The sequence below is a fragment of the Geotrypetes seraphini genome, chromosome 12 (genome assembly GCF_902459505.1).
Source record: "Geotrypetes seraphini chromosome 12, aGeoSer1.1, whole genome shotgun sequence".
NCBI lineage: Eukaryota > Metazoa > Chordata > Amphibia > Gymnophiona > Dermophiidae > Geotrypetes > Geotrypetes seraphini.
Window position 1 is genome coordinate 14,045,950 of NC_047095.1, and position 288,358 is coordinate 14,334,307.

Consider the following 288,358-nt stretch of genomic DNA (forward strand, 5'->3'; position numbering starts at 1 on the left):
CATCATCTGCTAAGGTCTTTTGCAATTTTTCACAATACTCATGTGATTTAACAACTTTGTGTCATCAGCAAGTTTAATTATCTCACTAGTTATTCCCATCTCTAGATCATTGATAAATATTTTAAAAAGCAGCGGTCCCAGCACACCCCCTGGAGAGTCCCACTATTTATATTTCTCCATTGAGAATACTGACCATTTAAACCTACTCTCTGGTGTATGGGGGTTTTTTTCAACTAGCTCTTAATCCATAATAAGGCATTATCTCCTATCCCATGACTTTCTAATTTCCTCAGAAATCTTTCATGAGGTACTTTGTCAAAGACCACCTCCTAAGCCAAGGACAACAGCTCACAACCCCCCTCCACAACCTAGAAACCTCCTCCACCCAAAATGTACCTCCAATCCCCATACAAAGTACACCTCAATAGCCTGTGCATATATGAACATAAGATCAATTGGCCCAAAGGCAGATCTAATAAAGGACTGGATAGTTAAAGAACAGCTAGGTTGCCTATTCCTAGCCAAAACCTTGCTTACCTCTGACTCAGACCCCTGCGTAACAGAATTCTGCCCCAAGGGATACAAATTAGAGATGGTCTGCCGAGAAAAAAGCATGGGGGAGGATTGGCCATCCTAGTCAAAAACAACCTCAACATAAAAGTTCTAGATAAATACTCTACTCCCTACTTAGATCTTTTAGCTTGCCAACTATCTGATGATACACTCAAAGGCACCATGACCTGCATTCTCTGCTACATAATACCAGGAAAATGGAGCGCCACAAAACATGTAATCGAAGACTTCATCTTCCAGAACTCTCTAATGTCATCACATAACCTGCTCCTTGGAGACAAACCTCCACCTAGAAGACCATACCTCCAAACATGTTGAAAGTATACTTTCATACCTCAAAGCACTAACCTACCAGATTCTTAACCCCCAACCCACACCAACTAGATATTGCTGCATACACGACCCAACACCCTCACACACCTGAAATCCACATCTCAAACGGGGCCTGGCACCCCACCCTCTGGTTAGACCATTATAAATTCATCTTCAATATCAACTGGGTGCAATGCAACAACAAACACCAACCCCTCAAAAAATTGAACCCACCACATTTTGGGACAAAGCAGACTCCGCAATAAAATCCATAGATCCCAACGAATTCATATCCCAATGGCGAACCTTAAGTGAAACAATTCTGAATGAGCTAGCTCCAGTAAAATCAAAATACAGAATCTGCAGACCGTCTGACAAATGGTTTGACACCGAACTTCACCAACTCAAAAGGCATTGCAGACAACTGGAAAGAGACTGGAAAAAAAAGAACCAGGAACACACAAAAATAGCATGGAGAAGCCTAATTAAACAATATAAGATCAAACTCAAGGAAAAACGAAAAGCTTACTACTCCAAACAGGTAGGCTTAGAAACCCTAGACACAAAAAAACTATTCAAACTAGTAAAAACCCTCACTGATACCAAACCCATTCCTAGCCACACAACGAAACCACCCACTAACAGCCATCCAACTTGCAGACCACTTCAAAAACAAGATTATTAACGATCAGGACCACCTTCAACAACACACGTACCCACCTCGACGATATAATAACAAACCCTGTAACTGGAGAAGCCATTGCAGCAGACAGGACCTGGACCGACTTCACAGCAGTAAACTGGTCTGACATGATCCGACTCTACAAAAAATACAGCCAAGCATCATGCGACCTGAACAACTATCCCACATATCTGATAACTAATGCCTCCCCCAAATTTTGAGCTAGCCTCATGCAATGGATACAAACCACGCTCACGGAAGGTCAATTCCCACAGGACCTAGGAGAGATCATAATCACCCCAATTGTGAAAGATCATAAAGGCCCAATAGATACCCCCTCCAATTATAGACCCATCGCCTCAATACCAATATACATTAAACTAATAGAAGGACTAGTTGCACAATACCTCACTAACTAACTGGAAGACCACAACCTATTTCATCCCTCTCAATCAAGGTTCAGAACCAACCATAGCACGGAGACACTACTAGTAACCCTACTAGACACAGCCCGACAGCACCTTAGCAAAGGCAGAAGGATGTTGATAATTCATCTTGATCTCTCAGCTGCATTTGACCTGGTTGACCACTCCATACTACTACAAATACTCGAAGCCATAGGGATCTCAGGCAGGTTTCACAACTGGTTCCAAGGATTCCTTAAATCAAGAACATACAGAGTAAAGTCAAACTATCTCAAATCAGACACCTGGTCTAACCCCTGTGGAGTTCCACATGGGTCACCACTGTCGCCTATACTCTTCAACCTCTTTATATCCTCCCTTGGAACCACTCTTGATAACCTAGATGTAAACATCACCATACTCCTCCCCTTCGATTCACCAGACCCCCCACGTCAACAGAAAAACTAAAAAGAACACTAGAAGCAGTGCATAAATGGATGATAGACCACAAATTTGAAGCTGAACTTGGACAAAACAAAATTTCTATTACTCGAAAAGGACAAAACCCCATCCATTACAGAATTAGAAATAAATGCCACCAATTACCCTTTACAGTCCGCTCTTAAACTCCTAGGAGTGATGATAGATAGATGTTGCACAATGCAAACCCAAATAAGACTACCCAGAAAACATTTTTAATCATGCGCAACCTACGAAAAATAAGAAAATTCTTCGACAAAGAGCAATATAGGCTCATAGTCCAATCCCTTGTCTTGGGTCTAGTGGACTATTGCAACATCCTCTACCTACCAAGCCCTGCAAACATGATAAAACAATTACAGACTGTACAAAACACAGCTCTAAGATTGATCTACTCGCTAAGAAAATTTGAACACATCACCACTGCATACCTAGACTCACACTGGTTACCTATACAAGCACAAATTCAATTCAAATTATACTGTCTTTTATTCAAAGCAATAAATGGCACTGCCCCCACTTACCTAAACAATCGCCTATATCGGAACCTTACTACTAGACAAAGGAGAACTCAGACCCCATTTACCTACCTCCCATTCAAAGGCACTCACCACAAGAAGATGTTTGATCACCTAGCGACGCAAGCAGCGAAACTAGACCACTCCATCTCCAACTTGCTGACATCAATGACTAACTTCAAATCTTTTTGAACAGAAATCAAAACCCTGCTATTCAAAAAATTTATCCAGATATCTTAACGTACCTAAAGTATCTAGACAACTGATCCTCTCTTCTCTCTCCCCTCTATAGCGATTAACTTGTTCTATTGATCACTCTCTCCTCAAAAATGGATTTCCTGTCCTATTAACCCTCTTTCTTCCTCCCCTCTTAAAGTCAATCAATTTGTACCTTTGCTTAATCTTTGTAAACTGCATAGAACTTCATGGTATTGCAGTATATAAGCTGCTATTATTATTATTAACGCTTCTCCTTGTCATTCCCCCCCTTGTAAATTCCCCCTCAAAGTCTCTTCTACTCTTGCAATTTTTCTCTTCAAAGTCTCAACCATGTAAACGGCTCCCTAAATTGTAATTGTGGAAATGTCCATTTATCTTTTTGTAATCCACCTAGAACTGCAAGGTATGGGCGGAATAGAAATCACTAATGTAATGTAAATGCCTTTTGAAAATCCAAATACAAAATATCAATCAACTCACCTTTATCCAAATGTTCATTCACCGCTTCAAAGAAATATAGTAGATTGGTGAGCCAAGATTTCTCTTGACTAAATCTATGTTGGCTTTTATTAATTCATGCTCATGTATATGTTCTGTCATTTTGATCTTTATAATTATCTGTACCATTTTGCCTGGAACCAACGTCAGACTCACTGGTCTATAATTTACTGGATCACCTCTGGAACACTTTTTAAAAATCAGTGTTGCATTGGCCCATCTGCCAATTTTCCGGTACTATGCTGGATTTTAAAGATAAATTACTAATTACTAACAATAGCTCTGTAAATTCATTTTTCAATTCTATCAGCACTCTGGTCCAGGCAATTTGCTATTGTTCAGTTTGTCAAATTGACCCATTACATCTTCCAATGTCCCAAAGATTTGTTTGAGTTTCTCTGGTTCATCAGCATTGAATACCACTGGTATCTCTTCCACATCTTAGTGAAGACCAAAGCAAATAATTAATATCTCCACTATGGCCTTTTTACCCCCTGAGCTGTCTAGTGGTCCAACTGATTCTTTTCCCGGCTTCTTGCTTTTAATATACCTAAAAAAGTTTTTGCTGTGTGTTTTTGCTTCCAGTTGGTGGATTAAATGATTTGGACAGTAATGGTGACATGGTTCTCTTAGTAAATATATATGCAAATTGTATAAATAAGGTAAATACTAATGTGGCAATACCTATTGTTTCTTCAGTAATGGAAATTGTACATTTCTTTACTATATAACTTAAAAAACTGCACAGCCAAATTACACTGATGCAATTGGGAAGTTTAGCAAACCTACTACTATCTTGGTATACCCTCATGCATACTTATTCATATAACGTTCTTAAGGATCCTCAGCGGCACCACTTAGGGCTCAATTCAATCTCATTGCCCTAAGCTTTACGTGTCAAATCTTCATCGGGTCCAATCTTAGTTTAATTATATCGTTTTTAAATGTCATTTTTTACTTTTGTTAAAGTTTTTGTGTTAAATTCTATTTTTCAAAAAGCAATACTTAGCTTCTTTAACTTGTGGTCTCTGGCCCAGGGATTGTCATACCGACATGTTTCGCTATATATTAGCTTTATCAAGGAACTTCCCCAGATATTCAATCGCCAGCAACCCGACCACTCTACCTATATATACCACCTACCTACTCTCTATAGGTAGAGTGGTCGGGTTGCTGGCGATTGAATATCTGGGGAAGTTCCTTGATAAAGCTAATATATAGCGAAACATGTCGGTATGACAATCCCTGGGCCAGAGACCACAAGTTAAAGAAGCTAAGTATTGCTTTTTGAAAAATAGAATTTAACACAAAAACTTTAACAAAAGTAAAAAATGACATTTAAAAATGATATAATTAAACTAAGATTGGACCCGATGAAGATTTGACACGTAAAGCTTAGGGCAATGAGATTGAATTGAGCCCTAAGTGGTGCCGCTGAGGATCCTTAAGAACGTTATATGAATAAGTATGCATGAGGGTATACCAAGATAGTAGTAGGTTTGCTATCTTTGGAAGAATAAGCCATTGATTTGAGTCCCTTGTGAAAAGTGTGTGTTGTGCTATTGCAAAGATTGGGAAGTTTAGAGCACAAAATAACTTTTAACAAATGGAAATGTCAGAATTTTATATAAATCGTATATACTGTATAAAAATGGAATCCCTTACATAGTTTCAAAATACTTTGCAATCTTTTAATTAAACAATATTACCTTTGAAAATACACTAGCTCAATCTTTTATTATGAAATTCTCTTAGCAAATGCTTTGCACTGTATTCCATATTTCATTACAAAAATTTGCTCACAACTTCATCTTCGCTAAATGCCATTTTGCTAAAATGAATGTCATTTTGAATATAGGCATTATGCAGTTTTTATATTATGTTGCAGTAACACCTGCCAGTAATAATACATTTGTTTTTGGGTTATTTGGGAAAATGGGGTTCCTGTTTTTTCTGGACACTGTGTAGATTAGAAGATCATCAGTTAGCAGTACTCCCTTTGGTATTTAACCAGTAAAACTTTACTGGACTGCTTGCTGATTGATACCCAACATATTCATATAAAATTCTGACACTTTACCACTTTAAATTTGTGATTTTGTATACTTTCCAATAGCATCAGAATATTTTGTTGTTATTGTAATGCTTATGGCCTGGACTTTGTGTTATATACTGAAAATTTGCAAGTCATATCTTCATTGCCAGCTGTTATAAATGATGCAACATTCTGATAGCAAGTTATTTTTAACTCTCTTGCCGTTGCCATTCTGTACAGCCCAGAGAGTGTATTGTAGTTTAAAAAGTTTAATCGGGTTCCTGCCCAGTTTAGGGGCTCTTTTACTAAGCTGTGGTAGAGTGGCTTAAACGTGCCCTTACGCCGGGGTAGGGAACTCTGGTCCTCGAGAGCCTTATTCCAGTTGGGGGTTTCAGGATTTCCCCAATCAATATGCATTGAAAGCAGTGCATGCAAATAGATCTCATGCATATTCATTGGGGAAATTCTGAAAACCCGACTGGAATACGGCTCTCGAGGACCGGAGTTCCCTACCCCTGCCTTACGCTAAGGCCATTTTTACTGCAGCCAGATAATGGCTGATTTTTTTATTTTTACTTTAGTAAGGTAGATGCGATGAGTAGCCAAAAAGCTCCTACTCTCTACCCCCAGACATGCTTCCTCCAACAAAAAATTTGGCGCACAACTTGTGCCAATTTGGAAGGTACCGCAGGACACTTGAGTATGTCCCGTTGCAAGCCTTTTTAAGCTACAGTAAGCACGCACTAGTGCTTACCACAGCTTAGTAAAAAGACCCCCCTATTTTGTAGGTAGTTAGAGCTCGTATAGTAATCCTGTGCTAACTTGTTACTACATCTCGCATTACCATGCGCTGATTAGCTCAGAAATGTCTAATCTCTGCCCCATATATGGCCCTTCAACAAAAAAATTTAGCATACCAATTTGGCACTTACTATAGGACCTGAGTGTGTTCTATGTTAAGTGCATACTAGTGCTTATCGCAGCTTAATAAAAGGATCCATTAAAGTTTCAGTTAAAATTAAGAGGAAAATTTACAAAATATGGTTATAGTTATTTTTTTTGAATTTCACAATAACCACTTTTATTTACCAAAATGTTCTGCAGCCATGTTTGTTTGACTTGTTTGTCAGTGTGACTTGTGAGTTGCTAAACAAAACATACAGGACACAGTTCGGGATCTGCCCCTCCTTTTTAGCCCCTAAGCAAGGACGGCTCTAGTTTGCAATAGAGAGTTGCGCAGGGACAGAAATCCCGCCCATCCCCGCCAGGATCCTCTCCATCCCCACCTGTCCCCGTCAGGATCCTCTCCGTCCCCGCAAGGAATTACCTCCATCCCCGCCCGTCCCCATAAAAAGCAACAATTACTTCTGACAGGATCATCAATTCCAGTTTCTTTTGTGTTTGCGTTGCTGTTTTCCTTGTAGAATCTCTTTAGTGGAACCCTTTTTTTGTTTTATGTTCAGGTAATTAACTTATAAATCCCCTCTTTTACTAAGGCTGACATGTCCATTATATGGACGAATCCTGCTTCCAAAGCCTTCCATTCCCAAGGGAGTCCTGTTGGCTAGAGGGGGGTCCCCGTGGGAGTCCTGTGGGTTAAGGGGGATTCCCGCGATCCCTGTTCCCGTGCAGACCTCTAGTTTGCAAAACAGGTAAGGACATGCTGTCTTTAGGACCTTTTCCTTCTGTAAAGGAAGAAACTCCAGTTCTTATGTCCTTTGGAAGTACTCATCAAAAACAACAAATAGGAGCACTATAAACTTAAAACCACTTTATAAACTGCCTGAAGGAGCTCAGAACCATGAGATGGTGTAATGAACACTACCAGTGACAGGAGGAAAAACAATGGACTACCAAAGATGTATATGCAAAGGAAAATAAAACATCAAGTCTGACCCCCAAGTTATGGAAAAGAAATGATACCAGCTGCAAATCTAGATTCCTGAGCCAATGTGAATAAAACTGCATAGGTCACTATTACTAACTCCATGCTGTTTTGTATCTGGTCAGATTAAAATATTCTGTAATCCCGTTTAGTTGGAGGTGTGTTATTCCTGCTTCTCCATCATTTACGGCAAGCTAACTAGTCTTTTGCCAACTTCTTCCCTGCTTTTATTAGGGAGACTCAATTTTTTCTCATTTTCTGAAACCACTCCTGGCTACAGTGGTAAGTTGTCAGCACATCGTTCCCTCACCTTAAATGTACTCTTGCTTGTTCTTCCAACTCCTTTCCTTTTGAAAATGGGCTTAGGTTCACCTTACTTCATGCCTTTCTCTTTTTGTTATTTACCTGCAGTCTCTCAGGGCCAGATTCTATAAATGGTGCCTGCATTGTAGGTGCTGCTTGGAGCTGTTGTCAATCAAATAATTGGCACCATTATAGAATCACACCTAGCAGTGCAGCCTTAAGATGTCGCTAGGAATCCTAGACATAGGGTCACCAAATTAGACAAGTGAAAAGCTGGCCTAATGGAGCGGTGTCTACCACCTAAGTCAATCATGCCTATTACACAATGAATATGTATGAGATGGATTTGCATGCACTGCTTCCTTGAGATGCAAATCTATCTCATGTATATTTATTGTAGATATCCTGAAAACTAACCTGCCTGCAGCTCTTGAGGACCGGAATTGCCTACAACTGTTGTAGGGCAATGGTTCCCAAACCTGGTCTAGGAAGCTCTCCAGCCAGTTTGCAGGATATTCACAATCATAGGCAGTGGAATGCTGCTTGCTTTGGGAGGCCCAGGAGCTCCGCTCTAGTGCACTCCTGAGTCCTCCACCCACTTCCTCCCGGTGCTTTAGTTTTAAATCTTCAGCAGCCCTGCCCCCAGAAGTAGAATTAAGGGTTCCTGGACAGGCCTGGTGTGTGACGCTGCTGGAGGGCCCCTGTCCATAATGAATATTCATGAAACATGTGCATGCAAATCTGTCAATATTTATGATGGATATCCTGAACATCTGACTGGCTGAGGTGCCTCCAAGACCAGGTTTGGGAACCACTGTTCTAGAGGAAACATAGGGAATCAAGTGTTGAGAGAGATATAATGGTGCACCTGCATAATGAATTTTATGACCCAAGATAAGAATTTTAGATACTCTGGTGAATAATGGGCAGCCAATATTCTTGAAGGAGTGTGGTCAGATTTTTTTGATCCAGTTAGGAGTTTCATTGTTGTATTCTGCATTAATTGTAGGCATCTAAGTGCTCAAGATTTAGTTCATATGTGAACTGAGCATGTGCAGAAATGCCATATCAGCCACCCGAACACACTACTGCCATCCTGCTGCTTTAGGCAGTGCAAAATCCAGTAGGAAAACAATTCAGCTAGTGGGGCTTGAGCACCCTCATCAGCTATTTACTGGCTGTAATAGTGTTGGAAGAGGCCTGAACTTGACTTAAAAAGGGCTCATGCCCCTAAGATTGCACTATCATGTCTGTGCACCCCCCCCCCCCCCCCCCAGTGCTGTTTGTCATGTTGTTAATAGTAGATTTCTTTCTCCAAGTATCGACACATCACATTTTTAGATGTGGAAATTATGAGGGATCAGAATATTCTTTCTGTCTGTTCATCGCAAGCCAACTGACAGAAACACCACATAACATTATGAAAGTTTTCACCCCCCTCACCTTAAAGCAGCTTGCCTTTTTCTCAGTTCCTCTGGTACAGGAGAATCTGTTCCTCACGGGATAAATTCATTGTACAGTCTAAGATACTATCTAAATGCTTTGGACAGGGGATATCAGTCAGACATAAAGCATATAGATGAGCATTGTATGCCAATTGGGATTATCTGCTTTTGAATTCTACCCACAAGGTTGAGCACAATACCATCACGTGTGTACTTAGATACTACCAAGGTGCATCAAATAAGAAGTATTCAGAAGCATTGGTCTTTGGTGAGAATGTTGCCTGCCTTCTCTCAGTATACACTCAGGTTTGCTCACATGAGAACTCAGAACTTGAAACAAATTCTTAGTCCGGCAGATCCTCATTCCAACATAAGAAACTCAGGAGCGGTGGGGTCACATGGTCCCTGTGGGATATGCAGCAATTGTGATATCATGCTTAGCTGCAGTGAGTTTGTTAATCCTGGTGATGGGAAATGCTACCAACTTAAGGTTCTCTTATGAATCTGATCATATGATCTACTGTAGTTTGCCCCTGCAGACTTCTTTATGTGGGACAAACTTCACATCCTCTGAGACTATGCCTAAATGAACACAGAAGTGCTTTAAAGAGAGGACTAGCCTCAGCTCCTATGGTTCAACACTGTGATACTTACAAGCATGATTTTTTTCAACTACGCTGTTTGGTACTTGATCAGATTCCTATTCATCCTAGGGGCAGCAATAGAAGACTTCAACTCCAGCACAGGGAGCAATTATGGATTTTTCAGCTCTAGGCTGTGCAACTCCATGGATTAAATACAAGCATCAATTGGTTCTATTTTTACTGAACCCCGGCAGCATTTCTATAGTTAATCATGTCATCATTTTAGTTTTATCTTGTCTGTAGTATTTCTCTAGTATGCTCTCTTTTGTGTATCAGCTGTTTTTAGCTGTGATTGCAATCATTCTGTTTTATGAATGAGCTGACATGGTCTGCCCAGATTGGCTGGTTCGTGTTCCGGTGACCTGTCACGTGATCTTTCTCCTGACAGGGCTGGACCTGGTTATAAGCCTGAAAGTTGTGGTCGAAAGCAGCAGATAGGATCTGCATACTGTAAGTAGTTGAATGAGTTTTTGCTCTTTTTCAACTTTTAGCAGGTGAGCAATTTCATTTCCCTTTTGGGTTTGTGTTTTGTGTTGTAGGATAGCCTGGATGTGGCACTAAGGCCCTGAAGCAGTGGTTTCGGCCATGAAACGATCGTCAGCCTGGCCTGTTTGTGTTCAGTGGTTTTTATCATTAATCATTCTTGGCTATTTTTTTGCTCCCACTTGCTAACTTTAAACTTGTGCAAAAGTTTTTTGCCTATGATGCTTGGGTGAAAGAGTGTGGGTACACCTCTCTGTTTGTCTGAGGCTTTTCTTTCGCTTAAGTAATAAGCTAGCTTTCTTGGCTTGTGTGGTGCTTTTATTTTGGAGTGATATTTTTGAATTTTTGTACTATACTTCCCTCCATTCCTCCCTGTTTTTTGTGCAAGTAATTTTTCCAACATACGATTTCATATTAAGCCTATTTCTTCCTTAGTCTGACACACTCAACAGTAAAAAAAATTTCAGTGGTTTCCCTTCAGAAATAGTAAGCATACAAACATTTAAAAATTGCTTTGTATATGAACAATGACTATAAGAAAAATTACAATCTCACCCATATTCACATGGTCATTTGGGAAGTAAATTTATCTGTACCATATCCTCTGCAAGGAAATCGGCGACAAAGATTCTGTTTAATATCTATATGACCTCATTGAGAAACTTTTATCTCACATCTGTAGAGACTATATTCACCGACGCAGATATTTTTATTTTACTGGAATTCGATCCCGATCTCAGTAATTTAGTTTCAAATATAGACTGTTGTCCATTAAAATGAAATTGAATGCTGCCAAAACTAAACTACTTTGGGTTGGGCCAAGATTGGAAAATCTCCCTGTCTCTGTTACACTAAAAACAGGTATTTCATTACAGATAGATTTCTTTTCCAGAGTTCTGGGTATTATCCTAGAATCATCACTCATTTCATGAACAGATAAATTCTTTGGTTAAAAAAAAAAGTGATTTTTTTAGTCTGCATATGCTGAGAGAAGTTAGATCATTATTTTATCAAGACCACTTTTCAGTGTTGGTACAGTCTATTGTGCTCGCCCAGTTAGATTATTGTAATTCTGTTTATCTAGGTATCAAACAGGGTAGGTTAAGACTCCAATTGATATAAAATACAGCAGCCAAACTCATCTTTGGGAAGAGAAAATACGATCATGTCTCCCTCTGTTGAGAGCTTAATTGGCTCCCAATCCATTTTAGGATCCAGTTTAAATGTGCATGTGTCACTTTTCAGCTTCTCTACAGAATATTCGGGCCTCTGGTCCCTTTATATTGGAATACCCTTAGATCTTGCTATTCAAGGAATACACAGAGATATAAACTAATGTTTCCTTCCTTTAAATGAAATAAATCGGCCGGGAAGCTGAATCAATCTTTCGCTTACAAACTGGTAGAAACTTGGAACGGGCTTCCTGACTGTCAGATTGATAGGTCAGTTACAACAATTTTGTAAAGTCCTAAAAACTTTATTATTTACACAATATCTTAACAGTATACCTAAAGATTCAACGAACTGAAAGCTTTACAACATTTTTTCCTCTTATGCCCTTATTCTTATTTTTCTGATGTTTAATTACTTGTAAACTGACTCGAGCTCCGTTGGGAGATGACCTGGTATATAAATCAAAGATTAGATCAGAATTCTGTATACTTCGTCCCAAAACAAATAGAAGTTGCTGAAACTCAGGATGAAGTTTCAAAATAGCTCAAAATTGTAAAATACTCCATTTCACTGTGTGTAATAGGAAAAGGAAGTATACAAATGTTGAGTCTCTTGTTGCTTAAAGAGTTACAATAAAAGATCTTTATAAGCCCAACAAACAAATTAATATGCTTTAGTGGTATGAATAGGAGAGCCATGTTCAATGAAATAAACCACCATCTGCTTGTTTACTGTATTTTCAACCACTATGAGTAAAGTTTGTGAAGACGCACAAATTGGCCTTGAATAATACCTAGACAAATAACTAATGCCTACCTGTAGGTTTTTATAAATAAATAAAAATACTGAAAGCCATTATCATTGTGATAACCAAAAATGCATGGACATGAGTCCATTTTACCAGCAAAATGGAAATCATGGCCCATTTACTTAGGGCTCCTTTTACTAAGGTGCGCTAGCGTTTTTAGCACGTGCTAAATGAAAAATACTAACGCAAGCTCTATGGAGGCGCTAGCGTGTAGCACGTGCTAAAACCGCTAGCGCACCTTAGTAAAAGGAGCCCTTAGCTACTAAAAAAAAAAAAACCTCAACTCTCTCTGGTCCTTGCCATATGGAAAAAATATAAAGAAACTTTAAACCAAATAAAAAAACTTAACTAGGCCAACTATTGGAAAGACCCTCCCCTCTCCCCCTCCCCCCCCAAAAAAGGCCAAATCACAGTGACAATTTAAAATAAGAAATTGTTTCATATAGTGGGCAACGGGTACACTACTTTCCAGCAGACAAGAGTGCTCCATAACAGCAATGAGTCAGAAACCACACACATTATTCCTGGGGGGAATTCTGCTCAAATTTTTTTTGAAACTTCTGTATTGTTTTGTGTTTTGCACAACATTTCCCATTATAAAGCCTAAAACTTCCTCCTCAGCTCCATTTCTCCCTCTAACTCCCAGCAAGACTCTTAATTCTGCCTCTAAAGTCTTCTGCCACATGCAGTATCTCCACCTCCCAATCTTCCTATCCCCAGCACTCACTCTCACTTTTTATTCCTCTTTTTCCTCTCATTCGATTTCCCCCACTCTCCCTATGTCACATTCTCAAGCTTGATTTTTCCCCACACCAGTGGCAACATCTAGGCTTGTTTTGCCCCTACCACTATGGCACAAATGTGGCTTTCACTGCCCATCCCCCGAAACCTCATGGCACACATTTACCTTGCTCTGCCCTACTCCCAGCATTCCCACATGGCATACAACCTGCTCTGCCCTCCTTCCATGTGGCAAACTCAGTTGGTCCTGACCCCCTCCCCACATGACATACTCAGTTTGCTGTGCCCCCTTTCCCATGGCTCCCAGTTTGCTCTGCCCAACACGCTTCTTATGGCATATCCTACTCTCCCCAGGGCATATTCAGCCAGCATCAGGTCTCTCCTCCCCTCATCTGCAAAGGTCACATGGCAGAAGAAGTGAACCCCTGTGCATCAGGTCACTTCCTTCTCCTCTGGTGGTCTAGATCCAGGTGGTTCATATATAGTCAGGTTTAAGCTAAAAATGACTTGATGTGCAGGGGTTTTACCTCCTTCTTCTTGAGACATAGGATGGAAGAATGGAGGGAGTGACGGAAAGAGATGCTGAGGTGGGGAGGCAATAGAAAGGGAGAATTGTTGGGCATAGGAGTTTGAGTGAGAGGAAAAAAGAGATGATGCACATGGGGAAATGAAGAAGAGAATCATTGAGCACAGGGAGGGAGAAATACTAGACATGGTGGTGGGGAAAGGAGTGAGGTACTTTATTTTGAGGACTGTTTCTTTAATGTTTTTATAGACTGTGTAGTGTACAGTATCCGAGTTACATACAAATTCAACTTAAGAACAGTTTAAAAACAGGGACTACCTTTATAAGACTGTAAATAAGAAAAAGTTTCAAATCTACACCAATGCCTTTCAGGCCTGCGTATGTGCCTTTTTAATAGATGAAGTAGCTAATGATACCAGGCCTGATGTCGCTTAAGAGCAATAGCTTGCAAAGGTACTATGCCATCAAGTTCCACATAAGAACATAACTGTTGCCATACTGGGGCAGACCAAAGGTTCATCAAGCCCAGTGGCCTGTTTCCAACAGTATCCTTTTTCCAATCCAGGTTAACAAGAATCTGGCAAGATCCAAAAAGAGCAAAACGTATTTTATGCTGCTTATCCTAGAAATAGGTAGTGGATTTACATAGTAACATAGTAAATGACAGCAGATAACCTGAATGGTTCATCTAGTCTACCCAATAATCACACTCATTATACATTTAATCATGGTTAAATTGTCTAATATTTCTCTAAATATTTCTGGGCAATAGACCATAGAAGTCCACCCAGTACTATCTTTAGGTTCCTACTGCTGGAGTTGCCATTGAAGTCCACTCTAACCTATCCTAACCAACTTTTCACTGGAGCTTCTATCAAAACCCTCCCCAGCCATATCACCATATATGGGATACAGACCGTGCAGGATTGCCCAGTACCATCATCAGTTCATTTTATACCATTCATTCTCTAATTAGGGATCCTGTGTTCATCCCACATTTTTTTGAATTCAGTCACTGTTTTCATCTCTACCACCTCCCTTGGCCATCTTAATAATGACTTATGGCCTTTTCTTTTATGAAATTTCCTAAAAGAGAAGTCTATAGGCCATTAGTGAGATGGCTTGGGGAAATCCACTGCTTATTCCTACGATAAGCTGCATAGAATCTGTTTTGCTACTTGGGATCTAGCTAGGTACTTGGGACCTGGGTTGGCCACTGTTGGAAACAGGATACTGGGCTTGATGGACCTTCATTCTGTCCCAGTATGGCAATTCTTATGTCTTAAATTTTCCAAATATTTTTTTAAAATCCTGCTACTCGTAGGTTATGTGCCTTTACCATATCCTCTACCATACTCCAGAGTTTAATTACACATTGAGTGAAGAAATAGTTTTTCTGGTTTGCTTTAAATTTAATGCTTAGTAGCTTCATTGCATGCACATATCGCAGTTTCACTCCACTCCACTCAGTATTTTATAGACCTCTGTCATATCTCCCCTGAGCCATCTCTTCTGCAAGCTGAAGAGCACTTTAGTCTTGCCTCAAAGGGATGTTCCCATTCCTTTTATAATTTTTGTCAACTTTCTCTGTCCCTTTTCAATTCCGCTATATCTGTTTTGAGATTTGCACTGTTTTCAAGGTACATGTGTGCACCATGGAGCGATACAAAGGCCTTATAACTTTTTAGTCTTTCATTCCTTTCCTAATAATTTCTATGGTTCTATTTGCTTTCTTAGCCACCACTGCAAACTGCACTGAGGGCTTCAATGTATCATCAATGATGATATTTAAATCCTTTTCCTGGGTGATTGCTCCTAATATAGAACCTTGTATAACATAGCTATAATTTGGGTTCCTTTTTCCCACATTCATCATTTTGGCAGGCCACTGTCCTCCAGCCTCATGGGGTCCTCTACAATTTTTCACAATTATGTTTATGATTTATTAAAACTTGTTATACCGCTTGATCATATGACAGGTCCAAGTGATTTACAACTTTGACAACTTTGAATAAATTTGCTGATAACACAAAGTTCCTTAACTCACTAGTAATTTCATTCCCTACATCTTTTTTTAAATATGGTAAAAAGCAGCATATGCAGTAGGGAACCCCAGTATCTACCCTTCTCCATTGAGAATACTGATCATTTAAAACAGCTCAGGTTTAACTAGCTCTTAATCCACAATAGGATCTTACCTCCTATCCCATGACTTTCTAATTTCCTCAGGAGTCGTTCATGACAAGGAAAAAGTGAAAAAAGGTATCAGAAAAAACAAGCATTTCATGACAGTAATGACAAAGATCAATACATCCAAGACTGGGAGAAGGATGAGGACTTAGGGGGAAAGTCATGAAAGAGCTTTGGCACATGTTAAGTGATAAAGATGCCCATTATATTCTTATGGATATCTTTAGCGGTTAGCACGCACTAACGCGCATGTCCTTTCATGAATTCCCCCCTTAGTTTGCAGGGGGGAAGAATATAGAAAAAGAACCTTAAAAGTCACAAGATAATGGCCTGACTATGGGAGAAGTCTTGAAGCAAAGCAATCAACATGACAGGTTTCAATAAGATTAGGTTCAGTGTATGCGTAGCTTGATGAGTAGGAAAGGTAACAAGCTGACAAAGATTGAGATCTAAAAACCTTTCTCCCATTGTCTACAAGAGAAATTGAAGTACAGTACTATCAATAATGAAATAATCTAAAGCAATGCTTTGCAAGCCAGGAAAGTTAGACTGGATAAGGCAATAAACAAGTACCGTAACATAATATTTAATCTACTGAACCTAGGGCATAGTTTGAGAGGAGCATCTACTTCCAGCGACAGAGATCTTGCTGTGCCCAGATCATCATGAGGCCACTGTAAGACATGGCAGTATAAGCTGGAGGGCCCTACTGTCAGAGAAGGGGTGATGTATAAGAAATTAAAGGGCTCTTTTTACTAAAGCTTAGCATGCTCTAAGTTCAACATGCCCCACTGGTATAAAATAGTATGTGTAGCATGCCAAGCTTTAGTAAAAGGGCCCCTAAATAAAATAAAAATAAATACAGATACAGTTCACCAGAACAAAAAGGTATCCAACTCACCTGTTGTAGGAGTTACTATGATTAGTACAGGGCTATTGACCTGTCTCAACTTCATACATTATCTGATGGCAAAATAGCACTTGAGTTGAAATCATTACAGCACTAACAGATCAAGGCCATTTCGATCCTATTACAGAAGTGTGTGCTCTACGGCTGGGTTCCTGAAGTTCCTGAAGTTCCACATTTAGGCCTTTTTTTTTTTTTTTTTCCAACAAAAAACATTTTGGGTGTGGGGAGATCAGGGATCAGTTTCTTCAACTTAAATCATCAAAAGTCTGAAAACAGCAGATTCCTTTTTGTATAGGCTCTTGTAATATTTTTTCTCAACCAGTTGGAGAGACAACTTTTGGCTTAACCAGCTCATTTCTAAGTAGATGAAATAAAATGTGTGTGTGTGGGTGGATACTCATATTCTACTGTAAATTTCATGCCTACTAAACTTGGTTTCAAAATGGATAAGGACTAAAATATTTAGATGCCTTATACATCAATCAAATTTATTGCCATGCTCCAGCACATATAGAAACAGCCAACTTTTCTAATGTTTACTGTCAGCTGATAGTTCCATGATGTTCCTAGATTTGTAAAGAAAATAATGATTTTTTTTTTTTTTTTTTTACTTTGCTTCAGAAATGATGGCTGTATCAGAAAACAGCAATATATACTGCATATTTAATATCTTTCTCTAAAACAAATTACGACTAAGGGCTCCTTTTACTAAGGTGCGCTAGCGTTTTTAGCGTGTGCAAATCACGCGCTAAACAAAAAATACTAACGCAAGCTCTATGGAGGCATTAGTGTTTAGCGCATGCGGCATTGTACCACGCACCAAAACCACTAGCGCACCGTAGTAAAAGGAGCCCTAAGTCCGACTTCAAAATATAAACTTTTTTTAAAAATATGAAACACAAAATTCCCTTCTCTGCCTGGGTCATGTTGTTTTAATGCTATCACACAGCACCTCCTGTCATCAAAACTGAACATTCATAGGTAAATTATTCTGAGGGTAGTCTCACTAGGCAGGGGTCATGATAAATCAAATTAAAGCTAAATGCAAGTTCTGCTAGACAGTATTATCACTGTCCAGCATTCTACTATCAAACCAGAGACAGTCAAGTAAATCCAATGGAACTGAGATTTAAAATTATAAAGATATTTCTAGTAACTGCATAATTGTTATAATTGTAAACACATGTCATACATCTGAGCACAACCAGTCTTAATGCTAATGGCTCTCCCAAGTTTCAAAAGCATATTGTACAACCCATTATCTGATGGCATATGGGGAGTATGTGGTACAGTGGTTAGAGCCACATCCCCAGCACCCTGGGGTTGTGGGTTCAAATCCCGCACTGCTCCTTGTAACCCTGGGCAAGTCACTTAATCCCCCAGTGCCCCAGGTATATTAGATAGAGTGTGAGCCCGTCGGGACATATAGGGAACAATGCTTGAGTACCTGAATAATTAGTAATCCGCATAGAATTGTAGGATTATGTAGAATATAATTAATCAATTATTCTCAGAGAGAAGGGGCTCTTAGAGAAAAATATACTACAAAAGGTGGAAAGTTGTGCACTATTCTTATACTAAAAAAAAATAAAAATAAAAAAATCCTATTTTTGTTCATTACTTTATAGATCCTAAGACAAAGGTCAGAGATGGCAGTGGATCATTTTTCTTTTAGTTGTAACAAAAAAAAATAATGATGCAACTATAGGATTATAGCTGAGAATGAAACAAACAAGTTGTGTTTGTCAGTGTTAAGTCACATATTAGTTTGTACAAACATACAATTTTTTTTAACCCTAAGCCACAATTATAATCCGTATTCAAAGCCCTCCAATAAAGTCTTTTGATTTAAAAATATTTACTTTTAAAAAAAATTGAACTTTAGTTGGGTATTTGTTTTAGGTGCAACATTTTTATTTATTTTACTGAAGCTAGATACTAGAGTTCCAAATGAGTAAGAATGAATGTGTGGGGTTTTTTTCAGTTCACAGCGTATTTGTGCATATACGAGTATACACACACACACAAACACTGTGAACTGGGGGGAAAAAATACACATCAAAGTGGTTTTTTGGTCATATCTTCCACAGAATTTGGCTGATTCTTATGAAATTTAGTGCATCATATCATGTCCTGAATGAAGCTGATGTAAAATGTTGTAAATATTTCCCACCGCACCACAACACTACCTTGTGAAAATGAATTGGGAACTGAATAAAAACATATCAAAAAGTTTTATGGCATATCCTGCAGAAAAATGTAAAGTTAAAAAGAATGTTTCAATTAAGCAGATGTTTGAAGTGTGCTCCCTTTGCATGAATGCATACCCTCAGCCTTGGCCTCCACTGATCCATGAACTTGTCAACAACTCTCAGCCCAAGCAGAGATAAGGCACTATTTAAGGTGTTTGACATCAAGATATTGCTGTCTGATAGATGCATTCCTTATCAGCCCCCAGATCCGGTAATCAACTGGGTTTAGGTCTGGCGAATTTGCAGGCCAGGGGTCTGGACCAATGAAGTCTGAGGTCTCCTAATGTAGCAATTCTATGGTGTCCTTTGCCCAATGTGCTTAGGCATTTTCTTGTTGGAAGATATAGTCTCCCAACATGTGACGGATCACTGGCAACAGCTTCTGCATCAAGAGGACATCCTTGTAGTATGTGCCGTTGATCTTAACCCCCAGGATCAATGAAGAACAGCTCTGTGAATCCAAGTTTCGAGATTGCACCCAAGACTATGAGTGATTGGCTGAAGATCGGGCAGGTCCGTAGTAGGCGCTTGGCATTAGCCTCAAGCTTCAGTGTTGTTGAAGATACGTACAGGCGATCATTCTGTGTGTTAATCGGAGGAGTTACTGTAAATATCTTTTCATCTGTAAACCAGTTGAAGCTGACACTGCTCTCTGGGTACTTGGTCAAAAACCACTTGCACTGTTTCAGGCATGTGTCATCGTTGTATTTAGTTAACTTTGGGGCACAATGCTTTTTAAAAAATATTTATTTATTAGAGGCACAACGCTTTTGAGACACTGATTTCAGATCATCATGCATTATCCTAACCACAGTTGTCTGGTTTATTCCTGCTTCTCTTTCTATTTGGCGAGTTGTTTGGTTTGTTTGCAGCGTGCCCCCCTGGCTCAGTACAAGATTGTATACATTATCAACATCAATGTGCTCATGTGCAAATTGAGCGCGGTCGTCCGCTGCCAGGCTTACGATCCACAGTGCCTGTTACTTGGATCTTGCATAGCAGCACATCAGGCTGTTTTTGTTCCAACCCTTCTGTGGGAATTCTTTCAACAATTGTCAACTGTTGTAACCTTTTAGCAGTACCAAGTTCTTTATCAGAATTTGGTCTTCTGCAGTGAAAACCATTTAGAGAAGACTGTTTACCCTTCTGCACATATCCCATAGCAACAATTCATTTTCTCAAGGTAGTGTGGTGCAGTGGGAAATATTTACAACATTTTACATCAACTTCATTCAGGACACGATTAAATTTCATATGAATCGGCCAAGTTCTGTGGCAGATATGACAAAAACCATTTTTGTGGTGGTGGTGGGGTTTCAGTTCACAGTGTATATACACACATTATATATATATATATATATATATATATATATATATATATATATATATAGACACACAGAGGGCACTCAATTGACATTTTTGTTCTATAAAAGAAAGTAGGTGTCTACTTTCCTTTACAGAATACAATTATAGCCAGGTTTATACATGCGCTTAGTAGGTATGAGCATGGAGCTGATGTAAACATCTGCACCTATGTTCTAGAAAGCACAGTTACTTACCGTAACAGGTGTTATCCAGGGACAGCAGGCAGATATTCTCACATGGGGGTGACGTCATCTACGGAGCCCCAGCGCGGACAGCTTTTCAAGCAAACTTGATTGAAGTTTCAAGTTTGCTATGCTGCACCACGCATGTGCATGCCTTCTTGCCCACTACAGGGCGCATCCCCACCTCGTGGTCCTCAGTTCCATAACCAGCAAAGAAGCCATCCCCGGGGAGGAGGGCGGGTTGTGAGAATATCTGCCTGCTGTCCCTGGATAACACCTGCAACTTATTCAAAATACAGCAATAAAACTAGTCTACAAAATAGGTAAATATGAACATGTCACCCCTCTTCTCAAAGAATCACATTGGCTCCCAGTCACACATCGCATAACCTACAAAATCTTACTGCTTATCTTCAAAATCAAACAATCTCACTTACCTTTATTTCTCGATAAATTATTAATTCCCAAAAGTTCTCCCCGATCCTTACGATCCACCGATCAAAAACTTCTTTTTGTTCCGTCCCTAAAAGAGTCCTACTATACCAGGAAAACTAACTTTTCTATTACTGCCCCAACCTTATGGAATTCTCTCCCTCAATTTCTCCGTGATGAAATTCAGCTACAAAAATTCAAAACCAATCTTAAAACTTTCCTATTCCAAGATGCCTTTACCAAATCCTAATCCTTACTTCATCTATTAATCTTTCAACACTCTCTCGATTCTTATTTTCTTCATTAGGGCATCTCATAACATCACGCACAATTACCCTTCATGTTCTTTCCCTTCCCACTATATCATTTCTTCTAATATCATGTAACTTTTCCCCTCCTCCCCATCTATCCTCACGATCGTGTTTGTCTGTATATGTTTAATATGTTTCCCCTATACTCTTTAATACACTATTAACTCGTTCCTACTCTTCTATTTTAAATTTTTATTGTTAACCGGTCAGATATTTACTTTATGATCGGGATATGAAAAACTAATAAACTTGAAACTTGAAACTTGCTTTATCCCAGGACAAGCAGGCAGCATATTCTCACATGTGGGTGACCTCCAAGCCAACCAAAAAAGGGCAGGTGGGAGGATGGCAATTTAGGAAAACAGGTTACGCAAAACCGACTGGCCAAACCGGCCGTCGCTTCTGGACAACGTATCCAGACAGTAGTGGGAGGTGAAAGTATGAACCGAAGATCAAGTGGCAGCCTTGCAGATGTCCTCCACCGGAGTAGACCGGAGGAAAGCTACAGAAGCTGCCATCGCTCGGACCTTATGTCCCGTGACCCGACCATGCAGCGCGAGACCAGCCTGAGCGTAGCAAAAAGAAATACAAGCAGCCAACCAGTTGGACAAGGTGCGCTTGGAAACAGGACGTCCCAACCGATTAGGATCAAAGGACAAAAATAATTGAGGAACCTTCCGATGAGACTTAGTGCGTTGAAGATAAAAAGCCAACGCCCTCTTACAGTCAAGCGTGTGAAGCGCCGCCTCCCCCGGATGAGAGTGGGGCTTCGGAAAGAACACCAGAAGAACAATGGACTGATTGAGGTGGAAACCAGACACAACCTTAGGTAAAAATTTAGGATGGGTGCGAAGAACCACCTTGTCATGATGGAACACAGTAAAAGGCGGGTCCGCAACCAAAGCCTGCAGCTCACTAATCCGACGAGCGGACGTGAGCGCAAGTAAAAAGATCACCTTCCAAGTGAGAAACTTAAGATGTGATTTGTCAATAGGCTCAAAAGGAGGCTTCATCATTTGAGCCAAGACCACATTAAGATCCCAAACTACAGGAGGAGGTTTCAGAGGAGGATGAACATTCACGAGACCCCTCATGAAACGGGTCACCAGAGGATGAAGAGAGAGAGACCGACCCTCGAGATGTCTATGGAACGCCGCAATAGCACTGAGATGCACTCGAATGGAAGTCGTCTTCAGCCCAGACTTGGACAAATGCAACAAATATTCCAGCACCGAAGACACTGGAACCGAACTCGGGTCCAGATGGTTCGAGGAACACCAGGATGAAAATCTGGTCCACTTCTGAGAATAACAAAGCCTAGTCGAGACCTTGCGTGAGGCTTCCAAAACCTCCCTCACAGACTGAGAAACAGGAACCGAAGTCAAGGGGAAAGGAACCAAGCCGTCAGATGTAAAGACTGAAGATTGGGATGTAACAGCGAACCCCGACTCTGAGACAACAGAGAGGGAAAAACAGGCAGAAGCAGAGGCTCCCGGACACTGAGTTGAAGGAGCAGGGAGAACCAACGAGGCGCAATGAGAATCATAGTGGCTCTGGTCGATTTGAGATGTACCAACGTTCTCAAAATCAGAGGAAAAGGCGGGAATGCATACAGGAACCTCCCTCCCCAGTCTAGAAGAAAAGCATCGGCCTTGAGACGGTCCGGGGAGTACATCCGAGAACAAAAGAGGGGCAGTTTGTGAGTCTCCGGGGAGGCAAACAGATCCACCTGAGGGGTCCCCCAGCGGTCGAAGACTTCGTGCAGAACCCGAGAGTTCAGCGACCACTCGTGCGGCTGGAGGAGACGACTGAGTTTGTCTGCCAGACAATTCCTCTCCCCCTGAATGTACACTGCACGCAGGAAGATGTTCCGGGAGACCGCCCATTCCCAAAGGCGCAGGGCTTCCCGACACAGGGACCAAGAGCCCGTTCCCCCTTGCTTGTTTACATAATACATTGCCACCTGGTTGTCCGTCCGCACGAGGACTACCTGATCGTGCAGCAGGTGGCAGAACACTCGAGCAGCCAGAAAAATGGCACGAAGCTCCAATACATTGATGTGACAAAGACGGTCCTTCGCCGACCATATACCTTGAGTCCGCAGACTGTCGAGATGAGCCCCCCATGCGTACTCCAAGGAGTCCGTGGTCAGGACCTTGCGATGCGGAGGAACGAGAAATAGCAAACCCCCGGAAAGATTGGAAGAGTTGGTCCACCAACGGAGCGAGCGTCTCAAGGAAGGAGTCACTGTTATCTGAAAGGAGACTGGGTCCCGATCCTGACGCCACTAGGAGGCCAAGGTCCACTGAGGAAGCCTCAGGTGCAAACGGGCGAACGGAGTGACATGGACCGTCGATGCCATGTGGCCGAGCAGAATCATCAGGCGCTGTGCCGATACTGAGGGCAGCAGCGAAACCTGGCGACTTAATCGAAGCAGGGCCTCCAACCGTGGCGTGGGGAGGAACGAACGGAGGCGAACTGTGTCCAGCACGGCCCCGATAAACTGAAGGAATGGAGCCGGGCATAACTGAAACTTGGGAAAGTTCACTTCGAACCCCAGACGTTGAAGGAAGATGATAGTCTGTCAGGTCGCTGAAATAACCCCTTCCTTGGAGGACGCCTTGATCAGCCAATCGTCCAGGTAGGGAAAGACCTGCAGCCCCCAAGATCTCAGGGCTGCCGCGACCACCACCATACACTTCGTGAAGACTCGAGGGGACGAAGCCAGCCCAAAGGGGAGGACCCGATATTGAAGGTGCAACTCCCCCACCTGGAACCTGAGGAACTTGCGGAAGGCGGGATGCACCGGAACATGAGTATATGCTTCCTTCAGGTCCAGGAAGCACATCCAGTCCCCGGATTCTAACAGAGGGTACAGGACTGGAAGGGACAACATACGGAACTTCTCCCGGACAAGGAATTTGTTGAGCTTCCGGAGGTCCAGAATGGGGCGTAAGTCCCCTGTCTTCTTCGGGACCAAAAAAAAAAACGGGAGTAAAACCCCCCTGCCCCATTGGTTCGGGGGATCCGGCTCCACCGCCCGAAGGCTCAACAAGGTCCTGGCTTCCGAGAGGAGAAGAGGAAGCTGGGTTTGACTGCAAAGAGATGCCCCCGGCGGATGTTCCGGCGGCGTGGCTGAGAAGTTTAGCGAGTAACCCTCGGAGATGATCCGAAGCACCCAAGCGTCCGACGTGATCATGGCCCAGGCCGAATGAAAGGCCTGCAAGCGGCCCCCGATGGGAAGGGAGTCCGTCGATAGCGCGAGGGGGCCCGCCCCCATCCGCTCATCACGTCAAAAAGACGGAGCCGGCTTAGATGTCCCTTGAGCCTGAGGTTTCGGTTGGGACGCCCTGCCCTGCTGAGTGGGACGCCAGGGCGGAGGCCTAGAGATTGCCGGCGTCGACTTCTGCGGGTATCGCCGCGGTGGAGGTCTAAACGGCTTCTGCGGCGGTACCCGGGGTTTAGGACGGACCAAGGAGGCGATGGAGCGCTCATGTTCGGACAGGCGTTTGGTCGCCGCCTCCAAGGACTCATCGAACAATTCCGAGCCAACACATGGTAGATTGGCCAGGCGTTCCTGCAAGTTTGGGTCCATATCCAGCGTTCTGAGCCATGCGAGACGGCGCATCGCCACCGCAAAGGCGGAGACCCGAGAGGCCAACTCAAACGCGTCGTAAATGGCGTGAAAAAGGTACAGACGCAGCTGGGACAAGTTGGCCATTAAGGTACCAAAGTCCCCCTTATGGGAATCCGGCATGACCCAATGATAACGGGGCAACGCCTTCACCATCTGCCGTAAATAGGACGAAAATGTGAAAGCATAATTAAGGACCCTAGCAGCCATCATAGAATTGGAGTAGAGGTGGCGACCAAATTTGTCCAGGGTCTGCCCCTCCCTTCCGGGGGGGACCGCAGCAGAGACCCGAGAAGGCTGGGACTTCTTTAACGCCGACTCCACCAGCAGCGACTGGTGAGACAGCTGCGCTTTCTCGAAGCCCTTGCAAGGGACTGTACGGTACTTTGACTCCATCTTCGAGGGAACCGCCGTAACCGTGAGAGGGGAGTCCAAGTTTCTCAGGAAGGTCTGATGGAAAACTTTGTTGAGAGGCAGACTAGGAGTCTCCCTTGGTGGAGAAGGCAAATCCTGCTCCTCCAAAAATTCCTTCATATATTGAGAACCTGACACAAGATCAAGGTCCAAAGCCCTCCCCATATCAAGCACAAATCTCGAAAAGGAGGAGGGCTTCAAAGGCGGAGAGGGAGATCGAGAAGCCCGCGCCGCCAAAAAGGAAGGGGAAGCCTCACGGGAGTAACGAGGTTCCCTACCAGTGCCAGACCCTGAACCCCAAGAAGCCGCACCAAGCGATCTTGACGGGGTCGGGGACCGCCCATGCCCCGAGGAACCCCTGTGGGAAGTCCCCGGAGTATGAGGCACCGAGGCATGCCCCTTCCGTCTCGGCGAGGAGTCCCTCGATAACCCCACCTCGGAGGAACGGAAAAGCCTCGGATTATCGAGGCGGAGCTCCGAGACATGCAGGGTCTCGGCCCCGGTCGGCGAGGAGCGACCGCGTCGTCGAGGAGAACCCCGAGGACGTTTGGGCTTCCTCGACCGACGCTTCGCCCGAGGCCGACCCGAGGAGCCCCGGGAGGACCTCGACGAGGAAGAAGAGGAAGAGATCCTCCGAACCTGTCGCACCTTGTCCCGAGGCCGCACACTCCGCTCAGGCTGGTCAACCGAGGTCGATGGCAAGGTCGGGGTCGAGGCCGGAGCCACCCCGGGGGCCGAAGTCGAGGGTACCGAAACCGAGGCTGCCGAAGCCGGGGCAGTCGATGCCGAAGCCGGCTGCAGGTGCGCTAGGGCGCCGGACAGCTCCGAGGCAATCAGCGCAAGGAGCAAGTCCTGAAAGACAGGAACCCCCATCATGGCCGGTAGATCCGGGGCCGGCGGGTGCTCCCTCGAGGGCGACCTCGGTCTCGAGTATTCCCTCGGGGCACCCGACTTCGACTCTCGGGGCAGGGCCGAGGACGACCCACCCGCCCCCATCGAGGAGCCCGAGGATGGCTTCTTCGCAGACCCTGGAGTCAAGGAAGGAAGTGAGGACTTACCCTGAGCAGATTTCATCGCCGAGGCCGCAGGCTTGGACAAGGAAGACATCCGCGGCGAGGTCGAAGGAGTGGAGGCCGAGGTCAAGGCCGGGGCCGAGCCGAGGCCGATGTCGAGGCCATCCCCGCCGCAGGGTCCACAGCAAAGAGCTCCGCCATTCGGGCACGACGTCGGCAGAGAGCTCTAGGCTGAAAGGTAGAGCACCTGGTACAAGAGTCCGTCGGGTGCTCGGGATCTAGACACAATAAGCACCACCGGTGCGGATCGGTAATTGAAAGCAACTGAGCGCACCGGTTGCACTTTTTAAAGCCCGTCAAGGGACGGGACATGAATTAGACACAGGCCGGGAACGAACAAGGTCCCGCAGCCGCGGCTCTCGGGAGCCCCCGGAGCCGACGAGAAAGAAATTAGTATTTTTTTTTTTTTGAACGAATTTAAAGGCGAAAAGAAAGAAGAACCAAAGGAAAAACACAGCGACCAAGACCAAAGACTCAGCCGCGGTGACAGAAGGCACTTGCACGGAGCAAAAAACACATAGGGCTTTCTGGCTCCGCAGAAGAAACAGAACTGAGGACCACGAGGTGGGGATGCGCCCTCTAGTGGGCAAGAAGGCATGCACATGCGTGGTGCAGCATAGCAAACTTGAAACTTCAATCAAGTTTGCTTGAAAAGCTGTCCGCGCTGGGGCTCCGTAGATGACGTCACCCCCATGTGAGAATATGCTGCCTGCTTGTCCTGGGATAAATACATGTATAACGTATAGAATTCTACAAGTTATATAATTGTACCCCTCTCTTCACCCAGAGAATGCTCTTGTGTATTCCCACCTGCAAAATTGCATGCCGAGATGGATTACAAACATATTTATAGAATGTCCCTGCATATGTGCAGGTTCCAAAAAAAATCCTAAAATGGTTATTTTAATCTGGTTAAGTAGTTAGAGTCTAAAAAATAATTTCAATGAAAACTTGACCAAACCTTTGAGGGAAAGAAAGGCAAAAATGTTATTACATACCTAGAAATGTTGCTTCAGTTCACATCTCCTCCTTGATAAAAAGTGTCTGTTGATTTAATAACTCTTCAAAGGTTTTTTTCATACTGGTTTTTAAATAATGGAGTAGTGTCAATGCAAACATTAATACAATTGAGATGTTTCACAAATTCATATATTCAGAAATTTTAAAAACTCATCGTCTGACACCAATAAAAAAAAACATGTTTAGGCGCAGAATTAGAAAGTTTTAAAATCTGCAACTATGTTTAAAAGACTTGTATACATCAATGGAAAGAGTTATACTGAGTACATCAATAAAAATCAGAATAAGACCTTTGATGTCTCATATTCATACTTGAAAAAACATTTGTTGAAGTAAAGGCACTTTGAAAACCCAATATGGTTTGGTTCCTTAAGTTTGCAAAGTACAAACAATTTTACAAACATATGATTATACTGAAGAATATCAACAAGTGTATACTATATACAAGACAGATCTCCAATTTTTGATAACACTGGTCTTGATTGGCTCTAACAAACAGAAGAGCGACAGTCACAGTTTCATGCTGGAACAAAAATATCCATACAAAGTAGCTGTATTGGCATGGAATAAAACTTGGGTTGGGAGGGGGGGGGGTCAAAAAAGACAAGACTAATAGTCCATCAGACATCCTTTAATCTTTACTCCCAAGAAGAAATTTCCAGGGGCAGACAATTACACGCAGTGGTGTGCTTGGTCCAGATGTGCTGTGATGACAACACTTCAGTTTTATAAAGATGAGTACAGTACCAGAAAACTTTGGCCCAAAAAGCATAATTTTGGATGGTCTCACATGGCTGCAAAGTCAATCTGCACATAAAGCTGTCTCACTCCAACCTGTCAAGCAAAAATACAAAACGGAAACATCTATAAGGAAAGAACTGACATGCAGCTTTCAATCAGCGAGACTTAAACATGCAAAAAAGGATAAGAAACTAAAATGATGGGGGGTGTGCTTCTGTTACAGTATCTTCCAGACTTCACTTACCAACACTCAAAAGAATAAGCTGTGGCCCAAGGTGATTTTAACATGCTGGATATTGATTGGGGAATCCCTAATGCAGGGTCTTCTAGAAATAGGGAGACCCTGGATTCTCTACAAAGAGTACTGTTCCAGCGGTTGGTAATGGAACCCACGTGGGATAGGGTCATACTGGAATTCCTTAGTCTGTTATTGAGAAAGACATGGGGAAAGCCACTGCTTGCCCTGTATCAGTAGCATGGAATATTGCTACACCTTGGGTTTTGGCCAGGTACTAGTGACCTGGATTGGCCACTGTGAGAACGGGCTACTGGGCTTGATGCACCATTGGTATGAGCCCATAAGGATATTCTTATGTTGCTGGCGTCTCCACAACCTGCTTTAGTAACTAGCTGCTTGTCTTAAAACTGGGCCACATTAAGCAGCCCCTCCTGAAGTTTTCATCACAAATAGCTGTTGCAACATCTTTCCTAAATTTGGTAGACATAATTCAATTTTTTAAGATAAGATTTTTTTTTTTTTTTTTGTCAATTTCAAGCTTTCTGTAGACCTGGCTTACAATACATAGAAGTAGAACTGCAAGAAATGAAAATTCAATACAAATGGGGTAACAGTACATCAGATATAAAAACATGAAACATCCCAGATACAAGGCAACTTTGGACTCATACTCTGCCACAAACTCCCCAAGCAAAGCTAAAGACCAAAACAAATTCTATCCTCTCTTCCCCCAAAAAAGATGCTCTCCCAAAAACAGCAGTTCTACCTTACTGACTGTATTTCCTACTCCAACAATTTAAACAGTCATACCTGAGTAAAAATATTGTGCGTTTGGCTTAAAATCCATCTTGAGTCTGCATCTGGTGCGACTAGAAGTTTGAGTGTTCCAATATAAACATCAGAACAAAGAGTCCAAAAATGAGGATCATGTAAACTGTAAACCCCTTGTAACTGCTGCACCTAGAATACAAATAGCACACATTTCAAACCAAATAGAGAAGGAGCTAAGAATGTGCTTCGTGTTTGTGACTGCACCGATATACACTCGAGTTTGTCTTTGATCGGGACTTGAATCTTTTACATTGTTGAATGTTGCATTGTTCAAGTATATACGAGATAGCCATACAGACCCCTGATGCAGGCTTTCAACTGAAACACTGACAGTGTCGGGTCTTTGTGAATAAAGAATTGGTCCCAGTTCTTGAGGCCTTTGTACTGTTTTTAGACAGCACTCCTTCCTCGTTCAGCCAACTGCAGTCAAAGGTTATGGTGTTGGTTCGTTGAAGGGCCTAAAAGCATTTGTGCATGCCTCAGGCCTTGAGCACCAGCCCAACAGCGTTGCTTTTGACTGCTGTCAGCTGAACAAGGAAGGAGTGCTGCCACCTGGCCCAAGAACACAATGAAGCCTCCACAGTCCCAGAATGTTCCTGCCACAAATCCTTCTGGGTTCACAGCTCTGCCTCTGGCTGCCTTGATGTTACTGGCCCAGGGCATAACAGCTAAAGGAGGAAGAATCTGCTTTCAGTTGAAGCTGGTAACTACAGGGAGGTGCATGGAGGAAAAAATGTCCATCGGATGAGATGGACACTTAAATGTAACCCCCTCCCCACACACACACACTAGTTTGTATTCCAGTTAACAGTTTCCCTTTTTTGGTGGGGGAAACTTTTCTCTGTTTATACTCTGATCTGTTTATATTAGAGTATATATGGTAACCCTAGTTCTCTTTAAACGGTGGAAGTTCTTTTTAAAAAATGTGACATTCCCATTAACAAATCTTTACAGACTAAAACCATCATAACCATCAACATTTTGTAAAAGCAAATTATGTAGTAAGACACATTAAAAAAATAAAGAAAAATAAATATGAGGTTCTCAGAATATAATTTTCATTTAAAATCCCAAATATTTGTGAAGCAATATAGTACTGCATGAGATTCTCTCTGAAATGTTAACACTGTCTTTATTACACTATGGAAGAGGCATGCACTAGAAGTAGATTTTAAATCAGGAGAAATGAGTGTCACGGACTCTAGGCGTCAAGAGCGTTTTGGCATCCTGGACCATGGGATGATTTTTCAAGGGCAGCTGAGCAGGGATGGTATACATCTATCAAAGAAGGGAAGAAGTGCCTTCAGCGACAGGCTGGCTAAGCTACTGAAGAGGGCTTTAAACTAGAAGTGATGGGGCAAGGTGATCAAAGCCCCCAGATGAGTAATGCTTGAAGTATGAGAAACAAGATTCTGGATCTAGAAACTGATGGAAGAAGATGAGATGGATATAGTGGGATCACAGAGACATGGTTCACGGAGAACAATGACTGGGATGTAGTTATACTGGGCTATAATCTGTTCAGGAAAGACAGGGTAGGAAGAAAAAGAGGGGGGAGTAGCGTTATATGTTAAAGATCATATTAAAGCTACACAATTTCAGGATCTGCAAGGCATGGAAGAGGCACTTTAGATCAATTTGGAAAGAGGGAATGGTGTGATATAAAGGCCTCCTTCACAGATGGAAGAAGTGGACAGAGATTTAATAGTAGACATTCAGAATATATCTAAAAAAGGGGATGTTTTACTGATAGGTGATTTTAACATGCTGGATATTGACTGGGGAATCCCTATTGCGGGGTCTTCTAGAAATAGGGAGATCCTGGATTCTCTACAAAGAGAACTGTTCCAGTAGTTGATAATGGAACCCACGCGGGATAGGGTCATACTGGACTTAGTGCTCACAAATGGGGAAAGTGTTTCTGATGTTACAGTGGGTGATCATCTGGCATCCAGTGATCACTGCATAGTATGGTTTAATATTAAGACTGGTATAGAGAGGGCTCATTCAAATGTAAAGGTTCTAGACCTTTTAAAAAGCTACCTTTGAATGGATAGGGGTTACGTCAAGAAATTGCTGTCTGGTTGGGAACGTCTGAAAGGAGTAGAAATGCAGTGGGCAAAACTGAAAGGAGTTTATTGTAAGGGCGACAAACCTTTTTGTGAGGCAAGTAAGTAAGAGGAAAAGAAGGCTGCTTTGGTTCTCAAAAGTAATAGCTGAATAGCTGAGAAGTTAAGGAATAAGAGGTCAGCTTTCATAAACTACAAAAGATCGGAGAAAGAGGAAGACGGGCAAAAATATCTGGAAATGTTAAGAGAACCTGGTTGAGTAGTCAAGAAAGAAAAGGAAGAAAAAATAGCAGACACGGTATAACAGGGAGACAAGACTTTTTTTTTTTTTTTAGATATTTCAGTGATAGGAAGAAGTGTGAACGTGGCTTTGTGAGAATCAAAAGTGAAGGAGAGGAATGTATAGAAGCTGATAAAGAAAAGGCTAAATTGCTTAACAAATATTTCTATTCTGTGTTCACATCTGATGCGCCGGGAGCAGGACTGCAGAAGACAAACGCGAATAGGGATGGAGGAGTGGTAGACCTGATCGATTTTCAGAGGGTTGTGTTCATGAGGAGCTAGCTAAATTAAAGGTAGACAAAGCAATGGGCCAGATGGTGTACACCTGAGGGTGCTAAAGGAACTTAGGGAAGTTTTGGTGGCTCCACTGACTGACCTTTTTAATTCTTCTCTAGAGTCGGGAGGACTGGAAAAGGGTGAATGTGGTCCCTCTAAACAAAGATGGAAGAAGTAGGGAATTAGTCTTGAAAGTCTGGCTGCTGTGGTAAGCAAATTAATGGAAACGCTTTTAAAACGGAGAATGGTGAAGTTTATTTATGTTTATTATATTTATTTATATACCACCTATCAAGGTTTCTAAGTGGTTTACATTCAGGTATTTAATCATTTGTCCCTATCTGTTCCAGCGGACTCACAATCTATCTAAAGTTTCGGGAATCCGGTGGATTACAGGACCAGAGACAAACATGGATTCACTAGAGGTAGGTCTTGTCAAACAAATCTGATCAATTTCTTTGCTCAGTGACCAGAGAATTGGATAGAGGGAGTGCGCTTGATGTGGTTTATTTCGTTTTTAGCAAAACTTTTGACAATATTCCACACAGACATCTAATAAATAAACTGAGTGCCCTCAGGATGGGCCCCAAAGTGACAGGCTGGCTCAAGAACTGGTTGAGTGGAAGAGACAGAGGTTAGTGGTCAATGGTGATCACTTTGAGGAAAGGGATGTTACCAGTGGTGTGCTTCAAGATTCTGCTCTTGAGCCTGTTCTTTTTCACATTTTATAAACGATATTGCTGAAGGGCTGTCAGGTAAGATTTGCCTCTTTGCGGATGATACCAAAATCTGCAAGAGTAGATACCCTGGATGGGGTGAATAACATGAAAAAAGACCTAGGGAAGCTTGAAGAATGATCTGAAATTTGGCAGCTAAACTTTAATGCTAAGAAATGCAAGGTCATGAATTTGGGCTGCAAAAACCCAAAGGAATAGTACAGTTTAGGGGATGAAGAACTTATGTGCACAACAGAAGAGCGGGACTTGGGTGTAATTGTAGGTGATGATATTAAGGTGGCCAATCAGGTTGAAAAGGTGACAGCAAAAGCTATAGGATGCTAGGGTGCATAGAAAGAGGTATGGCCAGTAGGAAAAAGGAGGTAATGATGTCCCTATATAAGACTTTGGTGAGACCTCATTTAAAATATTGTGTATAATTCTGGAGGCCCACCTTCAAAAAGATGGGAGTCGGTTCAGAGGAAGGCTACTAAAATGGTGTGTGGTCTTCATCATAAGGTGTATGGGGACAGACTTAAAGATCTCAATCTGTATACTTTGGAGGAAAGGCAGGAGAAAGGAGATATGATAAGAGACATTTAAATACCTATGTGGTATAAATGCGCATTTGAAAGGAAGCTCTGGAATAAGAGGGCATAAGATGAAGTTAAGAGGTGATAGGCTCAGGAGTAATCTAAGGAAATACTTTTTTTTACAGAAAGGGTGGTAGATGTGTGGAACAGTTTCCCAGAGGAAGTAGTGGAGACAGACTGTATCTGAATTCAAGAAGGCATGGGATAGGCAAGTGGGATCTCTTAGAGAGAAGAAGAGATAATGGTTACTGCGGATGGGCAGACTAGATGGGCTATTTGGCCTTTATCTGCCATCATGCTATCTCCATGTGCCCCGAGGATCCTCTTGTTCAGCAATTTTCCATGAAGCACATGCTCTCAGGAGACTTACTTGCTAAAATAGCAAATTATTACTGCAGAATTACCAAACAATAGAATCAATGCAAAATCAGAGCATGGACCTGAACTGAGTTCATGAACCTTCTTCAATCGATCAAAGTAATTCAAGCCCACATTTAAAGGATGTTTTCCACTTAGCCATATATATACTGGATAATTCTCACAAATACAAAATGGGAAAGGAATAAATTACCTGATGAAGCATGGTAATAGTTATGCAAATATTCCAGTATGCCATTATTTTTCCAAAATTTAGGATGTCATTTACTAATGGTTAGCACACACTAGCCAATAATAAAATGACTGCCTTTATGTTTAGGGGACATTCCCCTCATCTGCATCAGGCTTTTAATTTTTTTTTAATTCAGTACTTTGGCGAGAGAAATGCTTTAGCTGCAGCAGCGAATTGACACTTGTAAGCACTGATGGATTTAATCTAGAAATCCTAGTGATAAGGACCTGCTACAGGTAGCTTGAATGGCGCTCAATGTAAAATTACATGAGAATACTATGAGATCCCAACAACACTATAAATATAAATTTTATAGATACGGTAATTGTACAGGTAAATTATTGGCATGATTAGTACACCCCTAGTTAGGCCCTCATCTTTATAAAGGTCTTCTACGTCACCAGATGTTCACCAACAGTGAGCAGTTGGTAACATTGTTTTATAATTACTTTAAAGAGCTTTATGCACAGAAACCCACTGCTGTCAGTGGGTTAACATTGTACCTTAGTGCAACACATTTGCCTCACTTATCAGAGGTAGATACTCACCTTCTTCATCAGCCTATTACAGTGCTTGAGCTTAGAGAGGCCATTAAGAGGTTTCCATTGCAGAAAACGCCTGACCCCGAATGCCTCTCTGCTGAATTTTACAAAATTTTGCAGGACCACATAATTTTACCCCTGGAGGCTTATTTTGCTCAAGTGGTGGCTACAGGGTGATTTCCTATTCATGCTAATTGTTCTTTTATAGTGCTTATCCCTAAACCAGATAAGAACCCGACATCTATGGACTCTTACAGGCCAATTTCATTAATAAAACTTTGAACTTAAATTGTTGGCCAAAATATTAGCTATGCGCCTGTCCTCCCTTTTGCCTGGGTTGATACATCCTGACCAAGTTGAATTTGTCCAGGGCAGGCAAGCGGTATGGAATATTAGGAATGTTATGGCCTCAGTATCACTCATGATATTCCAGATTTGTTAATAAGCCTTGACACCCTTAAGGCCTTTGATTGTGCAGCTTGGGAATATTTATTTTCCATTTTGGAAAAATTTGGTATGGGTGGTCCCTTTCTTAATATGGTTAAAACTCTCCACACTATGCTACTCTCAGCAGTATTGGTCAATGGACAGGTGTCTGATTATTTTTTGTTGGAAAGGGGTACGTGCCAGGATTGCCCCCTTTTTGTTTATTCTTTCATTGGAACCTTTGTTGATGAAACTTAGGGAGGATGAAAATATAGTGGGCCTGTGGGTAGAGGTTCGTTGTATGGCTTTTGCTGATGACCTTCTGCTCCCGACCCAGCCACGGGCATCCTTACAGAGGGCCCTACAGTTGACAGAGCACTGTGGAAGGGAGTCATGTCTGGAATTAAATTTGGATAAGTCTGAGACCATGCCTTTCAGTGGGTATAACTATGAAGATTAGGTGACACCTTTTCCTCTTAAACAAGTAACTTACCAACTTAAATATCTAGGGGTCCACATTACTAATGATATAAAGAAAGCATATTCTGAAAACTTTCATATACTGTTGAAAAATATCCACAGGATATTTTGACCCTTTGGACTAGTCCACCTCTGACTTTAAGGGGTCTTATAGCTTTGTTTAAAAGGGTATTGTTTCCCAAATGGTTATTTGTGATGCAGACCTTTCCAATGTATATGACAAACATGGATTTAGCAACTTTTTATAAGATCTTAAGAAAGTTTCTTTGGAACAATAAGAAGCCAAGTCTCCCTGACACAGATGTTTTTGCCTGTGAAACAGGGAGGTTTGGCCCTCCCTGAACTGCATAGATGGGATCGTTTGGTTGCAGGAAAACAAGCTCAGGGCTCCCAATGATTCTGCATTATAGTAAGTTGTATAATTTCTATTATGATATTATAACTTAATAATAATAAAAATGTAATGTATATTGTGTATAAAACTGCCCTACGAACCTGTCCCAAATCCTTCCCCCCCACCCACCTGTCCCTGGAAAAATTTGCTTCTGTAAAAGCAGTCCTTGGTGTCAAAAAGTTTGGTGGACCACTGCCATACATTCATGATGTTGGAACTCTCAGGGTATGGGTTTGAGGGGGTTGGGAGCAGGGGTTATTTTTTCAGTTTTGGGACACATTCCTTTAAGCTTCCGTAAAGAAACAACGTGCATAGCTTTACATTGTCTATTGATGTTGGTTCTTTGTATCTCTCTGTATCTCTTTTATGGTATTTGCTATTGGAAAATTAATAAAAATTATAATATTAAAAAAATTTAGTATTTCAGAGTACTTAATGTTTTCATCTGTTTAATCTTTAAACAAAACTCAAACACTCTCTTCTACCACAACACTTACCCTTTGATAGCACTGAGGCAGAGCATAGTCCAGTGATGGAGGAGTTCGCTGCATCAGTACTCCAATCGATTGTCTTAGGAGTGGAACAACACTAAAATAAAAAATAAACTGTTGACATATTATAAAAATAGAAAGTTGTTCCAGGTTAAATACAACCAATAAAAGAAAGATTAAGCTCTTATTTTGACAATATTGTGTACAACTCTGGAGACCGCACCTTCAAAAAGATATAAAAAGGATGGAGTCGGTTCAGAGGAAGGCTACTAAAATGGTGCGTGGTCTTTGTCATAACGTGTATGGGGACAGACAAAGTTCTCAATCTGTATACTTTGGAGGAAAGGTGGGAGAGGGGAGATATGATAGAGACGTTTAAATACCTATGTAATATAAATGTGCATGAGTCGAGTCTCTTTCATTTGAAAGGAAAGTCTGCAATGAGAGGGCATAGGATGAAGTTAATAGGTGACAGGCTCTGGAGTAATCTAAGGAAATATTTTTTTACAGAAAGGGTGGTAGATGTGTGGATCAGTTTCCCGGTAGAGACAGAGAATGTGTCCGATTTCTAGAAAGCCTGAGATAGGCACATGGGATCTCTTAGAGAGAGGAAGAGATAATGGTTACTGCAGATGGACCGACTGGATGGGCTATATGGCCTTTATCTGCCATCATGTTTCTATGTTTCAGGGTCTGCTGTCTTATAAGGCCTTGGGCTGACAGTCTGCAACACTTGCCATTAGATCATCTAGACTCTTGCCAAATAGCATCTGCCCCTGAAAGGGGAACCTGCTCAATGTGGCTTTAGAGGCAAATCTCCTGCCCACTGTCTGATACAGAGTATCCATCAGATTATAGCTTTACAGAGTGTCCCCTATATAATTCACCCCAGATAGAAGCATTTGGGGATCCTCATTATTTTTATTTTAGTTATTTATTTATTTATTTATATACCACTTACAGTATATCCTAAGTGGTTTTACATTCAGGTATTTTATCACATTTCCCTATCTATCCTGGCGGACTCAAACTATCTAGTGTACCTGGGCCAATGAGGGGATTAAGTAACTTGCCCAGGGTCACAAGGAGCAGCAAGGGATTTGAACCCACAACCTCAGGGTGCTGAGGCTGTAGCTCTAACCACTGCACCATACAGCAGGTGCATTGCCAGGGGAAGGTACCCTTTCAAGAGCCCTTTGAAGGTGCATTAGCCAAGCATAGAAGGCACAGGGGCTGCAGAGTCCAGGACAGGTAGAGGGTCCCTGCCGGGGTCTACAAGACCCCCAGTACAAGACTTCACTCCAGATTTTGTAAGCTTTATGTGGAATACCTATTTAAACTGGTCCTCTGTTTGCAGAACACAAGAGGCAGTGGCACAGGGGAGTTTCCCTCAGCATTCGCCCTGACCAGTCAAGGACATACACTTGAACCAGGAGGTTCAGTCTGACAGACTGTAAAGATGGACAGTCCAAATCCATGCCACTTTTGTCCCAGGATGAAGTTTCATTGGCAAAGTCTGGTTCTTTGCATGAGAGTGACAGTCAAGAAGCGACAGTGACCCTGGATCAGGGAGAAGACCCCCCATGGAGCACCGACTCTTCGAAGCCTCGCGCTCTCAGGCATTATTTCCACCTCACTGAGAGAAGTGAAACTGGAAGTTCCTCCAGTTCCCTTGTCTCATTGCTCAGTTATGAGCAGCTCTGTTGCTATAGCCACATGCTTTCCCTTGCATACAAACATCACAAAGCTGGTCACGGACCAATAGGAGTCTCCAGAGGGGATCCTATGGGTGGCTAAGTCTATGGCCAAGCTTTACCTGATGGTTTTGAATCTTCAGCAACTGTTTGTTCAATCGAAGGTGGATTTGCTGGTAGCGCAACTCACCAAATGCATGTCACTGCCTAGTGAAGGAAGTATGATGCTAGAAGATTCTCAGGAACGTAGAGTGGACTTGCTCCTAAAGAGGAAATTTGAAGCCTTGGTCCAAGGGATTAAGGCAACAGCCATGACTTTCTTTGTGGCACATGCTTACCATACCACACCTGACTGGCTCGAGCCTCAGACCTGGTCTTCAGGCTGCCGGTCAGACCTAGGTTGGACTGAACCTCAACCCCTGGAAAACCTCATTGTGAAGAAGGAAGGAACATGCAGCCAGCCCATTTATATATTTATTAACAGTGGTATTAATCCTGGCCGAGCCAAGGAACTAAAAAGTCTGTGGACAAGCTTCTGAATAAATCAGGGATGTGAGCAGCTTCAGAGGGGATGGCCTATGAGCTTCAAAAATATAAAAGCAGGCTCGTTAGCTAGGTGTCTGAGGGCTGATCCTACTAGCAGCAGACTTCCACAACACGAGTCTGCATCTTTTTCCAGGCAGAGGTTCTAAGAAGTGGGAACCTCTGGACACCAAGCCTCCAATCGGACACTTATAAAAAATACTCAAAAATAATAAAACTTCAGAGCAAAGTGGAAACACTTCTGAGCAACTTCCTTGCAGAAAACAAACTGGGGGGGGGGGGGCAGGAGCAGCTCCCTGGGAAGGAGGTGCAGTTGAAAAAGATGATTGACAGTTTTCTGCAAGCTATTTGCAGGTTTAGATGCAAATAGCATAACAAAACACCGCCGTGAAACTAATTCACAAAGCAAAAAAATACGACCACGTTACTCCGCTGTTAGTTAAATCTCATTGGCTTCCTATAAGCCATCGATTCACCTTTAAATTATTGCTTTTGGTGTTCAAAGCTTTAAATTACAATGAACCCCAATTCATTAACAGATGGCTTATCCCTTATAGTACGACACGCTCACTTCGTTCATCCTCAACTAATCTTCTTACAGTTCCATCTATTAAAATGATAGGAACCAGAAGACAGGATATGTTCTCAGTTAATGCCCCTCAATCATGGAATCTTCTACCCCAACACATCAGAGAACTAAAAGACCTAACTCAGTTTAAAAAAATGCTAAAAACTTTTCTTTTCAAAGATGCGTATGGTTATTATGAGTAGTAAAAATTGACAATCTTATATACATTTTCGGTTTTTTTCTTTTTTAAAAAAACAGCCACCTCTTACCCACCTTTTGTTTTTCCCTTTTATGTTTCTTCTTCTCTTCTATCAAAATTGTAACTATTTCCCTATTTAGCCTCACATGTCTTGTATGTTTTACCCTCACATTATTGTGAATTTAGGTTTTTGATTATTTTGTAAAGTATGTTTCATGTCTACACAACAAATTTGTTTTTATGTCATTTTTAACATTGTACTTGTTTCATTTATTAATACATGTTATTTTTATTGTACATCGCCTAGTAAATTATATAGGCGATTCATCAAGACTTAATAAACTTGAAACTTGAAACTTGAAAACATATAGTTCAGGACCACTAGACACATTGCACTAGAAATGTTAATTATGTTTTCTTATTCTCACATCTTCAACAGTCAACAGAATTGAATACCATATATACCATACTCTAACAACCCAAATGATTAATGTTATCAATGCATGCCTCAAATTTTTCCATTTGGTGTCATGCATCTCTTTTTACACTGTGGAACACAAGTTAAAAGTGACAAGTGTTAATGAAATCCAGGGGTATTTTAAATGCACTGGGCATGACAGCAAAGATTTAAAGGGTCTGACAAGCAAAAGAAAAAGTTTGAAAACAAACTAGACACGAGAATGTGCCTGAAGGAAACAGTTGTTTCTGGCATGCCAAAAGTTATAAATTGTTATTTAATGGGATTCAATATCCCTCTTTTTCAGCTAAGCCCAAAGTGTACTTCAGCAACATAAAATCTAGAAGAAACACAGTTAGAATTTGGATATCTTTAGCATACACATATGCTATAAGTTTAAGCGACTGTACAGGACCTAGTAGAGGAGGTAAAAAATGTTAAATAGAACAGGGCCTAATATAGAACCCTACAATACTTCACAAGTGAATGGATATGGATCAGATTTTGTGTTTCAAAGTACAGTGTATGTTCTACTAAAAAGATATAATGTAAGCCCTTCTAACATGCTACCAGAGATATCTTGCAGCCTCTGAAGAAATAGTCAGTGGTCTTACCAAGTCAAAGTCAGCTTAACGGTTAAGCAATAACTGAATAACCATTTTTATCTTGGATCAAGATGGTTCTGGATGTAAGTTGTAAGTCCCACCAATGCACTTACTGTGTTATATACCTTAAACCAAATTGATTAGGGTGCCTTGCATTCCTTTGCTCAAGAAAGCTGTTAAGTTATAATGCAGGAACTTGTTTAACTTTGTCTTGAATACCTGGAGAGTGTTTTCCCCTATGACAGACTCCGGAAAAGTGTTCCAGTTTTCTTTTTTTTTTTTTTTCATTCTTTTAATAATTTTTCTAATACAGCAATCTCACTAAATTAGATAATCAACATTGAATATAATTCACCATCTTAATAAACTAATAGAAATAATGCAAATTATCCATCCTACTACTACTGAAGTAATCCTGCTTCACTGCAGCACATAATCATCATTAAATATGATTCACAGTCTTAATATATTAATAAAAATAATACAACTTATTTATCTACTATTACAGCAAACCTATCCCTTACCTCCCCCACCTCCCTCCCAGGAGACCTGGATCCCCAATCTATCAAAATAAGACAATATATTCTTTCGTTAAACTTCTTTTTCTATTTGAATATAGCTCTCCCATATATCATTAAACTTTGTCCATTGTTTTGTTAATAGGGCCGATAATCTAAATTTCTCGCAGACTATTCCCAGGCGTTCCCTCATATCTCTTAATGTAGGTACATCTCGCACTCGTCATTGCTGAGCCAATGTCAATCTAGCTGCTATAAATGCCAAGTCCAGGAGTTTAGATTGGGAAGATGTTAAACATTCTATTTTTATTCCCAATAGTGCCCTTTTGGCATTCAATTTAAGTGGGGTTTGAATTAATTTACTCACATAACCAAATACTTGTTCCCAAAACCTCTGTACCCTCTGACATTCCCACCACATATGAAAAAAATGTATCTCTTCTGCCACATCCTTTCCAGCAAGTAGCATCACTGCTTAATACATTTGCTAATTAAAACCAGAATAATGTACCAACGTGTTAAAAGTTTAATAGCATTCTCCACTAAAGTGGCAGCTCTAGCTATCTGGAAAAGATGTGATACAATTACCCCCCATTCATCTATGGACCATTCTTTCCCCAGATATTTTTCCCATGCTTTCATGTATGATGTTTTAATTGCTTTATCTTCATTTATAATTTTATATAACCAAGAAATACACCCTTTTGCTACTGGTTCCCCTAATTCTTTTTCAAATTCTTTTTTCTTTAAAATTCCATATACAATTTTTTTTATCTGTAAATAAGGGAAAAGGATCTCTCCCTTCTAATTGTATATCTATAAAAGCTTTTACCTCCCCTTCTTCAATTAATTGGCCAAAACATCTTAGCCCTTTTGCCTCCCACTTCTTAAAAATTCCCCCCTCCCTTCCTGGTATGAAATCTCACGTAAATAATATAGGGGAAAAGAAAATACCTCTATTTCTACCTAAACATTTTTTCCTCACACTTTTGCACATAGCTAAAGAGCATTTGCTAAAAGGATTTTTTATATTTATTAAGTCTTTTTCTTCTACCCAGCATTCTAGTTTTCTACCACTCTCTGGGTGAAGAACTTCCTTAGTTCGTACAGAATCTATCCCCTTTCAATTTTAGAGAGTGCCCTCTCGTTCTCCCTACCTTGGAGAGGGTGAACAACCTGTCCTTATCTACTAAGTCTATTCCCTTCAGTACCTTGAATGTTTTGATCATGTCCCCTCTCAATCTCCTCTGTTCGAGGGAGAAAAGGCCCAGTTTCTCTAATCTTTCACTGTACGGCAACGCCTCCAGCCCCTTAACCATCTTAGTCGCTCTTCTCTGGACCTTTTCGAGTAGTACTGTGTCCTTCTTCATGTATAGCAACCAGTGCTGGACGCAGTACTCCAGGTGAGGGTGCACCACGGACCGTACAGCGGCATGATAACCTTCTCAGATCTGTTCGTGATCCCCTTCTTTATCATTCCGTTCACTCTTTTTGCCGCCGCCAAACAGAATGCTAGGAATGATAAAGAAGGGGATCACGAACAAATCGGAGAAGGTTATCATGCTGCTGTACTGGGTCATGGTGCGCTCTCACCTGGATGGTAGAGGTTCATGAGTCGCAGTTGTGAGATGAATAGAATTCAGGGTTTTTGCTATTACAGTGGGGGAATAAACCCATTAAGCATCTAGTATCAGATGATGCATGTACAGAAGAGTCAATAACTGCCTGTGGTGAAGACATAGACAAAGATGATTGTAATTTATTAATCTCCTCAAAGTAGTAATATGCTAATCCTCAAACTGTACAGATGAAGAATCTTAAGGCTCTTAATTGTATTTGGAGCTTTTCCTCGGAGTAGGTATTTGCCAGATTTTTATATTATGTTGTTGAGTATCTTTGGTCTTGTGCCATTTATGTTCCAAATAGTGAAGTTAGCCTTTAAGCAGGAGTAGCTTATCACTGGCCCACTCTAGGAGAAGCCCACTTATTAGATATCATATCAAAGGCGAGATCCTACTTGGAGCCTGTTCATCAAAGGGTAAATCTGAGAGAGAGTCTAATGACAACGTAACATCTTGCACAAAAGCATTATAAGTTAAATTTCCGAGGTCTCTGGTACATTCCCCTTTGGTCTTTCAGGTATTTTAGAGCTGGGTGTGCATATGCAGGAAAACTCTACTAAATAATGGCAAATGGAAGAATTAGATCAACTATGACTACTAGGAAGTAAGAGGCTGAAAAATACAGCATCAAGTACAAGTCCTGCGATATTCATAGGAGTTTTTATCAACTTACTAAGGAAAACATCCTAAGGGAAAACTCCTGCGGTGTGCCACAGGGCTCCCCCCTGTCCCCCACTTTGTTCAATGTCTACCTCGCCTCCCTAGGAAACCTCCTGCAAAGCCTCAAGCTCAAATTTTTTATCTACGCAGATGACATTACCATAGTCATCCTGCTAACCAGTTTCACGCAAGAACTCCTCACCTCCCTTGCAAGCATACTCAGTCAAATAGAACACTGGATGCTATCCTACAGACTAAAACTAAACCCAGACAAAACAAAATTCTTCCTAACAACCCCCAAAGACAAAATCAAAGACACCACAATTCAAGTAAAAGGATCCATTTTCCCCCTCGAACAAACCTTAAAAATACTGGGAGTCACACTGGACAAACATCTATCCCTTGAGAAACACACTGATATCACAGTCAGAAAAAGTATCTTGGTGCTATGGAAACTCCGCACCATAAAAAAATACTTTGACGACACTTCATTCCGCCTGCTCAGGGAGTTAAGGGAAGTCCTGGCAGAACCATTATCTGTTCTTTTCAATCTTTCCCTAAGCACAGGAAGGGTCCCCTTGGACTGGAAAACCGCCAACGTAATCCCACTCCACAAAAAGGGCTGCAGGACAGAAACAGCAAACTACAGACCAGTGAGTCTCACGTCTATAGTGTGTAAACTCATGGAAACACTGATCAAACAGAATATTGACACAATCCTAGACGAAGAAAAACTGCGTGATCCACACCAACACGGGTTCACCCAAGGTAGATCCTGCCAATCTAATCTGATTAGCTTTTTTGACTGGGTTACTAGACAACTGGATGCAGGAGAGTCACTGGACGTAGTGTATTTGGACTTCAGTAAAGCATTTGATAGCGTCCCTCATCGAAGATTACTGAACAAGCTAAAATCGATAGGATTAGGAGACACTCTAACTACATGGGTTGGGGATTGGCTGAGCGGCAGACATCAGAGGGTAGTGGTGAATGGTACTCCATCTGAAGCATCGGACGTGATAAGTGGAGTGCCGCAGGGCTCGGTCCTGGGTCCGATTCTATTCAACTTATTCATAAGAGATATGACGCAAGGACTTAGGGGAAAGGTATCGCTGTTCGCTGACGACGCCAAACTTTGCAACGTAGTAGGCAGAAGCTTATTACCTGATAATATGACACACGATCTACTGCTGCTGGAACAATGGTCAACTACTTGGCAGCTTGGCTTCAATGCTAAAAAATGCAAGGTAATGCACCTGGGAAAGAGTAACCCACGTAGAACTTATGTACTAAATGGTGAGACCTTGGTTAGGACCACAGCGGAACGCGACCTAGGAGTGATCATTAGCGAGGACATGAAGGTTGCCAATCAAGTGGAGAAGGCTTCCTCCAGGGCAAGACAAATGATGGGGTGTATACGCAGAGGTTTCGTCAGCAGGAGACCTGAAGTTGTGATGCCGTTGTACAGAGCCATGGTGAGGCCTCACTTAGAGTACTGCGTTCAGTTTTGGAGACCTCACTACCGAAAGGACGTGCTGAGAATCGAGTCGGTGCAGCGAACAGCCACCAGGATGGTCTTGGGGCTCAAGGATCTCACGTATGAAGAAAGACTAAAGAAATTGCGACTGTACTCACTTGAGGAAAGAAGAGAACGGGGAGATATGATTGAAACGTATAAGTATATCACGGGATGCATCGAGTCAGAAGATGATATCTTCCGGCTCATGGGACCCTCGACCACCAGAGGGCATCCGCTGAAAATCAGGGGAGGGAAGTTTCGTGGCGACTTCAGGAAGTATTTCTTCACCGAGAGAGTTGTGGATCATTGGAACAGACTCCCACTCCAGGTGATAAAGGCCAGCAGCGTGACGGATTTTAAGAGAAAATGGGATACTCACGTGGGATCTTTAAGTGAGTAAACTCAGGGGGGGGATACATGGAATGGGCAGACTTGGTGGGCTATAGCCCTTTTCTGCCGCTTTTTTTCTATGTTTCTATGTTTCTAATCCTCCATCCTTAGCATACTGGACTACTGCAATATCATTTACTTGAGCTCCACAAAGAAAACCAAAGACTAAGGATAATCCAGAACACCGCTGTTCGCCTCATATTCGGCCTGAAAAAATGGGAACACATCACCCCTTTCTACCACAAACTCCACTGGCTACCACTAGAATCCAGAATCCTGTTCAAATTCGCCTGCTTTTGTTACAAAACAGTATTTGGTTTATCCCCAAGCTAGATCTCCCCTCACTTCACCCTGAACCACAACATTAAGAACTCCTGCAGAACTCAACTCTTCGCCTTCCCCTCCCTAAAACTATGCCACTCAAAAAAATTCCTTGACAAAACCTTCGCCTTCCAGGCCGCCAAGCTAAACCCATGGCTAGCCCAAATGGTCCTCAAGGCCCCCAACTATCTCGGCTTTAGAAAATTACTCAAAACCCACCTATTCCAAGACCAGGACCCTTAATGCCCCTTTATTAACCTCCACCTCTCCCCCCCCGAACTATCTCCCCCTCCTGACACATCCTCCCCCACTTCTACTTCGTTGTTCACAACTTTGATCAATTTGGTATGGAACCACTTGTAACTTTGTCTAATTGATGTGAACCGCCTAGAACTCTTCTGGGTATGGCGGTATACAAAAATAAAGTTATTATTATTATTATTATTATATTATTATTAAGTAAGGATAATGTCATTAGTAAAAAGGTGCGGTGTCATTTTCCAGACGTAGATTAAAGTCTCCAAGAATGACTGGATGAGAATGTTCAAGGGTGCATTGCAGTACTAAAAATTGGAAGTCCACAATACTGAAGAAGGGCTGTCCTTTTCATGTGGAAACAGGGCACGGGTACTGTTGCAGTCTTGTGGACCAATATTTATTGTATACCTCGACTGTGGTAGTAGCAGAAAAATTAACATTCTGGATATGAAGCATTAGGGGTTTGCAGCTTGTCTGGTTCCAGAAAAAGCTCTTGCTTGAACTGCGTCTAGAATGACACCTATGAATGAAATCTTGTTTGATGGATAAGTAATGACTTCTCAAAGTTGATGATAAATCCTAGTTTAATCTGAGTGTTAGAACTAGATTCTGTGAGGAAGATGCCCAAAGCCAGCCATCAAAGTATGGAAAAACTCTAGATGACACCACCTGTGTTACACAAGCATCCGCCACTACAAAGCATTTTGTGAAAGTGAGGGCCAAAGGACTTTGTACTGATAATGGTCAATAAGCAGAAGGAACTCAAGGTATTTCCTGTAAACTACATAGATTGCAATCCAGTTTATTCAGCCAATTTCCCTTCAAGATAGGAAGATTGGAGGGAAGAATGATCATTTTGAATGTTACTTATGGAGGAATAGATTGAGATATCTTAGATCTAATATTCTGACATGAGCCCCTTGACTTCTCAGGAATGAGGAAGTACCTGGAGTCCTGTAGAAGCCTAGCTTTCTTTCCTAGAATGGAACTGGCTCTGTGCTGCACTGCCAGGGAAGCTGGACATCTTCCTGAAGCAGGTGGTTATAGAATCAAGGCAAGTGAAATTCTGTAACATGACATGTTTCTCTCTCCTCTCCCCTCCCACGATGGATGCAGTACTTTCCCACATTCTCCCCTGCCCTCCCCCGGTCCATGAAATCTGAAGATCTTCAGCAGCAAGAATAGCATGGAGTAACACAATTCCTGGGATGACTGAAAAAAGGTTGAGAACTGCTGCTTTAATATCATCACCAGTATGTCCCCCAAGGAGAAAAAAAAAGTTGCATTAATGCAGGTTAGGAAAAAAATTTTGCATAGAGAACTACCCAAAAATCTGATTGAGAAGCCTGATATTTCCACAAAGCTCATTTAGAAATCCAGAATTTAGACATGGGCATCAAACTCCCCAAATGAGTTTGTTTTATTTATTAATCAGATCCCACTATTCATCAGTTATTTATTTATTTAAAAATTTCTAGTCTGCCTATCAGCTAGGCGGATTACAGGTTCACATACATAACGTAACAAGATATACTTAGAAATGTACAAATTTGAACATCTATGCACAATTGAAAATCATGTAACATATCAGTGCCCCAGTTAAAATTTGGTCCTTGTGAAAGAGCTACCAACATCTTATTTGTGGAAAGCTCTAACAAATAGATGGGTTTTTAACAGTTTTTTAAAGGATCTAAATTCAGAACACAACCTCAATGAACTCTTCATTGCATTCCACAGCCTCGGCCCAACCACCAAGATCGCTGCCATCCAGGTCTTTTTATAGTGCACATCATGAGTTTGTTCAAGGGACAGTCTCATTGCAGTTTGCGTTTTGGCATATATCTTCTCAGTGCCTTCCTGTAGAGCAGGGGTGTCAAATGTCGGTTCTCGAGGGCTGCAATCCAGTCGGGTTTTCAGGATTTCCCCAATGAATATGCATGAGATCTATTAGCATACAATGAAAGCAGTGCATGCATAGATCTCATGCATATTCATTGGGGAAATCCTGAAAACCCAACTGGATTGCGGCCCTCGAGGACCGACATTTGACACCCCTGCTGTAGAGTATATGATGTATTATGGTCAAAATTTTATACTCAGTATGGTACTCCATGGCCAACCAATGTAATTGCTTCAGCATTGGAGATATATGCTCATAGCGAGATACCCCTCTGATCATCCTTGCTGCGGTATTTTGTACAACTTGTAGAGCATTACAGAAATCGCATTGCAGAAATCTAGTTTAGTAATGACAAGACTTTGGATTGCTACTTGAAAGTATAGTATTGATAACATTGGCTTCACCCTACAGAGTATTCTCAACTGTAGAAACACATACACTTAACATTCAGAATGTGATTTTCCATCGATAAGTGATTATCTAAGTAAATACCTAGTTGACAATTTTAAATCCTGTAATTTTATCTCCTTCAATTGCAATAACCACTCATCATTGCCTATGAATATAATGTTAAATTTGCAAAAAACAGAAATTAACATGTTGTTGTCCATCCATTTCCCGATCTTATTCATACAATTTGTCAACTTACTTTGCACATAATCAATTCCTTTTTCAATCGGAAAAAAAAAATCCAGATATCTGCATAAATTCTGCACACAGTTCAAAGTAATAAACTTATCTTACAACAAAAAAAGCTCAGCTGCAGCATTATACAACTTCTGATTTTTGAAAAAAAAAAAACCAACAAAAACACACTAAATTTCATGGCAGAAGAACAGACAGGACAATGATAAAATATAAGCAAAGGAAAGGGAAAATTCTGCAAAATTCTTAAAAAGAACTGGGTTCTGGGGTCTCATCCAAGCCTAAACACACACATGAAAATGGTTAGGCTTGCTGTGACCATCTGTTTATTTTCCAAAAGGAAAATAACTTGGTCTTCTGGCTCAATGGAAAAGTATCAGCATTTTGTAAGGTGAATGAGGTTTCCATCTCACCCACAACTGAAGTTTCATATCTGCCAGATAATTTCAGTCAAACTATGTAATATGGAAACAGATTTCTCAGCCAAAAAATAGAGAAACACAAGCACAGCTCTATAAAACAAAGAAAAGGCAAAGCATTTCACCACAGCTGGTGCTAAATCATTCAAATGACTGTGTTAAAGAACAGATCTGAAGTTCTGTTTGAGAAATACTTCTATGAGCACATTTTTCAACTTTCTTTTTAATTACAGTTCAATATTTATAACATCTAATAAAATCCATCTAGTTACAGGACACAACATATTACAAATCATTGTATACCCTTAAGAAAAAACAAACCTTATTTTACCAGTCCACAATAAGAACTCAAGCTTGAGGAATGTGCCCTTCCAATGGTTTTAATAGGAGCTGCCTTTGGAGATCTCCAACACTGGTTCATGTATCTTACAAAGCTTTGCAATATTTAAGTAAAACATTCCCTCCAAACCTCTAGCATGGAATGCTGCTGCTACTATTATCTGAGTTTCTGTCAGGTACTTGTGTCCTAGATTGGTAACTCTTGGTGGCAGGTCTGGCCCAGTATGGCTATTTTTATATTCTTATATTCTCTTTGGAGAGCACAAACTGAGGTCCTAAATTCTCCTAGAAAAAAGATTAGGAGAGCCATCCATATCTGAAACAAGTACATGCAACTTATTACAATTCTATGACGAATTCTGTGGGCACAAGCCAACCAAGACATGAGACATAAAAGTAAGAGAGCAATATGACACTTTGGGGTAATTATTAAAATGCAGTAAAGGCTGGGCATTTACCAAACCTTAATTTCCCTTGAGAGTACGGTAACTTGCAATATCTCAACCTCACAAACTGAACTATTCATACTACCTAGGAGCAGTAGGCTGCAAAGCAGAAGCCCCCAGTTTTCAAGTTCCACATCTTAAAGGAGAAATGCATCAGTTTGCTTCCATACCCAATGTCCGCCCCCATCCCCTCTAAAATTTGATCCCTCTCCTGTAGCTTCCCTCACCAGGCTTACCCTCAGTATTCTCTGGGATTCAGTGAGGTCACATCAGTTGCACCTATCCCTGCCGGATGGACACCAGCAACCCCTAACAGTACTGTAGTGGTATTACTGCTAGGGGTCAAGCTGCCATAAAAAGACAAAAACGCCCTTATATGGCTACTTGACGAGTCAATCATGAGACTATCAGTAGGGATTTTGAATCTGGCACCAGCAGGGGCAGAAACCTAGCATATCTGACACCCGAGGCCCATTATTTTTGACACTCCCCCCCAATCTGTATGAAAAACATGATTTTTAGTAACAATCCACATGTCGCTTAAGAGTGTACCTAGGAAAAGGCAGCATCTTACATACTGCAGTGAGCATTACATCAATAAACCCATTGTAAAACTAAACAAGCCAGACTAGTACAGATCAATCCTACACAGTCAATCCTAACAGAAAACCATGTCTTTCGAACACACAGAACACAGAAAACACCTTCGCGTAGTATGGAATATGTAATCACAAACTAACCTCTCCCCCTTTTACAAAACTGTAGTGTGGTTTTTAGCCACGGTGGTAACAGCTCAAACGCTCATAGAATTCTGAGTGTTGGAGTTGTTACTCCACGGCCGGTGCTAAAAAAACACTCTACAGTTTTGTAAAAGGGGGTATAAAATAGAAATACGTAGACAAAGGTTAAACTGGATCACCAAGAAGCTGGACTCTGCATACGATGCAACACCACAGAAACAGTGACGCATGTCCCCTAAAGCAAAAAATTAAATAAATAGAAAATGTTTTTCTACCTTTGTATTCTCTGATTTATGCTTTCCTCATCTTCTTGTCACTCTGTTCCTTTCATCCACTTTCATCCTTCTATACTATATGGCATCTTCTCTCTTTCTATGCCACTTCCAGAAACTGTATGCCTCCCCCTTTCATCTCTCCCTTCACCCCCCATTGGTCTGATATCCATTTTCTTCACTTTCCTCCTCCAATGGTCTGGCATCTCTCTCCTCTCCTTCCCTTCCCTCTCCCACACCATGGTCTGGCATTTCACTCTCTCCTCCCCCTTCCCCTCCACTTCCATCAGCATCTGCCCCATTTATTTCCCTCCAACCCAATTCCATCCAGTATCCTTCCCATGTCTCTTTCCCTGCACACCAATCCATCAGAATCTGCCCCCTTTATCTCCCTCCACCACCCTTCCATGTTCCTTTCTCTCTCCCTCCAAACCAATGCTATGAAAGGTCTCGCGATAATTGCAGCTGCTGGCTTTGCTCAAAAAAAGTGACATCGGAGGGGGTGGACCGGCAGATGTGGGGAGTTTCTGCAAGGTCCCGTGATGACTGTGTCTGCCAGTCCGTCTCCCTCTGACATCACTTACTTTTTTCGAGCAGAGCCAGCAGATGTAGTCATAGCGGGAACTTGCTGCACCTCCCCATGGCTGTCGACTCTGCACCAGAACAAGTACATCGGAGGGAGTGGACCAGCAGCTGTGCTGAGGTGCAAGTCCCTTGGCAGAGTAGGGCGGGAGGTTCCGGACCTGGACAGTTATGCACCCCCTAGGGCGTGCACCCAGGGCGGTCCGGTCCGGTCCAGCACCCCCACCCACCCCCTCCCCATGGTATGCTACTAGGAGTTTTTTTAATTTTTCTTTCAATACATTTTATTGTATACCGCTGTGAACAGTTGTATGCTATGGCGGTATATCAAATTTTAATAAACAATATTTTATTTCAAGATGGCATCTGGCTAGGCTGTGGTGCCGTTTGCCCTTTTTTTGCTTTGAATAAAAGGATGCAAAAAGAACAAAAATAAAACAGTCTTGTTATTTTGGGTTGTTTTTGTCTGCTTTTAACCTGGTCTGAATTGGATAAAAGCCTTTGATCATTATTCTTTTTTAACAGGTCCTTCCCTTGTTTGGCCACTAATGGAAAACCTTCCAGTCTACCTGCTACTGTGTTGGTGTCCATTGGAGGCTTGCTGTTGACAGCTGCATAACAGATTGCAGGCTCTGCCCTTCACGCTGGGGCAGAGTTTGCTTCGGCATCGGCCCACTGGTCCAATCCAATGTCGGAGGATCTGGTGTTGCGGTGAAGGCTGGTTGATGGTGATGCCAGTGAAGAGACTGCTGTTTCTCTTCGGGCCATTGATTTGGTCTGCAGCCGATCGCCATGGTGGCCTCGGCCTGGAGCTGCCTCCTATGTCAGTTTGGTGTCCAATTCATTGATTTAACAGCCTTGCCCAGAATGGAGATGGATGTGGTGCTCTATTGGATTGGACTGAAGCTTTAACTTTTTACAGACTGGAATTTATTTTTAGTTATTTTATGTTTAATTTTTGCCCGTTTTCTTTTATTTTCTATTTGATAGTTTTACATTCATATTTACATATTATATATTTCACACTCTTTCTCTCTCAGGCACTTTAGTTTAGATTGTGAGCCCATTTGAGACAGAGAGGGAAGTTTAATGTGCCTTTAATACAATATATACAAATTGTGATCCATTTAGGTTTTACGCGGAATACAAATGTTAAAAATAAATTTTAAAAAACAAACAGGAGTCTAAGGAAAACCATCTTGACTCAGCTCAAAAATTATATTTTGCTTTATGTTGCATGTATCAATAGTTTTTTATTTCATGTTAACATAATGAAAGTCCTCACAACTAAAATAAGGCTCTAGATTACTAAATTAGAAAATGCTTATCTGTAAAAACTGTAAAAGGTATTACTTCTATAAAACCCAAGGACATTGCTAGTTAAAAAATTAAGATCTGTTCTCCGGATAAGGCTGGAGGAGGAGATAATCTAAAATGGCGATCTGAAGGAGCTGTACTGAACACTCCTGAATTTTCCGATGGTTAACGGAAATCTAAAACCCGGGTTTTTCCCTCTGAACCCAGGTCATAACCACAATTACCTGGCCAGATGGATGCGTTCATCGAGTGCGGGCCTAAACCAGAGCCGGATGAGAAAACCTCGGCGGGAAAGGGAGAGACATCCAACTTCCTTTGAGGTGGCCAGCCTCTCTCTGAGGAGTAAAGAACGCCAGCGCAGCCACTCCCTAGACCAGTGTTGCAGTACACTGTGGTCGAGGGGAGTTTAGTGGCACTTTCTGAAGAGGAGGAGGAAGAACTAGCGCTACGGAGGATAACAACCACTTCAGGACTACAACAGCCGCTGCGAAGGAACTTGGAATCTGTAGGGGATCTGTACTATGAAACTCAAGGAAATTTAAATTTATTCTTTTACAAAAGCTCCCAGTTGTAGACTTAAATTCTATCTGGGAAGCAATTTCAAATTTACAAACTTCCCTGGGAACTCAATTACAAACATTAACATCTTACTGTTCTGGGATACTTTCGGATATTACAACAGAGAGTGGGCAAATTAGAGAAACAATCTTTAGATCAGGAAAAAAAGCTGGAAATTATGGGAGCACAAAATCAGCTGCTTATAAAAGAAAAATGGAAATATTAATTTCAAGTTAGAAATGCTGGAAAATATAACAAGGAGACAAAATTTGAGTAATTCTTTTTCCCAAATCACCTGTAGTTCCTGTATTGGAAATGTTTAAACGCTACCTTTTGGAGATTTTAAAAGTTCCGCAAAACTCATTTCCATCTATTTCAAAAATATATTATATCTCCATGGGGAAGAAGAAAACTTCAGAAGATCAGCAAGAACCTGTAATGGATGTACTGGATGTGACAAATTTATTAGAAACATCAGAGACAGAACAGATAAGCGCTTTAGATTTAGATAGAGAATGGCTTTTGAAGATGTTTTTTTAAGTATTAAGATGTAATGTTTCTGAATCATAAAATTAGGATGTACCCCAGGTTTTAAAATTGGGTGCAACATTTGTATTTTGATTTCCATGTAAATGTTTGATCAGCTTTAAAGGAGTTAGATATATTTTCTTTGATTCTTCGCAGTTATCTAGATTTATTATAGATAAAGAGGTTAGGACAGTTAGTACCCCTATAAAGAAATAAGAATAAGCGCTCACAGTTAATACATTAGGTCCACTTAAGATTTTCCATTTATATTGCCTATGAATTAATTTTCTTTGAATTATGCTCTGATTATGAAACTCCTTCTCCAATATTGTATACTAACAAACAGTTAAAAGAAAAATGCTTATTTTCCTTTTTCTGTTTCCAATAATTATGGATACTGTTGATTTCAATATGATTGTTGTCTATCATAAAAAATGTGAAATTCAATAAAGAATAATAATTTTTTTAAAAATTAAGATCCTGGTGCTTTCCAAAAAGGCAGCTTTGATTTTTGCTACACTGGTATACTTTTCACATGTGCTTTCTCCTTTAGACAGTTTAAACCCCCCCCCCCAAAAAAAAAAAACCAAACCATACTGCATTGCATTTTTTTTTATACTTACATAATCAGTGCTACATATTTTAAAAATCCTGTTTCAAATGCCTTATATCCCCCTATCCCTGGAACAGAGTTACAAAATACTCATAGTTGTGCACGCCATCTATGTATCATGTGTTACAAAGAAAAAAAGCACAATACCCCCGGGTGCAATACTACAGTATAGGAAAAGCAAAATTGAGGATTCCTTTTAAATTATTAGAAAAACCACAAAGAAAGATTAGGTTCTTACCTTAATCTTCTTTCCTGTAGATGGGAGCAGAGGTCCTGAACAGATGAGTAGTCATCCTCAAACTGGAGTTTGCAGAAGATGTCAATCATTTTCTTCAGTTCCGCCTCCTTCTCCAGTGGGCTTTGCTGTAGCCCTTCAAAGCAATCTAAAATCCTAGAAAGAATACACAGAAAAGGAGTTCGGGGAAACACCCAAGTAATAATTACGGCTCTGTTCTGCTCTGTAAAGACCATGCATAAACCGCATGAATTAAACATTTGAATGAAAACCAAGGTGGAATAAAAACAAGCCCCCTTCCTGAGTACAACCTGCACTAAAAGTTAAGAATTTCTTGACAATTCTTGTTTGTCCCTTGAACTTCAGAAGCCTCATCATTCTGTGATGATGCTTGATAGGGAAATGCAAACCTGTTAGACACACCTGTCTGAGACAAACAGCCCACTACAATAAAATACTCTTCAGAAACAGCAAGCAGGCAAAGTAATATCGGATGAGCGAGCTTGAGGACCTCTTCTTCTGTCTACAGGAAAGAAAATTATCTTTCCAGTGCAATGGGCGCAAAGGTCCTAAACATATAAGACATATTTAAGCAGTCCCTAGAGTCGGGGGCGAGGCAGATGAGCCTGCTGCCAACATTGAGAACCCAAAAGCTGTATCCAGGCAAGCTGCTACATCAACCCTGTAAAACTTTGTGAAAGTATGGAGAGTGGACCGTGTTGCTTCCCTACAAATCTCTTTGAGCGAAACTATCCAGGAAACTACCACACTCCTAGTGGAATGTGCTCTTAACATAATCAGGGATTACCTCTCACTTCCGATGTATGTTGAATATATGGCCATGCAAATCCATCTTGAGATGGAAGCCGGCCTCCCTCGCTGACTCGGATTTGTCAAGACAAATAGATGATCAGACACTCAAAATTCATTGGTCACTTTGAGATTTCTAAGAAGTACTCTCCTGACATCCAGCAACTACAGGCTCTTATCTTTTTTCTTGTAGTCATTCGGACTGAATGCAAGCAGACAGACCTCCTGATTAACGTGGAAAGCTGAAACCACCTTAGGCACAAAAGAAGGAACAGTACCCCACCTTCCAAAAACTGGTACAAAGACAAGGCCTGAGGTTCTGAGACCTGTCTCACTAATGTGATGGCCACTAAAACCACCGTTTTCAATGTAAGGTCCATGAACGATGCTCCCTGCAAGGGTTCATACAAAGCCCAACAGAGGGCTTTCAGCACAAGGTTAAGATTCCACATCAGAAAAGGTTATCTCACTGGCGGATGCAGCCACAACGCTCCCTTCAAAAATCTGGAGAAATCCGGGTGAGACACTAAAAGGACCACATCTACTCACACTACAAAACACAAGAGACCTAATGAATATGCATATCACTTCCATTATATGAAAATCTCTCTCATGCATATTCATTAGGGATATCTTGAAAACCTGACTGGCTTGGGGTCCCCCAGGACAGGTTTGGGAACCACTGCTCTAGAGCAATTGGGCCCTGAGAGAGTAGCTTTGGATGAATGGGTAGCTTGATGCTCCTGTCCCTCTGCAGATGTACTAGATCCACATACCAGAGCCATCTCTGCCAATCTGGGGCAACAAGTTATCACAAATCCCAGGTGGGTTGCTATTCTTCGAATGACCCTGGCTATCATGAGCCAAGGGGGAAAAAACATACAGCAAATCTGTCTCAGGCCACTGCTGTACCAAGGTGTCCATGCCTGTGCTTTTAGGTTCGAATCTTCAACTGAAAAACCTCACTGCCTTCTTGTTTGTTGTCACCCTTAAATTGAATGTCAGATGCTTCCATCAATGCACTATGCCGTCAAACACCCTCTTGGACAGAGAGTTCGCTGCGGGATCCAAGGCCTGCTGATTCAAATAGTCAACATGCACATTGTCCACTCTGGCTACCTGAGCAGACGAGAGAACCTGTCAGTGAACTTCTCTCCTTCGAAACAACAAGTGGGTTTCTAGTCTCAAGGTTGCACTCTTGGTGCCTCCCTGCCTGTTGACATATGCTACTGATGTGGCATTGTCTAAAACGACCCTGACTGCTTTGCCCTTCAGGGTGTCCTCCTCCAGTGAAGCTAGAAATTCACCCGGTGCTACAGAGGCAATGACCAATCTTATAGTCTCCATGCAGAAGACAGACACCTTCAGTGCCACACTGACTGACTTTAGGTCCAGTATCAGTCTCCAGTACTCAGAGTCACTTTTAGGCATGACAAAGTATACAGAGTATCCGCCTATGCCCAATTCTCTGTCTGATATGGGTTCTATGGTCTGAATAACTAAGAGCTGCTGCAGGTTGCTCAGACTGAGACCACTTTTTCCAGCTGTCCGTAGAATCCAGGTATAAATCCTGCAAAGGCCGAAAGAACTCAAGCTTGTAGCACTCTTGAATTATGTTCAAGATTGACTGGTCTGAACAAATCCTCATCTAAGCCTCCCAAAAAGCTGATAGATATTGACCTGCCTTCGTTGTTTCTTGGAGGCTGAAGGATGGGAACCAGAGGACTGATGTCACCTCCAAAATCTCTGCCTAGAGTCCCGATAGGATCTTTGTATAGAAGATCTCCCTGAAAACTGGTGAAAACACCGGAAGCCACAAAAATTACTACAACCGGACCCTTTTGCGGTCCTTGGACAACCATTCAGCAAGGACTTAGGACTGCAGTCTGCTACATTGGACATCAAATCGTCAAAACCCTTGTTAAAGAGCATCTGGCCCTTAAACAGTAGCCTGCTCAAGAAGGCTTTGAAGAAGTCCATTCTTCAGATGAAAATAGAGTAAGCTAAAACTTTACTCATTACTCTTGAACATATCATAAAGACCATCTGCCCCATAATCCACTCCTGCCCAAACTAGATGGACACTACGGAAACAAGACAGAAAGAAGATTGATTCATTTGAGCTTTGGTGCTAGAGAAGGATTTTATGCGTGTCGTGGACCACCAGAAGAACTAACAAATCGATTCTGGAAAAGATCAAAACAACAGACATTAAAGTATTCCGAAAAGAAATCAAAACACATCTATTCAAAAAACACCTCCCATCATTCTAACCTCACTCTTATTCGCACTAGCAAATTCTCTCGTGAATACCACCACCACAGTAACACCTAGTCAATTCTTCAAACCATTTCCCCAATACACAGTCAGAAACCTAAACAAGAAATCACCGTCTGTAACCAGAAAACTGCTTCCTTCAATGTTATGTAACTCTCTATTGTATCCTGAATGTATTGTTATTCATCATTGTAACCTGTTATATACTTGCTTCTTTGTTTTGTAATTCTCCTGGAAATGTCCAGACTACTAATTTGTAATCCGCTTAGACCCGCAAGGCACAGGCGGAATAGAAATCACTAATGTAATGTAATGTAATCAAACTGGCTATGCCACTCAAAACCCAATGTATTAAATTACAACTTGTCTTATTTTGGTCACATTGTCAGAAGAGAAAGATCATTGGAGAAGGACATTATGTTGGGAAGATCAAAGGGACCAGATGAAGAGGGCAATCTGCAATCAGATGGCTGGACATGTTAAAAACAACTAAAGGGATAGTGCTAGAAGACCTTACTGAACTAGCACAAAAATCTATCTTTTTTTAGATCTGAAATTCATCAAATCGCTAGGACTCTAGCACGAGTCAATGTCACCTAACTAACCAGCAAGAATGAGTCTGTAGAAAACCCAGATTTAAATCAAATTCACCCTGCTTATAAATAAACTGAATGCCCTTGGTATAGGCCCTAAAATGACTGACTGGGTTAGAAAACTGAAGACAAAGGGTAGTGGTAATTGAGTTCATTCTGAGAAAATGGATATTACTAGTGGTGTGATGCAAAGATTGGTACTTGACCCCTTTTAACATTTTTGCAACCAAAATTGCAGAAGGGCTGTTTGATGAGATTTATCTTTCTGATGGTATGGACAGCATGAGAAGAGATCTAGCAAAGCTTGAAAAAAATGGCCTAGGATTTGGCAGCTAAGGTTTAATGCTTAAAAAGAGCAGTATTATACATTTGAACTAGAAAAACTCAAGAGTTGATCATATCTCATAAGCATCAGGGGATGGGAGGGAACCACAGTTGCTATGTCCCCACCAAAATATTGTGCATGTGATCTGGCATTTACCCCTGGATGTCTTAGCGGTTGTGCCTGCTGCTCTGGCACCTTCTGCTCTGTTTTCTCAGCCTGCTGCCTGATAAGACAACATGAGATAGCGGATAGTAGCAGACATGCATGGCTGAATCCACCACAAAATCTCCTCCAGCCCTTAGAGCAGTAGAACCCCATGATGCATCACACCCTAAAAATGGATGCATACGCCAGAAGGGTAAGACATCTCAGAGGTTTCTATGGCTCTTTAAGATTTCTTGGTGCACATTTTCATTGGTGCCCGGGCCAATCAGGCCTTAGGCTTAGTGGGGATGGGCGGACCTGCTATGCCTAAGGCCTGATTGGTCCAGGCTTCTAGAGCCTGGGCCAATCAGGCCTTAGACTTCGCGGGATGTGCCGGGAAGGAGCGGGCCCGCCTCATTTCAACGAGGCGGGCCTGCCGGCTGGACGGGCAAGACCCGTCTGGCCAACAATTAAGGGTTAGTTTGGTGGGGGGGAGGTTTGGGGGCTGTTAGCGTGGGGGGGAAGGACGGAGGGGGGCATCTTCCGGCAGGAGGGATTGGGCACCCTCCTGCCAGTGATCGGTAGTGGGTGGGGGGCATCTTCGGGCAGGAGGGCTTGGGTACCCTCCTGCCGGCGATCGGTAATGTCGGAGGGGGGGGCATCTTCCGGCAGGAGGGTTTGGGCACTCCCCCTGCCGGCAATCGGACAGGCGGCCGCGGCCGCTATACTTATAGCGGCAGAGAGATCCCTTGCCGTGATAAGTATAGCGGCCGCGTCTACTTACATTGTAGGCCAGCATTTTGCTGGCCTACATTGTAAGCGTCTCTTCCTCTACTAGGGAGACGCGTAGGGCCACCTAGGTTTGCCTAAGGCCCTTAGGCAAGATTAGGCGTCTTGCGGGCCTCCCTAGGCTCCTGGAGGCGCCTTCAATATAGGCGGCCTGCCTAGGGAGCATTTTTTTAAAAAACGTGCATCCCGATTGGCTGATTAGACAGCTGTAGGATACCTACAGCTGCCTAAAATCGGGACGCACTTTGTAGAATCAGGGCCTGTGTGTTCATGTAGGAAGATAATGTCATCATTTCTAAACAGTACCTCCACATACAAATGCAGCTTATCAGGTTTTCAAAAGGTTGGTATTCTATTCAAGTAATATTTCACTTTCAAAACTGGGTATTTGGCTACTCAGATAAGCAAATTAATCTCACTTCCATGTAAAGTGTGTAAGTGGCTCAAGGAAATGAGCTAGCAAATATCCCTGATAAACTAACATGAGTAAAACAAGCTAGTATGGCATTGTGGTCAGAGCAAAGATATGACTCAACTCTTACTGCATGATCTTAGCTCAATTAGCATAGCAAGACATTCCTGATAATACAGTTTGCAGTTAGAACAAAAACAAAAAAAGCCCAACATTTTTAATCAATTTATGAAGTTGCTCAAAGGGGAAACGCACACTAAAACAAACTGAAGAGGAAAAAAAAGGAGAGAAGCAACTGGTTCACATCTTCACAAGTAAGAAGAGTAAAACCAACCAAGGCAAAAAACGGGAGAGAATGTCAAACTAATGAAGGCAGTAAAAACAAATCATGATCCAAATTAAAAGTTACCTTAATTGATCCTTATATGAGGAGGAAGTAGGAAATGTTTCAAAAACATTTTCTAACTAGAGGGGACATAATACTTCCTTGGAAAGAAACTTAGTGGGGAGGGGGAAGAGATATCCACTTCCAAGATTCCAGGTCTTAGTTGAAAAAAGGCCTTCCTACAACAATGTATAGCTCTGGCCACAGCTATTTTTCTTGCAAAACATAATTTCAATTTAAGCATTTTCTCAAATTCCAAATGAAAAACTGTAGCATATATAGTTACATCCTGGGACTCCATCCTGCCACAAGGCTCCCCACTCTCCCCCCATCCTACTCAATCTTTTCATGAGCTCTCTAGGTAACATCAAATTTGAAAACGAAAGCATAATGTCATACGCAGATGACATTTTTCTCCTTACTCCCATAACCAAAAATCAATCAGACTTACCCAACAAAATCTCACACAATATAGAAAAAATCCAAAATTGAGCAACAACCAACAAACTGAAGCTAAACACAACTAAAATCAAAGTTCTATACTTCCACACGGCCCAGCAAACAGCACCTACAAGCATCACCCTTCGATCAGGCAAAACCCTCTCCATAGATGAGTCCTCCAAAATCCTAGGTTGCATACTGAACTCCACTCTAACCATGAAACCCCAAAATATCTAGTCGCTGAAAGAAATCCCTCTACACCTGAGACAATTAAGACTAATCAGACCTTACTTTCACCAACACCACTTTGCCTTAATCGTACAACTGATAATCCTACTACAACTGGACTATTGTAACTCCATCTACATGGGAATCAACACTGCTCTAATTCACAAACTGCAACTCATCCAAAACACTGCCGTAAGACTTATCTTCAACCTGAGAAAATATGACTCAGTCACAACCTTCATCAAACAAATGCACTGGCTACCCATCCCATCATGAACAACATTCAAAATATCTTGCATCATTCACTGCATACTTTATGGAAACTCTGCGGCCCCACTCATCCAACTCTTCTCAATAGCATGGTCTACTTCACGCAGAACCCTCAACCGGATGCTACTAAATCTCCCATCCACTAAAGATCTTCACTATAAACGAGTTTTCCACTCCATGCTTACCTTCCTAGGAGTCAAAACTTGGAATGGCTTTACATAAAAAACAAGAACTGAACCGTGCCACATCATCTTCTGATGAAAACTGAAAACCCATCTGTTCAATACTTAATCTCCTTTACTCTCTCTTCTCTCTCTTTCCCCTCCTCCTCTGTCCCCTCTTTCTCTCCCTTACCTATCCACCTCCTCTCTCTCCCTCCTCTTTCTCTCCCCTCTTACCTCTCTTTACAGTCACCTTGAGCCTGTATAGGTATGAGCGACGCACAAATAGAAGATTAAATTAGACTATGCCTAAAATTCTAAGTTACTCACAGATGTTAAATGATCAAATCCCTCTCCCTCACCTCATTGCTAGGTAAATACAAATTAACAGCCAAGGAATCTACTTGATTGTAGTTTAAAACCTCCCTCAGATTTTAAAGAGCTCAAGGAGAGATTGCTAAATTTCCCTTGTACTTAGATCTGCTACCTTGATTTTGCATATGTTCCAATTAATTATAGATCAAACTACCCTTGACAATGAAAAATGAAGATGGATGGTTAGTCAGTCCTAAAATCAAGATACAATAAGGCATACTCCAGGGACAGAAGAGTGGAAGAATCTGCTCCTATGTTTCTATACTGCATATGTTGAATTCCCTTCCCCTATAGAAATGTACCTGGCCATTTAAATGCATCTCTTCCCCTGTACCCAAATTTGGCCCAATTCCACTAAGTTTTAAGACATATTTTGATCCCTTAAATATAAATTTGTTTCCAACATTCAGTTAGGTTAGGCCATTTTTATTATTTCCTTTAGTCACAAGATCTACTGTGCCTTTTCTGTTAAATGGATATATGGGGCTGCCAAATTCAAGTTTTATCCAATTATATCATTATATTTTGCATTTGTTCAGGTTTCTTTATTCAATCTTCTGGAAAGATAAGATATAAAATGAAATAAACAGAGCAAAACAGCTTGATTTTAGATGTTGCCTAATAAACAAACCACAAGAGGAAATGCCTAAACTCTCCGACTTAAATGTCTCAGAAGTCACATGGATGAAAATCTCAGTTTATTCAACCTTCTGTAGCATGCAGATGTTTTGACTACTTCCAGAAGCAAGGTGCAGTGAAATTCTTCTTCTTCATCTTTAAGCTGGGTTGGTATCCTTGATTTCACACTGTCTATTCAATTTGTGCATTAAAAAATAGCTACCATAATATTCAGAGCAAAACTAGCTGGAAGGAAAAGAAATAATTCAAACCAGGGAAAGAGAGACTACAATCCATCTAACTAAAATCAAGATGTGTCCCAGAATACAAAAAAAACTTAAAAACTAAAAAGTATTTAAAAACAGCTACCATGGGAAATTTAAGAAAAAGAGTGAATTATGCTTAAGGTAAAAAAAAAAAAAAAAAAATCAGCTGCCAATATTAAGCAGAACTTAAGAGGATTGTGCCACTGAATATCAGCACTATTCTTCCATTTACAATGTGAGCGAGAGAGAGGCATTCTGAGGGCAGATTCAGGGAGCAGTTGGCAGCTATGAAAACGCCAGCCAATGTTTAATGCTGGTGCCCACATTTAAAAAAACAACAGCTAACTTTTGTTCCTTAGCTATCCAGGTGCCAGCAATGAATATTGGATGGAACCTATATAGCTTCTAGGTAGCAGCTGACACTGTTGGATGCACCCCCTCCCCTGCCTATTCTAACCCACAAGATCAGCGCCCTACCCAATATAAATAATCCCCACCCTTCCTGGAGATTACCTATATATACCGTGTTATCAACAAGGGATGCAAGAGAAAAAAGAACAAAGAACCGGCGTGGCTCACTGTAGAGGTTAAGGAAGTGATCAGAGACAAGAAAACTTTGTTAAAGGAATGGAAAAAGTCAAAAACTGGAATAAGCACAAAAAACATCAACGCAGGTGCCATATGGTGGTAAAAGGGGTCAAAAGAGACTAAGAGGAAAAAATAGCCAAGGAGGTGAAAAACTTCAAGCTGTTCTTTCTATATATTAAGGGGAAATGACCCACAAAGGAAGCGGTGGAACCGTTGGATGATCGTGGAATGAAGGGAGTGCTAACGGAGGACAAAGCAATGGCCGACAAACTGAACACATTTTTTGCGTCTGTATTTACCGAAGAGGATATACACAGCATACCGGAATCCATCAGGCTATATGCTGGAAACGAAGACGGGAAACTGACAGGGTTGAAGTTCAGTCTAGAAGAGGTATGCAGGCAGACAGATAGGCTTTAGAGCGATAAATCCGAAGGACCGGATGGCATCCATCCAAGGGTCATCAAGGAACTGAAAGGGACTATAGTTGAACTGCTTCAACTAGTAGCCAACCTGTCGATCAAATCGGAAAAGATTCCGGAGGACTGGAAGGTGGCGAATATTACACCGATCTTCCAAGAAAGGGTTGAGGGGGGATCCGGGGAACTACAAACCGCTGAGTCTGACCTCGGTACCGGGAAAGATGGTAGAGGCGCTGATAAAGGACCGCATCATTGATCACCTTGACAGACACAGGCTGATGAGGACCAGCCAGCACGGTTTCAGCAAAGACAGATCTTGTTTGATGAACTTGCTGCACTTCTTTGAGGGAGTAAACAGACAGATAGACAAGGGCGACCCGGCTGACACTGTATATCTGGATTTTCAGAAGGCGTTCGACAAGGTTCCACATGAATGACTACTTCGGAAAATTGCAAGCCATAGAATCGAGAGTGAAATACTTAATATGGATTAAAAATTGGCCGGAGCATAGGAAACAGAGTGGGGGTAAATGGACAATATTCAGACTGGAAGAACGTCACCAGTGGGATGCCGCAGGGCTCGGTGCTTGGACCCATGCTCTTCAATATATTTATAAACGATCTGGACATTAGTACGACGAGTGAGGTGATTAAATTTGCAGACGATACAAAGTTATTTGATTAGTGAAGACACAGGGGGATTGTGAAGATCTGCAACGTGACATAATCAGGCTCAAGAAATGGGCATCGACATGGCAGATGAAGTTCAATGTGGATAAGTGTAAAGTGATGCATGTCGGTAACAAAAATCCCATGCACGAATACAGGATGTCCGGGGCAGTACTTGGAGACACCTCCCAGGAAAGAGACTTGGGAGTTCTGATCGACAAGTCGATGAAGCCGTCCATGCAATGCACAGCGGCAGCGAAAAGGGCAAACAGAATGCTAGGAATGATAAAGAAGGGGATCACGAACAGATTGGAGAAGGTTATCATGCCGCTGTACCGGGCCATGGTGTACTGGAGTACTGCGTCCAGCACTGGTCACCGTACATGAAGGAGGACACGGTACTACTCGAAAGGGTCCAGAGAAGAGCGACTAAAGTGGTTAAGGGACTGGAGGAGTTGCCGTACAGCGAGAGATTAGAGAAACTGGGCCTCTTGTCCCTCGAAAAGAGGAGAATGAGAGGGGACATGATCGAAACATTCAAGATACTGAAGGGAATAGACTTAGTACATAAAGACAGGTTGTTCACCCTCTCCAAGGAAGGAAGAACGAAAGGGCACTCTCTAAAGTTGAAAGGGGATAGATTCCGTACGAATGTAAGGAAGTTCTTCTTCACCCAGAGAGTGGTAGAAAACTGGAATGCTCTTACAGAGTCTGTCATAGGGGAAAACACCTTCCAGGGATTAAAGACAAAGTTGGACAAGTTCCTGCTCAGCTGGAAAATACGCAGGTGAGGCTGGGCTCATTTAGAGCACTGGTCTCTGACCTAGGGGCCGCTGCGTGAGCGGACTGCTGGGCACGATTGACCACTGGTCTGACCCAGCAGCGGCAATTCTTATGTTTTTATGTATCCTGAGCAGGACCAATTTCCCATATATAAAAGGCTGACTTCTAGTGGCAGCACTATGAGATTACTACCAGAGATCACAGCAGCCATTTTAAAACATGGAGCTGCTAATGCAGGTATAAATTGGGATCGCTCCTACCCAAGATACTCTCCTGGACCACCAGGGATACAGGCAGATACTGAAGGGGGAAGGGCTCAGATATCTAAATCAGGTATGGGGGAAGGGGGAATAGAGAGGCATTTATATAGGTTCAAATTGATATTCAGCTGGGACTTGTCTAAGTATCTTATGTGGGTTCGGCTAAATATTAGCCACATTCATTGCAGCAGTTTGGTCAGACCCAGATATTCAATGCCAGCACCTAGACAGGGCCTGGTATCGAATATCCATGTCTAACTTAGCCAGCAATGATCAGCATTTAAATACATGCTGACTGCCACTGGCTGAATATTGACTGGTAAGTGATTTCATTACCTCAAAGTGATATTCCTTCATACACCAATTGTTTTACTATATAAGCAAAAGTTTATCTTGAGACATACCTTGCTCCTATAAGTAGGGCGATAAGCATTGAGCAGATAGGATCTGCTATCATTAGACCATACTTCTGCATAAGAAATGCAGATATGATTACGCCAACACTGCCAAGCGTATCTGCAACAATATGCAAATACACACCTAGACACAAAACACAGAAAACATATCGTTAGTGAATATTCATCCTACAGTTCAAAGAAGCCATTCCATTATGAAAATAAAAGTATACAAGTTAAATAAATTGGCTCCTAAACCATGCATTTCCCACTTCTGTGAAAAACTCTTCTGGGTGAAAAAGCTTCAGGCAAATTTGTGCTTTTTCAGGTCTAAAATTTTAAATATTTAAATATAGAATTTCAGGTTGAATGAGGTGTGACAGGATTTAGAAGTAAGTATGTAGAGTTTAGTATAGCAAGAGAGACTGGCATTTCCTTTTACATTGTCAGTTCCAATTCTGATGAATTAGAACTAGTTTGTAATTATTAGCATTATTTCAATTTGCCAGGCACTAGTGACCTGGATTGTCCACCGTGAGAACAGGCTTGATGGACCATTGGTCTGACCCAGTAAGGCTATTCTTATGTTCTTATGAGCGTGTACCTATCCTATTTTATGATGGATTTCCTTTCTGACTTTTACATTTCTATTTAATTAAATTTTATTCACTGCTTTGATTTGTTTATACAAAAAAGGTGGTATAGAAAAATTCAATAAATCATATACAGCATCCAAAACATACACCAGCTCCTAGACAAATTTCCAACAAATGTTATAGCTATACAGTGTACGATCCAGAGAGCACCAGCTCTAGAAACCAATGAATGGAAAACATGAGCCCATAATTGTCATCCAAACACTCTTGCCTTTCCATACACGGTAATTATTTTAAAAATAAAGTATAAACCAAAATCCCCAAAATCATGGCGTAAGCATCAGTCAAACAGTAGAAAGTGTGGAAAAAGGGAAAAAGTGGCTGCAACACCAGTCTAGTGAACACTGGACAGTTTTGGATCTTCTCTGCTAAGCAAAGAAAGGAGGTTTGCTGGAACTTCACCAGTCCTCAAAAAGATGCCAAATACCGACATAAGCTTGAGAAGTAGAAAGCCTCCGAGACCCTAAGAGAGTGGAGATCACCTTCTTCCTTCTTCCACACGAGGGCAGTCCTTAGCTTCCTCTTCAAAGTGTAAAACAGAAGACACATGAAATATGAGCTCATGCAACTCTTTCCAGTGAAAAATACGCACCGACACATCCTCGCCAACCGGCGCCTCCAAAAAGCTCCATCCAGCACTACTGAACCCCCCTAACAGATCTGGAAAGTCCTCATTCAGAGAACACGGATCAGCCAAAAAGGAATCCTCAACCCAAGACACCCGCAGCCGCTTGGACAATGGCTAAGGGGGCTGGAAAGAGTCAGCCATGGCAGGAGACTGAACGGGGGCGGCTGTGGAAGGGGAAAATACCTCCAGACGACTCTAGAACCAAAGCAGGACCCCCATCCGCCTGTAAATAAGCCTTGTACATGGCCAACATAAAATCAGGGCCAAACAACCCTGGCGGCAAGCCAGAAATTATAGTGGGAGCAGAAGACACATTACAAAACAGGAAGGTTACCTGAGGCCATGGGAGCTGTTAGCGTTAAATGAGGTTTGGGGGCAAAATGGATGAGTTTCCCCCCAAAACTGAGGGAAGGGCTATTGCTAAACTGTTACCTGAAAACAAACGCGGCACTCACTGCAACAGAAACACCGCTAGCAGACCCAGCCGCAGTGACGAGGGAATCCCGAATCCACCAGCCGCCAAGGAACCCCCGATGTAGGTGGCAGGAGAGGCCCAGACGTCACCAGTACCTCCCGTCGAGCAGTGCACGCGTGAAGGGGATCCTTGACACACCGACACTAGAAGCCGGGTCACCCTCAAGGCGGCCGGAACATTTCATGCATCTGCCAGCCACATCCAGCGCTCAGCACCCACATTAAAAAAAAAAAAATCTCGCTTGCTCTGCTTTTTAGAAGCGCTCATACTGAATGTGCCAAAAACCCGAGCACAACGTCGTACAAAAACAGAAGCCTCAGGACCACTTAATGCTCCGTTTATTTCTTGCGGCTTTTTTTGTGTACAAACTTCTCACAGCTCACCAACTGTCTCAAGTTAGAGCAGACCCCAAAATACACTCTAAACTGTAGTCAATGCTGGTATCGATGGCAAGGCATACAGTTAAGGCTCCTCTAAACACAGAAAATCTGGTGAGGTGGGGCAAAAGGAAGAGGGGCTCAACCCTTTTGAGTGTGGCTCCCCCAAGGTTGGTAAGACCCCCCCCCCCAAGCTCTATCCAGACAGCAAAAGGGATCAGAAAAATTTCCTAACCAGATCCAAGAAGCCTAAAACAGACTGCACAATCTTACCACTCCACCTGCTGGAGACTGAGAAAAGATTGAGAGTAATAGGGACTGCACAGCCTACTTGTACTGCATCCAAAAGTCAATGTCTCAGTCTCCACTTGTTGGCAGAGGAGCGTAAACATATCAGTTTCTGGGTACACTGTCAAAAGTGCACCAGACGCCGACAATCCCTCGGCGACATCTGCACGCAGGACAAATGAACACCACCGCTTCCGCTGCTTTGAGGTCTTCCCGTTAGCGCTGTGAGTGGGGGTGTAGGTGGGGAACCACCCTCAGTAAGCTTACAAGTCTTCACGCACCTGTTGGGGAGAGGTTTGGGGGAAATCCCCCCCCCCCCAGTACACTGAAATCTCCTATTGTCCTTCCAGTTTTCACTCTTCGGGAGTTTTCACACACACACTACCCCAACGGGAGAGCGAGGACTTCTAAGTTTAGTAGGGGGGTTCCCACACACACACACCCCTCAGAGCGCAAACGGGAAGGCTTGAAAGGCGGCGCACATCTGTCCTCATACACCCTTCACAGCACAAACAGGAAGGCCTGAAAGGCGATGAACATCTGTCCTGCATGCAAATGTCGCCGCAGGATTGTCGGTGTGCCAATGTCTGGCGCGCTTTTGACTTGCCACCCCGTTTCTGTGCCTGTCTGGAAGGACGCTAAAGAATCAGGAAATCCCACCCAATATTTCCTTTCTGCCTCTTAAATTTTCACCTGGTACAACTTTGTATTTCTCAGACTTTTTTCCCCATTGTCTTTGGTCCCTCTTCTCAGGTATTCCTACCGCTTTATGTTCACTAAACAATGACTAAAACAGCCATTTCCAACCCTGTCTTCAGGGCACTCTCAGACTCTCATTGGATTTTCAAGACATTCACAATAAATATTCATCACAGGTCAAGAATTTCAGAGTACTGCTAGACTCATCATTCACTCTGATCCTGCAAATTCAAACAATATTTAAAAATTGTCTCCATCATCTTCAGTAGCTGCAAAATCTCTCTCCATATGTTGAAAAAGATAAGTCTGGCCACAGTGGTCCATGCCATGATAAAATTTATTTAATTGGTTTTCTATCCCATTGTCCATTATGACTAGACTATTGAGGTGCCCTGTACACAGGTCTAAACAAAAAGAGTTTTTTGCATCAGCAGCAACTGCAAGAGGCGTGACCACATCACACCCTTCCTGCACAAACTACATTGGCTACAGTAACCTTACAGAGCTAAATTTAAATCAGTGCTTGATTTTTAAGCTCCTCAGATAAAATAGGTCAGAATATTTAAAGAACAAGATAGCTTTTTATACATCATTGAAACCTCAGAGGTCCTCTCAAGGAGCATCATTATCTCTACCCACATCAAAAGAAAATGTACAATGTGAAACCTGCCAGCAAGCCTTCTCAGGAATGCCCCCCCCCCCATGCTCTGAAATTTACTCCCAGAGGGGCTACGTCTAACTCTAGATTACTTCTACTTCAGGAAGCAGCTAAAAGCCAGGCTCTTCATCCAAGCCTTTAACACCTAGGGTGGCTGACTATACACTTCCCCCTCCCTATTCACGGTTTCAATTATTCACATTTTTTTCCCCAGGCCCCCGCCCCCCCGAGAATCGCTTATTGGCAGCCCACATAAAAAAAAACGGCCCTGGGACTTGGATCGGGGCGAGGAGAGAGGCGATCAGAGGAGGAGGAGGGAGGCGATCGGAGTAGGAGGAGGGAGGCGATCAGAAGCGGAGGAGGTGAGCAGCTGCCCCAGGAGCTACAATGGGAGTTCCTGTTGTAGTCTTGCGAGACCACGGGAACTCACAGCACAGTCCTGCACGGGGCAGGAGTGTAGGAAGATCGCTCCTGCCCCTCGTCACCACTAGACCACCAGGTAAGGTCCGGGGGTTAGAGGCAGAGCCAGTCCAAAAGTTATTCATAAATTTTCCCTATCCACGGGCCGGCTATGCTCCTAACCCCCGCGAATAGGGAGGGAGAAGTGTACACTCATTCTGTACCAGGACAAGCTAGCCACACATACTAACTAAATCAGCTCCTTATACCTTGTTAAGGTTGAGGTTGTTAAGGGGAGGTTGAGGGGTGGTAGATTCAAAGGCAAGGTTAGGAAATTCTACTTTACAGAGAGGGTGGTGGATGCCTGGAATGCGCTTCCGAGAGTAAAACTGTGACTGAGTTCAAAGAAGCGTGGGATGAACAGAGGATCTAGAATCTGAAAATAATATTAAATATTGAAATAAGGCCAGTACTGGGCAGACTTGCACGGTCTGTGTCTTTATATGGCCGTTTGGGGGAGGATGGGCTGGGGAGGGCTTCAATGGCTGGGAGGGTGTAGATGGGCTGGAGTAGGTTTTGACGGAGATTTCGGCTGTTGGAACCCAAGCACAGTACTGGGTAGAGCTTTGGATTATTGCCCAGAAATAGCCAAGAAGAAAAAATTTAAAAAATTTAAATTGAATCAGGTTGGGCAAACTGGATAGACCATTCGGGTCTTTATCTGCCGTCATCTACTATGTTACTATGTTAACTGTATAAACAGCTTGCCTTGAGTTTAGCCTCCCATCTATTTATCCCAAAGCACTCTGTATACCCATCTAATATTTGAATTTGATCTTTCGGCTATAGGATAAGCTCGTATTATAGAAAAGCATTAGCATTATATCTGTTATTTGAATGTTCTGATTTGTGCTTATTAGATGCTTTATAAGTATTATGCCTCCCTTTTAGTTTGTAAGAACATAAGAATAGCCTTACTGGGTCAGACCAAAGGTCCACCTAGCTCAGTATCTCATCTTCATGGAGGCCAATCCAAGTCACAAGTACCTAGCAAAAACCTAAATAATAGTAGCATTCCATGCCACCAACCCAGGGCAAGCAGTGGCTTCTCCCATGTCTGTCTCAACAGCAGTAATAGACTTTTCGAAACCATTTTTAAAACCAGCTACATTAACTACTCTTACCACATCCTCTGGCAACGCGTTCCAGAGTTTAACTATTCTCCGAGTGAAAAAATATTTCCTCCCATTGGTTTTAAAAGTATTACTCTGTAGCTTCATTGAATAATCTTTGTAAATTTCGATGCAGTAAAAAAAAAAAAAATAAATTGATCCACTTGTACCAGTTCTATACCACTCCGGATTTTGTAGACTTCAATCGTATCTCCCTTCAGCCGTCTCTTTTTCAGTGCTGTTAATATTTCTGAAACTGTTTCATGGTGTCCTGTTAAGTTTCAGTTTACTGAATTTAACTCCACCTCATTCACTTTATCTGTGTTTATATTTGATGATCTTTTACTACTGTTATGCTGTTAACAAAATTATAAGTTTTATTTTGAATTATACCTGCTGTGCACCACCTTGGGTGAATCTCTTCAGTTAATAAATCTCAATAAATGAATGAGTTAGATTTGCTAGTGACTGAGGCAATGAATGCAAATATCTCATATGCCTATTCATTGTAGATATCCTAAAAGCCCAAGTGTGCCCCGAGGACTGGGTTGGGAATGGCTGTTATAAAACCAAAATAAAGCTATCTGGGAATTTTGTTCTATACAATAGTATTGCTGGATTGGAAATTTGAGGTATTTCTATTGTGAGCAATGAACACTAATCAATTAGCACAAAAAAAAACCCACTAAGAAATGAAAACAACCATGTAATTAAAAAAACTCCATAAACACAGCAGTATGGATCAAAATTCCTGCTATTAGAAATTACATTTGAAGTACCATATTAATACATGCAGAAAGTGATTGGTCAATATAACACATTGACAAAACCTGAGTGACTGCATTATTCATTTGTGGTAGCCTAGTAAGTGCATCTCCCCATTAAAATAAAATCTTATCATCAGAACTTTGAAAATATTTGGACAGGCTTCCAGCCTGCCCAGTTGGATCTTCAAGACATGTTTGAACAATTTGCATATAAACAGGTTCCCAATGTATGCAAATGTGTCAGGCATATTCACTGCAGATGTCCTTAAACTTAACTGACTGCTGTGCCCAGGAAAGGATTTGGAAACTTAGGGCTCCTTTTACAAAGGTGCGTTACGGCCTTAATGCGTGGAATAGCGCACGCTAAATTGACGCATGCGTTAGACCTTAACGCCAGCATTGAGCTGGCGTTAGTTCTAGAAGCATAGCGCGGGTTTAGCACGCGCTAAAATCCTGCGTGCGCTAAAAACGCTAGCGCACCATAGTAAAAAGGAGCCCTTAATGTTACATGCAGCCAATCTTTTTCTATGTTCAATTACCAGCTTCAGTTTCGTGATTGTTGCTTCTCTAATAGGTCCTTGACAGCTGTTCCTGATCTCTAACTGGTAAAAGCTAGAGGCAGAAAAACCGGGATAAAGAATAAACCACTAATTTGAAAATTGCTCTTTGACAAGACACTGTCATGAGCTCCTGACTTTTTCTGATCCATTTCAACCTATACATAAATGTGTTTATTTTATTTATTTACTGTACTTCTAGTCCGCACTATCCAAAGATCTAGGCGGGTTAACAGGATATACATACACAAAATCAAAACGATAAAATAGAAAAACAAATGAATGCATAAAGAACAGACTATTAAAAATATGTTATGGTAATCATGAAACTGAGTAGACATGAGCAGAAACGGTAATCGGACAGAACCCTCAAATCTCATCTTTACAAACTTGTTCTCAGAAGACCTCTCAATGTTTCTTCTCCAATTAACATTATTTTTTTTGTAATGTTCATAACTGCACATAAAACTAGTTAGGAGCTGACACCACAAGGAGCCATCAGAAACTAGCAGCTTAAACACATAATACTACCCCATCACCACCACTCCACATTAATATGAAACCCAGTTTCATAAACCAAATTTCAGTGTAGTAGGACTTCATTGAGAAACTAAGAATTTTCACTAATTTTCAATTAGTGAACATACCCCAGAAGGTAGAAGAGAAATTTGCAAGCTGCTACCTAAATTCTATAACATTACCTTTTTAGCATGTTATAAATAATTTAAAGAATTAGCTAGAGAAGCAAAGGAAACAGCATACTTTCTAGAATCTGGTTGCCAGATGCTCTGGTATTTTCAGGAGGCTGATCATCTGCAATGAAAGTAATTTTAGTCAAATTATATGAATGGAAATCAAACAGAAAAAAACATATATATTCATGCATAAAGTACATCAGTATACTTTTAAACAAGTATAGAGTGATGCAGGACAAATCAAAGATTTCAATATACAGAACAAATTGTTAGCAATAATTGGGGTAACAGATTAGACTTACCCCCTCTTTTACAAAACTGCGAATGCAATTTCTAGCAAGGGGAGCCACGCTGAATGGCCTGCGCTGCTGCCGACGCTCATAGGAACTCAATGAGCATTCGAGAGCAGCGCGGACCATTCAGCGCTGCTCCCCATGTTAAAACTGCTATCGCAGTTTCATAAAAGGAGGTCTTAGAGTTAGGCAAACCAAAAAGCTACATATATATTCCTCCACCTTACACAGTTTTAACTTCCCCATCAAGTTTGCATCAGCTTACATACGCACTAATATTTTAAGTTCCTTTTTCTCCTAGGGTTTACATGAGAGATTAAGAATATAATTCTCATTAACAACCCCCCTTGGGGTGGGGTGTTTGGGGTTTTTTTTTAAAGGTAGAACATCCCCACACACACACACACAAAAATTGCAGCCTCATTCCTTTATTGGGGTTACTTAGATATGTAGATTTGTAAAATGGCTGCTAACATGGTGGCAAATACACGTGCACTCCTGCCCTCTCTTGTATTTACAAGGAGGCTCTGCATTTACAAAATACCTCCATAACTGAGATGACAATTGAGCCACCAGGTTGAGACATCTCAACATTCTACAGAGAATTAAGGTTAAAAGGTACTAGAAAATTAGTAGTAACTGGATCTAAAGTAACAGCTAATTCCACTAATAGGGAGTCAGAAGAAAACAGGAGAACTAAAATCAGACACATAGTGGCCAAAACAGGGAAAGATTACAGAATATCAGCAATTCTAATCAGACAAAGACTAGCTCCTTGATTGCCACATATTTCAAGACCTAGAATTCTGTTCTACAACAGAGGGAAATAAAAGCAAAATGATAATGTACAATAATTTCAGTATTATGAGGTAAAATCTTGTATGCACTTTTGGTGTCAAAGAACCTCATCCCATGAATCAATAAAGCCAAAGTTACTTAACCTGTAAGCAGGTGTTTTCCCGAGGACAGGTATCCTTACATCAGGGAAAGGCCCAGGTGCAGACGCTACCTTACACGCTGTGACTTCAAGAGGATTTTGGCAGTGGCCCCACTACGCATATGTGAGTGCCTTCTTGCCCGTTACACAAACACAGGACCCTTAGAAACATAAATTAACTAGAAAAGAAGGTAGCCAATATTATGCAGAATTTTAAAAAGGATTTCAGGGTAATACGAGAAATTGCAGACCGGAGAGCCTGACTTCAGTGCTGGACAAAACAGTGAAATCTATTATTAAAAAAATTAACTTATGGAACACGTAGACAAAAAGTTTTATGGGACAGAGTCAACATGGGTTCAGCCAAAGAAGGTTTTGCTGCACCAATTTGCTGCATTTCTTTGAAGGCGTGAATAAAGGAGAGCCAGTTGACAGTATCTAGACTTTCAGAAAACTTTTGACAAAATTCCTCATCAGAGACTTCTGAGAAATTTTTAAGAGAGAGCCATGGGATAAAAGGCAATGTTCTATTGTGGATTAGGAATTGGTTATATGTACAGAAAACAGAGGGTAGGTTTAAAAGGCCATTTTTTCCCAATTGAAGGGGTGAATACTGGCATGCCATAGGGATATGTACCGAGACTGGAAATTGAAACTGTAAAAGATGGTCAAAATATACCATACAAACCAGAAACAAAAAGCACCAAGAGCCTCCAGAAATGGAGATAAACAGCTTATTTATTGTAGGCCCCAATATGGGCCATGTTTCAGTGTACACGTCTGCATCAGAGGTCGTCCAATGTAACAAGCACAAGAATAATTTTCAAGAATGCCCAAAGATAAACAACGGTTACAAAACCAGCAAGCTCCCTAGCCATATCTCCCGAGTATAAACTGCTTCATGATGGCACAAATTTTAAAGCATTTTATGCTCAGGAGATGCAACTAGGAAGCTTGCTGCTTTGTAATTGTTGTGTACAATTCTGCAGGCCGCACCTTCATAAAGAAATAAAAAGGATGGAGTCGGCCCAGAGGAAGGCTACTAAAATGGTATGTGGTCCTTCATCATGAGCGTATGGGGACAGACTTAAGAACTCAATCTGTATACTTTGGAGGAAAGGCGGGAGAGGGGAGATATGATAGAGACGTTAAATACCTATGTAATGTAAATGTGGATGAGTCAAGTCTCTTTCATTTGAAATGAAACTCTGCAATGAGAAGGCATAGGATGAAGTTAAGAGGATGATAGGCTCCGGAGTAATCTAAGGAAATACTTTTTACAGAAAGGGTGTAGATGGAATAGTCTCCCAGAAGAGGCAGTGGAGACAGACTGTGTACGAATTCAAAAGGGCCTGGGATAGGCACGTGGGCTCTTTGGAGAGAGAAAGAGATAATGGTTACTGCGGATAGGCAGACTAGATGGGCCATTTGGCCTTTATCTGCATCATATTTCCTATGTTTCTATGTAAATTCAAAGCGGTCAAGAAAATAACCAGGTAAAAAAGACCATGTAACGATTTAAAACATATACAACCAAACTTAAAACAATATTCTCGATCTCAATTGACAGCCAGTGCAATTTTTTGGTAATATTTTGTTACATGGTCAAATTTTTTTCAGACTGAATATTAAAAACGAACAGCAGTATTTTGAATAACTTGCAACCTTTTGATTTATATAATATATATATACCGCAATACCAGCAAACAGTTCAGAGCAGTTTACAGAGTAAGAGACTGTATACAGATAGCAATATTTTCAAATTTTTCCTGGAAGTGTTTTATGAGTACAGCAAGGCAGAAGTGGAGTCAAAGAAAATTTATCAAAGAGATAAAGTGTTTGATTGACTTCCTAAAAAGTTTAGGTAAGAAAGTGCATTTGAGATAAAGTTGGTTTAAATAGTTATTCCATTTGTCTGCTTGGAATGATAGGTGTTCTATCAAGAAATCTCTTGTAGATACAGCTCTTCAAGGATAGAAAGGCGAACAAGTAGGCACTACGCATGGATTCTAAACAGGACGCCCGGGAAGGGCGACCTATATAGAATCAGGCCTAGGCCCACCCAAAATAACCCAAATCTGTAACCGATGTCCATGGTTACAAGCCAGTTACAGAACCGTGTTACTGTAGACGCAAGGGATCTCCCTGCTGCAAATAAGTTATAGCGGCCATGGCTGCCAGTCCCCCCCCACCCACATACGATCGAGGCAGGAGGTAGCCAACCCCTCCTGCCTGATGGCTGGCACCCATCCCCACGTACGATCGTGGTAGGAAGGTGGTGCCCAATCCCTTCTGCCGGACCTCCCAGTCCCCGAACCCCTCCAATGGAAAAAAAAAAAAAAAAAAAAACAACCTTTCTCGGAACCCCCCCCCCCCCCAAGGCTCACAGAACAAGTCAGATGGACGGACAGGGTCCCTGCACCGGCCGGCCGGCCAGCCGGCCTCCATCCAAATGAGGCGGGCCCCGCCCCTCCCCTGCCAACCTGGTTGATATGGTTGGGGTTTTTAGAAAACCGTAAACCAGTTCAGTACCTATTCAGAAATGCCAATGGAAATCAAGGCATCTAAGCAAAAATATCATGATCAACAAGGTCAAAGGCATTGCTCAGGTTAAACTGCAGTACCAATGCGTTTTTTTCTCCCCCAGGGAAAACAAATGGAAAAGATAAGTCATGGAAGCTAAAATTTTTTCGGTTCTATGATTTGTACGAAAACCAGACTGATAGTTGTGAAGGAATGTTGAACTTCTCTAAGTATTTCACTAGAATCGATGTTAATCAGTCCTTCCATTAGTTTAAACAATAAATGGTATGTTGGCAATAGGTCTGTAGTTGGCAGTCAAGGAAACAGACCCCTTAGAATTTTTAATAACAGGAGTCACAAGGATATGACCAACTTCCGCTGGAAATTTGCCAGTACACATGCATAAAGAAATCCAGTTTAAGAGTTCAGCCTTGAAGGAGATAGGGGCTGATTTCATAAAAGACAGTTATCCAATAGGCAATTGGATTTTTACATTATTTTGAATACAGCTTGAGGAATTGGTTCCAGTCTGAATTTTCAAAATGATTCCAGATCATATCAACAGCTGAACTTTCTTTTCCTAAATCTGAGTTTGAACCTAAAAGAGACGATCTCAAATTATGAATTTTTATAGCAAAATAGTTGCTAAATTTGTAGCAGAAAGTGGAAAATCTGTCTTAGACATTTATGTAAATTAATCTCAAACAAAGAGTTGATTATTCTGAAAAGTTCTTTACTATTTAAAGTAGGAGAATCTTACAGATTGACAAATAAAAGGATGTTACGGTAATCTAAAGTGCTTAGAATAAGTGACTGTACCAATAGCCTAAAGGAGGAAAGGTAAAAATATGGCCTAATTGTTCGAAGCTTTTATTACAGAAAATAACATTTTCTAACAAGAATGTTAATGTGAAAATCAAATGATAAATTTAGATCAAAGTGGATTCCCAAAATTTTAATAATTGGTAGAATGGAATATGTTATCCCATTCAAATTTATGGAATCATCCTTGATCTTATTTGAAGGAGAAGACCAAGAATATTATGCTTCTGTATCACTCCATGGTGCGACCTCACCTTGAGTGTTGCATTCAGTTCTGTCGCTGCATCTCAAAAAAGATATGGCAGATTAGAAAAGGTTCAAAGAAGAGCACTCAAGATGATAAAGGGGCTCTCAGGTTCGCCGAAAACATTAGAACATAGAGTCTTGCAATGGTGAGATTATCTTGACCTCAATTAATCTCAAACAATATACAGACTGGTTGTGGAGGTGCAGCCTGGAGGGAGTAGTTGGATTCTAAATACGAAACAAAATTCTGCAAGACTGTCTGGCCAAACTTATTGTCACATCAAGTATTTTGCTTGAAACAGTAATGAGATGTGAATGTATGGACTGAAGACCACATTGCAGCTTTTGACATCTCCTCTATGGATGCTGACCTCAAAAGGGTTACGAACACAGCCATGACATGACCCTCAAGCACTAGCCCAGCCAGGGTATAAGTAAAGGATACTGATGGCCATCCCCCATCCTGTTGGTGTCAAAAGAATAGCTGGGTGGACCATCTATGGGCTTTAGTCTGCGCCAAACAGGTCAAGGCTCACTTACAGTCCAAGGTATGCGGTTTTGGAAAGAATGTTGGAAGGACAATTGACTGATTAAGATGCAAATCTAGACTAGTGGATATTTGTTCCAATTGAGCTGGCTGCCCAAAAAGGAGGAAGTCACTGAGCCAAAAAAGAGCAAACAATTAAGCATTGCAGTTCTGAAAACTACAGGCACTATCACCACTCCATACTATATGATGAAGGACCTATTTAGGCAAGCCAAAAAAATGACCTTTACATCGCTTGACACATAAAAATGTTTTGAAAACATGCCTGAATATCTGGAAATAAAGGAATTATAGAATAGAACAGAATGAAACTTTCCAAAAAAAACACATGTATAAGACTAAAATTTAAAAGCAGCCTAAAGTGCTTTCTTTTTAAAGATGCCTTCAGCTGACATATGATATCTTAATAATGTTGAATGGTTACATTCACCACCGGGAAACTGTCCACAATTTACTTCTTTCTGCTTCTCATTCTTATCTTCCCATCTCCCTTTTGTATTTACCTTAATTGTTTTTCTCTCTTTCTATGACGATTGTATTTCCCCCCCTTCCCTATTTGTTTCTAGGGGCTCTACAGTTCCACCTATCCAGTATGTAACTTGTAATTGGTCATATACGTCTTACTTGACAAATCACTAGTAGATTTGTTATCATGGCCAAGTATGTTCAGTATGTCTAATATTTATTTGTTTATATGTTATTTTTTAATATTTTGTAAATCGCTTTGCATTTTGAACAAGTGTTTAATCAAAAACCGGAATAAACTTAAAACTAGCTAAATCTGAAAATGCAGGGCAGAAATGTTATAGAGTTGTAGGTTTATATATTTGTACCTTCACCACCTGAAAGAAATGTGTCTAGGATTCAGGCTACTCATGGCTAGTCAAAATGTCTTTCAACCAAATCCAAGTAACAGTGTGTTCTGTGAAGCAGGAGGAGGGGAAAACAAAATGGCCACTTCAAAAATGATAAAACTGGAAATGCCAAAAGAAAAACAAACAAACCAAAAAACCCACCAACCTCAACAACTTACCATGGCTGTGCCCATGTCCGTGCCCATGTCCATCATTATTGGCTATTGTCCATGTTTAGACTCATGGCTGTGGCCATGCCCACATGACTGTGTCCCATGGCTGAGGGAACCATTAAAGAGGGAATGGCTGTGTCCATGACCCTGCAAAAGTTTCCACAAGAAAACGTTTGAAACAATATTTTTATAATTATTTTGACTACCTTAATGATTATAATCCAAACAGTCTTGGGGAAGAATGGAGTAGAAAGAGTAGAATATTCAAAAATGTTGCTCTGAATGAATCAGAATTTAGCTTCATAATTATTATTTAAGTTGCTTTTGGGGCTCTTTCCTAAGCTGCGTTAGGTGTTAACGTGCACCTAACGCAGCTTAACATGGCATACCACAGAACATGCTCAGGTGTCCTGCAGTATGTGACAAATGTGAATATTACTAATTACACTTTTTTTATTTAGGTGTGTGTCCAAGTACAATTCCTGTGTTAATCAGTTAGTGCAGCTACACCACCACATGCTAGCTGGTTAGCACAGGAACAGTGCAAGAGCCTTTACCACCTACAAAAATGGAGAGCAGCAAGTGCGCACACACTAATTTTTTTTTTAATGGCTGCCACACCAATAGTAACATTAGCGCATGTCATTAATATAAAAGGGTTTTTTATGGCTGTGGTAAAAATAATTTTAGCATGTGGGAAAAAACCTGCGCAAGGGTACTCCAAGACCACTTTTTACTGTAGCTTTGTAAAAAGGACCCCTATATTTAATCATTAAAAGGCTAAACATATATTTCTTTATATGGGGGCTGTTACAGAAAGTATCAGACCTTAATTTTTCTTGCGTAAACAAATAAAGCTAGGGAGGCATGATTTAGTGCAGTGTTCTTCAACCACCGGTCCATGGACCAGTGCCGGTCCATGGACCAGTGCCGGGTCCACAGGAAATTTCCTGCCGGTCCATAGGGCCAGCACGTGCATCAGGCCCAAAACAGTGTTCTTCAACTGCCAGTCCACGGTGCGATCGATGCGGCATTATCTTCGAGCCAGCTCTCTCTTCCTAACGATTCAGTACACAAAGCCACAGGCAGTGGCTCCTAAGGGTATCCTGAAACCGGAAGCCTTCTCTTTGACGTTGCAACGTCAGAGGGAAGGCTTCCAGATGAGGGCACCGGACGTGCAAGGTGCAATTAGTACTATTATGGGGTGGGGTCTGGCCTACAACTTAGCCCAGAGTTCTTCAACCACGGACTGATGCCGGTCCACAGAATAATTCTTTTATTTCTGCCGGTCTATAGGTGTAAAAAGGTTGAAAAACACTGGTTTAGTGCACGTATGTAGGAGACCTTAATTTTTTCCCGCCTACAGAAGCTGTCAGCAACCGGCAGACCGCCAATGAGTGAGGAAGTATGAGTGCCGTCGGATTTTCTTTTTTGACAAAATGACAGAAAAAGTTGAACAACACTACTGCATTAAATTTTGTGTAAAGCTTGGCTATTCCCAAGTGAAAACAATCCGAAAGATTCAACAGGCCTTCGAGGACGAAGCAATGGGCACCACACAGATAAAGGAGTGTTACAACTGCTTTAGAGATAACCACACATCAGTGCAGAGTGAAGCACGTTCTGGTAAGCCCAGAAATGAGATCCAGAAATGAGATCGTCATCCAGAAATGAGATCATCATTGACCAAATGAGGATCCTGGTGATGCAAGATTGTCGAATCAGCGTTGGATCCATTCATTCCATTTTGACTGAGGATTTGATCTTCAGGAGAATTTCAGCGAAGTTCATATCAAAGCTGCTAATGATCGAGCAGAAGCAACTTCATTTGGAGCTCGCACAAGTCATGCTGGAGACTGTGAACAGTGATCCAACTTCCACAGCACTGTGATCATTGGTGATGAGTCCTGGGTTTATGGGTACGACCCAGAAACCAAGTTGATGTCATCACAATGGAAGCATTCAACATCCCCGAGGCAAAACAAAAGCAAGGCAGGTCCGCAGCAATGTCAAAGTCATGCTGACCGTCTCCTTTGACTCCAGTGGCATGGCTCATCATGAGTACACACCACACAGCACAACCATCACCAAGGTGTACTGCGTCACCTTCATAACGCTGTGAGACGCAAATGGCCAGACCTGTAAGCACCAGGCAATTGGCAACTCCATCATAATAACGCACCTGCCCATTCTTCACATTTGATATGGAGTTTCCTGGCCAAATACAACACACACATGTGATTCCTCAGGCTCCCTAATCTCCCAACATGGCTCCGTGTGACTTCTGGCTTTTTCCCAAGATAAGGACCAGAGAAGACATCATACAGAATGTGACGGACCAGTTGCGAGCAATCTCCAAAGAGGCATTCCAGCGCTGCTTCCAACAGTAGCAGAACCGTTGGAAGAAGTGTGTGGCAGCCCAAGGGGACTACTTTGAAGGAAATTAGTATAAAATTGTGGATATCTGAATATGAGTATTTATGAATAAAGGTCTGATACTTTTTGAACAGCCCTCATATGATTCACTAATTTATTCATAAACCCCCTCCTTTACAAAATCACTCTAGCGTTTTTAGTGCCGGCCGCAGCGGTAAGAACTCTGATGCTCATAGAAATTCTATGAGTGTCGGAGTTGTTACCACCGAGGACAGCACTAAAAACACTAGAGCAGCTTTGTAAAGGAGGGCCAAAACCAAGATGGCAATTTGTTGTGACTTTTAGTGAGGCCTTTAGTGCTGGCCAGCTCACTGAATGCTCTGCATTGTTGATGCTCATAGAGTTCCTATGAGCATTGGGAAAAGCACAGAGCATTCAGCGTGCTGGCCAGGCGACCTCCTGGGTCAAGGACCAACTTTTGATGCCTCCCTGCTGATGGACACATGCCACCACTGTCGCATTGTCTGAGAGAACCCAAACTGCTCTGCCAAGTAGCAGACTGTGAAAGACAAACAATGCCAGCCAAATCGCCCAGGTCTCCAACCCATTTATTGACCACTGGACCTCCTTTGGGGACCATATATCCTGTGCAGACCAACTCAAACAATGTGTCCCTCCAACCAGAAAGGCTGGCATCCATCATTACCACCATCCACTCATTTTCTGCAAAAGATTGTGGGAGTTCAACCATCACTGCAGACTCAGTCAGGCAGGAACCCACAGTGGAATGCCAGGTATTAGTGACCTGTATTGGACACCGTGAAGATGGGCTACTGGGCTAGATGGCCATTGGTCTGACACAGTAAGACTATTCTTATGTTCTTATGTGGCATAAATGCGCACAAGGCGAGTCTCTATCATTTGAAAGGAAGCTTCAGAATGAGAGGGCATAGGATGAAGTTAAGCGGTAATAGGCTCAGAAGTAATCTAAAGAAATACAGAAAGGATGGTAGATATGTAGAATAGTCTCCTGGTAGAGGTGGTGGAGACAAAGACTGTGCCTGAATTTAAGAAAGTGTGGGACAGACACATGATCTCTTAGGGAGAGGAGGAGATAGTGGATGCTGCAGATGGGCAGACTGGATGAGCAATTTGGCCTTTATCTATCATTATATCTGCTGTTTCAGTCCCTTAGGATTCCTTAGGGAAGTGCCCCCATCCACCAGTACAGTATTTTTTTCTGTAACCACTGAGAACCATATGCACAATCGGAAGATGCAAGGAATTCCTGTCTTCCTCAGAGATGCACCACAGAACAAGCCAACCTGAAGACTTCCACTGCATCTGGATTAACATCTCTGATATCTTGATGCATCAGAAAAGACTAAGAGGTCTTACAGATGACCTTCAATAAAGGATCCACAACCTGCAGGGCCTCCTCAATATGCAGAACCAAAGAGATCTGCACAATCAATTCTTGTAGTTCATCATGGTGAAAAATACTGAGCACTGGTCCTCCATCCAATCCTCCTCAGTCTCTGGACCCACTGCATCCAAAGGATCTATCCCAGCCTAAAGAGGACTCATCAGAAAAGATATCTATACTATCTTCAAAATCCTCTCTAAAGGATATTTTGCAATATTTAAGAAGAGTAGGAGAGGAGGAAGGGAAGAAGAGGAGGAAGACTAGCAGGAGGGGGAATAAGATCAGAGTTTTTAAGGCAAAAAGCCCTGTACATGGCCAAAATGAAAATCGGGGGGAAAAAAATAAACCTCTGGATCCCTCTGTGGAGCCCCAGTTGAAGACCAGCCACATGTTGCAAGCGTGGGGGCAAATTCAGGCCCAAAACATCAGATGCAAGAGATAAAATGGAGGTGGTTCCCACCAAAGCTGGAGCTGCTGCTAAGCCAGACTCACCTACCCCGACTGCAACCGAATCACCCGGACAAGAAGGTTCTCCCAACAGATCTGGCCCGGTTTCACATTCCAGAAAACTGACTCCTTAAGATAAACAATATTTGCAGGTTCCTACTGCATCAACTCCATGACAGGAACACCCTGGGCAGCACTTGAATTTCTCCAAGACCATCATGGGAGAAAACGAAAGTGAAACCAGCCGCCAAAATCAGATGCGAGGCAGACTTGGGAACAGCCGAGAACAAAGGCAGGCCAATAGAGATACCATAGCAGGGGGTGAAAATAAAAAAACCAGCCAGTAACTCTAAGCTTCTGTATTAAAAAAAAAAAAAGAAGCAGATTCTCCCAAGTTGCCACAGAGCTTACAATTGAGGCACCTCAAGATCGGGGGAGGGAGGAGAGAAGGCAATGGAGACCCTCATGAGCCCCCACTTCAGTCCAGGATAAACACTGAGAGGGACTTTTTTTTTTTTAATGCAGTAAATTGGAGGCAAATAAGAAAAATGTAAAAACTTCAAAAGGAAAGCAAAAACCCCCAGGCTTAAAAAGAACAGGACACAGACTCACCACCTCAACACCTGCTAGCAACAGAACAGACTTGACTGCACAGGAACTGCATAGCCTAGATATAGGTCCTGTACAAGCCAGTAGTTCTCAGTCTCCACCTGCTGGTAGAGGGACATAACCCAGTCGTTTGTGTCTGTCTGAAGGGACACTATAGAAAAGGTAAAACATTGGTGAGATCTAATTTAGAATATGGTGTACAATTCTGGTGGCCACACTTTCAAAATGATATAAATAGGATGAATCAATCCTAAAAGCAGCTATTAAAATGGTCAGTGGTCTTTGTCAAAGCATATAGGGACAGACTTAATGATCTCAATATGTATACTTTGGAAGAAAGGTGGGAGGGGGAGATATAAGAGATGAATGCACAGGAGTCTCTGTCAACTGAAAGGAAGCTCTAGAATGAGGAGACATAGGATGAAGATGAAATGAGAGACTCAGAAGTAACCTGAGGAAATGCTTCTTCACAGGAAGGGTGGGAAATTCATGCACTGGCCTCCCAGTGGAGGTAGTGGAGATAAAAATTTTTTATACAAATTCAAGAAAGCTTAAGACGAGCACATAGATCTCTAATGGAGTGAAAAGGAGGGTAGATGGCACGGATGGGCAGATCTCTAATGGAGTGAAAGGGAGGGTAGCTGGCACAGATGGGCAGACTGGTCATTTTTCTATAATATATTAGTTCAGCTTTAAGCATGGAGGCACACAACTCAGTTGGGAAAGTGGCAATCAGATAGCATTTTCTTTGTAAAGTCTGTTATGTAAAAGACTCCATGTAAAATTAGCGTTTTATTACCCACTATAGCTTATCACCACAAACACTACAAATATCATACCAGAACTGTGAGAATGTCCATGACCCCCATGTTTAAAAACAAACACGCCTATAAGATTTACTATAAGTCCCAGTATAGAAACAGAAAGCAGTCTCTCATGATGCACATCAGGGGGCTCAAGTGCTCTCTGGAAAGAGAAATAAAAATATATATATTAAATCTGCAATTAATGTAGGCAATACAGAAACAAAGCACAAAGCAGATTACCACTTACAAAGTATTCTTTGCACACTGCAGCTCACCAGTCACACATGTGGGTCATATGACATAACCAAGAACTGTTTGAGAAAAACAAGCACCTTTCCTTGCTGGTATATAGTCATTTCAAATGCTGCCATGACACTCCATATGAAAATTTTGCTTTGGAAGGAGGATTTGTATAACTCAAACTTATCCCTTTTAAAAAGATGTTCTCTGAAAGCAGAATATGTTACTTTCTTTGAATGCTAGCAGTTCGGTCTCTCATACACACAAAAGAGAGACTCTCTAGTACGTACATATTGCTTTTGCTTGGACTTGGTACGAGGATGCTAAAACCCTAGTAACTGTAGCAGTTGATCAAGATTAGGTCTTGACTAATCATTCAAATAAAGATCACATGAACCCCTTCTTACCGCCCTCCACTCCCCCCCCTCACTATGACTATGACAAGACATTTTGGCCAGGATTCTCTAAACGGCTCCGTTTTTTTAGGTGCCAGTAGGGACCCAAGTTCAGTAAAAAAAACAAAAAAACACCACCATTTAAATGGCATTTTTAACAGAGTTTCAAGGTGTCTACTGGCCTAAAAAAATCAGCACAGGAATCACGCCTCTGTAGGCACTTTAGGCCGCCTAATCCCAATATGGGTGTGGCTAACACCAGAAGTGGCATCAGGTGGCCTAAAGTGCTTACAGAGGCGCAAGTCATATCAAAGGCAGGCACCAGAAACATAGGCCTGGAAAACCCTGGTCTACATTTTTGGTGCTTACCATTGCTGAAGATGTGATTTTGTGACTGGCGCCATTGTGCGATTGACACATGATCGGCGGTTGCTTTTAAGGCAGCCGGACCTCGGCAACAGCGCCGGTTAGAGAATACGAGCCATTGTGGATATCCCAGTATTAAAAGCTAGACATAAAAAAGAGGTCACATCTTGAATCTCCTGCAACTTGGATGAAAAACCACGTGTTTGCTTCTTATAAACCGAAGTAGCCTAGGCAGCCTTTGTTCAAATTTTTATTTCTAAACACAATTTTGGAACACTGAGCAGAAACAGGTCAAAACTGGGAAATTGCAAAGCCCAAAGTGACCATCTTGACCTTTTCTCTTCCAAGTATTTGTTCAAGACTTAAGTCTAGAATGGGACATCGAATACATTTGTAATTTTGGGGGACCAGAAAGTACATGGAGTAAATCCATATCAGCTCTTCTACAGTGAGACAGGTTCATCATCTATGCTGGCTTGCAAAAATGAGAATTCCAAAGTTATCTAGTACTGGTGTTTTTTTTTTTTAATTAATTCTTTATTCATTTTCTAAAATACATTAAGTGTTAAATATATTCATTCATATTAACAATAAATACATCACTTACAAACAATCATTGATATATTTCATAAATTCTTATCCCTTCCCCTTTCCCATCCCTCCCTCCCATATATTCCATTATCATATAAAACATATAATAATAAACTTCCCCCCCTCCCTATACCTTAAGTTGATAAATATAAGGGAAACAAATTCAAATTAATCTTTACAATACTTTGTCAATGGTTTCCACACATCCTGAAACTTCTTAAAATATCCCCGTTGTAATGCAATAAACCTTTCCATTTTATAGATATGGCATAAAGAATTCCACCAGAAGTTGTAATTTAATCTCCTCCAATCCTTCCAATTATATGTAATTTGCTGAATGGCAACACCAGTCATTATAAGTAGTAATTTATTGTTATTCGCAGAAATCTGACTTTTTGCTCTCATTTCCATACCAAATATCACAGTATCATAGTATCTAGTAATGGTGTTGAAGGAGCTTCAGTGCTCTGAGATAAGCAATTAAGGGACATAGATATACAGACAGATTAAAAAAATCAGTAGCCTTCCATTATAATCTAGAACAATGTATCGCGGCACACTAGTGTGCCTCCTGAGATTCCAAGTGTGGCACACTGAGGAGGAAGAGAAGCGCCGGCCAGCTGACTTGCCTCTCGCTGCGAAGCACCTCCTGTAGGGCCAGAGGTTCACGTGCTGGCACGTTTCCCTACACACACTCTCCTCCTTACAAGCAGCATCTTCCTGCTGCCATCGCGTTTTTCTCTGCACACACACACACACACACACCACGACCAACAGCGGCAGCTCTGTGTGCTTTTTAACTTGGTCACACAGCTGCCGCTAGGATTAATTTAGATGTGGTTTAGGTCGGCATCATCGAAACGAGCCGGCCTAGTAAAGGCCCAGAGGCTTCTGGATGAAACCGCGTCTAAATTAATCCTAGCGGCAGCTGTGTGACCAAGTTAAAAAGCACACAGTGAGCTGCCGCTAGAGACAGAAGTACTGCTGGACAAGGAGGAGGAGGAGGATAGAAGGGAAAAGGGGTTTTACTGGAAAAGGGGAGGATGGAAGTGAGAAGGGGTACTGCTGGACAAGGGGGAGAAGAAGAGGTGTTGCTGGCCAGGGGGCAGGGAAAGGGAAGGGAGAAGAGGTGCTGCTGCTGGACCTGGTAGAAGAGGAGGGAAAGGAAAGATGCTACACACTGGAGGGGAAGGTGAGATGGGGAGAGCATATTAGCTGTAAGTGGGGTTGGGGGGAGGGAAGGAAGGAAGAAAAATTGTTACAGGAGGAGTGAGAGTAATGAGAGAGGGAGAAATGGACATGGGGTGGAAGAGAGGAAGAAATGATGCATGGAGAAAGAACATGGGTTGGGGAGTGGGAAGGAAAAATGTCACTCGAGGGAAGAGGCAAGGAGAGAGAGAAAAAATGTGCATGAGGCAGAAAGAGTTAGACTCATAGAGAGGGTGAGATGGATGGGGAGAACTACTACTACTATTTATTATTTCTATAGCACTGAAAAGGTGTACACAGCGCTGTACATTGTAACATACAATAGACAGTCCCTGTTCAGAAGAAAGAGGAGTTTAAACTGTATTTGGAAATGGACGGGGAGCCAATAAATTGACTTGAGGAGAGGGGTAATGTGAAAATAGCAGTAATCATGGAATATGAGTCTCACAGCAGAATTTTGAACGGATTAAAGAGGCGAGAGACGGGTGCGCAGGAGGTTCGAGAGAAGTACGTTGTAGTAGTCTAAGCACGAGGTCAAGAGTTTTGGTAGTGTGTTCAGAGAGAAGAGGATGGATTTTAGCAATATTATAGAATAGGAAGGGACAGGATTTGGCGGTTTGTTGGATCTGATCAGAAAACTAGAGAGAGGAGTCAAAGATCATCCCAAGATTGTGAGCCAATGAGACAGGGAGGAGGATAATGTTATTCACAGAAATAGAGAACGGCGAGAGGGGGGGGAGGTGAGTTTAGGCGGAAAGATAATGAGTTCAGTTTTAGCCATATTGAGTTTGAGATAGCGGCAAGACATCCAAGCAGCAATGTCGGATAGGCAGGCTGAACGTGGAGAGGTGATATTGAAAATCATGAGAGGACAGAAAGGAGGGGGAGGAGGAGAGGACAGAAAGCAGCGGCATGATCAATCAAAAAATGGGCCATATATAGACTCACACCTAGGGGCGCCTAAATGAAATTAGGCGTTGCTAGGCGTCCTAGACATAGGTGCTTATCCATTAGGCCATCTTTTCACTTGCCTAATTTGGCAGTGCCTATGTCAGATGCCTGATGGCACTTAAGTCAACCATGCCTATTCTGTACCCATAACCATGCCTACTTTTTAACACAGGAGTCATTAGGCATCCCTAGGCATTGGATGGCGCCTTCACCAAACTCTTAAATTAATTTTTATTATTTTGATTGGCTGAAACCCAGCATAATCAATACCATGCCAATTATAAAAATTAAGTTTGGCGCAGATCCTGAACTTAAGCGTCACTAGATGGCTGCCGATTAGGGCGCCATTTATAGAATACAGACATTTCTGACTATCATGTTTGGTTATTTTCTTTTTTCCTTTATATTTATTTTTATATCTTAGCCCTATTACCTAATTTTGGATGCATTGGACAAATATTTTTATTTTTTTCTTTATCCTTTCTATATCTTGCTACATCAGTTACATTTATAATTATGTGACTGTACAATTGAAATTTATAAAAATAAAAGTTAAAAAAACCCAAAAAGCATTAAGACGATATGTACCAAACTGAAAAAGGGAATCAATACACTTTAAATTCAATTAAGAAAAAAAATACTTAAGCTCTATATTGTACCTTGTTCCCTTCATATTATAATCAAATGCAGATATGTCTAAGCCTGAATCTAGTATAGTGGAACCGAGAAGGAAATCAATACAAACTAATTTTCTCATGGCTGTAGTTACAGATCCTGATGACATACCTCGATTCCTTCAGAGAAAATGAAAAAAGCTGTGAAGATCAGAAAGAGACCATTTACAAAACCAGCTATAACTTCAGCCCGGACATACCTACAAGTCAAAAGAGAAGAGAAGGAAAGCATAATTACTTCATTGCACTACAGCACTTATTTGCTAAATAAAATCAACTCCTACTCCTGTTCCTCTGAAATACTATAACAAAATCATGGAGGCAATATTTAAGGAGGGAAAGGGAAGCTGATGTCAGCAATGTGGTTTCTGTAAAAATCAGTAATAGAAGGGTAGCTTTGTGGTTAAAGTAATGGGTTGACAACTTGAGAACATAAGAATTGCCGCTGCTGGGTTCCAACATCCCGAGTCCTAACATCTGGGAAGCTTTATTATTCCATCCAAGACACCGTTTTGCTCAGTTGCCGAATGGCTCGGGTACCGGCAGAAAAAAGCTCTTCCAGAGATGCAAAACTATATCCACACTTAGGTTATTTCAACTTTGGAAAAAGGTCGAAGTCTGGTGGACTCATGTCTGGACTGTAGAGAGCATGAGGTAACACCTCCCAGCCATATTTGCGTAGTTTTTCAATGACGAGTGGAGAGCTCCATCTTCCCCACAACCAAAAAAATTTTTGCTTATGATCATGAAGGCATCATCATCACCGACAAAGTTCCATGTGGAAGAAGTGTCACAGCATTGTATTATTGTGATTTTTGCAAAAAATAAAAAAAAAAATGCACAGAAAAATGCACAAAACCCGACCTCAGTTGCTCTTGGCTGGGCCCACTCATTCTTCATTGACAACGCTCCGCCCGCACATAGGGGAACGTCACTGAAAACTACATGAATACGGCTGGGAGGTGTTACCTCGTGCTCCCTACAGTCCAGACAAGTTTCTGTTGAACAAGAACGTGTGCTGGTAGGGCTAGTCTCAGTTAGGGTGCTGGTCTTAGACCAGAGTGCCACCGTGTGAGCGGACTGCTGGGTATGATGGACCACTGGTCTAACTCAGCAGTGGCAATTCTTATGTTCTTATGACATGAGTCCACCAGACTTTGACCTTTTTCCAAAGTTGAAACAACCTATGTGTGGACATCGTTTTGCATCTCTGGAAGAGCTTTCTTTCGCGGTATCCAAGCCATTCGGCAACTGAACTAAAACGATGTCTTGGATGGAATAATGAAGGTTCCCGGACATTGGGACTCGGTCATTGCAAAGCAGGGAAACTATATTGAAGGATTGTAAAGAAATACTTGAAAAAAAATAAAACATGTAGATTTTTTTAAATAGTGTGTATTATTTATGAAATGACCCTCATATAATTACGCATATTTTATGAGCTACCATAGTTACTACCCCAAAAGCAAAACTACAAGGGCAAATAAAAAATTAAAGGCAAAATACATTTAATGGCTTTAATAGAAATAGTTGTATGCAATTGAACATACCACTTTTGCACATAGTACCCATGCAATACGACGTATTTGTTGTATCATTCAACCAGCTTCTGCATTCCTGCAGAAAAGAAGTTTTACAGCAACTCCCGAAGTTAGGTGAGCACCGCTTCCTTTACTTCATCATGCTTTGTCTTTTGCTCAGGTCGCAGTGATGCACCCATGTCTCGTCGCCGATGACAATTCTCTTCAGAATACTCAGATCTTCAAACCGTCTCAAGAACTGGGTCGCAACCTCCAAATGCTGTTGCTTGTGCAGATCAGTAAGCTGCTTAGGAACCCACTGTTGAACACAGACTTTCCTGTATCCCAAGTCATCATGCCAAATGCAAGTCCATAGCCGATATCCAAATTTGCAGCCAACTGAGACACCGTTATCCATTGTGGTCTTCTCTAATCAAGGCATCCGCCCTGTCAGTGTGCTCTTGTGTGTGTGTGCATGCAATTCAAGTTCAATTTATTTGATATACCACAAATATAAAACAGAGGTTAAAATCTCAGTGGTTGATGAGTGACCAGAACGACCTTGGTCAGTTACACCTATTCTTCCTGCTTCAAACTTTTTTACCCACTCATAAACCTTACATTGATTCATGGTGCTATGTCCATACTGTGTCAATATCTGATGGTGAATTTCTGCAGGTTTCACTCACTACTGCACATTGTTCTTTGATGGTGCAATCATGCAATGGAGTGTTCATGTTTCTGACCTCATGGCTGCCACGAGACAAAAGGCCGAGCGCTGCACTGTGCATGGACAAACTATCCAACAGGCAAGGTTGCATTTTGCAAGCTCTGTTCCAGTTATGACATAATTTAACAATTGCTTTCACTTTTGATTTGCCCTCATTTATAGACTTCATACATTAGCAATATTAGGAGAATGGTATTTTTAAATCACTTTGCTCCCTAGTAACAATCCTAATTTATCAAGATTAGTACTTGAAATGGCATAAGACCCTAACACTGCAGCCTTTCTACCTGTCCAATGTATCATCTGGTTTGAAAACAAAAAAATTCTTATTTGCTTCTGCAGGGCTTCTTTAGAAAAATAGTCCAAGCACTTTCTGTTTTGGCGTATTTCTTCAATTTATTTAAAATTAACAATTGGCAAGATTATGCAGGTACAACCACCTTAAAATTATTTCTAATAAATCAAACAAGCTAAAACAATTCAGTTTTGTAAGATAAGTAAGACAATGATATATCAAAAGTTACATTATATTTATTGAGCTAGCAAAATATAGGGGAAAAAAGTCTTACCCGTAAGAAAATGTGTCATTTGAACCCCACCTTGAAATAACAGATGCTACCAATCCTGCCTAAAAGAGCTGTGCAGTCGAAGAACATATGAAAGGAATCCGAAATTAAACCTAAACTGGAAACACAGAAAAGATTAAGTTTATTCTCAGTTCTGCTGAGGAGACTAACATCTACAATACACTTTTTACTTAAGAGTTGACAATCCAAAGTCCTTGCTAACTTAACCCCCCCAACTCCTTTTATGAAAACCACGTTAGGGTTTTTTAGCGCAGGCCGCAGTAGTAAAAGCTCTGATGCTCTGAGCGTTTTACTACTGCGGCCTGCGCTAAAAGAAACCCAATGTGGCTTCATAAAAAGGGTTAATTTCCATTAATGTATTTTTTTTTTTTCAAATTCACATTTTTTAATCTGAATAGTCAGGCATGAGAATGTTTTGCCCAACAAGATAATGGCAGACATATAATAAAATACAAAACATGTTGTGCACTCTGTCATGCAATGTAAGTTAAGAAACACTGAAGTCTTAACATGAAAAAATGTTTAAAAATATAGTATTAAAAAAGTGTCCAAGTTGATTAAAAGCCATTGAGATCAAATGAGCGTTTGATGTAACTTATTGTTGCTTTTGTTTAACTGATGTAAATTGCTTTGATACAATTAAAGCAGTATATAAAATTAAATCAATTTAGCCACCAGTTATCAGGTAGTCATGTGGCCAGCGAGTTTTAAGTTTTAACTCTAAATCCAGTAGTCAGGAGCTGCAAATAAACTAGTAAACCAGAACAGAGCCAAATGGTCATTTGCTCCATAATTTACATTCTCTCCTTATGCCTCTGGCCAGCATCCTGTTGATTGAGAAGCTTTTATCAGAATCATATTCTATAAATGCAATACATTTTTCTACGGCAATGCATTTAAAGATGCAGCCTCAGTGTTTTGACAGAATAATATCCAAGAAATTCCTTTATGAATTAGTATGGAAGCAATTCACGGGAGCCATTCAGAAAGCCGCTTAGCGCCGAGCAGTAGCACCAAAGTGTGCTCCTACTCGGTACCACTCAGTGGCTGAAGCCGGAACTCGCGGCAGCAACTGACTGGGTTAGCAGCGGGGCAGTAGCACGGAAAGCTTGTTCCTGCATGCTACACCTCTGGACCGCCAGGGATTTCAGTGGCAGAGGAGGTACGTTGGACAGGGAAGGGAGGGAGGTCAGGGTTGCAAGCCTGGAGGGAAGGGGCTGTGTGCAGATCTTGGCAGGGCAGGCCACTTGAATATTAAGCTGCCTGACTTATACTCAAGTCAACCATTTTTCCTCCTTTTTGGGGGGTCTTGACTTATATTCGAGTATATACAGTAATTCCTAATATTCTATTTGTTTTCTTAGCCACCATTGCACACTGAGCTGAGGGTTTCAATGTATCCTCAACAATGACACCTAGATCCTTCCCCTGGATCCTTCCAAGCGTAACCACTCCAAGAGTAGAAAAGTAGCTTAATTTGGGTTCAAATTCTACTGTGGCTTCTTGAACACTTGGGCAAGTTATTTAAACTTTCCATTGATTCAGGTACAAACTTACATTGTAAGTCCTCAAGGGACTTGGAAATACTGTACCTATAGTATCTGAATGTAATTTGCTTTGAACTACCACTAGGGGGGGAAAAAGGGGGAGGGGGCATGAGCAAAATCCAAAATCTCATTCCAAGAGATACAGGGGAATAAATCAGGAAACACTTTAAACACTATGTTTTGAATTCAGCGGTCAGAGCTAATGTAACAGAGGAGAAAGAGGATGTGGCCCCAACATTTAGCTGCTGTCCTCCTCTTCCTGTGCTGAAGAATGCCAGGGAGGAAGTGGAACCACAGCAGATGAAAGGAGCAAGCCAGAGGTGTCGCCATGCCTCCTTGAAGCCTAAGCAGAATTCTGTGTAGCAAAAGCAGGGTTCTGCACAGGTAGGCATTATGCACAAATTCTGTGTCACACAGCTGCTCATTTCCTCAGGAGTATAAACAAGGGGAATAATCTTGTCGGCCAATATTTTTACAAAAGAAAAATACCACAAAAGTACTTTCATAGTCTTCTGAAGGAAAAAAAAAAAAAAAAAGTTAGGGGGAGGAGGGGATTGGTCCTGTTCTATTCTGCCACTGGCCTCGAATTGGAAAGTGGCCTCAAAGCAAAACAAAAAATACATTAGCTAAAAAAATGGCCCTGAAACAGGCTGAGAGAGAACAAAGACTTGGCTATTTCAGGCAGTTTAAGAAGCAGCACTGAAAATAGTTTTCTGTAAAATTTCAGACAGACATTCTTATATGATTTTTTACTGGACCTTATTCTTAAAATTACTTTTTAAGACTGGACTATGCAAACACATGGTTTATCACTTATTTTCACTGCAAATTTCACCCTTTCCACCCTTTTTTCAGAGGGAAAAAGAGTAGTTTAGCTGGCATATTGCCACCTTTTGCTATATGTTGGGTTTTTTATTGTTTATTTATACTTTTATAAATATACAGTACATAAACCAGTAATATATATATATATATTTTACTGGTTTATGTACTGTATATTTTAATATATATAGAAAAAGAGAGATTTTACATACAGATTTAAAAAAAAAAAAAAATAAAAAACCCTAAATAAATAAAACTCAATATGAGATTACCAATCTCTCAAGTAAAGTCAACAATCTAGGAGAGACAATTCACATTATCATGGGATCTGATATTTAACGAGAATAAAGAAAAAAATCATTAGTGTAGTGTTACATCTTCTACATTATTCATAAGGACCTACATCACTGTGGAGGCATTGGAAGGTATTACTCCCTTTCATTCTAGAAAAAACCGTAACCAAGAGGGGAGGGGGGGGTCGAAAAAAAATATATGAATGTTGATTTAAAAGGATCAATCATTTACAAGGATATCTAAGCTGAAATTTAGTCCCCAACGGAAGTATGGATTGTCTCAATTGTAGGAACCCTCTCCTTCTTGTCTGAGTTAACTTTGAGACATCTAGGAACATGGAGATCTTAGAATCCATAAAGGTCACTTCTTTAAGCCTAAGAAACAGCCCAAGAAGTGCCTCTTTGTCTTTTTGAAAGACAAATGTTACCAGGAGTGTAGAATATGAAGTAACTTCGTCCTCTGAGGTTTCCAATATTCTTGTTAAATTCATTGGACTCGATGAATCAGACGAGACCTCAGGTTGAGAAGCCTTCTTAGAAACAGGAAGGTAATATATTCCATGTAAGGGCAGAAAGCCAATCTCTGGATATTGAGCACTGGAGTCAAGTACAATCTTGATCTGGCCTAGCTTTTGTGGCTGGTATACACCAAAGATAGGTAAATACCAGCACTCCTCATTCCTCTTTCAATGGTGGAGCTGGTTCTGCATGGTCATTGTCCAGCTGTTCTGCATAAATGTTATATAAAGTGCTGTTTTGTCTCCGGTTTCTTCCGCAAGACTCTCTGCAGTGAAGTTAGTCGAGTTTGAGCTTGCTCTCTGTTATTTGGAAGTTGTATTCTGGGTGTCCAAAAAGGTAAAGGAGTCCACCCAACTGTTGGACTCATCTTTAGAGAATTCCTGTTCCATGATTTTGAGGAACTCTCTAATGGCTGCTTTACAGTTTTTAGCCATGTGTTTGGTTGAGGAGCAACACTTATAGCAAATTCGATATTTCCTCAACAGCTCTTTTCATTCTCCCAAGGTTTTCTCCTTAAACCCTCGATATTTCAGAAGAGGATGTGGTTTTCTATGTATTGGACACTGTCTTTCTGGATCCTCTATTGTTTCTACAGTTGGAGGAGGGTCTGTTGGTTGAGCTAATGTGGGTAGTATGTCTGTCTTGTGCACTGCTACAGACTTTCTAGCAGAGTTGCCATACCTCTTTACTGGCTTCTCATTCTGGAGGTAGCCTGTCTTCACATGATTAGGTGTATCATCCCAGAAACTGGGATCATTTCTTCTCTTTGCCAGTTTTCAAATGAAGTCTATGAAGACGGTGAATGGGGGAACCTTCCTTGGCTCTCCTCCTTATACTTCATACCTAGAGCTGACCATTTTTCTTTTGACATCATATGGCAGCTTTCATGTGAACTTCTTTATGCCACAGCACGTATCCAGGTAGCTCAGGCATGGAAGACTCGGATCAGTCTTAAGTGCTTCCAGTTCTTGGAGGAGGTCTCCCAAGTCCAGCAGCTTGTCATGATCTTTGCTGGTAAGTCTTGGGAAGTTCTCTATTCTGCCCCTCTCACATCTCCATCAGGCCCTGAACATCATCATGTTGGAATGCATCTTTAAGGCGTCTTATCTTTTCAGATGATTCAGGCCCCAGCCGCCTGATCATTAGATTCATCTCTTGCCTGGGACTTGGCTTTATGATTGATATAGCAACTTGGAAATCAGCCTTCCATCCATGGTACCTCTCTGGGCTATCATTAAATTGGGTGAGCCCCATGTTTACTATTTTCTTGCATGCCATGTATGTTGCAAGGTCTTCTCTTTCTGAGATCCCTATAGTGTGGGCGGTGAGTAGATGTGGTTGACTACTTGCTGTTGGCCTATAAATAGGTATGGAGTACGGTGTTTCAGGTGCCTCTTCCTTAATCACAGCATACTGAAGGAAATGTTGCTGCTCAGTCTTCACTGCAGCCGTGTTCCTGTCTGGTGTCAGAATCTTAGCTAGAAATGAAGCATTCTTCTCGGGGAGCCTTTCTGGAGCGAGAGCCGGCAGCAGTGCATCCGTGTGCTTGCTTGCGTGTGGACCACTGTAATGGCGTTTTGTCTCCATGGCGCGCTCCGCCTTCAGTTTGCTTCTCTCAGGCGACCTTAACTCTGCTACTAAGGAATGTGCTTTCCCTTCACCAAGTGACTGCTCCGAGTCAGACTGTGATTGTTTGTTTTTTGCCCTGAGGCATAGGCCTTCACATACTCTTAACGTACGCTGTGTGTGATCTTCCCTTTTGATATGGCTCAACTGACTCTCCCCACCGTCAGCCTCTGTGGCTCCCAACACCTTCAGTTGCGCCTCAATGGGTCCCACTTCCTTTTGTTGTTGTAGCACCTTCAAGGCAATATCAAGCTCTGCCTTTTTTGCGCTTTGCAGTAGCTTCTTCAACCTTTGCCCTCTCTTGTTCTTCTAGTTTTCATTTCTGTATTTCAATAGCTGCTCCATGCTGGCTATAGAGAGCTTTTGTTTTTGCAACTTCTTCTTGAATTCTTAGTCTGACAGACATGGAGACTGCAGATGATCTGCTAGAATGGCCTGTTTTGTCTGTTCTAGATGTTCTACTGGTTCTGGAGCTCTTTGTGGCATATTTAGACCTGCCTGAGTATTGGGATTTAATCCCTTTATCTGGGGCCTCTGTAGACTACTCTGCCCTGCTCTTGTCCCTCTCACAAGCATATATCTAAATGTATTCTATTAAAGACAAAACATGACTAGGCTGCCCTGGCCATGGGACCATGCCAAGGGGGCATTCAGGCTCCATGTCGGCATAATCTTTGGTCTTTCTCCAGATACTGACAGTTCTTTCTTGTGCAGACATCTATTTACAGTGAGACCATTTACCATCTTTCAGAGGATAATGATTTTAAATCATTTCCTGAACTAGAGGTGGAGGGCTCTGATACACTCTAGCAATAAAGAACTGTGCGACAATCTTGGCAAATCAAAGTTCTGAATACCTTCAAAACTTACATTGAAAATCATTGATAAAAAGGCTTAAGAAACTCCCAAGATCTAAAAATGAAATTAAAAAGAGATCAAGACATATACAGAAAGTGCCGATATAATATAGAATATCAAATATTTTTATTAATATATTCCCTATATACACCGCCCATGCGCGCTTATCGGATGGGAATTACGCAGGCGCATGCTTCCTTAGGCCATATGCTTTGGTCATGCCCCCGAATCCACCAGTTTTGGCTCTGCTTGGGTCATTACACTTCTACATTGTGGGACCAACACTGGACTCCAGCCCCTCGAGCACTATTTGGCTATTATACTGGTGATGGGACAAAAGCGTGCAAGACTTTGGCACGCCGACATTGCAGCGCAGACAATTCGGCGCAAGACCCCAGCGTGCCACCTAAAAACTTACTTTTAAAGAGCTCTGATGGGGGGTGTAGAGGGGGAACCCCCCCACACTTTACTTCATACTCTTCACGCTGCCGTTGGGGGTGTAGGGGGTGCAACCCCCCACATTATAAAGAAAATTTAACTTTTTCCTTAAACCCCCCCCCCAATGGCAGCACGAAGAGTATGAAGTAAGCTGGGGGTGTTTCCCCCCCACACCCTGCATCGGAGCTCTTTAAAAGTAACTTTTTAGGCGGTTCGTTAGGGTCTTGCGCTGAACTGTCTGCGCTGCAATGTCAGCGCGCGCAAGTCCTGCGTGTGAATGACTGTGAACCATTATACTATTGCAATCCCCGAAACCAAAAGGAATGATAGCTTTTATTGCTACAGCGATGCTTCTGGGCAAGAAAGCCATTCTCACTAATTGGCTGTCCAGCGACCTGCTGTCCTTTGGTCAATGGCGGTCCTTGATGATTGTCCATGCTTCTTTGGAACGTAGACATTTTGATACTCTTGCTACAGGACCAGGCCGCCACTTCTGTTTGATTTGGGAACGTTTCTGGATGGATCTCACTCCTCGCGCTCAAAGTCGACTCTTGAACTTGTGATGTTACAGTCCTTTTGTGTTGATTGCTTTGGATTTGCTGTTCAACCTCAGGCTTTGGGAAGTGGGGGGTGGCTGGGGGTTGGAAACTGTGTTGTGCACTTTGGTAAGACTTCAGTTATGCTTTGTTGTTTATATTTCTAGCACTCCTTTTAAACTTTAATAAAAATTATTTGAACATAACATCTCTGGCATTCCCTGTTACTTAAAGGGAATGCCAGAGATGTTTAATCTAGCTTGTTAGCAGAAATGCAATCTCCTGTCAAACAGAAAGTCTAGACTAACAAAGAACTATAAAAACTGATAATGAAATTAAGTCCTTCTTTGCTGTTACTCATAAGGCACAAAAATTAAAAGAGTCAACCCTCTCAAATAAAGCAAAATTAAATGGGCTAAAAAGTGGACAGGAAAGGTTAAATCTACATGCTAATCAGAAGTATGAATTAGCAGTTATATAAAACTACATAGATCATATCGTGAAATTCAATATCTTTCTGATACAGCATCCTAAATTAAAGTTAAGAATCTTCTTTGTTCTAGAATTCAAATCTGATCTACAGATTTGTTTCATGAAGTCATCTAGACTTATAAAAGACAAGGAAAACCACTAAGAACTCAAATTCATAGTTTTATAGGACTATGCATGAAAAACACAATGCGGGTACTATTTGATACAATTAAGAAAGCTTCAGACTGACAAAAAAAATGGACTATTGTATATACAGTATACTGCTGAAATCAAACATTTATTTATTTATTTTTATTTGTTAAGATGAAGAAATTGACCTAAGAGAGTGAAAGATCAACCTAGACATAAACAGACAAATGTCAGTAACAAAACAATATTCAAATATGGAATTAAGGCACATTTTTATTTCCGAGCACTATTTACCATATTTATTAATAATTTATTAATATATATCAGTTAATAGAATTTAAAAAATTTGATAAAGAAAACCTTAAAATGTAATTGATATAAAGAAGACATCTTAACAGAATGAAGTGTAAGCAGAGATGGCACAGGGGTCCTCAAACTTTTTAAACAGGGGACCAGTTTACAGTCCCTCAGACTGTTGGGGGCTGGACTATAGTTTGGGGGAAAAAAACCCCAACATGAATGAATTCCCATGCACACTGCACATATCTTAATTGTAGTGCAAAAAAAACAAACAAACACATGAAAGAACAATACAATATTTTAAAGAAGAACAATTTTAACCAACACTTCCTCAGCCCCAGTGCGTCACGTCATTATGTCCCTGTCCCCCCCCCCCCCCCCAATGACGCTGGAGCAGCAAAAAACTAATAGTCATGGGGGATCACAACAAAGCACTCAAACATCTGCAGAAAGAAGCAGATGGTGGTACCAAAATCAGTCTTGGTTATTGGAGCACCAGCTTGAAATACTGAGAAAAAGCTATTGGAGTGCCAGAATGAGGTATGGAATAGAGAATGACACGGGGACAACTTTTTCCCTGTCCCCACAGGAACTCAATTTCCTGTTCAGGTGAGTTCTATCGCTGTCCCATTCCTCTAAGTTCTGCCTTAACCACACAAGCCTCAGACACTTATGATTTTAAAGCATTTTAGGCTTGTGCAGATGAGAACAGAGCTTGCAAAATGAGGCAATGACAGGAAAAGGACTCACAGGGACGGGAAGAGAGTGGCACAGTGGTTAAAGTTATAGCTTCAGCACCCTGGGGTTGAGGATTCAAACCCACGCTGCTCCTTGTGACCCTGGCCAAGTCACTTAATCCCCCCATTGCCCCAGGTACATTAGATAGATTGTGAGCCCACCAGGACAGACAGGGAAAAATGCTTGAGTACCTGAATAACTCATGTAAACCATTCTGAGCGCTCCTGAGAGAATGGTATAGAAAATTCCCTAACCCGTTTGTCTGTTCCAATTAGATTGTAAACTCTATTGAGCAGGGATTGTCTCTTACATGTTTAATGTACAGTGCCATGTATGTCTGGCAGCGATATGGAAATTAGTAGTAGTTTTTGTCCATTCTTAACCTGCTGTTAAACCTGCAAGTTTAATCAGAGTTGTATATAAGTCTGGCTCAATGAGTATGAGTAGCCACACATCATCCGCATAGATATAAAACTGAGTATCCACTGATTATATCAGGGATCTCAAACTCCCTCCTTGAGGGCCGCAATCTAGTCGGGTTTCAGGATTTCCCCAATGAATATGCATTGAAAGTAGTGCATGCACATAGATCTCATGCATATTCATTGAGGAAATCCTGAAAACCCGACTGGATTGCGGCCCTCAAGGAGGGACTTTGAGACCCCTGGATTATATCAACTTGGCTAATGCTTGAGGTAGACATTAAACAGATTAGATAATAGTATTGATCCCTTTAGTACCCCACAGGTTAGTGCCCATGGTGGTGAAGAGGTGCTGGGTGCTGCCAAACAGTATGGACTGTTGCTTGGTTTAGATTGGTAAATATTGTCACACTGATATCATGCTAGTACAACTAGCAGAAATGAGTTTTACAAGGCTTAAACATCAAGAAACTTCAAAACAAGAGATTTAAGTATCCTAAATAAGATAGGCTTATTTAAAAATTTGCCTAAGCCAGAATACCCCAAAAAACTCCAGTGACTTCCAGTGCTGGCTCAACTGTTAGACAAGACCAGGCATTCACCTAGAGCAGTGGTTCCCAAACCTGTCCTGGAGGACCCCCAGGCCAGTCGGGTATTCAGGATAGTCCTAATGAATATGCATGAGAGAGATGTGCATATAATGGAGGTGCCAGTCATGCAAATCTGCTCCATGCATATTCATTAGGGCTAACTTGATAAACCAACCGGCCTGGGGGTCCTCCAGGACAGGTTTGGGAACCACTGACCTAGAGCAATGGTAGGAAATTCCAGTCCTTGAGAGCCACATGCAGGTCAGGTTTTCAAGATATCCACAATGAATTTGTATGAAATGGATTTGCATGCACTGCCTCCTTGAGATGCAAATCTATCTCATGCATATTTATTGTGGATACCCTGAAAACCTGACCTGCCTATGGCTTTCGAGGACTGGAATTGCCTACCCCTGACCTAGAGCAGCAGCTTCTTGAGGACAGCAAAGGGCAGCTGCAGTCAAAGCAAAAACAAAACATCGTAACAGTCACACTAACTCAAAGAGTCATCAGCACACATTTTAACCTGACTTTTTTGAATATTTGTGATTATCAAGTTTAATTATCAATGGGGGGGGCGGTAAGGCTGAAGGTTTGCCTAGGGCACTCACCATCTTTGTAGCTGCTCTGGTAACTGCTAGATGTTTCTCACACATCTCACAGGAAGGGATTCAAGCAACCCTTAAGAGCAGTGTATCTCAAACTTTTTAAGCTGCGGCTGGAGAACATCCAAAATGCACCGACATTGATGCAATGACATTGCACGCATGCGTGACATCACGTCAACTTCCACACATGCACTGATGTCCTTCAGCCGCGGCCCTGAGCCTTCCGTTACCGCTGGTGGGTGGGCCTGCAGAAGGAGAGATGAGAAGGAGCAGAGGCACAGGCACAGGCACCACCAGCTGACTGACTACAGGATGTACCTCTTGCCACGTTCTGTAAGCAGTCAGCCGGCGCCGGCATCTCGGGGCACACCTGGAATCTGCCGGGGAACACTAGTGTGCTGCAGCACACAGTTTGTGATACACTGCTCAAGAGAGTAAATGTAGCATCACAACAGACAGGTTCAAAACACTCATAAGGCTACTAGACAATATTGAAAAGTACAGCTGATCCAACATCTGCTTTATAGGAAAGTTACAATTAAAGCAGTTTAAGTATTTATTAGGATTCCTTCTTTTTTTCTGATTTCATCTCTTCTATCTGATCTCAGACATAAGTAGATTTCCTAATCAATTTTCCACAGACTGTAGAAAAAATTATGGGGGGGGGGGGGGAGGGCAAGCATTTCTCAGGCTTATGGAAAGAACTGATGGACCTTTATACAGACAAGAAAAGGCTATATTTCTTGCCAGTGTAAAGTTTATAGCTAAATTGGGAATGCAGTTTAAGGGAAAGATCCAGAACCAGTGACACTAATTATTTTTTCTTGTTTTGTTTGCGAGGAGGGAGGGGGTAATTTAGCATATAGGGCTCCACAGTGGGATACTGAGACCCACAGTACAAGAGATGCATTGTAAAGTACGCCTCATGGACTATGCATGAGTGGGAAACATTGGAGAAAACATATATTAGATGAAGTATGAAATTGTCACAGCATACCATGGTGGAATAGCATGCAACCGAGTCTGAAGCAGAACTATATGCCATTTCTGAAGTCCAAAAGGAGTACTGCTCTTACAAACTTTCCAAAACCAAAGTAATTATACATATGCTAATTGTAATCATCTCTTCTAACTGATCAACGTTGGACTCTTAATAGAATTAAAACAGAATGCTGGAATCTAGAGTTCACTAGAGGGAGGCATCCATAATTTTACGCATGAGATGCGACTACTGTTTCACAAAGTACTAGCATCATATCATTAAAAAGAAAGAAGACGTGGAAATTCCTCCAGTAGGACGAGACAAAGGAGAGCAGCCAAGAGCCTGGTTTTCAGGGACCAGTGCCGGCTTCTCGGTCCAGGAGGGCCGAGACCGACGTGGCAGTGCAGCCGGCGGGCAGGCGCTTTCTACACGTCACTAAAAGCCTTCTTCACCCGCCCAGCCTCACCTGTTACTAAGGATCCCGTAGACCAACTCCACGAAGGCGAAAGACAGGTTCAAGCACAAGAAGAAAAACAGATTCCTGGACGTGGAATCCTTCAGGATAGCCCTGCAGGAAAAAAAAAAAACAAAAGCAGAGTGATCGAACCTGGAGGAAGCAACACACCGATATCCGGATCTGACAGTACCCGGAATAGCTTCTGCAGGCGCCCACAGACCGGCTCGCCCCTAGCCCTCACACTGGGGTCGGAAGAGATGACGGGCCGCCCTCAGATAGGGGTCCTAGAGCGGAGTACGGCCCCGAGAGATGCCGCTGCTCCCTCACCTGAACCAGCCCGAAAGCTTCCGCACCAAGCTGAACCGGGGCGGCTTGTACTCATCGTCCTTAATGGACAGGGGCAACATCTTTAGCACAAACCCGAGACACAGCACCGCCCGGTGCAATGCGGCGCCCCTCCCCCTCCAGCCTCTGAGTCCGCTTCCGCCCGCTCACCAGCCAATCGCGGCCTACCTTCACTTCCGGCAGCGTACGTGCTTGCGTACTTTCTGGGACTGCGTGTAACTGAGCGACTTGAACTGCCTGAGGTACCGGGAAGGAGAGAGACTCTGTGACCGACTGAGATTTAAAGGCGCAGCAGCCAACTGGACCTTATCAGGAAACTAGGCTCGCGCGCGGCCAAAAATGTTTTCCAGTGTTCTTTTTTTTTTTCGGTTCATTTCACACATGGGTTTAATGCCCGTGAGAACTTTGGCAGATCAGTTATATACGCATTTTAAAGCATATTAAATCAATTTTGCATAGGCTAAATTTTTTTTAAGGTGTGATAATCAAACGAATACATATCTCTAGCATGAACTAAAAGATAAACAAGAGGAATAAATTCAGCCTCTCTCACCAGGGAAGAAAAGACATGCTAGGATGGTTCATAAAAGCACTTATTATTATTTAAAGATACTAAAGACACATCACAAATTTCCAACATACAGTAAAGTGTAAGTGGACATGGAAATCACCAGATGATCAGATGATGTACATGATCACCAAGATGATAAACCCCAATGCTGCACATTCCCAAGTGCAGACATTGCATCTCATCACCAATTAATGTTATGCAACTTAAAATAAGCAACATAGGCCCAGATTCACTAAAGTCAGCGATTGTCGCTAAACCTGTTTTCATAGGTTTAGCAACAATCGCTGCTAACTGACCCGATTCACAAAACGGCCCACCACGTGTTTTTCCCCTCGATCACCCATTTTCCAATCCAGCCATGCAAATTAGTAAAACCCCATGCAAAATAGCCAAGCGACTGATTCACTTACATTTGCTTGGCTATTCTGCATCGGGTTTTACAATCCTAAAACCCCACTGCTGTAGACCTGTCAGTAACTGTGTTACCGACAGGTCTGCCTGGGTTTTGGGTTTTTTGTTTTTTTTTGCAATGACACAGATATTACACACGCAAAATATCTGCCCAATAAAAAAAAGAAAGAAAAAAAAGCCTCCAGACAGCCCCCCCACCCCCAAACAAAGCGCCTCCTCCCCGAGCAAAAAAAAAAAAATGGCAGGAGGTATGCCCACTCCCTCCTGCCACCAGTCGCTCCCCCTGATGTCCCCTCGCCGTGCTGAACCTAAGTATGGCAGGAGGGATGCCCACTCCCTCCTGCCACCAGACGCTCCCCCTGATGCCCCCCCTCGTGCCAAACCTAGGTATGGCAAGAGGGTTTAACACTCCCTTCTACCATTGCCCCCCCTGTACCTTTAATTGGGGGGGGGGCAGGAGGGGTGGTCAGTCAGTCAGTCCCTCCTGCTCCTCTGCCAGCTGCCATCAGCAGTGTGGGCCTTTGGCCCCCCCTCCCCGGTGCATCATGTGATGCATGGGGAGGGGCCTAAGGCCCTAATTGGCTCAGGTGCCTCGGGCTCCTCCCTTGGGATAGAAAATGATGCTTGAAAGAGCTGAAGGAGTGAGGAAAAGAGAAAGATGGCTAGATGATATTCAGGATTGGACTGGACTGAAAATCGAAAGTGCAGTATGTGTGACTCAAGGCAGGAAAAATCTTGGATAAGGATGATTCCCACCACTGGCTTCATTGGTAAATAAGGACTATGTAGGACAATGATGATAAAATATGTTATTGTGTCTTCACTGGATACACAGAAAAGCTTAATCATGCAACCAAGTAAGGAGATTTTCATATATAGATTAACCATACCAGTATATAGATTGACCACAATAATGTGCTTGCATTTTAGTTTATCAAAAAATTAAAATGTAGAAATCATATTTATGATTAGAAAACAAACACAAAGAGGCAAATTGAAAGCACCAGAATTAAGATGTAGTATCTGCCGTCATCTTCTATGTATGTTACTATGTGAGTGTTTGTACAATGAAAGAAAAGAACCTTAACTACCAAAATATACATTCATACACCAATAGCAGAAAGATACAGAAGTTGTCTCTTGTATTGGATACTTCTGGCTCAATTAAAAAAGAATTTACAAATGTAATTCTTACATAAAAGCAGCTAAAACATAAGGGGGCTTGGAATGGATGCGTTAACAGGGGAAGATTCTCAAAACTTCACGGTCAAATCTGATGAGCAGCTGTCACGGCTGTAAATATAACAATTTGCAAAAGATGGGTCATTCTCAAAAACCCATGCATGCAAATGAGGTTTGAAAAGGTCGCTATATTTGCATTTGACGAGTCATTGGTGTTAGCAATCGGCACATAAGAACATAAGAATTGCCACTACTGGGTCAGACCAGTGGTCTATTGTGCCCAGCAGTCCGCTCCTGTGGTGGCCCTTAGGTCAAAGACCAGTGCCCTAACTGAGTCAAGCCTTACCTGTGTATGTTCTGGTTCAGCAGGAACTTGTCTAACTTTGTCTTGAATACACCCGCACATTAAAAAACAAACAAACCATGAATTAAAGTACGGCAGGAAGGATGCCCACTCTCTCCCACCACGAGTAATGCCCACACTCTCCCCACCCCCACACACACCCTGGCAGGAGGGATGCCCACTCCCTCCTGCTGCCGGTGAGGTCCACCCTACCCCGATACCCCTGCACCTTTCAGTCCATGGCCGCTCTAGCATTTTACTGACTTAAGCGGTTTACAATGTAACAATTAAATAATGAAAGGAACACCATTGAAGATAGAAAAGAAAGAGATAGTGATAGAGACAGGGCAGGATTAATTCGTCAAGGGCTCCTAGACACCCAAGTATACTGGGCCCCCCTGCCCCGCCCCGCCCCATCATGCACCCAGGCAGAAACAGGAAGCTGCATCAGAGGGAAGCTTTGGGCAATCAGCACTGCTTGCACAATTACAGTTCCCGTTTCCTTTCTTACCCGCGTTGCTTGCTTGTCTTATTTTCCGTCGATTGGGGGAGGGGGGGCATGTTGCCAATCGGGGTGGGGCCTGCGTTGCCGATCGATGCTGGAGGGGTCCATCGCCGTTTGGAAAAGACAATGTCGATGCCCTCCTTCATCGGGCCCCCCCTGACCATTTCGGGCCCTAGGCACATGCCTACTTGGCCTATTGGTTAATCCTGCCCTGGATAGAGACAAAATATGTACATTCCAACAAGTATTCAATGAGGATAAAAACAAAGATTATCTTAAAAATAAAATAATTAAATTAAAAAGATTAAACATTAATTAATTTAAAATAAATAAATTCCAGTCAGACATTAGGTCCCCTTACAACGGCAACAGACTAAGGAGAGAAAGAGGAACCAGCACTCAGCCAAAGGCAATTCTTACTGTTCAAAGGCAACTCCAGTCCAGTGGAGATAAAGAGGCTCCTTGATGCTGCCGTGGAATGCATTGGGATGCGCCAGGGAGGGGCCTAAGGCTCTGATTGACCCAGGAAGCACCAGGGAGGGGAAAGCCCACCGAGGTTAAGGAATCCCCTGGCCATAATAGAAAATCATCTGGAGTGCTCATTTAAATATTAATGACCTCGTTGTAATACATTTGCATGGCAGCCTAGAAGCTCAGAAAAGACCACGTTGAGCTCTTTTGAGAATTGGCTGGTAGAATACTTCCATGCTAAACTGAATTTTGAGTGGATTTTGAGAATCTACTCCTTAATGTGGCACAAAACGCAGAGCATTTAATGCCTCCTCATTATCTGCTATGTAGTTCACTTTATCTTAGAAGCAATGTGTAAAATCTCGTTTGTAAGTTGTTTCCTATTATACTTTCATAGTGCACAAATCCCATCTTAAGAGCCACAAAACAGTTTGGTTTCAAGATATATAGAGCAAATACACAGGAACTTAGCTACTGCACACTGGTTTTATAACTCAACCTTCGTGCTGCCTGTTGCGGCATTATCTGAGGCTTAAAAACTACAAAGCAGAGCATGCTGGGAACAGCAAGCAGGAAGTCCTCTCGGAACACTGAACTTATAGTAATTTCGTTGTAAGGGGAAATCTCTGGTTTCTCAGTGCCAGATTCCATTACTGAGAGATTTGTAGATAAGATACAGAGATATAGAATATGAAAGTTCGTTTGCCAATTGCTCCTAGCGTTTGGATCTATTATACTTAAAGCTGCAGGGAAATCCTTCAAGTTCTGAAACTTTAGTTGCAAACCATGAGGTAAGGATTACAAGAAAGCTTTGTGCTGTGTAAATCGAAGAAGATGTGTTCATGCTGGAGGGTGTATTTTGTGTTATTTTCTGCTCATCTAAATGAATTCTGGTTATGCGGGAGAGTTGTATTTGCTTTCAAACGTACTTGTGTAGTGTTAGAACAGTGGCCAATAAATTTTTTTTTGGACTCTGTTCTTGGACGCCGTTACAAGAGAAGATTAAGGCTGCGGTTTTATTCAGGTGCATGTGAGGATTTGTTAGATTGTTTTTCCCTATGACATGTTTTAACAACTTCCTGTGAGTTAACTTTCTCTGATAATCAAAGCAGTTTGGAGTAAAAGGTTTTGTTTTAGTTTTTTAAGCTCCTTCATTTGGAGATTTAAAAAACAAGAACTTTTGAACATGTGAATCACAAGCAGCTTGGGGGTTATCTTTCACTTCTCTTTTCTCTCTCTTTCTTAACATATCCAAGACTGCAAAAGCCAGTCATTTATTTCTGTATAGCATCACTAACGTGACCATTTATTTTTTTCATCAAAAGGGGAAATATATTAATATTCAGCCCCGCCCCCAATTTCTTCCATTCATTTTTCATGTACACACTATCTTATTAATTCATAATGGTAAACAAAATAAAAAAAACCACAAAGCACACTGTACGCAGAGAAAATGTTAATTATTTGAGTTTCAGGTTTTTTTCAAAGATGTCAAGGCAGATGACTTTAAAATATGCAATGTCAGTAACTATAGAAAAATAGACAAATATAGTGCAAAATATAGACAACAGATATAAATTCTCAAAGCTGACACATTTTGATCATTAAATTGAAAATAAAATAATTTTTCCTACCTTTGTTGTCCATCTTCCTTTTCTCCCTTTTTGTGGTTTATCTTCTCTTCTCTCTGGCATTTCTGTCCTCCCCTTTCCTGCCCCAGAGGTCTGGCATCTTTTTTTTTTTTTTTTCCCTCTCCTTCCCCTTGGTCCTGGATTTCTCTGTTCCCCCCCCCAAAAAAAAAAAAAAAATTCTCCCCCATGCCCAATCTGAAACTTTGTAATTAATACCCCCCCTTCCACAGCCCTGCTTTGTACTTTTTTTTTTAATCCAGTTAGTCCAGGCCCAGCATGTTCTCACTTCTTTCCTGTCCGGTTCGATGTCCCTTTACCTTCCATCAAGCTAAAAACACTGCCGCCTCGGCAGTGATTTAGCGACGTTGCCCATGGCTCCCCTTCCTGCTTTCCGTTTGCTGTGGTCCACCTGGGCAGAAACAGGAAGTTGCATCATCGGCAGATGCGGAAAGCAGGAGGGGGATCTGCAGGCAACGTAGCTGAATCACTGTCGAGGCCGGCAGTGTTTTCAGCTGGATGGAAAGTAAAGGGATATCAGACAGGCAGGAGAGAAGGGCCGTGAGAAAGGGAAGTTCTCGGATCATGACTCCAAGGCCGGAAACACCCCCCTCATGCTTGCACCCGGGCCGGACCACCCCTCCCACCCTTGGTACACCACTGAGTTCCAGGCCAGCCAGGCAGTGATTGGCTGGCCCAGAACTTCCTCTCTGACGTCGGGGAGAAGGCTTGAGGGCCGGCTCCTGGACTTTGTTTTCCTATAGTTTCAGCGGCGGGTGGGGAAGCAGGGAGAGAGCCCATTCTCCGCAATTGCCTGTCCCGTGGTCCCCACACACAGCTTCGGGACGCCGTCTCTGAAAACAGGACATTTCAGTGTCCCGAAGCTATGTGTGGGGACAAGGGGACATGGGATCTGAAAACAGGATGGTCCTGTTCAAAAACAGGACGTATGGTGGTCACATTAAGCATCACCAAAATATGTTCCTTCCTGAACACACAACCAAAATTTATCCATACTCTCATCACCTTCTACTTAGATAACTGCAACTTGCTTCCAGTAAAACTCTTTCTCCATCAATCTGTTCAAAATTCTCCAGCATGACATCTTCTGCCAGAGGATGTGGTAAGAGCATTAATATATCTGGTTTTAAAAAAAGGTTTGGACAAGTTCCTGGAGGAAAAGTCCATAAACTGCTATTGAGACAGATATGGGAAAAGCCACTGCTTGCCCTGGATCGGTGGCATGGAATGCTGCTACTATTTGGGTTTTTGCCAGACACTTGTGACTTGGCCTCTGTAAAGACGAGATACTGGGCTAGATGGACCATCGGTCTGATCCAGTAAGACTTATATTACAACACTCATTTGTGCTCTTCTCAAGTCACATCATTGGCTCCCTATCCATTTTTTCATATAGTTTAAACTTCTCTTACTGTCTTACAGGTGAATTAATTCTGTAGCTCTGCAGTGTTTCTCCTCTCTCTACACCCCCACCCTCCCCAAAACACCATTCATCTGGTAAGTCACTTTGACCCTTCTCCTTTTGCACCAACTCCAGACTGTTTCTTTTATCTCACTGTGCTGTGTGCCTAGAACAGACCTCTTAAGTTGGTTTGTCTTGCTCCATATCTGGTCCTGTTCAAATTTAGTCTAAAAGCTTACCTTTTTTTAGGCTGTTTTTAACTCTTAACTTCCTATTCATCTGTTCAGTACCTGTGTTTGTTTTAATCATTCCTAAAAGAAATAACTTCCTAATCTCCTCTTATTTATCATGGTTTTCTGTCTTGAATAGTCTCTGCTCAACAGAGCTTACAATCTCTTACATGTTTTGTGTACAACGTTTCTCCTCCTCTAAACTTTCTCCTTCTGCTGCCCTACCATTCCCTGACCCAGAATCTGGATTCCACACAGGGCCGGGCACTAACCTCAACAAAGATCTTTCACATCCACATGCTTGGGTAGGCCCTGTTGGTTCCACCCACTTTCACACGTTTGAGTCAGAGGGGCAGTACCAACTGGGCCTCAGGAGCTGATACTCAAAGGCTCTGCATCAGTTAACTTAGCTCCAGTGCCGGGCCTTCTTTAGACTCCGAACTTCCTGACAGGCAGCAGGAGGGTGGCAAAAGATGGAGGACTCTTCATCGCTGGAGTTAGATTGGTGTTGCCTGGACTGTTGGGCCACTCCGGCTGACCCAGAAGGCTTCCCTCTGCCTTCCAGATCAGCCGGGGTGGCCCCACAGTCCGGGGAACACCAATCTAACTCCAGCGATGAAGAGTCCTCCATCTTCTGCCACCCTCCCACTGCTTAACAGGGAGTCTGGAGTGTATATAAGGCTCGGCACTGGCGCTAACTTAACTAACGCAGAGCCTTCGAGTCTATCCGCTCGTGAGTCCCTGTTGGTATCACCCCTCTGACTCAAATGTGTCAAAGTGGGTGGAGCCGACAGGACCTTTCCAAGCGCGTGGACATGAAGGCTCTTTGGGGGAGGGAGGAGGGAGACCCGTGCTGCATACCCCCCACAAGCAGCTCGTATACCCCTAGGGGTATGCGTATCGTGTGTTCAGAAACACTGTATTAGGGGATTGGAGATGTAACTTTGGGAGGGGATAGAATTTGAAATGGGGAGTCTCGCAGGGTTTCTGAAGAAAGGATCAGATAAAGGAGATGGGAGTGCTGCTGTGGAAATTATTTTTATAGCAGTTGGTCACTGAACTGCCGGTAGTGTGGCTGTACTTCCGTCAACTCTTGAGATAGTAGGGAAAAAGGCTTCTGTAAAGACTGTTGAATATTCCAGAGTGGCAGAAGAGTTAAAGGAAGGAGGTGGTGAGAAGAGAGTGCTTGGGGAGATGTAAAGAGATAATGCATGGGAGGTAGGAGGAAAGGAAAAGAGGTTGATATTCTGTGCTATTTAGCTGGTTATTAAGTGACATAGTTGGTCACTGCCAGTATTCAGCAGTTCGTCAGCTAAGTTTGGTGGCCAAAGACAACCACCTAAAAGGGTGGTATATCTTTGTCCGTTAAAAATTAGCCGGCTATGTTCCGGCTGTACAAAAATAGACCGAAAATTCAATGCTGGCTCCCATAGTCTGAATATGAGTTTGAGAGTGAATAGGAGGGAGGTGAAATGGAAGGAAAGATGCTGAGAGGTTATTGGAGAGAGAAAATACATAGGAATGAAAACATTTTTAAAAGGAAGAAGAGAAATAGTGAAAGAAGTAAATGAACTAAAAAAAAAAAGTTAAGGAGATGTATGTAAAATAATGTACTAAAAATATTTTTACAATTTACTAGGCCTTGCAAAGGAACTTAATCTTAAACTGCCTTCTGTTACATCTACTCAGGAGTCTGTACGTATGGTGATCAATTTGTTCCCATGAACTGGGCTTGCAGAAGTGTGATACTTAGTTTTGAGCACTGCCCAGTGTCCTCTTTTTCAGTTTTTCTTCTGCATAAGAACATAAGAATTGCCACTGCTGGGTCAGACCAGTGGTCCATCGTGCCCAGCAGTCCGCTCATGGGGCGGCCCCTAGGTCAAAGACCAGTGCTCTAAATGAGTCCAGCCTCACCTGCGTACATTCCGGTTCAGCAGGAACTTGTCTAATTTGTCTTCAATCCCTGGAGGGTGTACCAGTTTTCCATCACCCTCTGGGTGAAGAAGAACTTCCTTACGTTTGTACAGAATCTATCCCCTTTTAACTTTAGAAAGTGCCCTCTCGTTCTCCCTACCTTGGAGAGGGTGAACAACCTGTCTTTATCTACTAAGTCTATTCCCTTCAGTATCTTGAATGTTTCGATCATGTCCCTTCTCAGTCTCCTCTTTTCAAGGGAGAAGAGGCCCAGTTCTCTAATCTCTCACTGTACGGCAACTCCTCTAGCCCCTTAACCATTTTAGTCGCTCTTCTCTGGACCCTTTTCAAGTAATATCATGTCCTTCATGTACGACGACCAGTGCTGGATGCTGTACTCCAGGTAAGGGTGCACCATGGCCTGGTATAGCGGCATGATAACCTTCTCTGATCTGCTTGTGATCCCCTTCTTAATCATTCCTAGCATTCTGTTTGCCCTTTTCATCGTCACCGCACATTATGCGGACGGCTTCATTGACTTGTCGACAAGTACTCCCAAGTCTCTTTCCTGGGGGGTCTCCAAGTACCGCCCCGGACATCCTGTATTTGTGTATAAGATTTTTGTTACCGACATGCATCGCCTTACACTTATCCACGTTGAACCTCATTTGCCATGTCGCTGCCCATTTCTCGAGCATGGTTATGTCATGTTGCAGATCTTCGCAAACCCCCTGTGTCTTCACTACTCTGAATAACTTCGTATCATCTGCAAATTTAATCACCTCACTCGTCGTACCGATTTCCAGATCATTTATAAATATGTTGAAGAGCACGGGTCCAAGCACCGAGCCCTGCGGTTTCCCACTGGTGACGCTTTTCCGTCAGAGTATTGTCCATTTACCCCCACTCTCTATTTCCTATCCGCCAGCCAGTTTTTAATCCACATGAGTATTTCACCCTTGATTCCATGGCTCAAGGGATTTCCAAAGTAGTCATTCATGTGGAACCTTGTCAAACACCTTTTGAAAATCCAGATATACAATGTCGACTGGGTCACCCTTGTCTATCCGCCTGTTTACTCCCTTGAAGAAGTGCAGCAAGTTCGTTAAGCAAGATCTTCCTTTGCTGAAGCCGTGCTGGCTGGTCCTCATCAGATCGTGTCCGTCAAGGTGATCAGTGATGCGGTCCTTTATCAATGCCTCTACCATCTTTCCCGGTACTGAGGTCAGACTCACTGGTCTGTAGTTTCCCGGATCTCCCCTCAAACCTTTTTTGAAGATCGGCATAACATTCGCCACCTTCCAGTCTTCTGGAATCTTTCCTGATTTGATCGACAGATTGGCTATTAGTTGAAGCAGTTCAGCTATAGTCCCTTTCAATTCCTTGATGACCCTCGGATGGATGCCATCCAGTCCCGGGGATTTATTGCTCTTAAGCCTATCAATCTGCCTGCATACCTCTTCTAGACTGACCGTCAACCCTTGTCAGTTTCCTGTCTTCGTTTCCAGCTCCTTTGTTTCCGCTCCTCCCTTTCGAGCGGGATGAGAGGCTTTGTGCCTTTGCTGCAGTTGCTCTATGATAAAACAAAAGGATTAAAGATGTATATGGACTGAAAACCTGAAGCGGCTTCAGCTCCTGAGGACGCCTTTGTGGCGAAACGCAAGATTGTGTTGGGCTGGCTGAGTGCTACTGTGTCTAAAGTCATCAGCAATAAACCAAGATTATCAAGATGTTATAAATACCACAGGAGTAATGTGTACAGGAATCGGTGGTGATTTGGATCTCAAAGTGTGGACATTAAGGGACTGATGATCCAGGTTTTCTATACACTACGGGGATTAGCCCCATTCATGTCATGATGTTTTATTATGGATTGTTTTGTGTGTATTAGTAGGAGATAAAGCACATGTATTGTGAAATAAGGAAAAAATAAAATGATTATTTATAATGAGCTAGCTTCTTCTCTCTTTTGTATATATTAATACAAAGTGGAAGCTTTATTGATATTGAGTCCTAATTGTATATTGATTGCTTATTTCCAGAGACGAACAATGACTCAAGTCTACCTGGTTAATATTTTTTATGGACCTTCTCCTCCAGGACCTTGTCCAAATTTCTTTTGATTTTTGGAATGTTAGTCACCTTGACAACCTTTGGCAGCAGATTACACTATGTGGGAAAAGAAAAACTCTAAAATTTGTTTTCATTCTGCTAGTCTTTAGTTTCATTGTACTGTATATTCTTTTATTTGAAAGGTTCTCCCATTTCTGAATCATTACATAGAATTTCTTTCCAAAATTATTGGGTTGGACAGGATAAAAATGGAGAGAACCAGAAAGATTACAGATAAGCATAAAAAGAAAGAACTAGCCTTGCAAACTGAGAATGGCCAAGAACTAGAGACAAATTAATAAATAGTAGAAGACTTGATTATTTTAATTTTATACAAGAGATAATCAAAAATACTGTAGAAACAAAAGTCAGGTAAAGTGATAAACTGATGGTGAGAAAACACGCCAGGGCACGGGCCAGTCAGCAAAGGAAGTTGCCCCCTACTCTACTGCTGCTTCAATAAGTCGGATGACAACTCATCTATCTACAAGTTGAGCATTTCATAGCTTTTTAAATAAGCCTTTGAGCCAAGGCAAATATGGTTCTGGCCACTGATACAATTTGGCTCAAGGAGGAGTAGCTGTGCTATACAATTATAAATTTACTCAGGAGCAATCAGCTAGGCTTTCCAGTTATTCTTGTTTACCTAAGGTATAATGAAGAAAAAAATGATGGCTTTGTTCTGACATTCCATTGTGTTATTGCAAAGTCTGGAGGAGACAGTACTTAACGCAAGATGAATGGCTCCAATGAATACAATTATAATGGAAAAATTAACTTATATATTGGAAGGTAAAACTTTATTTGAGAAAATATGGAACCTCTTTTTGACATCGCTAAAATATTGAAGAATACTGAATAAATGGGCTTGTTCTTTTTCATAATTGATACTTTCCTAAATCATAAATTAAGGGCTCCTTTTATCAAGCCGCGCTAGCAGGGTTAACGCGCGTGACTTTTCATCACGTGCTAACCCCGGCACTGGCCTAAAAACTACCGCCTGCTCAAGAGGAGGCGGTAGCGGCTAGCGTGTGCGGCATTTTAGCACACGCTATTCAGCGCGTTAAGGCCCTAACGAGCCTTCGTAAAAGGAGCCCTAGGTGAGGAATCATCATAATCTGAAAAGGAAATCTGCGTCACTCAAGTTTATATTTTTTCTTCAATATCAGCTATACCCCCCCTCTCGTTTATTGGATGATGATAATCTATTATACAGTAATTATTTTGATTGGACTATTTCAGAGTGGCCCCATTTTAGACAGAACGTCCCAGTGAGAACAGATCAAGTTTCACTAGTATTTTAGAACAGATTCTACTGATTTAGACAAAGTTCACAGGTTTCCTTGTCAGCAGCAGATGAATCCAGAGATGAGTGAGTTATGACCATCCACCAGCAGGTAGAGATAAAGAACAGAAAAGCTGAGCTCTGTGATATATAGGATGTAATTTTCCTGGTAGGCCAATATTCTCTATCTCCCAGCAGGTGAATGGATGGTCTCTCACAAGCTCCCAGTCTTCTTTAGCTACTTAGCTTCTGCTCCAAGTTTTTCTCAGTTCAGTGAAGCAAAGGGGGTTTAGGCTAAGTGTTGTTTATTTTAGGGGATACATCTAGTGCCATATCCCTCCCCTCACACACCCATGAACACAGACACTTTTTGGCATCTTCTAAATTAGAACATCGTGGTCCATCGTGTCCAGCAGTCCCCTCTTGCGGCGGCCCCTAGGTCAAAGACCAGTGCCCTAACTGAGACCAGCCCTACCTGCGTACGTTCCGGTTCAGCAGGAACTTGTCTAACTTTGTCTTGAATGCCTGAAGGGTGTTTTCCCCTATAACAGCCTCCGGAAAAGCGTTCCAGTTTTCCACCACTCTCTGGGTAAAGAAGAACTTCCTTACGTTTGTATGGAATCTATCCCCTTTTAACTCGCAGCCATAGTTTGCGGGGAGCTGAATTAGTTCTGAGCCATTGCAACCTGCTTCAGGTCTGTCAGCACTTTACAATGGTGACTACACCTTTAAGTTTCTTTTCCTTTCTATCTCAGTTTGGACTATAAAATGCGACTCTCTCGCTGGGAAGTGAACATGCAGCAGGACACATTTTAGGATGTCTCTGTTCCCCCCCCCCCAGTCCCTCCTATCTGTGCCCTTCTCCACTGTCAATTCCAGACTCCATCCTTTCTATCTTGCTATGCTGTATGTCTGGAACAAACAACCTGAATCCCTACGCCGGACTTCATCTCTTGCAGTGTTCAAGTCCAAGTTAAAAGCCCACCCCTTCGATACTGCTTTCAATTCCTAACTCCTCTCGCCTTGGGTTCTGCATCCCCAGCCCTTTATGTCATGTCTGTCTGTCCAAGTTAGTCTGTAAGCTCTTCTGAACAAGAACTGTCTATTAAATGCCTTTCAGCGCTATAGAAGTGATAAACAGTAGTAGTAGTAGGGTCAGAGACTTCGGATTTGGCATTGATAATGGCAGGGCCATTGGGTTCCCGCACACCACAGTCACTGGTACCCATGGTCATTTTGATACCCGTATTTCAAGCTCTGTGGATGAGAAGTCTCCCTATTGTTATATTAGCTAGCTAATTTCAATGCCTATGCTTCTTTCTTCTATGGACTCGGACACTTCTCTCTAGCGTTTTCTAAAGTCAACTCCTGTAAGGAGGTGCTTGGACTCTGGCCCATATGCTCAAAACTCATCATGTCTTTAATGAACAACGCTAAACCAGTTTTAACCTGTTTAGTTTCAAAGTACTTCAGTTATTGATGCCCAGAATGGATACCGTAATCAGGGCCTCTGATAATTATGGTAATAGATTACAACAAGTTTATCAGTATTAAAACAAGCACTCGGATCAATGCCCAGATGATGCCCAAAATGAAGCGCTGGTTTTTAACACTCCGAAACCTCCGACAAGTCTGGAGGTGCCGGTAGTGTTTTTAAAAAAAGACTGCTTTTTCTTTTTTTTTTTAATGGGCATAGATATGCATATCTTACACACAGAGAATATCTGTCCCCATTTAAAAAAAAAAACCCAAACGTTATGCTGGGATCCCCCCATATTCTCTGAACTTAAAAAAAGCAAACAAACAAAACTCAGCAGCAGAGAAGCCCACTACCTCCTGTTCTGCCCCCCCCCCACCTTTAAATTGAAGATTGGCAGAAGGAATGCCCATTCCCTCCTGCCAGCAGGGCCATGTGTCCTCTCTTTTTTTCATAAAGAAATTTGGTAACCCTAGGTGGGGGAGGGACTAGAAAAACAAATAATGAAATGGGGGTGGGAGAGAGAGAAAGATATGGTGGACAATGGGAGGGAGGGATTTCAAGGACTTAGTCAGCTCTCAGATTTGGAGGGGGGCTAAGGTCAACACATTTCTCCTCCACGACCACCACCCCCTCCTGGCGGGTGGACATGCATTTTTTTCCTCTCCCACCTCCTATGATCCGGTGTTTATCCCAGGACAAGCAGGCATGATATTCTCACATGTGGGTGACGTCATCTACGGAGCCCCAGCGCGGACAGCTTTTCAAGCAAACTTGCTAGAAGTTTCAAGTTTGCACACTGCACCACGCATGTGTCTGCTTCCTCGCCCACTAGAGGGCGCGTTCCACCTCGTGGTCCTCAGTTCATTTTTTTCCGCGGAGCCAGTAAGCCCTGTGGATTGTGAGCTCCTAATCTTTTTTGTGTCGCTGCTTCCTGACACCGCGTCTGATTTTTTCGGTCGCTGTGCTTTTGATTTCTGTTCTTTTCTGTTCTTTTCCTTTATAAAAAAAAAAAAAATAAAATTTTTGTCTTCTCGTTGGGCTCCGGGGGCTCCCGGCAGCCGTGGCCGCGGGACGTCGATCGTTCCCGGCCAGTTTCGTCGTTGATGTCCCGTCCTGTAACGGGTTTCAAAAAGTGCAGCCGGTGCGAGAGGCTGCTCCCTATTACAGACCCCCACCGGTGGTGCATCGTTTGTCTGGGCCCGGAACACCCTACCACCTCGTGCGATCGCTGTTCCACGTTTCAACCCAGGGCTCTCCGTCGCAGGAGGGCCAGAATGGCGGAGTTGTTTAAGGCGGACCCCGTGGTAAAGGCCTCGACGTCGGCCTCGGCTTCGGCCCCGGCCTCGACCTCGGCCTCGGCGTCCTCGGGGCCCTCGGCCTCTCCTCGCCCTTCGACTTCCAAGTCGACCTCGGGAACGAAGGCTACCTCGGGTAAGTCCTCCTTTCCATCCCCTACAGGGTCTGCAAAGAAGCCGTCCTCTGCTTCGACCAAGGCGGGTGGGTCGTCCTCGGCCCCGCCTCGGGCCCCGCCCGTGCAAGCCCCGAGGGAACACTCGAGACCGAGGTCGCCCTCCAGGGAGCATGCCCCGGATTCGGATCTCCCGACTTTCGTCGGGATCCCGGCTTTCCAGGAGCTCCTCAGAGCGCTCATATCAACTGAGCTGTCGGGGGCCCTGGAACAGCTGCAACGGGCTTCGACCCCGGCGGCTGTTGCCTCGGCGGCCTCGGCGACCTCGGCCTCGGGTGCCGGGGCTCCCTCGACCTCGGAGACCGGGGCTCCTCCGACCTCGGTCTCGGCTGTCGAGGCTCCGCCCGCCTCGACCTCGGTCTCGGCCTCGGTTTCGGTCTTACCATCGACCGCGGGGGATCAGCCGGAGCGTAGCGTGCGGCCCCGGGACAAGGTGCGTCGGGTCCGCCGCATTTCCTCCTCCTCGTCCTCGAGGTCCTCCCGGGGGTCTTCGCCCTCGCCTCGGACTCGGTCGAGGCGCCGGCCGAGGAAGCCGAAGCGCTCACGGGGTTCGCCTCGAGGGCGCGGTCGGTCTTCCCCGATCGGGGGCGAGGCGTTGCGGGTGTCGGAGTTGCGCATTGACAATCCGAAGCTTCTCCGCTCCCCGGCGCGTCGGGTGTCCCGTTCTTCCTCGCCGAGGAAACGGGAGGGGGGCCCTCGTCCCCCGGACCCCGGGGTCTTCGCCCCGGGCCTCGTCGAGGCGGACTCGTTCTCCTACCCCCTCGAGGCCTGTGGAGAGGACATCGTGGGGCTCGGGGTCAGGGAGAGATCCCTTGTATTATTCGCACGAGGCCTCTCCGGTTTCCTCGGCGAAAAAGTCGAGATCTCCTTCCCCACCTGCTAAACCGTCCTCATTCTCGGTTTTTGTGCAGGACATGGCCAAGGCCCTCGGGCTGGACCTTTCGGTCGGATCCCAGTATTCTAAGGAGTTCCTTGAGGAGCAGGACCTTCCAACTCCACCTCGGGAGGCTCCTCGGCTCCCATACAATAAGGTCCTCCTGCAGACTTGGTTAAAAAATTTGTCAAACCCTCTTACGGTCACGTCAGTCCCGTCCAAGATGGAGGGCAAGTACAGGACGCTGCCGGCTAAGGGGTTCGACAAGGCGCAGCTCTCCCACCAGTCTTTGCTGGTGGAATCTGCCCTTAAAAAGTCTCAGCCTTCCCGGGTTTCTGCGGCGGTTCCACCTGGTAGGGAGGGCCGAACCCTGGACAAGTTTGGCCGTCGCCTTTATTCCAATTCCCTGATGGCCACCAGGGTGCTAAATTATGCATTCACTTTTTCCTCCTATCTTCGAGGTATGGTGAAGGACCTCCCTCAGTTTCGTGACTCCATACCGGACTCCCAGAAGGCAGGTTTTGATACATTCATGTCCAACCTGTCTCAACTGCGGTTGTACCTGTTTCACGCCTTGTACGACGCTTTTGAGCTGGTTTCGAGGGTGTCGGCCCTCGCGGTGGCCATGCGCCGTCTGGCCTGGCTTCGCACCCTCGACATGGACCCAAACATGCAGGATCGCCTGGCAGATTTGCCTTGTGTGGGGTCCGAACTTTTTGACGAGTCATTAGAGGCGGCGACCAAGAGGTTGTCTGAGCAGGAGCGCTCGTTGGCCTCTTTGGTCCGGCCCAAGCCTAGACCCCCGCCGCAGAAACCCTTCCGCCCTCCCCCGAGGCGGTACCCCCAAAAATCTACTCCCGCCTTTTCTAGACCGCCACCTAGACGCCAGGCTCAGAGGGGCAGAGGGGGACAAACGCAAGCTCCGGCGCAGGGCCCTTCCAAGCCCGCGCCTTCTTTTTGACGGGCTGAGCGGATGGGGCGGGTTCCCCTCCGCGACCGCTCAGAATTCCCTGCCTATAGGGGGGCGTCTTCGGTCCTTTTACCCAGCCTGGACCGAAATTACATCAGACGCCTGGGTGCTCCGGACCGTCTCCGAGGGCTACTCTCTCAATTTCTTGTCTGTGCCACAGGATATGCCCCCGGGACCTTCCTCTTTCAATCGGAGCCAGCTTCCCATCTTGCTGGCCGAGGCCCGGGCCCTGTTGAAGCTTCGGGCGGTCGAACCAGTTCCCGCAGATCAGCGGGGGACCGGGTTTTACTCCCGCTACTTTCTGGTCCCGAAAAAGACCGGGGACCTGCGCCCTATACTGGACCTCAGGAAGCTCAACAAATTCCTGGTCCGGGAGAAGTTTCGAATGCTGTCTCTCCCGGTTCTATACCCTCTCTTGGAGGAAGGGGACTGGATGTGCTCCCTCGATCTGAAGGAGGCATATACTCATGTTCCCGTGCATCCTGCCTTCCGGAGGTTCTTGAGGTTCCAGGTGGGGGACTTGCACCTTCAGTACAGGGTCCTGCCTTTTGGCCTAGCTTCGTCCCCTCGAGTCTTTACGAAGTGCATGGTCGTGGTCGCGGCGGCCCTGAGAAATCGGGGCCTTCAGGTTTTCCCCTACCTGGACGATTGGCTGATCAAAAGCACGACCAGGGAGGGGGTTATCTCAGCGACCCGACAGTCTATCGCCTTCCTTCAACGACTGGGGTTCGAGGTGAATTTCCCCAAGTCGCAGTTGCAGCCGGCCCAGTCCCTTCAATTTATAGGCGCAGTGCTGGACACTGTGAGCCGACGTGCATACCTCCCGCAGCCTCGCTTGGCGGCCTTGGTTCGGCTGGGGCGGTGGGTCTCGCAGCTGCGGGTGGTCTCGGCCCAGCGCATGATGATGCTTCTGGGCCACATGGCATCGACGGTCCACGTCACCCCGTTTGCCAGACTGCACCTGAGAATCTCTCAGTGGACCCTGGCCTCCCAGTGGCGTCAGGATTGCGATCCGGTGTCCCGCCTCATTACGGTCACTCCTTCTTTGAAACGGTCGCTCCGTTGGTGGACCGATTGTTCCAATTTTTCCGGGGGGTTGCTGTTTCTGGCCCCTCCCTTTCGCAGGGTCCTGACCACGGACTCTTCGGAGTATGCGTGGGGGGCCCATCTAGACGGGCTGCGGACCCAGGGTCTGTGGTCGTCGGAGGATCGTCGATGTCACATCAATGTGCTGGAACTTCGAGCCATTTACATGGCGGTTCGTGCGTTCGACCACCTTCTTCGCGATCAGGTAGTCCTAGTTCGCACGGACAACCAGGTAGCGATGTACTATGTCAACAAGCAAGGTGGGACGGGCTCTTGGCCCCTCTGCAGGGAGGCGCTTCGCCTTTGGGAGTGGGCGATCTCCCGAAACATCTTCCTGCAGGCGGTATATATTCAGGGAGACCAAAACTGCTTGGCAGACAAGCTCAGTCGGCTTCTTCAACCGCACGAATGGTCTCTCCACTCCAGAGTCCTGCGCGAGGTCTTCGACCGCTGGGGGACTCCGCAGGTGGACCTGTTTGCCTCCTCGGAGACTCACAAACTGCCCCTATATTGTTCGAGGATGTTTTCCCCGGACCGTCTGGAGGCGGATGCCTTCCTTCTGGACTGGGAGGGGAGGTTCCTGTATGCGTTTCCTCCTTTTCCCTTGATCATGAGAACGTTGGTACGTCTCAAGTCATCCACCGCCACGATGATTCTCATTGCGCCTCGGTGGCCTCGTCAGCATTGGTTCTCCCTGCTTCTTCAACTGAGTGTCAGGGAACCTCTGCTTCTGCCTGTGCTTCCCTCTCTGCTATCTCAGAGTCGGGGTTCGCTGTTGCATCCCAATCTGCAGTCCTTGCACCTGACTGCTTGGTTCCTTTCCCCTTCACTTCAATCCAGGTCTCTCAGTCAGTGAGGGAGGTTTTGGAAGCCTCACGCAAGGTCTCGACCAGGCTTTGTTATTCACAGAAGTGGACCAGATTTTCATCTTGGTGTTCCTCGCGACATCTGAATCCTGATTCTGTCCCGGTGGCTTCGGTTTTAGACTACTTGTTACATTTGTCTAAGTCAGGCCTGAAGACGACATCTGTCCGGGTACATCTCAGTGCCATTTCAGCTTTTCACCGGCACTTAGATGGTCGTGCTCTTTCGCTTCACCCTATGGTGCAACGGTTCATGAAGGGGCTAATCAATGTTTGTCCCCCTCTGAAGCCTCCTCCTGTTGTTTGGGATTTGAATGTTGTCCTGGCTCAACTGATGAAACCTCCCTTTGAGCCTATGGACGTATCCCTTCTCAAATTCCTTACTTGGAAGGTGGTTTTTCTGATTGCTCTCACATCGGCTCGAAGGGTTAGTGAGTTGCAAGCTTTGGTTGCGGATCCACCTTTCACGGTGTTCCACCATGACAAGGTGGTTTTGCGCACGCATCCGAAATTTTTGCCAAAGATTGTATCGGATTTCCACTTGAATCAGTCCGTTGTCCTTCCTGTGTTTTTTCCTAAGCCCCACTCCCATCCTGGCGAGACGGCGCTCCATTCTCTTGACTGTAAGAGGGCGTTGGCATTTTATCTCCAACGTACCAAGTCTCATCGGAAGGTTCCTCAATTGTTTTTGTCCTTTGATCCTAATCGTCTGGGACATCCGGTTTCCAAACGCACCTTGTCCAACTGGTTGGCTGCTTGCATTTCTTTTTGCTACGCTCAGGCTGGTCTCCCGCTCTCGGGGCGTGTCACGGGGCATAAGGTCCGAGCGATGGCAGCTTCGGTTGCTTTCCTCCGATCTACTCCCATGGAGGACATTTGTAAAGCTGCCACTTGGTCTTCGGTTCATACGTTCACCTCCCACTATTGCCTGGACACTTTGTCCAGAAGCGATGGCCGGTTTGGCCAGTCGGTGTTACGTAATCTGTTTTCATAAATTGCCATCCTCCCACCTGCCCTTTTTTTTTGGTTGGCTTGGAGGTCACCCACATGTGAGAATATCATGCCTGCTTGTCCTGGGATAAAGCACAGTTACTTACCGTAACAGGTGTTATCCAGGGACAGCAGGCATATATTCTCACAACCCACCCGCCTCCCCGGGGATGGCTTCTTTGCTAGTGATGGAACTGAGGACCACGAGGTGGAACGCGCCCTCTAGTGGGCGAGGAAGCAGACACATGCGTGGTGCAGTGTGCAAACTTGAAACTTCTAGCAAGTTTGCTTGAAAAGCTGTCCGCGCTGGGGCTCCGTAGATGACGTCACCCACATGTGAGAATATATGCCTGCTGTCCCTGGATAACACCTGTTACGGTAAGTAACTGTGCTTTATCTCCTTTCCCTCTTCCCCCACAGTCTGGCATATCTTTCCCTTTTGGCATGGCCTGGCAGTGTGCAGAGAGAAAGCTTCCATGTCAGCAAGAGGAAAAGCCAGACTGTGGGGAAAAGAGAGATACTGGATTGCATAGTTTCTGGGGAGGGGGAGAATGCTAGACAGTATATGCCACTGCCACTGGGGAAGCCAAGAGTGGGGGTGCCTGGGTCCCAAGCTCCCCCACCCCCTCCATCCCTCTTAGCTACTAGTGCTGCCCGATTCGGGTAAAAAAATTTTGATTTGATTCAGCCTACTGAATTGGTTTTTCAATTCAATTTGATTCAATTTTCCTGCCCAATTGGGTGTTTTTTTCAAACATCCTGGTGGGCTTATTTTATAGCCACCTTGCCTTCTCCTAACCAGACTGGCGCTGTGGTGTAAACAAACAAAAAAGACTTTTCCTCTCTCTCTTAAATCCTAGCTTACGTTTGCGGTCTAACACCAGCTCTGGCAGGATACATGTTTCAAATCTGACATATTGCAATTACAAAATGGAAAATAGAATTAGTTTTTCTACCTTTTGTTGTCTGGTCATTATTCAAATCTTGTTGGTCCCAGGCGCTGGTTGTCTTCTTCTTTCTTCTTTCTCCGTTCTAATCATCTGTCTGCCATCTCTGTCCTCACCTTCCATTTCCCTTCCCTCCCCCGGAGGTCTGGCATCTTTCTTTTTTTTGCGTCTCCATCCACAGATCCACCTTTTCTTAACTACCCTTTCATCCAGGATCTCTTCCTCCTTCCCCACCACCCCAGGGTCCACCATCTCTCCCTTTCTTTATCCAACTACCCTCCTAACCAGTATCTCTATCCCCCCTCCACACCATCCCTTGTGTCCAACTTCTCTCCCTTTCTGTTCCTTCCCTCCCTAAATCCCATTGTCCATCATCTCTCTCCCTCTCCTCTATATTTAGACCCATTATTTCTTCCCCCCCCCAAAGTCCGGCATATGCACATCTCTTTGAACCCCCCTTCCCTCCCTCCGTGTACTTCTACACCAGGGCCCCCCTTAAAGGCCTGTCCCACCCCCTAAAGGACTGCCCCCCAGGCCTGCCTGTCCGCCTTGAAGGCCTATGGCACCATCCCTGGCCTTCTCCCCCTCCCCCTTAAAGGCCTGTTCACCCCTTGAAGGCCTGCACCCCCCTGAAGGACAGCCCCCCCCCCCCCCCCCCCGAAAGACTGCATACCCTCCTCCGGGAAGGCCTCCGTGTTCCCCCTGGCCTCCCCAAACCGTTGACCTTACAGCTTCAGCCGAAGATCACGGTTACAGCTCTTTGCACTGCAGTGCTTTGAGCTGTTTCCTCCTTCGCGATCCTGCCTCTGATGTCAGAGGAGGGGCGGGACCGCAGCAGAGGAAACAGCTCAAAGCACTGCAGTGCAGAGAGCTGTAACCGCGATCTTCGGCTGAAGCTGTAAGGTAAACGGTTCGGGAAGGCCAAAGGGAACACGGAAGCCTTCCCGGGGGGGTGCGCAGTCTTTCGGGGGGGGGGGGGCAGTCCTTCAGGGAGGCCAGGAGGGAAGCCTGACTCAGCACTTCCCGACTGACCCTCCCTCCTCGCCCTCTAAAACAGATGCGGCAGCGGCCAGCAAGAGCAGCGCTGCCGCTCCTGCTTTAGGGGGCGAAGGGAGAGGGTCCGAATCGGGAAGCTGATTTTTTTTTAAAAATTTAAATTGATTCACCCGAAGTGAATCGGTGAACCAATTCGAATCGTGAATCGGGCAGCACTAGTAGCTACACCCCTGGGAGGGAAGAGAATGACAGAGATGTTGAATCCTGGGGAGATGATTATTAATTTCTAATTTATAGGCAAACCGACATATCGGAAGCAAATTTGTGTTTCACAGAATAGAGACAAAATGGGATCAGCATGATGGAAAACTAAAATGTCCAGACAATAAAGGTAGAAAAAAGTATTTTATTTTAAATTTATTACCTGGAATTTGTTAGTTTTGGGATATGTGTGTCACAGATCTTTGTATTGTGTCTGGTGGCTTACCAGACAGCTGATGAGGGAATCAGGGGTGAGGATGGGCGGTGGCCCTGAGCCCAAAGTAGGTGGGTGCTAAATTTTCTTCCTGCCCAAATGCAAAATATAAATACCTAAGCTGGTGGGGATTCCAAAGCCCTTCCAGCTGAAGCCCTCTTCCTCCAGTCCAGCGGCCAGCACTCTCCAAGCCTTCCAGCTGGTAGCAGCTCGGGGACACTGCTGCTTACTACAGAGCTTAGAGATTTTTGGCTGCCAGACTGGATGAAGTAGTTTTCAATAGGTAGGACTTCAGCATTCCCACTAGCCATAGCAAGGAGGGAGGCTTGTTTTGGTGGACCTGGGCCAGAACCCCTGTATATTCAGTACTAAAAGAAGTGCATATCTGTTTTTATTTCTCTACTAGGCTTTAAGCCCGTTACATTAACAGGTGCTAGAGCAGATGTCTGTCTGGGTTTTTTTTTTCTTTGTCTATCTTTCCTTGGACGCTGTCTGTCTGTCTGTCTGTCATTCATTCTGTCTGTGTCTCTCCCTGACCCCCTGCCTACCTGTATTTCTCTATTGTGCCATGCCTGCCTGTCTCTCCGTGGCCCCCTTCTGTCTCCCCCCCTCCCAGAGCAAAGCATTATTGTTTTCTGCCCCCAGCACACCCCTCCCCCCAGCAGCCCCCTTTCCCTCTCCCCCTGTTGTGCCATGCCTGCGTGCTCCATGGCCCTCTTCTGTTACCCCCCCCCCGATGATTGCTGTCTACCCCAGCACACCCCTCCCCCCAAAGCAGCCCCCTTTCCCTCTCCCTCTGGTCCCCTGTTGTTCAATGCCTGCCTGCCCCATGGCCCCCTTCCGTTTCCACCCCACTCCTCCCATTCTTACCCTCCCTCCATCCCTCCAACTGGAGCTGGTGTCAGTCTAGGACAGGGACTGCATCATTCACCTCTCGGCCCAGATTGTCGAGCAGGTTCTCCTGCTTAATGGTGGTGGGCGGGGCTGCAGGAAGACTGCGAGTGTGGCAGCAGCGGCAACCCCAGCTCCTTCTTCAGCACCATGTCAGGAAGGTGGAGAGCGGCCTGCGAGGTTCGCTACAGCAGCTGGCGAACCTCAGCAGGCCGCTTTGAAGAGGAGCGGGAGGGAGGGGTCGCTGGCATGTTCTGCACACTCACGTGCCTCCAGCTAGTGCAGGCGCCGTGAGGACTGGCACAGAAGCACACCTCGCGCCACCAGGAATCACGATCTTTCAACAGCACATGCGCGCTTAGCCTTATATTATAGTTGATGTGATACTTGCTGAGTTTAATTTCTTAGTGTTCCCAGTTCAGTTTCTATTTGTGATCCTTTGTTCTGTATTTGGTAAAGGTCTGTCTGGGTTTTATTGTGAAGAAGTCATTTTAAGTTGTATTATGTGTGGTAGTACTCGTAATAGCAGGTGGGGAGATTGAGGGGATGCAGGGAGGAAAAGGGATTGGGACCCCCTCTTTAATTTCTGCTCTGGGCCCCAGCATGTCTAAAACTGACCCTGCCAATCTATATTGGATGGTTTCTGCTGAATGGGTCAATGTTAATTTTGTAAAACTCAATGAAACCTTTTTGCTATAAGAAAAAGGATGGTGACTTTATTCTTGCATTTGAAAGTGTGCTTTCAGTTTCAGTAGCACAAAGAAAAAGGTTTGGAGATGACCTTGGTCTTAGATTTAAAAAAAAAAAGTGACATATGGAGCAGGAGAAGGGGACAGGGAGGCAAGTGCTAGGCACAGAAGGGCTAAATTAGAAAGTAGAGTGACTGTTCTCTGTTCTTCTGCAGGCTTATCCCCTCATTTCCTGTAAGATGCCTTGAATGGAGGGGCTAGAGCAGAAAACCCTTATCTCTTTTGAATCTGAAATGAATTAGTGGTATTGGATTCCTGGCCCAGCTCCCAGATAGTAAGCCCTGACTAGGGAGATGCATCCTCTTATTTAGAGGGCCTTAGTATTTCCTCCTTTCCTGTGTTCCTCTCTCTTGTTCTGGCTACCAGCAGAAGGAGACCATGCTTACTGCATCCACCTTTTGGCCATGTGGATCAGATATTTTTGCTGTATGATTTCTACTGCAGCGCATTGAGTAAAATGGTGTGGTAGACATGTTAGTTCACTTTTTTAAAGGTGATATTTAGAAATAAAACAAAACATTGTTCGGGTCTGATCTGAAGAAAGGTTACCTTTGAAAGCTAATCAAAAATGTATTAAGTTCAGTAAAAAGGTATCATCTTATTTCCTTTTATGGGGGGGGGGTTCCTATATACTCTGTTTCCCTGAAAATAAGCCCTAGTTAAGATCGACCCCCAAAGCTCCCCGCTCCCCGAATGTCTCCAACACTCCACAACTAGTGCTGTAGGATTCACAGAAAAAATTGGACTTGTCAATTCAGCGACCCCCACCCCAGTGAGACCTGACATACCTCCTCTTTGAGGCCCCTTAAAGCAGCAGCGGCGGCAACGCTCTGAACAGGCTGCTTTACGGCCTTCCCCAGTGGAGCCTTCCCTCTGCTGTATCACTGATGACATCATCAGTGATGAGGCAGAGGGAAGGCCCCCACAGGGAAGGCCACGAAGAAGCCCGTTCAGAGTGTTGCTGCCGCTGCTGCTGTTTTTAGAGGCCTCGGAGCGGAGATATGTCAGTCTCACATTGGGAAGGTCAGTGGGATTCTGCTGCACAAGGGGATGGGTGAGAGGGGAGGAAAGAAGCTGCACATGGGGGGGAGGAGAAAAGAAAGAAAAAGAATTGGGATGGAGGAGAGGAAGGGAGAGATGATTGTTGTACATAAAATAAATAAGCCATCCCCTGAAAATAAGCCCTAATGCGTGTTTTGGACCCAAAATTAATATAAGACACTGTCTTATTTTCGGGGAAACACGGTAGTACCTTTACTACAGCACATGAAATATGTGATGAGGGAAAGGTCTTTTCAGTGTTCTTTCCAGCTTCAACAAGCTAGATGAGGAGAGGCAAAATGAAAATAACATGTAGGTTCAGAAGACCAGAGAGAGAGAGATGAGGGCAGGAGTCTGTCAATAATACTTGAAAATTCTATAGATGTTATTTTCAGAAATAACATAATTGCAATCGTTGACTAATTATTAACTTTTAACTTCAATATTGAAAAGAACCAAGCAGAATTTTCTTTTTGTATAGAATTCTCCCAGAAGTACTGTGAAAAGTTAATTGTAAGGCCTTGCACTTCCATTCCACTCCCATTCCACTCCTTCTGCCCCTTCTTCCAGTCGCCAACCTTCACTCCCTCCTCCCACTCTCCCCATACCTTCTCAGTTACCTCTAGCTCTTCTCCCCCCCCCCCCAAAGGTGGTACACTTCTCCCAGCTCTGCCTCTTTCCATCCAGGTTTCGTTTGTTGAGCTTTAAATACCTACGTGGCATAAATGCTCATGAGTTGAGTCTCTTTCATTTAAAAGGAATCCCTGAAATGGGAGGGCATAGGAAATAAAGTTAAGAGGCGATAGGCTCAGGAGTAATCTAAGGCAGTGTTTTTCAACCTTTTTTGGGCAAAGGCACACTTGTTTCATGAAAAAAATCACGAGGCACACCACCATTAGAAAATGTTAAAAAATTTAACTCTCTGCCTATATTGACTATATATAAAGTAATTCTCTTGAATAGGAATCAAATAAACACAAAGAAAGTATTTTATAATTACTTTATTACGAAATAAAAATTATAAAATACTTTATTCAGTGCGAAACCTGGGCCTGTTTGGCTGAACACAAAGCTGATATTCTGGCTGGAATCGAAGAAAGACACACACGTAGCTCTTCGTCAACAGCTCTCAGTCTTTCTCTGTATTTGGTTTTTATAGCATACAAAAATAGACAAATATACCCTCCATCCTTTTTATTAAACCACAATAGCAGTTTTTAGCGCAGGGAGCTGCGCTGAATGCCCAGCGCTGCTCTTGACGCTCATAGGCTCCCTGCGCTAAAAACCACTATTGCGGTTTAGTAAAAGGTGACCATATTGTAAAATATAGACAGCAGATATAAATTCAGAACTGTGCATAGTAAGTGAAGGGAAGTTTTCATCTCTGGGAATTTACCCAGTTAACTATTAAGTTATTTGGGCAAATTCCTTTGAAAACTGTGGTAATACTGCCTCCACTTTGCTAAATTTAAAATAAAATCATTTTTCCTACCTTGTCTGGTGATTTCTGGTTGCACTTTCTTCTTCTGACTGTGCATCCAATCTTTCTTCCCTTCTATCAGCCTGTATGCTTTCTCTCCTCCACACCTCATTCCCTCCCCCAACTTTTTCTTCCTCTCTCCCTGACCTTTCTTTATTTTTTTCTGTTTCTCTTCTTTCCTTCTGTTTCCCTGCCTGCCCCCTTTCTTTCTTTCTCCCTGCCGTTCCCCAAGCCACTGCCGCTGCCATCGGGGAACAGGACCCACCAATGGATAACAGGCCCCAAAGCCGACGCTGACGCATGCTCTCCCTGACGTCAATTCTGCAATCGGAGAGGAAGTTCCGCCCAGCCAGGCAGCGATTGGCTGGCCCGAACTTCCTCTCCGACTGCAGAATTGACGTCGGGGAGAAGAAGACTTATCGGCTCGATAGATTAGATCGCCAAGACAAAGTGAGTCCTGGGTGATCGATTCACTTTGCCTTGGCGAGCTACTGGCGCCCCTGCCTCGGGCCCCCTGTCAGCTCCGGGCCCGGCGGCCCTGCGGCACACCAGGCAACATCTCGCGGCACACTAGTGTGCCGCGGAACAGCAGTTGAAAAACACTGATCTAAGGAAATACTTTTTTACAGAGACGGTGGTAGATGCATGGAACAGTCTGCTGGAAGAGGTGGTGGAGACAAAGACTGTGTGTGGGGGGGGTCTCTTAGGAAGACATAATGGTTACTGTGGATGGGCAGACTAGATGGGCCATTTGGCCTTTATCTGTCATCATATTTCTATGTTTCCTCCTTTTGTCCACATAGCTAACATTACTTGTTCTGTCTCTTGTAGCCACTGAGTCCAACTAATGTCTCCACCCATTTTCTATCTGAATGACCAATGCAATTCAGCCCTTCTCCCCCCAGGCTATATCCTGCATGCTGTACTTAAAATGCTATGTACTTGGAGAATTCTTTGCATAATTCCCCCAAGAATAACGTAATGGAAAATATTATGGGCATCAAATTTATGAGCTTTATTTGGTAATTACCTATTTATTATCCTTATTTATTCAAGGTGTTGCTACCCTCTTGCTAAATTTCTTCGCAGAGTTGTCTTGGGAAGAATGCTCCGCTTCTCTTTGATAGTCATTGGTGTCTCGCTTCTTGTACTTGGAGCCCTGTCGGCTTTGCTTCCTAATGTCAAAGAGGATGAAACTGTTGTGTTGAGAAGGCAGAAAGACTCCTCCAGACGGCCAGGCCTGGCTTCATTTACTCTGATCATGCAAACATACAACAGAACGGACATCTTGCTGAGACTCTTGAATCACTACCAAGCTGTTCCTCATCTGCAGAAAGTGATTGTTGTATGGAACAATATTGGTCAAAAGACACCTGAAGGGCTATGGCAGGCCCTTGGCCCACACCCCATCCCAGTACTGTTCCAGGAACAGACTGTGAACAGAATGAGGAACAGGCTGCAACCTTTTCCAGACCTGGAAACGGAAGGTAAGGGGGATTTTGACTTTTCAGTTGGCCTCTGAAAGGAAAAGCAAAGTGCAATCTAATGCATGGCCATGGTTGGCAATTTAAACAAACCAGTAGTTGTTGTTAAATGTAGTGGGTTCCAGTCCTACCAGTGTGCTGTTCTCAAAGCTATCCAAATTAATCTTTAAATCCTTAGTCAGGATCACCTGATATCTTATATTCTTGCACGCAATCTTAATTTTTCCCCAGAAATACTGCTTCAAAGGAAGTGAGATTAGCTGAAACTAAAAGACAAGCTTCCCTTGTTTGGATCCTATGATTTGGACTCTATACCCAGTGATATTTATGCTATAAAAAAACTATTTGAGTTATTAGAAAATATGGAAAGCTTGAATGTTTACTGTCAGCATAGCTATCGCTACCATTCTTTCTATAATACAGTGTTTTTCAATCGCTGTTCCGTGGCACTCTAGTGTGCCGCGAGATGTTGCCTGGTGTGCCGCAGGGCCGCCATCAGGACAGTACTACCAGTCCTGCATTCAGGGGCCCGGAGCTGACAGGGGGCCCGGGCTCCCCCAGGGTCCTAGGCAGTGTTCTAAGACAGGGGCGCCAGTAGCTCGCCAAGGCAAAGTGAGTCGATCACCCAGGACTCACTTTGTCTTGGCGATCTAATCTATCGAGCCGATAAGTCTTCTTCTCCCCGACGTCAATTCTGCAGTCGGAGAGGAAGTTCGGGCCAGCCAATCGCTGCCTGGCTGGGCGGAACTTCCTCTCCGATTGCAGAATTGACGTCAGGGAGAGCATGCGTCGGCGTCGGCTTTGGGGCCTGTTATCCATTGGTGGGTCCTTTTCCCCGATGGCAGCAGCAGTGGCAGTGGCTTGGGGAACGGCAGGGAGAAAGAAAGAAAGGGGGCAGGCAGGGAAACAGAAGGAAAGAAGAGAAACAGAAAAAAAGAAAGAAAGGTCAGGGAGAGAGGAAGAAAAAGTTGGGGGAGGGAATGAGGTGTGGAGGACAGAAAGCATACAGGCTGATAGAAGGGAAGAAAGATTGGATGCACAGTCAGAAGAAGAAAGTGCAACCAGAAATCACCAGACAAGGTAGGAAAAATGATTTTATTTTAAATTTAGCAAAGTGGAGGCAGTATTACCACAGTTTTCAAAGGAATTTGCCCAAATAACTTAATAGTTAACTGGGTAAAGTCCCAGAGATGAAAACTTCCCTTCACTTACTATGCACAGTTCTGAATTTATATCTGCTGTCTATATTTTACAATATGGTCACCTTTTACTAAACCGCAATAGTGGTTTTTAGCGCAGGGAGCCTATGAGCGTCAAGAGCAGCGCTGGGCATTCAGTGCAGCTCCCTGCACTAAAAACTGCTATTGTGGTTTAATAAAAAGGATGGAGGGTATATTTGTCTATTTTTGAATGCTATAAAAACCAAATACAGAGAGAGACTGAGAGTTGTTGACGAAGAGCTACGTGTGTGTCTTTCTTCGATTCCAGCCAGAATATCAGCTTTGTGTTCAGCCAAACAGGCCCAGGTTTCGCACTGAATAAAGTATTTTATAATTTTTCACTATTCTGTTTACTTAATATTTCATAATAAAGTAATTATAAAATACTTTCTTTGTGTTTATTTGATTCCTATTCAAGAGAATTACTTTATATATAGTCAATATAGGCACAGAGTTAAATTTTTTAACATTTTCTAATGGTGGTGTGCCTCGTGATTTTTTTCATGAAACAAGTGTGCCTTTGCCCAAAAAAGGTTGAAAAACACTGCTATAACATATTCTTTATGCAGTCACCTCTGGTTGTGCCTCTTTGATTCTACTTCCTGGTGAATCTTCAGTGAGGGAACTGAACCTGGGACCGGGCGTTTGTCAGGACGCCTCTCAAGTGACCCCACCAACCATACATTGTGGGGGCCATGAACAAACCTGACATTTACATTTGCCTAAGGCTGGCTAATTAACGTTTCATTTTGCTTACTTTTTAATATAAATGCTTCTATGTTATTTCCGTTTTTGTCTTGTTTTATTTATCTTTGTTTAGTTGTATTAATGGTCATCATTTTAATGTTTATACAGTCAAAACAGGACAGGTACCTGCATAGTATACTGTACACTCAAATATAAACCGGGATTTTGGGGCCAAAAAAGTGCCTCAAAAATGGGGATCTCTGTTTATATTCGGGTCTACCCATCGTCCCTCCCAGTAGCTTCCCTTCTCTACCCGGAATCATAACATATTGAATAAACATTTAATCAACAGAAGAAAAACAGTGTCCTTTTTAAAAGGACTTGGCAATTGTTTTTCCGGTACTTCTTTTTTGTTGGAATTCATCCAGGGTAAATATAATTTTTGTGGTATTCTAAATCAAACACAATTTTTCTCATTTTCTGCTTGTGAAATTCCACATGAAAATCCCCCAATAGTTCTCTGAAAATCTGGATATTGATTGTTCAGTCTGCCACTGGATCAGCTTTGGCATCTAATTGCTATTTCAAGTACCTTTCATTTATATGGAAGTTTCTATGATCATTAGCATCACATCTAACAAACATTTGTTCAAAATAGAATTGCATCGTTTCATAAAAGGCTTTTTCTTCAAAGAACAATTGGAGCTCTTTTGATGTTGTTAAACCGTCTTAAGTATTCTGTCTTTTTTAAAAAAATGTAATACATTGTAGGATTTGCTGCACGTAATGTCAATCTAATAATTTTCTTTTGCAAACTCCAAAATCTCTGCCCATTGCGAAGCAGAAAAAGTAAATGAAGTGGAATTCATTTCAGAAATGGTTCCTTAAAACTGACTCTAGTGTATAACTAAAAACACTTTGCCAAGCCTCCATATCTTGTCACCTGCCAAGAAGCTGTACACTGGAAAAGTGGCTTAAAATCACAAAAATAAGTGAAGCAGCAGATTGTGATATTTGTGGTTATAGTTCTGTAAGTAGTAATGTATTTTAATATTTGTTTTAATAATCACCTTGTTGTGAATTAACAGTCATTTGATAAGTTTAGACCTAATACTTTTTGTAACTTTAATATGGTATATATATCTATTGCAAATTGTACATTAAGGGCCACTTTTACAAAGCACCATAGTATTCAAGGATGAGTGTCGTCATAGGAGTTCACAGAAAATACCCCCCCCCCACACACACACACACACAATGCTGCTGAGACACTTGTTTTGTGACTCACATGAATTCCTGTACTTTGGAAGCAATTCCAAAGCTGGCACAAAAGTTTTATTTTTGTTGTTAGGGGGTGGTTCTTTTTTTTTTTTTAGTTCAAATTTGCGCATTCTGGGCTTTTTAGCAACCATCGCCGCTTTTTATCTCCAAAGCAAATGATGTGTCATATAGGGTAGGCACCAAAAAGGACAAAAAGTTCCCTATGAAAAAATGGAAAATAATAATAATAATAAATTTTATTTTTGTATACTGCCATGCCATGAGTTCTAGGCGCTTTACATCAAGAAAAGCTGGACAATCAGCAAATTGTACAAATGCACCATATATACATATCATAAATACAATATTAAAACAATTAAGATATAAATTTATCAAACAGATAGGTTTTCAGTGCTTTTCTAAAAGCATGATAAGATTGAGCTGGAGGAATTAGGGGAGGACCAACAAAAATGTGAAAAAAAGGAAATCTTGGAGACAAAGAATGAAACATGGCAAGTTTATTGTAAAAAATAATAAAATGCAACAGGTCTGCATAAAACAAATCCACAAAGATAATGAGTTCAGAGGAAGGACTCAACAGTGCTGTTTATTGACACAGCTGCCTGCCTCAGGAGTCATGACCAGAGCAACAGATAAAAATAAAACATACTGGGACAGAAGGCCATCTTGAAAGAGTGGACCTCGGATAACTCCTCCTCTTATTGGGGGTGGAGAATCAGTCTTCATGAATTGATGGACTGGGAGGCTATAAACAGAAAAAGCACTTTTTAGGCATTTGGGATCCCTACTTAAATTCCCAGACTTTGAATATGCTATAAGGGCAGCCACTGTTGGTTTAGTTCTTTCTCTTCTATCCATTAGGAGCTTGTGTTTTGGGTGGGGTGGGTATTGGGTGGTTGAGGTTAGAGCTATGGGAAGATTGCTGTAGGGAGTTGTTTGTGGGGGTTGTGGAGGGGTAGGGGGACCCCCATGGGAGAGGGGTGATATTAGAGTTTGTTTTTGTTTTGTATTGATGATGATGCGTTCTTGGAGTTCTTTGTACCTTTTTAACAAGGACTTCAATTGATATTTTCTTTATTATGCTATCTGTGATTGATTACTCTATTGCCTGTCATTGGTTTCTTGTTTTCTGCTTACCTGTATTTGTTGACCTCTAGGTGCAGTTCAATAAAAATTGTTGAATCATAAAAACAAACCCCATAAAGATTATTTTAACTGTAAATATATAAAGCATGGTTAGGGCCATTTTTATAAAGCCACGGTAGCGATGCTGCCATAATAAATGCACCAAAGCACATGGGAATTGAATGGGTTTTGGTGCATTTACTGTGGCAGTATTACTTCCACAGCTTTGTAAAAGAGGCCCTTAATGTATAATTTGCAATATATATAAATACCATATTAAAGTTTCAAAAAGTATTAGGTCTAAACTTATCAAATGACTGTTATTGCACAACAAGCTGATTATTAAAAAAAAAATTTTAAATACGTTATTGCTTAAAGAACTCTCTTTAAAAACATGTAAAATGTATATTTGTTTCAAGTAAATAAAAACCATACTCCATGTCGATTTTATGGCAGCATTAAAAGATGAGAAGGTGGTACCATTATACTGTAATTGACACCTTGCATGATTCATAAATCATTAGTACGCATAGTTGAAAACTTTTGAACATAAGTATATGTATTTGGGGGTTAAACAATCCTCAAAGGAAATAATCTAAAAGGAATATAACATTATCAGTCTTAAAAGCATCATTATAAATGAGGTCATAAACTTGGAAACACTTTAAGGCCCTCTTTTATGAAACCATTTATGAGGCCAGTGAATGCCCTCAGCGCACAAGTGGTCCATCAATCACTTGGAGCATCGGGCAATTCAGCTGGCTCTTCTCCATTTCGAGAGTCATCTCTGTATCGAGCCGTCCGTGTCTTCTTGGACACTGCTATGGTGGTGGCTTATTTCAATCGGTAGGGGGGCACAAGGAGTTTCTCTCTGAGCGTGGAGGCTCAGCTTCCCTTCTTGTGGGTGGAGAGACATCTTGTGGCACTGACAGGAGTGGACAATATTCCAGCAGATTTTCTCGCAGACTCTGGATCCCAGAGAGTAGTCTGTCTCAAAGAGTGTTCAATTGCATGGTAGGTCAGTGGTGGTGATGGTGGCGGGGTCCCACGTTCAATTTAATGGTGACTGTGGTCAACAAGAAAGCAGATCAGTTATTCAGTCACCGTTACGAGGCTGGCACTGAAGGCCTGGACGCTCTAGTGCAGCCCTGGCCACAGGAAGGTCTACTTGTATGTCTTCACTCCATGGCCCATGCTAGGGCATCTGTTGAGACAGATAGTGGCTCACAGAGGTCTGGTGATCCAAATCGCATCTGTTTGGCCAAAGCGGCCGTGGTGTGCTGACTTGATTCGGCATCAGCAGGATCAGGAGCTCCGGCTAACTTGTTATTCTTACCTCCTCATGCAGGGTCCAATACAGGATCCAGACCGCTTTGGTCTTACAGCATAGCTCTTCAGTGCATGGCTTTGACTAGCCGGGGCTATTCTTTGGCTCTGATTGCCACATTGCTACACAACAAAAGGAAATCCACAGTGGCTGCCTATGCAAAGGTTTGGCGATGTTATCAGGCCTGCCGCGGCCTGTGACAGGTGGACCCGGCTGCTCCGTCGGTCCCTCAGGTCCTGGAGTTCCTGCAGGATGGCCTGAAAAAGGGCCTAGCGGTAGCTTCGCTTCAGTTGCAGATTGCCAGTCTTTTGTGTATGGGCCCTCTGAGGGACGTCTTGACAACTCATCTAGATGTGGGGCACTTTGCGGCTTAGGTCTCTGTTGCGACTTCTCTGCCCGACTTGGAATCTTAACCTGGTCCTCCATTCTTTGGCTTCTCCGCTATATGAGACTCTGGAGCGGCCCTTATGGATCTCACGATCAAGACGGTCTTCCTGATGGTTTTGGAGCTTCAGGTTCTTTCTTTCCAGGATCCTTTTGTGCGTATTACAGATTCCGCTGTGATGCTGTGCATAGTTCCTTCCTTTCTTCCCAAAGTGGTTTCCATTCTCCATGTGAATCAGGAAGTTCGCATTCCTGCTTTTGCTTTCTCTGGTTCGGGAGCAGGACCGGGTGTTGCAGTCCTTGGACATGCGCAGGATCTTGTTGCGGTACATGGAGGTCACCAATGAGTTTAGCCTCTCTGACCACCTGTTTGTTCTGGCAGGTCCTACCCACAAGGGTAGGCCAGCTTCTAAGGCCACTATTTCCAAGTGGATCCATATGGCCATTTCTTTGGAAAGAAGTCCCCCCCCCCCCTTTTTGGGGCTATTTTGTTACATTCCACATTCCGGAATAAAGTGGGATTGCATAAGAACAAAAGATTAGGTTCTTAACTTTTGATAATCTTCTTTCTTGTAAATCCACACTTTATTCTAGGAACCCGCCCTGCACCTTGCTGATTCGCTGATTGTCTGCCTTTACATATTCTGGTAAGCTGACTTTCTGTTTTCTGACTAGCCTTTATGAGAGTGCCATTAGAATGGGTTTAGCACTTAGTTTGGGGGGGTCCCTAGTTTAGGTGCCTTCTTCTGACAGTGCAGGCTGTGTCTCCTTGTAGCACTGTTTTGTTGTTCAGGTTTCTAATATTTTATGACCTGTTCTCTTGTTTTTCATTGTTGCGTTGTTGATATGAGCAGCATTCACTTATTTGCCGGGGTGTGTCCCTTTCTCCTTTCTCTCTCTTGTTGTTATCCTCTACAGAAGTTCCTGGCTGCTTTAAGACTAACTGATGTTCACAGGGACAGTGATAAGGTAAGATGAGGGAGGGTTTAAGCCTCTGATGTTTGAGGCTTCCTACAAACTCCTGGTGGATAGAGGGAAATAACCCACTTGTCCCAGAATAAAGTGTAGATTTACAAGAAAGAAGATTAGCTAAGGTAAGAACCTAATCTTTCGTTGTCACAGCCTGCAAAAGTTTGCACTCTTAGCTTTGCCCTTATGATGGCTAATCAACTCCCCACCCCCCATGAGTTCTAAAGAATATATTCTGCCAAAAATTATGCTATCTGTACCAAACTTTGAAGTATGTTTACTAAAGGGCATTAAGATCTGGAGTTAACATGGATTTTAACGTGTGTTATTGCTATTCTTTTTGAGGCAATGATTTATGTAGGTTGTGTGCTAATTGCTAGGATTTAATGCAAGAGCACTTAGCATCACCTATGTAAGAGGCGCCATATGATCCAGCATTAACTCGGGGTTTTAAAGGGGTTAAGAAACTCCCGCAATGTTCACTGACAATCAGGAATATTTAGATAATGGTGTTTTATTCTGAACAAATGTAGATCTCATTCCTGTAACCCATTCTAAGCTCATTGGGAAAATGGGATAGAAAATGAATTAAATAAATGATTCTACTTATTTAAACATCTGTGAAGATATAACACTTTTTCAGCATACAGCTGTTTTTGTACATCACAAATGTTTGAAAGTTCTAATTCTAATAATTAACTGTGATGTTACAAATGAAACAGTGTCTTCCCCATTCCAACCTCCTTCCTCCGCCACCCCCCTCCCCCCCCCGATATCCTAAGTCAAACTTTGAAAGCATTAAGTTGGCTGAAAATATTTTCGTTGAAATTTGGCCAGTTTCTCATTGAAATCATGTTAAGTGCCATCAAATGTGTGTCTGCTCCTGGCAAACCTCTGGTTAGTTGCCTTAAACCAGGGGTGTCAAAGTCCCTCCTCGAGGGCCGCAATCCAGTCGGGTTTTCCTCAATGAATATGCATGAGATCTATTTGCATGCACTGCTTTCATTGTATGCTAATAGATCTCATGCATATTCATTGGGGAAATCCTGAAAACCCAACTGGATTGTGGCCCTCGAGGAGGGACTCTTGACACCCCTGCCCTAAACTATGTTTGGTCTTCAGTCAGATGGCCAATTGTTGATAGAATGACATCCATAACTGCTGTTATTGTGTTTGGTCCATTAGACTGCTGGTCTTCCTCTTTTTTTATTGACCTTGTCAAGCGTGATGCCTTTCTCTAATGATTGTTCTCTTTGCATGATGTATCCGAAGCCTTGTTATTTTAGTTTCCAAGGAAAACATAGGTTTGATCCCCTCCAATATCAATTGATTTGCTCTTCAAGGGAAGGTTAATAAGGTGTGGTAACAACTTAGTTTACTGCGGGAGTCAGTAACCAGCAACATTGCCGTACTGCAGGTTAGTGACTCCTTTAGTACATGGATAATGCAGCTTGAAATCAGCCTCACAAGCAGCACTATTAATACTGCCTTGGAGCATCAGGTTGCTAAGTTGCAGTCTTGATTCTCCAGAGCCACATCTTAGAGGGGCCAGGAAATGTAAATTAAATTGCCCCTCCCCCAACTGCTTCCATAGAGGACATTTACCCCCCTATTCTACAGATTGTGCCCAAAGTTGTGCACGCCCAAGATGCGCGTGTAATTAACAATCACTTAAGTATCAATAATTGGGCACTAACAATCAATTATTGCATTTTATTGGCTTTGATTAAAAGTGCTATTTGATTCGGTGCCCAACTGCACCCAGAATTTGGCCTACGCACATATCTTGGGCTCTGGCATTTACAGTACACTCAGTTTCAACAAGCATAAGTCCAGGCTTAAGTGATATTCTATATAAGATTTTTGTCCTTTATAGAATAGCACTTAACGCCAAATGTTTTGGGTGCCTGAGTTTGCTGCCATTTACAGAATATCTCCCAGAAGCTTTTATGTTGGAAGCGGTGAAGCACTGCTTTAACTAATCTATTGCAACTGGAAGCTAGATCCCAGCTTCATTCATGATTAAATGCACAATATTATGTGGTATGTTATATTTTCATTTGGCTTAACCAAAAGACAGGATTTTGTTTTTTGTATTTCAGCTGTTCTGATGATGGATGACGACACCCTGGTTAGTGCGCACGACTTGGCTTTTGCTTTCTCTGTTTGGCAGGTCAGTGTTGATGCATTTTATTCAAAGACTCTGGAGAAGCTGCCTGTTTGCTGCCAAACAATTTTTTTTCTATAGTTAGTGCAAGTAAATTCTAAGCCTCTGATGGGAGCTTTTTTTTCTTTTTAATGGTAACCTATTAATCTATCCTCTTTATAACCTCTAATTTCTTATTATGTTTTTCCCTCATTTATTGAATTACCTGTAAACCATGCCGAGCTCTATCTTTATGGAGAGGATGCGGTATACAAACTTAAGGTTTAGTTTAGTTTAACCTCTCTGCACTCTTCAGATGCACAAACATTTGGCTAGTACCTTCATAGGGTCACCAGCTTAATGGCTGCTGTTTCTAAGAGAGAGTATTTCCAAGTACGAGTCAGACTCTCCTGAGACATTTCAGTAGCAAACTGAATTTTATGCTAAACGCAGGCATACCTGCTTAAGCATGTTTGATAATAGAAGCACATTTTCAAAGCACTTCACAATAAGAACATAAGAATATAACATAAGCGTTACTATACTGGAACAGACCGAAAGTCTAAGCCCAGTATCCTGTTTCCAATAGTGGCCAATCCAGGTCACAAGTTCTGGCAAGATCCCAAGGAGTTAAACAACGAGCTGTTTTGTGTAAGTAACATAGTAGATGATGATGATAAATAACTTGCAAGGTCCATCCAGTCTGTCCAATAAGATACAACACATGCTATGAGGTTAATATGGCAATTTATATTATTGATCTTTATCTGTCCTTGCAATTTAAAGTTTCAAGTTTATTAACTTTTTAATATACCGACCATCAACAGGTATCTGGCCGGTTCACAGTAAAATTATAAAAAAAGAAAAGAGTCATAAATATAAAAAGCAGATGGGTGAACATCAAAAACATAACTTGACTAACATGAAAGTGAGGATAAGAGGGAAAGGAGGGGGAAAGTTACATGTTTTGGAGAAGAAAGGGAGAAAGTGGGAATAGGGAAAAACATATTGGGTAGGGTCGCTTTTTTAAAGCGTTTGGTTAAATAAATTGGAACCAGCGGAGTGAAGGAGAAAAAAAAAAGAAAGAGAGGGAAATAGAGAGGAAAAAATTAGGAGAAAAAGAAGGTAGCTCTAAGGACAGGCAAAAGCGTCACGAAATAAGAACGTCTTCAAGTTAGTCTTGAATTTATGTAGATGTTGTTCTTCTCTAAGTTGTTGTGGTAGGGCATTCCACATCGTTGGGGCAACTACTGTAAAATTTATTTTCCGGGTATAATAGAACTCTTTTACGGAAGGAATTCGTAAAAGTTTTTGGTCTGTTGACCTCAAAGTATGTGAAGAACATTGGGGGATGAGAACCTTATCAAGATATAGAGGCTGGTGTGAGAGTTTTATTTTGAAGGTAAGCAAAATGATTTTATAGGTTATACGATGTATGATAGGCAACCAATGTGCCTCTTTCAGAAGCGGGGTGACATGATCATATTTGCCTATTTTGTAAATGAGTTTTATTGCTGTATTTTGTATTAATTGTAAGCGGCGGGTTTCTTTTTGTGGGAGGCCGTTATAAAGAGAATTGCAATAGTCTAAGTGAGAAATAACAAGAGAGTGAACCAGAATTGTGATTGCCTCTATCCCTAAGATTGAAGTTAATGAACGGATAAGACGAAGTTTGAAAAAACAGATTCTTACTACCGAACTGATTTGATCATGGAATGTAAGATCCTTATCGATAATGACTCCTAATAATTTTATTTTTGTTTCCATTTGTATAGGAGTGGATTTGATAGAAATTTTGCCAGATAAAGATTCACTGTTTTTGATTGGGAGTAGTAGGGCACAAGAGAGAGTTTATTTGTATAGAGCCAGTCATTTACAGTATCCAGTTTATTGTTTATGTCTGTTATATCTGAAGTATTTGAGGTGTTGACTGGGTGGAGTAGTTGTATGTCATCAGCATAGCTGAAGATTGTGAATCCAATAGATTGTGCTAGCGTAAGAAGAGGAGGCAGAAAGATGTTGAAAAGTAGTGGAGATAGAATAGATCCTTGTGGAACACCATAGGTTGGTGATATAGATTGAGAAGTTTCATTCTTTACCTGAACTTTAAAGCTACGTTCATTAAAGTATGAAATGAACCATTGAAGAGCCGGACCTGTAATACCGCAGTCTTTAAGTCGATTAATAAGAAGAGAGTGGTCAATAGTGTCGAAGGCTGCGGACAGGTCAAGGGAAATAAGAAGAACCGATTTTTGGTGATCATGATAGTAATGAATAGTTGAGGTAAGGCCTAGCAGTGACAGTTCAGTGGAGTGCGAAGAACGAAAACCTGTTTGGCATGGATGAAGGGCATGGGTGTTTTCGATAAATTCTGTAAGTTGAGTGTGAATGATTTTTTCCGTTAGTTTAGAGATTAAGGGTAGGTTAGCAATAGGGCGGTAATTTGCTGGCTGAGAAGGGTCTAAGTTGTGCTGTTTCAATTTTGGGATAACGAGTGCTGTTTTCCAAGCAATAGGTACTAGGTGGTCAGAAAGAGACTTAGAAACCATTTCCCAGATGAATGGGCCGAAAAAGGAAAATAATTTTTTAAGGAGTGAAGGGGGAATACTCTCCATAAGATTGCTGGAGGTATTTAAAGATTGTAAGATAAGGAGAAGATTAGCTAGAGAGGGCATTTTGAAATTTGAACAGGTGCTGAATGAGAGATGGGAAGATTCATCGGGAGTGTGGGAAAGAGAGGCAGAAGAGGAAGGTCCTAGATATGATCTAATGTTTTTGATTTTTGTATCAAAGAAAAGTGCCAGCTCATTGGCAGATGGTTGTGTAGTTGAGGGTGTGGATTTTTTTTTTAGAGTATTTTGAGAGAAATTGAACTAGATTGAAGAGAGCTGAAGAATTACGGGTGGAGGAGATAAGTTTAGAATAGTATTCTTTCTTGGTTTGTTGTATGGCTGTTTTATAATGAGAGGCTTTTTCCTTGAACAGGATGAGAAAATTATTATGGCGTGTTTTGCGCCATTTATGTTCGACAGATCGAAGTTGTCGACGAAGAAGGGCAAGTTTATTGTTATACCAGGGTTGTTGTTTTTTTGAGTCTGCTTGGCACAGGACATACTCTCTAAGTATTGGAGTTTCTGTCAAAGCCCATGCCAGCCCATCAAGATGTATGTAGCCATAATCTGGGCACAGACTATAGAAGTATGTCCAGCACTGGCCTTATATCCCAACTATTGGAGTTACTATCTAAGCCAGCGGTAGGGAACTCCAGTCCTCGAGAGCTGTATTCCAGTCGGGTTTTCAGGATTTCCCCAATGAATATGCATGAGATCTATTTGCATGCACTGCTTTCAATGCATATTCAATGGGGAAATCCTGAAAACCTGACTGGAATATGGCTCTCGAGGACCGGAGTTCCCTACCCCTGATCTAAGCACTACTAAGTTTTATTTTGCTTCCAGCCTCTTTCCATATAAGAATTCTTTGTGGTTATCCCAAGCATTTTTGAATTCTGTTACTGTTTTTGTCTCCAGCACCTCTTGCAGGAGAGCATTCCAGGTATTTACCACCCTTTCCATGAAAAAGTGCTTCCTAGCATTATTCTTAAGTCGACCCCCTTGCAACTTGAGTTCTAATTCTACCACTTCCCCTTCTTTTGAAAAATTTTGTCTGCAGTTTATTTATTTATTCAGTTTTCTATACCATTTTCCTAAGGGAGCTCGGAACACAAGCATTTTTCCCTGCCTGTCCCGGTGGGCTCACAATCTATCTATGTAGATTTTTTTTATGTGTTCTTTGCTGTACTTTTACTTAAAAATACATTTATTGTTACTTAAATTCATTGATCAAGTATTTAAAAAACACTGGTTTTCATACTCGATAAAGTCTGAGTGTTGTTATATTAATAAATTCTAACTTATCTTAACAGCAATTTCCAGATCAGATTGTTGGCTTTGTTCCAAGAAAACACATCTCAACTCCTTCTGGTATATACAGCTACGGTAGCTTTGAACTGCAGAGCCCCGAGTCGGGGGCTGGAGACCTGTACTCCCTAATCCTGATAGGAGCAGCATTCTTCCATCGAAAGTACCTCGAGCTCTTTCCAAGACAGCCTGAAGCGGTGCATTCTTTAATAGATGAGACTCAGAACTGTGACGACATTGCAATGAATTTTATAGTTGCTAAACAGACTAGGAAACCTTCCGGTGTGTTTGTGAAGCCTGTGGACATGAGGAACTTGGAAAAAGAGACACGTAGTGGTTATTCTGGCATGTGGCATAGAGCAGAACATTTGCTGCAGCGATCTTACTGTCTAAATAAGCTGGTTGCTATCTATGGCAGTATGCCTTTGAAGTATTCCAACATTATGATTTCTCAGTTTGGCTTTCCTAATTATGCTAATCACAAGACTAAAATGTAACAATTTAAACCTCTGTATGGCAAAGATTTTACAGTTTTTAATGTTTGTTTTTTCTAGGAATGTTTTTTTATTTTCTTTTTTTAACACATGTTAAGATCTATGGCGTTGATATTCAAAGTGATTTAACTAGACAAAAGATGCTCCTGTACTTAAATCACACTGGACAGGGCGAGCTCAAATATTCAGCAGCATGCACCTGGAAAATGCTGCTGAATATTTGAGCAGACCATCATAACACCATCTGGTAGTCCATAGGCAGTCATAAGAACATAAGAATAGCCGCTGCTGGGTCAGACCAGTGGTTCATCGTGCCCAGCAGTCCACTCACACGGCAGCCCTTAGGTCAAAGACCAGTGCCCTATTTGAGTCTAGCCTTACCTGCGTATGTTCTGTTCCAGTAGGAACTTATCCAACCTTGTCTTGAATCCCTGGAGGGTGCTTTCCCCCTATAACAGCTTCCGAAAGAGCGTTCCAGATTTCTACCACTCTCTGAGTGAAGAAGGACTTCCTTCCGTTTGTACGGAATCGTTTCCCTTCTAACTTTAGCGAGTGCCCTCTCATTCTCTTCACCTTGGAGAAGGTAAACAGTCTCTCTTTCTCTACAAAGTCAATTCCCTTCAATAGTTACTTGGGTACCTGTGCTATAGCAATTAACTTGTTCTATTGATCACTCTCTCCTCAAAAATGGATTTCCTGTCCTATTAACCCTCTTTCTTCCTCCCCTCTTAAAGTCAATCAATTTGTACCTTTGCTTAATCTTTGTAAACCGCATAGAACTTCGGAGTATTGCGGTATATAAGCTGTTATTATTATTATTTAGCAATGGTTACCAATTAGCTATCTGGTTAAATTAAGTCAGCAGAACGCCTGTCCTATGTTAACCAGATAGCTGTTCAGGTACCACTGCTGAATAGCTCTGGTACTTGGATAACTGCCAGCAGCGGTGTACCTGGATCAGAGCCAGCTCTGAATTTCTAGGTCTAATTTTAGCTGATGACAGCCATCAATTAAAGAAATGCTGACTAATTGCTGGCTGAATATTGCTCCCTATATTTTCTACCAGGAAGTAAGGGCCCTTTTTACGAAGCCACGTTAGGCTTTTTATCGCCAGCCATGGCGGTATTAGCTCCAGTGTTTGTAGAATTCCTATGAGCGTCGAAGTTAATACCACTGCAGCTGGCAATAAAAAAGCTTAACAGGGCTTTGTAAAAAAAAAAAAAAAAGGGGGGGGTGGGGGGGTTAAGAGACAGGAGTAATGACCAGGGCCAGTGAAAGATATTGTGGAGCTTGGTCAAAACATATATTTTTAAGACCCTTGTATGTTTTAGATTCTTGATATACTGCCTTTCCTATGATACAACCAAAGCAGTTTACACTCGTACATGCAGGTACTTTTCTCTGTTTGTAATGGGCTCACAATCTAAGTTTTATATCTGGAATAATGGAGGGCTGTTTATTATTATTATTATTATAGAATTGTAACATAGCATTCAAGCATGTACTTAAAAAAGAAATGAGAAAAAGACAGAGAAATACTGCAACACCCTTTAATGGAGGAATTAAACATCATCCATTAGTCTACATTATTGCTAGAGTCAAGCAAGAAATAAACATATAGAAATAAGAAAAACAAATCCTACCTACAAGGCAAATGAATCCTCTTCAATGCCAGTCAGATCACATACTAACCAAGGGGAGCTACCACTGCAGTCGGACCTCCATCCCAAGGCCCCCAATATTCCAACAATTGTTTAGAACATAAGAACTGCCATCTCCGGATCAGACCTTAGGTCCATCAAGTCCGGCGATCCACAAACATAGAGGCTCCGCCAGGTGTGCCCTGGCATAATTTTAGTCACCCGTATCACTCTATGCCTCTCATAAGGAGATGTTCATCTAGTTTACCCTTAGATCCTAGAACGGTGGATTCCGCAATAACCTCCTCTGGGAGAGCATTCCAGGTGTCTACCACTCGCTGCGTGAAACAGTACTTCCTGATATTTGTCCTGGACTTGTCCCCCCTCAGCTTCAGTCCATGCCCTCTTGTCCTTGTCACATTGGACATTGTAAATAACTCTTTTTCCTGCTCTAAATTGTCGATTCCTTTCAGAATTTTGAAAGTCTCGATCAGATCCCCTTGCAGTCTCCTCTTCCCAAGGGAGAACGACCCCAGTCTCTTAAGTCGTTCCTCGTAATCCAGTTTCTCCATACCTTTCACTAGCTTCGTTGCTCATCTCTGCACCCTCTCCAGCAGTTTTATATCTTTCTTTAGGTATGGAGACCAATGTTGGACACAGTATTCCAAGTGTGGTCTGACGATCGCTCTATAAAAGCGGCATTATTACTTTCTCCGATCTACTCATGATTCCCTTCTTTATCATGCCTAGCATTCTATTTGCTTTTTTGCCGCCGCCGCACATTGTGCTGATGGTTCAAGAAATAAGAAATCACCACCATTAAATAATATATATGACATTTTGAAGTTTCCTGTTACAAGTAAGGTGGCTTCATCACCAAATCCTTTGGCAGAATCCGAAAAAGTCCTAATTGTACTTTAGAGTCACCAAAGAAAGATCAGGAAAAAATACAAACATTAGAACCCAGAAATTGTACACACATATATCTGAAGTAATTCCATAATTCCAAATTTCAGTCCAGTTCCAGGGCAAAGATTACTAACAGAGTATATATAAATACCCTGTACTTCCACCTTGACCTGGATATCCCCAAATTTCTCCAGAAATACCTTCACAATTTGCTATAGGGACGAGGCGAGTATCTTGACAGCTTCCCATATGGTGTCACAGTCGACTATCACTGGTTTCTGTAATCCACTGAGGGCAGTATTGGGCTGATCCAACCCAGCAGCACCAGACATCGCAGTGTCGACCCTTAACTCCTGATAACCTCTCCCCTGGCCAACTGGGAGAAGAATGGGGCATTGCACATATTGGCTCGATGAGGCAGACTATCTTTAGGGTTCAAAGACGCCTGCTCTGCAGTAGAGCTCGACTCATTAAATAGATTATAGTTTATTTGTATCCCGCCTTTCCCAAAGTGGGTCACAACAGTTACGTGCATAATCATAGTCATGATAACACACATACAACAAACAATTACAAACAATAAAAGATTAATTAAGCGACTAGTGCTCCTTCATACAATGTTGGGCCCTCCAAAGGCACTGGAGCAGATCCATGGGTCATGCTGCCAGCAACCTTGAGGATGGACTGAACTGGCTCAAAAACAACTTTGTGCCCTCGGGTAAGTACATATCTGTCTGTTTTTCCCTATTATAACCAGCACAAACAGGGAGAAAATGGCTTGAAAACAGATGCCAACACACGAGCTGACTCAAAGTACTTCTGCTTCAAACACCATCTTGACTTCTGCGGGTTTGGGACACTCTTCACCTGGTTTCTCCTCAGAGACCTGTCTGATATGGGTGGCCCTATGGCATAGCCCTCTAAGTCATTGAAACACACAAGCCCCTCCACCACTACAAGGTGGTGTCCTTTTGGAGGACTGGAATACTGGAGGGTTAAATGACTTGCCCAGGGCCACAAGCAGCCACAGTGGGAATCAAACCCAGTTCTCCCCTGGTTCTCAGCCCACTGCACTAACCGTTAGATGACTTCTCTACGCCTCCATTTTACCATCCGTCACCTCCATTCTACTGCAAACCTTTATAGAATTCTTCATTGTTTACAAAACCTATGCTCTTGAAACCCCCTGGGCTCATATTGCAATCATATATTGCTTGGCAGGGAATCCAAGTTTGCACCCTCTCTCCAGGGCTGGCCAGGTCTCACTGGTGTCCTGAATTCCAGGGAGGAATAATTTTTCCATTGACGAGCAGGATGTATCAGCCACACAAATGGATAACATCATCCGATGTGTAAACATAAGAATATAAGAATTGCCCCTGCAAGGTCAGACCAGTGGTCTATCAAGTCCAGCAGTCTACTTACGCGGCGGCCCTCTGGTCAAAGACCAGTGCCCTAACTGAGACTAGCCCTATCAGCGTACGTCCTTGTTCAGCAGGAACTTGTCTAACTTTATCTTGAATCTCTAGAGGGTGTTTTCCCCTATGACAGACTCCGGAAGAGCATTCCAGTTTTCCACCACTCTCTTGGTGAAGAAGAACTGCCTTACGTTTGTACAGAATTTATCCCCTTTCAATTTTAGAGAGTGCCCTCTCGTTCTCCCTACCTTGGAGAGGGTGAACAACCTGTCCTTATCTGTTAAGCCTATCCTCTTCAGTACCTTGAATGTTTCGATCATGTTCCCTCTCAATCTCTGTTCAAGGGAGAAGAGGCCCAGTTTCTCTAATCTTTCACTGTACGGCAGCTCCTCCAACCCCTTAACCATCTTAGTCGCTCTTCTCTGGACCCTTTCGAGTAGTACCATATCCTTCATGTATGGCGACCAGTGCTGTACAGCGGCATGATAACCTCCGATCTGTTTGTGATCCCCTTTATCATTCCTAGCATTCTGTTTGCCCTTTTCGCCACCGCTGCACAAAAAAAGGGGTTTTGGATTTAGCTCATGTCTTATTCAGTTGTAGGTCAAAGCAAGTTGCATTCAGGTACAGTGGGATTTTTTTTTTCCTGTTCCCTTAAGGTTTACAATGTAAGGGGGCAATGCTATAATTTGGTACTAAGAAGTAGGCACCACAGTGGGCTCCACTTAACAGCATGTAGGTACCCATAAGTTATTATAGAATACTAGCGCAAACCTCCGGGCACTCTACAAGCTAAGCACGATTACTTAATCCTCCACTGCCCCAGGTACATTAGATTGTGGGTCCACTGGGACACGTAGGGAAAACGCTTGAAGTTGGTTATGTTTTTGACAATATTCCCCCTTCTTTCAGTTATGCATTATAACACTTAGGTGCTAATAACACCTAGGTCATATACAAATGTCACCAATGATTATTGGTACCAATGACATGTGAGTGATGAATGCTGTTAGATGCCCATTTATGGAATTTGTTGCCAGTGTGTTTAGTAAAAGTAGTTAGCTGGCTTTAAAGAATATTTGACTAATTTCCTGGAAGAAAAATTTATAAGCCATTATTAAAATGGACTTGGGAAAATCCACTGCTTGTTTCTAGAATAAGCAGTATTAAATATGTTTTACTCTTTTACTTGTGACCTGGATTGGCCACTATTGGAAACAGAATATTGGGCTTGATGGACCTTCAATCTGTCCCAGTATGGCAATGCTTATGTTCTTAACTGGTTATTTTCAATGGCACCAACCAGTTAAGCAATTAGCCCATCCAGGAGCCATTTCTGGCTGGTTAAATTGTGTTGAATAGCGACCCAAATAAATAAATATATATATATATATTTTTATTTATTTTTTTTTTGGGGGGGGGGGGGAAGCCTTTGATAGCAGCAGAAGGAAAGTGTTTTTACTAACAATATTGGCAACCTTATTTGATTAATCGCATGCTACTTATGTCTCTAAGCAAGCCAGACACTATTGAAGTGGTGTTTATGGCCAATTCAGGGGCAAAGAGAGTGAAATCAGACTCTCCATCACCAAGCAAGCCAGAAACAAACAATATGGTTGTTTCTGAACGACTTCTGGAAACTAAAATTTTGTTAAAATGTTTATTTTATTTTTATTTTTCCTCTAACTCTACTTTTCACTTCTCTATTACCCTCCAGGTACTTTAGTTAGATTGTGAGCCTTCGGGACAGTAAGGGAATTTTTCAAGTACCTTTCCTATTTCTAATCTTAATGTATATTTTCTGTAAACCGCTTAGAACCTAACGGATGTAGCGGTATATAAGAAATAAATTACATTACATTACATTACATTACATTCAGGCAATTATAAACATGTCAGAATGCAGCGATCAAGGAAACAAGGTCAGAGGTGGTTTTGCTAAGCGAAAAACTTACTGTGTGCTCAAGCTGGATCACTAAGCTGGAGGGTAGAAGAAGCATGGCTCAGGTGGACCTGATGGTGAAATGAGTTGACTTGGCTGTGGCTCTCGAAGGCATTATCAACTGCAACAGGTACCTTGGAATCATGGGAATCCCCAAAGCCAAGGCAGGGGAAGGCCTGCTTGAATTCATGTAATCCTTTCTATCTTGCCTTCTGCAAATCAAATTCTAGTACCCCTTGAGGGCACACAGGGTTCACACTCACCTAGGCCTGAACCAGAAGCTCCATGCCCTTTCAAGTTTAGGGTAGTAGTTATGTTTGAATAAGCTTATTCCACTCATCACCTTGATTGTTTGTTTATTTCTCACCCGCCCTAAAATAAAAAAAAATTACATTTATCGTACAAAACACTTCAGAGACACACTATAACAAATTACACACTTGCATAGCAAATCAAATTGGGAAGGGTGAACAATTTACCAGAAGTAATATGAACGAGCGCAAACAATTTCTGGTGCTGCACAATCATCTCAAGGCTTTGCATGCTAGTTATTGACACCTGGCTTCCACTTGGATGAAAATGACCTACCATACATGGCCAGAACTTACACAGAGCCTAAGAATTATTTACCTACAGGAGCAGGAGGGCTTGAACATGGAATTTAAATGTCTTCCTTCAAGAGATAATAATCTCCATACTGTGGATTCTGACCTTCCTGGCTGGAAAAGTTTTGTTGTTCCTGGGATCTTCATCCTTGTCACCTATATCCCTCTCCCATAAGGGTCTTCTTTAGAGGTTTAGGTAATAGACATGATTTATTGTTTGGTTTATTGTTCTATATGTTCCTGTGGTTTATGGGGCCTTAGTTTCCTTTTATTAATCTAGACATTTTGTAGGAGATGGAGCAATCAGGTGCAGTGACATAAGTTGAGGCATGGATGGATGGATGCAGTTTTGGGGCAGCCTGGTGCAAATGTATGTCATTTGTACGATCTGTGTGGGACTGTGGTTGAAATGTTATCAATAGATGGTTTAGGCCCTAAAAAAATATCTGAAGAAATAGGCTGGCATTGTGTTCTTGCAAGAGGCCCATTCATCTTCCTTTCAGTTTGGTAAATTGCAAAGGGAGTGATTTCAGCAGTGCATATAGTCCTCTTCTTGATCAAAATATAACAATGGGGTGGCTGTTTGTCAAGTTTTTGCAGTACAAGGCAGTAGCACACTGTGCAAATGAGGATGATACTAGTTTATTGTAGTTATAGAGGTGACCCAGACTCCTGGAAATGTTTATGCACCCAGTCTTGGCTCATGGTATGGTGTTACCGATCAGTTGGTACAACAGATTTTAATATCCCTTTAGATAGAATATTGGATAGGAGATCCTGCTTCTGAGGAAGGCCATAACAGCATATCAGCTTCTAAGCAATCTGATTTTTAATGCTGGTGGCCCCTTTGAAGCTCTTTCATCCCATGACATTATATTTTAGGGCACTGTTGAGCATAGCCTAAGATGAATTCCAGTGAGTCCCAAGCATATATTTGAATCTCCACTGAGCAAAGGGTCCTTTTCCTACATTATTATTGGCTAATTACATTCCAGCAATGGCTACAATCAAGCTGGCCAAGCAGGATTTCACCTTCCCAGGGGGTTGAGCACTTAAAGGCCGAACCACCCTCAACATGATAGTGGGGATAAAGGAACATGAGGTGATCCTGCAAACTGGTCCTACTGTTTAAGAGTAATAAAGACTGGATTAATGCAACACTGCTGTGGGAGTCAAAAATTAAGCAATGCTTTTAAAGCCAAAAACTGAATTGTTAGTCACCGCATTTTTATGATTTAACAGTTCTTTGGGAAAGAAAAGATAGTTCTCCCCTGTTGATTTAAAGATTTTAGTTTGTCATAATTATTTGTTTTAACTCATGTGAACCATTTAGTTCTTAAGCGGTATAGAAGAATTTTAAATAAATATAGTGAAATAGTTTGTTACGATGCATTTAACAGAAGGATTCAAACAAACTTCTATGCAATTGAAAGGTTGAAACAAAGCACTTGGAATGCTTATATATCCAGTCCAGGCATAAGTAGGGTTACCATATGGCTCCAGAAAAAGGAGGACGGATTGAGACATCTGGGTTTTACTTCCATTGAAAGCAATGGAAGTAAAACCTGGATTTCTCAATCCGTTGTCCTTTTTATGGAGCCACATGGTAACCCTAGCTATCTTGCTAGCTTGGCACAAGTTATTATACTGAAATTTTATATTTCTCAGTCTGCTAGTGGGCAGTCAAGTTTTTAACCAATGTGAACGTGTATTTTAGTTCCAACAGAAGTGAGGTTGGATAATTACCTTAAATCCAAATGCATAGGGCAGGGATGGGAAACGAGGGCCACAATCCAGTCAGGTTTTCAGGATTTCCCCAATGAATATGCACGAGATCTATTTGTGTGCACTATCTCCATTGTATGCAAATAGATCTCGTGCATATTCATTGGGAAAATCCTGACAACCCGACTGGATTGTAGTTCTTGTTCCCCACCCTGGCATAGGATCTTGCATACATGCTATTTGTGATGGCTAGAATCTCCCTGTTGATGCTGAGAAACAGTTTAGTGATTTCTATACACCATGGTATAGATCTGCTTATCATCTTAGTGATATCTCAGTCGAGCAGTTTTTTTTAAATATTCTCATCAGCCCTAAATTGGATCCCATGCAAACTGGCAGCTTTAGAATCCCTTGAGGAACTAGGAAGGCCATTCAATCCTTGTAAAGCCTCTATAAAATGTGGCCTTATATGTGTTTAACTTAGCTGTCTTTGTGGCTCTTAGATTCTACTGTAAATATGTTTTATATATTTTTAACTTCTGAATCCTTTTTGGAAGCCATTGTTTTATTGACAAAGCCAGGGAAAAATCTCCTTCATACTTTGTTAATTCTGAATGCAGGTGTTTGTTTGTTTTTGCTAATGTAGTGGCTTTATGATTAAGGTCCTGGATAGTTTAATACGACTAGACCAAATTGGTTTTATAAAATGACACATAGCTACCATTAACTCTACAATGTCCCGCTATGTGATACATGCTGTGAGCGCAATGTGAATGCCTACTGCAATTAGAGTCATGGATTTGATATTGCCTTTCCGTGGTAGAAGCAAAGTGGTATACATTTAATATACTTTCTCTGTCTTTAGTGGACTTACAACCTAAGTTTTTTGTACCTGGCCAATGGAAGATTAAGTGACTTGCCCCATTCCACAAGGAGCCACAATGGGAACTGAACTCGGTTCCTGTTTTTTGCATTCAGAGATGAGTAAGCTAAGGTGTTCGATTGCTTCAGTGGTATGACTTGGAAGCTAGCTTTATAAATATGATTAGATGGTCCATATTAATAACTCAGTTATTAGACACTGCCCAATATAGAGAGGCAATGGGGGAGGCATCCCCCATTGCCATTAAGAAACATGCCACAGTTCAGATATTACTGTTACTAACCATCAAGCCAAAATGTCCTTATATACTGATGATATTTTGTTATATTAAATATTACCCATTCATGCACTACAGTGCCAGCTTTATTATCTCTCAGATGAATTTGTCTCATCCAGATATTAAATGGGAGAAAACTGAGTGTATGTCCCTCAGTCATCACTGTCTCGGGGTATGTAATTTTTCCTTCTTCTGTTTGATCTCGGATGTGAAGACTTGGGGTATATTTTTTGGAGTATGCTGGAAGGCATACTGGTGGGAATGATTGAGCAGAGTCAGGGATGCATATCTGTGCTGCTTCTCCTTGCACTTGTCTTGTTGGGATGAATTGCCCTTCAAGTAAATCTATGTATGCGGTATGTTTTCCCATACTATTGCCCAAAGTTTTCTTTCACAAAATTGAATCCGTATGTTTCATGGAGATCAAGAAAACTTTGCATTTCCTGTGACAAATTTAAACTTTGCATTCAGGAAAGGGGAGTAAACCTCCTTGATTTATTTGTGCACCAGCAGGCTTTTCGCCTCTATTGATGGTTTAGCAAGGATATGATGGGGATGGTCCCAATCAGGCAAATATTGAGAAGAGATAAGCTCTCCATTTAATCTTAGTTTAACTGCGATCATGCCAGCTTTTCCCATAGCTAGGGAAAATCTAGTAACTAGACATTCAGAAAAGTCTGCCCTTTACAGATCGGAAGTCACCAAATCATGTGATATACTTCTGTGACTTAACCTTTATTTAAGAATCAATGGTAATCCTGTTCATTGACCACTGTAAGCCCAGCATGGAATTAAATGTGTGTGAGAAATAGATGTGGGAGGTTGCTTTCTAAAGTGTGAAGACTCAGTATTAGGTTACTCATTGCTGAATTCACAATATTCTATATATGTTCAAGATGCCTCTCCTGATACGGTGTAAATGGTGCAATTGTGTTACCAGCAAGATCATGTATCCTTCAGGTTCCACCAGTGGCTTTACTCCATGATGCCTAAAGAGACTGAAAGAGCCAAGTGACACAGAGTGAGAAGATTGCATCAGTACTGAGGAAGGGCAGCGATCAGATTTCTTGAGGCCAGATCATCTCGCTGTCAGCGGGATCTCAGTTCAACAGTCTGTGTATGTATAGATTTTTAATTTCAAGATATTTGGGAGCCATTAACAAAGTATTGTAATGATTAGAAAAATCTTGTTTCCCTTAAATTTACAAGTTCAATTATGGGGTGGGAGGGAGGGTATTTTTATTGTTACATGTTGTATAAGTATTGATTATATGATAGATGAGGGGGGAGATAAGAGAATATTATATGTATCATTGTTGATTATTAAGTGATATATTTATGGTTATTTGTATGGATATGTTATCACACTTATAAGTTTAAAAATGAATAAAGATTTTTTTAAAAATAAACATAGGGGTCATTCTCTAGCAGTGTGCCCATATTTAGGCACCCATTCTAAAAAGAAAAGTTGGTGCCCACTTTCCTTTACAGAATATTAGCATCTCCAGGTCTGTATGTTATTAGATTCAAGCACTTACATGAGCCATAACGATGGCTGGCATAAGTGCCCGTGCTTAAATGATTAAAAGAATCCCAACCGACATAAAATAAGCTGTATTTAGAAAAGTTTCTATAATATTTAAAAAGTAATGAGAAGCATTTTAAAGACTAATGATGGTATAGTGTATTTATGCCCTGTGATACAACTGTTCCTGGGTTGCACTGCTGAGGTCCTAATGATAGAATAATACACTTTTTTCATTTGGAGTATATTGGACAGCTTTTTTGTTTGAAAATATATAGACACTAGTCCAATTATTACCTTTACTAGTCTTTAAGCCCATTACATTAACGGGTGCTAGAATAGATGTGTCTGTCTGTCTTTCTGTCTCTCTCCTTGGCCGCTGTCTGTCTTTCTTTCTGTCTTTTTCTCCTTGGCCACTGTCTGTCTTTCTGTTTCTCTCTCTTTGGCTGCTGTCTGTCTTTCTTTCTGTCTGTCTCTGCTTGACCACTGTCTGTGTGTCTGTCTGTCTTTCTGTCTCTCTCTCTCGTTGGCCGCTGTCTGTCTTTCTGTCTCTCCTTGGCCGCTGTATGTCTGTTTTTCTGTCTCTGTCTCTCTCTCTCGTTGGCCGCTGTCTGTCTTTCTGTCTCTCCTTGGCCGCTGTATGTCTGTTTTTCTGTCTCTGTCTCTCTCTCTCGTTGGCCGCTGTCTGTCTTTCTGTCTCTCCTTGGCCGCTGTATGTCTATTTTTCTGTCTCTGTCTCTCTCTCTCATTGGCTGCTGTCTTTCTGTCTCTATCTCCTTGGCCACTGTCTGTCTGTCTTTTTTTCGGAGCCATTATTGAGCATTGATAAATGCTGGTGATATGCATTTAACTTATAGAGTCAGAATATGATACCGAAATGTACCCCTTGCTGTAAAATACATGTTATGTAAGATAGCAGCATATTTACAGTAGAGTGCTTTGGCACATATTTGGCATTTATGCCTGTGTTCTAAATATGTATGCATGTAACTGGCACATAAATGTTAATCCTTTTATAGAATCGCCCCCATAATGCAGTCTGAACACCATTTAAGTTAAATAGAATCAATAAAAACAGCGTAATAAGTATGGGTCAGGCTAGGGAGAGAGAACATTCAAATATGTGCTTTATTCCTACCCCATTCTTAAAACTTTCTGGTCTCGGGTATGGGTGAGAATTTTGGAATTTCTTCCTGTTCGGGAGAATATGTCATATCAATGCATTGTACTTCAGTCTCATGGCTTATTATAATAATACAAACCACAAGTGAAGCCACAGTTTGGCATTCCAATTGCCTTAGCACTTAGGACCATTTTATCTTGTGGCCAGTACGGAGCAATCATAAGAGCATAAGAACAGCCAAACTGGGTCAGACCAGCGATCCATTCTAGCCCAATATCCTGCTTCCAAAAGTGGCCAATCCAGGTCACAAGTACCTGGCAGAATTCCAAATATTAGCATAATTTCATGCTACCAATCTTGGGGCAAGCAGTGGCTTCCTTCATGTCTATCTCAATAGAAGGCTTTGGACTTTTCCTCCAGGAACTTGTCAAAACTTTTTTTTTTAAGCTCAGATATGCTAATTGCTGTAACCACGTCCTCTGGCAACATGTTCCAGAGCTTAACTATTCCATGAGTGAAGAAATATTTCCTTCTATTTGTTTTAAAGTGATTACCATGTTAATAGGTATTGCCAAAAGATGAGGATCTTACAGAGTATATTTGGAACCGAACTAATATGTATATACGCCTCTCAAGCAACGCTTTTGGGACAGGCATAGGATGTTTGTGTGAATTAATGTCTTTTGAATTACTTTCTCAGTGATAGTGGCAGCAGGAAGTTCTTAGATTTATTTTTTTTTTTTGCTGCATTCTGCCTTTGCTTGAGTTTACAATTGCAAAACTTAATAACCTATGAAAGAATAACAAATTAAGGGCCCAATATTCAAACAATTTATACTCCTAACTTTGGGGCATGTTTATTACATTGTGTTAAACAGCTAGCACAGGTTTTTCTGTGCACTGAACTTTAGCATAAGCCTACACTAGTGGCTAATACTTGTTAAACAGCCAGATTGATTAAAAAAAAAATCCCATGCCAACTGATTAACGCTAGTAAAGGCAGAGAGCAGGTGTAATGAGGTGGAGAGAAGGCGTGACCAGCAATGATAGCTAACGCATGAACTGTGACCTTACACTAGCTGTTAAAACTGTCCATAGTGCTGCTGCCTCTGGCTGCTCCTTCATTTCTGCCCCTCCCATCCATTCCCAATAACAATGATCTGGCCCTCTGATCAAGATTCCCAATCCTATCCCCTCCCAAAATTCAACTACCTTACCTCCACCCTGACTGCTAGCAATGCTAGGCTGACATCTCAGCATTTTCGGTTGCCCTAACCAATGTCAGCAAAGGCCTATGGGAGATCATATCATTCATGTCTGACCTTAGGGAATGTCATTGGTTAGGCGTTAGGGCAACCGAAAATGCTGATTGCTAGCAATGCTAGGCTGACAAACTCCTCTTACAGTAAATTTTCCAGTCTAATCCATAAATCATGTTCCCCCTGATCCCCCTCCAAATAAAGGTGACTAGTTTAGCATATGGCTCCAGAAATAGGACAGATTGAGATATCTGGGATTTACTTCCATTGCTTTCAATGGAAGTAAAACCTGGATGTCTTAATCCGTTCTTTTTCTGGAGCCATATGGTAACCCTAAACATGACCCTCAACCTGATAAAAACCTATCACTTGATCCTTTCTCACCCCAGGGGGCCATCCATGGTGGGCTAGTGACCCAGGAAGAAATAGTCTCTGTTTCTTACTGCTCTGGCTGCGGGTTCAAATTGGTAGCCACTGACTCCTAGCAGTAGTCTTGCAGTACTACTGTTAGGAGGTTATCTTTCTATATAAGGGACAATCTCTTTTACATGGAAGGATGACTCCTAGCGATAGTATCTGACAATACCACAAGGAATCAAAGGCCATCATTTTGAGCCCAGAGCCAGACCAGGCAAGACTGGAGGGGATGGCTTTCACTCCTGCCCACTAGTCTAACATGGATGGTCCCTGGGTAACTCCTGGGGTTTCATAGGGGTCTGGAGCTGGCTAAAGGGTCATGTCAGGATTGGGTTTAGATTGGGAGGAGACCTGTCTGGGTGGTGGTGGGAGTCAGGATTGGGTATCAGGTTGGAGGTCACCTTAGTTGGGAGAGATTGTGCAGTTTTCATTGTCCAGAGTGAGGGGGGGGGGGATTTCTACTTGCTGGCATTGCAATGCTTGAAAGCATGGAACATCCACACTATCTGGTACTGCACGCAATGCAATGTCTGTGTGATAAGCCACCGTTCTACGCGGTAAATGCAGGATGCTGTTAAATAATGTCACCCTGTTGTGTATCTAATGTATCCTACTGTCAATGGGGGGAAACCCTGTCACATGTAAGTTAACTTTATTTTTCAGTATGTATAGTTGAAATTGTTATGCCTTATAAATGTGGAGAAATATAAATGTCCTATTATGTGGTTGAGGAATACTTCAATCACCCTATTGATAGAGGAGAGTTTCGTTCAACTAGCTCAGTACTGATGCACCAGAGTGATCAAGGTTTGCCAAATTCAAAAATTGCCTGTTCATAAGAAATAATTAGGCATACTCAAGAATAATATAATTTTACCCCAGCTAAATAGCTTAAAGGATGGTAAAAAAAATCAAGAGCATTGTTGACTTCCATGGCTTAGAGATTAGTCACTGAATATATAATGATTTGTTTTGCTGTCTGGTGTCCACATCTGAGTCCCAAAAAGTAGTTTTAATGCATGAATAAATTATGTATTTTTGAAACTGTTGGCTATTACATTGTAAATAAAGCTAAAGATGACCACAAGATGTCACTCTAACCTAGTAAGTAGGAAGCTTCCCTCAGATGTAAAAAAAAAAAAAGATTCAGAGCAAGATTCTCAAAACTATAACGCAGTCGCATAGCAGTTTTCCGACGGTGTAGCCTGCACGCATTTTAGCGGCGGATTATCAAAACGGATTATCTCTGAGGTTAGCGAGGTTTCTAGCAGTCTCCATCAATTGCATGCAAATGGGCTCTTTAACATTGAAATGCTCCCTCTGGTGGATTCTTAAAAATCGCCAAGGCATTTTCGAAGAGCGGCATCAGCTTTTAGCGACAAAAAGCAGCGACTGGTCCGGGGGTGCCATTATAGTGCCAGCACTTGTGTTTTGACTGTGGCTAATGAAAAAAAAAAGTGTTTCTATATATTTGTAGTGGAGGGTTTCGGGAGAGACAGGCATGTTTCATGTGTGCTTGTTAAAGGCCAACGTTTCTTCTTGGGCATGTATATGATACCCTTGTCTTGTGTGTTTCTGGCTGTGGGTCTTGATTAAATTTTACATTAAAAACAAATAAATAAATAAATTACAAGATTTACCTGAATTATAGTTGTTTTTTTGGAGAGAAAGGCATGTTTTATGCGCGATTGAAAAAAGTCAACATTGCTTCTCCCCTCCTCTTCCTTCTATTCGTCCAATAGTGCAGCAGGAGAGTGGGGGGTTTTAATGGCTTTTTCTGCGCATGTGCCCATCAGTGATGGACACATGCAAATGTAGGAAATCTTCGCTGCTGTCCGCCAATCTTATTTGCATGCGTGATTTTTTAAGAATGTCTTGAGTTTTTAGATTTGGTATCAAAATGGCTGTGGTAGCAGACCGTCACTTTTTAATGTGGTTTTTTGAAAATCCTGTCCTCAGTCCTTTGGGGAAAATTACTTATCGGAATTGGGCACATTTTTAACTCAAAGTTTGTTGAAGTTATGGTGCCTTGTTAAAAACATGTACGTATATAGCACTAAAGTATAGAAATGGGCCTTCTTCTGGTCCTTGCTCTTAACATTAAACTAAACTAAACTAAAGCTTAACTTTATATACCGAGTCAACTAGGAAGCTTGACTTGGTTTACAACAATTACATAAAAACTAAAGAAAGTTTACACAATGATTTTTTTTTTAATAATTCTTTATTGATTTTTCAAACATTAATAGTGCAATGCAAATAATTAAAGCATAAACATTAGAGAAAATGCACTTTGATTAAATACAAAGTTTGATACAATGATTAAATAAAAACTAAAGAACGTAATAGCAAAAGTTTCAAAGAGATTAGTTTTCAAAATGTTTGGCAAAAAGAAAAGTTTTTAGAACTTTGCGGAAAGATTGGAAAGAACTGGGGCCGTTTTGTGTGTCCTTGGGGTTTGTCAGTGGCACAGTCTACACCTAGACTGCAACCTAACAATCCCTAAGGCCTTGGAGTCACTGGGGAGCAAGAGTCCAGCCTGCTGAAGAAGAAGTGAAGCAGAGCAACCCATGTGGGGCATCTAACAAAGAAGCCAGGCTGTATGAACTATATAAGTGGCTCAGTGGAGATTAGGTAGAACAGAGTGGTGCTGTCAAAACTTACAGCAGTGGTGCAGATGTGGCAGAAGTGGTGTGGATTTTGGATGGACCAGGAAGCAAAACCATGGGAATGGGAAAGTGAGGATAGGGCAGATGGGTGAGAGAGGAAACTGCGTGACTCAGAGCTATTGATGTTCCTTATACAAACCTGACTACAGATTTCCAAAAATTAAAACAGACTGATCTTTAAAAACAAAAACCATAACAAAAAGTTGTGTCTTCAATAATTTTTTAAAATGTGACACGTTGACACACAAATGAATTTGGCCAGGAAGAGCATTCCAAAATTCTGTGTTTTTCAACCGCTGTTCCGCGGCACACTAGTGTGCCGCGAGATGTTGCCTGGTGTGCCGCAGGGCCGCCATCAGGACAGTACTACCAGTCCTGCATTCAGGGGCCCGGAGCTGACAGGGGGCCCGGGCTCCCCCAGGGTCCTAGGCAGTGTTCTAAGGCAGGGGTGCCAGTAGCTCGCCAAGGCAAAGTGAGTCGATCACCCAGGACTCACTTTGTCTTGGCGATCTAATCTATCGAGCCGATAAGTCTTCTTCTCCCCGACGTCAATTCTGCAGTCGGAGAGGAAGTTCGGGCCAGCCAATCGCTGCCTGGCTGGGCGAAACTTCCTCTCCGATTGCAGAATTGACGTCAGGGAGAGCATGCGTCGGCGTCGGCTTTGGGGCCTGTTATCCATTGGTGGGTCCTGTTCCCCGATGGCAGCGGCAGTGGCAGTGGCTTGGGGAACGGCAGGGAGAAAGAAAGAAAGGGGGCAGGCAGGGAAACAGAAGGAAAGAAGAGAAACAGAAAAAAAGAAAGAAAGGTCAGGGAGAGAGGAAGAAAAAGTTGGGGGAGGGAATGAGGTGTGGAGGAGAGAAAGCATACAGGCTGATAGAAGGGAAGAAAGATTGGATGCACAGTCAGAAGAAGAAAGTGCAACCAGAAATCACCAGACAAGGTAGGAAAAATGATTTTATTTTAAATTTAGCAAAGTGGAGGCAGTATTACCACAGTTTTCAAAGGAATTTGCCCAAATAACTTAATAGTTAACTGAGTAAATTCCCAGAGATGAAAACTTCCCTTCACTTACTATGCACAGTTCTGAATTTATATCTGCTGTCTATATTTTACAATATGGTCACCTTTTACTAAACCGCAATAGTGGTTTTTAGCGCAGGGAGCCTATGAGCGTCAAGAGCAGCGCTGGGCATTCAGCGCAGCTCCCTGCGCTAAAAACTGCTATTGTGGTTTAATAAAAAGGATGCACAAATCAATGCACAAAGAAGTTTGCATGCAAATAATTTGCTTGCAAACCGACCGATTCCTGTCACTGCTGTTAGGGCTTCTGGTTTTGTTTTGTTTTTAATGGCACAGATGTGCTGTGTTAAATACAACTTGTCCCTTTAAAAAAATAAAAATAAAAAAGCCCCCGCGCCATGCCCTCCCACCCTGTGCCAGCACCCAAAGCCACCGTCCACCCCGACCCATGGCAAAATGGAGGAGGGATGCCCACTCCTTCCTGCCACAAAGGCACCCACTCCCCCCCACCCAAAAAAAGGCAGGAGGGATGCCTGCCACAAAGGCGCCCCCCTCCAGGCCCCCAAGTCCCATACCTTAAAAGTTGGGAGCAGGAGGTACTGAAAACACTTCCTGCTCCTCCTCCCTCGATGATGACAATGGGCCTTAGGCCCCGCCCCAGTGCATCATGTGATGCACGGGGAGGGGCCTAAGGCCCTAATTGGCTCAGGTGCCTCAGACCACTCCCTCCATGCATGCGGGAAAGTCCGGTCAGCTCCACCCACTTTGACACGTTTGCATCAGAGGGGCAGTGCTGGGCCTTGTATAGACTCCAGACTCCCTGACAGGCAGTGGGAGGGTGGCAGAAGAAGGAGGGCTCTTCATTGCTGGAGATAACTTGGTGTTGCCAGCTTGGGGTGGCCCCACAGTCCAGGCAACACCAAGCTAACTCCAGTGATGAAGAGCTTTCCATCTTCTGCCACCCTACCGCTGCCTGTCAGGGAGTCCGGAGTCTATATAGGCCTGGCACTGGTGCTAGCTTAACTGACACAGAGCTTTCAAATCTATCGCTCGTGAGGCCCTGTTGGTACCACCCTTCTGATGCAAATGTGTCAAATTGGGCGGGCGGAAATGTTCTTAACATTGCCAAGATGGATATAAGAAATTATAAACCCCCATCCCCTTTCAATGGTATTGTGTGGCTAGAAGCAGTATCAACATCTTTCTCATCCCCTGGTTACTTAAAGAAATGTCATGAGCACAAGCCAAGAAAGATCTAGCGCAGTGATCTTCAACCTGGCTCTTAGTAATTCTGATCCCTGCCACCAGTCTGGGTTTTCTGAATATCCACGAGCAAGATCAGCATCAACTGCAGTGAGATACACAGAACTTCGTCCGATTAAATCTCATCAAGCAGCATATCTATCAGAAATGTTACCTCTTACCAGAAATGTTTTCCTGGACTCCCACAACTTATAATTTACCGTATGTAAGAAATTAATTTCAGGTCTGTGCCTTTTTTGTTCCATGCATCCTGCTTGGCAGCAGCTGAGAGATGTGGATGGAATTCACTAGCAGGGTGAAAGGTTTCTGTCGGCGTGGGATGTTGTTTTTAATTATTGTGCTATATTTTCTTAGTGCTTTGCTGCTCCCAGCCAAATTAATTTAACCCTTGATTTGGCATTGTTGCTCAGAAGCAACATGTGTCTTCTATGGCTCTTATGGGAAGCACAAAGCACTTTAAAAAAATATTAATCAAGGTCTGATGATGAATTAAAGCCATAAATAAAATAAGCCTATAAATAATTTGGCTGGTGGTTGGCATGATCTGAAGACTACAGAAAAAAACAAGCAAATGATAAAGAAATAACTCATTATTTATAAATTCTAACGGACTTCCGGCGGAAGCATGGGGCTGTAAGGTCGGGAGATTTGCAGCTCCGATATGCCCGCCACAGATCTTTGAACTAATCGGCGATTTTCCCTAGCAACCGCTCCCCCGGCGGTGGGGATTTTGCAGTCGGGTTTCGGGCCGGTCTTGGAGCGAGTGGCGGAGGGATGGCCGCTAAGACGCTGGCGAAGAGCCGAGAGCGGGGGAAGCAGTTAGACTCCAAGATGGCGGCGCCCGCGGCTCATGCCTTGCTGGAGTCCCCGAGCTCGCACTGGATTGCAGAGGTGTCGGCTGAAGTGCAGGCCATGCTGGAGGGCACGCTCGGTGCTAAACTGCAACGAATCCTGGACAAATTGGATTCTTTAGACCAACGCTTTGCCACGCTTACCTCTGAGGTCCGGGACACCCAGCAGCGGGTAAGCAATGCGGAGGACTCAGTTCATCGGCTGGCTCAGGAGCAGGGGGTGCAGGCTACCTCTCTGGCAGCGTTTAGGGCTAAGGTGGAGGACCTTGAAAACCGGTCCCGCCGGAACAACTTGAGGTTCATAGGCCTGCCTGAGTCTATTGCGGAGAGTGATCTAGGGGATGTCTTGGAGCACTGGCTGACCGAGTCTCTGGCTCTTCCACAAAAATTGGGACCCCTGCGCATTGAACGAGCACATCGCTTGGGGAGGCGGAGAGACGGAGCGGAACGTCCCCGTGTGGTGATCTGCCAGATTTTGAACTACCGGCATAAGTTGGAGGTACTCCGAGCTTTGCGGCAGGGGAAGAAGCTGCAATATAATAACACTTCCGTCCTTTGTTTTCAAGACTACTCTGCAGAGGTTTCTCAGGCGCGCCGCAAGTTCTCTCCGCTTTGCTCTGCTCTGGTTCATCGCCATATCTCCTTTTCTTTGCAGTACCCAGCACGCCTGCGGGTGATGCATTCGGGTACAGCTCATCATTTTGACTCTCCTGAGGCCGCTCAAACCTTTGTGGATGAGCATTTTCCTGCTGCCTCCTCCTAGACTTTGTGGACTTCGCTGATGTTTGGTTGGGGATCCCCTAGAGCGCTGGCCTGTGAGACCCGTGCCTCTGGGGAGGATCCCGAGGCCTGTCTTCTCTGCCCCTCGTTGGACTATTATTGGACTTGCCTTCGCCTCTTTTGGGGCGTGAACTCTGTGAGGCTGGGGGGCTTTTGATAATTTCTGGTGTGGATGGTGGGAGTGCGCGTGTGGTTGAGTGGGTGGTAGCTTGAGGGTTCCTTTCGGTTTGAAGAGTCAGGGGTGTGTGTGGGTAGGCTGAGAGAGGAATGTTTGCGGCCTTTCGCCGATAGGGGATCTGGGTGGTTCTCTCTTGGGGGGACTACTCCTACTTTGGAGTTGGAGTGCGGGGGGGTTGGTGTCTGGGTATTTTTGTGCTCCTGTGGTGGGCGTATCTTGCTTTTTGGAAGTGGCAACCATTGGGTTGCGGTGTGGATGGTGGGTCGGGGGGAAGAGGGGTGGGCGGGGAGGGAGGGGGGTTTGTGGGAAGGGAAGGGGTGAGTTCTCAGGGGGTTGGGGTAATCCTAGGTTCAGTCTGGTGGGGGATGGAGGGCTCCTTGGTGGTTGATATGGCTGGGGGGGTGGGGGCTGGGACACTCCTCTGGTTTTGCTCAAAGGGTTTTGATGTCCTTGCTTTTTTCTCTATATTTTGTTTTTTCTGGACTGTAAACTGATCTCTTGGAATGTGGGGGGAATTCACTCTCCACTTAAACGTTTCAAAATTTTACAGCAGCTAAATCGGAGGCGAGCTTCCTTGGCCTTCCTGCAGGAGACTCGGTTGACCTCTGTGGAACATGCTAAGCTCTGTACATGGTGGGTGGGTGACCATCTGGAGGCTCCGGCTCTGGGGGGGAAGGGTGGAGTCGTGATTCTTTTTCGTAAGGGCCTTCCACTGCAGATTCATAGGGTTCTAAAGGATCCGGAGGGTCGTTATTTGATTGCTTCGGTTACTCTTAACAATAGGCCCCTGCTTTTATGCAATCTTTACGCTCCTAATAATCCCTCTGCCAAATTTTTTAGGAAACTGCGTACTCTCTTGTTACAATTTGGTGATCTTCCCTTGTTGCTTGGGGGGGATTTTAATGAGGTTCCGGATCCGAGGCTAGATCGCTCTTCTTCCACGGGTAGGGAGGCTCTCAAGACTTGTACGGGGGCTCAGCTTTTGGCTTCTTCCCTTGATTTGTTGGATGTTTGGAGGGATTTGCATCCGGTGGAACGGGATTATTCTCACCTATCTAGGGCCCATGATACGCTTTCTCGGATTGATCTGATTCTATTGTCCCGGGATTTGCTGCCTGTGGTTCAGGAAGCGGTGCTTGGCCCCATTGTGATATCCGATCACGCATGGGTGGGCTTGGATTGGCAATGGGGGCCCTCTAGAGGGGGTAGCACCCAGTGGATGTTCCCTTGTCATTTATACCGGAATGCCCGTTTTCATGATTTTTTGTTGCGAAAGTGGGAAGATTTTAAATGTACCAATCAGGAACATAGGGAGGATCCCATTCTTTATTGGGAAATGGCGAAGGCTGTGTTACGCGGGGAGATCCTGGCGTTTGCGGCTCACGAGACAAAGCAGCGTCACCGGGCAGTTTTGGCGTTAGAGCATCGGGTTTTGCTTTTGCGGAAGCGTTATGCTGGTAGGGCCTCTTTAGGCCTCCGGGCACAGCTCTTAGAGGCGCAGCAGGAGTTGAATGAACTTCTGCATCGGGGGGCACTGTGCTCTCGGGATCACTATCGGTTCCAATTATTCCGGTTTGCTAATAAGAGCAGTCGGCTGTTGGCTCGGTTGGCCCGCTCTCATCGTGGGACATCCGGTGTAGAGGCGTTGCGAGATTCCCGAGGTGTTCTCTATCACCAGCCTGCGGATGTTAGCCGTATTTTACGTGACTCTTTTGCTGCTTTGTACGATTCGCCAGACCCGGACCTCCTTGATGGTACAGTTTATTTGGACAGTTTGGATCTGCCCCACCTGTCCCTTAGTGACTCGGAAGTGTTAGAGTGCCCTATTACCGCTGAGGAAGTGGAATGTGTGATTCACGCGAGCCCCTTGGGTAAGGCACCGGGGCCCGATGGCTTCCGTGGGGAGTTTTATAAGTTGCTCGTTGACGATATTGCCCCGGTTCTGTCTGAGATCTTTAATTTGAACGTTGCTAAGGGTTTTTTGCCCCGATATTTGAACCTTGCACAGATTATCGTTCTCCCGAAGCCGGGTCGGGATCCGGTTTTGCCGGGATCCTATAGACCCATTTCCTTGTTGAATTTTGAGACAAAATTGATGGCTAAAGTGCTGGCCAATCGGTTGGCCCGGGTATTGCCTTCTCTGGTGTCTGACCAGCAGGTGAGATTTGTGCGTGCTCGCCCGGTGTCTAAAAATCTTCGTCGTATCCTGCTGGCTTTGGAACGAGCTGGCGCGGAGGGCACCCCCGCCCTACTTATTAGTTTCAATGCTGAAAAGGCCTTTGACCGAGTGGGGTGGGGGTTCCTCTTTGCTGTGCTTCGGGCATACGGGTTTGGCCCTTTTTTTTTTAATGCTCTTCAGGCGCTGTATAGTGACCCGGCGGCGCGGATCTCAGTGAACGGGGGCCTTTCTGCCCCCTTTCCCATTCGGAGGGGTACCCGCCAGGGCTGCCCTCTTTCGCCGCTGCTTTTTGCTCTTTATTTGGACACGCTGATTCGGGAGCTGCAATCTAATGTGGACGTCTATGGTTTTCAGCTGGGTGCCACTCATTTTAAGGTGGCGGCTTTTGCTGATGATCTTTTGGTTTTTCTGACTGACCCGCACCGTTCCTTGCCTACCCTCCTGGAGAGTGTTCGGGAGTTCGGGGACTTTTCGGGGTTTGCACTGAATCTGACTAAATCTGAGGCGTTGGCCTCTTCGGCGGGGCTTCGGGAATCTTGGGGAGGGGCTTTTCCTTTGAAATGGGCAGAGTCTTCCTTTCGCTATTTGGGAGTCCAGCTTTCGATGGATGTGCGGGAACTTTACAGGTTGAATGTTACGCGCCTTTTGTCTTCTATGGGCTCAGTTCTGGCTGCTTGGCGTGATTTACCGCTTTCCTTGATGGGGAGGGTGCAGCTCTTTTGGATGGTCCTATTTCCTAAATGGCTATACGTTCTACAGACGCTTCCGTTGTATCTTTTGCAACGGGACATTCGGACTTTTTACTCTTTGCTCTCGCGGTTTTGTTGGGGGGACGGAAGCCTAAACTGCGGTGGCGTTTACTGGTGGGCTCGTGGGACCGGGGAGGCTTTGGGGTGCCGAATATCATGTTTTATAACTGGGCTTGTCTATTGCGGCATATTAGCGATTGGGCTTTGGGTACCACGCTGTATACTGACGTCTCCTTCGAGCGTGATTATTTTTATCCTGCTCACCTCTTGTCGCTTCTTCACGCTCGGTTGGTGGAGGTGCCTGTTTTTGGTAGGCGTAGTGTCTTGTTTCGTCCTCTTTGGGATGTGTGGCGGCGGGTACTTCCTTTGTGGAATCAGGATTCCCGGGTTAGTGTGTTGTTGCCCTTGACCGGTAACCTTTCCTTCCCTCCGGGTTTGGCGCCTTCGGTTTTTGGCAGATGGCGGGCTCGGGGCTGTGAGTTCCTTTTTCAGGTCTTGCGGGATGATGGGGAGCTGAAGTCCTGCGTTGATTTACAGTGCAGTGGACTTCCCTCCCTTGGTCTTGCTTATGCACATTGTCAGTTGCAGCACTATGTGCGCTCACTTCCTCGATATTCCCTCTCTTTGTCTTTTGGGATACAGTTTCGAGCTTTTTTGGAGGGGGGGGAGGATCCAGAACCTCAGATCTCGGTTTCCTTTTTTCACCGATGGCTTGCAGCCTTGGGGCCTCCTCATGACTTTTCCTCTGTCTTGGAGGCTTGGCGGAGGGATTTGGGGAGGGAGCTTGGGGCGGACTGGTTGCTCCGCGCTCTCTGCCGAGTTCCGGCTTTAGTCTATAATGCGGAGCTGCGTGAGTGCCATTTCAGAACCCTGTTGCGGGCCTATACCTCCCAGAGCCGGGCCTTCTATATGTGCTGTGTGGATACCCAGTATTGTCTCACCTGTCTCACCGAAGTGAATTCTTACTTTCATGGCTTTTGGAGTTGTGAGAGTATTCAGGGTTTTTGGGGGGCTCTGGCCTCTTTTCTTCAGGGTCTTCTTCAAGTTCCTGTCCCTCTTTCTGTTTTTCATATGCTGTTTGCTCACTTCACTGCATTTTCTGGTTTTTCTTCTGCTGAAAAATTGTTTTTGAGCAAATGTTATATTTTGGGGAAGAAGTGTATTTTGAACCACTGGCTGGCCGATGTTCCTCCCTCCTTTTGGTATTGGAGGAACAAACTTCATGAGCTGATGTGCTGGGAGGCCAGGCTGGCTTGTTCCTCTCGTCGTAAGAGCAGAGACTTTATTCATACTTGGTCTCCTTACTTGGACAGTTTGCCGCCAAGGAGTCGTAGTCGCATTGTGAACGGATTGCAATTGTATTCTGCTCCACCTGTCTGACCTGGGATTCCTTTTTGTTGGGGTAGGGGGAGGGTGGTTTGGGGGGAGGGGGAAACTGTTCTGCTGGGGAGTATTTGGGTCTCTTTGTTCCCTGAGAGGACATCAGAGTCCAGTCCTCTTAGGGGGGGGGGAGTTGTCCCTCTTTTGTCTGTTCTGGGAATAGTTACAATCCTTATCTGTATTCAGTGGTTGTGAATTGTTATTCTCTTTGCCAATAAAAAAGATTTCGTCATAAATTCTAACGATTATTTAATGCCGCTGTGAGATTTGCAATATACACTATATTGACAGCGACAAGAACAATATTGGGCTAGTACAATATATCTTACTAGTGTTTAAGCCCGTTACATTAACGGGTGCTAGAATATATGCCTGTCTGTCTTTCTTTATTTCTCTCTCCCTGCTCCTGTCTCTTTCTTCCTTTCTTTCTGTCTCTCTCCCTCCTGCAATTTTTCTCTCTCTCTCTCCCTGGCACCCTTTGTCTGTCTGTCTTTCTTTCTGTCTCTCTCTGGTCCCCTGTCTGTCTTTATTTCTGTCTGTCTATCTCCCTAGCCTCCTTTGTCTGTCTGTATTTCTTTCTGTCTCTCCCCCCCTCCACACACTTTCCTTTGCAGAAGCAGCAGTGATATTTCCCTTCCCCTCTAGATCCCTGTGAAGTAGTAGCAGCATTTTCCCCCACTCACCCCCCATTCCCTTCTCTCCCCCCACCACTTTCCTTTGCAGAAGCAGCAGTGGTATTTCCCTTCCCCTCCAGGTCCTTGCTGAAGCAGTAGAAGCATTTTCCCCACCCCCCATTCCCTTCTCTTACCGTGAGCTGCCCTGCTCCGTTCGGCCCCTCCCCCTTCCCTTCCCGCGGGCTGGCCTGCTGCGGCTGAAGGTTTTTTTCGGCGGCTCTTCTCACAATCCCCGTGGTGGCTGATCCTCCTGTAAAGAGCAGCCTGCGATGGTGTCTGGCTTTAGCGAACCTCGCAGCCCGCTCTCCAACTCGGTAGCATGTTCCCTCTGACGCGATCGCGTCAGAGGGAACGTGCTACCATGTGGAGAGCAGCCTGCGAGGTTCATTACAGCCGGCCGCGAACCTCAGCAGGCCGCTTTGAACAGGAGCGGTAGCGGTTGTTGCGGGAAGGGGGGGAGTCGGCAACGTGCAGGCCGCTGTGAATAGGAGTGGCAGCGGCGGCAGGACTATGAGCCCTCCTCCCGCCATCCGCCGCCAGCACCGCTCCTGTCGCCCGATGCACCTAACTGGCGCATATGCCTCAAGCTGCGGCCACGGACGGACACAGCACACATCAGGTCCCCATAGGAGATGAGCCGCCGCTGCTGATGGCCAAGGTAGGTGCTGGGAAGAAGGCTGGGGACTCACGCATGCGCACTCATGCGGCCACGGAACTACAGATCATGGAAGCACGCAAATAGGAGTGTGCATGCACGAGTTAGCCTTTTATTATATAGGATGGGAGATCTACATCTCCAATTGCCTGTTTGCTTAGCACTGTTGCTGTCATTCAACATCAAGTTACGTGAAGCAGCCATTTCACCATCAGCCAATTAAAGGGTTAAGTCCAAATTTAAGCCCTCCTAAATGGAAATATTTTCAAATTGCCCATATTGCTCCAGTCAACCAATACTTTTTTCCTGCAAATTTTCTCAGTTTTCAGGAAAATTGAAAATTGCATAAGGAAAATGTGTGTGTGTGTGTGGGGGGGGGGGTTTCCTCTCGGCTAAACTGTATCCCAGGAATTCCTCCACTGTAATATGGAAAATAGTGCACATATTATAGAACAACATGCTCGTACATATACCCACATTCAGGATGGGAAGTTTCCAAACAACCTATCTGTCCAGGTAGATTGTGTAAATTTCAGGTTTATTCATAGCTTGATATACCGGCCATAACAGGTATCTGATTGGTTTACAATAATAGGAATAATGAAAAAAAAAAAAGAAGAAAATATTTAAAATCACTTAAAAAGAATAAAAATTAAAATAATAGGGGGAATGGGGCCAAGACAAGGATGTAATTTGGACAGGTGGGAGAACAAGAGGAGAGAGAGGGAAGGGAGGATTTTAATTACATTGTATAAAATAAAAATAAAAGGAAGGAGAGAGGGGAGGGGTAAAACAAGAAGGGATGGGGGGTGTTGCGTCTTAAAAGCGATTCTCCGTTTATTGTTTTTTGTTTTCCCTTATTTTGGGTTCTCAATTGGAATTTTGATAAGCCGCATCTTTAAATAGAAATGTTTTAAGGTGTATTTTGAACTTGTTTAGGGAATTTTCAAGGCGGAGGGGTGGTGGCATTGCGCCTTTATACTTTTTGCATATTCTATAGTCTGCGAAATACAACTCAAAATGTGTCGAATTAGGAATTTATTCACTGGACTGTAGGAAGTATTTTTTTCAGACGTGCATAATTTGTGAAATCTGCTGCCAGAGGACATGGTCAAGGCAACTAACAGAGGGGACTTTTTACTAAAGGGCGCTTACAAATTTAGGGCTCCTTTTACAAAGCTGCACTAGCAATTCCTACACGGCAAACGCAATGAAGCCAATGATGTAGTAAGGGCGGGGCGGTCCGCCCCAGGTGCCATTTAGGTGGGGGCACCAGCACCCGTTCTCCTCTCGGCCCCCCCCCCCCACACTACTGCATGTGCACGCCCTGTCCATTCCCTCATGCCTCTTTAACGTTCCCTACCAAAAGATAGCCAGAACTTTTAGCTATCATATAACCAACCCTTGTAAAGATCCGATTCCTCAGCAACACCACTTAGGACTCAAAATCTCTCATTGTCCTAAGCTTTATGTGTTCAATCGTCACTGGATCTATTTTTTAATTTCTAATCTTGTTATTTCAAGAGCTTAATTTTTATCTAATTTGATATATTCATTAATTCCATAACTTTTGATATAAAGCAAATACTTAGCTTTAAACACAGTGGTCTCTGGCTAGGGATTCTGGTGCCAACATGTTTCGCATAGACAGTTTTCTCAAGGCTTGACCCCTAGCGAAACAGAATCTTATTAACATCCATAAGTCCTCTATTATGCCCAAATCATTTAAACTTTAACTAAGCAGCAATCCTTTTCCTCACTTACCTAGCATATAAACCGCCATTCTCTGTGACCACTAAACCGACAGACAATGGCGTACCTAGCATATGTGACACCCGGGGCCCATCATTTTTTGACACCCCTCCCCCTCATCTATATGAAAAATATGATTTTTAGTAACAATCCACATATCACACAACAAAAATGTAGCTAGGAAAAGGCAGCATCTTAAACACTGCAGTGAGCACTAGAACACCAACACATACATTGTAAAACTAAACAAACCAGATCCCGCACAGTCAATTGATCCTGCAGTCAATGCCAACTGAAAACCACGTTCTTTTCATACATACAGAACAGAGTTACACTCTCGCCCAATATGGAATAATCACAAACTAAAAATAAAAATATGTAGACAAAAGTTAAACTGAACCGCCAAGAAACCAGACTCTGCATACAATGCAACACCATAAAAACAGTAACACATGTCCTCTAATACTGTGCAAAATATAAAGACAGTAGATGTAAATTTGATAAAACTGATACATAACAATCACCACTTTACAAATTAATAAATAAAAATAAAACAAATAATGAGAAATAAGAAAATACCATTTTATTGGACAAATCCATTTTTCAATTAGCTTTCAGAGGCCAAATCTTTCTTCAGAACAGTACTGTTATGGTATCCTGTCCTGACCTGAGGAAAAGAGGGTTTAGTCCAAAAAATTGCCTTATTTCCATTTCCTATTTATAAAATTTTATCAATACAGTTACAATACTACTTGATTCTAAGTAAAGCAACCAAAAAATTTTTCTACCTTTTGTCGTTTCTGCTTTAATCAACTTCTCTTTGCTCTCTTCTTCCTATACAGCATTTGTCCTCTCTCCCTTCCATGCAACATCTGCTCTCTCTTTGCCCCTTCCACCCAGCTTGTGCCCTCTCTCTCTACCCCTTCCATCTACTGTCCACCCACTCTCTGCCCCTTGAATCCACTGCCCACCCTCTCTCTGCCTCTTGCATCCACTGTCCACCCTCTCTCTGTTCCATATGGCATCTTCCCTCTTTCTATGTCCTTTCGATAAACTGTATATCCTGTGCCCTTTCTCTCCTTTGTGCATGATTCATTTTGGCTTCACTCCCTTCCCTATGCTCTGGCATCTCTCTCTTCTCCTTTCCTTCCTTCCTTCCCACTCCACCCCATGCCCTGGCATCTCCCTCCTATCTCTCCCTCTGGCACCTCCTCTCCTTTCTTTCCCTCTGGTCTGGCATTTTGTCTCCTTTAGTTTCCCTTCCTTCCTGCCATGCCCTGGCACCTCTCTCCTCTCCTTCTGTCTCCCCCTCCCACTACATTATCTAGCATCTCTTTTCCTTCCTTTCTCTCCTTCCTTCCACCTGGTCTGGTATCTGCCTCCTCCCCCCCTCCATGGTCTGGTGGTTCCTTTCCTTTCCTCCCATGGTCTTGGCATCTCTTTCCTCTTCCTTCCCTGGTGTTCCTTCTCCCCACTCTCTCTTCCCCATTTCCCTTCAGCGTCCTCAGCTCACTCTCTCTCCACTTTCCTTCAGCTCATGCACATAAAAACAAGCAAGTAATTTTATATCATTTTCATTCTATTTATTCATAGAAATTAAAGTCTAAATAATGCCAGTCACATAACAAAACTTGATTTTACAAAAATAATTCCCTGCACAGTCAAGCCTGCAAGGATTACTAGATGTCCTTCAGCAGCTCCCCTCCCTACCTCCCCCAAGTCCCTACCTCGTGGCCAAGTCAAATTGATCTACCAACAATAAAATTTTAAAAACACAAAGCACACTGTACGCAGAGAAAATGTTAATTATCATTTATATTCCACGGGTTTTCAAAGAGGTCAAGGCAGATGACTTTATGCACTGTTAACAGCTCAGTACTTAGGACCTCTTATAACATATATGTTATTTCAGGTCCTTACTTGTATATATTACTCACCATGTAATCATTTACCTCAAACCCCCATCCCACCTTATATATAAACTCTATTTGTGTCTAACTAGAAAGTTGTTTAGTATGTATCAGAAGAAAGTTTTCTTTAAATTAGGGCATCCGTATTAACAGCTTGAGCAGGATGTTACTTATACTGTATTAATTTGTGTATAAGTTGATACACTTCTATGTGTGTTTAAAATTTGCAAAACAATAATTGTTTATGATCCCAAAAAAACCCTCCTTTCTTTGAATTATGTAAGTTTACTATGGGTTGGATTAGTTTGAAAGTGATCCGTGTTCTGTGTTTGATGGTCGTTTTATTCTCACCAACATGGATCCTATTGACCACCATTCTGAATCTTTCTGCAAATTTGTCATTTTTCTTTCAGCTTACATGGCAGTCTTCTGTGTAGAACTATGTCGTAGTTTAAAATGGATGCTACAGCCCGGTTTTGTCCAGCCGAGTTACGAATCCAGTATATGTGCACATCTGTGAGTTTAAGTGCTTTGAAAATGTTAGTTGTCTTGACCATGTCCTCTAGCAACAGATTCCACAAATTATGCACCGTGTAAAGAAATACTTTCTGCAGTCAGTGAAAATGCTCAAAACTACACTGTTTATAGAAGCATTCCAATGAAAGATGTTTTCTGTCTAATTCTGGTTTCAGGATTACCGGTAATGTATTGTGAAGAGCTGTGAACCAACTGTTTACACTGAATGATCTGTAATCTTTGATGTTTGTACAAGTCTGGTTTGCTTTATTTTACCTATGTTACTAATTGTAAAGCCGCCTAGGAATAGGCGGTGGAAATTTTTTTTTAAATAAATAAATTCCTAATTCAATGCATTTTGAGTTGTAATTTTTAGACTGTAGAACATCAAAAAAAGTACAAGGTCTACCTGGTCAAATAGGCTGTTTAAAAACTGCCCATCCTGTATGTGGGTGTTCGTAAGCATGTTGTTCTACACAAGATCTGTTTCTGTGAAAGGTTTTTATTGAAATCCAGAGGGCCGAGTTCTAATGCACCTCCCCCGCTCCCCATCTACTTCTTTGGGCACCTCATCAAAGAAGTCAGTCAACGTTGGCAAGATCATACCTTTTGTGAAACCTTGCTGCAGCACACCGATTTCAAGGTATTGTTTTCTTTAACTTTATGGTCAGTGACATTTACACTTTGCCAGAGAGCAAAAATATATCTTTTTTAAGTTCAATCAAGTTTTATTGAGCATTTTTATATAAAACAACAAGTAGGTAACAAAAGGCTACAAAACAGTCTGATGCATTCCAGTGTGCAAACCTCATTAGAAGGTTTGGCCACATGCAGAGTTTAATAAGTCTTACTAGATTATTTGCTCATTTGAGCCAACTGATTGTAATATGCTACCTATGAAAGGATGAAATGTTGAGTGTTGCATAACCAACTAAAATAGTGACTCTAAGAAGGCTTATTTCTCTCATTACAATGGTCAATTGGCTGCATAAATTATTTACCCTACCACCTGAATCTGGAATAGCCTAGTGCAGTGGCTTGAGAACCAGGAATTGGGTTTGGTGCCCTCTGCAGCTCCTTATGACTCTGGCCAAGTCAACTAATCCTCCATTGCCTCAGGTACAAAACTCAGGGGCCATTTTATTAATTTGCAATCAGCACCAACATGTTTACTGCAGATTAAAATGCACTACAGCTTGGCATTGATCTTTGGTAAAATAAGGCATGACCATTGGTCACCTCTGCTAAGGAGTATACATTGGCTTCCTTTTCGATTCAGTTTAAATGTGCCTGCATAGTTTTTACAATCTTACATGGGATCTTTGATTCGTTGGTCCCTCTAGCTTTAAATTCTTTGAGATCTTCAAGTTGCAGAACTATCCATGTATTTAAACTTTCTTTTCCCAGTGTAAAAGGTGCCAGATCTATCAATAAAATTGCTCATTCTTTCCCCTATTTAATTTTTTTTTGTTCCAAAATTTTATTGAAATTATATATAATAAACATACGTTCAAACAGGAGAGAATATAAATTCTGAAAAGCCTGTTCACAAACTATATCATCATAATGCAAAGGATATTCATGAAATTTCTAGGAAGAACTATCCCCAAACCCACCCATCCCACCCCATTTGCAGAGAGTGAAAAACCATATCAACATTCACTTTCTAAAAAAAATCGGACTCACCGATTCAGTGAGTCCTGACTCCTCACATAACTCTGGGCCTCCTACAGTAGCAACAGCGGTGGCGGTGACTGGCTTGGCAGATGCGGCACGGTGAACAAGCTTCTCCTGATCTACCCTGCCAAGGCCTTCCCTCTGCCACATCACTGATTATGTCACTGATGATGTGGCAGAGGGAAGCCCTGGTGGGCAGGCTGCGAGAAGCTTTTATATTACACTTCTTCTGTCAAGCCAGTCACCGCCACCATTGCTGCTACTTTAAGAGGCCCATTGGGTGGGGGGTTAGTTGCAAGGTGCTGCACAGGGGAATAAGTAGAATGGAAAGCTGCTGCAAGGGGAATGGGGTGGGGAGGGATGAAAAACTGCTGCACATGGGGGGAGAGAGGAGAGAGGAAGAATTGGTGGAGATGGGATGGAAGAGAGGAAGGGAGAGATGTAGCAGAGGTAGAAAGGGGTGAGAAGGAGATATCCTGCTTATTGTGAAGGGGAGGCAGACATGCATGGAGAAGAGAGAGGGAGAAATGTTGGGACATAGGATAGAGGGCAGGGAGAGATGGTGACATCATGTTTCTATATTTCTATCAGAGAGAGGAAGAGATCATTTTTACTGCGGATGGGAAGACTAGATGGGCCATTTGGCCTTTATCTGCTGTCATGTTTCTAGTAAGAAATGGTGCACATGATAAAGGAGGGGAGGGAGGGAGAAATGCTGCATGGAGGGGAATAAAGAGGTTTGACCAAGGGTACAAGGCAGGGAGAGAGAGAGAGAGATATGGTAGACAGTTGGGAAAACCCAGAAATGTTGGATATGGCAGTGGAATGGAAGGTACAGAGGTGGAAGATGGATGGTGAGCATGGAGAAAGAAGAAAACGTCAAATGGGCAGGAGACCCTGGTGAGCGAGATAACAAAAGGCAAACAGAAACCAGAGTCTGGGACCAACATGATTTGAATAATAAAATGACCAGACAACAAAAAGGTAGAAAAAATAATCTTATTTTCTTTTTTGTGATTATAGTATGACAGATTTGAAATGTGTATCCTGCCAAAGTAGGTGTTAGACAGCGAGGATGAGCTAGGACCTAACAGAGAGAGGAAGAGTCTTTTTTGTTTACATTACAGAGCCAGCATGGGGCTGGAGAGGACAAAGGAGGATGGGGTGGGTGAACAGGCTACAAAACAACCTCGCCAGAATGTTTGAAAAGCACGCCCTATTGGGTGGAAAAAGTGAATCAAATTGAATCAAAAAATCAATTTTATAGGCCAATTCGAATCAAATCAAAAATATTTTCCCAGAATCAGACAGCACTAGTTAGTGCACAGTAATATGGATGTGCTCATAGGCGTCGGAATGGAGGAGGCCACAGGAGCCATGGCCTCCCTAAAAAGTAATGGTCAGAAACATAGAAACATGAAGGCAGATAAAGGCAAAATGGCCCATCTAGTCTGCCCATCCCATAGTAACAGTTGTGGCTCTACTCCCCCAAATACCTCCTCCCGGCCACTGTAATTTTAAATCTTTGGGCACCTGCCACACAGCATCAATGAACAGGCCTGCCACAGAACCCTTCATTCTGCAGCATCCTGTCTATGCTCACGCGGCGGCCCAACAGGTCCAGGACCTGTACAGTAATCCTCTATCTATACCCCTCTATCCCCTTTTCCAGCAGGAAATTGTCCAATCCTTTCTTGAACCCCAGTACCGTACTCTGCCCTATTACGCTCTCTGGAAGCGCATTCTAGGTGTCCACCACACGTTGGGTAAAAAAGAACTTCCTAGCAATTGTTTTGAATCTGTCCCCTTTCAACTTTTCCAAATGCCCTCTTATTCTTTTATTTATTGAAAGTTTGAAGAATCTGTCCCTCTCTACTCTCTCTATGCCCTTCATGATCTTGTAAGTCTCTATCATATCCCCTCTAAGTCTCCTCTTCTCCAGGGAAAAGAGTCCCAGTTTCTCCAATCTCTCAGCATATGAAAGGTTTTCCATACCTTTTATCAGACGTGTCGCTCTCCTCTGAACCCTCTCGAGTAACGCCATATCCTTCGTAAGGTACGGCGACCAATATTGGACGCAGTACTCCAGATGCGGATGCACCATCGCCCAATTCAATGGCAGGATAACTTCTTTCGTTCTGGTTGTAATACCCTTCTTTATTATACCCAGCATTCTATTCGCTCTCTTAGCGGCCGCTGCGCACTGTGCTGTCAGCTTCATTGTCATGGCCACAATTACCCCCAAGTCCCCCCTCCTAACATACCTCTAGCCATTCCCAAAGAGATACTCAAACCTGTGTGGTGAAACATATTTAAATAACATTTAACATATCAAAGCACATATTAACAAACAGTATTAAATAACACATTATTAATTGCACAAACACAATGGTATCACCATTGTGACCTTGATCCCGAGCTAACGAGACAGATGTAAATGGCCCCCCAACCCCGCCGTCTAAGCAAGGATCCGAGGGGTGGCATGTCCCCACATGCCCCATTGTCCAGGGTCATCCGACCCACCAGGCACGGCTCTCAGCCGGCCCACCGCTCATCCCTTGATGAGCCCAGTAGCCAGTAACTCGGGATACCGCCCCCCGAGCTCTGCACACCCACCCCCTAACCTATCGGGCGGGAGGGCGGGAAAGCTGCCTCGGAGGACCGGAACCGTTAGTGTCCTCCGAGATGAAGATTTAAAATTATAGCGACCAGGGAAGGTAGGTGGGGGATTTGGATGCTGGAGAGAGAATTCATCCCGTAGGATCCTGCTGGGGCTAGGGTAGAGCTTTTGCCCCCCCCCCCCCCCGAACATAAGAATAGCCTTACTGGGTCAGACCAAAGGTCTATCAAGCCCAGTAGCCCGTTCTCACGGTGGCCAAGCCAGATCACTAGTACCTTGCCAAAACCCAAGGAGTAGCAATATTCCATGCTACCTTTCCAGGACAAGCAGTTAGAGAATGACACGGGGAAAAAATCTGTCCCCGTCACCGCCCCATCCCCGGCCCACCATCCTCTGCACCGCCCCGTCACCGCCGTTCCCTTCACCGCCCCGTCACCATCACCGCCATCCCTTTCACCGCCCCGTCACCGCCACTGCCATCCCATTCACCGCCCTGTCACCGTCCCCGCTGCATCCATATAAGCCTTAGTACTGTAATATTTAGCTTATTCCTTTCTTATAAATCAAAGTTCCTGCTGCTGAACTAGAGAAAGAGATGTTCAGCTGGCAGGGCTTTGTTTATAAATTTTTATCAACACAACTAATATACTATTTTATCCTAAAGCAAAAAATAAATAAATAAATATAATTTTTTTTTCTACCTTTGTTTCTGGTTTCTGCTTTCCACATCTTCTCATTGAATTCCTTCCATCCACTGTGTGTCTTCTCTCTGCGTCTTCCATTTGCTGTTACTGTGCCTCTCACTTCACCCCCCCACCCCAAATTGGTCTAGCACCCATCTTCTTCCCTCCGCTCCCCCATAGTCTGGCATCTGTCTTCTTCCCATTTCCCTTCGGGGTCTGTTCCTCTCCACCCTCCTTCAATGTCTGTCCTATTCCTTTCCACCACCACCCTTCCCTCCCTCCTTTACCATCTGTTCCTTTCTACTACCCTTCAGCTCCTCTCGCTTGGCCTATCTATTTACCTTCTTCCCTCTTATTTTCATGGCACGTTACAATGTAATTTGTGCAAGCCACTGGAGCCTGCGAGCTCGGTCCCTGTCCCATCCCCACAAACCATCTCGCTTCTGTGCTCCTATTTTCTCCATTTCTAATATCTCCCCTATGTATCTGTCATTGCCCCCCCCTGTGTCCATATACCATCCCTATGGCATGTCCCCTTTATGTCTCTGTCCCTATGCCCCATGCACATAATTTCCCCTCTTTCTGTTACCTTCCTGTATCCAGATTTCCCCTATCTTCCTCTTCCATACCAGTGTGTCTCTTCTTTTCAACCCCATCTAGCTTTTTTCCTTCTTTCTTCCCCCCCCCCCCTTCCTGCTTCTAGCATCTGGCTCACCTGCCTGTCCTTCCCTGCTGTGGGTTTTTCTTTCCGTCTTCATCCCCTTAGCCCAGAATCCTTTTCCCTTTCACTCCTTCCTTCCAGTTTGAGCCGGGAACACGAGCGATCGCACGGTCCCCGCAGCCACCACCCGCCTGCCCAATCGATCCTACTGTTTAGCCAGCTCTCTCCCTTCTCCTCACCTTAGTTTGTAGGTTTTGTTTTTCGGCGACCTGCACGCTTTCCCAAAGAGCCGCGCATGCGCGGCTGCTCAGTGTTCAATATTCTGCTCTGCTGCAACTTCCTGTTTCCGGTTGCGTCAGAGCAGAAGATCGAAACTGAGCAGCAGCGGGTGCGCGGCTCTCTGATAGTGTGCGGGTCGCCGAAAAAGAAAACCTACAAACTAAGGTGAGGAGAAGGGAGAGAGCTGGCTAATCACTAGGATCGATTGGGCAGGCGGGTGTGGGCTGCGGGGAGCGCGCGATCCTTCATGCCTCACTGCGGGGACAAGACCATTCACTGCCCCACGGGGCGGTGAATGGCCTTGTCCCCGTCGCCGCAGCGACTGCTAGTTTTCGTTCCCCGTTTCGGTGGGTCACCCGCAGCTAAATGCAGTGGCTGCAGGTAAACCACCACCGTGTCATTCTCTACAAGCAGTGGCTTCCCCCATATCTTTCTCAATAACAGATTATGGACTTTTCCTCCAGGAAATTGTCCAAAAGTTTCTTATAACCAGCTACGCTATCCACTCTTATCACTTACCACAACCTCTGGCAAAAAACATAACATAACTTAATTTTTCTATACCGCCTTAATCAAAAGAATTCTAGTGTTCTGCTGCCTATGGATGTGCTAACTGATTAGCTCTGGAATGCCCACTCTCTACCCACTGGCACGCCCCCTCCTACAAAATTCAAAAATATTTTATAGTGCACGGGTGGCACATGCCAGTTGGGAACTTACCATCGTTTGCCTGGGCACATCCCCTGGTAAGCCCTTTTAAGTTGCAGTAAGCATACACTAGCACTTACCACAGCTTAGTATAAGGATCCAAGTTTCCAAGTAGTATGCATAGTAAATGGCGGCAGATAAAGACTCAAATGGTCCATCCAGTCTGCTCAAACATACACTCTCTATAAGTTAATGATTTAATTTAAATTGTTCTTTTTCTTCAATATTTCTGGGCTAGAAACCCAGAGCTCTGCCCAGTACTGTGCATCTACTGGAGTCTCTGTCAAAGCTCACTCCAGCTCATCTAAACCATCCCAGCCCATCTTCAACTGAATAGCCATATATGGGACCCAGATCGTGCAAGTCTGCCCAGTACTGACCTTAGTTCTTCAATATATACCATTATTTTCTGCTTAGAGATTCTCTGTGTTCATTCCATGCTTTTTTTTTAAACTCTGACACTGTTTTCCTCTCCACCACCTCCCTCAGGAGAGCATTCCAGGCATCAATCACCCTCTCCATAAAGAAGAATTTCCTAACATTACTCTTGAGTCTACCACCCCTCAGACTCTCACCTCCCAGCACATAAGGCTCCTTCCAGTTTATTAATTTTTTGTTATACCATCTATCCCAAGTATCTAGACGGTTTACAATAGATACAAACAGTAATATATATATATATATATACACAGTAAAACCTTGGTTTACGAGTATAAGAAATAATGGAAACTCAGACAATTTGTTCCACAACCCCAAAACTTTAATACAAATTACTATACATACTTGTATTGCAAGACCTTGCTTGTTTATCAAGTTAAAATTTAATAAAATGTTTTGCTTGTCTTGCAAAACCTTGCATACCAAGTTACTTGCAATCCAAGTATATACCTTTATATACTGTGAGGCTCATAATTGAAAGTGAAAAACGTCCAAAAAACGTCCTAAGTCGGCACTTGGACGAACATTTCCCAAATATGTCCAAGTGCCGATACTAAAAACGGGTTTTGGCGTATTTCTAAATGACCTAGGTCTTCATAGTGCCGCTGAACGACCAAAGCTAAATGGGGCGTTTCGGGAGGAGTGTCGAGGACGAGACATGGGCCAGCTTAGACTTAATCATACAGCATGTATAACCATAAGTTATACAACTGACGATCGACGGAACTTGGACGTTGTGACTTAGACCATCTAAAACATGGTCTAAGTCACAAAAACCCACCTAAAGTCACCAGAGAAGCACTGCAAACACATAATAAAGACACCCTACACACTACCCCAGTGATCCCCGACCCCCCCCTCGCCCCCATACAAATATTAATCACACCTTTAAAATTCAGCCTCCAGACCATCATCACCTGGCCGCCTGGCATAGGAAAGCCTAGTAGAGCTGCACAGAGGCAGCTTAAGTCGTCTTGGGGGGGGGGGGGGGGTTAGGGACTCATGGAAAGGAGAGCCCATGCCCATAAGCCCCTGTAATCACTGCATTGATAATGAAACATGTGCACTCCCCTATACACCCCCCAAAACTGGCATATAAGTGGCTCCTACAGCCATAAGGGCTATTGGGGTGGTAGATAAGTGGGTCTAGGGGATTCTGGAGGTGGTTTAGGGGGCTCACCATGACCTATAAGGGAGCTGTAGTGAGGAGAAGCCATGGCACCCTTTTTGTGAAATTCACAGCAATGCCCTGTAAGGTACCCCACTATTTAGGTGCTATGTCTGGATGTTCAGTCCATCACTTTGCAGACCCCTTCCCATGTCCAACAGAGCTTATTCTAGGTGTTTTGGACTTGGACGAAAAGTTAGACGAAAATGTGGTATAAAGATAGACGATTTAGCGACTTGGTAGGTCAGATCTGCAGGATGTATAATTAGATGATTTTTGAAAGTAAAAAAAATTTGGATGTATTCTTCGAAAATGTGTCCTAGGCTGTTTTTTACTTTGGATGACTTGCAAGTTGGACATAAACGGACTTAGACGTCCCATTCAATTATGCCTCTCTAATCTTAGGGAGGGAGAAAACAGACTAGACGAACAGGAAACAAATGGGGAAGCTGAGGAAGGGAGGTAAAGTTACAATTAAATTAAGGTAGAAAGAGGTAAGGGGACGGTAAGTACAGTAGGGGAGGGATCTCTTCTGTTTATCCCCTAAGTCAGTGTTCTTCAATCGCAGAAAATTTCCTGCTGGTCCACAGGGCCGGCACGTGCATCAGGCCCCAGACAATGCTTTTCAGCTGCTGGTCCACGGTGCGATCGATGCGGCATTGTCTTCAAGCCGGCTCCCTCTTCCTCAGTGCTGCAGTGCATAAAGCTGCGGGCAGAGGCTCATACGCACGTCCGCCTGAACCAGAGGGAAGCCTTCCAGATGAGGCTCGGGACACGTGAGGAGCCGCTGCCCACAGCTTTATGCACTGCAGCACTGAGGAAGAGGGATCCGGCCTGAAGATAACACCGGGGGACGGCATAAAACGGCCAGGCGGGGAGCAGGCCAGAAGGCAAGGCACAGCATGGAGGGAGGGAGACTACAACGGTATGGGGAATTATTTTATTTTTTTATTTAGTGATTGATTTACATCGGTGACAGGACAAAAACGCGCAGACAACTCAGCGCAATGACAATGGCGCTCACAGACAATTGCGCTAAAGACAATTGCGCCCAACTATATCTCCACGCAAGACAATTGAGCGCAGCGATAACTGAGCGCCAGACAATTCAGCGCAAGATAACTGAGCACAATGACAATTCAGCGCGCCTCTAGATGGCGCTTGGCGAACGGGGCTTGGCGAATGAAGGACACGCGCACGTAGAGCACGTTAACACTTGATCACGTCAACGCGTTTTCAGTATGATTCCCTTGGCTCTTTGCGTTTTCAATATAAGTCACGTCTGTTCAGGAAGAAATGCATTTGTTTCTTTTTCTCTGGGGGTTGTACTGCTTGCAGAGTCTTGCATATTAGGGTTTGTTTGTATATATTAGTACTTTTAGTTTTTGGTCCCGTATTTGCATGGGGTTATCTATGTTCTGGTAGGAATGAATATTGAGAAGCATACAGTGTGCTTTGTGTAGTTTAATTTGTCCATAGGTGTCAAAAGGTTGAAAACCACTGCTCTAAGTTAATCACATCTGTATATTTGTTTTTCTCTTTTCATGGGTGTAGTCTCACATTTTTAAGCACATAAATATGTTTTAGTTGCTGGTTGAAACAGATCTACTGAAGGATGTTATCCAATAAAATTATTTATTTCGGCTCTTTATCTTGTGCAACATATCTGAGTATACTGAAAAAATACATACCTACACTGTTTTTTCACTTTCTAAATATAGTCAAAGTTGTGCGAAAATCAGTTTCTGACCGTAGTGATCTCTGAATCTTTAGCCTCTTCACTAACTGCAATTTATCAGGTGTTTGAGGATCACATAAACGCTTTTCTCTCTGTCTTCTAATATATTGCTGTGTCAAACTGGCAGCTCTCAAAACCAAAATAGAACTGAAAGTCTTTATCTATGACCGAACTTGGAAATTGTGGGGGTTTCCCTGTTTTATGAAATCACAATGGGCAGTTTGGTGTTTTCTAAACAAAAAGCCCCTCCGCGTAACCACAGCTTTCACCTCCTTCAGTTATGACTGCATGATTTTTTTAAAATCAGTGTTTCTTAACCTAGTAGTTTAAGAATATAAGAAAAGCCTTGACCAGCCAGATCAAGTCCGACATCCTGTTTGAAACAGTGGCCAGTCTGGATCACAAGTACCCAACAGATCCCAAAAAGTAAATGTATCCAGGGATAAGTAATGGCTCTCTCAAGTATATCTAGCTAATAATTTTATATATAGCCTTATTTGTTTATTTTGATTTATATCCCTTCCTCCCAGAAAGCTCAGGACAGGTTATAGGTGAACATACCGTACATAGTTTAAAAAAAAAAAAAAAACAGTAGGGAACCTATCTATAACCCAGGATTCTTACATAGTGTCAAGAAACAGTGGGAAACCTATCTATAACACATAGGCATAACGCAAAACAGGCAAGATAATCAGGTGGCATATAATGAACGATCACATGGAAAACATACATAATAAGTCCACAAGGATGTCAGGTCTGTGGTTGAGCCATTTGAAAAGGAAGGTTTTTACTGCTTTCCTGAAGTCCATCAGGCTATCCAGAGACCTGATCTGTGTGGGCAGCAACTTCCATAGTTTGGGGAGGCAGTAAATAAAAGAACGCTTGTATACTGTTTCCAGTAGGAGGGATCTTCCTGGGGGTATGCTGGGGTATGCTGAGCCATTTCTCATTTTCTGAATGAAGGGAACAGCTAGGCATGAAAGGTTGCAGTTTGGCCCCTATGTATCTTGGTGTCTTCTGGTAGAAGTTTTTTGTTGGCCAACATGAGGCCCTTGAAGATACAATACTTGCTGATGGGCAGCCAGTGGGCTGAGCGTAGTGCAGGCGAGATGGGGTCATGAATCCTGAGGTTTTTTAAGAGGCGGATTGTTGCATTTTGCACCCGCTGCAGGTGATTCAGGTTTTGTGCTGTGAGACCATTAAATAGTGAGTTGTAGTAATCCATATGGGATAGCATGAAGGCATAGAGGAGCTGTGCAAAGTCTGATTCTGAAAGGTAGGATTGGATTTTTTGCACTTGGTGTAGATAGTATAATGAGGTGGAGACGATCTGCGATATGTGGCAAGAGAGAGATTATTTGGCCATCTACTCCAACCAGTGAAGTGTAGTATCCATGATTCCTAGGTCGGCAAGTCTGTTTGGGAGGCGGTAGAGGTCAATAGTGTTAAATGCTGCACTAAGGTGGATTAGGACCAATAGTGTGTAATTTCCCTTATCCAGTAGATTCCAGAAGTCATCGATGATGTCTCTTAGGACTGTTTCAGTGCTGTGGAATGACCTGAAGCCAGATTGGTAAGTGGAGAAGGCTTCGTGTCGATCTGTGGTTTGCAGTTGACTTAGTACTATTTTTACAATATTTTAGAAATGAATGGTAGGTTGAAGACTAGTCTGTAATTACTTGGATCATTTGCATAAAGGGTGGGCTTCTTTAGGATAGGTCTGATGGTGGTGGATTTCCAGCTGGTACTTTCCCAGTTATCAGGGAGGAGTTGATTAGAGGAAGAGTTGATTTTTATGTATGTATCTTGGACAGTCAATAGGAGATTAGATGGGCATAGATCAAGGGTCAAGTTAGATGGTTGTAGTGTTTTTATAATTTCTGCCAGGCATTAAAGTGAGTTAGATTTCTGTGTGATGGATCTTTGGAAGGGCAGGAGGGGATAGTGGGGTTGGGTGACTTATGGTTCATTGAATCGAGGTTGTTGCGAATATTGTCAATTTTTGTTTCAAAGAAGGTGGCAAGTGCTTTGCTATCAAGGTGAGTTTCGGCATCATGCTAGTTCCTTTAGGAGACATGAAGAGGTATTTGTCAATGTGAAAAGGCATCTGGATCTGTTCAGGGTCTTTAACAGAAGCCCCGCATAGTAGACTTTCTTCACTTCATGGGAGGCACATTTATATCTGGCTGATAGTCTTTTCCAGTTAACTTTGTTCTCCTTGCTTTTGCATTTGGACCATCTCCTCTCTGCTTTCCTGAAGCTTCTTTTTTGTGATCTTAGTTCATCAGTGAACTCTCTAAGGGAAAAAAGAGTTTGCTAATGTTTTGTCTTTTCACTGTTAAAGAAAGTAGTTGACCAATAAAATGGATATTTTTCCCACTTACATAAATCTGCTCCTGTTCTGACTTCTGAATTGCTGCTGGATTGTAGATTCTGTAGCTAAGAACTTGCTGTAATACTATTCCAAGTCCTGAATCCAACAATGCTGGTTGATTATGAGTAACAGTCCACAAACTAGTACAAACGGATGCTTAATTTCTCTGTTATTTTAATCTTTATAAATCTATTTTCTGCCCTAGATGTAGGCTTCAGAGGCTTCTCTTTCCCTTTTAAATTTTTCCTTTGGTTATAATGCTTTTTCTAGCAGAAATTAGCATATCTGAGTTTTTAAAAGGCTTGGGCAAGTTTCAGGAGGAAAAGTCCATAATCTGCTTTTGAGACAGAGATGGGGAAAGCCACTAATTATTCCTGGAATCTTGCTACTATTTAGAATCCTGGCTACTCTTTGATATTCTGCCAGATAGTTGAGACATGATTGGCCACTGTTGGAAGCAGAAATTTGGAAGCATCCTGGGGCTCTTTTGGGTGATGTAGCAATACACAGAGTACCATAAAGCATTCCAGTCAGTAGAAGCTTTTTTGCCAGTAGCACAGTTATAGTTTATTTACATTTGCTATACCGCCTTATATGATGGGCAGGTCAAAGCAGTACACAGCATCCTTACATGATCTAATCCTGTATCAAAGGAAGTAAGCCTATTAAAAATGTAGTCTGAACTTGCACATGAACTAGAGAAACAGGCATTGTATTTCTAACTAGGTCAGCTGCTACTTTCAATACTAATGAGTGAGACACTACTGAGCTGGATTAGTAAGCTGCCATGGAAGAAGCCTGAAACAGTCAACTAATATGCAGTTCTACCCCTTAGTTAAAAAAAACAACAAGAAAAAGTGGGGAAGGGACACAGTGCGTCAAAACAACTAAAACATATGCAAGAAATAATGCAAGCCTATCAGAAATTAAAGACTTTCTCTGATAGGCTTGCATTATTTCTTGCATATGTTTTAGTTGTTTATAAGTTCTTAATAAATTGATTGTCCCTTCCCCACTTTTTCTTGTTTTTTGCACTGTTATATGTGAGGTTGCGTTTTCCTTTTTGATGTAACATAAAGTCTATAACCAGTGGCATAGAGAGGGTAGGGGGCGCCCAGGGCAGAGGTGTCAAACACCCCTTGCCTTCCAATCACCCCTCCCACAAAATCCTGGTGGTCTAGTGGGCTTGGGGAGGTTCAGATCATACCCCTCCCTGCTCAAGAACCCTCCACCCCCTCCATACCCTTCATTGAAAATCACTCCCTCCTGCCTTGATCTCAGTTTATTTATTGTATTGAAGAGGGTAAAGGATGGGAGTAAGGGGCTGGGTGTTGATCCAGTTTAAAATATAGGTTTGAACAACTAATATATATTTTTTTGTTCAAGAAAGTTCAGTCATGTTTTTATACATGTACTTTTCATCTACTTCAGTCATTATTATTTGATCTTATTATTATTATTTCACTATTTTCTAAGGAAGGAGTAGGAGGTGCCCCTAGAATCATTCAAGACCAACAAACCTGCCTTCCTGTGAAACAATATAACAATATCTAAACAAATGACTTGAGCTGTTGCCCTCCATGCACGCCCCCCACCAGTGCTGAAGTTACACACCTAAGAACACAAAAGAACACCAGTACCGCTATCCTACCACCCCCAAAATGACCCGCACCATTGCCCTCCATGCGTGCCCTTACCAGTGCTGTAGTAACACGCCCTCCTTACCCAAAGAATGCTAGCGCCCAAGATGACCCATGCTGTTGTCCTCCTCCCCCCCCAAGCCAACATTGCGTTTACCCATCAGCTCTTGAAGAAAAAAGCTGCCACCACCATTGCTCTGTGTTGATACGATGTAGGGCCTTGAGCATCTGCGCATGCTCAAAGCCTGCTGGTTCCCAATCCCCCTGAGATGCTCAGAGATTCTCAGAGGGTGTGGTGTTCTTCGGTTGGGGGGGGGGTAGGTGTGTGGCACTGGTGTAGCACTGGTGGTAGTCATCGGGGATTGAAGAGAGGACAGCAGCACGGTGGTTGGGTGGTGACTTGAATATAAACCAAGATCCTCTTTTTTTGGGCCATTTGCTGGGGCAAAAATCTCGGTTTGTATTCAAGTATACTGTATACAGTAATAATAACGCCAGAAACATTACTGTCATATATAAAACTTACAAGTACACATCATAAATCGTTTCTAATGCAGCCCATGCATTCACAAAATAATTCAGTTTATGAGAAGTGATTGGAGAACAAGGCCTCACAGGGTTCCCTGCTATCAGGGCCCCCACACTCTGAGCCAGCTCTGCAACTTCTTTTCCCTTTCCATCTCTCTCCCTTTCCCTTTTTATAATCTCATTCCTCAATCCTCAGCACTGATGTTCTATGCTCCTCCTACCTCATTGCAAGCCAGCCCTTTTATCTCCTCTCTCTCGCTCCCCCTTGCCCTTTGGTTTTGTGCTTCTCAGAGAGATAGCACCTCAGGCAACTACACCTGCTATGCCAAAAGAGAAGGCAACAGCTGACTTTAACTAGCTACATGGGTCATGCTCCTCAGCAATACGTTTCTTGCAGGATATTATAAATGATCTTGATCATGGTTGTTGGGAATACTTATTATTATATCATTTTCATTATGTAGACAACACATGACTTGTTGCACAAGAAAAGCAGAAATCTTGGCATAGCATGGATTGACTATAAGAAAGCCTCCTGCATTCCTAGATATAAATTGCCTTAAAAAGTGCAAAATAATCCCTGGATTGATCAAATACATCATGTTCACCATGAAAACTTATTGTTGCAGACTACACTCCATCTGCAAAGTGCAGATGGTCAATTTGTAATTTTTAAGACCCAGCAAGGCATATTTCAGAGAGATTCCCTGTTGCCACTTTTGTTTTGATTGGCACTTCATTCACTGAGTATTCTTACGAATTCTTTGGAATATGGGTTTAGCCTTGTTCCTAAAGATGGCAGTGATCCAGAGGTTAAGTTACACATTCTGTTTGCAGATGACCTGAGTCTCTGTAGTTCTAGTGGCCAACAATTAGTGGAACAAGTCCAAATAGTGAAAAGCATCTCACATGATATCGGGATGACTTTTGATCACCTAGAACTATAGGAAAATGTGGTTTATAAATTGTTTAAATAAATAAATAATAGGAGTGAGGGAGTGGCAATCCTATATAATAAAACCCTAGCCGCGCATGCGCACTCTGAACTGCGTGCTTCCATGATCTGTAGGTTTGTGGCTGCAGGAGTGCGCATGCGCGCTACTGGCAGCTAGCACGGACCTCCCTGCTCTCCAGCTCCTCCAGGCATCGAGCGGCAGTCCTCCATCCAGTCCACCGAAGGGGTCTTCTGTCTGCAAAAGCCTACTGAGGATTGCGGACGGCTGTAGCGAACCACGCTGGCCGCTCTGCACCTCAGTAGCATGTTCCCTCTGACGCACCGGATCGCGTCAGAGGGAACGTGCTACCGAGGTGCATAGCACCTGCGAGGTTCGCTACAGCCGTCCGCGATCCTCGGTAGGCTTTTTTGATTGCAGAGTCTTGCTGCTGATGAAGATCGGCCCTTTAAAGGTAGGTGTTAGGAGAGGTTTCCATGTTTAGCTGGCGGTTGTTGGGTATCCCCACCAGCTAAATTGTAGATATGCTGCTACTGTGTAGAGCCATTTTAAATACCCAGGAACCCATTTGGCCTCCCTTTAGGCTTCAGGTACTGGGTAGGATTGATATCTATCTGCTCTAAACCTCAACTGGAATGACACAGGCACATGGGCCGTGGAGGTGGCTGAGAGTATTAGGCAAATTATTTACTTGAACTTTCTATACGGGATTTAATTGTGGTACATATGCAGAGCAAAGCAGTTTTATAATCTACATAGTAGGTATTAGAAAAGAACTACAATTTCAGCTAGGACAGAATCAATCATACTCCCTTTGCTCTCTGAATCTCTTTATTCAGGGCAAACCAGGAAAAGCAAGTAAAGGGTCGGGTACTCGGCTACCGGGCTGTAACCCAGGGTGGGCCTGGGAGACGGGTTGGGAATGGCCGCTCCCGCACTATAGTTCGTGTGACCCCACTAGCGCTATAGGGGGAGAGCCAGGCTGGGGACACTGAGGCGGGGTCCAAGTCCAGGCTGTGGTTGCCTCCGTAGTCGGAGTACTGGGAGGCACCGGGGTAGCTCTGCAGGGAGGGGTGGGGGCGCACGGGGTCCGGGTACATGCCAACATCCGTATGCTGAAAGGGTGCGAGCGTTGGGGGAGAGCTGGACAGAAGGAGGTGCTGCAGGCACCCTGTAAACGGAAGGGGGAGGAGAGGGCCCAGGGATCTGGGTGATAGGGGGAGAGAACATGGAGGCACCCGGGTGAAGGCGCTGCAGAAACCTGGGCAGAGGGTGCAGTTACTGCTGCACCGGGATAGCGGGCTCGAGTGAAGCGGCAAAGATGATCGCTGGGAGCAGTACTGCTGAAGGAACTGAGAAGGGAGAAAGGGGCACTTCCAGTTGCAGCAAGTGGACTTTCTTTTTACAGCTGATACTACTGCTGCTCTGTCACTGAACTTGAAATGTTGTAAAAGGATGACACTGGATGTTGGAAATGGGAAACAGAGACAAAGGGAGTCATGTAGGATGAGGGGGAAGGGATACAAGGGATTGACAAATAAGTTGGTGATGGATGAGGGAAGAAATATATAGAGAAAGATGGGGTGAGGGAGAAGGGCTACTGCTGGACAGGGGGAGCAGGGAAGGGGTACTGCTGGACATGGGAGGTAAAAGGAAGGGAGAAGAAACAGACAGACAGACAGACAGGCGGCCAGGGAGAGAGACAGACAGAAAGAAAGAAAGGGGGCAGGGAGAAAGAAAGACAGACAGAAAGAAAGAAACGCCTCAGCGCTCCATTGTGCTAAAAGTCTACACATCTATTCTAGCACCCGTTAATGTAACGGGCTTAAACACTAGTTAAGTATAAATCTCTGAAAAAAGAGATCAGTAAAGAATATTATAGGAGACTAAAATTGATATTGATATGTGTTCAATAGGTATGACCTATTTTTATAAGATCTATTCCTCATTCAGCTCAGGGATATACAAAATGATGGAATAAGATACCAGCTATTAATTCACTGGCAGTTCATGCGTTCTCTGCAGCTTAGGGATTGTAGACCAGCCTCTTAAAGACCTTGAAAAACTGAGTGGACAAATGAGAAAATTCTTTCCTGCCCATGAAGTTGTTTATAAGAATAAGTGTATGCCCAAGACTGTATATTCTCTGAGCCGAAACAGGAACGGGTCTCACCTATCAAGTAAGTATCATAGGCTTCCAGGCTTACTTAACAGCATCATCAGATCAAAATGCACAAAACGTACTCAAGTATGAAAGTAAATGTCTAGAACCTATCTCCATCATTAAACTTAGACAAGTGGGCCAACAAGTTAAAGGACTGAGTGAGAATCCACTAATACTAAAAGTGAAGGAATAGAAAAAAAAAAAAACCTCTTCAAGGAATTAGATCAACAAATGAAGCAAAACAAATGGCAAAAAGCATAAGTATAGTGGGAAGTATAGTGGGAAATACAAAGTATTATTACAGGAATCATGTCAGTACCAATTACTTTGTGAACTTGTGGAGAGAGAGAGAGAGAGATCCTCAAGTACCACGAAATGCAGTCCAAGACCAAGAAAATGTGGCAGAAGTATACAGAAATAGTTCCCTTCATTTTGGGTGCCACAGGATTGATTGAAAGGGATTTTCATGTTTCATTTTATGGCATCCAGAAGGAAGCTGCCTTTGGCATGATGCAAGCACTAGGGCAAGTGTTAGCAGAAAATTTTGAGAGACACTCCATATAAACCTGTCTTAGCAGTGAGGTTCATTGCTGTTGTGGTATGTGCAACAATAACCCATTTGGAAACATTGGATGCATCCGGTGGTGATCAGCATTAATCCTACAAATTCTGTGCTAGGCCATGTTTACACATCGGCATTGAATTTATGGGTTTGCAGAGCGATTTTCAGCACTTAACTGGCTAAGGGTTACCCCATAAAGATGGGACTGACTTTTATGCAATCCTATTTATGCGGTTAGTCTGGGTGGTTAAGTGGTGAACATTGGCACTTAACTGGCAAAGTGCTGACTAAGCCACCTGAATGCCGCCAAAATAGCCGGTTTCCAGTTCAGCACTAACCAGTTAAGACGGGTTACCATATGGCTCCAGAGAAAGGAGCAAACTGTATGCCTATCATAGTAAAGCTAAGAGTTATAATTCATATTGTGGTGGTATATCTCAAACAGTGGAGCATTTTACCCAATAAAGGGTTATTTTCATGTGTATTGACTTACACGGTTCATAGACAAAATCGCGCGAGACAACGGCGCGCCAACAACTGAGTGCAAGGTTGACGGCGCACTGAAGAAAAGCACTATTTTAAAGGGTTCTGACGGGAGGTGTTGGTGGGGAACCCCCCTATTTTACTTAACAGACATCGCACTGGCGTTGTGGGGGGTTTGGGGGTTTGTAACCCCCCTCATTATACTTGAAACCGAACTTTTTGCCTGTTTTTTAGGGAAAAAGTTCAGTTTTAAGTATAATGTGGGGGGTTACAACCCCCCAAACCCCCCACAATGCCAGCGCAATGTCTGTTAAGTAAAGTGGGGGGGTTCCCCCCCACACCCCCTGTCAGAGCCCTTTAAAATAGTGCTTTTCTTCGGCGCGCCGTCAACCTTGCGCTCAGTTGTCGGCGCACCGTTTTCTCGCGCGATTTAGTCCCATCACCGACTTACACGCTCCTATTTACTTCCTAGGTTGCCCATCATCTCCCTACTCTCAAATATTTTAAAATTTACTTTTTATTATAACAAAGTGCTTAAAAACATATACTTAAATGGCAACATGTGCCAAACTGTTTTGCTGGACACAATCTTGATGCCAAACAGACTTTGCCTAAAGGAAATCGGCAAAACAGGTGCAGAGCAACTCTTACTTTCTTCAATCTTTACACCTTTGTCTCTTTGAACATTTTAAACAGCAGTACTTATCTTGCCAATTCTGCCTGTTGATGAGGCCTGGATATAAGTTTACGAGGTTTTGAAGAAAGTAAGAGTTGCTCTGCACCTGTTTTGCCGATTTCCTTTAGGCAAAGTCTGTTTGGCATCAAGATTGAGTGTGTCCAGCAAAACAGTTTGGCACGGTGTCAGGTCAAAAGCGTGCCGGGACAAAGGCACACGCAGACAATTGAGTGCAGCGCGGAGGTGCGAGCCGCAGAAAATTACTGTTTTTAGGGCTCTGATGGGGGGGGGGGTTGGGGGCCCCCCCCACTTTACTTAATAGAGATCGTGCCGCGTTGTGAGGACGTTGTGGGGGGTTTGTAATCCCCCCATTTTACTGAAAACTTCACTTTTTCCCTGTTTTTAGGGAAAAAGTTAAGTTTACAGTAAAATGTGGGGGGTTACAACCCCCCCAAACCTCCCACAATGCCGGCGCGATCTCTATTAAGTAAACTGGGGGGGCTCCCCAACAAAAACCCCTGTTGGAGCCCCCCCAGTAATTTTCTTTGGCGCGCGCCTCCGTCTTGCGCTCAGTTGTCGGCGCGCGCCTTTGTCTTTCGCGGTGTTGTCTATGAACCGTTTGGCACATGTTACCATTTAAGTATACGTTTTTAAGCACTTTGTTATAATAAAAAGTAAATTTTTAAATATTTGAGAGTAGGTAGATGATAGGCAACCTATGAAGTAAATAGGAGCGTGCAAGTCAATACACATGAAAATAACCCTTTATTGGGTAAAATGCTCCACTGTTTGAGGTATACCACCACAATATGAATTATAGCTCTTAGCTTTACTACAATAGCCATACAGTTTTCTCTAAAGTGTGTGGTTTTTAGCTATTTAGTTTTGATTACTTTTTAAACCACATAAGATTTTATATTATTGTGGTCTTGAAAGGAGGACATATTGAGACATCCGGGTTGTACTTCCATTGAAAGCAATGGAAGTAAAACCCAGATATCTCAATCCGTCCTCCTTTTTCTGGAGCCATATGGTAACCCTAATTTAAGTGCCAGTGAAAATTAGGGAGAAGCCCAGATCAGGTGATTTAAACAGCCAGAAGTCATCCAATATCAACCTGTTTTTCACTGTATTGGTCCCAGGGAATGGAACAACCTTCCAGAATATATTCATCAACAGCAAAATCTACAGAACTTTAAGAAAGTACTTAAAAGACACGTATTCTGTAAAATGAAATATAGGGTCTGAGATTGGCTGAGGGAGGAGGAGTGGTGGCTGTTGAGTGCAGAGTGCTGGTCACGGATCTATTCCATAGTCTGGTCTGTTATATTGGCTATAATGATGTTCGTCATCGAAGCGACTTGTATGTTTTATGTAATTTTATATTTGGTATGTAAGTGTACAACTTCGTTTATAGTGTGTTCATGTCGATATGACTTGTACGTTAAATGTAATGCCTTATTTTGTATGTAATTGTGTAACTCGGTGCCAGGTCAAAAGCGCGCCGGGACAAAAGCGCGCCCAGACAATTGAGTGCAGTGCGGAGGCATGCGCCGCTAAAAATTGATGTTTTTAGGGCTCCGACGGGGGTGTGTGGGGGGGAACCTCCCCACTTTACTTAATAGACATCGCGCCGCATTGTGGGGGCGTTGTGGGGGGTGTGGGGGGGTTTGTAACCCCCCACATTTTACTGAAAACTTTACTTTTTCCCTGTTTTTAGGGAAAAAGTTAAGTTTACAGTAAAATGTGGAGGGTTACAACCCCCCAAACCCCCATAACGCCGGCACGATGTCTATTAAGTAAAGTGGGGGGGGGGTTCCCCAACAAAACCCCCCATCAGAGCCCCTAAAAACAGTAATTTTGAGCGGCGCGCACCTCTGCACTGCGCTCAATTGTCTGGGCGCGCCTTTGTCTTTCGCGCCGTTGTCTATGAACCGTGTAACTCGCCCTGGATAAGGGCGGGGGATAAACAAACAAACAAACAACCCCATTGCTCCCGGGAACTCCTGGTATCTAGCTCAATTTACAGGGCAGACTGACCAGCACTAGATGGACATTGGTACAAGCTGCAAAGGCATAGGGAAAGCACCTTCCTAGGCTGGCAGCTTTAGGGAAAGGAACTGCAAGTAACTGGGGGATTCTGCTCGGGTGCCTTGTAGCAGCCTGTCACAGGCGACCTTTAATTTCTCTGCCTTCACCTCCGCGACCCCTGCAGATCTGCTCGTGTCAGGAAAGTGTGGGGAGTTTCCCGAGCAATTACTAGGGCAAGCACATGGGCACTCCACTTCTCTGTTGACGCCCACAGAGGTTCAGTTAGGGGTTGTACTGTGAGTTCCTAATTATCTTTTCTAAATAAAAGTTTCCTTCCTGCCTCTGTAAACCTTTTGTTTCTGACAGAAGAAATCATCTCTGGAATGGCCTCAAGGTACAAATGAAAGGAAGCATGCACGAATGTGCTGATTTTATACAGACAGTTGCCAAAATCTTAACGGAATGTTTCACCTGTTTGAACTTTAATACAAAAATTTTAAAAATGCAGTGGCAATCTGCTATATTGTTTTAATTTTATACAAAAGGCTACAAAACCGAACAAACAAACAGAAAGAAACATTCAACACAACACCCTAATAATATCAGGCCTAACAAATCTGTATGTGACCACAAAGATTTCATCTCACAATGGTGCCCACTAAGTACAGCTACCCTAGATGAACTAGCCCCAATACAAACAAAAACCAGAATCAGCAGACGATCAGACAAATGGTTCGACAACGAACTACTCCTACTCAAAAGACAATGCAGACGACTAGAAAGAAAATGGAGAAAAAGTAACCAAGAACACACAAAAACAACATGGAGAAAATTAAACCAACGATACAAGCAAAAACTAAAAGAAAAGAGAAGAGAAGGATACACTGACTATACCAACCAAATAGGCACAGAAATCCAAGACACAAAAAAACTATTCCAATTACTAAAAGAACTCACAGACACCAAACCCTTCCTGGCCAATAACGACACTCCACCCCTTTTAGCCACCCTTCTAGCCGAATACTTTAGAAACAAAATTACAATAGCCAGGACAACTTTTGCAGGAACCCCAATCCACCTTAATGAGATCACAATGCCCCCCCCCCCGAAAAAGAATCAGCTGCAGCAGACAGAACCTGGTCCGACTTCACCACAATACAATGGTCCAACCTAAACAGATTCTACAAAAAATACAGCCTGCGACCTCAACCATTGCCCTCCATACCTACTAAAAGCTTCCAGCCCAAAATTCCGCACTCTCACACAATGGATACAATCCTTGCTCACAAAAGGCTTTTTTCCACAAGACCTCAGTGAAATCATCATCACCCCGATCATAAAAGACCCAAAAGTAGCATCCAACTACAGACCCATAGCCTCAATCCCATAATATGTCAAGCTAAAGGAAGGCCTCGTAGCTACACACCTCACCAACTACCTAGAAAACCACACCTTACTCCACCCTAGACAGTCTGGGTTCAGAACCAACTACAGCACAGAGACACTACTAGGTTCCCTCCTGGACACAGTTAGACAGCACAGCTAGACAGGCAAAAAAATGCTAATTATTCAACTAGATCTCACCGCAACATTTGACCTGGTAGACCATGACATCCTTCTACAAATACAATAGGAGTCACAGGTAAGGTGTACACATGGTTTCAAGGATTCCTACAATCTAGGATCTACAGAGTAAAGACAAACAAAGAAAAATCAGAACCATGGTCCAACCCCTGCGGCGTACCCCAAGGGTCGCCATTATCCCCAACACTCTTCAATCTCTACATTGCATCTCTTGGCACCTGCCTAGACAAATTAGACTTAACCTCTTATAGCTAAGACATCACCATCCTCCTTCCTTTTGATCTACCAATACCCTCCATGACTGACGTACTACATAGAACACTAGATACAGTGGCAACATGGATGAAAGATCACAAACTAAAACTGAACCTAGACAAAACAAAATTTATACTTCTCAAAAAAAATAAAACCCCAACCAAAACAAACTTAGTAATAAACTCAATCGCATACCTCATTCAAACCACCTTAAGACTTCTGGGAGTGATGATAGACAGATGCTGTACCATGCAACGACAAATCAACAAAACAATATAGAAATCATTTGTGGTCATGCGAAACTTAAGGCTAATCTGAAAGTTTTTTGACAGAAAACAATTCCAGCTCAATCCCTAGTCCTAGGACTATAGACTACTGCAACATCCTCTATCTCCCCTGCCCCACAGTCATGATAAAACAACTACAAACAGTTCAAAACACAGCTCTGAGACTAATCTATTCGCTGAAGAAATATGACCACATCACTGCCACATTCCTCGACTCACACTGGCTCCCAATGCAAGCAAGAATACTATTCAAATTCTACTGTCTACTATTTAAAGCAATAAATGGAGACAGCCCAACCTACTTGAACAACTGCCTTATCCAAACTACCACAACCAGGCAAAGGAGAACCCAGACACCATTCACACACCCTCCAATCAGAGGCATCAAACGCAAAAAAAATGTACAATGGCCTACTGGTCACACAGGCAGCGAAACCAGACCACCAACTCTCCAATCTACTGATCACAACACCAGACTACAAAACTTTCAGAAAATAAATAAAAACCCTGCTATTCAAGAAATCCATCAAGACAAACTAACATCACAGGAAGCATTTCAATCCCCCAAAGTAACCCGCTCAACTCTATAACTTTTCTGGAAATGTCCAGATAACCTCTTATGTAATCCGCCTTGAACCACAAGGTAATGGCGGAATAAAAGTCACTAATGTAATGTAATGTAACATAGAGACTACATAACTGAATTTAAAAAAAAGAAGGAAAAACAATGGAATCCCACATCCAGAGCTGTCAAATTATATGAGGGAGATTTTAAGCCAATCCTGGATTTCTGATAGCTTTATCCAAATGAATTATGGGATTTGAAGGACTGATTTTAATTGGAAGCATCTGGGATTATGCCAGTACAAGCTAAAGTCTTCTTCCTGGAACTGGACAATTTGGCAACTCTGCACATCCTGCTGCCACCCCTCTCACCATCATCACCCAGGGGAGCTATTAAAGGCCGTGACAACACTATCAGGTAGGAAAGAACTCTGGGGCTGATGCAAATTTGCAGAGAGAGCTAACACAGACAGCTGTGTAGGGTTAGTGCCAGGTATGTGCACAAGTTGATAGCTGCATGTTGCAGAAATGCAGAGAAGTACAGTGAGCACAATAGGTCTGAGGCAGCATAGAAGCTCACCCTTCTGCATCAGATCAGAAAAGCAAGCCCCCCAGGACCCTCAAAAATATCAGCATCCTGATCCACCCTGAGATGATCCCCTGACTTCCATAATCCTCCACAAAAATGTCAGAACCCTGATATGATTTACACCCCCACTCAGACTGACCCCTCATAAAATATGACTCTTAATCACTGCCAGCTAAATATTGACCAGTACATTATTTTTTTTCTTCTATCTTTGCAGGCTGACCTTTTCATTTTTCTAAATGTGCTCATCCCAGGGACTGATTTCTGCTTTCCTCTATCTTATCATAACTTTGGTTCCAGAATCACCTGTCTGTTGCCCATGCACCCATCTTTAACACCGATTGCTTGCATTCCGTTTTCTTTCACTTTTCTGCTTTTTTGTGCAGATTTAACTTCTTCTTAGTCTTCCTCTTTTTTACTGCGTCTGCCTTCATTTTTCCAACTTTTTCACTCTCTTCCCTGTTGCTCTCTCTTTCTCCAATTGCTCCTCTCTCTTCCCCCAGTGACCAGCATCTACCCTTTTGCTTCCCTCCTAGATTTAGGCGGAATCCAAAATGTTAACATAACTAAATACTTGGCAAGATGGAGACCCTCCCCTACTGTGAGAAAGCTGGCCAGAGCTATTCTACCCTAAAGAAAATAAATTTTGTAAAAGATGGCTGTAAATAAAGCCCCACGAGTTTAGGTTTTAGGATCGCAGTTAAGTTGCTAAGGTCTGGCAGAGTTTCTCTTTTCTGCATAGTTTCTGCCTCAGTGGGCTCCATCAGCAAACAATTGTTTGTTCATGACTACAGTTTCTTGCCCCATGCTGAGGATCTATGTTGTAATGTAATGGGCATCATGAACATTAATTATATTTAATTTTTTAATCTTATTCCTGGATTGGATGTTTTGCTCAAACAAGTGCCAGGCTGAGGACTTGAGATTCAGTCTTTCACATATTAAAAACACATGTAGGTGACACCAATGCATTCCGAAGTGTTTCTCCTGAAATTTCCAAACTAAAGTCTTACAAGGCTGGTAATATGGGAATGACTGAGATTTGTTTGCAACTGGTCAAGCTTAGGGTTACCATATTGCTCCAGAAAAAGAAGGGCAGATTGAGACATCCGGGTTTTACTTCCATCGAAAGCAACAGAAGTAAGACCTGGATGTCTCAATCCTTTTTTTTCTGGAGCCATATGGTAATGCTAGTCATGTTGCAATCAGAAGTAACAAAAATTCAGCAAAAGGAAGGGTTAAAAAAAAGTGATTTTAAAACTTTACCAAGCTGTTCTGCTGTTAGCAGGATTTCTCTTTAAATATATTTCTGGCCATGCTCACGTGACAGCATGCGGGAGATCAGAATATATTGAGATGTCCCAGGGAAATGAGAAGAGGCCCAGCCCCCGCAGGGAACCAGAATTTAATGGCCCCAGACCAAGGACCTTTGGAAATTTTTGTTACCTATTAAGAAGTCTTCCAAAAAATATTTCTGGAAGAAGTTAGGAGAGCTGTAGTGTACAAGGAATGGGTATATGGAAATGAGAATGTATTTGAAGAGTATTTCCCTTTTAGGTCAAGGTCAGGGATGATATTCAGCTGGTGGCACTTGTTTTGGCCAGAAATTCATTGCTGGGTCATGTCCAAGCACTGGCATTGAATTTCTCAGTTTAAGTAGCCGGTGAAACCATAACCAGTTAAGTGTGATATTCAGCTCTTAACAGGCTATAGTGAACTTGGGTCCTATGTTTGTAATTACTTTGGAACACCCCCAAATTAGCCAGGTTTGAGTTGGTAGCTAACCAGACATTTTCAGTGACACTAACTGGTTAAATGCCACTGAATATGACCAGATAACCTCAAATAAATGATTTAACTGGCAAGGAGCCATCTCTGGCCCATTAAATCACTTTGAATATTGACCCCACAGTATCTCAGTGATTTACAAAAACTTAATATGGGGTAGAAAAGACTAAGTACATTAAAAGAAAAGAGAGGGGAGACCACACGAGAAAGGTTACATTATATCTCGGGGAGGGGGGAATGCAAAGGTGCATGAATGGGAACAATTGATAGGACTCTTTTGAATAAAGTGGAAACCCAAAGGCCTGCCATTCCTACTGAGTTATGGCTCCCTCTCTTATTGCATCTCCAGCAGGGTCAAATTCATATATAATATGAGTGATCTTCAAAACGTTTCTGCACTTTTATTTTTATAAACACTAATTATTAAATATCACAAAAGTAAATTATATCACTTTTCCACATAATTACCCTGTTTTGCCTCACTGACTAGTCACATGACTGTAAGACACACCCTCTTACCACTTCTACCGCCCCAACCATTTCCTGCAAAAATATGAAAGTACAGAAACTTTTTGAAGAATCCTCGTAGATGAAGGACAAAGTGAACACAGATATTACATAAATATTTATTTTTCCATAAAAGTACATAACTTACAGATATAATACAACTATATTTACAGAAACAAATTACAAAGTAGTTTGTATTCAGTGGTTGAAACACCATAAGTACACACATAAAGGTTACTACGAGTTGCAAAAACCCTTCTTCCCCCCCAAACAAAAAACCTTATTATAATAGTTTGCACAAATAAATTAATCAGGAGATATTTATAAGTGGATTAGCATATCTTTTTGAATCAATAGTACCATTAATAGGTTTTAGAGAAAAACACATTTTCACCTAGAAACTTCTGTGCACTGCAAGTAACGGCTCTAGTATTTTCCAAAACACTTTCATTTTAATTGTGATGCTCCACAAAACTTAATGGAAGTTTTATAAATGGAAGAGGAGCAGTTTAGTATGAATGTGTACCTAATACAGATATACCCCCCTTTTACAAACCATAGCGTGGTTTGTAGTTCCAGCCGGTGGCGGTACTATGAGTGTCGGAGCTGTTACTCCATGGCCAGTGCTAACTCATGCTATGGTTTTGTAAAAAAAAAAAAAAAAAGGGGGGGGGGGGTAGTTTATTAGTGCATCTTTTAAAAATAATTAGTAGCACTCTAAAGCAATTACATTGATTGGTACAAAATAAAAAGTCCCATGACTTGCTGGGGCATAATAAGATATTCAAATTGGTTTGGGGGTCCATTGACATCTTTTGTAGATTTGTTATAGTTGCCCTTTATCTTTATTTTCCATTGTATTGCACCCACACATCCAGGGGGGATGGGAGCGGGAGGGAGGTATATCTTTTGTTTTGGTATTATTTCTGATGGTAATGATGGATGGGGGAGGGAATTTTTATCTTTTGTATAGATTCTGATTGTTTACAAGTGCTTATTTGATTATTATTATTTGTATGTAAATTGTATTGCACTTTTTGTTGGCATTAAAAACTAAATAAAGTTTAAAAAAAAGTCCCGTGTTAAAATGTTTCTCTTTAACATGAATGTGTGAAATGAATTGATAACACATCTTCAAATCAAGAAAAATGCCTACAACAAACAGGTGAGCTGAAAACATTTGCTTTTTTCAAAACCCTAAAAGAAAATAAATGAATCCAGTAGATAGTACATTTATAATTAGTGTTTAGAAACCTGGATCTATTTTATATTTGGTTTAATTTTGTATAAATCTGTCAATGCCCATTTCTATACTGAATGATAACAGGAAAACAGACAATGCATTATATTTACCTTTTCAGAAATCTTCTGGTTTTAGACAGTCTGTTAGAACAGATAACCAGTAATCATAGGACAGTGCTGTTTAGGGAAAGCACATTGCTGTTTGCCAAATTTTGGGAAAACTAACCCACTGTATCATGATTGTTAATTTTTTCCAATTTTTTCTAAGATTAATGTCAAATGTGAATTTTCTGGGAACTTCGTATATCACTGATATTGTTCAGTCTCAGTTTGTAAACCGCATGGAACTGCAAGGTTTTGCGGTATAGAAATGACCTGTTATTGACAGCTCACGGAAAACAAGGAAAAACTGCAGACAAGCGTACAAGATGCAGGCTGTGTTTACTGTAACATAGCCTGCAACTTGTATGCTTGTCTGCAGTTTTTCCTTGTTTTCCATGTGCTGTTTTGTTTTCACTGCAGACTGTGCTGGATTTTCCTTTTTGTTTTTCTACGCTTATTTTTTGAATTCACAGAAAACACTCCAAAGCTTATGCACTTTCAAAAACTGTGCAGCTCTCATACTTCTGCACACCGTGTTTTAGTGTCTTGCTTCCAAATCGAGTGTGATACTTTCCAAAAGCACTTTCAAGTTGATGCTTTCGACACACCCATTAACACCACTTCTTCTTGAGATGTGGAAATGATAAACAGCCGAGGCCTGCTCTGGACTCCTGAGCAAAATTTTGCTTTGCTGAACTTGGAAAGTCTCTTTCTTGAGTTTCAGTAGCTCATACTCTCATTCTCAGTGCATCGACTAAACTGTAGAAGCCTTTTAACCTCTCTTGTTGGCATTTGTAAAGCACTATTCCTGCAATGGCAGCACTAGTAACTGCTAGGGATAACACACAGAGAAGCGTGATTACCAGAGAGTTAGATTTTGGATCCTCCATTTTTTCTGTAAAAAAAGAAAAGCCAGAAGTAATACACCGCATATACAAGACATGAAAATCATATTGTGGCATAATACACTAATGCATGTGAATGAACAGCTTGAGAACACCCATTGAAGCCAGTTTTGGGTTGGGTTTTTTTTTTTTTTTTTTGACCAGTGCTAACTTAGGGGTGCTTTGATTAAGGCACACTAACTGATTTAGCGTGCACTAAATGCTAAGGCATCAAATATATTCTATGGGCGTCTTAGCATTTAGCGTGAGCTAAATTGGTTAACGCACCTTAATAAAAAAGACCCCTTCACCAGCTATGTGAATATTCACCACTGACTGTTTAAGTCAATAGCGTAGCGGGCAACAATAGGACTGCTATTTATGCCATCCGATTTGCCCGCTCAACTTAGCCAGTCAATACCGAATAATGTTGGTTATCAGGCAATGGAGCCAGTTAACCTTTTAGCAATGGCCACAAGTATTTAGCAGAGATGACCAGTTATCTCACGCTGAATATTTGCGGTTAGGTGCCAAAACACTATTAACCGGTCAGCGGCCATTTCTGGCAGGTTAAATAGCTTTGAATATTGGGAGGGAAGAGGAAAGTACAAAAGCTCTGTTCGCTGCTTTTAATGTTTGTCACAAAATAAATCTGAAATCACAGATGGAAAGAGGAATAATATCTGCACACTAGTGGAATGCATTCACATTAAAAAAAATAATAATAATAAAGAGTGAAGCTGCCAAGAAACCAAGGAATGTAAGTTCCAGAACATTAAAAAAAATCCAAAACTATAGGCTCCTTTTACGAAGCTGCGTTAGGGCATTAACACGTGGAATAGCGCACGCTACATTGCCGCGCGTGCTAGATGCTAACACCAGCATTGAGCTGGCGTTAGTTCTTGCCGCATAGCACGCGGTGTAGCGCGTGGTAATATCCTGCGTGCGCTAAAAACGCTAGCGCACCTTAGTAAAAGGTGGGTCTTTTACTATGAGGGTCTTTTACTAAAGATTATAATAATAATAACTTTATTTTTCTATACCGCCATAGTCAGGCGACTTCTTGCTATGTTGTCCGCAGCAGAGCCCATAGGAATAGAATGTGTCCTGTGGCAGATAAAGCTAATCTTTAGTAACAAAAGAAAAATACCCTACATTATATAGTTAGAAAGAATCCGACATGTTTCAGTTTCTTTCCTGCATTAGGGGACTTCATTTATTAAGGCAGTTAATAAAACCAAATTAGTAATAAATAATTATTATCCCCCTCTTCTGTTAAACTGCACTAGCAGTTTTTAGCGCAGAGAGCCACACTGAATGGCCCATGCTGCTCCTGATGCTCATAGATACCCTATGAGCGTCGGGAGAAGCACGGGCTTTTCAGCGCTGCTCCCCGTACTAGAAACTGCTAGCACAGTTTAATAGAAGAGGCCCTATGTGTCACATACATGCTCAGCAATCTTCAGCAGTGTCTGCAATGTATTATTAGAAAAGAAGAAAAAAAAAAAAAAAAATCCACCACACACACTGGTTGAAAAACCAACTACAAAAGTGGAGGATAACAATATCAAATATCAAAAATATCAAACATTACTGCATCGAAAAATATCAACGATGTATCAATGAAATACTGATTGTGAAGAGTTACTTACCAAAAGGAGGAAAAAAGACCTGAGCTTCCCTTAAAGGATGGTTTAGGTGCCATTTTCAGGAGCACAACACCAGTGAGTCATTAAGGGCTCCTTTTCCAGGTGCGCTAGCGTTTTTAGCGCACGCACCGGATTAGTGCATGCAAGCCGAAAAACTACCACCTGCTCAAGAGGAGGTGGTAGCAGCTAGGGAACGCGCTATTCCACGCATTAAGGCCCTAAGGTGCCTTTGTAAAAGGAGCCCTAACAGTTTCAGATAAGTTGAATCATCAATTGTTTTTGAGAAACAGCATTTTCGTTATCTGATCCCCTTGATGAAGCAGGATGTGAACAGGGTCCCGTTGGGATCAAGACTTTCCAGTTAAGTTGAGCTGTTCTTTATTAATGCATTCATACCGGAGATATATTTATATCAGTTTTAAGGAGGGTTTTTTTTTTTCTGCCAGATGATTGATATTACCCTGTGTATTAGGCAAGTATTATTTCATTTGCCTGTTAAAGGAATCTGAGGTCTTTTTTCATCCTTTAGTTAAGTAACTCTTCGCAGTCAGCAATTCATTGATACATCTTTGATATTTTTTAATGCAGTAATGTTTGATATTTTTGATTTTTGATATTATTATCCTGTACTTTTGTAGACTATATTATTAGACAAACTCATACTACACACCTTAATTGTAATATCCACTTGATTCTAAAGTCATATCCCATGTAGGATAAACTGTAACCCTAGGCAATGTTTAAAATATATCCTTATGTAATTTTGTAATTTTGAGCAAGAGTCTTTTTTGTGCATAACATCTTTGAACAATTTTTGTCGATTTAACAAGACATTTAAACAGATCACAGTTTTACCAGTGGTCAGAAAGTGAAGTTCTATAAAGCAAATGCAATGACTGGACGGTAAACTCTTGTCCCAAGGGGAGGTATCCACCTCCCCTTCAGAGTTTCACTTCTCTGAGCGTTTTTAGGAGTCTTTTGCTCTCTCCCCACTGGTATATAGTACCATTATAGTCAGTTTCTTATCTATTATCACATTCATTTTACTGACTAGTATTCACATATGAGTCCCTGTATGTTTTTCTAACGAGGTGCCTAACATTTGGCAGCTTTTTTTGAGAATCCAGCCCTCTCTCTCTCCTATTTAGGAGGCAGTAAGTGGTCCCATGTTAATTCTGCACTAGGCAGTTAGCTCACACTAAGGGGTCCTCTTACTAAGGCGCGCTAACCGATTTAGCGTGCACTAAATGATTTAGCGTGTACTAAAGATTAGCTCGCGCTAAATGCTAAGGCGCCCATTATATTCTATGGGTGCCTTAGCATTTAGCATGCGCTAAATCGATTAGCGCATGTAAATTGGTTAGCGCGCCCCTAAGTGCAGCCCATTAACTGCGAAACACTTTCTATGCCCACTCTCTGCTCAAGCCATGCCTCCTGATAAAGAAATTCACAAAAATTAAATAGCACACCAAAACAGACAAAATACTGCAAAACCCCTTTAATTTGGTCATACAGTAGCCTGTTTCTGTGCATTAACCCCCAAATTCTATATATGGCACCCAAAAACATTGGTTACAATCAGAACGGTGCTTAACACAATTCTATAAAAAGCTCTAAACTAAACTAAACCTTAAGTTTGTATACCGCATCATCTCCATAAAGATAGAGCTCGGCACGGTTTACATGTAATTCAATAAATGAGGGAAGGACATAATAAGAAATTAGAGGTTATGAAGAGGATAGCTAGCTTTACATTTTAAATAGCTAGCTTTACGTTTTGAAGAAAAGCTAGGTTTTTTCAAGTTTTATTAGGATTTTATATACCGCCTATCAAGGTTATCTAAGCGGTTTTACAATCAGGTACTCAAGTATTTTCCCTATCTGTCCCGGTGGGCTCACAATCTATCTAACGTACCTGGGGCTATGGAGGATTAAGTGACTTGCCCAGGATCACAAGGAGCAGCGCGGGGTTTGAACCCACAACCCCAGGGAGCTGAGGCTGTAGCTTCAACCACTGCGCCACACACTCCTCCACTCCACACTCAGATGTTTTCGGAATAATTGGAATGAGCCTAGGTTCCGCAGTGGGACAGGGAGATTGTTCCAAATCTCAGTGAATTTGAAGAAAAGGGATTTCCCTAATTTACCTGCATACAAGACGCCTCGAGGGGAAAGATAGTTTGAGTATGTGGGCGGATCTGGTAGTGTCAGGTCTCGAAGAATTCCAGAATAGTGTGATTAGGGTAGGAAGAATGCCATGTAGGATCTTGAAAATTAGGTAGGTACATTTAAAGTGAATCTTAGAAATCATCGGAAGCCAGTGAAGTTTTGACAGAAGCAGGGAAACATCATTGAATTTGCTTTTTGCAAAGACCAACGTAGCCGCTGAAGTCTTTGAAGATTTTTCTTGGTTAGACTTAGATAGATGGAATTACAATAGTCCAGTCTGGAAAGAATGATTGATTGTACAAGGACAGCAAAATGTATAGAATATATATATATATATATATATATGTATAGAATCACACTTAGACATGCAAAGCATAACATTTAGGTGCACCCATGTAGGCCAAGGAAAACCAGACCTAAATGCCTGTGCCTAAGGTGTGCATGGATTGGTCATACTCTATAATAGTGCGCCTAACTTTTAGGAATGCCCATGATCTGTCCATATTCCATCCCAGCCACGTCCCCTTGTGAGATTCATATATTAGAAATAACGCACACCACTTTATAGAATGCGCCTACAAAGTTGTGGGCATAAATACTAATTATTGCCAATTATGGTCAATTATTACTTGTTAACTATCAATTATTAACGCCAATTAGCTTGTTAAACAATTAGGTTGCGTGCAAAAATTGGCTGTGTGCACCAATTTGAGCATGCAACTTAAGACACAATATATATAGAATTTGAGCCTAAGCGCTTAATGCAGTTTATTAGAAAGGCCCCTTAATGTGGTAACCACCCAATTACTGTTGAATAGTTCCAGAATGGAGACCTTGTAGCTATTCTGCCATTGGATGCTCCTCCCCCACTCCTCCCACCTCGCTAGGTTTCTGAGCATATCTTACACCAGGGCTGCCCAATTTCAGTCCTCGACATCTGCTGGCAGGCCAGGTTTTCAGGATATCCACAATGAATATGCATGAGAGAGATTTATATACCAAGAAGGTAGTGCAGGCAAATCTCTCTCATGAATATTCATTGTGGATATCCTGAAAACCTGACCTGCCAGTAGATCTCGAGGACCGGAATTGGGCAGCCCTGTCTTACAGTCTGTGTACAGAGCATGATTTTTAACCCAAGTTATTCTTCAGGCAGTAACCTTGCCAGCACTTTACTGGATTTTGTTTATTCTCTAGTTTTCTTGGATCCCTATAATCAAGTCCATGAAATGATGGAAGAGTTTTGCCAATGACTTCTCATTTTTCTTGGGTTTTGGTCTTTTTTTTTTTTTTTGTGGTGGGAATGGTATTGCAACGAGCTCCCAGGTGGTCGCCTACATTAAGGATAAGGTTTAATGATTGAAGCTTTCCAGTCCATCTGTTTCCTGGCTGATACATACATTATGTAATCGAGTAAAAATTTCAGTTAGAGAAACTGAGATGTTCTGTGGTGTAATGCTCAGAGGAATGTGCTTACACCAACTTAAGGATTTCTTGATGGTGGGCAACATTTTGACTTTCAATTTCATAAGGAAAATTTATGATGACTGTTGAATCACAGGAAGCTGGTTCCTCGGTTGATTAAGAAGTTGTGGTCCAGTGATCAGAGTACTGAACACACAGGAGAGCTGCTGGGTTAGGAGTTAGATACCCACAACCACTGGCTTTCATGTCTACCTCAGGCAAGTCGCTTTGGAGCCTGTTTACTGTTACCACAGATGTGATAAGTTGATGCCCTTACATTGTTGTAACTGCAACAATTAATGTGTGGTAAATGCAAAGTCTGTGATGCAACTTTTGGGAGGCATATCCAGCAAGTCTTCTGCACTTACCACACAGAAAAGTTCTTAGTGTGCATTAGGTGGGTTTTTCCCCCCCCCACAATTAGCACAAAGGTCACAACACCTCTTTGAGAAGATGGTAAGTTCACCCACGTTAATTGCACAAGTGACAGCATGCAGTAAATTCTATGCACTAACTGCATTGTGCAGTCCATGCCTATTATCTACCCAGTTCCCAGCCTCTAATACAAGATGCAGTTAATACACAAATTAGCATACACTGCCATGCACTAACAGCATTTGCTAATTCCATAGCTTGCTTTAGTAAAGAGGCCCCCTTCTGCAATCTGCTTCACCAGCTGCAACTGAGTAAAAATAATAACCTGGTCTTCATTCTTGCTTCTCTATGGAAGCTTTTTTTCATGCCATTGTCATGTGCTATGAGGCCATCCATCCAAAGCAGACAAGATATTTCAGAACTATTACATTTTAAGGCATTCCAAGTACACGGCTGGATAAACAGTGCCACAGAAATCTGAATTATACTTATTCTTAGATCAGCATTACACAAGGGAGTGTAGAAAGTGGAATGAGAAACCCCAAATGAAATAAAGAGGAAGGTAAGGAGAGTCTACATACCTAAAACAGAAATTTCTATTATTTCGGTATCATTTCCAACATCATTGGAAACATCAATGACATAGGTGCCAGTATCGCTTTTGGTCACATTGTAGAGGGTGAAAATCCCATTGTTTGAAGACTGGATGGTTTCATTTTCTGGGAAGACCTTCTTCAGGATAATGAGTGGGAGAGGGTTGCAGTAGGTTCTACATGTAATGGTCACATTGTCTCCTTCTGTAACATTTTCAGAGGGAGATACAAACACGATTGTGTTTCGGGGAGGAACTGTAGAAAGCAAAAAGGTAGTGAAACTTAGAAAAGGAGCAAAAATACATGAACCACAATAGCATGCAATAGGTTTAATAGACCAGCCTCAAAGAAGTCTATTTATCAACTTGTGATGTGCAGTAATATGTTAATGCATTATTAACAAATAGCTCCCACAAAAATAATGAAAGTCATAGTAAATAATTCACATTAACTCATCACAAGGTGAAAAACAGATCCCCCAAATTGTACAGATTTACTGGATTGCATATGTCTTCACTGGGAGCCCCCCTTCTATCCCTTCTTCAATGCAAGGCATGGGAACCAATGATGGCCCTTGGAGACCTCCTGGTTGCTTTTCTGCTACTCTGCCTTTCTATCCAGGTTCAGGACAGAAAGGGAAAAGTGGATGAGGAAGAAGAGCCACATGCTTGAAGGACAAGGCATTTCTGAACAGATAAAAGAGAATACATTTGGAAATGCTTGCAACAAGTTTGACATTGGGCTGGTGGGGATGGATGTCATTGACACATAGTAGCCAGCTGTAGCATGGCCCCGCAAGGAAAGATATTTGGCAGCTCTCCTTCAGCTCATTAGAATCCAAAGTGGCCCAAGCTTGAAAATTAATGAAGACCACTGAGCTAGGCTGTCATGATAAAGGATTAAGACTACATGACACTCTATAGTATGGAAATTTGTAGTAGAAATAGTTGTAATAATTTTGATGTGCCAAGTTTCTTTGGTCATTAAGGAATTCTTTAATATGGTGTGCTAACATATTTTTGCACGCTTTAATGATTAGTGCACTAACTCCCCCCCTTTTTTTTTTTTTACTAAACCACGATAGTGGTTATTAGCACAGGGATCCACGCTAAAGGCTCTGTGCTGCTCCCAACGCTCATAGGAGCTCTATGAGCGTCGGGAAGAGTGCAGAACATTCAGCGCGGCTCACTGTGCTAATAACCACTATCGCGGTTTAGTAAAAGGGGGAGGTGGGAGGGGGGTAAATACCATGCCATGTTTGCCATCACTTTGTATAAATACACTTTTATTATGTATGTAACCTTGTAACCCATTCTGAACTCTCCTGGGAGGACGGGATATAAACCCAAATAAATAAATGCCTCACATTCCATTGTATACCTATGGGATATATGGCATTATCATGTGCTAAATCCATTAGTGCACCTTTGCAAAAAGACCCTAAGTAAATATTGGCCTTTCTTTGAATCAAATGGGTAGAAAGATGAGATGGTTCAGGATCACATGTTAGATTTCTGATAGTCAGCTTTATATTTCCTATAACATTTTGGCTCTTATAACATCTTGACTGCATGGTAGTTGACTTTGTACCTATTCATTGGTAGATGTAGAAGCTTTGCTTCAAACCAACTAGCCTTCCTCAGAACCTCTTCCATTCAGTCTTTAGTATGTGGTACATTAGATCAGCGGTTCCCACATCTGTCCTGGGGCTCCACTGCATGCAGATGTCTCTCATGAATATTCCTTGTGGATATCCTGAAAACCTGACTGGCTTGGGAGTCCCCAGGACAGGTTTGGGAACCACTGCACTGACTTGTAGAATGATAATTTAAAGTGCTAGGACAAAATTCATTGAAAGAAAGTCTGTTTAGTTTTGGTGGTTTGATAACTGACCTGAATAAGGATTGATTTACCACACTATTTTCGTAGACACATGGGAGGGGGTAATTACATAAGGAGTCCCTACTTGTAGGCAGCAGAAAAGGGCTCGTATAAAATTAAATTACCTCAAAAAGTATGTGCAATGTAAGCCAATGTGTTCTTGTACAGTAGGCATGCTCAGGGGCAGAGTTTGGACATACAATGGGTGGAACTTCAATTTACATATGTATTGCATTCATGTACATTTGCACCTGCTCTCAAGTAGATTTGTGCTAGTATTTTATAAAGACCACTTGCACTAAGCTACTCTTCTGCAGCTTCAAAACTTAGCTATTCCAATTTACTTACTATTGCCCTCTCTGTCACTTTAGGTCAATGAATCGCAAACTGTCTGCTGCGGCACACTAGTATGCCACGGTGAGATTCAAAGTGTGCCATGAGGCGCCGGCGAGAAGGAGAGTCGCCGGTGCTGGCTGACTGCCTACAAGATGTGCCTTTCATGGAGTGAGATGCGTCCTTTAGATATCTGGTGCCTCTCCTCCTCCCTGGCACCTCTACTGCTCTCCGCACCTCTCCTGTTGACCGCCCCCCACTACCGGCTGAAGACCCTGTCTGCAGGGTCTTTGCGCAGGTGTCAACGTGAGGATGCCACGCGTGCATGTGATGTCATCATGTTGATGTCTGCGCACTTCTGGGTGTCTTTGAGTTGCGGCCACCTGTTTAGTGTGCCGCGGTTGGAAATAGTTTGCAAGACACTGCCTTAGGTCCTAACCTTCAATGATTCTGTCTCTACCTTTTCCCTCTTACTCTCCCGTTCCCTCCCCCCTCCACACACCCTTCTGATACATTTGCATAGTGTCCCCGGCTTGAACTCTCTCCTTTCTACTCATACCCTTTTTTCTTTTGGCATGTCTTACAGACCCTTTGGCTGCAAGTAGCATTGTGATCAGTGGTATATCAAATCCTGTATTAATTTATTTAAAATGAGTTTTCAAATTATTGTTTTACTAACCTTTGACATTGAGTGTTATAGTTCTTGAATGCTGTCCAAATTTATTTGTGGCTTCACACTTGTAAGTTCCTGCATGTTCCTCTTGAACCCTTTGTATTGTGTATATGCCATCTTCAGACTTGAGCATCATATCTCCATTCTCCACTCTCTTGCTCAGGATAATATGTGGAGATGGCACCCCCACAGATCTGCAGGAGATAACAACAGGGTCTCCTTCCTTGACAGTTTCGGAGGGCATAACTGTAAGACTTGTTTCACGTGGTGGAACTAGTGGGGCAAAAAAAAAGGAAGACTATTTAGGAATATAAGTGTCATCAACACGCAGACAGAAGACACAGAGAGAAAGATTCACATAACTTCACAATAAAATCCAATGAGCTGCTACCGAGGTTACTATTCTAACGATTTCAAAAAAGCGAGTCATTCTCAAAAGATCCAACATGCAAATGAGGTTCGCAGATGTTCACATAGGCTCGCTAAATTTACTTGAGGTAAGTCACTGGTGATAGTGATCTGCGCATGCGCAGAATACACCTGCATATTTTTTTAAAAACCCCACCAAACCAAATCGAAGATCGACAGGAGAGATACCCACTCTCTCCCACCAAGCTCGCTCAATCTCCAGACACCAAACCCTGGCAATGGCAGGGATGCCCATTCTCTCCTGCTGTGTCAGAAATCCCCCGACACTACTACACCCCACCCCCAACCCACAGTGGGAGAGATGCCCACGCCTTCCCGCCGCACAATCCCCCGACACTACTACTACTACTACTACTACCCACCCACCACCACCACCACATTAGGGATGGAAGGGAGAGGCAGACAATTTCTGGAAGAGGAATAGAAGGACAGAAGATGAAAGGAAGAGAGCGACAAGAAGATGAGGAGAGCAGAAACCAGAGAAGACAAAGATAGAAAAAAATTTCAATTTATTTTTTTGCTTTAGGAGACATCGCTGTTTCTGTGGTGTTGCATTGTATGCAGAGTCCAGCTTCTTGGTGGTTTTATTTAACCTTTGTCTAGTATTTCTATTTTATCCCCCCTTTTACAAAACTGTAGAGCATTTTTTAGCGCTGGCCATGGCTAAAAACCACACTATAGTATTGTAAAAGGGGGGGAGGTTAGTTTGTAATTACATATTCCATACTAGGCGAAGGTGTTTTCTGTGTTCTGTTTGTATGAAAGACATGTTTTTTTTGTTAGCGTTGACTAGCTTTGTTTGGCGAAATGCATCATGCATGGTTCTTGGGAGCACCTTAAATTAACCTGATTTGAATCTCCTTATTTTCTGCCAATCTTCTTTTGTTTCACATTGGATTCTTTGGTGGACTGCTTGCCTTGTTGTTTCGTTGCAAATTAACATACATGGAGTGGAACGTACTAGAGGAGCTACAGATTTGGTTGTTGTAGACTGAGGCAGTTGAGAGGCGTTGTAAACTTGGTTATTAATACAGACTTATATTTCAGATAGTATTACTGCTTTACAAATATTTGAACACTTATGCATTGAAAGGGTTCAGAGTTAAAGTCCTCGGTAAGTAGATGGGAAGAAAAGGAAGGGGGATATGTTCAGAGATGTTCGGGGGTTGCATAGAAGAAAAACTGTGCACTGGTATGCTAATCTATGTTTGTTTTGAATTAAGAAAAAAAGAGAAAAAAAGAAACACAAGTGGAAATAAAGAAGTAAATAAGAAAACAGATAAATGGGGGGCGGGACATGGGCAGGGTAGGTGTAGGGCATGAGCGGAGTTGGGCAGAGTAGGGCCGGGGGGGCAGTGTACTTGGGTGCCTAGCGGCCCTCATAGAATTAATCCTGCCCTGCCCCTGATAACCCCCCCCCCTCGCTACCTTATTCATGAAGTTTGGCCAGAAGGAAGCCTACCTGCTTTGGCTGGCAGGCCCACCTCTTACAAAATGGGCCTGGGATGTGCTGGGATGGGGCCTAAGGCTCTGATTGGCCCAGGCGCTTAAGGTGTCACTGTGCTTGATGACTACACATTCCTCTCTTTCCAAGGGTTGGGAGTGCTGCATCCACAGCATTCCCTGTGCCAACTGACCCAGGAAGTAGAAGATCTGTTTTGTGAGGGCCTTTGAGCCACAAGCTGAAACTATCCTCTATAATAAAACCCTAAGTGCGCATGCGCACTTAGAGTTTCATGTTCCCTGCCACCGTGGTCTCTGTTTCCAAGCCAAATTTGATTTTCAAACACGGAGGCAGGGATCATGCTGGCGACTCCCCCCTGCCGCCCTCACTCAGCAACCGCTGCTGCCGCTGCTCCTCCTCTTCAAAGCAGCCTGCTGAGAAATAGCGGCTGGCTGTAGCGAACCTCGCAGGCCGCTCTCTACCTCTGTAGCACTTTGCCTCTGACGCACGGGATCGTGTCAGAGGGAACGTGCTACCGAGGTGGAGAGCAGCCTGTAAGGTTCACTATAACCTTCCGCGATCCTCAGGCTGCTTTGAAGAGGAGCAGGTCAGAAGACACTAGGAAGCCGGGATGGAGGGAGGGTAAGAACATGAACAATACAGGCAGGCAGGGGGCCTGAGCAAGAGGGAAAGGGAAAGGGGGGAGGGGTGTGCTGGGGGGGGCAGACGGCAATCATGCTTTGCCCTGGGAGGGGGGGGGGAAGAAGGGGACAACAGAGCAGGCAGGCATGGCACAACAGGGGGCCAGGGGGAGGGGGCTGCTTTGGGAGGAGGGGTGTGCTGGGGACCAGACAGAAATCATGCTTTGCTCTGGGAGCGGGGGGAGGAGGGGGGAGAGAGAAGGGGACAACGGAGCAGGCAGGCTTGGCACAACAGGGGGCCAGGGGGAAAGGGAAAGGGGAATGACAGACAGACAGGGGGCCAGAGAGACAGACAGAAAGGAAGACAGACAGACAGACAGACAGAAAGGAAGACAGACAGACAGCGTCCAAGGAGAGATAGACAAATAAAAAAAGACAGACAGTCAGCGGCCAAGAAGAGAGAGAGAAAGAAATAAAGAAAGACAGACACACACATCTATTTTAGCAACCGTTAATGTAACGGGCTTAAAGGCTAGTTCTAAATAAATGTTTAAAACCATGAAACATACTCTACTGACCTTGAACAACTAATTCCACGGTTCTTCTGTCTTTTCCATGCTGGTTAATTCCTTCACATTCATAAAGGCCAGAATCACCCATTTTTACATCCTTTAACATTAAAGTTGCCTCTTTAGAAATAAGGTGGGAGGTTCCTGATGCAGAATACTTTTTCCAGGAAACCTCTGGGGCAGGATTGCCACTGCTGTTGCATATGAAAATTACAGCATCCCCTTCCTTCACTTCAGGGGATGGCTGTGTGAAAATGTCAATGATTGGCCCAACTAGAAAGAAAATTTACAGCTGTCCATAAATATTTTGCATTAAGACAGCAAGTTAAACAAAAACATTCAGACCAATCATTAAAACTCTTAACTAGTCTACAGCTAAGTCAGTTCTATTTTTAAACCTATTGCATGCTCTGCTTTTATGTTTACTGCAAAGGGTCCTTTTACTAAGCTGCAGTATAAAGTTACCTTTGAGCACCCTTATGTGGGTTTTTCCTGTATATTTATCAAATCTGTAAAAATGGCTTTTTTCGGAGGGGGGGTTGCATTAATGGCCATATACTAATATTGCGATTAGCAGGTGGCCATTTTTTAAAGTGACTGCGTGAGCCCTAATAGCCAACCATTTTGTAGGCAGTAAGGACTCCTACATTACCGTGCCCTAACCAGGGTAATATAGATGCATTACTCGGTTAGTGAAGGATCACCTACTCTCTGCCCCTGACACACCCTCTGAAAAAAAAAAAATTTGAAAAGAATCAGATATCTTCGAATAATAATAAGCTTTTGCTTATAATGACAGGGGTTGCCATACAACAAATTACTTATAACTGGAAGAACTGGAGTAGACTGAATTATAATTTTTGGTGGAACTCACTGTGTCATATATATAAAATGGAAAGAGCAATAGCTACACAACAGGGGTATTTAAGGAAATGGGAGCCGTTAACAAAATATTGTATTGAATAGATGTCATTTTTCCCTTAAATTTATAAGTTCGATATTCAGGGAGGTGGGGGAGAATTTTAGTGTATCATCTTCTATATAGGATATTATATATCCTTCTGCTTCTATTCCTTTCTCTCCTCTCTTCTACCTTCCAAAGTATTTAGATCAATGCTGTCTTGTTAAAATGTTTATTTTATTTTTATTTTTCCTCTAACTCTACTTTTCACTTCTCTATTACCCTCCAGGTACTTTAGTTAGATTGTGAGCCTTCGGGACAGTAAGGGAATTTTTCAAGTACCTTTCTTATTTCTAATCTTAATGTATATTTTCTGTAAACCGCTTAGAACCTAACGGATGTAGCGGTATATAAGAAATAAATTACATTACATTACATTACATATTAAATATTTGTTATGAAAGGGTGGGAAGGGAGGGAGATAAGGTTATATGATTTGTATTATTGCTGAATATTAAGTGATATATTTAATATTAAAATGTTTTAACTTGTTGTCACACTTATTGTAAGTTTGAAAATGAATAAAGATTTTATTTTTATAGCGTACAGTTACTACACGCAGATTTCCAAATTACCACAGGATGCCTGAGAGCATCCTGTGGTACTCTTGTGCTGCATTAGACATATATTAGTGCCTAATGCAGCCTAGTAAAAAGACCCCTATGACTGGCACTGCTTACTTCTGAACAAGCCATAAAAATGGGTTATGAGCATGGATAGAACTTGCTTTACTAAGTATGCAGCTATGCTCTGGGCATGCTACCAAATCTATAAGTGGGAGCCTAGAACTAGGTGACAAGGGGCGTCTGATAGGATACAAAATGCCATAAGTATGCATGTAACTTACAGTATCATGTAAGGTACACACATAAGTTTGAACCCTGTATACACCCCCTTGTCAATATGCACTATGCAAGTTAAGCACATATTTACAGAATAGCACTTGGGAAGAATTTTGGCAGTTACATGTGTATGTGCACTAAGTAGTAGATATAAAACAAACCGAAGAAAATAATTTTTTACACCAAGTGGAATTCATTGCCGGAGGATGTGGTAAAGTCAGTTAACTTAGTGGGGTTTCAGAAAGGTTTGGATAATTTCCTAAAAGAGAAGTCCATAGGCCATTATTGAGATGGCTTGGAGAAATCCACTCCTTAGTCCTAGGATAAGCAGCATAAAATCTGTTTTACTATTTGGGACCTGGGTTGACCACTGTTGGAAACAGGATACTGGGCTTGATGGACCTGTCCCAGTATGGCAGTTCTTATGTTCTTATGCACACACACACATATGCACCTAAATGCCATTCTTGTAAACATCTAGGCCCTAATTCTATAAAGAGTGCAAGTGTCAATCATAAGTTAAGTGCTATTCATAGAATTGTGCCTTGGGGTGTCTAAAGTGGTCTTAGGCACCAGTAAGCGTTGGAACCTTAGACACACTCAATGCCAGAGTTTTCTTGGCCTAAATGAGTGTACCTAAGTCAAAACACGCCCAAGACTTGCCCACAATCTGCCCCTAACCATGCCTACTTTCTGGTAGGCGCCTTGGAGTAGATTTCTACCTCGAAGTGGTAGGCACCCAACAAGATGGTAGGCGCCCAGCAAGTTAGGCGCCTTGGAGTAGACTCCTACCTCGAAGTGGTAGGCGCCCAGCAAGTTAGGCGCCTACCATCTAATTATTTGCAATTTTCAATTAACGGTACCAATTAAGGGCTTTATAAATAATCAAGTTAGGCACCTAGATTGGCTGGCCATGCCAATCTAGGCGCCTAACTTTAGGCATCATTTATAGAATCAGGGCCTTAGTGCATAAAGTTTGGTGTCTGTGCAACAGAATCGTCCCCTGAAGGGAGGCTTTACTCACATTCCACAGAAAGAGATGCAGAGCTTGTCTTCGTTCCGAAAGCATTCTCAGCCTCACATTCGTAAACTCCTGCATCCTGACGCTGCGCAAACGGGATATGAACGATGCCACTGGCGCCCTGCAGCACAGTCTCTCCCTCTTTTGATTTTTTCCTCAACGTTATTTTGGCAGCTGGGTTGCCTTCAGCAAAACACTGAACTGTAACGTTGTCTCCTTCTTTAACAGTGGTGGAAGGAAGTATGGACAAGTGAGGAATCTTCGGTTCCCCTACATAATAAAAAAAGGCATTTTCATTTGGAATAAGTATGTTTATTCAGTAGACTACGTACATAGTTTTAAGCTACAGAAACAGACAACTTGAATACATTTCATTGATATATTTATAGGCAGTGGCGTCGTGAGAGACGCCCGAGGGCAGTGGTGCCCTTCCCCCGCCCTCTTCTCCGCCTCCTCTGCTCCTTCCCCCCCCCCCCGCTGCACATACGAACTCTTTCCCTACCCCGTACCAGCAAGAGGGGCATCACCAGCTCGCTGCCCACATCGGCGTTGGCTCGACATCCGACGTCACTTCCTAGGCATGAGACCCAGAGAGAGAGACGATTCTGGAGCGAGCAGCAGGTTGGAATTGCTGCTCGCACCAGCGAATAGAGGCACGGTGGGGGAGGGGTTTAAATACAGACGTACTTGGCAGGGGGAGGAGTGGGGGGGCAGAGAGGAGGAGGGGTGCAAGTGCCCTCACCAAAATGGTGTCTGGGCTGGACCCCCTCCTTACTATGCCACTGTTTAAAGGATTTCACTACCCAGGACTTTTCTGCTATAGTAGCAGGAAATCGCCGAGGAAGTCACTTTCGCTGATTATGGAGTTCTTTTACTAAGGTTTGGTATGCACTAATGGCATACTTACCATGGGGCATGCTCAGGCATCCTGTGGTAAATTTGGGGACTGAGGTAGAGTGGGCATGTTCTTGAGGGTTTAATCTGCTTACAACTACGAAACTACTTAGATAAATTTTCTCTTTTGTACAATTCCCAATCCAGTTTTCATATCCAACATAGTATGGAGACAGTCCTGGCATCCCTGCTAGATTATTTGCACCCTTTATTCATTATTGGCTCAAGAGCCATCATAATACAACTTGATTTGAGTAGTGCCTTTGATTTGGTAGATCATCAAGTCCATTTTGGAGGTGCTCTATCAGAAACGTGAACTAACTCTTGTAGAGTTCCTCAGGGCTCTCCACCATCTCCTTCACTTTTTAATATCTACTTAGCATCACTGGGGGAAAAAAAACTAAATCATGGGCTAAAAATATATAACTACGCAGATGATATAACTATTGTAATTCCATTTTATTCTCAGATTTTGAATGTTTTACATCAAATATCATTTATAAATGCAATGGTAGAGGATTGGATGATGGATTTCAAACTAAAATTAAATACAAACAAGACCAAATTTATCTGGCAACCCCAACAAAATGTGATGAGGACAAACTGATTTTAAATGGAATCACCTTCCTTATCGCATCAACTATTAAGATATTAGGCGTTCATTTGGATAGAAATTTATCAATGATCTCTAATGTTGATGTTCAGGTTCAGAAATGCTATTTTACACTGAGGAAGCTTCGTACAATCAGACCTTATTTTAACGATAATGCATTTTGATTGTTAGTTCAGTCACTTATATTGGGAATACTGGACTATTGCAATATTGTATATTTGGGAGGTCTCCAAAAGAATTTTTACCAGCTCAGACTGATACAAAACACTACAGTTCATCTAATTTTTAGACTACGAAAGACAGATCACATAAATTTGGATGTCTATGTTATAAGGCAGTGTGCCTCATGGCCCCAGGGTAGCTAGTTGTGCATTTTAATTTCTCTAGTTCCTGATGTTTCTTACAAATACGAACAATATTTTATTTTCCATCAGTTAGGGGATGCCGTTACAAAAGATTCCATAACTGATTACTTTCATATCAGGCAGCCACTTGGGATTCTGTTTTTTGTCGATTATTTTCCACTTCTACTTCTTACACAAATTTTAGAAAACTACTCAAAGCTTATTTATATGATAAATGTTTATAATTGGTAACTTATGATATGTCAAACTACTGTATAATTTGCTGTTTGATTCAGCTTTTTTTGCTTATTGTAAACCACAAGGATCCATATGGTTTTGCGGTATACAAGTGACATGTTATGTTATGCAAGGACATGCTAAGGCCATTTTTTACAGCAGTTTGGTAAATGGGCCCCTATATATAGTTTTGTAATCTAAAGTGACATGATATGGCGACCGTATTAGTCCACTCTTCAAGGTAATATGTAGAAATAAAACAAAATCATAAAGAAAAAAAAAATAATACATTTTTAATTGGTCTAACTCAGGGGTAGGCAATTCCAATCCTCAAGAGGCGGAGCCAGGTCAGGTTTTCAGGATATTCACAATGAATATATCCACAATGAGATGGATTTGCATGCACTGCCTCCTTGAGATGCAAATCTATCTCATGCATATTTATTGTGGGTATCCTGAAAACCTGACCTGGTTCCGGCTCTCGAGGACCAGAATTGCCTACCCCTGGTCTAACTTAACATAGTTTATAATTAGCTTTCAAAAGTAACCCCTCCTTCCTCGAAGTGTAAAATTAAATTTTGTACCTTGCACAGAAACTTCTTTATGTACAAGTGCACTCCCTGCTGAATTCGTGACCTCGCAGACATATAAGCCCGAATCGCTGAACTCTGCACTGGGAATGGTAATACTGTCATTTCCTTCAAGCAGCGAAATATTTTTATGAGCCGATTGTTTTCTCCAGGTAATCCTGACTGGTGGGTTGCCCTGAGCCATACAACTAAGTATCAGACTCTCCCCTTCTCTTATTGTGCTGGATGGAGTTACCGTAATGGCAGCATTTTGTGGTGCATCTGGAGAAAAAAAAAAAGAAAGCAGAAGAAAAAAACATTAGGAGTGAAGAGATATCCATTTCTCATTAAGATGCAATATCCTAGCAAAAATCCAAAGGACCACAGAGTTGGGTCCACCTGGCATACTGAAAGTACAGGAATAACTAGAATTCCTAAAAGGACTAGATGTCGACTGAGTTAGGGTGTTTTCCCCTATGGCAGACTCCGGAAGAGCGTTCCAGTTTTCCACCACTTTTTGGGTAAAGAAGATCTTCCTTACGTTTGCATGGAATCTATCCCCTTTCAACTTTAGAGGGTGCCCTCTCGTTCTTCCTACCTTGGAGAGGGTGAACAACCTGTCCTTATCTACTAAGTCTATCCCCTTCAGTACCTTGAATGTTTCGATCTGGAAAGGCTATGGGGAGCTAGGAGCTTGGTTGTTCAGGCAATAGCCATACTATTTAGATCATAATTATTAGCTTCATATCAAATTTGTTTTCTTTTTTATACCCACACACAAAATACACTCCAAAAAACTGCCAAAAACCTAAACTAGTTACAACAAAAAAGGCAGAGTCACAAAAAGGTTCACTAAGGGGGCGCTTAGGACCAGGACTGTGCACACCACACAAACCGCGTGAAAACTATCATGGATAATACCAAATTAAAGGGTGCTCTCAGTGTGAGCAAGCAGCGAAAGGAGTCAAGCTCCAACACTTCACAACTTAGGTAGAGGCCCTCCAGCCGACTCCATTTTTCTTAGTCGGGTTCATGGGTTCCTGAAGAAGGGTTATTCTGTTGGACCTGTTTTCTTGACACGCTTCAATCCTGTGCTTCAGTGATGTGGTTTTTCATCGTTCAGTTAAGTCTACTACTTTTTTGAATTTCATTTTGATTGATTTTTGTCAGGGTTTCGTCTGGCAGGGTTCATTCAGGGGTTGCTCAGGTTTCACCTGTTAATCACCTGTTTTGATTTATTAGCTTTGATTTGTGGATATTTTCACTTTTATTTACAGCACACCCAGGGTGCTCAACGATGGTGTGCGGGTGGGGGTATATTACCTCTACCTAAGCTGTGAAGTGTTGGAGCTTGACTCCTATCGCTGCTTGCTCACACTGAGAGCACCCTTTAATTTGGTATTATCCATGATAGTTTTCACGCGGTTTGCGTGGAGTGCACAGTCCTGGTCCTGAGCGCCCCCTTAGTGAACCTTTTTTTGACTATTTCTAACTTCTTTTTTATACCTGCAGAGCATGGTGGTTACACATAGGAAGGGAGTGATACTGGGTGGGAATTAGATACAGGATTTTGTAAGCTCAGTTTATGGGTAGAATCCAAAGTGGGAAGATAATAAAAATTGTCCCGGATAAAAAATTATATCTTACCAATGGTCACAGTGTGGCCAGGGGCTGGGATATATCTGTGGCAGTATGGTCAAGCATAACTGGGAAGTCTGAATAACCAGGTTAACTGAAAAGCCATCCACTGCGTTTTAAGAAGCTGGTGGTAGTTTAAATGGATGAGACACTGCTTACCTGCAATAGACTATGGAGGAGGTGCTGAAAAGTTCTCAGCCCAACCAACCAACTTCCTAAGTTCTGAGCGTTACAAGTATTTATCACTGTAGCTGAAAAGATTTGTTGTCTTATTTCGTTAAGTACCAATTTGCAATAACAAAATTCTATGGGCTCCTTTTACTAAGGTGCGCTAGCGTTTCTAGCGCGCGCTAACCTCGCGCTATGCGGCTAGAGCTAACGCCAATGCTGGCATTAGCGTCTAGCGTTGGCTATTCCGTGCGTTAAAGCCCTAACGCAGCTTAGTAAAAGGAGCCCTATGTTTTGGCATGGTTTCAGATCATTGATTGAACCATATCCTTGTCAATCTCGTCTTGGTTGGGCTGAGAACTTTTCAGCACCCCTTCGTACAAAGGGTTCCTAGGAGCCCCCCGTTCAGTACCTCACTGAAAGTTGTTATTACTTTTCACATCCCTTTGAAATTACTATATCAGTTGAGAGGTTGTCCAAGTACTGAATCAGAACAAAGTTACTAGTTGATATGATATGACTTGCATAAATCCTTTTTCCTCACGCTTTGAGCTTTGTCATAAAAGTGATATTTGCCTTCCTGACTTCAAGTTTCAGATGACTAATTCTCACCAAGCTTCCATGTAAACATGTATAAATAATCCATACAACTGATTACATACAGCCCGAACCACAGAACGGATTTGATGTAATTAGCTTCCTACAGTTCAAAGAGTTTCAAGCTCTCTGAAAACCACAGTATAATAAAGAAGCTTACAGTTCACTATGATTTTCTTTGTGCTTTGTCTTTGCTGAGGTTCTTTCTTTGCATCATCAAAAGATAATCTGGCCAGGCAAATGAACTCTTTTCCATCATCTTCAGGGATAGGAATAAATTCAATCGACAGATTCTTGGTCTTTCGGCTTCTCTCGCTGTCGTATGGCAACTCCCCCAAAATCTGTCCGTCTTTCACCAGCTGCACCTCTAGCAGGTCAGATGGAAAAACATCGGGAACTGTACAGGTGATCAGAGAGTCTGTCCCAGCCACGAGGACTGAACTGGTAGTAATGATGGGATCACTGGGGAATGCTATAACAATGTTTAAAAAAAAAAAAAAAAAAGACAAGACAAAAGATGGGATTAAAATTTCTGTTGGTAAGTGTCTAAACCAGAAGCCTTATGTTCACGTGTGCGAACACCGTATTTTGAAACGGTTGTAAAGCATAAATGCAAGTGATTCAAGTTCAATTTATTTGATAAACCACAAAATGTAAACAGAAGTTTAGTCTAAGGCCCTCGTTTACTAAGGTGCGCTAATCAATTTAGCGCATGCTAAACGCTAACATGTGCGTTAGTCTAGGGACACATTAGCGTTTAACATGCGCTAATTCGATTATCGTGCGCTAATTCGATTATCGCGCGCTAATTCGATTAGTGCGTGCTATTCGGTTAGCGCACCTTAATAAAAGAGAGGGTAGGTGGTTTACAATAAAATCAAGGGGAAGGAAATAATTTCTAAAATAATCTAAAATAATACAACAAATTACAAGGCATTACACATACCAGTAACAACAATAAAGGGAAGAGCAGTGGTTCCCAACCCTGTCCTGGAGGACCACCAGGCCAATTGGGTTTTCAGGCTAGCCCTAATGAATATGCATGAGAGAAATTTGCATATAGTGGAAGTGACAGCATGCAAATCTGCTCCATGCATATTCATTAGGGCTAGCCTGAAAACCCGATGGGCCTGGTGGACCTCCAGGACAGGGTTGGGAACCACTGGGGAAGAGGATCAGGTACGATTACAATTTTTTATTAAAAGGAAAAGGTTGGGAAGGGAAAACACAGAAGGGAATGGGACTTAGAAAAATAGTGAAATTAAGTATAATATTGATGATGTTGTAGATCCAAATGCCAAGTTTAAAAAATAGGCCCCATATTCATGGGTTTAGGATTCGTGACTTTGGTTATTTGCGAGTCTCTAAACCACCCCGCCTCCCGGACCTCTCCACACCTTTTGTTTAAAGCCTGGTGGTCTAGCGGTGAAGCGGGGCAGTAGCGATCTTCCTATGCGCCTGCTCCATGCAGAGCCGCAATAAAAAAATAGCTGCTGTAGGTTCCCACTGCAGCCTCACGAGACCGCAAGAACTCACGGCAGCCAGTTTTGATCATGGCTCTGCGAGGGGCAAGAGCCTAGGAAGATCGAGGCTGCCCTGCTTCACCACTAATATAAGGTGGAGAGAAGTCTGGGAGGTGGGAGGGAAGCAGGGGTGGGTCAGAGTCAACCCTAAAGTTATTTGCAAATTTTTCTTCGCCCCTATCCCCCACGAATATGGAGGGATTCACTGATTGAAAATATATTTAGAGCAGGCCTGTCCAACCTTTCTCTTTCAAGGGCAACATTTTATCATTTGTAACATTCAGAGGGCATGTTTCATCAGAGAGTAGCAAAATATGATGGTGTGTTGTCCCCTTCCCAGGCTTCATCGTCTCTCTCTCTCTTTCATATGTAACTCCCCCCCCCCACCAGCTTTCACCCTGTCTTGTCTTACTCTCTCTCTCTCTCTCTCTCTCATATACACCCCTCCTCCAGTCTTCACCTAACTTCAGCTTCAGAAGAGACAGTGGGATTCCTGCTTCTCATTTTGACACAGCTCTCTGCAAGCTTGAGCCACATGGTGCCAGATGTTCAATTCAGTCTGGTCTCTTGAGACTTGAAACTAGAGAGTTGCACGGGGACAGAAATCCCACCCATCTCCGCCCATCCCTGCCAGGATCCTCTCCGTCCCCACCTGTCCCCGTCAGGATCCTCTCCGTCCCCAACCATCCCTGCAAGGAATTACCTCCATCCCCGCCCGTCCCCATAAAAAGCAGCAATTACTTCTGACAGGATCATCAATTCCACAGTTTCTTTTGTGTTTGCGCTGCTGTTTTCCTTGTGGAATCTCTTTGGTGGAACCCTTTTTTTGTTTTCTGTTCAGGTAATTAACTTATAAACCCCCTCTTTTACTAAGGCTGACGTGTCCATTATATTATATGGACGAACCCTGCTTCCAAAGCCTTCCATCCCCGTGGGAGTCCCGTTGGCTAGAGGGGGGTCCCCGTGGGAGTCCCGTCGGCCAGAGGGGGGGTCCCCGTAGGAGTCCCTTGGGTTAAGGGGATTCCCACGGGACCCCTGCGGGACCCGCGGGATTCCAGCAATCCCTGTTCCCGTGCAGACTTCTACTTGAAACTGCAAGACCAATATGAACTTCCAGCACCACATGGCTCAAGCCAACTGAGAGCAAAGTCATGGTGGGGAAGCAGGAATCCTGCTGTAAGCGCCACAAGAATGGCCAAGCTTCCGCGGGCCAGAAAAAAAAAAGGCACTTGTGGGCCGGATTCTAGCTCGCGGGCTGTAGGTTGGATCATAGGCGCCGGAAAGGGGGAGGCCACAGGTGCCATGGCCTCCCCAAAGATTGGCGGTCTCTGTTTGGTTCCCGCCCTGCCACCCATTTCCCGGTATTGTGTACTTTTAATCTTTGGGCAGCTGCTGCCGCGCAGTGCCAACGAGCAAGCCTGTCCCGGAACCCTTCGTTCTACTTCCAGGGGCAGGACTGCTCGCTGACGCTGTGTGACAGCTGCTCACAGATTTAAAAGTACCGCGCCAGGAGGAGGTGGGTGGAGGAGTCGGGAGCTAGGGAGAGGCCACACTGTAGGACTCCTGGCCTCCTCCCCCCTCCCCAAACCAAACAGCATTCTGCTGCCTGATTTAGGGTGTAACATCAGTGTCTATACTTACTCCTGATTATACGTGTGAATCTTGACTGACCCTTCAGTCTTTGTGGCTTTCAGCCATCATTATGATATGCTATGAAATGCCACCATAAAGTTTAAATCAAACATATGTGTTTCGGTGGGGATCAGAATGCGCAGAATGTAGAAACCCAGTCACGAAGTGCAATACTAAAATGCCTATGAAGCAACCCAAATAACTCAAGGGTGCAAAAATCAGATGGTGTGTACTAGTTTAGGAGTCCTTTCACTAAGCTGTGGCAAAAGTGTTTAAGGGTAAATTAGATGTACATCTCCTTATGAGTGGCATGAAGTAACATGGGTAGGGATAGGCTAGATGCACTTTTCTTTACGAGAAGCTTGGAGCGATATGGGGACCAAAACTATGCCAGGGTTCACCTGGCGGGGCCTCCGCGTGTGCGGATCGCCGGACTTGATGGACCTAGGGTCTGTTCCGGAGATGGCGCTTCTTATGTTCTTAGCTCTTACCCCTTACATGGGTTTTTTCCAACACACTAAGGCACTACTGCAGCTGTAAAAGTGGCCTTTTTATATTTCTTGTATTAATAGCCATGTGCTAATGTTGAAACAAAAGGGCCAGTGGTGAAAACAAAGTCAACCCAAAACCAATATATTACCACTGTTTTTTCTTTTCTTTTTTTTTTTTCTTCTCTCTTTTCTTTTATGCCTGGCCTCCCAAATTCAAACAATCCTTAACAAGGGCTAAGAATACTAGTAGTAAAATATTGGTTTAGGGGTTGTATATGCTAATGTTGCAATTAGCACATGGACATTGGAAAAAAATATATTGCATGAGCAATTACTGCCACTCGTTTTGTAGCTGGTAAGAACTCATGGCTATCCATGCAAGTGGCAATAATTGAATAGCAGACAAATACCCACATGCTGCCCTCTAAAATGCCACCTCAAAAATAAATTTTAAATATTTTAGCAACATTTGGCAGTTACCTGCGGATGCCTGAGTGTGGCTTGCATTACACAATTTTAAACTGCATTAGAGGGTAGAGGGGATGGGATGGGATATACTACTTATTCTCTGTGGTTACAATCAACAGTTTACATGTGTTTTTTTAGATAAGCAGTTATTTTGTAACCTGGGGCAATGAAGTGTTAAGTGGCTTGCCCAGAGTCACAAGGAACTGTGGTAGGAGTTGAACTCACAACCTCATGGTGCTGAGGTAGCTGTTCTAATCACTAGGCCACTACTCCACTTAGACTCCACTTAGTACCTAATGCAGCTTAGCTCCCTCAATAGAAATGTACCTGTCACCCTTTTATGGCCAAATAATCAGCGAGCGGAAACCACTGAACAGATTCATGTCTAATTATTCCGACTGAAAATGCTTGAAATTCACTTACAATAAATTTCAATTGTTATCCTCTTTTGCTCGCTAGGAAAATCCGTGCACATGGCAGTGCAGATGTACAGACGCTCGTGCTCAAATCCAATGTGTTTCATGGTCAGGTTGGAGTGAGTCCCTTTGGTTTGTACCACAGCGGCCAGCGGAAAGTCCATTTCGGTTCTCCAAACGAAACGTGGGGAGTCACAGCCAGTGGCCCTGCACGTCAGCACCAGGGGTTCTCCAAAGTGAGCTGTTATCTTGGGCACCGGGGGGATGAGCTCAATCTCGAAAGCTAGAACTGAAAAATGGCATAAAATGCAGGCTTAGGAGTAGCATTTAGCCAGCCTCCACGTTTATTCCAAGCACCCGGTTATACTGTGCTCTTTCCACTGTTAACGACACTGGCAATAAGACAGATAACACTGGGCAACACATTTTAACTTTTTTTCTGGGGCAAGAAGAAAATGAGGTTTACTTTATAGAATTTGGCCTCCTGTGTATGAAAATAGCCTCAGTTTTCTCCTGTCACGTATAGTTTCTGATCAAATTGCTAAATATTTATAGCATGAAAAATCATAATATAACACATTGCACCAATTTAAGAGTTCCTATAAATATCATTTCTAAACGAGATTAGGAACATTGTTTAATTCATGTCCAACAATAGTTAGCCAGCATTGATGAATTCCATCTGCCCTGATATAGGGCTCCTTTTACGAAGGTGCGCTAGCGTTTTTAGCGCACGCAGCGGATTAGCGCGCGCTAGCTGAAAAACTACCACCTGCTCAAGAGGAGGTGGTAGCGGCTAGCGCACACACGGCATTTTAGCGTGTGCTATTCCGCGCGTTAAGGCCCTAACGCGCCTTCATAAAAGGAGCCCATAGTTTCTCCATTGCAACAATATCCTGTGAAATCTTTCCCCGTGCTCATCACTAACACAACCAAAATTATTGGGGATGGGGGGGAGGGAAGGAAATACAGAAGCGAGTAAAATGAATTTTTTTACTTTTAATATTTCAGAAATTCTTATAACATTTACTGCAAACATTAGAAAATATAGTGAAAATGTTAATTTTTGCATTATAATGCTCTTTTGCCAAAAATCAGAGGGTTATACCGAAAAATTAAAGTCAGTTTTAAATTCAGCGACCTCAGATCACTACACTTCCCCCTCCCCATTCGCAGTTTCGGCAATCATGATTTCACATATTCATGATTTTTGGGGGGAGGGGGAAAACCCCCCCATAGTTTAGCCTTCCCCCGGCATCCCGGCCTTACCTGGTGGTCTAGCGGGCTTTTGGGGCAGGAGCGATCTTCCTACACTCCTGCCCCGTGTAGATCGCCAATAGGAAATGGCTGTGGGGAGTTCCCGTCGTAGTCTCGAGAGACTACAAGAACTCACGGCAGCCATTTCCTATTGGCGATCTGCACGGGGCAGGAGCGTAGGAAGATCGCTCCTGTCCCGAAAGCCCGCTAGACCACCAGGTAAGGCCGGGATGCCGGGGGGAAGGCGGAAGGGAGGCGGGGGTGGGTCAGAGCTGGACCAGAAGATATTTGCGGTATTTCACCATTCTCGGTCCAGCTCTGTCCCTATCCCCTGCGAATCCGGAGGGAGAAGTATAAAGAACACCCACTACAATTCATGCCCCCATACCTCTGTTGCACAGGGTCCATCTCTACAACAGATTGATCGGGGAAACTGGGGAAGGGGTAAAACACGGACCTGACGGACCTCGCGGATCTAAAACCGCACATCCTTAAAAATCTGAGGTCCGCAGCTCTGACAGACCTCGATGACAATTTAGCTCTGACGGGTCCGTCTCAGTATAGGAAGGGAAAAGTATTAGGATCCGTCCGCGCTAAAATGTCATTGAGGTCTGTCAGAGCCGCGGATCTCAGCTTTTTAAATTTACTGGGGCTGCAGAAAACCGGTTTAAATGATTCGTTTTAGAGCCACTCCAGCACTAGTCTCTGGCTCTGACAGACCTCGATGACATTTTAGCGCTGATCCTAATACTTTTCCCTCCTTATGCTGAGACGGTTTCGTCAGCGCTAAATTGTCATCGAGGTCTGTCAGAGCCAGAAACTAACTACAAGTGGCATGGACCTCAGATTGTTAAAGACCTGCAGTTTTAGATCCGCAAGGTCCGTCTGGTCCGTGAGGTCCGCCTTTTACCCCTTCCAGGGAAACTGCTCCACTGCTTTTGCTTCAATAGCACTGACCAAGATCACTTGCATCCAACTTGATCTATTATAGTTAAAGATGTGAAAACTCACCAGTCATTAACAGGTGTAGGGACAGTGTCACTGTTAAAAGTGCTCCTGCCATCTCTCCGCACGTTTAGCCGAAATGAAGCCCTAAAATTCTTGTTTTCGGAAGAAAAGACCCCCGTGTTAACGACTCAGACTGGAGCTCTCCGTCCCTTTGCTTAGAACAAAAACGTGCGGGGCTTTATAAAGAGCTTCGTGGCAGCGGGGAGGGAGAAAATCCCTGCAGGGAAAACCCATGAGATAATAAGTGAAAGAAACAACCCCCACCCCACCCCCCTCCCAGAGTGTGAAGTGATGGAAATCTGGTCCGAAGCTTCGAGCGCCCTCTGCTGCTCGCACGGGCAAACTCACTTTCGCTTTTCCTTGGAATGTGCAGCAATCTTCAAACCCTCCCATTACAATGAAAGGGGGGTGGAGGGTGGAGCGGGGAGGGGGGTTAGAATGGGAAGGAAAAGGAGCGACTCCAGTTAGGCTCTGCTTAATGTTTAAGGGCGAGGAGGCTTTATGCTAAAGAAAGATACTACCAGACGTTAAGAGCTAGAGGGATAACCTGGGCAGTGTGTAATCAAAGGCACATTTCAAGAGCTTAGTCAGAATCTAGGGTTCACGGACAGATGACTGAATCAACACATTAAAATGAGCATTCTGGGACCCTCTCTATTTAAACAAGTGTAGCTGGGTTGATGGCAGACAGATTTTATGCCACCATTTGCCCACTTCTTAAAAGCTGCACTATGATAAACGCAGGGGAGGGGGAGGGGGTAGTTTTCAACCTATGAACGTTATTGCAAAGTGTGCGGGTATTTTTTTTTTAATCCCTATCAGTGCACTTTGCCTGCTTGCTTGTAACCCACCTGTATCCCATACACTGACAAAATGCACCTTGATAGTAAACCACTTGTATTGTAGCCCACTTGCATCCCATGTACTGACAAAATATATCTTTACTGTAACCCACTTGTATCCCATGTACTGACTAAACGTATGTTTATTGTAAACCGTTTCTATCCCATGTGCTGTCAAATGTATCTTTATTGTAAACCGCTTCGAACTTCACAGTATAGCGATATATAAGAAATAAATTATTATTATTATTATATTGCCAGTGGTGGCAGACAACCAATTCAGCAAAGCATCATGAAGAGAAACAAGTTAAACCAGAATATAGCTCATTTACATATCCAGTAATCCCCCCCCCCCCCCGCAGGATCCCCAATGTCATCAATAAAGAGAAAAGCAGAAGCAGGAAGAATACAAGTCCATCAACAATTCAGGATCCAGCTCTTGGCCACCGGAATTAAAGTGTTCCAAAAGGATTCCCAGATTGATTGAAATCAGAGTCCAGGTAGAGAGTCAAAGTCAGCAATGGCTCTACCTCCCCTGAGAGGATAGTGAGCATCTGACTTCTCCAATGTGGAAGAGTTGGTGCAGTAGAGTCTAACCAAGTCACCAAAATGCACTTAAGTGGGGCCCAAGTCAAAGTTTATATACTTTCACTTGTAAAATGCAGCCATTGAAATCTGGACCTGCCTTTTCTATGAATACTTTTTCTAACCAAAACTATGTGGACAACTTTACACAAACTCAAAATTAAGCATCGAGGGATCAATATTCAAACTGGGCCAAAAGAGAAGAAGGGAATTTCTAATGTTGAAACCAGGTGTGACGCAGATTGGGGGTTTATTTTTCCTTAGATATCCCTGTAAATGTGTAGTAAGGTATCATACTTTGAAATATGTTTTCTTTGAACCAGCTCATTTGACGGTTTTCCTTTCTACAAAGCGCCTTGAAAATGGGGAAACATCTGTGTCCAAGAAATAATTAGCTCCTTTTCAGTATCAGATAATGTGATTTTGTACTTTAATCACTCCGATTCTTAAGTCTTGGATCCTAATTTTGAGGACTAGTGTGCGATTAAGTTGAGAATTATTTCCTATTACTGTTAGGTTTATTTTCTGGATTGAAAGTAACTTTAATATTATGTTTTCTTAATTGCACTTTCTGTACAAGATGATATGCTTGTTAAATAATGTGAAAATCTTTAAATAAAATAAAATAATTAAAAAAAAAATATTCAAACTGGGTAGGAGATGTTCCTGGCTGGTGAAATCACTGGTACGGGCTATCCACCAATATTCAGCGACATTTTACCAGACAGGGCCACTGTATAACTCTTCTAATCACCTAGCACAACATAAATGGAAGGGGAGTGTACATATAGGCAAGACATGGATAGTGTGACCATATGGCTCCAGAAAAAGGGACGGATTGAGACATCCGGGTTTTACTTCCATTGAAAGCAATGGAAGTAAGGAGAACAGATTGAGACATCTTGGTTGCTTTCAATGGAAGTAAAACCCGGATGTCTCAATCCATCCCCTTTTTTCTGGAGCCATATGGGCACACTAGACATGGGCAAGGCTCCCAGTAACACCTGTCCTTGCTGCATTTAGGTGTCCACAGTCTCACCAGTTCTGTGGCTGGTGTAGCTACAGACGAAAACAAGGGAATTGACCCAATGATCTTCACAGACAAATCCAAGAAGAAACAAAAAACAATGTGGAGAAATGATGTTCCTGAGATGGACTTTATTAATATTAAAATAATATAAAAACTTGGCAAACCACATAGAAACCTGTAGGATTCAGTCTGCTGAAAAGCCTTGGACCCATAAATTTGCTTTAACATTGCTTTTGATGTGGACTCTCAAATAGGACTCATAAGGATTTGTTATAAAAAACATTCAATGTTTTTGTCTGGAGCTTATTTATAGATTTTTTTTGAGATTCAGAGTTGGTTTTTTTTGCACAATTTTGGATATTTCACAGCAAAGAAAAATGATATATTTTCGGTAATGAAAACTGTCATCAACACCGGATTCCAGCTTAAAGATAATTAACATTTTTTGCCCTATTTTAGATTTTATGAAATTCAGTACAGAGGAGGCAAGGCAGGTGCTATGATGCCTGATTGTTTTCATTACCTGCACTTTGGGTATCGAGGTTGATGCTGAGCACCAAGCCTTTAATATTAAAATATATTGAATTAAATTTCATATTTTTACTACTACTACTATTAATTATTTCCATAGTGTGTAAGTATTTTACATTGATCTTCTTTTTCATATTTACTTATTGAAGATCATTAAAAATCTATCATACTGCTCTCCCATTAGAATAATTTTGTAAATGCCGGTATATTAAGCCAGGGTTTTCCTGGCCTAATTTATTGGTGCCTAACATGGACGCCTTCCAATGGCTAAGGGCCACTTTTACAAAGCCGCATGGCAACGGCCCCGACGCCCTTTAAATCTCTATGGGCTTCGGGGCCGTTACCGCGCTGGATTTTTCAAGGCTTATATCCCTAGATGTTAAATAAACAATATAAGCTTTAATTCAGGTATACATAAATAAAAACGCCCACTAAACATATCAAATATGATGTTTCACATCCCTTATTTCTTACCTAAACCAGCTTTCGCCACCTTATCAGACCACCTAATATTGTAAACAAAAAATGGCCGCGGCGTACTCACTCCTACTATATATATCTCCCGGTGCAGCTGAAGGTGATGTCATGTTCGACGAAACTATCCCTCCACTATCGGGGAGAAAATTTTTTAAGTTGTATCTCTTCGTGCCACAAAGGACACTAAGTTCTTCATCTATATCAGGGGTCTCAAAGTCCCTCCTTGAGGGCCACAATCCAGTCGGGTTTTCAGGATTTCCCCAATGAATATGCATGAGATCTATGTGCATGCACTGCTTTCAATGCATATTCATTGGGGAAATCCTGAAAACCCGACTGGATTGTGGCCCTCAAGGAGGGACTTTGAGACCCCTGATCTATATTATATAGAAGGGCTAACATTTAACTGAAGACTCCCCGACCTAGACCTCATATAAGAGTAATTCTAATTCTAATTCTAAATTTAAACCAAATGGTTCTACAGAATTTAATTGGTAAATCCAGCACTAATCGGACAGTGTTGTGACAGTCAGAAGAGATATTGAATGCCTGGTTAAGTGCTGCTGAATATCCTCTCCCAGTCTGCTCAGTAGCCTCTCCTGCCTGGTTAAACTTGTTTGAATATCTGGCCCCAGATATTTAAATGTGTAACATCCAAATATACATGTTTTCATGTGTGGGTCCTCGGGAGTGGAATAAGCCAGTGGTTCCCAACCCTGTCCTGGAGGACCACCAGGCCAATTGGGTTTTCAGGCTAGCCCTAATGAATATGCATGGAGCAGATTTGCATGCCTATCACTTGCATTATATGCAAATCTCTCTCATGCATATTCATTAGGGCTAGCCTGAAAACCCAATTGGCCTGGTGGTCCTCCAGGACAGGGTTGGGAACCACTGGAATAAGCTTCCGGGTTATTTATCACAACAAACAAGTTTGAGTAATTTTAAGACAATGTTGAAGAAACATCTCTTCTGTAAGATGAAATATGGAACTTGATCTATAGTTTGTTGATGCGAGGCGCTGGTAGCCTCTTTGTAATTTTAGCAGGCTTTACATCACTGGTTCCTAAACCTGTCCTGGAGGACCCCCAGGCCAGTCGGGTTTTCAAGATAGCCCTAATGAATATGCATGACAGAGATTTGCATATAATGGAGATGCCAGGAATGCAGATCTGCTCCATGCATATTCATTAGGGCTATCTTGAAAACCCGACTGGCCTGAGGGTCCTTCAGGACAGGTTAGGGAACCACTGCTTTACATTATCATTATTATGCTTTATTGATGTTCTATATCAGGAGTGGGGAACTCCGGTCCTTGAGAGCCGTATTCCAGTCGGGTTTTCAAGATTTCCCCAATGAATATGCATTGAAAGCAGTGCATGCATATAGATCTCATGCATATTCATTGGGGGAAATCCTGAAAACCCGACTGGAATACGGCTCTCGAGGTCCGGAGTTCCCTACCCCTGTTCTATATGTTGTAATGTATGTGGTTCTGTTTGTGTATGTACTCTATTGTGACCCGGCTTGGGAAAGGTGGGGTATAAATAAATAAATAAATAAAAAATAAGCACAAAAAACAACTCAGTGGTATAATGAAGACTTCTCCTTTTCATCCCATGATGTTATAAAGGTGGATGAGTCACTCAGTAGCAGCAACTCAGTCACGAGATCCATGTGATCAAGCTAGCTAGGATTTTGGAGAAGTATCTGAACATATTTATACTAGTTGCTTTAAAAGGAAACAAAATAGAAATGTCACTGAAGTGGTTTGGGGAGGGGGGGGGGGAGGCGTGGAATCTGAGAATATCTTGAAGCGCTGTAATTGACTGAAATACTATCTTGCCAGAGTATTGGCGGCTTCTGCTTCTCTGCTACTCTTACTTTGTTCAATTGCATTGGTTACCAATTTCTGCTAGGATAACTTGCAAGCTCTGTGTATTAGTTTTTAATATTTTACAAGGTCTAGCTCCTTCTTATTTGCTGGATTTAACATAGTTACATAGTAGATGACGGCAGATAAAGACCCGAATGGTCCATCCAGTCTGCCCAACCTGATTCAATTTAAATTTTTTTTAAATTTTTTTCTTCTTAGCTATTTCTGGGCAAGAATCCAAAGCTCTACCCTGTTTACATAATTGTAACTGACCAGTCAATGAGTTCCAAAATTTCACCCCTGATACTGAAAACATAGAATTCCTGACCCTGGTATGTATCGCATTTCTCTCTTTCATCAATGACAATTTCATTTTGAGTGCTTCCATAGCCTCACTCCCCCAACTCTCCGACGAAACTGTGCCATTCACCTTGTGGCTTTAATGTCTCCATCTCATTTTCAAGCATTGGCCATCTTAACCCCTTATCTATTCAATATATTTCCTCAAGACAGCCAGTACACCAGGCACTTAACTACCCGTAAAACTAATTTCAAAACCCACATTTTAAAACTGGCTTTCATACAAATCTTTGTTCTCCTATTTAAATGTGCTATTGTTCGCTAACTGTGATTTTATTGTAAGGCTCCATGCTAAAGGACGCAATGAATATGATAATAAAAGAGAGAGATCTTAACCATTTTGTTTTAATTGCCAGCTGAACTATGTAAAATTTCTTTTAGCGTTGCTATAAAGTGCACGTCAGGTATGAGAACTAAAGAATTAGCTTTGATTATTTTACACTTACTTATTTCAAGCAGATTTCAAAGTAATAAAGTATAGGTGGGCATCTAATTTAACCCAATAAAAGCAGTCTTCTATGCATTATGCATACCGTGCTTTACAAAGGGATAGGCTATTAACATATAACAGATTTTCATTTAAATACATCAGACAGCGACAGAATTATTCGTTAGTTAAAGCCGGCCTAAAATATCAGCATGAGATATAATTATTCCATCATTAAAAGTAATTTTAGTTAATATTGAATTGTACTTTAAAACATTATCCTCCGTCTCCTTAATAGGTTGAAGTTTATAGTCTGTATTCAGAAGTGATGCTGAACTACAAATGCAAAAAGATCCTTCCTAGTTCCATTTAACTACCCTGTTTTTTAATTCATTGCTTTTGTGTGCTTGACAGATTGATTTTCTAAATTAAGCATGCTTTTATAAACCCACCTCTTGTTTATTAGAGGCAAAAACATTATGCACCGTACACAGGAAGAAGACTATTTGGGGATAAATTACCTTTGCGTGTTTTTGGTGGTGTTTGAAAATTGAATGATATGCTGATTGAGTTTCAAGCACAAAGCACAGTGAATCAAAAGAATATCTTCTCAAAGCAGGGTTATATTTTGAATAACTTGTATCCTAAGGACCCAATATTCTGCTGTCAGTGCTCAGTGTTTTTCTGGCTGCTGCTGGCGATATTTATTCATTTATATTCTGCATATCCTACAATTCTGTACAGATTACAAATTATTCAGGTACTCTAGCACAGTGTTCTTCAACCACCGGTCCATGGACCAGTGCCGGTCCACAGAAATTTCCTGCCGGTCCACAGAGCCAGCACGTGCATCAGGCCCAAAACAGTGTTCTTCAACCGCCAGTCCACGGTGCGATCGATGCGGCGTTATCTGCGAGCCAGCTCCCTCTTCCTAACAGAATATTCAGTGCACAAAGCCATGGGCAGTGGCTCCTACGGGCATCGTGCGCCTGAACCGGAAGCCTTCTCTCTGACATTGCAATGTCAGAAGGAAGGCTTCCAGATGAGGCACAGGACGTGCAAGGTGCAATTAGTACTATTATGGGGGCGGGGTCTGGGGTGGAGATTAGGTAGAGATGGGCGGGGTCTAGCCCACAACTTAGCCCTGTGCTCTTCAACCGCCGGTCCACGAACCAATGCCGGTCCACAGAGTAATTTTTTTATTTCTGCCGGTCCATAGGTGTAATAAGGTTGAAAAACACTACTCTAGCATTTTTCCCTATCTGTCCTGGTGGGCTCACACTCTATCTAATGCACCTGGGGTACTGGGGGATTAAGTGACTTGCCCACGGTTTCAAGTTTATTTGATCTTGATTTATCACTTTTAAATGCAAAGCGGTTTACAATTATACAGAAATAAAAATGTTAAAAATATACAGTGGTAGATGACAGATTCACATGAACGGTACAGACATAACATGATACATATGGGTAAATGGGAAGGATACATTGCATAAAATTAAAAAGAAAGGGGAAAGTGCAAAATGAAAGGGTTAGAGGGAATCTGTAATGTTAGGCCTAATGTCTGAGTCTTATGAATAGGGAGATCAAAGAGTAGTGTGGGATTTGAACCCACAATCCCAGGGTGCTGGGGCTGTAGCTCTAACCACACACTCCCCATCCCTGGAAACTCAAATGCTGGGCCTTGTCTGGGCTCTGGCATTGAATATCTGGGTATATTCAGCGTTTAAACAGAAAATTGCATGAAAATAAGACTGACTTTTATGCAGTCCTATTTATATGGTTACCTCGGCCAGTGGGAGTGTGTCGCAGTGGTTAAAACTACAGCCTCAGCACCCTGAGGTTGTGGGCTCAGACTCACATTGTTCCTTGTGACCCTGGGCAAATTATTTAATCCCTCCATTGCCCAGGTACATAAGATGGATTGTGAGTCCACCGGGACAGACTGGGAAAAATGCTTGAGTACCTGAATAAATTGATGTAAACCATTCTGAGCTCCCCTGGGAGAACAGTCTAGAAAATTGAATTAATAAATAAGGTCTAAATAGCCAGGCAAGTGCTGACTCCCCCCTCCCAAATAGCCAGTTTCACTTTAAGCACTAAGGGTCAGATTCTCTAAAGGGCGCCTAAAGTTAAGTGTCTTTTAGGCACCTAACTTACCGCCCTTTTACAGAACCGCGAAAGCAGTTTTTAACACCGGCCGGCGCGCTGAATGCTTCGCACTGCTTCTGATGCTCATAGGATCTCTAACAGTGTCAGAACAGCGGAGAGCATTCAGCGTGCTGGCTAGTGCTAAAAACCACTTTTGCAGTTATATAAAGGGCGGGGGGGGGGGGGTCATTGGCAAATCCCCTTAAAAGCTTCAATAAAAAAAAAAATTTAATTGGGCGATAGGCACCCGCCCAATTCTATAAAAGATAGGTGCCTATTGCACGGTGCTTTGTGGCGCTCTAATGCAGTGTTCTTCAACCACCAGTCCATGGACCAGTGCCGGTCCACAGACATTTCCTGCCGGTCCACAGGGCCGGAATCCTGAAATAACCCGAAAAATGGGAGATGAAAAATTGGCTCAAACAAACAAAATTCTCCCAAACCCCAAGAAAGAAACTGAGATGAGAGGGAGAGACCACTAGTAAGGAAGATCCACTCAGAAAGAACTTAATCAATTAAATATTTCTGAAATATTTAAGAGAGCCCTCAGTCACACAGCCTTCCTCCAGTCTCCCGGAGAGAATGACTGTCACTGGTTTGCACCCAGAAAGGTGTCAACTGTGAAACATCCCCGGGCTCTCTATTTGTGAATGTTAGTGAGAAATAACACAAAAGTGCTTAATAGTGCAAAGGAGTGCATACAAAATCAAAAAACACTCTCTCTACTAGTGGTCTCTAACACTCGGTTATCCGCTGGCTGCTTTGTCTTGAGAAGCTAAGTATCTTCCTTTGGCTTTACTATTGAATTTGGACACTTGTACTTTTTCGTTTGGCCCCCCTGGATCAGGGGCAGAGACCACTAGTAGAGAGAGTGTTTTTTGATTTTGTATGCACTCCTTTGCACTATTAAGCACTTTTGTGTTATTTCTCACTAACATTCACAAATAGAGAGCCCGGGGATGTTTCACAGTTGACACCTTTCTGGGTGCAAACCAGTGACAGCCGTTCTCTCCGGGAGACTGGAGGAAGGCTGTGTGACTGAGGGCTCTCTTAAATATTTCAGAAATATTTAATTGATTAAGTTCTTTCTGAGTGGATCCTCCTTACTAGTGGTCTCTCCCTCTCATCTCAGTTTCTTTCTTGGGGTTTGGGAGAATTTTGTTTGTTTGATCCACAGGGCCAGCACGTGCATCAGGACCAAAACAGAGTTCTTCAACCGCTGGTCCATGGTGCGATCGATGCGGCGTTATCTTCAAGCCAGCTCCCTCTTCCTAACTGATTCAGTGCGCAAAGCCACGGGCAGCGGCTCCTACGGGCAGCCTGTGCCTGAACCAGAAGCCTTCTCTCTGACGTTGCAACGTCGGATGAGGCAAGGGACGTGCAAGGTGCAATTAGTACTGTTATGGGGGCGGGGTCTGGGGTGGAGATTGGGTAGAGATGGGCGGGGTCTGGCCCACGACTTAGCCCAGTGTTCTTCAATCGCCAGTCCACGGACCGATGCCGATCCACAGAATAATTATTTTGTTTCTGCCGGTCCATAGGTGTAAAAAGGCTGGAAAACACTGCTCTAATGCATAAGTGGGCATTTTTATGGGCACAACATGACTTAGGCACCGCTAAGCATGATTCTCCAAAACCTTAGACGCCTGAAATGTAGGCCTTTAAAACCCTCGTCTACATTTCTAGCGCCTAAATTTTTTACATAGGTGCTATTAGGCACATTGCCTACGCATGATTGACAACCATCTGGTGCCATTTTTCTAGGGGTCATTTACAGAATGCGGGCCTAAGGGCCAAATTCTATAAATGGTGCCCTAGTTAGGTGCTGCTAGGTGCCCTAATTGAGGCTGCCTAGCAATGCCTAGCTGCCTAGCAATTTACCCCCCCCCCCCTTTATAAAACCACACAAGAGGTTTTAGCGCCAGCAGGCACACTGAATGTTCTGTGCTGGTGTGACAGTCATAGAGTTTCTATGAGTGTCGGAGCAGTGCAAAGTATTCAGCGTGCTGGACGGTACTATAAATTTTTTGCATGGTTTTCTAAAAAAAAGTGGGGAGGGGTAAATCTGTGTCTAACCTAAATTACTTCAATTTGCTTAAATGGCACGATAATTGACCGTCACAAAATCTAGCCTACTCTAAAGAGAAGTCCCCATAAACTTATAGAACAGCCCTAAGTTTGAGAATCTCAATTAAGGTTTTTTATTCAACGGTCTGAAAGCAACCCACAGTCCCAATTGCATTGCTGAGAATTGGGAGTTGGTCTTTTTTTGACCGTGCCATTGAAGTTAATTGAATAATTAATTTAAAAATATATAATTAAAAATTTAGGCACCGAATTCTGCGTGATACCTAGCAACACCTAATTGGAAGCGCCTTCCTACACCTAATGAAGTCTACCTGAAAAGTAGGTGTGGTTAGGGGGTGGAGAATAGGCGATGTTTACTTAGGCATCAATAGGTGTCCGAGTTAGGTGCTGGTAAATTAGGCCTGGTAAAACCTGGCCCAATATACCGGCGCCTACCATCAGGACACGCAGGTGCCACTTTGCCAGATTCTATAAACGGTGCCTAGCGGTTGATTGACAACCACATCGAGCAGCGCCTACAATGTAGGTGCCGCTAGGTGCTGTCTATAGAATCCGGCCCTAACTGGATATTTTCAGCAGAATAATTCAGTTTATTTACTGTATTTATATCCTGCAGGTTAGAGAAATACATACATACATAGGTTAAAATGTAATGCTATCAATCTTCATCCAGCATCCATTATTCCAGGTATATACAGGCAGTCCATGGGTTAAGAACGAGTTATGTTTTTAAAGCTGTTCTTAAGTCTGATTTGTATGTAACCCAGAACTTGTAGACTTTAAGATTCTTGCTGCTTCCTCTGCTCCCAATTGACAAAAGGGCCAACTGTCCTCCAGTGTTCCCTCTAAGGTACAGCATAAGTAACCACACACTGTTCTTAATGTGGCCATGTATCATTCCTGAATTTGCTACAAAAGAAGTGTAGGAGTCTATGCCACTGGAAATACTGCTCAGTGAAATCAAATGAAGCCACAGCCGTGCTCTTAAGTACGAGTCATACTTAAGTTGGGCGTCTGTAACTCAGGGACTGCCTGTATGTATATATTGTGGCCGGGCCGGTTCCTAGGTAGGTGGGTAGCCGGGCTCGGACCACAGGCAGATTTATGTTGTAGCGCTTTTTATGTTTCTTTCTGACCAGTCTCTGGGAACCCTGCTCCAGGGTTGGTTTGCCACATTGAGATACCTCCCCGGGCTTTCACTCACTTTTCTGCTAGGATGTCTCCACCCTGGAGTTCTAGGCTGAGGCACCACGTCTCTAGGATAGCCGCAAGCCTTCCTGGCTGGAAGCTGATTAGCATTTGCTGCACCTGTGCCTCCAGGTTCCTCTCTGCTAGGTTGTGTCAGGGGCTTTTTAGTTTGCCTTGCTTGAGGACTAGCCCCACCCCCTTCTGGGCTAGACCTCCCCTTTACAGCCTCAGGAAAGGAGTAATAGGGAAATTGATTAGGGTCAACTGACTTCCCCCCTTGACTTTTGGGCTTTGCAATTTCCTGTTTTCCCCTTCCCCTTCCTGACTGTGCAGGCTGTCCCGACTCTGGGCCAGGTTTTCCCGGGCCTAGGATAGGGTGCATGTTGGGTAGTGTAGTTCTGGGTGCTGGAACAGGGGCTTCCCTGTCACAATATATATATACAGTGCTCCCCCACGAATTTGCGGTCCGCAGTTCGCGGTCCCTGTCATTTGCAGCATTTTCTGACCGCAAAGGGGAGGCAGGAGAGGGCAGCCAGAGCGCCGGCGAGTGAAGGAAATCACTCGCTCTATGCTCTGACCACCTCTTCCTGTACTAAAGTCGGGCCTCACCAATCAGGAACCGCCGCGAATATCAGCAGAGTACTGTATACCCAGCCATTGAATTAAATTTCATCTCTCCAGAAAAGCTCTCAGAAAACAGTGAGCTTTAAAAAATCCTTTGGACTGCTGAACATTTGCTCAAAAGACCCCTTTGTAGAAAGCCATGGTAGCGAATCCTGGCGGGGCAAATGTGATGAAGTCCATAAGAATTAAATGAGCTGCATCGCATTTGCCGCACAAGAATAGTTACTGCAGCTTTGTAAAAGGATCCTAAAATCATACATACATAATATTATCATATCACATACAATTAACAAATCTAACAAACAAAACATTTCAGGGACCAGCACCTACAAATATATTAAAGCTTCAATTCCCATATTTCATCTTACAAAACAAATACTTTTTCAGTAATTTATTAAAATTGAATAAATTTCCCTGCTCCTGGATGTATAGAGGAATCTTATTCCATGCCTGTGGGCCTCTACATGAAAATATATCTGCCCTTGACACCTGCAAATGCAAGTATTTAACAGGCGGAACAAACAAATTACCACATTCCACAGATTACCACATTTCAGCTAGATTGGAAAAGGGCAACTGAGGTCCCTCTTCACAAAAGTGGTAGGAGAGAAGAAGTGGAAAGCTACAGACTGGTGGAAAAAGTAACGACGTCATTACTGACAGAAAGGACAGTCAACTATCTAAAATCCAGTGGACTGCAAACTCAAGCCAACATGATTTTACAACTAGAAAACAGAACGTATTCATTGAAAAATAAAAGGAGGTATGCCTGCATGTGTGAGAAAATAATAGTACACTGATTTTTGTCCTTTCATAGAAGTGATGACCTTGTAATTAGAAAGCCAACAAAAAGCATTCAACTTGCCAACCAAAAATCCCTACTTTCTGAGTCTGATTGTTGCTGTTGGCAGAGAATGCAGTGAAAGCACTGGAAATTCCAAATAGCAAAGAGATCGTCTAAGATAGACGAAAATGACCCATATCTAAAAATGTATTTCCTTAATATTTCAGTCATAGAGAACAAAAAACATTAAGAAGAAGGGCTTTGTTTCCTCACGTCATGTTCATCTAGAAGTCCCTGCAACAGAGGATTAGAAGTTCTGCAATTTCACTAAAATCTTTCTTGGCCCTGCATCTAAAGCAGTCAATCTGTGCTACTTTCTAAAACTGTGCCTCAAACTCCCTATTGAAAGGCATATATTGAATGTGTTAAATGTAGATGTCGTAAAGTGTGAATATTGTGGGTGGAACACCACAAGGCAGTCTGTTTTGGTGTTATCCATTTTCAATATTTTCAACAAATACTGTGGTACTGATGACATTACAACACTTAATATGTTGGCATTGCAATAAATTCTGTATTAAACATTCTGCAGAGATTGTTCCCATATTTGCAAGTGCTCTCAATTGAAAGGAAATGAAGAGCCCAAACACTGATGGCTTTGAATATTGAGGTGCTCAGTTTAAAGCCTTTCATAGAATATTTAGGGACTCATTAAAAAAAAAAAAAAAAAAAAATCCCATCCAAAAAAAACCAACATAATGGGAAGATGGACGACCACCTGTCATCAAAACGTCCAAAGCATATAATCAAAAAAACAACAACAAAAGTAATAAACAAAGCTAGCCACCAAAATCAAGACGTCTGCAAAGTGGGCATTCTGTGGGCATGATACAATACAATACAATCTTTATTTGTATACTGCTAATACCTCCATGGGAGTGTGTGGTGCAGTGGTTAGAGCAGGGATAGGGAACTCCGGTCCTCGAGAGCCGTATTCCAGTTGGGTTTTCAGGATTTCTAAACTAAACTAAACTAAACCTTAAGTTTATATACCGCATCATCTCCACGGAAGTAGAGCTCGGCACGGTTTACAAGAACTTAAAAATGAGAAAGGGTAGGGAAAGGTTTACATAAGTTTATAAATCGAGTGGAAAAGTAAGGGAAAAGAAATTACATGTTAGAGAAGAGCCAGGTTTTTAGTTGCTTGCGGAATAAATGGAGGGAGCTCAGGTTCCGCAGCGGGATAGTAAGGTCATTCCAGAGACCTGTGATTTTGAAAAGAAGTGATTTTCCCAGTTTACCTGCATGGAGAATACCATGTAAGGAGGGGAAGGATAGTTTAAATTTATGGGCGGTCCTGGTGGAGTCAGGGCACGAGGAGTTGAAAGAAAGTGGGATTAGGGAAGGAAGGATGCCGTGAATAATCTTAAAAGCCAGGCAAGAGCATTTCCCCAATGAATATGCATGAGATCTATTTGCATGCACTGCTTTCAATGCATATTCATTGGGGAAATCCTGAAAACCTGACAAGAATACGGCTCTCGAAGACTGGAGTTCCCTACCCCTGGGTTAGAGCTACAGCCTTGGCACCCTCAGGTTGTGGGTTCAAATCCCACACTGCTTCTTGTGATCCTGGGCAAGTCTCTTAATCCCCATTTCCCCAGGTGCATTATATAGAGTGGGAGCCCACCAGGACAGTTAGGGAAAAATGTTTGAGTACCTGAATAATTTATAATCCACAAAGAATTGTAGGATATGCGGAATATAAATTATTTTATTATAAAAAAAAGTTCACAGCGGTTTACATGAGTAATTATGGTGATACAAATTAAAAACAGGTATTACAATATTTAGGAAGCATTCATTTTTTTTTTTTTTTTTTATTTATACTTTTACAAATTAACATATTAATCAATACTTGGAGGAAATATAACAATCCAATAAGGAAAACAAATATTAATTATAAAATAATAACACATAGTAACTATGATTAAAGTCCACAATCTGAGAGGAGAAGGAATCAATCACTTCCAAGGGTAGTTGGTTTCATAGGAAGGAAGCATTCATAACAAATTCTTGAAAAATATAGGCCTTTAGGTCTTTTTTGAAACATTTAAAATTAGATTGCTGGTTATTATTAGTTGTTAATGCTTTCCACAGTTTTGCTGCTTGATATGCCCATGTGGAATTAAAAGTTCTATTGCATCTAATGTTCCTAATGACTGGATAACGAAAAGTATCATTGTTTCTTAGGTTCAAAGATGGATTATTAGAAATTTAATGAGATGTGGCATATAATCAGGAGTTTCTCCAAACCGTATTTTAAATAGAATACCAAGAAGCCAGATTCTGCATACAAAGCAATACCACAGAAACAGTAATGCATGTCCTCCAGTACTATGCAAATATCAATTACCACTTTAAAATTAACAAGTACAAATAAAAATGAAAAATAAGATACCATTTTCTTGGCCCAATACATCCCAATACATCCCAATACATCAACTAGCTCCCGGAGGCCAAAACCTCCCTCCTCAGGTTATTGCACCCCGTCCCGACTCCAGGAAAGGGGCTTTGGTCTCTGGAAGCTAGTATAAAAAGTATTAAAATCAGTCCAATCAAAAGATGATCTTATTTTCATTTTCTATCTACATACATTTACCAAGTTTGGTGTATAGTGCTGCGTATGCCTAGTAGCACTATAGAAATGATTAGTAATAGTAGTAGAAGGTAATTAGGAATGCATTAGAAACTCCCCAACTCCTGTATGTCCTATCTGACTGTCTAAATTAGATTGCAAGCTCTTCTGAGCAGAGACCATCTATTACATTTGTATAGTGCTGTGTATGCCTTTCAGCACTATAGAAATGACAAATAGTAGTAGTAATATAGCTACAATACTACTTAATTCTAAAGCAACAAAACATTTTTCTACCTTTTGGCATCTCTTGTTTCTGCTTTCCTCATCCTCTCTTCCCTCTCTTCTTCCCAGCCTGCATCTGCCCTCTTTCTCACCTCCACACATTATCCTCCCTCCCTCTATGCCCCTTCCATAAACTGTCTACCCTCTCCCCCCTTAATCCAACTTGTGCCCCTTCTCTCCCCCACACACAACCCACTCCAGCCTCATCCCCTTTTTCTGTCGCCTTTATTTAAAGTAAGCGTAAAATGAAAAAATTAGAGGTGCCTGGTTAACGGCTTTGTTTTTTTTAATTAAATGGGGTGTGTGAGTATTTTGTAGCTCTATGTCATTGGTCATTTTACTTCTTTGCAAATCTATACTGCCAACTGCTAGGATAGGAGAGATAGGAGAGAGCAGCCAGAGCGCCGGCGAGTGAAGGAAATCACTCATGGTATGTTCCAACCGCCTCTTCCTGCACTAAAGTCGGGCCTCACCAATCAGGAGCTGCATGTCAAAGCAGCTCCAAATTGGTGAGGCCTGACTTTAGTGCAGGAAGAGGCGGTCAGAGCATACTGTGAGTGATTTCCTTCATTCGCTGGTGCTCAAGCTGCCCTCTCCTATCTCCCCAGCTAAAAAACTTATTTGCGGTTTTTCAGCATTCGCGGGGGTTATTGGAACAGAACCCCTGCGAATATCGGGGAGTACTATATCCCCCATCTATGCCCATCCCCTCCCCTTCCCTACAATGCCTTTCTTCATCTTCCCATATGTATGATTTTTTAAGATCTATCTGTTATTGTAACCTTTTAGGAATCAAGGAAACTCTTATATCTTGGCATCCCAAGTCCTCTAAATTTTCTTCACACTTCTACCTCTAACCCTCTGTTGTAGTTCCTTCCTATTTCTCCTACTGTAAACCGCGTCGAGCTCTACGAACGTGGAGATGATGCGGTATACAAACCTAAGGATTAGATTAGATTAGATTAGATTAGGTGCCATCAACTCGTGTTCGAGTCCTAGCGACTTGATGAATTACAGAACTAAAAAGAAATCAGTTTGGTGCTAGTCTGGTAAGGTCCTCCAGCATCATCCCCATGGTTATTTTCAATGTGTCTAATTATCTGGTTGCAGATCGCCCTCTTCACCTAGTTCCTTCAGTCATCCCAAACATGATGCACATCTCCAATGATCTTTCTCTTCAGACAGTATGACCACAATAAGACAGCAGGGTGCCAGGACTATGACAGCTATATATCCCACCTAAAGTAGATTCGCTGGTTTCACAGGTTACCAAATGAACTTCTCTGCCTAGTGAAAGTGGATTGATTTTGAAGGATGCACAAAACCACAGGGTGGACTTAGTCCTTAAACAGCAGTTTGAACCTAGGCTTTGAGGCTGAAGGAGGCAACGGCGACTTCTCTTCTTGCACATGCCTGCCATAATATATTGCGTCAGGTTCCTTCAAAGGAGGACACTTACCTCCAGTTGCTAATTTCGGGGGTGGATTATGTAGCAGATGCTCTCTGTGAAGATGTTCAGGAACATGAGCAAGGTCTCTGATTGTTTCATCATCTCTGTAGAATGCTCTGGATTAGGCTCTGGGCAGAAGATTCTGCTTCCACAGCTGTTGATCAGCCCTACCTTTCAAAAGCCAAATGCTCTTTGGCAAAGAACTGGAAGATCTTATGGCCAATGTGGCAGACCATCGCCCTATGTCTTTCCCAAAAGTTTCATAAAATTTGTGCACGTGCACATACTGTACATGCTTCTGATAGCACTATCCCCCTTTTTAAAAAATCGTAGCGAGGTTTTTAGCGCCGGTCACGGTGGTAACAGCTCCGACACTCATAGAATTCCTATGAGCATCAGAGCTGTTACTGCTGCGGCCGGTTCTAAAAACCGTGGTACAGTTTTGTAAAAGGGGGGTATGTTAGATATAAAATGCTCCACAGAATTGTTGACATCGCTGTGTGTTCACCGTTAAGTAAACATTTGCATTTTGTAATGTAGAATTTTTTTGTGGTCATACGGAATCAGTGGAATGAATGTCCTTAATTGTAAAATTTTGGTGCCGTCAACCACAAGACTATACATATTTTTAAAACAAAGATGGCTTCCGTATGATTTTGGTATTTTTTTTGTCTTCCTTTTTTACAGGTCTTGAAATAAAGTTTGCTTCCCTGTGAATATGACTCCGCCTCTTTTTCCATCTATGGCCTTTTATACTTTTCCCCCGTCTGACATAAAGATCTCACCAGGTTCCAGGCAATAGGTTAATGTTGAAACCTAAGAAAATGCCTACTTTCCCCTTCCTTCCTTACTATTTTTTTCTAAATGAACCTGGCAAAAACCTTTTCCTGTCTATGTATCCCTTGAACCTCCTACTCATTCTAATCTTCAAGTTTGCTGGAGGAAATGCTGTGTTGGGCACATTCTCTGGAACAGAAGATGCCTGTTAGTGCAAAGTCAGCAGAAAAGCCACCCTTTATCAAGATTCTGTGGCATTTCTTGTGCTGATTTCAAGGTCCAACAATTTGCTTTTGTTAGCATTTAAAAGCCGGGAGATATTACTGTAACTATGAGCAATTAAAAGCCTGATAAGAAAAACAAAAGTTGGCTTTGGCTAGGCGGCCCAATGTAATGGAAACATGAATTGTTGAAATTTATTCTCTGTTTCTAAAGAACTCTGGCTAGGCATCAAAGCTAGTAGCCTTTGTTCTTCCAGACAAGCACTTGGAATAAGAATGACTCGCGTGGTTGTGTTATGCATTATCTGAGGTTATGGTGCATGTCAACGATAAGAGACCTATCAGACAATGTGGTACCTTCTCGATGTGATACTATTGGCAAAACTTATGGGCCTTGTGATGAGCTAGAAATGCGGCCTGGCCAAAATATCACGTTAGATTTCAGTAAGCACTTGGGAAAGACTTGTTTTCTAAAAAGAAACAGGCAAAATCATCTGAGGCTCATCTCACAAGACGCATTTTAGCTTTCACACTAAAGAATGTTTTAATCTGTGCTCCCAACTAGCAGCACTTCAAAGCACAGAAGTACTTTGTTATAGTTTTAGAATGGAGCATCTGATGGCTACACAGCAGGGAAGGTACAGGAAATTTAGGGATGTTTGGGAGCCATTGACTGAATTTTGTAAGGAATGATAACTGACTTTATTTTACTGACCTTTAAAAATACACATCCAGGGTGGGAGGGAGGGGGGAGGGGTTTGTACTGGAATTGTTTTGGGGAATTTTTAGATAGTTTCTTGTGGGTATTTATTTTCTTGATTAATAGGTGGAAGAGTGTGTGTGGGGGGGGGGGAAATAATTGCTTATTACTATATGTAAGTTTATTGTGCTTTTCTTGTAATATTATATGTACATGAATTATTTGTATGCACAATTGTAGTTGGAAAATTTAATAAAGATTATTAAAAAATAAAAAAAGAGCTCTCTTTTTAGGTTTGTCTCCTATATTACTTTTCGTCCTTTCTTTTATATTTTAATACATCTCGGTTCTTACGCTGTTGGAATAACAGGCATTCACCTTTCGTCGCGACACATTCTTATGTCTAACAGATCTGCTTTGTGAATCCACTATTCAGTCATTTGTCTGATCTGTTTCTGCTCTGCATGAATCAGGGCAATAAGTATCAAAGCAGTGCCTCAGCTTTCTGAACGGTGGAATGACTTAATGAGGAGGAGGAATTTTCAAAAGCTTGAACCATATAACTAGCTTCTCGAATCAGATTTAAACAAGTAGGGAAAGCATAAACAGCTCATCTCATGAAAACTCGTTCCAACCTGTTTGCAGAGATACATATCTCCCTGTGTTGCCTCTGTGTTTTGTGTGTGTGGTGTATATATGAGAGTGTGTGTAGTTGGGTAGGAGATCATTTTGTGAATGTACTAGTGAGGAAGTAGGGGTTATTTTCGGGATGGTTTCGAGGTTAATTTATAGAGATTGGGCAGTTTGTGAGGTAGATACAGGGGTGTAAGGGCTGTTTGTGGGGATGTTGGGGGTAGTTTGGGTGATTGTGGGGTAGCGTGATAGTTACACAGGTGGAGTATGGGCAGTTAGTAGGGTGTTGGGCAGGTAGGTGCAGTTTGGGGAAGGGGCCAATTGAAGGGGAAGTTTGCAGTTTCAGGGGTAGGTTTTGAGCTGGGGAGATTATGAGGAGTGGGACAGTTGTGAGAGGTAGTTCTTAGAATTGGGGCAGTTAATGGGTTAGCGGTGTAGGTGGGGTAGTTATGGGCATAGTTTGAGGTGGGACTGTTGCAGGGCTAGTTTTTTGTGTTGGGGAAAATGTGAAGGTAGTTTGGGGGTTGGGATCTTGTTTATGGGTGGTGGGGCAGTTGGGATGTAATTTTCTGCGCTTTCCTCTAGGGCAGTGGTTCCCAACCCTGTCCTGGAGGACCACCAGACCAATCGGGTTTTCGGGATAGCCCTAATGAATATGCATGAAGCAGATTTGCATGCCTGTCACTTCCATTATATGCAAATCTCTCTCATGCATATTCATTAGGGCTAGCCTGAAAACCCGATTGGCCTGGTGGTCCTCCAGGACAGGGTTGGGAACCACTGTTCTAGGTTATTCACAAAAATGTAATGCTCTCTTCCCCCCCTATACTCAACCTCCAACCCCATTATGCTGTTCCTTCCTTACATTAAGCTCTTTTAAACCATGCTGAGCTCTACAGTTATGGAGAGGATGCGGTATATAAACTTAAGGTTTAGCTTAGTTAGTTTCTGCTGTCTCTGGTTGTGTGGCATCCCTCTAACATTTCATTTGCCACTCGAGGAGATGCAAGCCATTCCCATCATTTTCTATGAGTGAATCCATTTTCACCCACTGAACTAGGAGTGAACAGATATTCTGGGCTCTGTGTGGGAAGACATAAATGGCTGTGCAAAGTATGGAGATTAGAGTACAACATCCAGTTTTTATGTTTTCTGAGAGGTTTTTTTTTTTGTTTGATATCTGCTTTATGTTCTGTAACTGCAGAAACATCTTCATGCAAAATCCTCATATACGTAGAAAGAGGACTGTGGTGCAGAAAAAGCCATCTGAAATACCTGTAATCAAAAAATGTAAAGCGCTGCCAGTCTTATATGGCAAAATGTCAACAAATGTAATGTAGTGGCCATGGCAAAGATCTCAGAAATTTTTGCAGCTTATTCACAAGTCATTCACTTAACCTTGTGCTCAAACTGGAATTATAAATGCCATAGATTAATGTTAATGTACACAGTAAAACAATCTTGGACATGGTGGTATTTATGGATGGTATTATATTAAGATTCCACAACCCCCTATGACTCTGGGCAAAGTCACTTAAAATGTCATTGCCCTGTGTAAACCACACAGAGATTAAAAAAAAAAAAAAAAATAATCCCAGCTGTAGACCTTTAGAGAAGATAAAACCCTGGAATTACAAGGTAAAGGGCAAGAATAGGATTTACCAACCATAGAACTGAATGATCAGGTTTCCACTGTTACCAAGCAAATCATAAGTACATAAACATTACTGTACTTGAACAGATGCCATCAAGCCCAGTATTTTCTGTTTTTAACAGTGGCCGATCCAGGTCACAAGTACCTGGAAAGATCCCAAAGGGTAATACAGATTTTATGCTGCTTATCACAGGAATAAACAATGGATTTTCCCCAAGTCCATTTTAATAATGGTTTATGGACTTCTATTTTAGAAACTTGTCCAAACCTTTTCAAACCCTGCTAAACTAACCACTTTTACCACATTTTCTGGCAACAAATTCCAGAGGATATTTATACATCGAGCGAAGAAACTTTTCTCCAATTTTTTTTTTTTAAATTTACTGCTTAGTTGCTTCATTGCACACATACACCCCCACACCCCCACACCCAGTCCTTTTACTTTTGGAAGAGTAAACAAACGATTAATGCGTGTCCATTGTACTACACTCAGGCATAGATTCTGTAAAGTGCGCCTAACTTTAGGCGTCCGATTTAAGTGGATAATGAGTGATTTAAGGGTCTTAACAAGCGTTAATTGGAACTTACACAGACTTAGGCATCCTTAGAGCACAGACGCGAGATAGGCGCAGATTTAGAGAATAGTTGCATCTAAGTTTGTTGACTTGGGTGTAACATGGGTGTGGTTAAGGATAGGCACCACATAGACGCTAGTTAGGTGACAGAGTGCTTCTAAATAGTGTGGAAAATGTAAGCGTAGGAAAAGCTGCTCTAAGTGTAGTTTTTGCTTCATTTCAATGGAGCTTAAGTTAGGCATATGTTAGGCTTAAGTTAGGCATAAGTTAGGCTTAAGTTGTTTTGGGAATTGATATAATCCAGTGATGGATGCTGGGGAGTACCAGCTCTCTCAGGCATTTTTTGAACTGATTACCATCACTTTGTTAATGTCATGTTGACCAATGAGATGTTGGTGTTTGCATTATGATGGATCTTGAGTTTTCTATGAAATTAAATGGAAATATGAATAGCTATCGAATCAACATTCCAACTGTGGTGGTCAGTGTTTTCTTTTAAACGCTGACCGCCACTGGTTCTTTATAACTGGATACTGGCACTGTATATCCTGTGGCTGTGGTGATATTCAGGCTGGTACCCAGATAACTACTCATAGCATAAAAAAATACAATGTACACTATAGTAAAGTGTGAGAAAGGTGACAGTATGACAAAATGTGGCAAAGCACTATCTTACAAAATGCAGTATGGTTGGACATATATGCACTATGTAAGATATGTACTCTATTCCTCAGATAAGCCGCTCTTGGCTGTATCTTTCTCTTCCACTGCCAATTGCAGAGTTTGTTCCTTTCATCTAGCTGCTCCCTATGCCTAGAATAAATTACCTGAGTTCGTCTGCCAAGCCCCTTCCCTTACCTTGTTTAAAAGCAGACTGAAAACCCACCTTTTTGATGTAGCCTTCAATCCATAAACCTACTCCCCACTGCCCTCCAACCTATGACATTCTGTTTGTCTGTCTTGGCTGTTTAGATTGTAAGCTCTTTCATGCATGGACTGTTCTCTTCTTCTTTGTGACTCTCTACAACACTGCATAGTGCTGTAGAAATAATTAATAATAGTAGTAATAGTATCACATAATAGCGTGCAGCTGGAATTTTGACATTTACATGCATAACTGCAATAAATATATATATATATGTTTATATGCAACTAGTCTTTAAGCCCGTTAAATTAACGGGTGCTAGAATATATGTCTGTCTGTCTTTCTTTCTGTCTCTCTCCCTCCCGCTGTCTCTCTCTCCTTGGCCCCCTTTCTCTGTCTGTCTTTCTGTCCCTCTCCCTGCCCCTGTGTCTTTCATCCTTTCTGTCTGTCACCCTTCCTCCTGCTGTCTGTCTGTCATTCTTTCCCTCCATTTCCCTGTGCAGCAGCATTTCCACCCCACTTACCTGTGGACCAATAACAGCATTTCCCTCCCCCCCCCCCCCACTTCCCTGTGCAGCAGCAGCAGTATTTGCCTTCCTCTCCATTTTCCCCCAACCCCTTCTCTTACCGCAATCTGGCCTGCTCCGTTCGGCACCTCCCCCGCATTCTGGCCTGCTGCGATCTAGCTGCTCTATTCGGCTCCTCCCCCTTCCCTTCCCGCAGTCTAGTGTTCCCCGCAGGCAGGCAGGCAGGCGGGCCCAGTTTCTCCCTCGCGGCTCGTGGCTGGAGTCCTCTTCTTTGTTGCCCCCCCCCCCTTCCCTTCCCTTGGTCTTGTCTGCTTGTGCCGAATATTTTTTTTTAAGTTTATAAAGGTGCCGCGGTAGTTCGTGGGTGGAGTCCTTTCCTTTGTCGCCCCCCCCACCTCGTTCTGAAGTTTTTTTTTAAGTTTACAGGTACTGTGGAGGCTCCTTTCACGATCTCCACCAGCGTGGAACCCTTCTCCAACGCTGGTGCGGCTTGTGAGAGGAGGTGACGCCACGGCTTTTAAACCCCGCAATTGGCACAGTATTGGTGCAGAAGACAGTCCTGGGGACTCGCGCATGTGCACTCCTGCTGGCCACGGACATACGGATCACAGAACACGCCGGTAAGAGTGCGCATGCGCGCTTAGCATTTTATTATAGTAGATTATTCTAATTCACTCGGGTCAAATTCTAGAAACAGCGCCTATATTTAGGCGGCGGTAGGAACCCTATCGGCGTCTAAGTTAAGTAATAAACGCCATTTAAAATGGAAAAAAATGGCACTGTTAACGTGCCTAAATAATACACGCCAGAATAATGCCTACGTAGGTGCTTTAGGCTGCTGAATGGGCATGGCTAACACCAGACATAGCATAAGGTGGCCTTAAGCACCTACATAGGCATGATTCACAGCATAGACAGGCACTGGAAATGTAGGCTCAATGCAAAATAAATCCCACAAAAGGGTATTCGAAAACGATCATGGAGTAAAATGGTCTCAGTAACCCATTTGGATAGGGATAATACAATCCCAGGATATTTCCATCCAATACCAAGTTATTCAGGTTTAAAGATTACTTTCACTGACCAAATTACCTTCACCACCTTTTTTGTGTAACCAATTTTTACTGTGGGCTCCTTTTACAAAGGTGTAGTAGCAGTTTTAGCGTGCGCTAAAATGCCACGCACGCTAGCCACTACTGCCTCCTTTTAAGCAGGCGGTAATTTTTCAGCTAGCGCACGCTATAGCGCATTCTAATCCAGTGCGCGTGCTAGAAATGCTAGCGCACATTTGTAAAAGGAGCCCTGTATCATAAATTCGTTTTACTTTTTCTTTTTATACACAGCAAACCAACACTCATCTTTAAAGTGTGCAGAGTATTGACAAGCCCAACGGGGACCCATTTCGCCGCAACCGTGGCTTTTTTCAAGGGTTCTCAGGATACTTTTGCTACAATCCCACCACACTTAGGGCCTATATTTCTCACTCCTATCTTTTGCGGAGGCCCAGTTCTCTAGAGGGCACTGTTGCGTGATTGGCATGAAATCGGTGGCCGCTGATATCGGAACCCTATAGAGAATCTGGGCCTTAATTTATTTATCATACGTCTTAGTATTATTTTACGGTGTCTGTGCAAATATATTACTTATCATAACTTTTTTAAAAACTTTTTAACTTTAGGCGTCTGATTTAAGTGGATAATGAGCGATTTAGGGGTCTTAACAAGCGTTAATTGGAACTTAGAGGGACTTAGGCGTCCTTTAGGCTTAACTTTCAAAATTTCAGCTTTCTGGCTGATGAATGGCCTGTGAGCTTGCTCCGCCCCTGCACCTCATCAGACATTGGGCTCTGCTTAAAGCAAAGGAAAAGCTGGTCTAAGTGTAGTTTTTGCTTCATTTCAATGGAGTTCCAGCTTTCTTAGTCGGAGACTTTCTATAGACACAAATTAGGCGTCAGTATTTCATAGACCTTTCTCATATCTTCCCTTCTCCAAGCTGAAGAGCCCTAACCTCTTTAGCCTTGCCTCATTGGTGTTGTACCATCCTCTTTATCATTTCTGTTGCCTTTCTCTGTACATTTTCTAATTCAGTTGTATCTTTTTTTCTTTTTTTTCAATCAATTTTGGGTGTCTCTGTGGTAATCTGATCTTCCAGCAGTGAAAGAGGCAGTGCTTCATTCCCAGGGAGGCTGTTACAATGTAGTACATTTAGAAATGTCTTCAACTAATCCGAAACACTGCGGTACAAATTGTTACTAGCTGGGATTAAAAAAAAAAAAAGCCCATTCCTCTTCTGATACATTGGTTGCTGATTAAACTGTGTTCAGTTTAAAATTATGCTTACTTCCTTTAATAGTGTGTTGTGGGGTTTGTCCCAACACAGTAGTTCAAGGTGAGTTGCATCAGAGATGCTAAGTTACCCAATTCCAAGTTGGAGACTTTTTTTGAACAGTCGTGATTTTGAACTTACATCCCAAAGTAATGTTGGAATTTTACTCCTGGTGGAATTCTGCACGAAAGCTTTGAAAATTCTGTTCACAATATTTCAAAATTCTGCAAAGTTTATTTGTAGTGTTTTGCGTAGAATTTTCCTATCTTGAGGCCTGAAATTCCTTCCTGCCTTTTCCTCTCTCCAGTTCCAGCCTTCTCAGTTCCCTCTCTCACTCTAACTGCAGTTCTGTCTCCCTCTAAATCTCACCCCTCTCTCACTTGCACCCTAAATCCCCTCTTAGGCCCCAATAGTTTGACATCTCTCGCTCCCTCTCTCCACTAGCTAAATATCTCTTTCTCCCTTCCTGGTCTTGGTCACTCTCTCTTCCTCTCTCTACCCCTCCTCCACAATTGTGGGTCCAGTATCCATGCCCCCTCAACTCCACCCCACCCACCACCTCTCTCCCTAGCACTCTGAATCCCCTAGCCACTCCCCATGGTCTGGCATCTCTTTCTCCCTCTCTCCACGATCAAGCATTTCTTCCTTCCCACACCTTTCTGGTGGGGTTCAGTCGGTCAGAGAGAGGGTCGCGCAAAATCTGTGCTATATAGTTGCACAGAATTCAACTAGGAGTAGGAATTTGTAGTGCCTGATTCTGCCCATTGAACTTAGCGCCAGGGCAGGATTAATTAATCGAGGGCCCCTAGACACACAAGTACACTGGGCCTCCTGCCCTGGCTCACCCCATCATGCACCCAGGCGGAAATAGGAAGTTGCATCAGAGGGATACTTTGGGCAAGCAGCACCGCTTGCACAATTACAGTTCCTGTTGCCTTTCTTACCTGCGTTGCTTGCTTGTCTTATTTTCCATCGGGAGGGGGGGTGTCGCGTTGCCGATCGATTCTGGAGGGGCCCATCGCCGTTTGGAAAAAATAATGTTGATGCCCTCCTTCATCGGGCCCCCCTGACCATTTCAAGCCCTAGGCACATGCCTACTTGGCCTATTGGTTAATTCTGCCCTGCTTAGTGCTGCAAGTCCCATAATGCACCAGGATAGGTTGGTCAGAAATCTAAGACTATCCTAAAGCTGCAGCAGTGGCGTGGTCAGGGCCCACCCAAAATTTAATTTCCTTTGGTGTAGCTAAAAGGGATTCCAAAGCCCTGCTAGTCGAAGACCTCTTCCCCGCCGAAAGAATTTACATGTTGGGCAGCCGCTGGCATTGTCCTGGAGCGGCCCCTGCTCCCAGCCACAGGCCACTCCCTCCTTCGCACATGCTCAGCTTTCATGCTTCCATGAAACTTAGCATATACTCACAGGGGCTGGCGGCAGCAGCAGCCCAACGTGCAAACTCCTTGGAGGGGAGGAGGTCTTTTGCTGGCGGGGCATGAGGATCCCTGCCAGCACAAGTATGCCATCTACCTTGGGGGGCACTGGGGAAGGAGCAGCATCCCAATCTAAAGAGAGCTAAACATATTTGTTGTGGACAGCCTGAAACAGTGACATAGCGAGGGTAGGAGGTGCCTGAGATGGAGACCCCCCCTTGTGCTGTTTGTGCCCCTTCCCCTGCACCTCTTTAGCTTCCCTAGAGTGAGCAGCATCTCCAACTTCCTGCCTGCCCTTGCATCGACACTCCCTCCGATATCACTTCCCAGTCGCAGAACATGGAAGTGACATCAGAGGGAGAATCGGGGTGACGGGACAAAAGCACACGAGAATTCGGCATGCCGACATTGCAGCACAGACAAATTGGCGCAAGACTACAGCACGCCATCTAAAGAGTTACTTTTAAAGAGCTCCAGCGGTGGTGCAGGGGGAAACCCCCCCCCACACACACACTGTACTTCATATTTTTCACACTGCCGTGGGGGGGAGGGGGAGTACAACCCTCCACATTATAGAGAAAACTTAACTTTTTCCTAAAAAATTGAGAAAAAGTTAAGTTTACTCTATAATGGAGGGTTCCAACCCCCAACCCCCACCAAAGGCAGCGCAAACAGTATGAAGTAAACTGGGGGGGGGGGTTCCCCACTCACACCCCGCGTAAGAGCTCTTTAAAAGTAACTTTTTAGGCAGCGTGCTGGGGTCTTGCGCCGATTTGTCTGCGCTGCAATGTTGGCGCGCCAAAGTCCTGCGTGCGAATGACTATGAACCGAGCATTGGCGCAGATGCCAGCAACACGTTGGAGATGCTTCTTGCAGTGGTATAGAGCTAAAGATACGGGGAGGGGGGGAATGAAGGCACACGCATGGCAGGGGAGGAGGGAAAGGAGCAGGGGTGGAGAGGTGGAGAGGCGGAGAGGTTCTGGTGCCCCCACCAAGACAGCGCCCAGGGCAGTTTGCCCCACCCACTCCCCCTTACTATGCCACTGGCCTGAAACCATATTTACTGGTGGTTCCAAAGGACCCAAGCTATTCCTCTGGGGGTACGATAGTGCTGCGACACAGAAAATCTACAGTTCCCAGAGGCCCCCAAGAGGCTTATGCTTCTTCCTGTGGGTTTTGAACTTACAGCCAAAAGCAGTGTGGGATTTGTAGTGCCTGATCCTGCTCATTGAAATCAAGTTTCAAGTTTATTAAAATTTTGATATAAACGCAGTATCAAATATATCCAATGCGTATGACAATAATAAATTGAGGGGACAAATAAAACCATTTAAAACAATGAACATACAATCATATCCATAATTAATTAATGATACATAAGAAAGGGAGGGATAAACTACAATTGTTAAAAAAAAAAAGGATCTAGAAAAACATTTAGGGAAGGACAACATCTGACGGGTTATTAGAAATTTTAAGATAAGACTTGGTCTAAAAAGAAAATTATCTACTCTAAGACTCATATGCATCCTTGAATAGGTAACTTTGCTTTTAAATTTATCTAAAGAGCTTTCAGCGTGTAAATAGATTGGCAGCTTGTTCCAAAGCTGGGGTCCCAAGATAGAAAAGATTGTAGTTCTTCTGGTGCCTATTACTTTCATTGACGGAATGGTCAGTAAATGCTGATCTGTTGATCTTAGAGATCTAGCTGGGGAATATGGTATTAAATATCAATGTAAGAATAGTGGAGTATTAGTTTGCTGAATTTTGAATGTTAACAATGTGATTTTAAATATTATTCTGTGTGAGATAGGTAACCAGTGTGCGTTTTGCAAATCGATGCTGCAGGTACCATAATGCACCAGGATGGAATGGTCAGAACACCAGGACTGTCCAAAAAAAGCCTGGAACTGGGTAACTTGGCTTCTCTGTGCTCATCGTGATACTGTGAATGGACTGTGTATAGTTTGTTTGGAGTTTGTTTTTGTTTTTTTTGTTAAATTATTGTTATAATAAAGTGCAGTGGGCAGGAAACCCCATGCTTTCTGCAGCCATAGTCCAAGCTTGAATCCTGTTCCCATTCATTAATCAACAAAACAGAGAGCTTGTATGTGTTCTGATGATGAAAATAGGAGATGAAGTGGCCATGCATTTTCCATTTTTGTTTGATTTCTCAGAAGATTCCTTTTGTTTCTTGGCATATGTAGACTCCTGGTGCAAAGCCATGAATACCTTCCACTGCTATCCACTCAGATTCACTCAAACACAGTCACCGCTTCCTTTGCAGTGATAAATGGTTTCATGCTCCCACTCTTCACTCACTCAAACACACCACAGCCAATCACTCACTACTCATGCAGTCACCCATAAACCAATCCCTTGCATTCATCCGTGCATACATTTGTATCAACAGATTGTAACTAAACATTTTTAGATATCATTCTCACTCTCTACCCACTGCCTTCACCTTCAACCTAACTTCCACCCGTACATCCCACACACATCTAATCCCAAAATATCTGATTATGTAATGAATCTCACATACAGAACCATGTCTTTTTGTCATGTTTTTAGCACGTACTTTCCAATCTGTTTTCTTTTGACAGATTTTTTTTTTCCAAAGAGCAAAATTCAAAGAAAACAGTATACAATCAGTGTGAAAAATATTTACCAATTCATTTCATAGTTTTCTGTCCACACAGCTATAAATGAAAACAAATGTATCTAGCATGCATGGGAACCACTCTGCAGGAAGCCAACTGAAATTGCAGCAAGAATGGCCAATTTTGCTGCTAAATTAGTCTATTCAGACCGTTCAGATTGAAACTTTTGTCACTGAACGAAGATAATAACTGGAATACTATTCTTATAAAAGAAACTGGAAAATTATTTATATCTTTCAGACCTCTGGAAAACATAATAAACTAGCCTACCCTAAAACATTTTACATTATACTAGACTGGAGCTGGTGAGAAAGTACTATAGTTGGTTGGGTTTTATATTTATAACTTGATTTTTTATTTTTTTCAGGCTCATATTCAGACCACAGGAGATCACCAGTGATCTCCCATGGTCCGTGGTGATACTAGAAATTCAATGCCAGCGCCGTAGCTGGCCGCCACCATTGAATTTCCAGTCTAGTTTTGGCCGGCTGGAACATAACTGGCTATGCCAATATTCAACAGCTAGTCAGCTATAAGTCTCAATAGCCAAAGATATACCATTCTTTTAGGTGGTTGTCATTGGCTCCCAAATAGAGAATGACACGGTGACAAAATTCATCACCATTCCCGTCCCCGTGGATAACCGCAGTAAACCATCTTCATGTCATTCTGTAAGGAGAGAGGGAAGAATCAGAATATGAATGGCCACAACCACTGACCCTCAAGCTTTGCTTTGAATAATGCTGGTGTAGAAGGACTGAGGTTGAGATAGACACTACAGAATGACAGTCTCTGGTATCCAGAGCAGATATTGTGATATCATAATGCCTCATTCCACCAGTGCCTAAGAGCCAATCACATCAGTGATGTCACAATGGCTTCATTATCCTTGGCTCACATAAGAATCAGAGTATGAATGGCCACAACCACTGACCCGCAAGCTTTGCTTTGAAGAATGCTGGTGTAGAAGGACTGAGGCTGAAATAGACACTAAAAAATAACATGAGATTATTTCCCGCGGTTATCCGCGGGGCGGGGACGGTGATGAATTTTGTCACTGTGTCATTCTGTACTCCCAAACAAAGCCGGCAAGCCACTGAATGTTGGTAGTGACCAGCTATGAAGCAGGAAATCTTTTGTCCTTCTTTGCGGGCAGTATGTAAATATTTTGATATAGCCGTGTTTGCAATTATAGTTCAATCACTTATAGTTTCTTTTGATGGATTATTAATATAGTATGTGCAAAAGGGGTTGTTGAAGACACTACCTACAGTACAGAATAATGTAGGCAGGGTGATCGTTTCGATCTCTAAATATCACAGAATTACATCTTATGTTATTAAATTACATTGTTTGCCAATACATGCAAGGATAAATTTTAAGCTTTGTGTGATGGTTTTTAATATTTTATATGATCAAGGCCCATTGTATCTACTGGAATTAGTCTTCTTATCTGTAGGTAGATTAGGACAAGCTTTAAGGAAGCATTTTTACCTTTAATTTCCCTCCCCAAAACAAATTAGATCACATACGCAATGGAATGTAACTTTTTATTATCAGGCACCTCTAATCTGGAATGATTTACCACTTTTAATAAGATTCGAAGTTTGTTAAACAGTTTTAGGAAGCTTTTAAAAACATTTTTATTTAAGAAATTTTTATCTTGAAATTGATTATGATTTTGTTTGAATTTATTAATTATGATTTTGTTTGAATTTGTTTAATTCATTGTATTTTAAGGTATTTGGTAGTATACTATATATAACTGGGTCTGTTTCCAGTAGTTCATTGTAATTTGCCATGAACTCATAAGGGTTTGGCAGAATACCAATAGCAATGTAATGCAACATAGCAAGTCACCAGCCAATCCAGAGACTGGGATATTCAGTATGAGATAGCAGGCTATATACCTTGCTGAATATCAGCAGATAGAAACATAGAAACATAGAATATGACAGCAGAAAAAGGGCCTTCGGCCCAACAAGTCTGCCCACTCAAAGAACCCTCCCCCTAGGTTCTTTTTTGAAGTGAACCCACATGTTGATCCCATTTGTTCTTAAAGTCAGTCATGTTATTGGCCTCAACTACCTGAAGTGGAAGATCATTCCAACGGTCAACCACCCTTTCGGTGAAGAAGTACTTTCTAGTGCCACTATGAAATCTCCCGCCCCTGATTTTTAATGGATACCCTCTTGTCGCCATAGGTCCTGAAAGGAAAAAGATGTCTTCTTCCACCTCAATACAGCCAGTAACGTATTTGAACGTCTCTATCATGTCACCCTTCTCTCTGCGTTCCTCAAGAGAGTATAGCTGCAACTTACCTAGATGTTCTTCATATGGGATATCCATGAGTCCTGAGACCATCCTGGTGGCCAACCGTTGAACTGATTCTATTCTCAGCACATCCTTCTGATAATGTGGCCTCCAAAATTGTACACAGTATTCCAAATGTGGTCTCACCATGGACCTGTATAGCGGCATTACCACTTTGGGCTTTCGGCTGACAAAACTTCTCCGGATGCAACCCAGCATCTGTCTAACCTTGGATGAGGCTTTCTCCACTTGATTGGCTGTCTTCATATCTTCACTAATGATTACTCCCAGATCCCATTCTGCAACAGTTCTAGTTAAGGTCTCGCCATTCAGAGTGTAGGTTCTGCATGGGTTTCTGCTTCCAAGGTGCATAACTTTACACTTTTTGGCATTAAAATTCAGCTGCCAAATAGTAGACCAGTGCTCCAGTAAAAGTAAGTCCTGTGTCATAGTGTCGGGCACGGTACCTCCACCCACTATGTTGCATAATTTAGCATCATCGGCAAATAATGCAATTTTACCCCGAAGTCCCTGAGGCAGATCTCGTATGAAGATTAAAAAGGATTGGACCCAGGACCAAGCCCTGCGGTACTCCACTGTGCACTTCCGACTTTTCAGAGGGAGTACCATTTACCACTACCCTTTGATGTCTGCCACTGAGCCAGTCTTTAACCCATGCAGTTAATATTTATCTTAGCCCCAACGAACTCATCTTGTTCAAAAGTCTACGGTTTGGGACGCTGTCAAAAGCCTTACTGAAGTCCAGATACACTACATCTAGGGACTCTCCCTTATCTAGCTTTTTTGTTACACAGTCAAAGAAGCTGATCAGGTTGGATTGGCAGGATCTCCCCTTTGTAAATCCATGCTGGTGGGGATCCCTCAATCTCTCATCGTCCAGAACCGTATCTAATTGGTGTTTAATCAATGTTTCCATAAGTTTACACACTATTGACGTGAGACTTACCAGTCTGTAATTTGCAGTCTCTAACCTGCATCACTTTTTGTGAAGCGGAATGACGTTAGCCGTTTTCCAGTCTAATGGAACTTTTCCCGTGCTCAGAGAAAGATTGAAGAGTGCGGCTAATGGCTCTGCCAGGACATCTCTCAATTCCCTAAGCACTCTGGGGTACAATTTATCCGGTCCCATGGCTTTATTCACTTTGAGTCTTGACAATTCTTGGTAGATGCTGCTGGTAGAAAATTCTAAATTCCTGAATTCTAAATTTGCAGCTGTGGACCGGATCCCAGTGCCTCACAGGTGAAGACTGAGCAGAAGTATTTGTTCAGTAGTTCGGCTTTATCGGAGTCCGATTCTGCAAAGTTGCTTTTGGGTTTCCTCAGGCGCACTATCCCGTCTGTATTCCTCTTTCTGTCATTAATATACCTGAAGAAGGATTTATCCCCTTTTTTTAATATTCCCAGCTAAATTTTCTTCCATCCGGAGTTTGGCGTTTCTGACCGCTGTTTCAACAGTTCTAGATTTCTCTAGATAAGCTTCTTTGGCTTCTGGTCGTTGTGATTGTTTGTAGGATACAAATGCTCTTTTCTTCTGTTTTACGAGTTCCGAGATCTTCGCAGAGAACCATTGGGGTTTGTTATTTCTCCGCCGTTTACTCATGGTTCTTATAAAGAGGTTGGTTGCTTCCTGTAGGGTAGATTTCAGAGCTGACCACATTACCTCCACATCATCTGTTGTGTCTTGTTTTTGCAGCGCCTCATAGACAAAATCTCCCATGCTCTCAAAGTCGGTGCCCTTAAAGTTAAGGACCTTCATTGACGTGTTCAACCTCGTGGATCCCTTCCTGAGGTGAAACCACAACATGTTGTGGTCGCTGGAGGCCAACGCTTCACCTACCAAAACCTCTGTGATGCTATCTCCATTGGTTAGTATCAGGTTCAGAATCGCCTGATCCCTGGTGGGCTCCAGTACCATTTGTTTGAGTTGTGCTCCCCGTATAGAGGTTAGTAGCTTTCTGCAGCTGCTGGTCGTAGCTGAAAGTTTGTTCCAGTTTATATCTGACATGTTGAAGTCCCCTAACAGTACAGTGTCTCCATGCAGAGTGATGGTCTCAATGTCTTCAATTAATTCTTTGTCTATGTTGTCCTGTTGTTTAGGAGGTCTGTATACAATGCCCAGATACAGGCATTTGCCACTTCCCCTGGCAAGGTTCACCCAGAGGGACTCCCCTGTATACTTGACACTTGTGATTCTGGTAACTTTGATTTCTTCCTTGATATATAGTGCTACCCCTCCTCCTTTTGCCTTCTCTGTCTTGGCGGAGTATGCTATAACCTGGTATAGCTATATCCCATCCATGGGAATCTGTGAACCAAGTTTCAGATATTGCCACCACATCTAGGTCGGCACTCCTCATCTCCATCTCTAATTCCAGTATTTTATTGCCTAAACTTCGTGTTTGCCAGGTCTGCATGGAGATTTTCCCGCTTGACTTAGTTTGCCCTTTATTCCCCTGTAAGAGTTAGTTTGTCCCTTTTGAGTTGGTCTGTCCCCTGCAGTACTGACTGCAGTGTAAGTACTTACCTCAGACTCAGTAATGGAGTAGTTACTTACCATACCGGGATGGTTACTTACCACACCAGGATGAGAATGGGTTCCCTCCCCCAACTCACCTAGTTTAAAGCCCTTTGGAGCAGGCGATCCAGTCATCTACCGAAGACATTCTTCCCTCTTCTGGTCAGGTGGAGCCCGTCCGATCCCTGTAGTCCCTGTAGTGCCTCTCCGTGGTACTGGAAGCCGAAGTTCATCTCTCTGCACCATCCATGTAGCCACTCGTTTGTCTTCTGGATACGATCTTCCCTGGCTCTACCCTTGCCTCTCACTGGAAGGATGGAGGAGAAGACCACCTGTGCTCCGATTTGCTTCAGCTTCTCACCCAGGGCTCCAAAGTCTTCAGGTATCTTTTCCGGGGTATTCCTGGTGGTGTCGTTCGTCCCGACGTGGATGAGAAGCATTGGATAGTGGTCTTGGGACTTGATTAGTCTCCCTATGCTTATGGTCACATCCCTGATTCTGGCTCCTGGCAGACATAGCCAGCTATGTTTTATTAAGATGGCTGGGAGCTATTCCTGGCCATCTAAATAGCACTGAATATTAGGCCCTATGTATTTATTTATTGACTGGGATTAATTAACTACCTTTATGAAAAAATCATCCTAGGTGGTGTACAGTAGGTACAGCTTAGCATAATTATTAGGGGCCTTTTTACTAAGCTTTTTCCTCGTCCCCGCAGGAACTCAATTTCACTATCTTGTCCCCGCAAGTTTTGTCAATATCCCTGTCCCTGCCCCATTTCCGTAAGCTCGGCCTTAACTGCACAAGCCTCAAATACTGATGATTTTAAAATGTCTGAGGCTTGTGTAGATGAGGACAGAGCTTGCAGGAATGGGGCAGGGGCAGGAAAAGAACTCGACAGGGTGGAACGGGAAACTGAGTTCCTGAGGAGATGGGGGAAAATTTGTCCCCGTGTCATTCTCTAGTGCTTACCTCAGTTAAAAAAAAAGTGCCCTGCAGTAATTTTGCATTGTGCACATGCTTCCCATCAGCTAAAAAAATATTTAATAGCACCAAGGTGGGTCAGGGCTGGAAAGTAGAAATGTTATGCACTAATCAGTTAGTGCAGCTACACACACTACATAGAACGGGGTTATCATGTGAGCCTTTAGGCCCTGATTCTTTAAACGGTACCTAACTTCTAAGTTCTGAGGAGCACAATTGTCAATCATCTACTAGGCACCCTTTATAGCAGTGGTTCCCAACCCTGTCCTGGAGGACCACATGCCAGTCAGGTTTTCAGGATAGCCCTAATGAATATTCATGAGAGAGATTTGCATATAATGAATGTGACAGGCATGCAAATTTGCTGCCCCCCCCCCCTGTCTGCCCCATGCAAATTCATTAAGGTTATCCCAAACACCTGATTGGCTGGTGGTCCTACAGGACAGGGTTAGGTAGTGGTAGGCATTGAGACCTTAAGCGTACTCCCATTTATGCCAGGTTTTCCTTGCATAAATTCCTGAGTCGACACCCAAAATCTGCCCAGAATCTGCCCCTAACCATGCCTACTTTCTGGTTGGTGCCTTGGACTGGATGCCTACCAAGTTGGGCACCTACCAGCTAATCAAATGTTTTTAAATTGCTTCCTAATGGCACTTTTCAATTAACGGGGCAGGAGTGTGTGGTGCTGTGGTTATAGCTACAGCCTCAGCACCCTGAGGTTGTGGGTTCGAATCCCGCACTGCTCCTTGAGACCCTGGGCAAGTCACTTAAGAACATAAGAACATAAGAAGTTGCCTCCGCTGAGGCAGACCAGAGGTCCATCTTGCCCAGCGGTCCGCTCCCGCGGCGGCCCATCAGGCCTAATTGCCTGAACAGTGTCCCTGACTGATTTTGTAACTGCCTCTAATTTTCTAATCCTATCCCTATAACCTACCTCTACTCATATCTGTACCCCTCAATCCCTTTGTCTTCCAGGTACCTATCCAAACCTTCTTTGAAGTCCTGTAGCGTGCTCCTGCTTATCACATCCTCCGGTAGCGCGTTCCATGTATCCACCACCCTCTGGGTGAAAAAGAACTTCCTGGCGTTTGTTCTAAACCTTCCCCCTTTCAATTTCTCTGAGTGCCCCCTTGTACTTGTGGTTCCCCATAATTTGAAAAATCTGTCCCTGTCTACTCTTTCTATGCCCTTCATGATCTTGAAGGTTTCTATCATGTCTCCTCTAAGTCTCCGCTTTTCCAGGGAGAAAAGCCCTAGCTTTTTCAGCCTGTCAGTATATGAGAGGTCCTCCATGCTCTTTATTAGCTTAGTTGCTCTTCTCTGGACTCTCACAAGTACCGCCATGTCCTTCTTGAGGTACGGCGACCAGTACTGGACACAGTACTCCAGGTGTGGGCGCACCATTGCACGATACAGTGGCAGGATGACTTCCTTCGTCCTGGTTGTGATACCCTTCTTAATGATGCCCAACATTTTGTTTGCCTTCCTTGAGGCTGTGGCGCACTGCGCCGACGCCTTCAATGATGTGTCTACCATCATTCCCAGGTATCTTTCAAGGTTACTCACCCCTAGCGGTGATCCCCCCATTTTGTAAGTGAACATCGGGTTCTTTTTCCCTACATGCATGACCTTGCATTTCCCTATGTTGAAGCTCATTTGCCATTTTTTGGCCCACTCTTCCACTTAATCCCCATTGTCCCAGGTATATTAGATAGAGTGGGAACCCATCGGGACATTTAGGGAATAATGCTTGAGTACCTGAATAAATTGTAATCCACATCGAATTGTAGGATATGCGGAATATAAATTTCTAAATTAAGCCTAATTATAAAATTAAGCTAGGTGCACCGATCTAGGCGCCTAACTTCAGAATCTGGGCCCTACTGCCTACAAAAGAGGTGGCGGTTGACATTCACGCGCTAAAGGGAAAATGATCACATGGCCATTAATACAAAAAATAGCATTTTCAATCCTTTTACCGCTGCGCCTTGGTGCATGGCAAAGTACACTGAGGCCACCTTCTGCTGCAGTTTGGTAAAAGGGCCCTTAGAATTTTGTTGCAACAATAGTAAGATGACCAAATAAAAGCATAAATACAACAACGAGGTAAACTTGTAAACTGCAAATTGAATCCTCGTAATAGCACTAACATGAAACAGTATCAGAAATATATTTAACAGCACTGTAGAGCAATGGGTTCTGGTTTATTTTATTTAACGTACGAGGGGTTGCTGAAAAGTTCTCAGCCCAACCAACCAACTTCTTAAATTCTGAGCGTTATTTTGCCACTGCAGTTGAAAATTTATTTATTTATTTATTTATTTATTTAGATTTTTATCCCGTCCTCCCAGTAGCTCAGAACGGTCTACAAGTGAACATACACAATGGAGAGTAATTAGACATATAAGAAGTACAATAGGTTTAAGTGTTTGGACATATGAGATTTACATACATAATTTAAATACAGGGAGTATACAGCAAATTAAGAGCAGAGTTTAAGAATAAGTAGTTTAGTTTAAGTATAAGTTATTTGAGTTTAGATACGATTTGTCAGAGTATAGACTAAGAGAGGACTATACTGAAATTTATGGAGAAGATAGACAGGGGAGAGGAGAGAGGTGGGCTTAAGGGGGGGGAGTAGACTGAGTGTGATCTTTAGCTGAAGAGGAGGGTCTTTACCATTTTACGGAATGTTAATAATGAGTTCTGTTGTCTGAGTTGAAAGGGGAGTTGGTTCCAGAGATGTGGAATGAAGTGGCTGTAGGATCGATTACGGGCAGTTTCTGAGAGAAGGGACCTTCCGGGGGGGGTGCATAGGCGTATTTCCGATTTTGAGCGGAGGGTGCGAGTGGGGGTGTAGATGAGAAGCTTGGATTTTATGTAGGAGGGGGTGGTGGAGTAAATTCTCTTGTGGGCTATTGCCAGGGCCTTGAAAGCACAGCGTTGGCTAATTGGGAGCCAGTGTTCAGCACGGAGTGCTGGGGAGATGGGATCATGGTAGTTGAGGTTGTGTAGGAGGCGGATAGCTGCATTTTGGACCCGTTGGAGGCGTTTGAGATTATTTTTGGTTAGTCCATTAAATAGGGAGTTACAGTAATCCATTCTGGAGAGGACATATGCGTAGAGGAGTTGGGCGAGGTCAGGTGTGGAGATGTAGGGTTTGATCCTTTTCAGTTGGCGAAGGAAGTAGAAGGAGGTGGAGATTACTTGGGATATGTGGGCAGATAGGGATAGATGTCTGTCTAGGGTTATTCCTAGGCTGCGAACCTGATCTGTTGCCGTTAGTAGAGTGGAGTCCCATGCTAGTGTAGGACGTGTGTATTTGGTGCTTTTTTTTCTAATCCATAAGAGTTCGGTTTTAGAGGCGTTCAGTTGAAGTTTGTTTTTTGACATCCAAGTTTTCATGTCAGAGAGGCAGTGTTGGAGGTTAGCAATTTGGGACGACCGGTTCTCGCCTAGTGGGAGGAGCAGCTGGATGTCATCTGCATAAGAGTGGATTTTAATGCTATATTTCTGTGCTATATCAATGACAGGCCTGATGTAGAGGTTGAATAGAAGGGGGGATAGAAGGGCGCCTTGAGGAACACCATATTTGATAGGCTTGGGGTTAGATTTGTGTGACCCTAGTAGGACAGTCTGTGTCCTTTGATGGAGGAAGGAGGTGATCCATTGGAGGGCTGTGTCCTTGATTCCGAGGTCATAGAGTCTGGATGTGAGGAGGTGGTGGTCGACAAGAGTGTTATCTTATTTCTTTAAGTGCCAATTTGCAGAAGCGAAATTCTATGTGTTGACATTGTTTCAGATCATTGATTGAACCATATCCACGTCATTCTCTTCCTGGTTGGGCTGAGAACTTTTCAGCCTCCTCACTGTGTGAAGAGGTTCAGTCTCTGGTAATCAGAGCTGACATTGTGATGTCATAATGCCACCAATAATAGCCACCCTCATCAGTGATGTCACAATGGCTTGATTGTCCTATACTTGGCTCACTTTTATTACATACAAAGGGGTGCTGAAAAATTCTCAACCCAACCAACCAGCTTCCTAAATTCTGAGGGTTATTTTGCCACTGTAGCTGAAAAGTGTGAATTATTTCGATGAGTGCCAATTTGCAGAAGCGAAATTCTATGTTTGGACACCCCAGTATATTAATTAGCATGGCTAGCAACCTGTTGCCCAACGAGGCCTCTGACCTGTGGGAAATCCCACAGGTTACCGCATCAGCCTCGCTATTTTTATCATGTGGAAGAATATTACTTCTTCCTAGTCACATGGATTTTCATATGCTACATGCTAAATTGCTTTATCACTGTTTTCTCATGAGGTCAAAATAAAGTCACTTCCTGTTTTTATTTTCCATCTTATCAGCACGAGTGAATAGACCATTACTTAGACAAAGAAGGAAGTTTTACTACCTTATAAAGAATATTAACAGAGCTGCCAAGCTATCCTGTTTTTGGCCAGTCTTAGTTTGGAGCTTACATTGAAAAGCATGACAGTATTTAGAGTCCATGGTTCCATCTATTACGAACAGTGCAGTGAGTCCCATAATGCACTTGATAGGGTTGTCAGAAATCCAGACCTGGCCTAAAATCTGCCTCCTAGAACTGATTAATTTGGCAGCTCTGTGTTAACAAGGGGTAAATATTAAGAAAGCAGAGATACAAAAAAAAGTTATCCATAAATACAAAATAGGTTAAATATTGTTTTACACTGTCCACTTTTATGAACAAGAATTTCAGAGGAGAGTTCCACAGAAACGCTGTTACTGTACTCAGTTCCAGGCTGGAGATTTTGGGTGGTCCTGGATTTCTGACCACCCAATCATGGTGCATTATGGGACTTGATTTCAATGGACAGAATCAGTAAGTACATCTCCCACACTGATTTAGGATATAAGGTGAAAACCATGACTAGCCAAAATGTCTCAGGCCTGAAATGACGTAACTTGACATCTCTGATTCCATTATGAAGAGTGAGGAGGCAGGCAGTGCAACAGTGGTTCCCAAACCTCTCCTGGCGAAACCCAGAGCCAATCAGGTTTTCAGGATATCCCAAATGAATATTCATGGAAGAAATTTGCATGCAGTGGATATCCTGAAAACCTGACTGACTGGGATTCCCCTGGGACAGGTTTAGGAATCAGAGTAGTGCAACATGAGGAGACCAATGAAGTTTGACAGCTCTTTTGAGAATTTGTGTTGATAAGGTGAATTTTGGATGACTGAGGCTCACTTTCGCCTCTTGTATGAAAGGAGGAGCAAAGAATCCCTGTACTATGTTGTAGTGGTTTCAAAGAGTGGTTAATCTCTGCTTGCATGGGTGTGAAAGGTAGGAGTGTTTATGTAAATGACTCTGAATTGATCCGGAGAGCAGTCATCTGTGATAGTAGAAGCATAAAACTCCTTGAGTAGGAAGGTTTTTTGTCATTTTCCATTATCCATGGAAACCGTCAAGGCTCAACAGGAATTGCTGCAACTCAGGAAGTGAGGCCAGACTTACTACTACAGTAAACTCTCAGTTAATCAGAATCCATGGGAACTAGCAGATGCTGGATAACTACAGTATCTCGTTACATGAGAGAGAAAGAAAATGAATTAAATAAAAATTGATTTGTCTCCGTTTTCACCTTACTCTCTTCCTCTCTTTATCATCTCCAACCCCCACTTGTAGGTCCAGCATCTGTTCCTCCATTCTCATCTCCCTTTCTGGTCTGAGTCACTTACTTATCCACCCCCTTATTTATAGTTCCAGCATCCATCCATCTCCCCTCCCATACTTTTCACCCTGCTGGACCCTCCCCCATGCATATTTCTAGTCTACCTCAACTCCCTCCAGATCTGCCCTCAAGCCCTTCATGTGGGTCTGGCCTCATGGACCCCAATCACTTACTGTAATGCCAAGTTCATTAGGTAGTCAGCACTTCACGGCATACAAAGAGACATACACAAGGTAATGCTATTATACTAATTTAATTGTTGCATAAATTGCATAGCAGTAATATACAAAACACAAATGATTTAGAACAACTTCATCATGATCGTAGCAACACCGCCCCTCACAGCCGGGAAATCCCCCTTTTCAGGCAGCCAATGGACCGGGTCAATCACAGGACTCTCCCATTTCTGCGTGCAGATGGATTCCAAGTAAAGTCCCTCACTTGCTCCTTTTATAATATTTGTCTATGTGCCTAACTATCATGCTTCACTCTGTGCTTCTGCAGTATACAGCAGGCATGGACATTCATTAAGCCAAGATAAGATTCCAGTCTACACTCTAAACCAAAATAAGATTCCAGCCTCAACTAGCCTTCACCCCCCACCACCCCCAATGAAGTATCCTGAGATTCACTGTTCATTCCTCACATACACCAAATTCCACAAGCTTCTCCTAGTATAACCAGCCATTCAAAATTTTCCAATACTTCATGATTCCAAGTACTATATCCCAACTATTTACTTATTTCAATTATTTTATATAAATATATAAATAATAACATTTTGAATGGCTGGTTATGCTAGGAGAAGCTATGCTGTAATGTCCAGTTCCCCCGACCTTGAGAAAGTTCGGCGAAACACGTTGGGAAGTGGAATGGACTTTGAATAAGCTAAGTCTATTATTTATATATTTATATAAAATAATTGAAATAAGTAAATAGTTGGGAAACAGTACTTGGAATCATGAAGAATCCCACCACTTGTATCTATTGATAAGGGTGGATATCTGAATTCCTAAGATGTACTGTTGTAAAGAAACTGGACTAAGAAAGAATTTATAAAACATTGATACATTATCTAGCGCTATTATACTATTTAGGCTGGAGAGAACTGACGGCAGCCATTCAGTGAGCAGCACAGGACCAGGCAGGCACGCGAAAAACTTGTGCCTGCCTTATGCGCCGCTCTGCCGCTGCTGGAAGACATCAGGACAGGAGGCAGCCGCTGGGATTCAAAAAAGGTATCGGGGAGGGGGGGGGAGGGGAGTCCTGTCCCATTTTGAGGAAAAAAATAAATGGTCAGGTTATCCAAGATGGAAAAGAAATAATATTAAGGAAAAAAATGTATCCCCCCCTTTTACTAAGCCACGATAAAGGTTTCTACCGCGGCCCAAAGCACTAAATGCTCCTATGCTGCTCTGACACTCATAGAATTCTATGAGCGTCGGAACAGCATGAAAGCATTTAGCACTTCAGGCTACAGGAAAAACTGTATCGTGGCTTAGTAAAAGGGGGGGATATATATTTTTTTCATCTTGGATCATATTTCCTTTTATTGTGGACTAGATGATGAGTTTGTTATTTCAATTGTAGTGATCAATTCTTATTATAATATTCCCTTTTCTGTTTTATCACAGAAGTTCTGTGGTATGTAATTATTGGAAACATTTACATATATATATATAAAAAAAAATAATTTTAAAAAATATATTATAGTCTGCCTAAACCTAAGCAGGTTCCAAAAATACATGCAAATTAAAAACACAAAATAAAATCTAGTTGTTCTGGGGATAAAAATAGACTGCTGTAGTCACCTTTATTATGATTGTTTTTGGATTAATTTGTGCCTTTACCTTTGCCCAAGGTCTACTAGAGTCTGACATTCTCCAGTGGAAAGTGTCTTCAGAGGAATGCAATGGGATAATGGTATAAAACTTAAGGAACCATTTGGCCTCATGTTTTCCTGTTCCATCCTGTCCTGGAAGTATGTTGCATCTCAAGGAAGAGTCCTTGATCATCCAGAAGTTGGAGTTTCTGAGGATCCATAGAAAATTTAAAGATGCACTACTCAGTGGAGTAGTGAGGGTGAGAGGCGCCCCTTCCCCACCCTCTTCTCCATCCCCCCACCACCACCGCACGCTCCTCTCCCGCCCCTTCTGCCAGACGCTCCACTTCCCTTCCCCCGTACCTCTGTAACGTTCCTGGCACGAGCAGCAACCCCCTAGCTGCTGTCACACCAGCGTCAGATCTTCCTCTGATGTCACTTCCTAGGCGTGGAGTCCAGGAAATGATGTCAGAGGAAGAGCCAATGCTGGCGCGATAGCAGCTTGGGGGTTGGAGCTCATGCCAGGAATGTTACAGAGGTACAGAGGGGAAGGGAAACGGCGCGCACATGAGGCAGTGGTGGGGAGTAGGGAAAAATCAGAGGGGCAGTGAGGAGGATGAGTGCTTGTATGCTTTCACTGAGATGGTGCCCAGGGCGGGCCATCCCCCCCCCCCTTCTGCGCCACTGGCACTACTTAAAGACTGATGTTGGTGACGCAGTTAAATCCATACTCCTCCAGTTTGCTAAGAGGCAGTGGCGTACCTAGGGTATGTGGCACCCGGGGCCCATCATTTTTTGACACCCCCCCCCCCCTCATGTAAAATTTTTTTTTTTTTTTTTTTTTTGCAATAACCATGAAATGGAATAAATGGTCAGAATAGAAACAGGCAGTGAAAATTTTCTCTTTTTTTTTTCAAAGTATTTTTATTGAGAATGGCAAAAGGTCCAGACAAGCAACCATGGTCTGTACAGAAACTTATACATTATCAAAAAGAACACAGAATGAGAGTAACAGCAACAACAAGCATGAACAAGCCTCTCCCAAGAGAAAATTGCCAATGAGAGGCATAGCAATACACAACAAAAGGCCAAAACTTGGGGCAAGCAAACAAATCCCACCCCAGAACCCACAAGAATAATAAGCCGGACTAGACCCTCAGCCATATTTTATAATGAAAAAAACCCCCACAAGCAACAACACCCAGACCGCTCACCAGACACACCAATCCGCACAACAAGCACCCAAGAAACACCCAGCCACCACCCAGACAAAACTACCAGACACACCTACCCCACCAAGCCCAGACCCAACCCCCCCTCCCCAGAGAGTGCAAGCGCAAAGTGGACCGTGAAAAGGGCAGCTGCAGAAGTGGAAAGCCCCAGATAAGTAGGTTAGCTAAAGAAAGCCCACAGATAGAAGAAATCAGGATAACAGAAGTTCCAACAAATGCTCCCACAGAAAATTTTCTTTTATTGAACCTCATTTATGTAACCATTATTCCAAACATAACATAACATAAATTATGTCTGAATTGTCATGACATCAGAAGTACATATGGAGTAGTTGCAGGTGATGCTTGGGACAGTTCTGATTATGTTAGTTTGGTTTTATGTGTTTTTTTAATAGAAGGGTTTTTATTTCTTTTTTTAAGGTTTTGTAGTTTGTGGTCGAGGTCAATAGGTTGTAGAGTTGGGGGTCAAGTGTTGTAGCTCGAATGGCTAGGAGGTTGTCGAACAGTTTTTTTCTTTTGACGTTTTTGGTTGGAGGGTGTGTGAATGGTGCGTGAGTTCTCCTATGTCTGTTTGAAGTGGATTGAATTATTTAGCTGAAGAAATTAGTTACCCCCCCCCCATTCCACACACATTAATTCTCTTCCATTTTTGTTCCCATTATAAAAAAACACTGATAAGTTCCCAGGAAAAAAATACATTAAAATAAGAAGTGAAAACAAAGGCCCCTACAGATGAGAACATAACATAAGAATAGCCTAACTGGGTCACACCAATGGTCCATCATGCCCAGTAGCCCATTCTCATGGTAGCCAATAGTGCTGCCCGATTCAGAGAAAAATATTTCATTCGATCCGATTCACCCTGTTGAATCGATTTTTCGATTAGATTCACTGTTAATGACACCGCTTTTTAAGTTTAAACAAAGTATAACAATAAATTTCACAACAACAATAAATTTCACAAAGTACTTTAAAAAAAAAAAATCACATTTTTCCATTAAAGCAGTTCTGGAGACATTTGCTTGAACAGTCTTTTTTCCCAGTCCATAAGCAAGCAATATGAAAAAGATTTCCTTAATTATCTACTCAAACATTTTTGCTATTTACTTTCATTGTACCTAGACTATTATTCAGTAGAAAAAATTTAGTTTGTTCAATCAAGCAGAACATTCACTCATAGAAGTCCAATGTCCACACAGGATTTGATTGAACAAACAAATTTTTTCTACTGAATAATAGTTTAGGTATACTGAATAGCAAAAATGTTAAAGCCACACAGAAAAGCAGTAAAAGTCAATAGGTTCTCCAAGTGGGAACAACTGAGTGCACCAATCCAGGGCAAGCAGACGCTTCCCCCATGTCTTAATAACAGACAATGGACTTTTCCTCCAGGAATTTGTCCAAACCTTTCTTAAAACCAGCTACGCTATCTACTTTTAACATAACTTCTGGCCACTTCATTTTTAAGCTTAGATCTTTCCTTCCAAACAGAGACCTTGCTAGATGTCAAATACAGCACAAGGTAACTTCACATGGACTTAACTGTGCAGGAAATGAATCTCCTCATACACCCACCATATAGTGCAAAAATGTGCAAAGGTCTGTTTTTTTTCTTTCGATCACTACATAGCCTAATGCCACACAAGCAGCGCTGTTACAAACATATTCTGAAGGTCAATGCTAAGGTTGACAAAGTTTCCTTCCTTGGACCAGAAGGAGATACTGACAAACCACTGGAAGAGATTCTAAAACAACTACCCAGAAATAACACCCAAAGACCCACTCAGTGTGTGAACCAGTTGAGTGGAGTGGACTAACTGGGGGTGGAAATGGGCCCAGAGTTTGCTCAGCAGAATTTCCCAGACTACCTCTTCCTCTCAACACACTGACATGCTACCACCACCACCAACACTAGGAACACCTCACCGAGTATGCCAGCAATGCTTATAAACTTTATAAAACACATTATTATATTTTCTTATAAAGCATATATTTTAACTGAACTCAGCCTTGCCATTCACAAAAATAGAAAAGTTCCCATTTCAAGCTGTCTCATGTACACTTTTCAAATCTAACATATTGTAATCACAAAACAGAAAATAAAATTATTTTTTCTACCTTTTGTTCTCTGATCAATATTCAAATCTTGTTGGTCCCAGGCTCTTGTTGTCTTGCTTGCCAGGGTCTCCTTTCTCCGTGCTAACCATCCGTCTGCCATCTCTGTTCTCCCCTTCCGTTTCCCTTCCCTCTCCCGGAGATCTGGCATCTTTCCTTTTTTTTGTCTCCATCCACAGATTCACCTTTTCTCAACTCCCCACCACCCCAGGATCCACCATCTCTCCCTTTCTGTTCCCAACTATCCTCCTATCCAGTATCTCTATCCCCCCTCCACACCATCCCCTGTTTCCAAGTTCTCTCCCTTTCTGTTCCTTCCCTCCCTAAATCCCATTATGCACCATCTCTCTCCCACTCCTCTGTTTTTAGACCCATTATTTCTAACCCCCAAAGTCTGGCATATGCACGTATCTTTGAACCCCCCCTTCCCTCTCTCCCTCTGTGTACTTTTACACCAGGACCCCCCTCCCCCGAAGGTCTGTCCCCCCTCCGAAGGGCTACACCCCACCCCTGAAGACCTGCACCCCCCAAAGGACTTTACCTCCCACCCGAAGGTCTGTCCCCCTCTGAAGGCCTAAACCCCACCCCTGAAGGCCTGCACCCTCCCCGAAGGATTGTACCCCCCACCCGAAGGTCTGTCCCTCCCTGAAGGCCTGCACCCATCCCGAAGGCCTGCACCCACCCCGAATGCCTGCACCCACCCCGAAGGCCTGCACCCACCCCGAAGGCCTGCACCCCCGAAGGCCTGTCCCCCCCCTTGAAGGCCTATCCCCCCTTAAAGGTCTGCCTGTCCCACCCCCTTGTAGGCCTGTCCCCCCTTAAAGGTCTGCCTGTCCCACCCCCTTGTAGGCCTGTCCCCCCCTTGAAGGCCTGACCCCCCCTTGAAGGCCTGCCTGCTTGTCCCCCCTTGAAGGCCTGTCCCCCCCTTGAAGGTTGGCACCCCCCCAAAGGCCTGCACCCCCTTGTAGGCCTGTCCCCCCCTTGAAGGCCTGCCTGCTTGTCCCCCCTCGAAGGCCTGTCCCCCCCCTTGAAGGCCTGCACCCCCCCTTGAAGGTTGGCACCCCCCCAAAGGCCTGCACCCCCTTGAAGGCCTGCACCCCCTTGAAGGTCGGCACCCTCCCTGAAGGCATGCACCCCCCCTGAAGGCCTGTCCCCCCTTGAAGGCCTGTCCCCCCCCTTGTAGGCCTGCACCCCCTTGTAGGCCTGTCCCCCCCCCCTTGTAGGCCTGTCCCCCCCTTGAAGGCCTGCCTGCCTGTCCCCCCCTTGAAGGCCTGCACCCCCTTGAAGGTCTGCACCCCCCCCCCCGAAGACCTGCACCCCCCCTTGAAGGCCTGCCTGCCTGCCTGTCACCCCCCTCCCCCTTGAAAGTCTGCCTGCCCGCCCGCCCGCCCCACCCTGAAGGCCTGATGCCCCGACCCACCCCGAAGGACCATTCGCCCCCCTGGCCTCCCCGCACTACCTATGAAGCAGCCGCAGCAGGATCGCGACGTCAGCTATATTTGCGCTACTTAGGAGCTGCTTCCTGCGTCGCGGTCCCGCCCCCTCCTCTGACGTCAGAGGAGGGACGGGACCGCGGCGCAGGAAGCAGCGCCCAAGCAGCTGAGGGATTGCTGACATCGCGATCCTGCTGCGGGCTGCTTCATAGGTGTGCTGGAAGGTCAGTGGGGCGAGCGGTCCTTCGGGCGTGGGGGGGGACTGAGCGGCAAGGCCGGGAACACCCCCTCAGGGCTGGTACCCGGGGCGGCCCGCCCCCCCCGCACCCCCCTAGGTACGCCACTGCACCGAACCAAACTGATAGAAGGAGAATGAGCTTCTTCAGGGATCTGACCCAGTTCTAATACCTCTCCGTCTCCGTGCCGACCGACCCCCTCAAGGACCGACCCTTGGAAACATGTTTTCAGGCTTGGAATCCAGTTAAAAGGCAATAGACGCTCTGTCTATACCTGGGACCAAACTGAAAGAAATTTGTCCAGCCCTGGCAAGTTCAAACCCAACTCAAACCAAATTCTGCACTCCTGGGGAAGGGGGAGGTTTTGCTTCTGAGAAAGTGCTCCTTAGTACATCAGAATCTCTGTCTGCTTCTTGGCACCAGCACTGGAGAAATAATGAGACGCCCTACTTTCTTTCTGCATGTGAAGCCATCTGGAGGGGGGGGGGTGTGTGTTTGTGAGTACCAGAAGGCACTGCGAGGAAGGAACGGGGTATATTAGTAGATCTGTGTGTGATGGAGGGCACTAGGGCCAGCAGGAGTGAGGTACATAGTTAGAGCTGTAGAGGGGGGGGGGAGAAGGAGGGTGTCCCTATTGCAAGGGAGGAGTGAGGTTTTCCCTCGCCTTTTCTTCAGTCCTAAAGTTCACATTTTCTGGCTTTGGCTGCCTTCAGCAGTCATGCGACCGGGTAACAAAGCCCCCTGACCCTGCACGCTGTCTGATTCGGCTGCTGTTGAACAGTTTGCGTGCCGGAACCCTTCTCAGGCTGAGTGGAATTTGGGTTATGAGCTGCAGGGAGTGGTTGTGAATTTCTCCGTGAGAACCTTGTGCATCCTCCTCCAGCTTGAGTTCCGATCCTCCCCGAGGCTGACGTATTTCCTGTTGCCTCAGCTTTCAACAGCAATCTGACCTGGAGGAGGGGAGAACAAGGCCTGGGAATGCATTTATCTGAGTTTGGGGTTTAGGTTTCTGCCACTTGGTGCTGAATGTAAGACGCGCGCACGAGGACGCGCACGCGTAGACGTCCGCACGTAGACGCCCGCACTAGACGTCCCCACGTAGACGTCCGCACTAGACGTCCCCACGTAGACGTCCGCACTAGACGTCCCCACGTAGACGTCCCCACGTAGACGTCTGCACTAGACGTCCCCACGTAGACGTCCGCACTAGACGTCTAGTGCGGGCGTCTAGTGCGGACGTCTACGTGGGGACGTCTAGTGCGGACGTCTATTGCGGACGTCTATTGCGGACGTCTAGTGGGGACGTCTATTGCGGACGTCTAGTGGGGACGTCTATTGCGGACGTCTATTGCGGACGTCTAGTGGGGACGTCTATTGCGGGCGTCTAGTGGGGACGTCTATTGCGGACGTCTAGTGGGGACGTCTAGTGCGGGCGTCTAGTGGGGACGTCTAGTGCGGACGTCTATTGCGGACGTCTATTGCGGACGTCTAGTGGGGACGTCTATTGCGGACGTCTAGTGGGGACGTCTATTGCGGACGTCTATTGCGGACGTCTAGTGGGGACGTCTATTGCGGGCGTCTAGTGGGGACGTCTATTGCGGACGTCTAGTGGGGACGTCTAGTGCGGGCGTCTAGTGGGGACGTCTAGTGCGGACGTCTAGTGCGGACGTCTATTGCGGACGTCTAGTGCGGGCGTCTAGTGGGGACGTCTATTGCGGACGTCTAGTGGGGACGTCTATTGCGGACGTCTACGTGGGGACGTCTAGTGCGGACTCAAGCTGGAGGAGGATGCACAAGGTTCTCACGGAGAAATTCACAACCACTCCCTGCAGCTCATAACCCAAATTCCACTCAGCCTGAGAAGGGTTCCGGCACGCAAACTGTTCAACAGCAGCCGAATCAGACAGCGTGCAGGGTCAGGGGGGCTTTGTTACCCGGTCGCATGACTGCTGAAGGCAGCCAAAGCCAGAAAATGTGAACTTTAGGACTGAAGAAAAGGCGAGGGAAAACCTCACTCCTCCCTTGCAATAGGGACACCCTCCTTCTCCCCCCCCCCCCTCTACAGCTCTAACTATGTACCTCACTCCTGCTGGCCCTAGTGCCCTCCATCACACACAGATCTACTAATATACCCCGTTCCTTCCTCGCAGTGCCTTCTGGTACTCACAAACACACACCCCCCCCCTCCAGATGGCTTCACATGCAGAAAGAAAGTAGGGCGTCTCATTATTTCTCCAGTGCTGGTGCCAAGAAGCAGACAGAGATTCTGATGTACTAAGGAGCACTTTCTCAGAAGCAAAACCTCCCCCTTCCCCAGGAGTGCAGAATTTGGTTTGAGTTGGGTTTGAACTTGCCAGGGCTGGACAAATTTCTTTCAGTTTGGTCCCAGGTATAGACAGAGCGTCTATTGCCTTTTAACTGGATTCCAAGCCTGAAAACATGTTTCCAAGGGTCGGTCCTTGAGGGGGTCGGTCGGCACGGAGACGGAGAGGTATTAGAACTGGGTCAGATCCCCGACCCACCCCGAAGGACCATTCGCCCCCCTGGCCTCCCCGCACTACCTATGAAGCAGCCGCAGCAGGATCGCGACGTCAGCTATATTTGCGCTACTTAGGAGCTGCTTCCTGCGTCGCGGTCCCGCCCCCTCCTCTGACGTCAGAGGAGGGACTGGACCGCGGCGCAGGAAGCAGCGCCCAAGCAGCTGAGGGATTGCTGACGTCGCGATCCTGCTGCGGGCTGCTTCATAGGTGTGCTGGAAGGTCAGTGGGGCGAGCGGTCCTTCGGGCGTGGGGGGGGACTGAGCGGCAAGGCCGGGAACACCCCCTCAGGGCTGGTACCCGGGGCGGCCCGCCCCCCCCCCCGCCCCCCCTAGGTACGCCACTGCTAAGAGGTGCAGTAATATTTACAAACTAGAGTTTTATGCTGGATTCAATAGAAAGTTTGGAAAGCTGCTATTGAGGTACTTTTTGCCAGCTGAGGCTCATTTGTATTTGTCAGGGGCTTTCCAAATAAACCGTGAGCCTACAGATATCCATGCCTTCAGAGAAGGGGAAATCCAGGGATAATCTAAACTCCACAAAAGTGCCTCTGATAGAGAGTGTCTGAAGAAATCCCTTGTGTGTGCAGAAAGTCCCACTTATTATGCTTTCCAGATTTTGGCCTGGGCTCTTTTGATTTGCTGAATGGATTATACTAGGATTTAATGCACTCTATGTCAGATTATTTAATTGCACAAACAGCAAAAAAGGAACAATAATAGTTATTAATACAGTTTCAAAAATGGCGTTTAGAATCCAAAAGTAGAGTAAAATAACTCAGCATAGGGAAAAACCCTTTTATAAATTTTCATAGAATCAATCATTGCACCATCTTGTTAGAATAAATGATTTTTAAATAACTTCATAGATTCATAAGTAATTCTTAAATTGAGTATTAATTTAAGAATTACTTATGAATCTATGAAGTTATTTAAAAATCATTTATTCTAACAAGATGGTGCAATGATTGATTCTATGAAAATTTATAAAAGGGTTTTTCCCTATGCTGAGTTATTTTACTCTACTTTTGGATTCTAAACGCCATTTTTGAAACTGTATTAATAACTATTATTGTTCCTTTTTTGCTGTTTGTGCTACATTTCCTTTGGAACAATATTCAATTTATTCAATTACCCAGTTGTATTATATTGGGCACCAGATTATTTAATTGCACACAGATTATTTTTAGAATAGCATCCCATTGTTTATTTTGATTGTGACTTGCAAGAGGATATTCCACAAGCCTAAGGCCTTCAAAAACTATTACTTCCCCATTCCTCCTCAGGAAGAATCCAGGGTGCATGGAGAGTATAGATGCCCCAGAGCTTCCTAAAATATCCCAGCATCTAACTAAGGTGCAGTTGATGAAAAGCATTTTAAAGATCCCATATCCTGGTCTCATTTGCAAATGAGAAAAGTTTTTTCTGCCACTTCACAGGAAAGATACCACATATGTAAAAGAAGCAGCATGAAAATCTGTGTTGAATTGGCCCAATTCCCTCATGAGAAAAGCTTTGCAGCTTTTCACTATCTTCATTTCTTTTCTAGATTACTAGCTTAAAATAGGTGCCTTTTTGGACTTCTCACATAGACAGTGATGTACCTAGTTTACATGCCACCGGGGTCGGAGCACCCCTTCTCCAGGCACAACACCCCCCTCCCTTCCAAGCAGTGAGGGATGTATAGAGAGGTCGCGGGGTCATGGTCTGCATGCGCACGGCTGTTGGCTCTGCCGGTCCCCTGCTCTGGAACAGGAAGTTGATGTCAAAGGGGGCTAGAGGAGCTGACGGCCACATGTGTGCGGGCTGCAGCCCCATGGCTTCCCCATGTACCCCCTTACTGCCTGCACCCGAGGCAGACCACACCCACATAGTTTCATAGTTTATTATAATTTTGATTAAACGCTAAACATAGAATTCAAAGCGTTGTACATTAAAATAAATGGGGGAATTGATATTAAAACAAACATGATTTAGTACAGATCTACTAACATAACATAGGGTGGGATATAAAACAAGGGGAAAAGGGGGGAGAACTCCATTAATTAAAGAAAAGAGAACAAAAAAGGAAATAACATCAGGTCTGTAATGTTAAGTGTTTTTGTAGCTCTATTCCTTATACAAGCTTGGTAAGCATTGCCCAGTGCATTTTGCATGCAGTCACACTTTAGAACAGAGGGATAGAAAACCACCAACATTCAATCAAACATCGTTCATATCATCCCTCAATCGCAGCACTGATTATATCATTAGTTATTAGGAGGTAGCTAATTGCACTATCCAAGTAATCCTTAGGTAACCCTTACTAAATAAGCTACACATCTAATCTCTAAAATGCTGGTGCACGAAACACTCCCACATACGTACTTTTATAAATCATCCATTCCTTGTTTTCTTTCAGCCTGTGGGTATGCAACATATTACAACTATCTGTCAGAATTTTTCTACTTTGATTTACCTGCATTGATGTTTGGCTGATGATTCTGTATATTATGTGCTTTATTGTTTAGTTTATATATAAAGAAATTCCATTTGAGACTTATTCGACTAGGACAGGGGTAGGCGTTTCCGGTCCTCGAAAGCCGGAGCCAGGTCATGTTTTCAGGATATCCACAATAAATACACATGAAATAGATTTGCATGTCAAGGAGGCAGTGCATGCAAATCCATCTCATACATATTCACTGTGGATATCCTGAAAACCTGACCTGGCTCCGGCTCTCGAGGACCAGAATTGCCTACCCCTGGACTAGGACACAGCTATAAATCACAAAATGTATACCATTAATTATAATCACCTAATCATTAAAGGGAAATCACCTCTGTGGTATATAACCATTTAATCCCATAAAGAACTGGAAATTCTAAAGATCATATATTGCTCTTATTTGAATCATGGAGGAAAATACCTCAGAAGCCTCATTAAGCACATAAACTGTTGCTTCCAGGCGATTAAACTCCAATCATTGGTCTGAAGAACCTCTAATTTGTAGCTTGAATCCTTATATCATTATAACTATTTTAGAACTTTTTTTTTTAAATAGAACTTTTATCTCATTAGAACATTAAATCAAGATAATTCCACCTCTAACAAGCATCAGAAAAGCGATCGTGTATAACTTACCCTGCAGAAGTAATTGAGGGTTTAAGATTCTACATTTTAGACTGACAAAGATAATTTTTTCTTTTATCTCTGGTATTTGTGGGCACCGTTTCAACTGTGTGTTTGACTTACAGTATTAGAATACAGAATGCCAGGCATCCGTCCAGAGTGGCACTTCAGCCTAAGTACTCTTCAAATGTCCATGATTTGCTGCAGTCTGTCACTCGCTGTCTCATTAAAGGGCATGACATCAAGAAATGGGAATGTTAATTAACCCTTTTAGAGATTAATACAAAGAGCCCCAATCAAAAAAGCTACTGTACATTGCATACTCCATCACTCTGCTATACGGTTATCACATGCCGTGATAATATTGGATTGCCTTTTTTGGGTGCAAGGAGAGATTGCATCATCTTATTGAAGTAAATGGTGCTCTATTCAAATCAACTCCAGACAGGGAAAGCAGCATACGCTTATTTATTTACGAAGCTTTCACTACGGTATTTCCCTGAAATTCAGTTCAAAATTCTATCACCTCAATATTCAGCAGTATTTAGCTGGCCAGGAACAGCTCCTGGCTGGCTAAATAGCAGTAACTGAGTAACATAATATATGACAGCAGATCTAGAGACCTGTGTGGTTCATCCAGTCTGCCCAGCAGTCTCACACTCACCATCTAATTACTAATTTTACTTGCTAAGTTCTTCTATAAGATGTCCCCCCTCCACACGATAAGCTAGACCTTCACTTGGATGATATGAATGTGGTATAAAATACACATACTTGCACCTGATCCATCTTGTCACACACAGGACACAGATTGGAGTAAATTCTCTATTAGTACGTTTAACTTAGGCGTGCTTTGGACGTCCGGTAAACGTAAATAACAATTAACTATATTTAGGCGTGAGATAGACGTCCCGCAAAATAGACGTGCGCAAAATAGACGTCCCTCGTCGCGCAAAATAGACGTCCCTCAAAATAGACGTCCCTCGTCGCACAAAATAGACGTCCTTCATGGACCCGTGATAGACGTGAGTACGGGTTTGTTTTTTGTTATTTGTTTTTTTTAAAAATTATACTTTATATATACTCTTTATTATCACACATTCAGCATTGATAAGTATAGGATGATGAAAAACATAACTAAAACACTGTATCAGAATTGTACAATTTACCATTAATACAAGGAAAAGAAATATGTTATGTTTCAAAGGAAAACTAGAAAATGAAACGTACCGAGTGGGTGTTGAACTTACATTATCAGTAATGGAAGGTGGGAACCAGTAGATGTGTGCTACACAGAAAGCTATACAGGAATGTCATACTCACCTCCTATTAGAAGTGGAAAGGATAGGACTTTGAACACCATATAGACTTTTTATAAACTTCGTTTAACTTCCACAAAGACTGGCAGGAAAGGCACCCTAACTCATCCAATAAGCTTTCTCTCGATTTGCCAGAGACATTATTTCAGAGAGGATAGTTTAGAAGTGATATCTTGCTCCAAAGAACACTCTCCTGGTCTTAAAACATTCCTACTATCAGCTCATTCTTCACAACAAGAAACACAATCAAAACACAGATTCAACCTGAATGTGGCTTCCAGTTCACAGGAAGAGGAAATAGCAAGCAGCACAATGCTGATCTCATTGTGACATCATCAAGGTGCACCTGGAAGGTAGATATGCCACAAGTAAAAGACAAGCCGGGACTTGAACTCACAACCTACAGATGATCGAGATAGTGCTTTTACTCACTGACCTACACCTGTGTCTCTAATTCCTCTGTCATAGCATACCTTAGTAATGTGCTAAAGTATACTCTACTTAGCTATCATATCACAGTCAGTTGAGGCTCAATGGTGTAAAGCACTGTTGTCACGGATGCAACACCCATATTCTTAAGTATGGTTCAATAAATGTAATACAGAGTCAAAATTATGCTGTTTATTTTATCAAACCCAAGCTCAACTTTTTAATGTATTGTGTATAGTCTCGCTAATGTGTTTGTGATGAAAATTAGATGTGATACGTGTATATATATAAACCCTAGCCACGCATGCGCACATACCTGCGTGCTTCTGTGATCTCTGCTCTGTGATCAGTAGGTCTGTGGCCAGCAGGAGTGCAGATGCAGCAGCCAGGTGACTCCCCCCCTCCCTCCCTCCCTCCCTCACCACCAAAATCACCACCGCCAAAGCTTCCTCCTTCTGGCCAGCCGGGAGGAGGGCTCCGAGTCGCTGAAGACTGTCCCAGATCGCTCATAAATTAACCTTTTCATCTGAGGTGTGAGGCTGCGGTGACCTTGCTCCCCGGCTCACTAAGGTTTCATCTTAAGAAATTCAAATGCATTGTAGAAAATGCAAGTGACTATTCTGTGTCATCCTAGACACCCCTGCAACACCCCAACAACACACTCCTGCAGCATAAACCCCTCATGTTATAATCAAGTAAAAGACAAGCTGCGAGTTGAACTCATAACCTATGGATAACTGGTACAGCTTGTTTACTAACTGAGCTACCGAGCTACTTAACTGTAGCCCTAACCCTAACCATAAAGTAGCATCTGACATTATAGAAGCCGTTAGAATTTTGAAATAGTTTTGGACGTTCCTTGGGTGTTCTTAGATCAAATATACCTGTAGATACTTGCAATGATTACCCCTTGTCAAAGCTTGTACCTAAAGCCATTTCTGGAGACTCCCATTCCCAAGTCCCCAACATAGCTCAGTGCTTAAAAGCACTGCTTGTATCTTCCCCAAAGGTCAGGGGTTCAAGTCCTGACTAAGGTTACCAAAGACAGAATATTTTTTTTTTCCACCCACCCACCCAAACATGCATAGCTAAGCATGTGAACCTCTTCATTTATTTAATTTATAACGTCACTGTGTTTGGGGGGGAGGTGAAGTTTCATTAGGTTTACATGGTAAGCTTCTAAGCTTGTACCTAAAGCCATTTCTGGAGACTCCCATTCCCAAGTCCCCAACATAGCTCAGTGCTTAAAAGCACTGCTTGTATCTTCCCCAAAGGTCAGGGGTTCAAGTCCTGACTAAGGTTACCAAAGACAGA

At 43.0% G+C, this 288,358-nt stretch overlaps 3 protein-coding genes across 7 annotated transcripts; 1 reads left to right on the forward strand and 2 right to left on the reverse strand.

The window, feature by feature from the left end:
• Window positions 1-27,675: 27,675 nt before the first annotated feature.
• On the reverse strand, window positions 27,676-103,898 carry SLC30A7 (solute carrier family 30 member 7). The gene is given in 13 exon segments (XM_033916825.1): window positions 27,676-28,346; window positions 29,302-29,451; window positions 36,208-36,298; window positions 65,370-65,505; window positions 72,799-72,849; window positions 79,133-79,177; window positions 79,180-79,273; window positions 84,813-84,950; window positions 89,329-89,416; window positions 92,036-92,094; window positions 92,096-92,150; window positions 103,420-103,521; window positions 103,738-103,898. Coding segments are annotated over 13 exon segments (1,137 nt in total). The 5' UTR covers window positions 103,818-103,898; the 3' UTR covers window positions 27,676-28,298.
• A 1,491-nt stretch (window positions 103,899-105,389) lies between these two features.
• Window positions 105,390-145,554, forward strand: EXTL2 (exostosin like glycosyltransferase 2). 5 transcript variants are annotated; one of them, XM_033916575.1, is made up of 4 exons: window positions 105,390-105,507; window positions 131,197-131,627; window positions 140,720-140,790; window positions 144,689-145,554. In XM_033916575.1, the coding sequence occupies exons 2-4, from the start codon at window positions 131,246-131,248 to the stop codon at window positions 145,178-145,180; spliced, it is 945 nt and encodes a 314-aa protein (XP_033772466.1). In that variant the 5' UTR covers window positions 105,390-105,507; window positions 131,197-131,245; the 3' UTR covers window positions 145,181-145,554. The 5 variants fall into 5 exon arrangements, with proteins under 5 accessions (XP_033772466.1, XP_033772467.1, XP_033772468.1 ...); XM_033916576.1 differs by having other exon boundaries at window positions 105,433-105,507; window positions 131,230-131,627; XM_033916577.1 differs by lacking the exon at window positions 105,390-105,507 and adding an exon at window positions 105,573-105,594 and having other exon boundaries at window positions 131,230-131,627.
• Window positions 145,555-203,959: 58,405 nt separating this feature from the next.
• On the reverse strand, window positions 203,960-231,727 carry VCAM1 (vascular cell adhesion molecule 1). Its single transcript, XM_033916896.1, has 9 exons — window positions 231,564-231,727; window positions 229,303-229,584; window positions 224,926-225,237; window positions 222,378-222,644; window positions 219,709-219,975; window positions 216,891-217,154; window positions 213,805-214,071; window positions 210,900-211,166; window positions 203,960-204,672 (listed from the first exon to the last, which is right to left on the reverse strand). Exons 1-9 carry the CDS (start codon window positions 231,613-231,615, stop codon window positions 204,506-204,508), a joined length of 2,145 nt encoding a protein of 714 aa, XP_033772787.1. The 5' UTR covers window positions 231,616-231,727; the 3' UTR covers window positions 203,960-204,505.
• Between the last annotated feature and the right edge of the window lie 56,631 nt (window positions 231,728-288,358).

Excerpts from the sequence above, each read along its gene's own strand:
- EXTL2 (XM_033916573.1), top strand. Across the intron at positions 131,628-140,719 it reads TCCAGACCTGGAAACGGAAG|CTGTTCTGATGATGGATGAC; the intron begins GTAAGGGGGATT and ends TTTGTATTTCAG. Across the intron at positions 140,791-144,688 it reads TTGCTTTCTCTGTTTGGCAG|CAATTTCCAGATCAGATTGT; the intron begins GTCAGTGTTGAT and ends TTATCTTAACAG.
- VCAM1 (XM_033916896.1), bottom strand. The coding sequence starts at position 231,615 with ATGGCAGGAGCACTTTTAACAGTGACACTGTCCCTACACCTGTTAATG. Across the intron at positions 229,585-231,563 it reads CCTACACCTGTTAATGACTG|TTCTAGCTTTCGAGATTGAG; the intron begins GTGAGTTTTCAC and ends GCCATTTTTCAG. Across the intron at positions 222,645-224,925 it reads AAAGAAAATCATAGTGAACT|ATGCACCACAAAATGCTGCC; the intron begins GTAAGCTTCTTT and ends TTTTTTCTCCAG.